The sequence below is a fragment of the Myiozetetes cayanensis genome, unplaced genomic scaffold, assembly GCF_022539395.1.
Source record: "Myiozetetes cayanensis isolate MyiCay16 unplaced genomic scaffold, myiCay2020 scf2-11, whole genome shotgun sequence".
Taxonomy (NCBI): Eukaryota; Metazoa; Chordata; class Aves; order Passeriformes; family Tyrannidae; genus Myiozetetes; species Myiozetetes cayanensis.
The window spans coordinates 82830404-83118761 of record NW_026087411.1 but is presented as its reverse complement, the minus strand read 5'-3'; the positions used below and the strand labels follow the sequence as shown (position 1 = coordinate 83118761).

General features: G+C 38.6%; 2 protein-coding genes across 3 annotated transcripts; one reads left to right on the top strand and one right to left on the bottom strand.

Annotated features, from left to right (window-relative positions):
- Window positions 1-121437: 121437 nt before the first annotated feature.
- On the bottom strand, window positions 121438-125124 carry HTR1B (5-hydroxytryptamine receptor 1B). Its single transcript, XM_050314267.1, has 2 exons — window positions 123391-125124; window positions 121438-122567 (listed from the first exon to the last, which is right to left on the bottom strand). Exon 1 carries the CDS (start codon window positions 124584-124586, stop codon window positions 123453-123455), a length of 1134 nt encoding a protein of 377 aa, XP_050170224.1. The 5' UTR covers window positions 124587-125124; the 3' UTR covers window positions 121438-122567; window positions 123391-123452.
- A 23848-nt stretch (window positions 125125-148972) lies between these two features.
- On the top strand, window positions 148973-276507 carry MEI4 (meiotic double-stranded break formation protein 4). 2 transcript variants are annotated; one of them, XM_050314265.1, is made up of 6 exons: window positions 148973-149018; window positions 150045-150079; window positions 211261-211509; window positions 224149-224684; window positions 236611-236742; window positions 272596-276507. In XM_050314265.1, the coding sequence occupies exons 1-6, from the start codon at window positions 149002-149004 to the stop codon at window positions 272845-272847; spliced, it is 1221 nt and encodes a 406-aa protein (XP_050170222.1). In that variant the 5' UTR covers window positions 148973-149001; the 3' UTR covers window positions 272848-276507. The 2 variants fall into 2 exon arrangements, with proteins under 2 accessions (XP_050170222.1, XP_050170223.1); XM_050314266.1 differs by lacking the exons at window positions 148973-149018; window positions 150045-150079 and adding an exon at window positions 203699-203971 and having other exon boundaries at window positions 211258-211509.
- Window positions 276508-288358: the final 11851 nt, after the last annotated feature.

Sequence of the window (288358 nt, the reverse complement as noted above, 5' to 3'; positions counted from 1 at the left end):
TTTTTGTTATATTGTGCAGCTTCTTGTTCTGAAAGGAGCATCAGACTATTTATATGTGTAGTGTATAGTCATAAGATAAATTTTTGATGTCCACTTGGTATTCAGCATGGTCAGGATGCATTTTTTAAAAACTATTTTCTCAGCTTTAATCCTGGTTTTGTGGCAGAAAAAATAAAATTTGCATTGTGCTGTCATTTTCAGAAACTATTTTTTAAGCCCAAGAGGTACCTTCACGAATCAAAAAATCCATTTTTTTTGCACTCTTATTTTCTTTACCTTTTCAATATCTTTTCCCTTCTGTCAGGATCATTTTACAGGTCATAATTTTCCTTCACAACTAAAACATGTGCAAGGAAAATAACCTTTCAGAACTAATTAATGAAGATTATAAGTTTGGTGGGTTAAAATATGGTTAAAATAATTAACTGCGCTATTTACTGATTGGAATGCTCACAGTTTCTTGTTAAGGGTTTTCAGCAAAGAGTTAGCCAAAAAGTTATGTTAGGGTATAAATAGATGACTCCTGAGTTCCTGACAGAATCTTATAATGACCTTATTTTACTTCCAATCCAAGGCAAAGTTTTACTTCTAAAGCCCTCTCTACTGCATACATCTCATACTAAAAATGTGACTGAAGATCTTAAACCTAAAAAAGTTTCTTTACTGAGGAACTCCCCTCTTGTGGAAAGAGGACTCTTAACAACATCTCCTGCTATGTGTAAGAAAATGTAAGTATGGGAAGTGAGACCTGGACTCCTGAATTGCTGCTTTCATTTCAAGAACAAATCTCATACTCCAGAAAAGTATTCTTGGGGACTCTGAAAAGAGATAATTTTCAAGTAGGTTTTGGTTTTTCTCATTCTCGTTGATTCCCTAGGACTCTCACCATTCTTACAATATATTGTTCTTCAGTCTGATCCCTCAGAAAAACAGTGAACCTTTTAAAACTATTTTTCAAGAGAATATGAAATAAATTTGAAAGATAAATTCAGACCTGAATCTCTACTTTTGAAGTAATACATTTCTCAATTGTCAAAACCTGTAGAGGATTCCTGCAATTTTAAAGGAAACTTGAATAGGAAAGACACCCCTCTATCCTTAGTATTTTGCACAACCCTGTTCAGACATGCGTATGTTTGAGACCTTGGAACACTAAGCTGTACAGAAGGTCAGCTGAGAAGTGTTTTAAACTGGCTTCTATTCCCTTTAATCAGCATTAAGTTTACTGAAAGCTGTGCCAAATTCTGGCTATAACAGACCAATCTAAATATTTTTTTAATAATAAATAGAAACAATTCTCTTAAATTCCTTGGTGATTGGCCTAGTCGCTGATTCAAGTACCTTCTCATTACAGAATATCATTGGCACAGGTAACACAAAATCATGTGGTCCATGTTAATTCTCATTACCCAGCTTTCTCATCCCTTGCAATGAAGAACAAGTGGGCTAAATTTCAGTACTGTATTTCTGAAGAGCTCCCTTTCCAACCTGAGAACAGTCAAACAATCTTGCAGTTTTAAATAATGCTAAAATTATTTTTCTAAATCACTCTTTTCTAAAACACACTTTTTGTGGTGTGTTTAGTTTAGTCAGTACCTGGATTTAAAAAGCACTTAATTCCAGGTTCTTAGATCATTAAAATTTACATTGAAATTCTTTGCATCAGTTGCCTTTAATTGCAGCCAAAGGAGTACTGAGGGATAATGGAGCATGGCAGAGCCAGACTACGTGACGGCTGATTAAGAAGCTTAGTTTAAAAAGGACATAAAACCTCCAATAAAACGAAGAGGAATTAAAATGTGACAGCGGATGAAGTAATACCATTAGGCAGAAAATGAGAGATCAATGAGGAAGACAGTGCTAATATTGATAACAGCAAAAACTGGACTGCAATGTAATTAGTGCCTAATTAAAGACGGGACAGACAGTGGTCAGTTAAACACACCAATGCATGAAGTATTTGTAAAGCAATGGCAAGACTATAGCCAACCAAATGGAAGAATTAATGGGAGGTGAGGGCAAGATGAAATTCAGTCCAGGGTGGGCTTTTAGAAATAGGACTGGAAAGCAGTGACTGAAACTGAACTATGAACTGTTTATGAACAATGAAACTGGGCTATGTATTCTCATTCACTGTCTTTAACTGACAGTAAAAAAATGGAAGCATTTCCACAGTTAAAATAGAACCCCTCTAAAACGACATAACTGGGGAAGAATCTTGCAGTAGTGAGTGAAAGCATCCTGCTCTCTGAACCCCACTATCAGATCTGGATAATTTTTGTGCAGAGAAAAATGCTATTAAAAATATTATCCTTATGAGAAACATAAAATTCCAGAGCACTTGTTAGGTAATCGATGTTATTGCTAATAATAAGGTCCAACACTTCTGGCTGGTAACAAGATTTTTTTTTTTCATTAATTTTCATCTATAATATAACTATAAGCAGAAAGGTTTGGATCAACTGACCGCAAGCTGATTGTTTAATTTTGATGGAAACAGGAGAACTAATTCTGTCCAGATTTAAATTTCCAGAGGAAAGTTTTAAAAAAATAAATCTGAAAGGACTCAGCACTTAAGTGCAGGAAAGGTCCAGTACTTCCCAAAGTCAAGGTTGCTTGTACTACCAAGTAACTTTATCTCAGTCAAGGGAAGAGTTTGCAGGATAGGGCTCCAGAGGAATAAAAGAAGATATTAAAAATAATTAGAGCACATTTAGAGGATAAGAAAGTCCATGAACTATGACAGAAGATTGTCCAAGTTGTCAAGGAACATAAAGATAAAATGAAATCATCAAAAGATGATTCAGAGAAAGGAAAGAAGGGAAGAGGGAGAGAAGGAGGGAAGAAGAGAAAGAAAGATACAGACTGTAGCAAGGAAACACAAGGATAAGTTTGTTGGAGGAGGGTCAATATGGCTCTTAGAAAGCACTTCACAAATCTATCAGCTTTTTAAAGTAATCACAGGCAATGTGGTCAAGCAGAATTCAGGTGACATCTATTCTCTGAGTAGTGACTCAAAAAGATTATCAAAGAAACTTGAGTGCTATTGGGATGACAGAAAGGATGACTACATAGAAAAGTAACTAACTTAAAATTAAGGACTGGAATTGATAGTCAGCCTTCTCAGTGCAGCAAAATGTACAGATACACAAAGTCATCTGGGCTGTGAAAAATAACAACCTATTGCATAGTCACAGAATGGCATTATGATACTGACTGACTGAGAGAAATAAAATGGCAGATGGAACTCAGCAGACATATATGCAAGATATGATGAGAAAAAAAAAAACCTGCCTTTTAATAAGTAGTTTTTGTAGCTGCTCTGTTGGTTACCATTTCAGAAAGAGACACGAGAATAACAACACACTGTTCTTGTTAAAGGTTCTACAAATCCTGTGAAATCCAGTGGAAGGGCGAGTCTGGCCAGTAGTAAATTACTGGCACATACAGCTCTGTACCCTGTGAATTACAGCCTTCCCTTTTCTCATCTTTCCCTAAATGTTTTTACATAAATGTTTTACACAATACCACACACCACTTCAGGAATCCCATCAGAATTTCCACACAAGTCCCCTGAAATATTTCCTCATGTTCATGTTTCTATTCCGTATCAGTTACACTGTTCAGGGAAATTCTCATGGCTGTGCCCAAGCAGTTCCCTTGATGGCCATTAGTCAGTGACCAAAGAGCTCTGGTCTTCATTACTGTCCCCATGATCACCTGTTCCTATAACAATGTACAAGAAAAAGTATCATTATATGCTTGCATTTTTTTTGTACTTTTCTCTCTACATCTGGTGGCAATTACTTTGGGAGACACGATACTGGGATAGAATGACATTTTCTTGAACCTATTATAGTTAATTTATGTAATTCTGTAGAGAATGAGGATTCATTTGGCTGAACTGACACTGAAAAACACCTCGTTAGCAGCTTTCAAAGGAATCCATGCAATAAGTTAGTCTCTTAGCAGTCATGATCAATATGTTACCAGTATGGATCTCTTCCAGAGTGGTCTGAATACCTTAATATTCAAGACTGCTGCAATTTTGGGTGAGGAATACAATGCTATTAGTCACTAATTTAGAAAGTATACATAACTGGGGCCTCGAGAAGGTAGAAGAAAACAAAAACATTTCTTTTCAAAATCCAAAATCACAGAATCAAAGAATCAAAGAACAGTTTGGGTTGGAACGGGCCTTTAAAAGTCATCTAGTCCAATCCCCCTGCAATGAGCAGGGAATAGTCAATTTAATTACAAAGGCGTGTAAAGACCAGCTGAACAAAAGAGAAGCAATCATGCTTAATTTTCTTATTAAGCAACCAAGATGAAATCTGAAAAGAATCCCTCTTATAAATCCCTCTTACTTTATATGCAAGTGTGCTTCTTTTGACATACTATATTGTGAAGAACTCCATCCTTGCACACCCTGTAAACACTTTGACTTCTCTTGTTGAAGTGACTACGGAATTTGGGAATTTTGCTTCCTTCTTGGGCTTTTCCTGATGTTTACTTAGGATGCAAAAGAGCTGTAAAAAAAAGCCCTTTTCTTCTAAGTACAGCATTTTTACATGCTGAATTTTAAATTTTATTTGAAGCTTATAACTTGCTGCTGAAATATCTTTGGAAAACTTCGGTAATATCTATTATTCTGCCATTTTCATATAAATTATTTCATCACTTCAATTCTGAACTTGTTTCTCCTTAAATTCTCCTATTCTCTAAAATTCATTGAAAATATGTGCATTAATATTAGCTGTGGATGTTGACTTTTGATTTAGAAGGCAAAACCAATGATTTGCAGTATGTAATGAAGGGTTTTGTGATAATATAAAGTATCTCTTGAATGTAAACTGTTGTCTATCATATGGAATTATTTACTGACTACCCCTTATTGAAACCATGCTTTGGGTAACCTGTCACTGAAAATGAACTATATAATCCAAACACTGATGTTGCCCCAAAAGCCAGATCTTCCACATAAATCAGCAATAGATTAGATCCCTTTCTGAAAATAAGGTGGTTTTCCTATCAAGACTGGTCAATATGAGCAAAACAGTGTTAGCAGCAACATGATCATTACAACAATGGGAGTCACAATTCATTGAAAGCAACAAATGCTGATTGCATGCATTAAGAAACTGATAATTATAAAGCTGACAACAAAAAGCAATAAGGGAGCTCAAAAGGATCTCAAATCAAGCTTTTCTACTGTACCACAAGAGGTTTATGGTAATTTGCAGATTCCATTTTTCATCATAAAACATTTCACACTTAGACACTATTTAGCCCTTTTATTTTACTGATATTTTGTTTAAAACCATGTATATTGGAAGAAAAGGTGGGATCCAGGTAATGAATGGACATTTTTAGGGAGACAACTGTGGATATATTCATGTCTACTTTAGTCTCTGCTGCTCCTTAAGATCCTTCTGTATTTTCATTCAAAGATGCTTTCAATATTTGCACAAAGTCAAGACAAGGTTTGTACACTGTGCATACTGCAAAGGCCTGTGTCTGTGTCCATGGGTGTTCACTGCTTGTGTGGTATAGGGGAAAATTGTACCTCTAATTTCACATATAAAACTTGTAGAAAGACACATGTAGAATAAAATAATATATGAAAAGAATATTAAGGAGAATGTTTCTCTCTTGTGGCTGGAGAATGAATTTTCAGGACATATAATTGAGTCTAGATGAAGTTTGTTTAAAGTGAGATAATACACTGAAATACTAGATTTCACATTAAGCATAGGTGCATAACATATTTGAGAGTCAGTCATCTTCCAGTTTTAATGTTAAACCAGTTAAAAGTTATCTGTAGACCTAAGAAACCGATTTTATGCCTAAAAGGAGAGGAAATGTGACTAGTCCCAAGATATGTTACCTAAAGGTTATGCCAGACTCAATTAGAACCTCTTGTTCTCCTGTATTCTCAGAAGTTTCTTCTTGCAAGAAGAAAACTAGTAAAATCACAGCACCAATCTAGGATTTTCAGGCAAAATTTGTTTGTTTTCATTTACTCTCAAATCTCATCATGATAAGAACACCTTTGCAAAAACCTTTACACCTTTGCATTGCAGTCAACTGAGGCTTGAGACTTTGAGACTGGTGGTTTTGCCCACCAGCCCATCCCTGGGGCTGAGGATGGTTTTGTCCAAGTGATTTTCGGACAAAAAAAACTAATCAAAAAGTTCACTTTGATAATTACATCTTTAAGAAAATGGAAGAGAAGGTTGGTTGTGCAGTTGAAATTTGGAGCAGCAGCCATGTAGAAGAGTAGCGGGCCCGAGGAGGGCCAAGACCCGCTCCTCCCCCGGCTTGGGCCGGGGGGGCAGGTGTAGTACTGAAGCCTCCCTTCTCTTCTGTAAGAGAGTGAAGAAAAAAAAAGTTTAAAAAACGAACTGCTTGGACAGAAACCGCTGCAGAGAAATTCCAGCGAAGAGATAAAGGATTTTCAAGGTCAAAGCTGGCAGTCGCAGGAGAGAGAAGAAAAGTTCAAAGGGGGGAGAGCTGCTTCTTCTCCCTTTCGCTCTCCCTCCCTTCAGCAGGGTAAAGACTGAAAAATAAAACCCTGCCACTTGTAAAAGTTTGTTGGGGTAAAGAGACCCCCCATGTGGCTCACAGAGGAACTTGTAGATATATCAGAAATTTATGACTTTAACAGAAAGAGAAAGCCTTATGCTGGAGCAGAAGCGACTCGGATGAGGCAGAGTCCTGTTGAAGACTTTGTGACCCTTGAAAGGGATGATGCTTATGCCGGAGCAAGGACGGTTAGGATAAGCTTGGGATCTCAGTAAGAGATCCATGCTGCTGGTACTGAAGATTTGTGACCCTGGCTCGGGTAAGCTTGGGATCTCAGTGAGAGATCCATACTACTAGTGCTGAAGATTTGTGACCCTGAGGGAAACTCACGCTGGAGCAAGACGGCTCAGGTGGGATATTGGGATCCGAGTAAGGAATCCAAACTAGACCCATGCTGGAGAGGTTTATCAAGGACTGTTCTCCCATGGGGAGGGACCTCCATAGGGAAACAGGGGTGAACTCTTAAACCATTATCCCCTGTAACCCTGTGGAAGAAGATCCATAGTAAGCAAGTGTCCCCTTGCAAGCCTATGGAAGAAGACCCTTCAGGACCTGGGGAACCCCCAGCCTTCGGTTTTAACTCAGGAGAGGGGTAGGCCCAGCCCTAAAGGCTGACACAAAGAAGGAGAAAAAGTTCCAGCTGCAACGAGAGTACTGCAAAGTTACTGGAGAGAAAGAGAGAGAGAGCTGGAATTCCGAGAATGGAAAAGGACTGCTTCTCCTCCTTGGACTGATATAAAGGGAAGTGGAGGGGAGAAGTATCTTCTGTAAATACATAATACCTTTTACTTAAGTAGAATTGTTGTAGATATAGTTCTTTAGTTTTAGCTTGTTAATAATAAACACTCATACTTTTTTTTCAATTCAGTCTCTTTTTGTCTGCATAAACCTTCTCTCAACTGATATTAATTGTATGGAGAGTGTAAAAGTAAATTAAGCCAGGGCAAAACCACGACAGACTTCCATTAGTGAAGCCTGACAGGTTTTTCATAGTACGTGTCTATGCGATTTATTTATTGCAAGCTGCACTGGAAGTAGAGACCACTGCCGGCTTCACACGACCCATTGAATTGGTTCTATATGACTTTTGCTTTCTCTGGCGTTGGAATTGGGATTGTAATTCTAAAAAATCACAGAAAACTTTGTGAGGTAAAACAAATGAATAGAATGTTTTGTGACAACTTTACGGAACAGGTGCTAAGGAAGCCAGCTTGGAAAGATGTGCTCCTCAATCTGCTGCTTGTCAGCAGAGTGAACCTCATGAGGCAATTGGATATTGGTGGCTGTCTTGGCCACACTGACCACAAAGTAACCAAGTTTAAAATCTCTGGTGACAGAAGGAAAAGTGCCAGCAAAACCTCAACTCTGGATATAATGAAAGCAGATGTGGCTGCTCAGGGCACTGACAGTTAAGGTCTCCTAGGAAAATGTTTTTGCAGGTGCTGGGGTCCATCAGTGCTGGTCACTTTTCAAACATCACCTCCCAAGGGCACAGGAGCAGGCAATTCCCAAATGTCAGAATTCAAGCAGGTGAGACAGAAGGCTGGCTTGGCTGAGCAGGGATCTTGTCTTGGAAATAAGGCAAAAAAGGAAGGCGTATGCCCAGTGGAAGCAAGGTCAAGTGACGCGGGAAGAATTCAGAGATGGTGCTTGCTGCTGTAGGGAAAAAATTTGTGGAGCCAACTGGAGTTGAACCTGGTCAGAAATGTGGGAGACAATAAAAAGAGTTTTTTCAAATATATTAAAGATATATCATTGGCCTGATGAGGATGGTCATCTCACAAACAGAGACAGAAACAAGGCAAAGGTGTTTAACATGTTCTTTGTCTTCAACACAGATGACTCACCAAGGAGGTCTCAGTGTCTTGAGCTGGAGGACCATGACTGTGAGAATGATCAATTCCCAGTCCACCCTGAAATTGTTCAGGATCTGCTGCTCCAGCTGAATCACTGAAAATCTATGGGGCCTTATGAGATTCATCCCAGAATCCTCAAAAACTCTCTAATGTCATCATAAAACCTATCTCAATGATTTTTGAGCAGGCTTGAATTTATGGAGAGGTCCCAGCTGACTGGAAGCTGGCAAACGTTGTCCCAGTTTTCAAGAAGGGCAAGAAGGAGGACCGCAGAAATTACAGTTTGTTTGTTCCAGGCACTTCAGTGCCTGGAAAATTATGGAGAAGATTCTTCTGGAAGGTATTGAAAAACATCTGAAAAACAATGCAGTCTTTGGTCACAGCCAGCACAGCTTCATGAGAGGAAAGTCCCACTTGTCAAATATGATTTTCTTCTTTGAAAAGGTAAAGTAACCCACCTAGTTGATCAAGGGAAGCCAGTTAATGTAATTGTTCTGGATTTCAGTAAAGCTTTTGATACTGTCTCTCAAGGAATCCTTCTGGACAAAATGTCCAGCACACAGCTGGATAAACACATCATGTGGTGGGCGAGGAATTGGCTCACGAGTCAAGCACAGAGGGTAATAGTGAATGGGGTGACATCAGACTGGTGACCTGTCACTAGTGGGATTCCACAGGGCTCCATCTTAGGCCTCGTGCTCTTCATGGCTAGGCTTCGGGAACGGAGATTTGAGAAGGGCTCTACCCACGCTTGCTGCAAGCGCGCTGATGGCTAAAAAGGCCAATGCGAGATAGACAAGTCCGGTTGCAGAAGGCACAGCAGAAAGATTCCCCAGGTGATATCGACAAGATGCGATTCTTTCTGAGTTGTCTTTTCTCCTCAAGAGTGATCCTGTGTGTGTTCTCAAAAGCAGCAGCAGCGTTATAGATGGTGTGTCTCCAGGCCTCCCGATTGGAGGCCAGGGTAGACCAATGGTGATGATCAATATGGCCAAGGCTGAGGGATTGTTTCAGGCAGTCCTTGTATCTCCTCTTCGGGGCTCCTCTCTTGCGGCAGCCAGTGGTAAGTTCCCCGTAGAGCACGATCTCAGGGAGGCGGTAGTCCTGCATTCTGGAGACGTGCCCTGCCCAGCTCAGCTGTGTTCTCAGCAGCATGGCCTCAATGCTCGTGACTGCTGCCTGTTCAAGGACAGACGTGTTGGTCACATAGTCAGTATGGAGGCAGCACTGATGGAAGCGTTCTAAGAGACACAAGTGGTGGCGGTAAATGACCCATGATTCAGATCCATATAAAAGAGTAGACAGTACAATGGCTCTGTAAACACTGATCTTTGTACTCTTCAGCATCTTAGTGCTCTTCAGCATCTTAGTGCTCTTCAGCATCTTCATAAATGACTTGGACACAGGACTGGAAGGGACTGGGAGGAGCTGTTGACTCCCTTGAAGGCAGGGAGGCCCCACAGAGAGACCTTCCACAAATTAGGGGATGGGCAATCACCAACCATAGGAAGTTCAACAAGGGAAAGTGCTGGATTCTGTACCTGGGATGGGGCAACCCTGAATGTTTGTATAGACTGGGAATGAGATGCTGGAAAACAGTGCCGGGAAAGGGACCTGTGGGTCCTGGTTGATGGCAAGTTGAACATGAGTCAGCAGTGCCCTGAAAGCCAGGAGGGACAACTGTGTCCTGGGGGGCATCAGGCAAAGCATCACCAGCCGGGCGAGAGGGGATTGTCCTGCTCTGCTCTGCACTGGAGTGGCCTTGTCTTGAATATTGTGGCAGTTTTGGGCACTGCAATACAAGAAAGATATTACAGCATTAGAGAGTGTCCAAAAGAGGGCAATGAAGATGGTGAAGGGCCTTGAGGGGAAGTCGTATGAGGAGCAGTTGAGGTCACTTGGTCTGTTGAGCCTGGAGGAGACTGAGGGGAGACCTCATTGCAGTCTACAGCTTGTTTCTGAGGGAAAGAGGGGCCTGAAGTTGTGTCGGAGGAGGCTTAGGTTGGATACTAGAGAAAGGTTTTTCACCCAGAGGGTGGTTGGGCACTGGAACAGGCTCCCCAGGGAAGTGGTCAAAGAACGAAGCCTGACAGAGTTCAAGAAGTCTTTGGATGACTTAGTATCCCTCTCCAGTATCCCACTTTCAGGCACATGGTGTGACTCTTGGGGAGTGATCCTGTGCAGGGGGGCTAAGGGTTGGACTTGATGATCCTTGTGGGTCCCTTCCAACTTACCATATTCTGTCATTCTGTGATTAATTTTTAATTAAAATTAATTGCCACAAGGGTAAGAACATTGTTTAAATTATGAATGGAGCATGAAAGAAAAAGCAGCCCAAAACTGCCACAGATTAATAATTAAAATGGCTAGTGATAAGGGAGTTTATCATTATTTTTTGAGGGTTTAGTGGGTGTCATGAAAATAATCATGAAGCTGGGTCATATTGCCAAATGTGAGACTTTGACCTCAAAATAATTTGAGCTCCTGTTTTATTTCACAGCAGTTCATCCTCTTCTCCCACTGTTGCAGTTATAGTTCTCAACCCCTTGCTGTGAGACCTTTTTCACCTTGAATAAAATACAAGGCTTTTCTTCCTACATTTAGAATACCCCTTGCATAACAAACCCACACACATCCCTTCTTGTTTCTTTGCACTACAGTAACAGCTTTTCCTCCTCTAAGCTTCCACCTTTATCTTTTGATCTTACCTATTATGTTTAGGGTAGAGTTCATTAGTAGCAATACCATACTAAGAGCCTTTAATAGACTTTTGAAGCTTCTTAAAAATGTTCACAGAAGTTTTATTCATATATTATTGTTGTGCTGTGATTTTGGTTTTATTATATTCTGGAGAGAGAGGAGGAGACAGTTTGGTGCATATTATGTACTTGTGATCTTTTCTTATTGAAAAGAAAATAAAAAAATCTCTTTAGGAGGGATTATTAAGACCAACAGTAATAATGACTGATCATTTAAAAAAATAAAAATATTTCACAGCTATTCCATTATTTATGTCCTGATGTAAACACTTGGCATTAGTACACTTTCAGTTTAACAGTCTGATTAATGTTGATATTAATAAAATCTTAACTTATAGACAAATGTTATTAAATATTTTCCTCGAATCTGACTTGTATACATCGATTGCATCTCAATAAACTGCTCCTAAGTAATCTACACCTTCAGAATAAGACCAGAGTAGAACACTTGTCTGATGTGATAGGCTTATTCCATTAGACAACACTTCGATAAAAGACCTTCTTAAGTTAACATAATGCTCACCTATGTTTTTCTGTTCATTTTCTAATTATCAAAGCCTATGGGAATGATGCAAAACTTGGGAGCAGAAACACAAATATTTATTTAGACAATGATTAAATTCTCTGCACAAATGTTTTCCTGTCATTCTCTTCTATTAAACACAGAAGACAGAAGAAAGCAAATTATTAAGGCTAGTTCATGGTAATCACCTTTTACAGAACTTCCCACTCGAGTTCCTTAGGAAACCACTAATTGAAATCAGTGGGGCTTTTGAAGGTATAAGGAATTAGTCAGGAGGAGGAAGGACTTTGCAGGTTACTCTTCCAACTTCGCTGAAATGACTCTCTTTCCTGGTAGCCCATCTGAATAATTTATTTATTGAAAGGTTTTCTGCTTCTGAAAATGTGAAGTCTATCTTGTTTTCTCTTGATGTCTTAGTTATTACTTTTTCAATTCCTGTTGGTCTTGTTGACCGAATCCGTATCTGTTATTTTTCTTAATGTTGGGAGTTTTTTTCACTTTTCAGGAGTCAGATTTTATTCCCAGGAGTCTGATTTGGTTCCCAGAAGTTCCCATTTTGACTTCGTAAACACTTGAAAATCACCTTTCACGCCAATTTTTATATTCCTCTGAATTTTCACCTTCTTATTTAATTTCTTTCTGCAGCTGTCTTTTGAACTAAGTTTTGGTCTCTTTCCTCAAGATAATAGTTATCTTCACTGTTCATTAGTACAGTAGTCCTTGAATCTATTCCTGTTTACTGATTAGGACTAATATCAATAAAGAAATTGCTTCATGGAATACTTAAGCTGAACTTTTTCACCTTGAGCAGGAACTATGCTTTTTATGCAAAGTACTGACCTATTTTATTCTGTTTTGCATTGTCAGTAAGTGCAGCAGCAATTGTTGGTCTGTCTTCAGAGGCCATTCTCCTTTCAAATCTATGCTTAGTTCTTCCACTACACATATGGCTTTTATGTGATTAATATACAAAAGAATAGATTTGGTTGCACATTCTGAGTACTGCAAAGAGTACGAAATGTGCATATTTCTGACACAGAAGTCAGAGTTGGATCTTGAGTATGAAAATTAAGAATTTTCAGAAACTCAGATCTGACTTTTTGCTTCTGTCCTCTCATACAGGAGTTGAGGGTTGAGGAGAGGAAGAGGAATTCTTGTTCATGGAAGGGTTTCAATTTCATTGAAGAAGGGGTTGGGAGGACAGCTATAAACACTATTGAACAACTAAAGGAGTAATTGCACTGGCATGGAAAACCATGTGGATGATAAAGCTAAAATTATTGCAAAAGTGGCAAGCAACCACAGAGCTTGTGTAAGGTATATGTGCCTTGTGCAGTGTGCAAGAACCATAAATCCACTGAAGCTATGAAGATAGATAGGTGATGAAAGAGACAATTTGACAATCTTTGTTGGCATGCTAATTTGGGCAGAAATCATCTGCCAGTTTTTGTACAACTGTAACAGAAGGCAAAAAATGTCTCTAGTTTTGGTACCTTGATACCAAAAATACTCTGCTAACTGCGGTCTTCTCATGGCCTCCCTAAACCACCTGGGTAAGCATTATCAACAGTTCAAGCATTTTATTTTTCCATATATCACAGAGTCAAAGAATCATAGAATGGTTCGGGTTGAAACAGACCTTAAAGATCACCTAGTTCCAACCCCCCACTTCCATGGCCATACAACTTCTACCAGGTGATATTCAAAAACTAGTTCCATGCCTATATTCAAGATAACTGTAAACATTATTTAATTCTTTCAAAAAGATTATTAATGCAGAAAGAATGCTTTCTGACCAGGAAGGAACTGTTTCTTGGGCAGCTCAAAGTGTTTGGCACTCCATGCACCACAGTACTGCAGAAACACGGCTGATCTCATGGCTAAAGATGCTGTTTAATCAAAGACTTCTATTTTATGAACATTTTTATTTACAGATATCTTTCATAATTGTTTCCATATTTGTTCAATTTTTTCCTAGTCCTTACTAGCTAATTATTTTTCTAAATTATCTCCTAAGTGGTTCATTTTCTTGCTCAAATTCTCCTTCTCTAAAACAGATCTTTATTCCAGTAATGCTCAGACATCAGCTTATCTGCCTCTTCCTTCTTTGGACTGTGATCTACCAGCACCAAGGCATTCACTGGAATTGCACCTGATTATTGGAGAACACTTGGTTTTATTGTGATAATGCCTCTCTAATTGCCCTTATCAGGACAGGGCATAGAGAATTCCCACTCCACTTGTAACTCACAGATCTTATTATCCTCTGCTCAGTCAAATATAATTTTGTTTTCACTGCCTTTCTCAGGTCACATAAATGAGACAGCAAGTTCCCCTTTTCATTATATTTGATGTTTTGACCACTGCTGCTTGAGGCAGATCATATGTTACAAAAATTAAACCATCATTAGACTTGTGGGGGAGCTACTGAAGAGGATGAAGGCTCCTCTGGCCTGTCAGTGCTTAAAAGGGGTTTTTAAGAGAGATGGGGATAGACTTTTTAACAGGGCAGTGATAGAACAAGGGGTAATGCTTTTAAACTACAGGAGGATAGATTAGGTATAAGGAAGAAATTTTTCATAATGAGAGTGGTGAAACACTGGTACATGTTGCCAAGAGAGAGCTGGTAGGTGCCTCTGCTGGTTTGAGCTGAGCTAAGAGTTAATTTTTTTCAGAGTGGTTAGAGCAGGGTTGTGTTTTGAATTTATGCTAAATACAGTGATGATAATATAGAGATGTAGTGGTAATAGTGTAAAGATGTTTTTGTTATTGCTGAGCAGGATTTACACAAAGCCAAAGCCTTCTCTGCTTTTTGTACCACCACACTATGCTGGCAAGGGAACTGGGGGTGCTTGGGAAGTTGGGAGGAGACACAGCCAGGACAGCAGACCTGAACTGACCGGGTATATGGGGGGAAGAAGGAGGAAGAGAGGGACCTTTGGAGTGATGGTGTTTGTTTTCCTAAGTAACTGTGATGGGGCCCTGCTCTCCCACAAGTGGTTGAACACCTGTCTGCCCATGGAAAGCACTGAATGAATTCCTTGTTTTCCTTTGCTTGTGTGTATGGCTTTTTCTTTCCCTGTTGAACTGTCTTTGCCTCAACCCACGAGTTTTCTGGCTTTTACCTTTTCGATTCTCTCCCTGATCCAGCTGGTGGGGGAGCGAGAAAGTGACTTCGAGGTCCTTGGTGTCTGGCTGGGTTTGAACCACAGCTATGTCCTGTTCAAGGTCAAGTTGGATGGTGCTGTGAGTAACTCGATTTAGTGGAAGACCTCACTGCTAGGTGAAGGGAGGTTGGACTAGATGACCTTTAAAGGTCCCTTCCAACACAAGCGTTCTGTGATTCTATTATTACCTTTTTTTTTAACCCATGTGTAGGATGGCTTGCCTGGCTCCCTGCCTCGGCTACCAGGAGCCCCCAGTTGCTGGAGGTGGCACTGATTGTTCACAAACAGCACTTTAACCTTTTAAGTCAGTCCTCACAACATGTACCAGCACGAAGGAAAGAGCACATGGGGAGGCCCCTTGAAAGAGAACGCAAGCTGTAGCCTAACTCCGTGGGAGCATTAAACATCTTTTGACAGAATTTATAACAGTGTTGCCAAAAAGAAAGATTGTTTTCCACAGCAATGTCAACGGGACTGGGGACACTAGGGAAGGGGGTACCTTCTGAAAAAATTTCATTTGTTTAACTTTCAAATGTTATAAACTTCAGCTTATTTCACGTATTTTAAGCAACTTTAAAATTCTGGGATTTTTAAAGGAAAGTAGAATGTTCTATAGAACAAAAGGAAATAGCATGGGATTAATATGGAATAAATTAATTTACATCTTTTACTGTTCTGCTTTACTTGTGAAGGAAAAAAAAAATTCTTGAGACTTAGTTCTATCCTACTGTATCAAGCTGCCTCTTCTGTGAGGTAAAAATTGGATTCAACAGTAGTAATTGCAAACTATTATGTGAATTTGGGAAGTGTCTTGGAATTTTACTTTGAAACTTTTAAACATCAGTAATTTAGGAGTCATCAAGTGCTGTTTCTTTTGGCTTCATGTAGCCTATGTTGCACCTTTAACAATTTTAAAGATAAAAGGTTCACTCAGCATGAATTAACTCGAAAATATGTGAGCACTAATTTGACATCAACTTTCTAAATGTCAGCAGAGTAAAGAGAGTGAATTTCTTCCCACTTCTTTGGGAAATTATGTAGGAGAGAATGAAACAGACTAAGGAATGGTGACCCGTTGCTCTGTGTACTGAACACTTCAGTGGCACACTGTGTGGTATTGCAATCCAGAAAGAGGAATGAAACTTAAACTGTTTTGCGTAGATGGAATTTGTAAAAATGTACAGCAGAGGTGGAATGTGTCTTCAATCCAGATTGATAATTTATACAGCATTTCAGAACACACATTTTAAAAACTTCTGTGTTAAAATTTGAGTCCCAAAAACAAACTTAATCCAATGTATCAGCTCAAATATCTGGGTTCTCTGTATTTTTCCTGACCTTCCTTTCCCCAGCATTGATGCTCCCTCTTCTCTGCAAGGGCAGCACTCATACCTGAGAGCTGCTTCATGTGTATTTTCCTTTCCCAGGTAAGGACTGGTTGTATGAACAGGGGTGTTGTTATCCAGCCAGGCATTAACACCTACAGTCAGCCGTGGTCAGCAAGGTCCTTGGACAGTGATGCTTTGTGGTTAGGAGACATGGAGTTTGGTCTGGCCAGTGGAAGAGCTGTAGGTCCGTTCCAGATAAGTTAGCGACTGTACTCTGTCATCCTCCTTTAGAGGGTTAACTGTGGTCTAAGGGACAGAGGAGGGATGAGAAACTATTGCCATCTCTCCATACTGATTAATGCCCACCAAAAATACTTTACTAGAGATTTAAACCTCTAAGATGTGTGGCTTTCAAAAGTTACAGAAGAACAGAGCAATAACATCAGATTTAGCATGTGGCTTCATAGACACATACAAAGAGACTTGAATGAAAGAGGGTTCTTCTCAAAAAATTGTGTTTTGTAAAAATTAAGTATTAAATCACTTGAAAACTTAATTAGTCTAATTAACTTGGCTAGCTATTTATTTTGCAGGAAGATGCCAGAGAGGATTAAGTAGAACCATATATGCCGCTGCAAATGGCACTGATGGTGCTCCTGCTGAAATGTTTGTTGCTGTTTTTTCCTGGGGCCTATAGAAATCCCAGTTTTAAAGGATGTTGATACAATTATTTGGAATTAATTCTTTCAAATGAAATAGAATTGGTCATTTTGGGAGGGATGAATTATTATGTACAACAGCATCAAGCTTTTCTATAGACAGTGTTTTTCAAAGTTGTGTTTATTATTCAGAAAAATCAAAGACGTTAGAAAGGATCAAAGTAGCTGCACTTCAGAATCATACAGAAGGAGGAGGGCAGTGGGAAGAGAATCAAGTATTCTGACCTACTTGAAGGCCCCTGGGTTCCCTTTACATTTTGGTTGAATGCATCAACAAAACAATATCACGTCTCTAACCCAACATCTTTTGGGGTAGCTTATATCAATGTTCATAATTGTTGAGACTGTGATTTTCTGAAAATATGTATATATGTAGGGCAGTTAGAATCAGAGAAACACAGGATAAGTTAGGATGTCAGGAGGTCACCTCTCCAGCCTCCTGCTCAAAGCAGGGCTTTGATGTTTTGTCAGGTTGCTTTTAGGTTAGATGTCCATAAGGGAGGATCTTAACTCCAAAGGATATTATTCTGGCCTATTAGTGCTGAATTCTTATCTATATTGATTTATGCCTTTTGTGAATAAGCATATGCATATGAAATTGTCATGGAAGTATTTTCTTTTCCACTGATCTCTTTATTGCAAGCAATATGGTGATTAATTAATTACTGTCAGTATTAGTCAATATTCAGGATCCAGTAAATAAATGCATGCTTACACTGTGATGCCTTGAAAATAATAAAAATAGGGTAATCCCTATTATCATTTTATTATCTGTAAGCAAAGCGTTATTTTTTGTATCTCGCACAAAATAAGAAGAGAATTAATATAGATTTCTTAAAAAAAAAAAAAAAAAGGAAAAGCCTTTGTAAATTATGCTAAAACCTGCAGAATTAAGAGAACTTCTCTGTAAGTTTGAACTTCCCTAGGCTTTTATGGCAAGGATACAATTCACCATTCATTCCACAGTTGTGTTAGAGAGCTATGAAGAAAACCATCCTTCTCTTCTTTAATTTTCCTGTATGAAACAAGTACAGGTCATGCATTATTCTGTTTGGGCCCTGTTGACCCTACAGAAATTAAGTTTTCTTTCAGTCTTGGCTAGAACTTTTCTGACAGTTGAGAAAATATGATGAAATTGTTTAATGTGAGAAGAGGACAAAAGGCAAATAAGTATTTTACAGCAGCTGCATTTGATAAGAACGTGTTTTCTCTGTGCTAATGTACATATAATTCCCTTTCCCAGCTATTCAAAATGCAGCTATCAATATTCTCTTGATCAGACCGTGATATTTTTAGTCCTTGAATCCTAACATTGATCCCATTGTTTTGTTGCTGACTGCATGATCTTATTAAGTTCTAGTGAAAGTCTTACTGACAATTTGAATTTTCCACTGTCATCTCAATTCCCTAGCCTATTGTCTTTTTCTGTAGATGGAAAACTTCCTTTTATGCAAGATACTGGTCTTGTTGGACCATCTGCTCTTCTGTTTCCCTGAAAATGTACTTTTCATAGGATGTTGCAGCAGTTAAACTAGTCACAAAGAGGAGCAGATGAGATACTCAATCCTTACTTCACTTTTTCCACTTCTTTTTGCAAAGTGCAAATTCTTTGGCAAGAGATTTGTGTCTGTAATTTGTCATATCTGAAGAACCATTCAGATTTTAATAGAATAAACAAAGTATATATTTGCTGTAGGATTCAAACAGAGCAAAATTAATTTCAATTTTATTTGATTTAAAATCTTGTTTTTTGTTAGACAGTTTCCTTCTCAGAATAGAATATGGAAGTTCAGACAATACTTTCAACTGTTATGGGAACAGGATATTTTTGTTTATTTGTTTGTTTGGGTTTTGTTTTACCAGGAAAATTCAGCTTCTTGCCATCAAATTAAGCATTTAGCACTTTGACATTTAAAAGCAAGCAATATCTAGGCTGGAAATATTTTATTTAATTTTAAGAGTTTATTTTGTTCATTAAAAAATAAACTTTTAATTTTCAGTCTTGCCACTGAATGTTGCAACTGGTAACCATGCAGTTCTATCCCTGTCCTTTTTGACTTTTTAAGAAAAAAGACAAGGTACTGAGGTACCAATAATGTGAAGACAAGGTACTAAGAAAATTATCTATCTAAGTGTTCCTAGAATAAGAGTTGTTCTTTGCTTAACCAGTTGGCCATGTTTAACAAAATTTCCAGGGAGTTGACCCTGTAATATATTCTTGACTGTATTTCTTTGATCAGTCCCTTTACAAAAAAAAAAAAAGCATACCAGTATGACATTCAGCACAACAACAACAGCAAACTGGGGCATTAACTACATAAGTCTATTTTCAGCTGTTGAAATTGCTGCTTTTTCTTTCATTGGCAATCTTCCCAGCTCAATAATGATTAGTGAATTAGTGTGTAGCAAACATTTGTGATATACAAACTTTCTTCAGCTGTTTCCAAATCTAAAATGAATGCAATTACCAAGAGGCTTGTAACTCTTTAATTAGCTTTGCCAGAATGGCCAACTTGATTTCTGCATCCACAGTCTTGACTGTCCAATACGAAACAACGAAAAGTCACTTAATACTTGAGCAGATGATCATCCAAGTCTCATCCCACAGCTAGAGCTTTCATCATTTTATGTCAGTGTTGTCAATGCAGTGCAGTGATTGTACTGCTGCTCCTGTTAACAGCATTTTAGCACTTGTTGTACCTCATACCCCATAGCTGCTGGGATCGAGAGGACTAATAAGCATCAGGAGTTCCATCTCAATGCTCTCTTCGTGCCACTTTTCCACTTCCCATATTTTGAAAACTTCCCCAAAATGTCATATAGGTCTCAGTATGCTCCTTTCCTTTGCAGGTCAGAAGGTTCTTGCATCCTTCACTCCCTTTTCTGTCTCTAAGGATCCTTCTACAGAAGGCATTTTTTTGTCCTACCCCATGCCTGTATGCACCACTGCAAAAAAAAAACAAACAAAAAACACCTTTGAAGAATCTGCAGGCATAGCCTGTCCTCATTCTGTCCACTTGACATTATGAACATAGAAAATTATAGATTTGACGGCAGAGTTGGAACTATTTATTTCCAACAAAGTTTTTATGCAGTCTGTGTTCCAGTTCCTCTTTTCAATTTACCTAATGTATAAACATTGCCTCTAATTTTGAAATTTATCAGACAGGAAACTGGAACAGACCATTAATGCTGTTTGGTTTCAGTTTCTTGACCAAGTGAATAATGTGTTTTCTTCTGATGTTGTGCAGTATAATTCTGTGGAGTGAAACACAGAAGCAATCTTGATGGGGAAACAACTTTATCTCATGAGAAGGTCTGGGTGGAGAAATTATAACAGTGCATTATTTATCATTCAAATTTTAGGCAGATACTAAAAAGATAATTCTGGTGCTATAGGTTTTTTACTCTATTCTGTACAACCGTGAGTGAGATCATGCATCTCTGACTTATTTAGCAGTCTTGTGAGCAGGTGTGATGCTTTTACCAAAACTCATGTTTATTTGAGTGAGAGGAGCAAAAGCTGAGGTGTTTCTCTGGTAAAATTTTTGTAGCATTTTGTTTCTACATCTTTCCTTATGTGAAATTAAAGGCAAACTGTTTTATTGGTGTGAATATAGACCAGCGTAGGAGTTATGTATTTGATGTATTTCCATCTTGTGTGTTATGCATTCCTCTATGGCATATAATAAAATGCAATGCAATCTATATGTTTAAAATATTCTATTAAGCCTTGAGGCACTTGGGGGGACATTAAATGACCCTGGTGTGCATCGCATTGTATTTCTGGCCAAGTGACAATGGAAAGACCATATATCTTATACAGTGACCCATAAGACATATATAATTATTTTTTGTGTGTGTCCCTACTGTATTTTTTTTTTGAGCCATGTAAGGAATTTTATGCAGCATAAGGAGCACTCATCACCAAGTACCCTCTTTTTTTCCTGTTGATTTTTTTTGTTGTCATTATTGAGAATTCCCATTAAGCAGAAAAAATGCATCTACCAGGAATATCAGTAATGTCGGTCAAGGGCATTTTATGCAGGGCTACAAACCATGAAATTTACAATTTCTTTGTTCCTCACCGTAAGATTTTAGAAAAGAAAGTCATTGGTATTTTTCACTAGGTTCTCTTTATTTATTATCTAGTATATTTTCCAATCTTCGAGAAACATATTTTATATTAAATAAAAGCAGATGTACTTTAAGAATCACGTGACTTCAAAATAGGGACTTAAAATAAAATATTTACTTTTTTCAAGGCTCACTGTAAATGTACAAAAGCCAGAAATATTTTTTCCCCCTGTAAGAGTCTTCCTGCTATAGAAAAGGAAAAGGAGTCAACCAAAATTAAAATGTCTTAGTTTACATGCAGATTACTGTGTAAACAGATAATCACAGTAACTGCTAAAGAAAATTGTGATATAAGAGTAAGAATGATGTGGTACCCCAATAACATTTTGTTATCTTCAAAACTATTCCTATGTGATATCTATGTAAAACTGATATCTATGTGATATCTGTGAAACTATGTAATATCATCTAACACTATTTTGTCTCATAATATCATGATCATAGATTTACAAAATCACAGAACCACAGAATTGTTTGGGTTAACGATTATCTAGTTCCAACCCTGCTGTGTGTCAACCCCTGCTGTGGCCAGGGACACCTTCAACTAGACCAGGTTGTTCAGAGCCCCATCCAACCTGGCCTTGAACATTTCCAGGGATGAGGCATCCACAGCTTCCCTGGGAAACCTGTTCCAGTGCCTCAACACCCTCACAGTGAACAATTTTTTCCTAATATCTAATGTAAACCTACTCTCTTTCAATTTGAACCCATTTCCCCTTGTCCTGTCACTACATGCTCCTGTAAGTAGTCTTGCCCCACCTTTGCTGTAAATTCCCTTCGGGTATTGATGTCTTTGCAAGGGAAATACCTAAGCTGTGTCACCATCAGTTTGCACTATGACTGTACAAAGATATCAAGGCACTTGCTGAGGCCCATGACATAATTCAATGGACACCCTGATGTAATAAGTGAGACTTTGATAAAAAATGGATTTACTGAATGAAGCAGAAGTCTAATTTAGTCGAGTACCCAGGGATAGTCGTTTGATTTCTAGCAGTCTGAAGCCCAAGCAGTTGCTGAACTTCATACGTCATGTGGTATTCTTATCTTTAAGGTATTTTTCTTCCATGAATTCTTCAAAGACTCTTTGAACCCATATTAACTAGCAGCATCTCCTGCACACATAACTGCACTATCAATAAGTATCAGAAAGATATCCTCTTGTTCCTTTTGAACTTCCCAAATAGTAACTATATTTCATACACGTTATGAAAGTGTTCTGGTTGTGAAGACAATAACTAACTGTTCCTTATTGCCTTCCTGCATGTCACTCATGACTGTTCTATCCTCCTTCATTTTCTCTCTTTCCATGCTGAAGAGTCATTTTTAAGTATTTCACTGTTTGTCTCTATATTATCCTTCTACCCTTCCTGGTATCATTTACAATTGTACTGTACACATTATGAGATGCATAAACCAGGACTGGACAGAGTATTCAAGATGCTTTGGGCTTTACACAGTCTTAAGAGTTTTTTTATTCATTTCTTCCCAACTCCTACATCTTGTTTGCACTGCTTAGTACTGATGAGCACTGAATGATGTTTTCATCAAACTACTTCATCCCCAAGAATCCACTCTTGAGCAGTAGCAGTCAGTGCAAAACCTGTTGTTAGTACACAAAATCAAGATTGCTTCTTCACCATGCACAATATTTATCTATATAGATTAAAGTAGTAACATAGAAAGAGTTTAGTTTCACTTTCCAACTTTTGTTAAAGGATATATCAATCTTTTTTTTCAAAGTTGTCATTTATCCTGTTGTATTCACGTATTTTCTCCTCATAAGAGGTTGTTCAGGGAGAAAAAGACAGCATCTTGAGAAGTATTAAAGGTGACAGGTACGGTGACACTGTCCCCAGCTGCAGTATTGCCTGTAGCAGAATTACCAGAATCTTACAGGTTGGTCTAATATACCATAACAGAATTCACTCCAACAGTCTACCAAATGTGAGAAGTGGGAAAAAATTGGCAGTGATGTCATTGCCATCCACCAGAATTAACACTTAGAAGGATCTCATAAAGCATGCAAACCAGGGAATTACCATTTTGTTATGAAACAATCACTTTTCCTCCTAATTCTCAAAGGAGAGATAGCAAACACCTCCAAAAAGACAAGCACAGGAAAGCTTTAGCTATATGAGGTACTAAAAACCCTAGAGTGGAGAGTAATATTAGTCTTAAAACACATTGTAATCTTCCTCTCTGCTCTTGATAGTTCTTCCATTTCACTGGTGATAAATACCCTGTCTCACTCTTTTATCTGTAGGAGATAATCTCTTTCTCACCTTTTCCTTCTATTATTGTCCCCCTAGTCCTATCCCCTGCATTATATAGCTACCTTTTCCCTTTGGTAGCTGAACTAACACTGTCTACTTAAATTCAAAGCAGTATTTTTCAGTTTATATGTGGCTTTGAAATTTGCAGGGTTTCTGGGCCTTTGTAACCCAAAGCTTGCCTATTATTTTGTAAATAGATCAATCAATTCAGACCTTTTCCTACCACTCCACGGTCTTGAAGGCAGTCTGTTAACTAGTCTCTTTCCAAATGGGTGATCGCTTCAGAAGACAATAACCTTCCCAAGTGCCCAATCTCGAGGCTCATGTTAAGATTAAAAGTAAGGAGCACTGATCACTAAAAAACCCACAAAGATCATTCAGCAAATCAGTTCCTGGTACAAATTGCACTGCATAGTTTCAAGGGGATATATGTGTGTACTTATTCCTCATGTATGTTTATAAAAAGTAATTTTAAAAGAAATGTCCAAACATTCTGTTTATTTCTTTGTGTCTTAATATAATAATAATGTCTTAATATAACATAACTAATGTTATAACCTCAGTGCTAGTGAGGCCACACCTGGAGTGCTGTGTCCAGTTCTGGGCCCCTCAGTTCAGGAAGGATATTGAGGTGCTGGAGCAGGTCCAGAGAAGAGCAACCAGGATGGTGAAGGGACTCGAACACAAGTCCTGTGAGGAGAGGCTGAGGGAGCTGGGGTTGTTTAGCCTGGAGAAGAGAAGGCTCAGGGGAGACCTCATCACTCTCTACAACTGCCTGGGGTTGTAGCCAGGTGGGGGTTGGTCTCTTCTCCCAGGCAACTACTAGTAAGACAAGAGGGCATGGGCTTCAGCTCTGCCAGGGGAGGTTTAGGTGAGGTATTAGGAAGAAATTCTTTACAGAGAGGGTAATCAGGCACTGGAATGGGCTGCCCAGGGAAGTGGTGAATTCTCCATCCCTGGGGGTGTTTAAGAAGAGACTGGATGTGGCACTTAGTGCCATAGTCTAGTAACTGTGGTGGTAGTGAATGGACTTGGTGATCTCAGAGGTCCTTTCCAACCCATCTGATTCTATGATTCTATGTAATTCCTCTGCTTTCAGAAGGATTCCTCTTAGCTACAGCTGATTTTTTCTTGCTTCAGGGGCATTTCTTTCTATATGAAGGGACCCTGGATGCATGGATGCTCCCTGCAGACTGTGTGACAGAAACAAAGGTTCCTTTTCTTCAGAGATGATTATTTCTTTTCCTTCTTTCACTTGACATATTTACATCTTCACAAAACACAATGTTCAAAACAAATTAACCTTATCTCTAGCACACCCTGCTACAATTACTGTAGACTAATTTTAGCATACCCTATTAGAAGATATGCTCAGAGAACTTGTGTTCCTTAGGATCAGTGCCAGAAGGCAGGAAATGGGTCTCTGAGACATGTTTAACTTCACAGGATTTTCAGTTTTACTAGCTTTGACGGCCTTTTGTTTACATAACTTCACAAAGAAATCTGGCTTGGAGTGACATTTTCTGGCTTGGAATATTGAAATGTTTCCTGTGTGGATTGACATTTTGAAAGCTGAGGAATAGCTCATAACTACCAGAGGAAATCAGACAGTATAGCAGGCTCATGGAGGAGCTCTCCAATGCAGTCTGGTGATAAAGCAAATTTAATTTTTGGCCCACACATCAAACTTCAGGTCACTGTTAATGATCTATGACAAAGAGGGTCTTCTGCTGCCTTGTCAGTGTTCAGCCTGGCAGCACAAAACAAAACCAAGCACTGCCAAGAACATAGTGGAAGGGATGGAAAATTGCACAGTTGAAGAAGTATTCAGACTGGACCAAGAGCATTCTGGTTAATAAAAATATGGACAAATAAAAACTGAAATTTAAGAGGTTTTGTTGGAAGTTATCTGGTATTTGCAAGACATTCTGCCAGGTTACTACAAAAAATTAGAAAATGTAGATTCACAACATACCCTTTTTTGGAGATTTTTTTTTTATGCTGCATTAAGATGATCTCTGTGAGGGAAATCACTCAGAGAGATTAGGGTTGAATTAAGTGCAGATTCACAGTTGAAAGAGCCTGGTTGAAATGAACAGTCTCACTTTTTAGACAGAAACTGGTAACAACTGAACAGTAGAAATAAATACTCTCCTGTCAAGTAAAAAGATAGGGAGTAATGGTGTCCCTTGAAATATCTGAGCAAGAATGGATGTTGTCAAAGGTTTGCTCAGTTATGTGAAAGAAATAGAGGAGCAGAGAGTTGGCAATATTGCTAGAAGAAATAGCATTTTGGTGCTAACTGAGATATCTGGAAACTCTGAAGACATCACGAGTATATAGAAGATGGCAACGTTAGCACTTCAGAACAAAACTTTGCTAACGTGACATTCGCTAACAGTGTACTTTCCCAAAAATAAATGTCTCTATTTTTAGCAATCATATTAGTTATTCACAGCACTCAGTCCTCATAAGTCATATCCTAAATTAGCTGTGAATTTACAGCACCAGGGACTGATGTCTTACAGTCAGCCTTGATGGCTAACTTAGTGCTCTTAGTTGGTCCTTGGTGGTCTTAGTTGGTGAAACATATCACTGTGACAGATGTCTCCAAGTGCTGTGCTGAACCTCACATATGCTGTCATAATTTTTTTTCTCTGCCTGCAAGCAAATGTTTGACTTAAGAGTGCAAAAGAGCTATCTTCATGCTAGCTACTCATTGCTGTAAAGAAACAATGGTTACTAGAGGAAGGCAAAAGCTTCTTATCTCTTGTTAGAGGGAGTATTTAAGAGAGTAAACATTAAAGACAAAGGTTGCTCCTTGAGATATCAGAAACTTCAGTTGAACTGAGATTTGTGAATGTAAATATGATCTAAGTGCTGCTAGGTTGCCTGTTCCACAAATATTGTAGGTATATAAGTAAGATGAGGTGCATCCAGAATGTGCCACTCTGGAGTCACTGATACCCTTTCTATCAGGCCAGTAACTTCAAAGTCCCAGGATAACTTCCATTGCTTTACCAAGGACTGAAGAGAACAGAGTACCAGGGTGGGTTGTTCTGTCAGGGAAAAGGATAAATGAAGCATGATGTAGTTTTCTTATTTTCAAAGGCTCATTTTTGTGGTGATAAAGTTAAATGCTTCAGTGACTTTAACTTGGAAGGCATAAATCGTGCATATATTGATTGTAAAATGGCTGATATAAGCAGGTTTTTGACATTTGATTTGGCTAACCCACGTCAAGGTATATCTAAAAGAGCACTCACTGCATGCCCCAGTAATTTCCTTCTATCTCCGTTTCTAGGAGGCTTTGCAGGTTTTGGAGCTCCTCATCTGACATTAACTTTGACTTCTGATGTTTCACAAGTATCCTTTTTGCTTAAACAAGTTTATTTGCAGAGCAGATGAATATTTGTTATTGTTTTTATTTATTTACTTGTTTGAACTGCTTTTTTTTCTCTTTTCTATATGATGAAATACTAGTGCATTACAATAACCTCATTTGTGTTTCTGTAACATCTTGGAATACCTAGTGGGAAGGTTTCAGGTTCCTGCTCATGCTGAAAAAAACAATAATTCTAGTTCAAAACTGACAACTAGTAAAAGGGTATTTTGAAAACTCAGAGAAATGCAAGTCTACATTATTTGTTTTGGACATTTATAGGTTTGGGGTTTTTTGAGAGGAATTAAGTTGATCTTACTGTAGGATTTATGTTGAGAAAATGTTCCTTCTCTTGTTCTTTTGAAGCTTATTGCCTGTTCATTTCATGAGGTGTCTCTTAGCATATATCTTGTGAGAAACAGAGAAGAGTTCCTCATTTAAAAGCACTTTTGCATATTGAAGGACACTGATCCTTTCTGTGGACGTTTTCAGTAAGCCTTGCTACTCATCCCTCCAGTTGCACTATGTGCCTTCATGCAGATCAATTATAAGGCTCTCAGGAGGTCTGCACCAAGGAGATATACTGAGGAAGAATGAAGCCTTCTGCATTCTCTCTTCCTTGCCTAATAATACCTAACATTGTTTTTATAGTTTTGATCTTCACTTAGCTCACAATTTCAGTTAACCATCTACAAAGTCTCCTAGATCATCCTGTAAAGGGGTAAAAAACAATTTGCAATCATTTGTATATTTATTTAGGGATTTTTTTTTACACTTCATTTGTAATCTTTTGCATTTTCGGCACTGAATTAATCTGTCATTTTATTGCCAGTCAGACCAAATTATAAGATCATCAAGCAAACCTTATAGACAGTTCAAATTTTTATTATCCTGAATTATTTTCTTTTATCAGAAAACTTTGTCATGATACTATTTCATTCTTTTTCTTCCTAGTTGTTAAGGAATATGTTTAACAGTGTGGGCTCCAGAATGAGTCTCTTGGTCATCCTGTTGGTAGCTGCCCACAATTATGACAATATTCTATAAATATATGTCTAGGCTTTGTAATTTGTTTTCCCACAGGTGAGAGACCCTTTGAGAGACAATTTGTTTCTTATGTCTGTGTAGCTTCTTAAAGAGAATCTGGGGAAGAACCTTCTTGACAATAAAAGCTATATGCACTTGTATACTCCTTGAAATAACCTTACTCACAGTTTTATGGACTTCTTCACAGAACTTTAACAGATTTGTGCACATGATTCCCTGCTCCAAACATTTTGTTGCCTCCTCTGAAGCATATCATATTTACCCCTCTATACACATTCAAATGTTTTTTAGTTATCCTGTTTCTTCAAACTTCAAGCTCAAAATATCCCGTCAGTCGCAGGACACCTCCAAAAGTTCATTTTAAAGTCTGATGGTATGTTTTTCACCTTCCATCCTTTGGCACTGGTTACATATCACAGTTAGCATTTCAGCAATGTCACACTTCAGTTACTTCAGAATAGTCTTGTCCAAGCAGCTTGTCTTTTCTCCAAGTTTTCTTCCTCTCATATTTCAACTTGAGACTACTCCTCATGCCCACAAAAGAAAGACCTCCCCAGATTTCTGGGGAGCAAATATCAGTACAATAATTTTGGTTTTCTACAGTTCCTTCCTTCCTTCCTTCCTTCCTTCCCTCCTTTCTTCCTTCCCTTCCTCTCTTAATGAAACCAACTCATATATCTAACTCATATATCTTTAGTTATTTTCTCCTTTTCTTTTTTTTAGCATCAGTTATAAAATCACAACACATTTGTTATTTCACGTTCAGCTTCACAAAATTGATGCTCTTTTGTGTTTCTTCTGCTACTGGTATTAAAGAGCTTCCCTACTGCCTGCAAACATTTTAACTTACCATTTGGTTTGTCTCAAAGGTAAGAACCTTGAAATACTCTGCACTCGGTCACAATGTTTTTGAATTCTTGTTAATTTCTTAATCACACTAACATTGTGACTGCCAAGATTTTAGTTTTAGTAAACAGCTGCAGGTTCCAACAACACAGCTGTTAAGAATGGTAATTGCTGGAAATTGGGGATGAAAAAAAAATGTTTGTCATCTATTTAAGTATAAACCAAAACTTAGGTTGAAATGTACCTAGTGACTCCCAAACCCCATTCCCAATTAATGTGTTAGTAAGTCATTGAAACTTTTAAGACTATAAATTGTTAAAACCAAAAAGATATGGGAAATTGAACTCTTTCAAACCCTCTGTGTATTCAGATTTAGAGACCTTGTGCCAGATTACATTCTCTTTTGAAACAGCAGTCCTTGGTGGCATGAGCTTTTCTGTTTTTATAGTGTTCAGATGAGAGGCAATGTCCATGTGACAGCACTTACAAATGCAAACCATATATTTCAAGTCCACATGGCATTTCCAGAACTTAGGAACATGATGTCTCAATATTCATTTTTCTTCTCAGACCAACAACATCAGAGGAAAATTTGAATTCTCCCCTAAGGACATATGTGACTTTCCTTTCAGTAGAAAAGAAACACTTCGAAACAAATTTGAAGCAAACCGTTTGTTATCTTTTTTTTTGTCTTCTTTTCATCAAGATCTGATTCTGATTGATTCTACAGCTCTCAACACACATTTGACTTGAAATCCATCCTGGTAAAAAGAAACTAGTGATTTTTTTTTTAATTGTCTTTCGTGTATTTTTGTTTCAACTACTGCATTTTCTCCTCCTAATCTCGTATAACCAAACCTCCTCCAAAGTCACGCAGTCATTGCTTGAGTCCTGTAAACCAGTAATTTTGTACATTGTGTTGATATGTTTAAAAGTAATGGTGGTGTTTAATACTTGATTCACAGGGCTTGATTAGTATTTCCCAACTTAAATCAAACCTCCTTTGTCTATTTTGTATTCAGAATTGACTACATTACTGACTCAAGCCTTACCTGTAGGCGTTAGCTATTCCAGTGGAAACATTGTACTCCGAGAGCACAATCATCACTATGTTATATGCTTCAGGTGGCACCAAACTGCCAAAAGAAAGGATGGCAAAGTATATAAAAATGTAGAAAGTTGAAATTTTATGAAATTAGTTGGTAAGAGGTCTTGATTATTTTTTAAAAATATTTTTCTAATATTGTCACTCTAATTTTAAACTTTCTGTTCACAATGTAAGTAGAAAATACTATTACACTTTGACAAATTACCTGTACTGACCGACTTTCTTGATTTAAAATCGGTCATTTTTTACTATGTGGCATTTTTCGCTTATTATATCTACTTTTTGTGGTTTTTTGGAAATAATTTTTCAGTTCTCAGATCAAAAGATGTGGGATCTTCAGATCAAAGCGCTGTGTACACATATTTCTGATCTGCTCAACTTGACTTCTCTCACTTCTGTGAACTTGCCTGGACTAGTGAGATGCAATCAATAAGGCAGGTAATGGCACATGAACAAAAATGTAGTCCACTACAAGAGACCAGTCTAGGTAAACTAGAGAGAATAAGTTCTTTGAACTTTCTTTGAGCGCTGCAACTTAATTTTAAGGTACCTCAAAATGAAGTATTTCCTTTATATTTTTTTCCTTATAGGAATATTTAGACCTTTTTTGGACCAATCTTGAAGCAATCCTGAAGTTAAATTCTTTGAAAGACATATTTGGTCTTGTCCAGATGTTCTACCCTTGCAAGTGTTTCAATGAGAAATGAAAAATGCCGCGGGTGCTTTTTGGAATTGCCTTAGATGATTCTTTTGTGCTACACCTTTGATCACTTGACAAAGAAGTCAATAAAAGGCCTTATAGAGAGACAGTAAGCTTGCAGGAAGGATTAAGAATGGAGTGTAAGTATAGATCAGCTATTGTTTAGTTTATAGCCTTCACATTGATTATTTGTTCATGATCAGCTGAATATGAGCATACCTCATACTCTGGAGAGCTGAGGGCATGGGGAGCACTGTATGCAAATCATAGGCAGGAGATGGCTGCCCTTCAGAGGTTCCTGCACTGTGTGGGGTGGGAGTGAATGAAGCTGAATCCACAAGAGCTAATATTACCAGACCATAATGACTGATCATTTCCCATAGTGGGTATTGTACAGCAGTCACATCCCAGGTCTCATGCTGCTCATGAGAGGTACAGGAGGCCCTCTTGAACTGTTCTTGTTTAGGTGCTACTGCCTTTGGCAACAAGAATAATAGGAATTTTATTATTTGATTTACATATGAAGTCAGAGTCTGTGAAAGGGATTTACATGAGGAATGCCAATCCTGTTCAGAGAAGGGCAGGAGCTTTATCTGCTTGCTATGGGGGTAGGTTTCAGACATGTTGCTTTTGCATTATGTCAGCTCATCCTTGGCCATATTGATCATCACCATTGGTCTACTCTGGCCTCCAATCGGGAGGCCTGGAGACACACCATCTATAACGCTGCTGCTGCTTTTGAGAACACACGCAGGATCACTCTCGAGGAGAAAAGACAACGCAGAAAGAATCGCGTCTTGTCTGTATCACCTGGGGAGTCTTTCTGCTGTGCCTTCTGCAACCGGACTTGTCTATCTCGCATTGGCCTTTTTAGCCATCAGCGCGCTTGTAGCAAGCGTGGGTAGAGCCCTTTCAAATCTTCGTTCGCGAAGCCTAGCCATGATGATGATGATGTCAGCTGAAAGGTACTGCAAATTAATATGTTATTCTCTTCTCACTGACTTCTGAAAGGTTTTTTTTAATTCCGATAGTTATCACTTCCTTGCTATGTCTTCCTCCAATTTCTTTCCTCTCAAACAAACAAAAAACAAATTAAATATCCCATTCCTGTACACTAAATGATGAACAAATGGCAAATCCGTTAAGTCTTTATATCCCTTCCCTATAAATTGACAGTTCCCTACTTTGTTTACTTTTACATTAATAGAAAACTATTGCTGAATTTTAATGTCCAGGATGATAACAGGACTCAACGTTTGAAAGTGCTTTTAGCTTCAGACAATGCCAGAGGGGAGATTTTGTTTTCCAGAGAGCTTGTGCTGGACACAGGAGATAGATACTAGTGAAAATATTAATACCTCTATTTAAAAATATTTCTATGTATTTTATATATAAAAATATAAATATATAACTATAAATTTATATATTTATATATTTGAAATTACTTGAGTTCTTCACTTCGGAGAAGCGCTTGGCCAGTGTCAGGGGAATATCTCATCCATTTTTCAGCTGGGGGAGGGGAGGAATGCTGGTGCAAACTCCACTTGCAAGGCTGAAAATATAGAGGACTGGGACTATACACCTAGGAAAGGGAGTGCTCAGCATATCAGAAATGAATGGGAGGCAAAGATCTGTTTGGACCCAGAAGATTTTTTTCTTTGTTAAATGAACATGAAGGTCCTAAAGCCTTGTTTCATATTTCTTTGGGAATATAAGAAAGCGATAAGGCATCACCCTTCAAAAGAGTTTGCTTTAAAAAGAGATTTGCAAGGTTTGATTCTTACAGAAGGTAATTTGAAGATTTATAAATTTCCTGCGATCTTGATAGTGCCATAAGTATAGAAGTAATAAAATATGCAAATAAATTACTTTAACCAATTGAATAAAGTACCTTCCATATAAAAAGAGTTTATGACACATTTGAACTGTGAGTATGTACATTAAACGGCTTGGGTAGATGTGTAAGAAGTGATTACTTCCTGATTTCTGCAAGCTGATGCCTTTAGCATCTCTTGACCATTGTAATTTTTCAAGCCAATATTATGAGGATGAAAGGGATAGCAAACTGCTGGCAAGTTTTTGCTTTGTTAGAGCTCATTTTCTGCAAGCAATGCTAATGTTCCTGCTTGACTTCCATTTAAAAATGGATTTTTCTGTAGCCAATTTAGGTTGGCAGTTGAGGGAGAAATCTAGCAGAAATGATAAATGCAAACTGGGCTCAACATGCACTCAATTTAAAATGACAGTAAACAGTGTAAGCACTTCCCATAGTGCCCTTGGATCGTAGATCTTTAGTTGTCAAAATAAACCATGCCCAGCTTACATGCTCTCTCGTGACAAGAAAGGACCTTTAGTAACACTATAGGCTGTAGTTAAGAAGAGTTTCCTTTAAGAGCAGAACTGTACCATAGGTAAGGTCCCTTTGAGGAATTTAGGGTTGGGATAGTGTCCCTTCTACAGTGAGGTGAGTCCCCATCATTCAAGGAAGAAAAGCTATGCTGTGTTACCACAATTCAGTCCTTAATTTGATAATTGTCTTGGGTTTTTCTATTGTGTCTCTATTTTGTTATCAAGAACAGTGAATCTTTAGAAATCAATCAACAGACATCAAAATAAGCTACCAAGAAAACAACCTGCAAATTTAGCCAGTGCTCTTCAGGAAAGAGCTGAAACAGGAATTTTTAAGATTCCTAACAACTTTGCACTTTCTTCATGTACTCTGATCGAGCCTTTTGTATTTTTGCAGGCTCTGAACAATATGTATAAAAATAATCTCTCTTGCTTTGCTGGATTCTCAATAGTACACCCAACCTCTGCACACAAAGTTGTTCCCTCAGCCCTCCCTACCACATGCAGTTCCTTTGCACCTCTGACTAACTCAGCTTTTCCTGCTGGCAGGGTTGGCTGAAAAGCCCCATACACCTACTCTCACACTCCCATCCATACTTAGGCCTGGCAAGAAATGCAAAGTTCTTCAAGAACCATAAGGAGATTCTGAAACTTGCTTGAGAATGAGATTGTTGCCTTATGGCTTCAGTCAGAACATTTTTTGAGGGGGTGTGGATCGCAAGGGGGGTGTGAGCAATGGCATAGCTAAACACAGAAATAAAATGGGAGATAAAAGTCATGCTGTACTAATCAGCAATCCATTCAGCTTCATGAAACGTCAAGAGCTAAGCAGAGCATATTGCCTGAGAGAGCCAGAAAGAGATAGTTAATAAAACAGTTTCCAGTTAATTCAGTCTGTGTCTGATTCAGATTGTGAAGCCACAGATTCCTTTTTTAAAATACTTACTGTTTATTTTGCTCAATGGCCCTGACAATCCTAAAGGGCTCCTAAAACTAAAGAACTGGAAGAGAGCCTAGTCTGATCACTGAATAGACCCTATTGATGCTGGGTTGTGACTTACCTCCCCAATAAATAAAACACCATTTTCCCTGGAATACTCAGGTCCCTGCTCAGTGGGGTCAAGAGCAGCAGCACAGAGAACTAGGTGGTGAGTGCCAGCTGTAATTCTGTTTTGCATAAAGCAAATTTTATATCTGGAGCATACAAACTCTTCCAGTGCAAAATGTATTTTGCTGCAAAGCAGATAGGAATAAATGTATTTAAATACAGAGGAACCAAAAGTGTAAAGAGAAAATTTAGATTTATTGCACTTACAGTATCGCAGAACTCAACTGTTGAGTATAAGTGTAGAGTGCTGGGAGCTTGTACTGTATGTCTTAGTCAACTACCTTTAGCAGAAAAGGCCTGTGAAGGACTGTAATCTCATACACATATCTTAATTCCTTTAAATCAGGTAATGGTTTTGTGCTTGAAAAAAGATGTAACTTGAAAAAAAGTATGCAGCTTATTCTGGAGATATCACTTATAGTAACCTGTTTAGTAGATGGGAAGTTTCAGTGAGACCTGAAATAATTGCAGGATAAAACCTTTCCCAGTTCCACAATTTGGTTAATTGTGGAACTCTGACTAAAATAAAAATAAAATTAAATTAAAAAAATCTCAAACTTTGTTTCATTGTGAATTTCAATCACAAAGAGAAGGAGAATGAATTTACTGAATTCTCAAATCCTAAAACCTGTATATTTGATCCCTGGGGAAAACGGAATAATAGTTATTACTTAAATATTTACATAGACATTTTTCTCCTGATCTTGAACAAGGATGGTGTTCACAGCATATTCAAAAATCTGTAAATACATTAGTAGAGCTGTGGGTACTTAACTTTAGATGCACACTTTTTAGAACATCAGTGATATTATGTAGCAATATCCTTGAGAACAAGGATCAGGATGTTTATGTTCTCACCTTCAATCTCCTACTTCACACTTGGGGGTTGCAGTGAATGCAAGCTGCCTCCCTTGTGGATATGAGAAGTTAATCCCTAGTCCTTTTGGCTATTCATACATATGCTAGATACTTTCTAAAACTGTTATTAAAAATATCTAAGCAAGGCTCCAGGTGATGTAGGCATTACACATGCAGAGTTCTACCAATTTGTAAACATTACATCTTCACAGTGAGTCAGTTCCCTAAGACACATTAACCAGTAAAGCTCATCAAACTAATTTGAACTTGGAGCCAAAATCTGAATCTGACACTTAGGTCACTCTTCCACTGATTTCAAGATGAAATTTGGCTATTGGAGCTTGACTTCTAAACTTGCCTTTCCTTTTGTCCTCACCAATAATGGTAGTACCATTTTGGTACATATAATTGCAGGCATAAAGAATATTAATTAGTTCCCTGACTACTTGACTGTGCCACCCAATCAGCATAATGTCTCTCTGCTAGTATTAATGTCTACACTTAATATTGTGTGATTTCTTTGTCCATGAAACAACATACTCTTTAAGAATTGCCTTTAGTGACTACCCTGAATCACTTGGGTGGTAATCCTTTATCACTCCTTTTCTCTCTAGATCTTCACTCTATGTATCTTTCATGTTTGAATTTAATCAGGAGCATCAGTGAATTAATTTTGCACTTTTAAAAATTATAGTTAACACAGAAAGAATGTAAAATTTAATTTTGAGACTACACTAAAACACTCCCCTATTCTCTTTTCCTTTTTTTTTCTTTTTCTTTTGTATTTCTGCAGAAAAGTTCAGGCTTATTCTGATCTTTCTTTTGTTAAAATATAGTTTTCAGGGCAAAAAGAACAGATATTGAATTCCCTACCTGTACTAAGCTATTAGTTTTCAGAATAAAATAAGTGTTGAATTACAGTAATACAAGAAGAGCAGAATAATTAAATGAGAATAATACATTAATACTTCTAAGTTTATCTTCCAGACCACACAGAACAATTATGTTTCCTAAATCATAGGGGACCAGGGACACACTATTAAAGGAATAGTTCTTCTCCATTTGCTTCACCATCTATTTGCAGCTCTAATAATTCGTACAGGGTACATAGAGGTCTTTATTGCACCTACAGGACTATTTTCATCCCAAGCCACTTAAACTGTAGCACTAGTAATGCAAAAAACTTACTTTGTGTGGCTTGATAAGCATCTGTAATCTTGAGAGACACATTTCTACTTTTGACACTGCCTTTTGACATCTCATCACAATTACTTCAAGATTAAATGCATGTGGATATTACCACTTTAGTATGCATATTTCCTACATTTAATTGTCTAAGATTAAGTACGTGGTTTTGGCAAACATTTAACAATTACCTGAAATATTTCTTATATAAAAAACAAACAAAGAGATTGAAGAAATGTATAATGGTTTGTAACAGTAATCACACCACACAGCCTCAGAGGGTGTACTGTGCTTTTCATCTGTAAAAGAAATTACAAATGTGATCTGCTCATTAGTCCTACTCTTAAATGATACTGAACAGTGAGTGAGACTGAGCTGGAGAACATGATTGTACTGCCTTATTTACTGTTGCTGGTTATACCGCTCAGGGTTTGAAATTCAGATCTCTGCTACTGTGAAAACGACAGCAGCAGTGCATACATCAAGGACCTGTATTTCTTCTTGTAAAACAAAGACCCACCTCCCTATCTGCAGTAAGAGGAGAACTACACCTTTTCTTCCATGCTGATCTATCAGTGGGATCCCCAAAGCAGCCTAGATAGAAGATGATGTTGCCACACTCTTTCAAGAGCTACATAGCCTAAAAGAAATTGTCATAGCTTTAATTCTGTTATCTCCCAGCAAAGTTTTGAGCCTTACTGACCTAATACTTCCTAAATAAGGCCACTTTCAAGATCTCAGATGAGATTAGAAAGACTGTTTCTGGCAGAAAAGATCTCATGGATTCCTGAGACTCAGCTGGTTTCAGGATCTAAATATAAACCATAACCAATCTCAAGCTGAACAGGTCAACAAGCTGGTATCCTTTCAGAGCATGTGAGTGTTGGTATGTGAAAGTATATTCAGGTTTTGATAGTACCTTGGTAATAATAATGGCCAGTCTTCACGAGCGAAGATCCGGGGAAGGTCTTTACACCTTCCAGCCTGCGCATTGGATTTTTTAGATGAGACACAGTGTGCACGGAACTGAGCCCACCCTTTAATCCTAAGGTTCATCTACCGGGGCCAAGCAAGCTTGGACGGTGGCAGCGAGGTCCTCAGGACGTAGATGGATTGCCTTTTAAGGACTAACGAGTTCCATCTGCCCGGGAGTGGCCCTGACCCGGAATCGAACCCGGGCCTCGGCGGTGACAGCGCCACGCCCTTACCACTAGACCACCAGGGGCTCCAGTACCTTGGTAAAAGGAGAGCTAAATTGCCCTAGTCATTCAGTGTGAGTGGTCTTAAACCCACTCATTATTGAGTAAATTACGTTAACACATGCACAGTTTTTGAAGTCCCATTTCTACCTGGGACTGGGGCATGCTAGGTGAACAGAGGCACAGACTCAGCTGACGGACAAAAATAATTCAAAAATATTGCCACTGTAACTCAAAAATGTTTAATTCTGTGTTTGTACCTTGTCCTTTATATCTCTACACCAAAGCATTATTCAGATTGATTCTTTCAGCTTATCTCTATCTCTAGTTTTTTCTTAATAGTTTGCAGAAGAAGAGAAAAAAAAAAATTACATGATGAGAAGAAACACTTATTTTCTCAGTGGGAAGCACATGAAGTAAGAAAGACATCAATCACTACCACCTTCTCTTCTTTATCTGGGAGCTATTTCTTCACTTGTACATACTTACAGAGCTGAATGTTGCTGCAGGCAATGTGAGACAGGAGCCTTGATTGTGATGCTCCACCCACAGATTGTATAGCAACAAACGAAAAGAAAGTTCTTCATCTTGTTCTTTGCTACCCTCATGCTATGGCACATTGTAACCTCCTTTGTAAGCCATGGAAGAGATCATGGAAGGAAAACAAAGCAGAGTCTTGAAAGACCCTCTTCTTTCTTTCTTGTGTTTCAAAGGATACATAATTTTTCTTCGAAATAAAGAAATGTAACTGCTGCTCTCTGTAATCCATTTTTCTTGCCTCCCTTGGGAGGGGAAGAAGTAGATACTAAAGGTTTAGATATTATTTTAACTGCAGCTTAAAACAGCTACAGTGTAATTAGACCAAACTATCACTGTGAGAAAGCACACACATTAGTCAAATAACATGTGCCATTCCATGCTTAAAGTTAAATACACGTGCTACCACCATGACCATGCAACTCATGCGACAGTGGCTGATGAGACCTGTCCAGGGCCAGGAGCAATGGGATTCAAGCCCCCACTGAGTATAAAAGAAGCCCTTAGGGAGCACTGCTGACCAAAAGTGCTGCTAACAGTGCATGATGCATCATCCAGGGCATGGCGTGGCAGTTCCAGCAGCAGTTCACATGAAAGGGCACGCAGGAAGGAGATTGAAACCCTGACAGCTTGACCAGGGAGCAATGGCATCCACCCAGCAGAAAGCCATGGCCTCTGTAGGCTCTGCACCCACTATGAGTGACAGAGATGCCCACAGAGAGCTCCAGGGGAACTTACTGATACCCGGGTGTCAGTGGCAGGATGTGGTTAAGGGATCAGGAACACAAGCAGTGGTCCCCTCTATCCTTCATGTTGCAGGGAATTCAACCTGGTGTCACTGGAAGAATTTCAGGGGTTTTTAACCTTAGGTCAGTTTATAGGACACCAGGGCTGCTGGCAACCTGCCTCAAACAGAGAAAAGGATCTTTGAACAGGAGGCATCATGGCTCACTGAAAGAGCTTTAAAGTAGATTTGAAAGGGGAAAGGGACAAAACCAGACCCACTAGAAATAGGTCTAAGGGCAGCATGCCAATGTTTAAGGCATGATGTGCTAGCAAGGTTCTTCTCAGTGAGGTAGGTGATGTGATGGTCAGAGGTCATCATGGGCACAGTGATCACAAAGATACAGTTTTTGGTTATTGGAGAAGTAAAGAGGAGGATCAGCAGAACTGCCACCTTGGAATTCCAGAGGGTAGATTTTGGCCTGTTTAGGAGCCAGGTTGACAGACTCCCTTGGGAAGCAGTCCTGAAGGGTAAAGGAGTCAAGGAAGGCTGGACATTCTTCAAGAGTAAAATATTAAAGGTACAGGGAGGCTGTCCCCGTAAACCAAAAGACAAACCAGTGGAGAAGACTGGTCAGCTGAATAGAGAGCTTTGGCTGCCAGTCAGAGAAAAAAAGAGATTATGACATTTGGAATAAGGGGCAGCAACTGAGGAGGACTACAGGGGTGTTCTGAGGCAGAGAGAAAATTAGAAGACCCAAAGCCCAACTAGAATTTAATCTGCCTGCTACTGTAAAAGACTATGAAAGTATTTCTATAAATACACCATCAGTGAAAGGAGGGCTAAGGAGAATCTCCATCCTTTATTAGATGCTGGGACAGGGCGGGGAGGGAGGGGGTGTGGAAATCATAGTGACAAAGGATGAGGAAACAGCTGAAGTACTTAGTGCCTTCTTTGCCTCACTCTCTAATAGCAAGACCAATTGTTCTCCAGGTACCCGGGCCCCAGAGCTAAAAGACAAAGATAGGGAGCAGAATGAAACCTCCATAATCCAACGGGAAATGGTCAGCGACCTCCTACACCACTTCTATGGGGCTGGATGGGACCCACACAAGGTGTCCTGGTTTCAGCTAGGACAGTTGAAATTTTTCACAGTAGCTGTGAAAGGTTGGACACTGGATCTGTGTGGACTGGTCTAGTTTGCTATTCTATACCACTCTCCTCATCACCAGAGGGTGGAAGTAAGGGACTCTGGCTTCTGGGAAGAAGGGCATGGCTTCAGGTCAAACAAAATGTGGTGGGGTAGGGAATCTGTCAACCATTCATTGTCTCAGGGTCCCGCTTGGTGAGCATTTTTGAATGTAAATCACCCTCTCTTTGTACACTTGTTACTAGTATTATTGCTGTTACTATTTGTTTTCTTATCTCATTACTATTTCCAGTAAATTGTTCTTGTCTCAACCTGTGATCTCTACCTTTTGTTTCCCACCAGAAAGGGGTAGGAGAGTGGCTAATTTTTTTGTTAAGTGGGAGCACTAAATTGGGGAATACCATTTCTAAGCCATGACATATGGGTACTGGGAGTATAAGGGAGCTGGCAGAGGAGCCCAACAAGCCACTTTCAATCATTTACTGGCAGTCCTCGTTATCCAGGGAGGTCCTGGATGACTGAAAGTTAGCAAATATGACCCATCCATGAAAAGGGCCAGAAGTAGGATCCAGGGAACTACAGAACTGTCGACCTGACCTCAGTGCCAGGGAAGGTCATGTAGCAGATGTCATTACGTGGCAATCCAAACTCCCAAGTCCCTTTCTGCCTGGCTGCTCTCCAGCCACTCTGTGCCCAACCTGTAGCGCTGCAGGGGTTGTTGTGGCCAAAGTACAGGATCTGGCACTTGGCCTTATTGAACCTCATCCCGTTGGAATCAGCCCAACTCTCCAGCCTATCCAGGTCCCTCTGCAGAGCCCTCCTGCCGTCCAGATGATCGACACCCCCCTCCTCATCTGCAAATTTGCTGATGATGGACTCAATGCCCTCATCTAAATCAGTCAATAAAGATATTAAACAGGACTGGGCTCAATATCGATCCTTGGGAGACACCACTGGTGACCGACCACCAACTGGATGCAGCCCCGTTCATCACCACTCTCTGGGCCCGGCCCTCCAACCAGTTCTTAACCCAGCACAGAGTGCCCCTGCCCAAGCCATGGGCTACCAACTTTTTTAGGATTATGCTATGGGAGACAGTGTCAAAGGCTTTGCTGAAGTCCAGACAGACACATCCACAGCCTTCCCCTCATCCACCAGGCAGGTCACCTGATCATGAAAGGAGATCAGGTTGGTCAAACAGGACCTGCCCCTCCTAAACCCGTACTGGTTGTCTCTGATCCATTGTCCATCCTGTAGGTGCTGTGCGATTGCACTCAGGATGATCTGCTCCATAACCTTGCCAGGCACTGAGGTAAGTCTGACAGGCCTGTAGCTTCCTGGGTCCTCCTTCCGGCCCTTTTTGTGCATCAGCGTGACATTCACCAACTTCCAATCATCTGGAACCTCCCCAGAGAGCCAGGACTGTTGGTAAATGATGGAGAGTGGCTTGGTAAGCTCTTCTGTGAGCTCCCTCATAACCCTTGGGTAGATCCCATCTGGTCCCATGGACTTGTGTGGATCCAAGTGGCTCAGCTAGCAAACTGTTTCCTCCTTTATTACAGGGGGGTTATTCAGCTTCTTTGTCTACAAGTTCCAGAAGCCAGTTGTCCTCAGGACAACCTGTCTTACTGTTGAAGACTGAGGTAAAGAAGGTGTTAAATACCTCAGCCTTGTCCTCATCTTTGATAAATATGTTCCCACCCATGTCCAATAAAGAATGGAGGTTTTCCTTGTCCCTTCTTTTACTATTGATGTATCTATTGAAAGATTTTTATTATCCCTAACAGAAGTGGCAAGATCAAGTTCAAGTTTTGCCTTCGTCTCTCTGATTTTCTTTCAGCGAGACCTGACTATATTCCTTAACTCTTCCTGAGTAGCCAGCCCTCTTTTCCATAATCAGTAGGCCCTCTTTTTCACCCTAATTTCCTTTAAAATCTCCCTGTTCAGCCAGACCAGTTGTCTTCTCTGTCAGCTTGCCTTTTGGCAGACTGGGACAACCTGCTCCTGTGCGATCAGGACTTCCTTCTTGAAGCATGTCCATCCCTCCTAGACATTACCTTACACTAGTTCAATTTCATGTACACTAAGGCCATCATACAAAGAAGAAAATTCTGGCAGTTGTTTTTTTTCATATTCACTTTATGCATCTAATTAATAAAATTATTAATCATCAATGAATACAAACCAATATCAGTTTGTTATATCAATTTTCCATTAACTTAAATATGTTGGGGTTTCTTTAAATGGGAAATAATTGTGATGGAGCTAAACTTTTATTTTAAATCCAGCTGCATCATTTTCTAAATTCTTAAAAAGCATTATAATCCAAGAATTAAATGTTTCCCTGTCTGTATTATTATGGGAGATATACCCTATGAAATTGCCTGGTATCACAATTTTGAGAACCTTCAGTGGAATCCATAGTCAAGAGGATGATGACTCTCCATTTTCTGAAACAGGATCCTTAAAAACATCCCAATTTAGGCATCTGAAAACTGAGATGTCACAAATGTTAACCAAATTTTTAAACCCCATCCATCTACATGCAGGTAGCTGCTTGTATCATGTGAACTACTTCATATCAAGCTGCAGTGCAGTGTCTGAGTCCCCATGTGCTCCATCCTCGTTTCACATCACTACAGAGTGCAGAGAAGGGACCACTCACTCCTTTATGCTTGCACAGATCCACGGTTGGACCCTGAGGTGCTGTAGTGGGAAAGGTTAACAGGTAGACTCTGGCAAGTGTATATCTTTCTTGCCTAGGAAATAGTCCATACTGACAAACCTGAAGTCCTCAGGTAGTGGAACCAGGAAAAATATCTGTCCCCTCATGCTTCTTACCTCTTCCTGGGATGGCCTGGTATAGCTGTAGGATGTTAGAAATTTGGGATCACAATTTTGTAGCATAAGAAAAATAACTCTCCAAATATTCTTTTCTTTTCTGGGGAGGTGGAGAAGAAGGGGTATTGATCGGCTCATTGCCATAAATTTTTTTTTATTCCATGCTAAAACACTGCATCTGAAATGAAATGGAGAGCCTTTGGAGACTATTCCTAACACATCACAAACTTAAAGATTACCTTTATTGTTTCTTTCACCTTTAAAGTGTAAATGGATACAGTGTTTTTCAGATTTTCTTAAGGTATGTCCGTCTAATATATATGCTAAATATATTCTCCAAGGGTCAGCTGACGACCTCTGCATGATATCTGCCAGGAATATGACAGCAGTGAAGCCTGCAATCAGGCTTTAGGGTTCTTTGGTTTAAGGTTCCCTACAGAAAATTGAGTGAGTCTCAGCAGTGAAAAAGCCTTTTTCAGTCCCAAGCAATGAGTTAAACAAATGCCTTTAAATTAACAGAGCTTTGGCAGAGTTGTGGAAGGGAGTAACTCATTGTCCCAGTTTAAATGAGACAAGGGTCTTTTGCTGAGGATGGGTTAGGAGAAAAGACCCAAACTTCTCTTTCTAAGCAATTATAAATCCAAAATTAAGAGGCTCCGATTGAAGGAAAACAAATTATGGAAAAGGGAAAATAACAGCCCTTTATTGAAAGGTATGTGTGTGTTAACAGAAACACAGAAAAAAACCCAAGTAAAACAACCAAGTAATACTCCTATACCCACCAATAATCCCCTTCAAGAACAAAACCGATAAACAGGCAAAAGGAAAATCAAACAGTTCAATTTTTTGCACCCTTTGGTGCAGTTCCAACCACAGTCAGCAGGGGGCGCTGTCGAGGTCACTGGAGATTCAAAACTTGTAATGTCCTATACTAGTCACCAGGTGGCGCTGTTGGATCACTGGAGGAGCAGAACTTGTAATGTCTGGTGCCTGTCACCAGGCAGCACTGTGAGATCCCTGCTTGCCGCCATGTGGGTTGGGGGAAGGGAAAGGAAATAAAATAAAAAAACCCACAGTAATAAAACAGAAAGTTCTCCCAATGGAAGAAAACTCACAATCTTCAACTAGTTAGAATCCACCTCAGGCAAAAACTGCAGCTGGGAATGGCTCAGGGCAAAAAGAGACAGCAGCGAGCTTCTCCTCCGACGATGTGTCCTGCCGTCCCCAGTCCCAGCCACACACCGGCACACACACACACCAGCACCAACCACACTGTAGCTTCCCCCCCAACTCCTCCCACTTCATTGCCCAGGAGACAAGAGAAAAAAGTAAAGTGCAAGTCCTTATCTGCCTTGTCTCCTAGGAGATTAATGTCTGACCATCAGCCATGGGGGCTAGGTCTTTTGTACTCTGAAGTGCTTATCTTGATAACCAGGGAGGAAGGGAGAAATTTCTTCACTTGGCTTATGAGAGCTAGCTAAAACCAAGACACTCATTCTTTTGTGGAACTGTCAGAGAACAGAGAGCAAATAGCATCCACCTTCCAGACCACCTCAGCAGCAGGAACAGCATTCTCCTTTCCCATCCTGTGAGTAGCTACCAAAAAGAGTTCACTATAACCTTAGTCTCTCAAATGCTATGTTTCTAAAGTTAAGTAAAGCAGTGGCAGACATGACCTTCAATGAAATTATATAGACTGCCTGCATCCAAACTCCACAGCAGCTGCCCTGAGTCTCTGAATTGCCTCTGTATGATGCTTCTGTGGCTCTGTGATCCTGTGATGCACTGTTTCAGTTCAAAGTCTCTGAAATAACGCTGGAGTTACATGCAGCCCATCAAACTGTTTTGTGGTGATTTTTTTTTTCCATAGCATGAAACTGGAGGTATTTGGATTGCACTGGAGGACTGTGGAGGGATGCAAACCTGTCTTGTCTATACTGCACTTGTAATGGTCCGTAGCAGACACACTGGCCCTTCAACTGAACCCAGGGATTGCCTTGGAGTGTGTCAGTTGCTTAGTCCAGGCTATGCCTCTGAGTGTCACCCGACACTAAGGAGAAAGTATGCACTCGGTTAAGCAGTAGGGATGAATGACGGTGCTTCTCCCACAGTCTATTTTACTTAGGTCTATAGTCAAAGGAGTCCAACTGCTGAGTTGTTGCCCTCTTAGCATACTCTGCTTCCAGAGCTACTCAAATCCAGCATCAGTTTCTCTACAGAGGTCCCACAGGGGTTCTTATGCTCAGTTGCTTATGGCTGTGGTGCACCAGTTCCTGCTGACACTGTGTACTGCTTGGTTTGCCACTGGCTTGCTGAGAGTCTGCAACTGCTTTAGTGGTTCTTAATTTTTAATCCAGTTTGGTGATACAAGCAGTCCACAAAAACCACACATCACAGAAGTAAGATATATTTGGCATCATTTCCTTCTTCTCAAATAACCTGTTTCTCCAGAGTGGGGTCATCCTAGCGAAGCAGATTCAAACATTTGTTTAAAGCATAAACATGTCCTTGTTGTTTGTCTCAATTCAGTTGTATTTCTTTCTTTAAACAGAGCTTCCAATAGTAGAGTACTAGAATGTTACAAAACCTACATACTCATGAACGTACCCTGGCGCCAGCCCTTAACTTGAGTCAGCTCCTGTGCTCTCCAGCAGGTGTCTTCAGAGTTTTATTCACCTTAGCTCTGCCTTCCTAAAAGGAGCTTGCTCCTTCTGCCCTTCTTCCTTGTTTGCATGATTCCAATTTTGTATACCACGCCAACAATTCCTTAAAAAAGTGCACACCTCATATTTCCTATGAACAGCAATTTGCTCTGAGCAACACACATTTTTGAACAAGGCATCAATTCAGCTGAAGCATGTATGAATTCTTGTTGCCTTTTCAAATTAAGTGAAAAGATTTACAACATTTTGTGATAGTGAAGAGGTGACGTTCCTGATTCATGCTGATTCAAATATTTACCGTATTGTGATTGGGTCTCCTGGTTCCATGAGGTTTGCTGGATATTCTCAACAAGTTTTCTTGTATAGCATCTGACTTCTGTGGGAGTTCTTGTGAAATTTGCATTACTAAAACATAAGAATTTGCAGTATCTGCACCCTTATAATGCCTGCCTAAATTAGCATGGCACCAAAAAACTAAGCTTGCCAGTTTCTGCTATTCACACTTTTGTTTTCCAATAGGTATGGAGATTTTTATCCCTGGCTCTCAATTCTTTGAAAAGTTGGAAACAAAAGAGAGAAAACAGAGGGAATTCCCCTCTGAGTACATGTGAATTTCCAGATAATACCAGAGGACTGACATTTTTCATAATCACTGTAACTTGAACAGACATTAAAGCTATGAATGGCCCCATGCAGTGCAAAAATTATACCCCAGTCTTGCTCTTATGTTTCAAATTTCAGTTAAAACCATTTATATAGAACCCATGGAACTCTATCATCAAAGCTAAAAAGGCAAACTCTTCATCACACAGGATTTAAAAGAATATTAGAATTTAATTTTGATTGATTCAGAACTCCTTTGTAAATTACTAGTTTAGGTTAAAGAACAGATTTGCCATTAAATCAGGATTTGTGGCAAAATCAAGATCAAAAAGACAGGATAAAATACTTTAGAATTTCACATAATTTAGGAATATTTTAGCTGGGTCTCTTAAACAGTGACCATATATTATTCTGTATTTCAGGTTCAGAGAGCCCTTCTATTCATGTATTGACTACTAAAAGAATTATTTATTGTGAATTGTTCATGTTCTAAGTATTATATCTTTGCCAGTGTTCTTACTAGTTACTGCAGATTCTTTTCTTTTGGTAAGGCTTTTGCTGTAAGTTGTGCAAGGTGTGGGAATGTTAAATTTATTTTTCAAGGTGAGCTTCTAAAAGAAGTGTGTTGTATTACAGTAGACAAGAACAATAATTAGGCAATAAATGGATTGAGAAATTAGTAAGAATTATATTTGTCTTAAAGAATAAAAAATGTTACTAAAACATGTACATTTAAAAGGATGAAGGTAGCCTGCTAGGAAGTTTACATTCAGAAAACAAGAGTTTCAGGTAAATAAATTGGTTCTCAGTGGGCATCTTTCTTCTCACCATTTTCATGGTAAAGGCAACATGAAACCAGTAAAGAAAGATCTGAGAATTGCTAAAATTAGGAAAACGCTTTTTAGGGATTTTTGAGTCAGAGGCTTAAGGCTAATCAAAACCACATACAGACTTTATTAGGCAGATTATAATTGGGTTTTCATGAGTGCACAAAGAGATTTGTCTGTTTGATCCCATGCCTTTTCCCTGAACCAGTTAAAAATATGGTCACTGTCTCTTTCCCAGCACCCCTAGAGCAAAAGTGGGAAAGAGATCATGGCCAGCAATGCTGTTTGCCCTAATAGAGGATGGGTGGGCTACAACTCTGTCTTATTTAAGATCAACTTTGGGATTCAAGCTGTCATATAGTCTTATTATCCAAAGTGTGTGGAAGTTGCCACTTTCACATCAACTTTCCCAGTGAGTCAGATCTCACCTGACATCCCTCACTGATGGTCAGAGCCTAAACTATAGCAGACTGTGTTAAAGTCACCATAAAATCCCACGTAAGTTTTTCACCAGTCATAGTGCTATAGCTTACAGAACAAGCTTTGAATAAGGGTTTTTATTTTTAGGCTTACATTAATGCCCATTAAACAAGGTCAACAGAAATCACTGCACTTCTAGAAAGAGCACTGCTCATTACCACTAATCACAAAAATGAATCATCTGCAAGCTGCTTGCACTTACAACTGTCTTGCTTAGCTTATTGGATGGCATGTTGCCTGCTCATGTGTTGTTTAGACGTAGTATAGGGAATAGGTGTCAGAAAAGATGATTTTACCAGGATAATTTAAATAGAACAACAACTGTTATCTTGTTAGCAGTAATTTCCCTCTTGGTGACTGAACAAGAAAGCATTATTCTCCCATGAAGCTTTCCAACCTGCTGGCACCTGCTCCCTGCTTCAGCATCATGAAGTTTAGTCAGTCAGGCTCCTGGACTATCTCTGAGTTGGGGCCCATTCTTGCCAGGGATACCAGAATATCAAGAACATGTTTTCATCTTATTCAAATTGAAATCCTTGCTTTGATATCAAAGACTAGGAAAGTACAGAAGGGAAAATGTTTCCTAGCCAGCAGCTTGGTTTTTTTCCTCCTCTGTTTCTCTCTGGAGCTAGTTCTCCTTGAAGCACTTAATCTTTTCAGTGGGACAAAATGTTCTGAACTTTTCATAATAAATTTTTTGGATGTTCCATAAGACCCAACTAGAAGCAGATTTCTGAAAAAAGGCTAGGCATACCCATTGCATATGTTTTTAAGCACTCTCAGTCAGTTCTGAGGGATACACTGATTGTCACCTCCAAAAGGGGTCAAATAATTGCAGAAATTTGAGTTTAACTGTCCTTCCTGTCTATTTTCTTTTTTTTTCCTTTTCAACTAAGTCAGAACTGTAAACATGAAAATAAACAATTCTTGCTCAGATTCTCATCATAGTGTAACACGGTCCAAACTACTTCTCAACTCCCACTCAGAATTCAGAAAACAGAGCATCTCACACAGAGCACCTGCCATCTTGCAGAATCGTGACATATGTGATTATCTACAAGACTTATGCAGAGATAAACCACCACACTTAAGACAGAGAGGAAGGTTTCCTCTTACCTCTGGTTAGCCACTGAATAAAAATTGTGCAGGTATCTCCATATCCTTTTCTACTCCTGCCCCTTTTTTTAATAATTGAAAAAACATAAGATCTATCAGAAAAAGAAGACTGCAATTAGGTTAAAAATGCTTCAGAAGGGATATGAAATATTGCAGTGTGCTAGCACTTTTGCCTTTAAAATCCAATCATATGTCTAGCAAATGTCATTTATTTAGGCATTTTAAGCATGTTCTGCTTTCAAACCCAAAATGCAGATTTTTATTTTCTGTATCTCAGAAACTATGTTAAAGATATTTTGGCAAATTAGCTTCCATTTCAGTTAGAAAATTTGTCCATAAAGTGTTCAAGTATCCAAGTTTACTATCAAAGCTCATCTAATGGAGTTATGCAAACTTTTAAAGAAGATCCAGAGGGAGGCACTATGTTGGGTTCTTTTTGGGGTTTGGTTTGGTTTTGTTGGGTTTTTTTTGTGGTTTTTTTTTTTCCCATAAACTGCAGGAGTAAATGCTCTTAAGTATATGTATTTAAAGAGCTGACTGAAATATGGGAAAATTCATTACTTCTTTCCTAAAAGTGATTTGACTTGTTGTCTTTATGTTGGAGAAAGAAAAAGCCCTGCTAGGTTTTTTTTAACGGTAGCTACCACCAAAACTGACTTCTAAGGAGAATTCACTAAAGTTTTTCCTCACATTTATTCTAAAGAAAGTTAAAGAAATAAAAATGCTATACCTAGTGGGGATAAAAAGAATGAATAGTACTATTCATAATAATCTTCATATCTATAGTGCATTTGCATATGAACAATAGGCATCTAATATTTTCGGCTGCTTTCTTTATTCTCTCTCCTCTTTGTGTTTGGGAAATGTCAGTGTTTTGAGTTTTTATGTCTCAGATGACTAGCTAAATACTTGTATAACTAATCTGAAATATTTTAGAGGTTCTGGAAATCAGATCTACTGTCCAACTGACCAACTGGAGAATTTCTTGGAGTGTGGCTGTATAACAACCACAGAAGACTAATTAATTCAAATAATTTAAAAATCAAAGATAGGTACAGCCTTTGCTGCAGTCCCAAAGATGCACTAAATTATCAACTGGAAGTAGTGTTAATAGGGACCTGAGTTAATTGACTGAAATGAACAAGACTCGACATGCATCTTGAAATTTTAGAATAATTCTCTAGTGCTATTCATGTCAATGACAGAAAACTTCCTGGATGTTCTGCTCCTAATAAATACTATTTAAGTCATCCAAAGTTATTCCTGGTAGAATGTTCTATTTCTAAATTTAAACAGCTTAAGCAGATGTCCTAAGCATGAAGGAAGACCTGCTCAAATAGATCATGAAAAGTCCCAAATGTGCAACTATGTTAATTCCATAACTCAGGGAGAGGAAAATAATACAAAGTGGTCTTTGAAAGAATGGGAAAGTAATGTGGCTGCTGACCTGCAAACAGAATAAGGCTTTTGATTTTAATGACAATCTTAATGATATTTTTGTTAACACTGCTTTCACTCTGCTTGAAACTTGTCCAGACTCACCTCCCATAAGCGTACAAGAGCACAGGGATTTTAAAACAAAGAGAATTAACAAAATGGAAGTCTGTAAACTACAGTGGTGCTAAATTGCACTGGTAGGTGGAAACATGAATCCAGTCTTGCGTATTACAGAGGAGGTGAGAAAGGCAGCACAGTTTCTTTAATCTCACGCTTTCTCTTTCTGCTTATAAGAAGATCCCAAGTGGTTTTCTCACAAAAAGACATCCAGTTCTTTCTAACTGGTTTCTATTTTTTTCCTAGGGAATGAGGCAAGTGGGAGGAAAGAATACAACATTGTTCTGCATGGCCCGTAATTTTTTCAGCAAAACTGTTTTACCCCATAAAACATAGTGTCTTCAAGCCTTAAACATTTTGTGAAAATACATCAGTTTAGAGCCAGAGGTTCCCTGGCATCATCAGGAAGGAAATAAATTTTCAGAGGAGGCAAATTATCATCCAAAGAGACCAGGGGCAAGTTTGAAATGGAAATTTATATACTGCAATTCTCAGTGTTACAGCTGTTGGTGGCCTGGTGCCAGCCTCAGGTATAGAGAAGCTTCAGGAGTAGCATTTGCACCACTGGTTCAGGCACATATGCTTTCCTTGTAACAAATGTAATGAACACAGGGATCTGGAGATGCTGAGGAGGTGGGAGTAAGTCAGTAAAGATGCTGGAGGTGCCTGTTTCAGGAGGCATACAATGCTTTAGGACACAGGTGAAGTGCCTCACCTATTTTTCCCTAATGTTAAAATGTTCAAAATGCTATTTTTTTAACCAGTTTCACCTCCATGGGTTTACAAGAAGAGTGGAAGTGCTCACCTTGCTTGATTTAAACTTTATGTAACACAAAACAACTGCAAACAATTTTCAGCAAAACAAAACTACATCTCTGTGTTGGGTAGTCCTTGGCTGGCCACTAGGTACCCACCAATCCATTCTATCACTCCCCTTCCTCAAACAGATGGAGGAAGAATATGATGAGAGCATCACAGGTTGAGCCATGCAGTCTGATGCCAAAACTAAAGGAGGAAAGAGGGGCAGGTTAAAAAAAAAAAAAAAAGGAACTAAATGAAACAAACAAAACCTAAAAAACAAAACACAAACAAACAACCCCCTAACCCCAAACAAACAAATAAAAGGAAAAAAAAACAATAAGAGGTGCATCAAATCTGGGGAGGGCAAGGACCATTCATCTGACCATATGCTCTGACTGCTGAATGGCTGACAGCCTGGAAAGGATGAGTAGTTGAAGTTCCTGCTTTCCAGCACAAATTGTCTTGTGTTCCTTCAATCCACTCCACCAGGTTTCTGTATTCCCCTCTACTGGCATGGCTGAGGAATGGAAAGGAGGGGGGGAGTCACTGGTGATGTGTACAGAAAGTGTGCAGCGAAGACTTACCACAGAGTAAATATGCTCTCCTATGCTCTCCAGAGCATTGCAGCTCACCTCCCCATCTCTGCATTGCTTGGGCTTGCTTCTTTACAGAGTTCGGGGAATGACCTATATCTCATGTTGGCTTGTGATGGCTGAAGGTACACTCGTGGGGACCAGGATGGTTGGACACACAGCACCACCCAGCCAAGCACACACAACCAGTGCCAACATCTGTCCAAAAGTGAACAAGGTAGGTTGAATGAGGCTTTGAGCAACCTGGTCTAGTGGAAGGTGTCCCTGCCCATGGTAGGGGTGTTGAAACTAGACAATCTTTAATGTCCCTTCCAACTCAAACCATTCTGTAATTCTATGGTCCTATAAGTACTTCTCACTCTAAAGGTGTCCGTATCAATCAACCCCTGTGCTCTGAGGTGGGTGGAAAGTGAATTTGTATTGGGAATTTATGGTCATCTCTATCAGCAGCTTCTACATCAGCAGTTTGGCATTAGAAAACCAAGTTTAATTGGTGAATAGCCTGCCAGTCACATTTACAAAATACACAGGAGGTACTTTTAAATTCTTGCATTCTTGAAACACTTGTGATCTTTTTCATTTATCTTTTAGCCTATCGCTTTCCTATTATTTGAATAAAAGAAGTGGGAGGATGAAAAAGAGAACAGCAAGGGCTTGAGGATCTCGTTATAAATACACAGAGCATCATCTGTAGGTGGTGATATAAAAAATTACAAGAAATGTTCCCCTCTGTTACTGTATATAGGTATGCCTGGTCAAAGTCTGCCACTACAAAAAACAGGAATATAACCACATTGTTGAACATCATTATCCTTCTTTCTCCAAAAGTTTCATTAGTAAGTCTGATTTTGAATTCCTTAAATCTTTCTGAGTGTTTTTGGCTGTCTCAAGAATTAATTTATCAGTTGCTGGGTTTTGCAGTCACATGCTCATTACAGCTAAGATTGCACTGGAAAGTTGTTGTCTGAGTTACTTTATCTGTACTTTAGTTCTTCTCTCTGTGTATCAGTCATAAGTCAATCTGAATTGTGAGCTGTTGTTTGTTTTAAAAGCAACCACCTGGATGGTTTTGGTCTCATTCTTCTCCTCTGGCTTTTCAGACCACTATGAAATTTTCACACCCTGTTTCTCATTTTTAGGGATTTGTGTCCTGTTTTCTTGTTTGTTTGTTTGTTTGTTTTCTTTTTCCTCACAAATTTGGTTACATTCTATCTTCAGGAATAAGTTAGTCAGAAGTAAAAAATACCTTAACCCTCCAAACAGCAGCTCACTAGAACATCAGGTAAGTATCAGAATAAATCTATTAAAGTGTTTTACCAGTACTGAAATGTTCAACTCTCAGTTCAAATACAAGAAATCTTGTATCACTTTAAGAATATCCAGGAGAATATAGGACTGTTTGGAAAGGCATTTTTGCAATGAGGTATTGATTCTGAGGAAGTTTTCGCAATAGGTTTATGAGATACAAGGCATTCTAGTCACTTTTGATAGTAGATAGGAATAGAGATCTGAAATGAAAACCTGGTATTGATCTAAAAGAGACAGTTTTGGTAGGGTGCCATTTTTGAAACCAAAAGATAGTGTATTATTCCAATGCAAAATACAAACCAATTTCCAGACCTTAAGAGCTCATGAAATTACCTGACTCTTAGGTGCTAATGAGTTACATATCAAGAGAGACTCACATGGTTTTGAAGATTAGATGGTTTTTTACTCATTCTTCATAATAGAATGTGTCCTCTGAAGAGGGGAATCCCTAAATGGCAAGAAGCAGTGGTTTCATCTCTGTCACAGTTTTTACACAAGAGGGCTAGTGATGCATTATTCTTATTCTCTAGGCAATGGCACCTTGAAGGCAGTGGAAGATTAAATTATCTACTAAAAACATTCTGAAGTTCAAGGCTGGCTATGAGCCTGGGTAAAACACATTTCTCCCCAGGAGTACAGGTTGTTGGGGCATCAATTTAGCATAGGCACTGCTGCCTAATTTTCCCATTTCTGAACCCTGGAAAGCCAGGCTGGCTGCTGCTGCTGTCTCTGCAAAAGCATGGAATGTGCAAAATAGGCTGTCCTTGGAGGAGAGTGGGGGCACAAGATGGAGCACACTCTTCCAACAGCACCAGCAGTTGCTGTGTCTACCTCTCTGCAAGGATCTGGGAAGGACAGGACCAGCAAGATGGATTTCTCAGGGCTCTCTCAGCTCCTGGCTCCCTCAGCTTTTCCTGTGCCAGGAGCAGGAGCATCACAGCTTTGTATCAGGTCAATCAAATTCAACTTGCTGTGCTTTCCTGAGAAAACACAGGCAGCTCTGATAAAAACCTAACATGATCATTAGAGACAAAAATAGTGTGGTAGGTTGACCCCAGCTAGCAGCTAAGCTTCCACCCAGTTGCTCACTCACTTTCCCACAGCAGGATGGGGGAGAGAATCACAGGGCCAAAGTGTGGAAAATTCATGGACTGAGATAAAAAAAGTTGATAAGTGAAAAAAAAAAAAAAAAAAAAAGAAAAGAAAACAAAAGCAGGTGATACAAAGGCAATCACTCATCAGCTCTCACCAGCAGACTGGTGTTCCCCAGTCTCAGACAACGGCTACATCCCTAGGCTCTAATGCTGAGAAAGATGCTATATGGGATGGAATATCTCTTTGGTCAGTTTGGGTCATCTGTCCTGACTGAGTCCCGTCCCAGACACTTGTGCATCCTCAGCCTACAATAGCTAAACCCCTGGTGTGTTATCTGGTTGCAAATCTAAAACAACACTCCATGGTCTGTTATGAAGACATTTAATCCCATTCCAGCACACTTAGGAACTGAAAGGGGAATTTTCAGGGAGGCATTTATCAAGGCTAGTAAGTAGAAAAAACATGTAGTTTAGGCCAAAAGCTTAAAATGGGGTTAAAATAAAGTTGAAACGTGATATAGTCTTAGATTCATGTTTCAATGTGGTTTTTACTGCATTTGGCAATCCTGAGTGCTTCTTACTGATCAGAATGTCACAAAGCATTTTCTTAAATTTTTTTTTCTTTGTGAAGTTTGAATGCACTGAAATATACTTTTGTTGACAGTTGGGAATTGGACCAAAATGTATGAGCTTAATTTAGTGTTCAAAATATTTATGTTTCTGGGTTTGCAAATATTTATTTTGTTTCCCTTACTGACATGGCAGATTTTACAACCTTTATGTCCTCTTTATCCAAAACTGAAAATATTATCACTAATAAAGATAATTTTATTTTTACACATGGCTATTTCAAATTTTTCTTTATATATTTTTAATTAATGTGATAAAACATTTGGAAAACTTTTTTTTTCTCACTTCTGAGATTTTTTCGATGTGTGTTTTTCTTGAGGTTTACATCTTTCTCCAAAACACTGTAAGACGTAGTGTGGACATACATCGTAGTAAATAAATGAACAAACTCTTTGCATCAGGCACTTAACATCACAACAACCCACTCACTTGTCTCTTGAAAAATTCACCAACAGCATCACTGTGACATCATGATTTGTTATTTCTCTTTCCTGGTAAATATTTAAGAAGGGTGCTGAAAAAAGAATTCTGACTTTTCTTAAAGGAAAAGGTGTTAAAAAAATTTCCAAGCCCCAACAGGTATTAGCCCCTTTATTTCAAACCTGTGTAGGTGGCATTACTCTCAAAGTAAGGCTTTTATTCTTCAAAATGTGTTTGAACAGTAGCTCTCTTTGGGGACCATTTTAAGGCAATGAAACCAAGTTAAGTCTTGACAACAACTTAGCTAAGTATGGATGGGCACATCCCAGGGACAAAGCAATTCTTTCTGCTTAGTCTATCTTTTGAAGCTCTCTCTTCTTCTAATCTTCTGGCAATACTCTAGCTGTCGCCTTTGAGTAAATCTTGCAAAGATTTTTTTCCCAGAATAGAAATAAAACCTGGTGTTCCTTAGGAGTGGAGAAATGGTATGCAGGTAGGCAGCTAGCAGGAGCCGGCATTGTTCCTGACCGTGCTTTGCCTCAGGGATGCTGCATGCTCAGGGACTGTCAGTACAACTTCTTCTAGGAGCTTTAAATTGCTTAAGGTCTCTTAAAATCCAGTTATGGGGGCTAACTGTCTTCTGTTTGAGTGTGCAAGCTGAAACAAAGCACACAGACTGTTGAAGGCACAGCTAAGTCCTTAGCTTCAAATCCTAACAATTCTGTGTGGCAGATTTAAACAGAAATGCCACTCAAGATAATTTGTAAAAACTATACCCATTTGAAAAACTTGGATCTTTCCAAATACTTAAATGTAGGATAAAACTTTTTCTGATTAACCCTCTGCTTTATCCAGGATCCGAATCTCATCCCATGTAATTTCATATCTTACTAGTACACAGTTTTGTAGAAATCTCTTGGGGAAAATCCAGCCTGTTATCAAGTCTCTAAGGGTCCATTAGGAAAAAAATAGGAAATTTTTCCTATTTTTTCAATTACTTCAGCAGAAAAGGCATTTCGCCTCTCTTTTTATATGTCATAAGTAACTATTCTGAGGATGATTAATCTACTTTACCAATAAAGTTTCAACTGTCTTACTTTAATGAGCATTAATAACACGTTTGTGTCATTACTTGAGACCTAAGACACTTTTTATTATTTGTCATAGAGTCCAATCAAACTATTTTAGTCATCACGAAGCACTGACTTAGCGGTGGAAGAGAGTATACTTTTAAAAATGTGATGGCATATTAGCATAGAAATATGTGGAAGCACACTGAGGACGTTGTATCAAGAAATAACTTTTCCCTGCTCTAAAGCAAAGCCAAGATACTATCTATAATATGTACCTAATGGAACAAAGCATCTTTATTTATTATGATAATTCTTCCAATTTAAAGTACTTCTTCAAAATGGCTGTTATGGACCATGAACTAGAAGAAGAAGAAAATGAGTGAAAGGGATCACATTTCTTTTCATAGCACTGGGAGAAGACGTGTAAAGGTAAAAGGTGGAAGTGTCACTTTGGACGACATGCCTGAGAAGTAGGAGAGGTGAAGGAAATGAACAAATCTGTGCACTCAGCAGTGTTTTCTTTGTCCTGTGAACATGGGAATATCTAAGAATTGCCATATGGTTCATCCATCCCAGTGTCTAGCCACTAAGAGGAGTTGAGTGAAGGGCATAGGAACACATTTGTGGGAGCCATCCCTTTCCTGTTTCTGGCAGTCACTTGTTTAACACTTGTTTATGAGTCTTAAAAGAGTGTCTCCTCTTTATATGTAATATAAAAGACTTCAAAATTAATGGATGCTTTGTAAGTGTTGTTTTTCATATGAAGGCACAAAGTTCATTGCAATTGCAATTCTGGTGCTGGTGGATTTGTTTAATTAGTTTTGAAAAAAACTAAACACAACACAACCATTAAATCTTCTTTTTTTATTATCTGGTAATGGGCTATATGAGTGAAATATTAGCCATTATTTTCATCTTCATCATTATATAATGAATTATGAACAATTAGGTTTGGGGTTTTTTGCTTGCTTGTTTGCCCCACCAACCAGTAAATGCCTTATGGAACTTTCCTAATAAGGGAAGCTAAGAATTTAAAACTTCTCTGTAAGCACAAATCTTTCTATATGCTCCATATTACAGATTTATTTTCTTTCCATTTTTATTCTGATGCTTGTTTGACCACTCTGTTCTTCCACTGTATGATGTTACTGAGTTATCGGTGAGACCTGCAACATCAACGAAATGGGGTAAACAAGGAAAAAAATTCTGCTCCTACAGAGAAAAAATTTCATCTGCAAAACATCAGATCCCTAAAGACGGTATGAATATATACAAGCTACCCTGGAATGGTGGTTTTGCATGTACAATACAATTACCACACCAGCCTGTCACGTTTCATTTACTATAACTAGCATTTACCATTTAGACTGTGGCAGTGCTTAGTCTACAGAGGCATTCTGCTAACACAGAGTAGAGTAATACTGCAAAAAAATTTAAAACAAGTCAGAGAAAAATAATCAGTTGTGCTATAAATGCAGATGACACACATCAAATATTAAGTCTGGAATAATATTAATTTTGTTACGAATTAAAGCAATATTCCATGTCTAAAACAAGAATTTCACCCCAGCTACTTAATTTTCCACAATCACTTAGTATGACTTGAGAGCGATTTGCTGTCCAAATGAATGCTTTATCATGTTCTTTTCCATATACCTTTAGGACTTGCTTATCATATCTCTTTTAAAATGTCACTTGCTGTGTCTTCTTTTATAGGTCTCTGGTCAGGTTTGCCAGCTTACTTGGCCCTCAGTGCTCATGTTGCTGTAACAATAGTTGTGGTTCCCGCTGTCTCTGCCAAGTGGACCTGCATTTGGGATGACCACAGGCTTTTAGGGATATCCAGCCAGCAGCCTAATCAGCCTACAGCCTGCAGAAAGATGGGTCCTGCTGCTGCTGCTTTTTGAAATCAAAACCTTCTTTAGCTACTTCAAGTAAACATGCTGAAGTAGCTGAATTTAATTTATAATTAAAATAACAGACAAGTACTTGCATATTTCAAGCAATATCATACTAGGTTGATTTTTTTCTATAACAAATAAATTTATTTCCCTAAATATTCTTCTCTCAGCTTTCATATTATAATCATGAAAATTACAACCCCCTAACCGCAGCATCACTACCAGTCACTCTGTGTTAAATATTGACTTAACTGAAGGTTCACAGAGTGATTTTTCTGAAGCCTTTGCAATGTATCAAAGCTTTTTGAAAAAAATTATCATATCTGAACAAGACTTTCCATGGAAAGAGAGTAGATTCTTTACTGTGGGAGTGGTGAGGCATAGGAACAGTTTGTTCAGAGAAGCTATGGATGCCCCATCCCTGGAAGTGTTCAAGGCCAGGTTGGATGGGACTTTGAGCAACCTGATCTAGTGGAAGGTGTCCCTTCCCATGGCAGAGGAGTTGGAACTAGATGATCTTCAGGGTCCCTTCCAACCTAAACCAATCTATGACTTTATGATTTATTTTTATTGCAATTCTAAATTACCTGAGTAAAATAAAGAGAAAGTTTCTCTTCAAAGTGTTGTAAAAGTCAATGTTGTGTGGGGTTTTTTAAATTATTTTGATTAGGGAATGGAAGAATATTTTTCAAGATCTCCATATTTACCTGGAAAATTATGTAAGTTTAACATCTATTAGAAACAGAAAAAATGTGATTTCTGAAAATACACCAAGATCCTTTCTATCTGGTTCATAGGTTTCTAGCTATTATCATTAATATTATTCATGGAATAAGAGTATAATTCATGGAGTAATATTTTTGGAAATATTATTCATGGAATAGGAACAATTTGTGTGCAATTGTTTTTGCTCATTCAAGGAAAAGTGCCTTTCTGATTAGATCCCAAACTATGTTACACATTTGCATGATGGCACATTACAAGGCCACATTAGAGACTTGCTGAAAGTAGCCAGAAGGCAGTGTGTTATTTGCTCTAGCATATGACTCACTGGCAGGTTTATCATTTTAAGGCTAAACTGGAGAGATACGTGCAAATATTCTGTGATTCTTAATTCACTTGCCAAACTATCCTTTTCTCATCTTGCTCAAAATCTGTCAAGGTTGTGCAGAAAAAAAATAGGGGACCTTCTTGGTAACCAGCTGATTAAGAGTGAGTGAAGTGCCCTTGCAACAAAAGCCAGCAGCCTCCTGGGCTGCATGAGGAGGGAAGCATTGCCATCAGGTGGAGGAAGGTGATCTTTTTCGTCTACTAAGCACTGGTAAAAGACATATGTCATGCTGGCTCTTGAGTAAAAGAGAAACATAAACATATCGGAGCAAGTCAGTGATGTGCTGGTAAAATGATGGAGTTTTTAGAGCAGGAGAAGTCTGAGAGCACCAGAACTACTGAACACCTATGGCACTGTGACTCTCAGTTAAGAGAGAATGTATCTGTTTGTGCTAATTTGGGAATATGCCCTTACATTGATGCTTCTTTCTACACCTCCTCTGTCCTTTCTTTTAACCCTTCTGATATTTTCACAAAAAGGATCATATTCAAAGAAGCTACAGAGACTAATGTGTATGGGGGAAGAATTATTTTAACAGGGATGCTCCATGTCCTTCCTTGAGAACTGCAACTAATTAACAGATGATCTCTGATTCACTTCTCTGAGACTAGAAGCTGCCTTCTTCCAGCATGAAAATGCTTTGTTTTACATAGAATATAATATTCATTGTGTCCCTACCCTCATAAATTCCTTGATATTCTTCCTAGTTTTCTGAGATTCATTTATATACTTTATCACATGGAAGTCCTTTTGACTTCTGCTTAAGAAACTCATCATCAATGTTCTCTGGCCCTGATGCCAATTAAACAGGCCAAATGTGTCACATTTGTCTCTAGGCCTCTTCTTTGGCCCTTCCAGACCTACAATGCAAGATCTGACTTTCTCAGTTGGGAAGTGTAGTTTTTATTTTATTTTATTTTTCACTGAAGTGATGTTAGGATTTTGTGGCAGCCCTTTGGAGGAAAGTTGGTTAATGTAATACATTCAGGTCATGGCTGAAGACTGTATGAATCTTTGGTGGTGATAAGTTTCCTAGGGTAGTGCTGGAGGACTGTGTAGGGTGGGCAGTAGGATAAGAGGCAACGGAAGAAACTGATGCACAGGAACTTCCACCTGAACATGAAGAACAACTGTACTCTGAGAGTGACTGAGCACTGGAACAGGTTGCCTGGAGAAGTCATGGAGTCTCATTCTCTAGAGATATTCAGAAGCTGTCTTGACACAATACTGAGTAACATGCTCTAGGGGACCCTAGAGGCAAGGAGGTTGGACTAGATGACCTCCAGTGGTCCCTTCCAAACTTACCCATTGCACCCAGTGGAACTCACTGGGTGCCTACTGGAAATAGTTCTTGATCCCTTGTGTCCCCCAAACCATGCCTAGCATTGCCAGAGATTGTTAGTCAGCCTAGATCAAAACTGCCATGATGCAGGAGAACAAGCCTTCTGGACAATCAGTAATTTGGAGTCACTCCCCAGCCTTGTTTTTATTGTCAGCAAAGAAGGTATGTCAACAAATGGAGCTTGTATTGGGGTATTAGAAAAGGGATTTTTTAAAAGTAGTGTTTCCAATGGTCTCCTGTATTAAAAGGGACTACCGAGTTTTCCCATTGCTTCTTAAAGACTCTGCATGTTTGACAGGTAACTCCTGTGAGCTTCAGATTAATTTCATATTCAAGCTGTAAACTGAAACAGGTTCAGGCTGATTTTTATCTGCACTCCAGTGGTGCAGGTAGAACATGGATGTTGACTGCTGTCGCAATTAAAATTGTTTTTTCATAATTTATCAACGTAGGGTATATAATTGGTTATACATAAGAATGAAGACAAGTCATAGAAAATTAGTTACATCTGAATAAAAGTATAAAAAAAATAAAAAAAGTGTAAAACATAGATCTAAAACCAAAATCAGTGACTGTAGCTATTTCTAAATTAAAGGTTACTGACAATACTCATTATTTATTTCAGCTGAATTTGATTTTCCTGTAAAATTGCTCCACTGAGTTCAGAGATTGACTTTAGACCAAAATCTGAAACCATATCCACTTTTTGATTTTCCTTTCAAATTGTTGTTTCTGGATAAATTTAATTGTTGAGTATTTGATGGACAGGTTTTGCTTCTAGTTTGTGGGGCTTTTTAATATCACTTTTATTTCCTTTTTAACATTTTGAAATGTTATCTGATGTATTTATTCTAATAAAAAAGAAGAGACTAGTTATCAAATAAAAAGGGAAAGAAAAATAAGTATTTACCTAACACGCTTAACTAAATAACTTGCTTTATCATGTTGACTAGCATCTTTGGAATTCAGAGGAAAGAAATTACTAAATGTCACGGTTTATATTTGTGATGACAGCTTTATTTTGAAACACAAATGACCAGATTTGTGGCTTTCTTTGTCATGCCCTCAAAATGAAGGAATCACTTGTTTAGTAAAAGTTATGGTTATATTCTGATGCTCATGGGCTTGGAACTGCTCTTGGAACACTTTTTCAGCCTGTGCTCTCCTACCAATAAATTGATCCTTGTACTGGAAATTAGGTAGTTATAAGTGTGATCACCTCATTACTCTGTGTAAATGTTAGTTTCTTTTCTTGTAAAGAGATATATCTGCTCACTCTGCAGTTTCAGCAAGACTGGAGTGGAAAGCTTGTACTGCTGAGTCTCAGCAAGGCTGTCCAAAGACTGGACTTGGAAGATGCTTTTATTCTCCTTAGAGCTCTGGCAAGCAGTCAAAGCACCTACAGAAAAACCACATCCCAGGCTTCTGCTGTTGCGTAAAAGGGCTGAGATCAGATAAGAGTAAGGGAATAACAGACAAGAAAAAGTGATAAGAATTCTACAGGCTTTAATTTCCTTTCAATTTTTTTTTTTTTTTTTTTTTTTTTTTGGTCCAAACTGTTGCTAAATTTAAAATTCAGTGAATTCCAACCTAGAGCAACGGGCTGGTAGATTTGCCTACATTGTATTGTTTGAGTCTTCAAGAACTGATCTGGAACAAGCACTCTAGTAAAGAAGTATAATTTATATTGTCAGGGGGAGGATCAAGACTATGTGTGTACTAGAGACAGGTGGGAAAAAAGACAGTGTGCCAGACTTCTGGAATTCTTTCAGAATATTCAGAAGGGTGATATTTACTTTATAAACAGACAGGGGGGAAATAAGGGAGACATTTCATACTCTGTTGGTTACTGCTCTCCCACAGAGACTGTCTTTGTGACTGTGTTTAAGTTGCTGGGTTAGAGCCAGACTGGCAGATCATGCCTAACTTGTCAAAACCCTGACGTGTCTGCCTCTTCAAGATCTGTACAACTCTAGTTGCCAGTGTTTAAGAAAGGTGAATTCAGACCAAGACAGGTATAGAGACAGGTTATTGTGATGCTTGGACAAATTGGGAGTCTAAGGAAAAATGGTAATAGTAGAAGGTCTTGAGTTATGCAACCAAAGAAAAGACTGAAAGGATATGCTTTTTGTCCTTAAACACACTGAGAAGGACACCAGGGATGGAAAAGAGCTACTTAAGGACATTTTTGGACAAGAACATATATACGTTTAAAAGAACCATGAATAGATTCAAGTGTGAAGTTCAATGGATATTCTTAATTCTCAGAGTATTGCAATGCAGAAATAACCTTTCACTTTGAGAAGCTGGGCAAATAAACTAACCCATTTTAGACTGAAGTTTGATCAGTTTATGAAAAAGCATTTGGACAATGCTCTCAGGCACATGGTGTGACTCTTGGAGTTGTCCAGTACAGGTGAGGAGTTGGACTCAATGATCCTTGTGGGTCCCTTCCAACTCAGAATATTCTGTGATTCTGTTATGTGGTAGCATTTGAAAGGTGAGTATGAGTAGTGAAGGGTGCTTTTCATTAGGCATTTCTTTTGGTAGAAGAGCTAGCTTTCACAAAAGCTTGGTCCTTGGTCTCTAGCTCTTGTTCACGTTTTCAGTTTACATTGTCCTAACTGCTGGGAGGCTGCACAGTGAGTCACACTGGGGTTTGGGCAGGGTTAGAAGGAGCACGTGAAAATGTGAATGCATTTGCTGAACTGTTTCACTATGTGGCTGCACAAAAAGCTGGAGTAGGAACAAGTGAAGGAAGGAACAGTAGCTGCTTAAATGAAACTGCTGCTTAAAGAATGGCTTGTTAAGCTACAGTCTGAGGTGTAATTGAACTGTTCAGTAGGAAAATTATCTGTGGGCTAAGAGAGCAGTAGAGCAGGACAGTCTGCAGAAAAATCCTTATTTCTATGAAAAGGGTGTGTTAGAGGTTCGTTAAGAGCTACATTGGCAGCAAATGAAGCAAATGGTGCTCTAAAGACTGAGTAAAGACAATTCCAATGAAATATTAAATCATTGCCAGAAAATAGGATACATCAGTGTACACACTATTTATGGTAAAGGTAAATTATATATCCTTCTAGAAAATGGAATGAAAAAGTAGCAATTGAAAGATGCCTTGAGGATTCCAGATACAGATACTGTCAGTAGAATTTGGATAGTATGTTTTGTATGGATAATTGGCATCAGTGCATTTCACACAGAAGCACATTTACTGTTAATCATATAACGAATGTCTCTGGCATTCAGTTTTATCTATTTCTTCATCTGCTTGAGAATTATTTACAAAGTGCAGGCTGGTATTTCATGCAGGAATTTCAGTACTGGGCTTGGTATGAGCAAGACACAAGTTTTCTTTAAAACAATTATTCAAGAAGCCAGGGAACAGTTATCAGATTAACTGTCCCTTAAAAATAACAATTCTGTGAATAATGCTTAAAATCACCCTTTATAAAACAGTCACTTCTTTTGGGTAAACAGTTCTGTGAGTCTAACTGCATGTAATTCACCAGTAGATACATAATTATAACTGTACATCCCACAATGACTTCATGTGTGGTAAATGTCATGCAGAAAATGAACAAAGAAATAGGATTATATTAGAAATGAAGTGTAACTACAGCATCTTAAAATCACTTCTTGAAATTATGACTCCCTGGTCTGTACATTGCAGAAGTTTGACAATCCAGGTTATAACTTGGAAAATTATTTCTACGCCTCTGTTTTATGTAAATTACATTCTCTTCTGGGCTCAGTAGTTTTGGCACATTTTATCACCCTGAGTAGGTTGGAGTTTGTTAGTTTTCTTCGCTTAAACTGGAGGCTGGAGTTCTTTTATGAGTACTCCAGTAGTACATTAGGCATTTTTTTTTCTACTCATTTTAAAATGACTTTTCATAACAAAGATGGAAGTGAGGTAGGTCTCTTGTAACTGTGCAAGGACCCCACAGGACTAGAATATTTTATCAAATAGTTTCTGACAGTTTGGTACATTCTCAATAAGAAAGAAGCAGCATGCACCAGTGCCATATCTAAGGATGTAATGGTTTAGTATTTAGAGGCATTAACTAGTTTGGTGCACTGAGGTTCAATTCATACCACAAGTTCTGGCTTTGAACAGAGGAGAATGTTTTAAATATATACCTTCAGGAAATCAGTGCTTTAGACAGAAAACACCTTAAGCTAGGTAGCCAGGTACAAAATGGTAGTCTGTTTTAGAGACAATGTTAGGTTTGTGGAGGAACGTTTTTGGAAGTCATTTGTAGCCTACTGTTAATAGGTAAAGCCTTCAAAAGCACAAGTTTGGAGTTAAGATAAAGGAGTAACACCTTTTTAGGGGTTATGTTGTTCATTTGCAGTCCTTCTTAACCAGTCTTCCTAGAGAGAAGCTGGTTTGGGTGAGGGATGTGCTGTACCAAGGATGGAATGCAGTTTAAATACCCTTCCACTAATTCCTGGAAGGGATGAACTTTGATAGTTTTGTAGAAGTGCAAGAACTGCCTGAAACTGTGGTGACAACTCCAGTAGTAAATAAAGCAGGCCGAGGGCTGCTCTCTGTCCCTGAGGCCACCTTACTGAATTGTCTTACATTCCAAAACAAAGAGGCAGCATCAATACTGCAGGATACGGTCACCTGCTCATTGTAAACCTAAGATCACACCTCAGATAAATGCCAGCTGGGCTGGGGCAAAACCATAGAGCATTCTAGCAAATTATTGGTGTGAACAACTACATGCCAACATGTAGACAGATTCCCTGGCCCTGTTTGTATATTGCTACAGACTCAGCCAAAGACTACAGTGGAGTAGATGCCTAGAAACAGCAGAAATACAGACCGCAAAGAGGGCATCTGAGGCAGTAAATATATTTAGGTTTGGACTGGATAAATCACTTCCACACGGAGGTTTAGAGGATTAGGCATAAGTTTAGGTTTGAAAAAAAACAGGGTTCTAACCTTAAATGATGTTCACGAGACCTTAGAAAAGCAAGTAAACCCCAAGTGTTCAGACATATTTTCCTTTTTAATGAGAAGGATTGATTTTCTAAAGTGTTAATGACATTTAAAGTGACAGATGACTGCTACATTTTCTTTCTTGTCTCCTACTGAATATCTGCTGAGATTTATGGTACATAATTGGCAAATATCTTCTAAAAGCAAGATGATAAACAAATATATGTGAATCACCAACCCACATACAACCTATCAACAGGATAGTGCTGCATCAGATAATTTTTCAAAACCTACTGTACTTCACAGACATCAAATGATCATGGTACCTTAAGGGTGAAAAAAGGTTTGTCCAAGGTTGTGGCAAGTTTTGAATATATCTTTTGTTTCAAAGGTCATCTTTTCAAGTTTTATTTTACATCCTTTTTATCTATTATGGACCAGTCTATAAATAGAATCTTGATATCTATGCTCCAACAAATATTTATGGGGTTTAGCAGGAGAGAGTCAAAGGTGATGGTCTGCTCATATGATGTTCCTCATGAATTTGACCAGACTTTGTCCTAAATAATGAATATTCTGCATGGAATACCTGAGAGTAAACCTAAGAAATGTTAATTTATTTTTACAGTAGGCAGTGATAGTCTGTAACAGTGCTACTGAACTTCATTACAGTGTAGTTAAAATAGCACAGTTCAAAAGCAGACATTTTGTGAAAGCCAAAAGCCTTCTGTTGTCACAGAATATGAAATACATCTCTAGTGGTGAAAGAGGTCCTTTAATTAATTAACAGTTCCTTTAATTAATTAAAAAAAAAAGAGAGAGATTTCAGAGTACTTGATGATTATATTTGTTTATTTAACAATGTATATGTTTAAATGTTTGTTGGTCAAAATTAAGTCTAAGAGTATCACGAACTTTTTTAACAGACCAGACCTTAAACTCATCATGACAGTGAAGTGGGCGTTTGTGCCTTATCCCAGAATGAAGTCCAGACTGATGTGTTTGGTTACACAGTGAAAAGTTGTATCTAGAAGACAGTCATTCAGACTTTTGTGCAGTGCCTAAGAGATAAATTCTCTTTCTATTGCTTTCATTGAATTAGTGCCTCATAAGAAAAGTTCAGATGTCTTCCTGTGCTGAGTATCTTAATGGCTCTAGTATGTAAAAATGATGATCATCAATGAATTTCACATAGCTTTCAAAAAAGAGCCTGTTCTGTTATTTACATCAATTCCAAATGTGATTGATGGATAGAAATAAATCTTCCAGTACACCTCCTCATAAGCATGTGCTATGAGTTGTTTATTGAATAATTGTTTATTGAAGTTCTTTGCATTGCTGAGCTTCGGCTATTAAGAAGGACAAGACTACTCAAATTGGCATAGCATCTGTTGGGTTGTGCAAAACCCTACATACTTTTATTTTTGTCATAGAGCTGCCTGCAAAATGTTGATTTTAATTGCATATAAAAACCTGACAAGTGCTGTTTCATGAAGTGGTCATTTTTTTAATAGTGATTTGTATCCTTCTTCTTGTGTGAATTGTGTGTGTGTGATCAGGTTATTGAAGACATGCTAAATTAAAAGATACATATACTAAATATATATATATTTCTCACAAAAACACATAAAGCTGTGGCTAGGTCTGCTATGACAACAAAGCACTGTCTTCTGTTTTGCTTTAGATGGAAGCTGTTATATTTTTGGTACCTTGTCAAAGAACCATGCAGCAAAATTGTGTTCCGAAGAGTGAGGCTGCCTCCACAAGCTGAGGGCAAATTCCTGGGAGATAGTTAAGCAGCACATACCTGTTTGGTATGTTTGGTCTGCTCACCAGCTGTCCAACACAAGTAAGAGAGTGCAAGGAAGGTGATGCATTTTAACTTATAAATTGGAGCAAGCAGTCACAGTATACTCCGAAAATTGGCTTCACCAGAAACCTTTTTTAACTGATCAGGTACTTCAAATGTTTTGAGTGTGAAAAGATACAGTTTATTTCTAGAAGATTTGATTTCTTTTTTTCTTACTATATATTTAATGTAATTGCTAATATATAGTGAACAAAATGATGTTATTTTAACAATATTTATATTTCAATGTTATCTCTAAAATAAATAATTCAATCCAGTATGTTAGGCTTTGGGTTGTTTCCAACAGATAGTTTACAAAGATACAGAAAGATTTGTTAGTAACAATTTCCAGCTATGAAAAATTACTAGTTTATAAAATACTATCTTTAAGTTTTACCAGGTATAAATATTGAACAGCTATCAATTTTAGAGAATTACAGATTTAAAAAAAAAAAAAATTATTTTAAGATCAGTACTTCCAAAAACTGCAGAGAATTTATTTGCTTTCCCAAACACTATAGATTTTGAAACACTGTCAGTGGAAGGCCCATTGCAAGCTTTGATGTGTAGACATCTTTATTTCTTTATGAATGAAAAGAATTCTAATATACTTTTAAGAGAAAGTGATCAGTAACAGTTTCTCATGTACATTATTCAGAATAATGTTACTCCTAACATGCATGCAAACTTATAATTTTGGAACAGATAACATGCAGTGCTTTGAGTACATGGATTGGTGACAGTCCAGTATTGCAGAATGGAAGGTGATTCCTTTCTAAACTGTTATAGCTTGAGCATTGCAGAGGGATTCCTCTCCAAAAATCCCTGAAGGGAAATGAAATCTCTCAGTCACCCTGAGTCACTTGCCATTGGTCAGGTCAATAACCAACCTTTCCCTCAGTGCGAAGGATCATCACGTGACACATTAATGCTCCAACTGTTACACTGATCTGCAAGTCTGATTTGCAGAGTCCAGAGTTGAATTCAGTCTCAGTGTGGTTTTATGCTGTTGAATCTCCTCGTTCTCTTGATGTCACTGGAATGACTCCGAGATCACATTAGATTATGCCAGTAAATGAAAACAAATGTTTGGTCAGTTTCTGCTCACAGTGAACATTCTGTGAACCTAGGATTGATCCAGTGTAACCCTCGCTTCATTTAAAAGAGTGGTCTTATTATTAATGTTCATACATGTACATATGTGAGATATCTAACAGTCAGTGCTGTAGTTCTATCAAATTTTTACTCCTGCTTCTTTTCAATTATTATTCTTATACCAGTTGCAAACTGCTAACCTGTAAGTATTGTTGTCATCTTGTTAATCTTCCTTGTGCAATATTAATGCTCCTTGAATCTTTGAGATTTATCTGATACTCTGCGATTCATTGTAAATTAATACAGAGATCTTTTCAGGTTACTGGATGATTCAGCACTTTCAGGGATTTGGCTAATTTTATAATTTTTATCCCCGAAAGATGTGTCTCACTGTTCTTGACAGAAAATATTACATCATTTTCAGCTGGAGAGAATTTAATACAAGGCTTTGGGTTATCACTGAAAACCTGACCACACATCAAAACTAGGCATAAGGAAGGAACCTCTTGGTGGAGTTGATTGTAGCAAGTTCTGCTTCAGGTGCTGCAGCTTAGACTGAATGGGTGGAGGCTGTCCAGGAGCCTGAATGGTGGTTTCTTTCACATACGTGGAATAAAAGGGAGTCCCACCAGCCATTTTTGCTCTTCTGTGTGTCTCTTAGAACCAGATGTGTGTCTATTAGAGCCAGATGTCTGCTCTTCTCTAGGAGTTTCAGTCTGTTTTCTATCATTTTTCTGTCCCAAGAATGTCTGAACACCAGTTGCATGGAGAAAAAGCAAGAGGAAGTAGCAGTATAAACACATTTCAAAGTTATGACTTAATAGACCTTATAAAGACCTGATGGGATGATTCATCTAGCAGGAACATTTTTATAAACAATACAATTTGTTCAGGACAGGTAGACATAGAAAAAGATGTAGGTGTTACCTTATGTGCTACTGTACATGCAGGCATCACTTGTTCTGAGGTTAAGAATAAAAAGGTCAGACTGTCTCATAATTTCTGAGAACAGTTTAAAGGAGAAAAAGTGTTGTCATTCTGATGGGAGCCAGTAGGCAGCCACCTATCAAGAAAAGTCACATGATGACTCTTTTGTAAGCAGAATTATCCAAACCACATGCCATCAGCATACTTTGATTTCCAAAATCTCCACATTAGGGAAGGAATATAGTTGCCTTCAGGCATTCTGGCTAATTTTTAAAAAGTTCTAGTGGAAATTTTCTACGTAGAAGTTGGAGAACGCAAAGAGAGATGACACTTTCCAAATATGATTCTCCTAATTTGGTAGAACCTGAAGGAAAAAGTAACAGTTAAAAGAAACTTGGGCATTTCATGAGTGATCATGAAGCAGCAGAATTCATGACAAACAGGAAGAGCTGCAACGTGCTTCAGCAGAGCAGATTATAGAAATTCAGAGAACTGGTAAGTGAGATCCTGTGGGAGACAATTCTGAGAGAGAGTTAAGCACAGTAGGCAGATCTTTAAAGGAACTATGTTAAATGCAAGTTTATGCAAAACTATGCAAAAGAAAACTATGCAAAATTGCAAGTTATGACAGTGCGGAGGAAGGGTAGGAGCTGTAGATCACTCGCCAAGGAAAAGAATTTAAAGAAAGATGAATGGATGAAAATATGAGGCCAAAGAGAGGAAGTCAAAAGCAGAGAAACCATGTGGTGCATAGGTGATGTTTCCTTCTCAGCGTGTCAGTGCACCAACAGGGAGAGGAAGCTAAGGAGACTTGGTCCACTTCTCTGCAGAATGAAGGACTTTTGTAAACAATGTCTGGAAAGGCAATAGATTTAGGTCCTTCTTTTTTTCACTCCAAAGGTCAGCTGTGAGCAGATGGTATCATAATAAAAAGGGCAAGAACTTAAAAGGAGAAAGAAAACGCATGAACGCAAGCGAACAATCTATTTTGTGATCAGGTAGTCCAAAATATTCTGAAAATCTAGAATAAAGTAGATTATTTTATCTTTAAAAAAAATAGAAGAGAGAGGTTAAAATTGTAACCCAGGTAATTTTGATTCCTGCAGAAATAGTGGAAAAATAATTAACATACTGGTTGTGAACATTTAGAAAATAGCACAAAAAGAGAAAGGAGTGGTCAATAAAAACCATGTCAAACCAAAATAATACCATTCTGTTACAGGATAATGTTTCACGTGGCTCCATAAAAACAGTTGATGTCACACCTTGATTTTAATGAAATGTCTCTGGACATGGTCTCCTAGAAAACTCTCATAAGTAATCTAGGAACATATGTTCTAAATGAAAAGGCTGCAAAGGAAAGATATTAAAATACAGCAATACATTGAGTGGGTTTCTTTCAGGAATCTGTCCTTGTTCCAGAATTAGTTGATATTTTCTTCAATGAATTGGATGATGGAAAAGTAAGGGGGCTTATTATACTTGCAAATGATACCTTGTTAGGAGGAAAAGCAGGTAGAGAATTAAAATTCAAAATACTTGTGACAATTTAGCAAAGAGATCTGAGGCAAACCAGGATGTAATTCAATAAGAAAAAGAATCTGTACCTGTACAACAATAGCCATCTATCCAAGCACAGGCAAAAGCTGATCCTGTAGCTGTCATATGCTTTTGCAGAAAAGGACTGAGGACCTCATAAAAAATTATGAGATGAATGTGAGTTGGTAAAACCATGCATCTGTGAAAAAGTACTTGCCATCTGCACAGTGGTGATAACTTTGGAGGAAAGCAAATCAGTTTACAGCTCTCCGGCCTCCCTGCCTACCCTGGTTTTACCCAACCTCCTGCTGCCCCTTGCAGTTTGGTGATGGGGGGTTGTAAGCTCCTGTGACACCTCATGCTGCTGGTATCCTCATGAGTAACCTATGCATTATCTCCTTTTGCCTTTGATTTAATAAAGTCCTGAAGCTTCTTAATTTAGATCTGGTAATCAATTGGAAAACATGCCATCCTTATGCAGTAGCTTAGTCCTACCTGTGAGGGGTAGCATCCTGTAATTGCCCTAGAGGGTAGCAACTTCACTAGTGTGTATTACAAAGACGGCTTTGGAACTGCATTCAGATTCACTAAAAAACCCACAGCATTTTGTAAAAAGTGCAGCATTTCACTTTTAGAGCTGCTTAAAACTTTTCGTAAGGAGTTTGCTCTTTATTTTTTTTGTTCAAGACTTGTCCTTGAGCAGTTATTTACCCTCACCTTCCATAGCTGTATTCGTTATCTTGACCTGGCCTTTATGTAGTTTCTGGAACCACATTCTGGCTCAAAGACTATTTCCAGGCATTTCAATCCCCCAAACACCGCCATGGCTAAGTGTTATTTTCAGGAAGAGGGTGGGAGAACTGATAATAGAGAGTGTCACACTGCAATTCAGTAACAGCTGAGCTGTCACTGGGGCAGACTGCTCCAAACTCTAGCAAACCCTTTCATCAGGTAGACACACTTTAAAAATATGAGAGATTTTGAAGGATGCTGCCATTGTCATTTCCCACCTATATCATAGTAACAGAAGTGAGATAAGGTTTCACAGTACTGATGATATCTGAAGGGTTACTGTACCACACCAGATTGGAGCATGTTCTGTTTGTGAAATATAATGTACAGCAAATGTTTTCAGGAAAGTTTGGGGAGTATTTATGAATTAAATTGGAATTATTTTGTATTTCCTTTGTTTCTCTCAAAAATATGGTCTGGTTGCAGCACAGTTAAACAAGTCTATCTCTGAAGAGGAAATAATGTGTTGTAATGGGAGAAAGCACTTTGCTATGTGACCAAGTCATATAGGTATGTATAATGTATTACCTTATCCACCCTAGACCTTAAAGCTCAGAGCTACGGCCTACTACAGAAATGGATTTGGCTTCTAAGTTCTGAGGAACTTACAAATGGATTTAGCATTAATAAATCACATTAAATCATCCATTTCAAGTCCTCAAGCTGATGTCACGTCCTTTGAAAAAAAAGTATATTTTATAAGAAAATGAGAAATACATTTTCTGGCAAATTACTCCTCTAATTTTGTTTTATTATTATCATTTTAGATCTGGAAGCATTTGGATGCAGCTTAAGAGGTTGGGAAGTTAAATTAATCGGAGATGACAGATTGGTGGGCAGATGAGATCAAGTGTTAACATGAACTGATGTCATGTAACCCTGAAATTTAAGGTAGTGTCAAATTGTGTAGTCAGTATATCAAAAAGGCATCTACAAACCAGTATATCTAAAGGAAGCAGAGGTTTTAATACCATTTTCTTATTTATTTCGATGTTCTGTTTGTAAAATGGGAATCAAAAGCATTCAGTAACTGTATGAAAGACTTAGAGGAAATCTATACATTTTTCATGACTGTGAAAATCTATTTATTGTTGCAGCAGGTGCTTGAAAGCAGCACACCCACAAAACCTTTCTGACTTCCAAGAGTCTGCAACCTGCCAGGATGGTCACTCTTTGGTGGAGTCCATATAATGAACTGCCACCTACAGCCAGCATAAGGATTTGTGCAACAGGCTTGAATCTTCCACTTTCCCCCAGTGTGTTTCTGTGCATTTCTCCAACTAGAAGGATAATTAATAAATAGACGTGGTGTAGGGGACTGAACTAACTTGCTTAAGGAAAAAGACTACACGGAGATATTTTTACATCTTGAGACAGGTTGCCAATAGCTAAACCCAATAAAAAGTAATATGTTTTTATTCCAGTCATGATAAGAGTTACAACAACAATTTCATTTGTCATGGGAGGTCTGACTATTTTTTTCCTTTAGATAAAGACGAATAAGAACTAGAGTTACACATTTTATTAAATAGAGGAACATAATTGTTTTGTTCTCTGGTTTAGGAGGACAGATGGAATGTAAAACAGGGCAGGTGAAGGAGGCTTAAACACAAATTTGTAACAATAACTTGAAAGTCAGATTCCAAACCTGTAAGTACGAGCTATGTGATAGAAACAAATGATAGCTCTGTGGCACATTTGAGCTAGATATTGGATATAAAACAGCAATCAAATGTCTGCAGAGCAGCTGCTTGCCTGTCTATAAGACATCTGGCTCTTTTCCTCAGCTCAGGAAGAACTTGCTGCTGCAGCCAACTGTTGTGTTTCAGAGACCTGTTTTATTTTCCAGCATCAAATATAAGTGCAATGTGACACAAAGCAATTTCCCCTTTTAAATTGCTTAGAATTTTTAGGTTACTTTTCTGTGGAGCTCTACTGCAGAAAGCTCTGCTTCTTCAGCTGCCCTTCCTATTTACACTGATCTACTAGTCAGGCATGATCACTGTAATTGGTACAGGTTTCCTGCCTTTAAAAGGCCTGCTACTTTGTCTTAATGGTGCTTTTATTATTTAACATAGGACAGGGAAAGATCACGTTAAATGTTGCTTTATGAGCCAAATGCAGCTGCCTGAATGCTGCGGAGTCAGGAGGCTGTAGCTCCTGTGTGCGCTGTTCTGCCTGTCAGTGCTGTCTCCTGGTGCCCTCCCTGTCGCCTCAAGCTACAGGGCAGTTTTCTTTATACCTTTGCTCATTTCTCACCCTCCTGAGAAATGCTGAAGTGTTGATAAAGACAACACAGAGGCATTCTTTTTTGAGAGATACACGAAGAAACAAAGCTACAACAAAGCTATAGCTCACAAGCTAAAAATCGGGGTTTTTTCCCCCAGAAATATATAAAATTTGATTTACTCTTTAATATGAGGTAAATGGAATTCACTTCTGTCTTTCTGAAAACCACTGAGCTAGCTGGAAAGTCAAAAAGTCTTCCACTTCTCTTTTCTATTTTCCTTTTCCTGTTTTCAAGTGTTTCATGAAGCACCCCTTGACAGAAAATGAAGCAGGATTGTTCTGGGATGGTTGGTATACATAGCTTAACTTTTTTTTTGTGAAGTTGTAGGAGTTAGCTGAGGTATAATCTGGCATTCTGTGTATCTATGTAAAAATCAAACCAGATTTTTTATCTGTTAGGGAGTTCGTTTTCTTTTCTCTTTCTTCCTTTCTTCCTTCCTTCCTTTCTTTCTTTCTTTCTTTCTTTCTTTCTTTCTTTCTTTCTTTCTTTCTTTCTTTCTTTCTTTCTTTCTTTCTTTCTTTCTTTCTTTCTTTCTTTCTTTCTTTCTTTCTTTCTTTCTTCCTTCCTTCCTTCCTTCCTTCCTTCCTTCCTTTCTTCCTTCCTTCCTTTCTTTCTTTTTTTCTTTCTTTCTTTCTTTCTTTCTTTCTTTCTTTCTTTCTTTCTTTCTTTCTTTCTTTCTTTCTTTCTTTCTTTCTTTCTTTCTTTCTTTCTTTTTTTTCTTTCTTTCTTTCTTTCTTTCTTTCTTTCTTTCTTTCTTTCTTTCTTTCTTTCTTTCTTTCTTTCTTTCTTTCTTTCTTTCTTTCTTTCTTTCTTTCTTTCTTTCTTTCTTTCTCTTTCTTCCCTCCTTTCCCTTTCTTCCTTCCTTTCCTTCTTTGCTTTCAGAAAAAGAAGTGGGAATTCATTCATTGTCATCTACTGATGACTTTTTACCTTAAGACATGATCCCTAACACGATCTTTTACACTTGCTGTCCACTTCTGGTTCATAAATTTTGATTTATCTACAACATGGATAAACAAACTATATGCTTGCAAAGCAATACCTTGGTGATGTGTCACAAAGCAGGCACCAAATTCACTTTCAGTACTGCTAAAATGAAGACCTTAGTAAATTCACTCCTAACTTATTGCTTTAAATTTTCCATCAAGGGATAATAGCATATTAATTCAGAAAATGAGATAACAGATTATATAAGGAGTTACTCAACTATGTTATATTAGTCTGTAAGGCTTGCTTTAGAATGAGAGAGAAGCTGTAGCTATAGCAGAAAAAAGTTTCTCCTTTCACAGCACTTGGTCTGAAGCCTATTTGCTTTGGAAACTTTCACCTTGATTGTGGTGCAATGGGAGGAGTTTTCACAGAAGGCAATTAATTTTAATCAAAACCATCATCCATTTCAGCCAAAAAAGAGGTATGTTTAAGTAGTTTTGAAGAAAGTGTGTACCCTTTTGTCCTTTAAAAATACATAATCTGATTTGGCAGGGTGCATTTGTGGTGTCTCTGTAGTAGATTTTCTATTAAATTTATTTAAATACTCCCATCCTTGAGAAAATAAGCTAGATGAGTTGGTTTGAGACATTCATTAAAACCTACTCCAAAATACATTTTATATGAAAAATGGCTTTGCTACTGAGAATGATTGGTATGTCAAGAATTTCATTTCAGGCAACATTTTTGTTATTAGAACAAGCTTCTGTTGTCTACACAGGGGTTTTGTTCAGAAAGATATAAGGCAAGATATGAAAAAAGCATCCTTCCAGTGTTCTTATCTACTATGCAATACTTCTATTGTAAGCATAGATAATAACAATTCCAATATTTTTTTCATTTCCTTGGGTGCTGCTTCTTACTCACATCTTATAATGGTCCTTCTGATTTTACTGCTGCTTCTCTGGGGGCTAGAAAAATAATCAAAGCTTGTTTTTCAGTGTGCAGTGTACTTGTTTATTGAAACCTTAGAACTGGATGACTTAAAGGTGATCTTTTAAATCCCTTTTTGCCTTTTTGTATTTCCTGTGTAAAATATAAAGACTATCACATTAACACATGTTTTTCTTATTGTTTTCTGCATCATTAAAACTTGACAAGACATTTCTCTTCCGTTTCCTTTTGAAAGAATACCAGTTTTTGAAAAGAGTGGAAGGAGGGAGGCTTGAAGTAGGTCACAGCCTTTGGTGACATAATCATACCAGTCCTCTAAAACTCTCCCAAGAGCCAAATCATCTATAGATGGAAGGAAAATGAGAATCCAATTAAAGTCAAAATAAACAGACTCACAGTTTGTTCAGTAGGTTTCTGTGGTTTCTGTTGTGTTTTGTTCTTGTTTATATTCTCTCCCACCCTTGCCCTTCTGGAAACTTTATTATTTCTCTTATTTTGTACACTGATAAGCAAATTTTAAAATTCTCTCAAATCAGTACAACTCTTCAGTGATCAACTGTGTAGGACCATGGGTTTCTCTCCACCTTGGAAGACATCTACCATACTTTATTACTACAGTGACTATTTTTACACAACCGTTGCTTCCTGAACCGCAACCACGTTCCCAGAGACCGTTTGCATATGCCAGTAACAGATAAAGTTAACAAAACTGAGGAAACTAAGGAATGCTGGTAACGCACTGGATGGTGCTTGCTCTCTCATTTCTATTTTTGATTGCTTTTTTTAAAGTTGTCCTACCCCATCCTGACAAAACCAACTAAATAAAACCTGACTAAAACGTAAAATGAAAGTGTGTGATGCTTGCTGGGAGATAAAACACCTGATTATTGTATGTTGCCTCTGACAATGGGCTGAGGAGGCAGTGATCATCAAAAGTTCATCACAGCTATTGGAAGGGAAGCACCATGCTTCACCACCTGATCACAGGAGCTCTCTGGATCTACTGTGAAACCATTACATAGTAGCCCACAGCAGCAAGTGTTTTCTTTAATGCATTTTTTGTCTTGTCTAGGGTAGAATGTAAAAAATATGGTGCAGCCAATAGCAGGCAAAATACCTGGAGCTTCTTCAAACCCAGCAATTGTTTGGACGCCATTAGACAAGGCACCCTAGAAGCAAAGGACACCAAAAAATGATGAAAGGGGAAGCTGGGATGACCTTGCCAGCCAGTGTCTCCTCTCAGGTCAATGTTAAACACAGCAGCGAAGGGAACAGAGACCAACTATTAATACTCTGCATGTCAGCTGAGTTGGATATTGTGTCCTGAGGGGATGTCTGGGAGCATATTTTAAATATTCCTCTACCCTATCTCTAACCAACAGGATCCTGTAATTTTCAACCACTTCCCTGCTTGCCTGCCACTGAATGTCAACAGTGGGTACAGCTGGCACACACAGAAATTGAAGCATTTAAGGGATGTGCTGGAAGTTTATTATAATTTGCAGTTGGACTTGATTATTTAAAGGTCATTTCTCTTCTGTACAAAATCAGTTTTCCTTGCTCCCATTTTTACTTTAACATTTGTCAAACTAAAATAATTATGGAGGTATTAAGTATGGGGAAAGAAATTATTTTCATGCACCAACGACCACAGAATTAGTAAACAGTTGAGGTCAGAAGGGACTTCTGGAAATAATTTGGTCCAACCCTCTTCTCAGTCAGGTTCACCTAGAGCATGTTGCCCAGGACCATGACCAGACAGCTTTTGGATATCTCCAAGGATGGAGACTTGAAAACATCTCAGGGCAACCTGTGCCAATGATCACTCACTCTCACAGTGAAAAAGTGTTTCCCAAAGTTTAGATGAAATCTCCTATGTTGCGGTTTGTGCCTATTGCCTCTTGTCCTGTCAATTAAAAAAAATGTAATATCATGCAGTGAAACCAGTAGATGGAAACTAATTCATGTATTTCATTTAAGTGTCCAACTGAAGTATGTAACACACAAGAGTATCTGGCAAAATCATTCATTCGTTTCTGGAAAAGAAATGAAATTGCACAATGAAACCTCCTCAGAACTGTCATCCATTCATGGATGCAGGTTTAGTGTTGGAAATGTCTTTAATTTGAAAACAGTGAAATACTACCTTCAGTCAACTTGACAAGCATCGTTCTTCCAGCATTCAGTCTTCAAACCCACAAATCTCTGCAGCAAGTACCCCATAAATCTTTAAAAATGAGCAGTAGGTAGGACCTGCTGCTTTTAATTCTCTTTCAGTCTTTGCTGAGCTACTGTCCTTTTCATTGCTGCTACAGCTACTTAATTTTCCTCAACTACATAACCAGTTGTTCAGGTTTTATTATGATCATTATTCATCAATTTTTTCGTCTCCCTTGAAAGGTGGAAGATAATAGCCTTGTCATAGTGATGCAGCACTGTCTCCAGACACCAACCCTCTCAATGTCATGGCTGAATCACTGTAGATAGAATGCTGGTGATGGCTGTGCCACAGGTGGAGTGGGTGACATGGGAAGACCATGATGGATATAAAAAGGGCTGCAGCAGCCTGGGCTGGCAGGGGCTGGTGACCATGGCAATCGGGAGTGGCCATTTCTCCTGTCTAACACACCTGGATGCCTGGACAGGTATTGAACCAGACCACGTCAGATTCCTCTCCTCTCCCTCCTCTGCCACTCAAGTGGAGAATGTTGCAAGTTTGTGAAACAACGTGGACATAAGAATAAGAAAAACCAAACAGCCCCAGTCTGCACCCCTGACTATCGGGGTCCTACAGGCACCTGGAAGGTCTTTTCAACCTTGGACAAAGGGAGCTTCACACCAGTCACTCTTTGTACTCATCGTGGTCTTACAAGGAGCTGGAAGGTCCCCAGAGCCACAATTAATGAAGCTCCTCACCACCCAGCTTTTCTGAGTGAAGCTTACTGTAAAGTTTCTGAGACATGATCCCATTGGCTGCTTTTGTGATGTCTTTTTATGGGACAACTTTTGAGGCTTTTCCTTTTGCACAGCGATTGCTAAAAGATGCCCCACTATCAGGTTTTTCCATATAGACCAGGTCCTCAAGGGTAAGGACTTTCCTTTCAATATCTTTCACCCAATTCCTATTCTCCTTTTAGGTCATATCTCTTCAATTGTAAAGAGCAACCTGACAGCAAAATTGCCTTTTTTTCTTTTCTTTCCCCCATAAGGTCAGAGTCTTTTGCCATTCCCTTTTGTTACATACCCTTTGTTTAGTGGGAAAGGGCAGATTAGGGACTCTGACCTGAGTAATTCAAGGTTTCTTTTGGAAAACCTGCTAAGACAGAAAATAGGCAGGCTGTTTTGTTCTTCTTGCATGAATCCAGACCAAAAATTGCTTCCTTATATGAGAAAGGACTGCAGTGGAACTGAAGATCACTTAGAATACAGTTGTACCACATGGAACTTTTTTCCCATTTGTGAAAGAAGGGTGTTTGATAAATAACAGGTAGCATAACAGAAAAATGATGCTGTAACAGAGGCAGGGATCCAAGATTTCCTTGGAGACTTAAAGTACAGCATAGTGACTTGACCTTATTGCTATTGTAGTTTAGTCATCCTATTCCAATAGTATCTGGAGATTCCAAACAAGGTTAGGGTTTCATAGTTTTTTATATACAAAAAGAATAAAAAGGGATTATCCCTTCTCACTCAGTGAAAGTTTATACGGTCATTAAATACATCATAGAAAGATGTTCACATTCGGTGGTCCTTAAAACCAACCCCTACCACAGCACTCTGCATTCTTAATTTTGGTGGAAGAAGTTGGCTCTAAAGAATAAACCATCTTTATGCAAACCTATCATTGCAGTAAATTAACCAAGATTCCTGGTTGTAAACACAGAGGTCGTGGTCTATTTTTTTCTTTGGCAAGCTACCACGAGGAGTAATATGTAGTGCAAGATATAGAATTAAAAGAAATATATCAATAAAAATATTTGAAATATAAGACTTTTATTTCACCAATACTGATAAATCCTTCTGTCTTTATGCATTTATGCAAAGAAAGGTTTATAAAAATAAATCATTTGGTGTTATTCAGATGGTGTTAGGAAGATAATAATTGCCTTTTTAGGGGAGAAAAGGAATACAGTTAATTTAGACAGGCTAAAGCTGCTGTCATCTTTTGCCCTTGTAGCCCTGCTTTTTTGAAGTCAAAGCAATAAAAATCTATGCTCAAAAATAAAAGAAAAAATATCTGCAAAGGAAGACAACGTAGCCCAACTTTTCTATTGTCTCAGAGAGAATATCTGCACTGAAAAAAAATTTAGGCTACCTTTAACCAGCCAGCACAGGATGCTAGAAGTGCTTTAATTGTGTTAGCATGGTACTCCCCTGGGTCTGTTCACCTGCCTGAGGAGTACCATTAGCCCAGGAAAAGCACCTTATTAATACAACTGTACTTCTCCAGTGCCTGAGCCAGCCTGTTCACACTTAGCTGATAAATTACACAATCTAGGCTTAGACTGACTTTCACTTGATGTCAGAGAAGAAGTGCAGAGTAGCACAGACATTCATGGATTTTGGCACAGGGTAAATAGGTGGGAAAAACAAAACAAATTTCATAAACAAGCAGGCTGGTTGCAGTCTAAGTGGTAATGAGAATCTCTGTTGCAAGGGTCCCTCCAGCAGTACCTTTAATTGGATCAAGAGGCACCCTCCAAACTGCTGTTCTGTCCAATTGTTATAGCTGGTTGAACCATGGTCCTGAGTGGCCTCTCCAGCATATGCATGATCCATCACTACTGAGTACCTTACACTAATTAAAAAACATATCCTAGATATTCTAAGTATCTGCATAAGATTGTCCTACACATCATTTCCCCAACTGAAGGAACACTTTCTACTGACTATTTTCAAGCATCTAATCTTTTACAGTTTGATCAATTCTACATCAAGAACCATCTGTGAAGTCTTTGGGATGGACAGATGCTTCACACAAAGATATTAACCTGCACACTGAAGATGTGTGCAGACTAACAAAATGGTTATTGCAAATGGCTGCTACCCTCTCAGTATTTTAGTTCTCAGTTTGTCTCTTGATCCTCTCATACTACTCTAAGTTTCATCATATCTTACCCAAAATACATCTTGGTTCTACAGGCACTGCCAGAAGTGACTTTCTACCTTCTGGATGGCTTTATAAAAATGCTTAAAAAAAAAAAAAGGTTTTAAATCTTGAATTTGGGTAGTACTACATATGTGCCTTTAATTTCTAGTGGGTTTGACAATTTTATGTAGCAAGTTCTGCTGTGTGTGATAGAAGTGATCTATGCACCTGAATATGAACATCTCATTCAGAAAGTTAGTAGTATTTAGTAGTCAAATAGGGAAGTGGGAAAATGGATCTCAACACTTCCTTTGCTTGAGTGACTGAATAGAGCAACAAGATATCATGTTCAAAAATCAGTTGCCTGTCAACTTGCACTGTGTTCCACCTGCATTCTGGTCAGAGGGAATCTGCTCAGTTGCTAGGTTTTAATTTTCTGTTATTTCTTGCTTTTCATAAACCTACTTAAATTCAGATATTTAGTTCTTAGCTTTGACATGGATTCATGATACCTTCATTGTGGCAAACTTTGTAGGAGAATAATTTTCCTCTTACTGGTTTGATTGATATATATATTTGATGAAAGTGTTTTGACAATCTGCAGTGAAACACCTGCACTACATTGAAATGGCCTTTGAAAATATGCAGATATACTGTAAGGTGCTCTTTCCCCTATGCCTCTACCTGGGACATACTCATGATGTAATTTTAAATAAAACACATTAATATAATAGCACAGTTAACTCCCTTAATCTGAATGAAAAATGTATATCTCACACGGAGTCATAGAACGGGTAAGGTTGGAAGGGACCACTGGACATCACCTAGTCCAACATCCCTGCTCAAGCAGGGTCCCCTAGAGCACATTACTCAGTATTGTATCCAGACAGCTTTTGATTGTTTCCAGAGAAAGCTCCACAACTTCACTGGGCAATCTACTCCAGTGCTCGGTCACCCTCACAGCAAAGAACGTCTTCCTCATGTTTGGGTGGAGCTCCCTGTGATCTGGTTTCAACCCGTTTCCTCTCATCCTTTTTGCTCAGGACCACTGAGAAGAGCCTGGTTTGATCCTCATGGCACCTTCCCTTCAGAAACTTATAGACATTGATAAGACCCCCTCTCAGTCTTCTTCTCTCTAAGCTAAAAAAAAAAAAACAGAACACTTCATGAATTTGCGTGTCGTATGATACCACTAATGTTACTTTCTCCTTCTTCTGACTTATTGTCACCTTGCCTTGAAAGAACAAGACAGTTACAGGCTCTACATAACTGGCATTTTGGTTGAGAAGTCCCAGCTGAATCTGCCCTAGTCTTTTCATTTTTTCTATCCCATGACAGTAGATGAGGTTGGTGTCCAGCTGAGATTAAAATTACCTTTACTTACACAGTGAATCACTCAGTACCTGTATTTAATGTGCAGAATTGTCGTTAAAGAATATTAACTATGTAATATGCCTATGCAGAATTTCAGAAGAAAACGTACCTCCTGTCAGTTCTGAAAACGAAAAGAACATTTGATACTTCTGTTTCCACTAGATTAGTAAAGCTACTAATATACTACATATCTATGTATGGTAGAAATCAGACATGAACAAATATACAGAAGAACTTTATCTGTATCTGCCTTTCAAATCTAATCCTAGACAAAATTATATTTAGCATCATTTTAAGACATCCTTCCTCCCTTCTTGCTCCAGAAAGACAGAAGTCTCCCATAGGGCGACTTCTATGTACAGGTGTCTCAGATACTCCAGAATGTCTATAATAATAATAATGGCCAGTCTTCGCGAGCGAAGATCCAGGGAAGGTCTTTACACCTTCCAGCCTGCGCATTGGATTTTTTAGGTGAGACACAGTGTGCGTGGAACTGAGCCCACCCTTTAATCCTAAGGTTCATCTGCCGGGGCCAAGCGAGCTTGGACGGTGGCAGCGAGGTCCTTAGGACGTAGGTGGGTTGCCTTTAAGGGCTAACGAGCCCCACCTGCCCGGGAGTGGCCCTGACCGGGAATCGAACCCGGGTCTCCGGCGGTGATAGCGCGGCGCCTTTACCACTAAAGGCCTATGAATTCAACTCCAGGAGCCCCTTGCACTCTTGGCATCATACTATAACACAATTAAGTTTTAATTGAAATTTGAATTAAAATAATGACATCGGTTATATTTTAATTTTTGTCTCCATTTTCTCATATTTTGTTATTTTAAACTTTTTGAGAGACAATATTTTGGGGAAAAAAATTAATGTGTACACTGCTGAGGCAGAAGAGACTGGTGTGTACAGCCCACAAAGCCAGGGTGTCAAACTGGCAGCACTTTCAGCAGACTGTGCATGTGTAACCTCTTACAGTAGTCATTGTTGAACTTTGTTTTGTTCAACAAACTTCAAACATCAGGATGTGTTTGAAAAGGCCTATTGCAGTTTTCTTTAAACATTTTTTATCATGCTCTTTCAGATTTGCTTCCTTGAACTTCTTGTCTTTTTTCTCAAGCAGGTAAATGAGGACATAGGATCTTACAGGTTTATGCTGTACCCAGTCTACTGACTTGGACTCAACTCTCTTTATAAAATGATGTCGATACCAAATAGTGAAGTCTTAATAATAACCTCCAAGACTTCTATCCATTCAAATGAGCAAGTGGTTACCTTTCTTGACTTGCCCATAGTGGGTCAGTGTCTGGAAGAAGAGGGGATATCCAGCTGCTCAGAATTTCTTTAACTCTTTATCATTGTTGAGCAGCTTCCTGAGGTTCTTAAGGAAAAATAAAACGAGACATCTATTTGCAATGTAGAATTCATTATCCACTCTTTCTTCAGGGTACCACAAATTAGCCAGGCCAGGCCAATGTCAAATCATCAGGGGAACTCAGCAGAACACCAAGAGTAAGAACAATTACCTGACTCAAAGTAATCCGTAAGAACTTTGTTAAATGAGGAATGTGTTACCTTAAAACAATTGCAATACTCTTTTCTGTAGACAGAATTTTAGGTAGTACTACTGAGTGCATATAATCCCAAAACAATGATTTTCAAATTAATTTCAGTTATTTCTATTTGAGGTTTTGCACAAACTGCCAAGAAAAGAGAATTTTTCCTGCAGGATTTTTTAGTTGCCCCTAAAATGTGAGTAAGCTCTGGTATGTGCAAGTACTGCATATAAATTAGAAACCACATCTAAAAGTGGAATGAAAGAGGGCCTTTTAAAAAGTGATACTTATTTTATTAGCAAAATATTATCTCAATTGTGAGTAAGTTCATATTTTTACTTAAAAAATTATCTTTGATGTATGTTTTTCATATTTTTTGCAGAGGCAAACTGAAAAAAGATTTTTTTTCATACATTCAGGATGGATTCATTTTAAATAGAAACAAGGCTAAGAGCATACATCCTTTGCCAAAAGCATGTTTCTGTTTTATTGATCTTTTTTTCCCCCAGACAATCACAGAAGCAAAGAAGAGTGCTGGAACTGAACAGACAAAAACGCATTTGGGATTGTCCAGGAGAACAGACTCCCAGCTGTGCTTTCATTGTTGGATTATTTGGCAGATGCTGCTCAAAGTGCTTGGCTACACGGGTGGAGGTGACGTGATCCTGAGCGCGGTGCTGGCTTGTTCAGCACACCCTTATGCAAAACCCCTGTGTCCCCATTTACCATTGTGTCTTCTGATAGCACCTCACTCACCTACCTGCGTGTCACATGGACAAGCTCATAATAGCCCAGCTATCGGAGTGGTGGGAAAATGTGAAGGTCTGTCTGGAACACGGGTTTAACACGTGGGGAGAAGGATCATCTATGGCTCTTGTCTTCTTCACAAGGCCCAGGAGAAAAAAACAGGCGTGTGATCAGTGATCAGAGTGCAGGCAGCCTGAGTTTGTACAGGTCAAGTAACAAATGACAAGACATGAATTTGCCTGTCAGAACATGCACAGTTTGGGCAGGCCATTCAGCCTTGCTGGACATCACCCTGCTAAGCAAGCACATAGCAGATCAAAAACATGCCCCGGGATGGGGCATGTAGTAATTGCAAAAGGGTGAATAAAAGGGATATATTTATGTGTCTTCTATGCTGTACAGATCTGTATTTTACAAGCTGCCCCTTTCTACGGGAATCTTATTTTCAGTTCATATATAAGCACGACATGAGCAAGCAGCAGGCACAGTTAAATTTGTAAATCTATTTAAATTTGAATAACATTGTAGAACATCAAAGGAAATATTTCATGAGTAAAGTTTGTCATGGTTTAAAACAGGAAAAGCACTCTACATTAAGATTTCCAGTTTGATTGTTTTGCTTTCAATCATCAGAATACATGAGTTTTTCAACTTGTAGAGCAGTCTTAAAATCAATGTGCTATGAAAGTAAAATGACTTTTTTAAATTTTGCATGCTTTTCTTCCTTATCCAAGAGCTTTCTGACAGCCACCTAATATCAGCTACATTTTCAAGTGTCCCTTCTTCTCCTTATTGCAGATAATTGGAAGCATCTGCTCCCTTGTCAAAATGTGCATTCCTGTGTTTATAGCTGAAAACTGTGATCTCAGCATATACAAACATCTCTTCATCTTCCAAGCTTCAAGACCATTTTCTGGCTCTGATCATGTCCTAGAGTAAGGAGTTGGTTATTTCAAGTAGTCATTCCTTGATTTATATCTATTTGAAGAAATTGCAGAACTGCTGTAATTTTCAAGTCAATTCTTTTTCCTCATGCCACCTGTGCACTAAAAAGGATGTGCTTTCCAAAAGAGATTCAGTGGCTGGTGCTAAGCGGTAGGTTTGTTGTCCATTCCCAAAATTTACTAAGTTTTGCATCTTGGGTGATACACCAGCAGCAGTTCTGTGGCACAGAAGATGCCAAGTGCCAGAGGTCTGGTTATGGTAACTCTTAAATAGTCTGGGCATGCCATTCCCTTTGATTTGTGAGGATTCTCTAAGGCTGACTGCCCTATATGCAATCAAAGAAAAAGAGATTCTTACACACACTGAATGGATGCAATAGGTTTATTTCTAGCACTTCTTTTTTCAGCTCTTGTTGGTTACAAGGGCCAAGAGTCTGACTGCAGACACTGTCTCCATGAGTATACTCAGCTTGTGACAAGTTTAGTAAAGGTGGTAGAGAGTGAAAAAGGGTCTGCAAGTCTGCACCAGAGGCTGGTATTCTTGTTTGTCTCTGAGGGAGACTGCATTTGCCCACAGGTGGTAGTTCCTATTCCGAAGAGTTCAGACAAAAAATATATGGGTTGCTGGTGCACAGCAGCATTGCACAAAGAAGGTAGAGTTTAAAGAACTTGGAGACTATCATAGCTGTTGTTTTCCTACTTTTGATAAGTATTGCAGACATTCTAACAGATTTCAACATCTCCCAAGAAATAGATATCTTGCATCTAACTTGATAATGCATTTTTACATCAAGAATCATTAAGATCTTTACAGGAAAATTAGGTATCCAGTGTCCCATACAAAACCAGTCTCCTAGAAAACCAACTAGTCTAGCTCCCTCCACTGACTCTAAAGAGAACTCAGGCACCTGTGCCTGAAATCATAACATCTATAAGTAGATGGCTAGGATGAGTTTTCTTGAGTTGTAAACTGAACAACTCCCTGAATCTCCTGTTTCATTGCAGTGAAAGGGATATGCTTTTTTAGGAGTTAATGGTGATGTACATGAATGCTTGGAGTACTCTTGTGCAAAGTAGGGAACACTGTAGGATTTCTAAATCCTTCTTTGCACCCTCTGGTCACTTATTTATGAAGCAAAGAAGATGAAAATGCCTTTTCTCTTTCCCATGATCCTGTTGCAACACACAACCCTTTCTACCATCCTGTCTTTCTCTTTAAATTTCCATCATTTTGAAGCTGCTAGCACATACAGAGTTATTTCCCCTAGTTTGCTTATGGACTTCTGTGCTGCAAATTACAATTTGAAGGGTGACTGAACCCCAACCAGATGGCAAGCATCCAAGCTTGGCCTCCCATCCCTCTACATTTCTGAAGGTCCTCACTACTTCCCCCATAGTTTTTGTGCTATCTCCCTTAAACTTTCTCTTTCAGACTACACACTTCCACCATTCCCTTCATGAGTACCACAATCCTTCGAATCCCATACCCCTTAAAGTCCTTCCCTTGTAGCCAGCATTTACTGACACAATTTTTCTTTTCTGTGAAAACAGTCTGACCCCTTTTGTGAACTTCTTCCTGCAGAGAACAGTTCTGCAAAATAATATTTGTTTAAAGCTTCAACCAGATGACAGATTGTAGCAAGTAACTTCTTTCTTGGAGATTTTTGCCAACAGTCAGTCACGCCTGGTGCTGGGCACGGCTGACTCAATGACTGCTGTACATAACCAAGAACTGCACAGTTCATGTCAATCGGGCAAGACAAAATGCTTTCTGGTGAGAAAGGATATGTCTACACAAGCAGACGCCTACAGGTGCAGCACATCTCTAGTCTGAACGCCTTGTGTGATACATTCTGCTACTTAGAAAGGCCTGACATCATATCAGCTTGGTTATTTGATACCCACTAAAGGAATGGGGTTCTCTCAAAAGAAACTACATCAGTCTACAAAACGAATAGAGAAAATTACATTCATCTATCAGTTTTATTTCATGTTCTCTTTGTATTACCTAAGTGTGCTGCTGTCCATCTCCAACTCTTGCTTTTCTTGATGGACATACAATAAAGTTTTCCATTCTGAATTTTCTCTGCTATTGGATGCTTTTTTTGGTAAAAAGGAATAAGTAGATCTAACAGTCACTCTTCTGAGAAGTAGGCTACCCCTTATATAAGGTACTTTAAACTTCAGTGCATCAGAGTTTCTAATAGCTTCTACAATTTGAATATAGAAGTGCTCAAGACAAGATACCAGGCTAATGTGGACCCCCTATCAGATGTGTTCAAATGTGATGAAAAAAAAATGAAGAGTTAGAAGATCCAGAACTGCAGTCCTTACCTATCCCCAAGCCTGCTAATCATTCCCAATATCTTTTTTTCACAGCCTTTGTCTTCACTAATGGTTGGCAATATCAGACCACTGGTCTTAGTTTGAAGAGAATGTTAGCATAACCCAAGCAAAGCATTTAATACCTAAATGGTTTTTCTTGAGTAACAACTCACACTTGTAAATTAATCATGCTGCAACAGTCTTACTCTAGGCTAACTCAACATACAAATTTAACTCGTTTTCCGTGTTCTGAATATGGAAACATTAAATCTAGGTCAATATTTTCAGTAAATTCAATAAATTATTCACTGACTCAATTATTTTCTCGAGATACTTTGTACCACAAATTTTCTACTTTATGCCACAGAACCATTTTAGCATTCAAGAAAGAAACTATTCTGATCTGCAAAGGAACCGTGCAGTCATGCATCCTAATTCAGAATTTAACATCGCTAGGTATAGCATAGCAGGAGGGAAGTGAATTTCACCCCACCACACACTTGATTATCTTCAGACTGAGATGTACTTGTGTCTATATCAGCTTATTCATGAAGTCAAGAAGGTGAAAATCCTCCATTAATGCAATGAAAATTGTATATTCCTAGAAGCAAGTCATTAAGCAATTTGTCTGACATGGTCTGGAAAGGGTAATATAGCTTCAGATTACTTGCCTGATCTTGTAAATCAAAATGTACTCATGATTTAACAAATTCTGTTTTTTAGCTTACTTCCATTTTGACTTTTTGCACTTTGCATATAGTATTAGCAAAATCACACCAAAGTAAAAATTGGAAGTAAAAATTAGAAGTAAGAAATCAATAACAGTCACCTGCCTTTATTAGGTTTAAAGGTTTTTGACAGAAGTGAACTGCAAGAGAAAGTTGAATGAAAGATACGGACATCTGACGTGCAAAGGTGAATAAGCAGTTCTGAAATAAGGGGTGGGCAGATGAAAGAAAGGCAACAATGCAAGCAGGATGCAAAGACATGGTTTGCAGGGCACACTGGGAATCCTGCCAACATAGGAAGGGGTGGATTTAGACACACTATCATAAAAAATTCACAGAGCTCAACCGCAGTCGATCAAAAGTTAAAAGGAAATCTTCTAGTAAAATCCTGTCAAAAATGACATACTCAGCATTCTACTCTTTACAAAGCCAAGCCCTCAGCTGTACTGGTAATGAATGGTTTGAACCGAGATGCTGCCATAGAAGTTTCTGTCATGTTGGCCAAATGATGCTCATCGGCTGTGGCACATGGTGTCCCACTGTGTCTGTCAAATGTACCTTCCCTTCTCCCTTAAGAGTTCCTTTGCTTTTCATCACTGTCACAGCCATGCTCCAAAACAGGTCCTCTTCCTCAGCTGCGTTTTTAGAGAAAACTCAAGAGTGTCAAGCACTGCAGGACCACACAGTCAGAACCTTCTCTCCCACTCACTTCCAAAAATTAAACCTTTCTCCCTCTCTGCAGCCTTGACCTGCTAATTGTGGTGGTGGGAGGAGTAAACTGTTATTGCTGCTCCACTGAGTTTGGATTTTAAATGTTCAGCATGCTGTTCATTAAAGCTGTAATTATTAATAGGTATTTTTTAAAAAGGCACTGGTGTCATGCTTTTCTTTTTTTTTTTCCCCCACAGCTTTAGTTCTGATGACTAAGGAACTGCCAGAAAGAACTGTTTTCACAGTGGAAAGCATTTGGATGTGTTTAACCAGAACTTTTTACCTTCAAGTTGAACAAGCAATTCCAAAGAACCTTAGATTTAATGGATTTTCCAGTTATATTGACTATCGTACAGAGAAGAGAGGGCAAGTAATAACTACATCCAAATAAAATTAAATTCTGATGAAATCAGAATCTATGACTTTTTTAGTCCTGAGCCGTTTTCCCCAAGCCATTAACTATCAGAGGTTATCTAATTATAGTACATTTTACACAATAAATGCAAGCATTGTGCTTTTTTGGCATAAGCTATATCTCTATTAGAAGAAGCTAATTAGACCATATTTTTCACGTTCAGGGTGAATATGTGCTATCTGAACCCAGATACATGAATGTTATGGTGATTAACAGCAGTTCAATGTACAATTAGATATTCTGGATTTGAATTTCATCGGTAACAACGCTAATGGTGTACAATGTTTTCCATTAACCCACTGAGGTTTTGGGGCAGTGAACCATTAACTCAAAACTATTTCCTGTTGGAGGACCTAAGGGGATGAGCACAATCACAGGTCCTAGTGAGGCCTCATTCTTGTCACCCAGCTGTTTCCGTAATGCAAACATTAATCTCTAAAACAAGTCAGCAGATGCATCATGTACCAATTCTTCCTGAAGCATGGACACATCACGAACCACATGGCAAATACTTAATAGAGTTTCAAGTACATTTGCAAAGCAGGCTGTTAAAAGCATTTGTTGCATTTAAATGGCATAAAAGGTTGAGTTTATTCTAAGCTCTATATTATGTGTGACATTTGGAATTTCACACAAAACAACAGGAACAAACTAGAAGATAGCTCTGGTACCTATTTTTAGCTGGAAGAAGTCCTTAACACACTGAAGCTTACATGACAGGGCCATTTCCTGTTGCAGGACACTCCCATCAATAACAAGAGAGAGATTGGGAAAGCCAGGGATGAGAAATTAAATCCCCCCAAAACACTTCTTCTGGAGAGCAGGACAGGAAGTGGTGAGAACATTTATTTTTATTCTGAGTGTCTCGGTTCTAGGGAAATGAGAAAACGCAGTGAGAGTCGTATTGGCAAGCAGTGAGTCATTGATCCATTTTGTTGATAAAAGTATGGAAAAAGTATCCCTCAAGGAGGAAATAAACTGTTGAATTTGGAGTTTTAGCAGCAGGAGCAATATTCTTTTTCTGCACCTATTCATGTGAAACACTGCAAAAATTACAAATTTAAATATAAACCGGAAAAGTCATAGTCAAAGAATGACAGTTAATCCACTCTATTTCCCCTGTAGCCCCTTTTATTTTATCTTTGTGATGCTCAATTTGGTGTTTCTGGTTATGGCAGTACATGGCATCCCAGTTTCACAGGCTCATTCTACTGAGTGTTGTAAAATATTTGCTGAGTACTTTATCTTTAGAAACATATAAAAGCTATAGACAGGCACAGTTCCCCGCTGGCATGACTTGCACATAAAGAGATGCCTATTACATGTTTTTTCTTGCCATTACTTGAGTCCCTCACAGCTCCCTACTATCCTACGGTAGTGCTTCCTACCTAAGAAGCACTGTTGGGCTGCTGATTAAAAAGTTTGTGGGCAAAAGAAGGAATATCAGGATGCAATCTGCTCCCTAATGCCATGAGTTTGCACCAAGGAGTCCTGGTAAAGGAGAGGTACTGCTGCAGCTGGTGTTTCCCAGAGAACCAGGGAAAGGGGAGTATCAAACGGCACCACTGACTGCCTGACCTCCTCTTGGACCTGTGTGGTATCCCTTCCTCCAGGTGGCTGAAAAGGAGCTGTGCTAGCTCTGTCACCACAGCCTAGGGTCCCCCTACCATTTCATTAACCTTATTTGCAGCCTTGAAATCCAGACCAGGCCATTTGATTATCCAATTTAACCTTTCTCAAGTGACCAAAACGAGGAAAAAAAATAAAAATTGTTTTCTGCCCAACCTCAGGTTGAGTCACGTTTTACTCTTCTATGTCACATCAAAGTTGTCTAAGCATTTCAGGACTCAAAATTTCTTCACTTCTTCAAAAAAGTGTTTAATGTTGATGTTTAAGCCATCCTTTGCCACAGAAAAATAGTGAGAAAGTAATTAGAAACAGGCAAAGAGAAAAAGAACAAATCCTGGAGAGAATGAGAGAAAGAGAGGGAGGGGGAGAGAGAGAGAGAGAAGGAGTATAGGAGGAAAGGGAAATAGCAATATAAGCACTGCAGAAGTGGAGCTGTTCCAAGCCTGTATCAGGGCAATTGGTTACTCATTTGAACTTGGATTTGTCAGAAGCACAGAGCCTAAAACATCATTCACTGAGAATACGCTGTTCCTCCTCCATTGACTGCATTTTTAGAAAAGTCAGCATTTTCCTTAAGAAAACTTTTACAGATGCTCTTGGGTATTGAATAATACCAGCCTTACCAAAAGAGAAGCCTTAGGTTTCTTGTTATTTCCAGCCTCTGACTCCTCAAAGTGTCATCTTTTATCTTTCAAATAATTTTTTTGGTCAGAATGTGACTTTTTGATTAGGGTTTTTTCCCCTTCTGTCCAGTTGCTTTTACATTTTTATCCTTCATATTGATGGAAAAAGTTTTATCTTATATCAGCACAGCTCCCTTTATGTTTTGCTTTCTATTTCAGCAGCATGTTGTATTTAATAGGAGATATTTCCAAAAAGGCTGAGGGTCAGACTTTCAAGTTTGCACTTAACGGCTGTGTATGTTTGAACTGAACATCCATTCAGAGAGCTATAAAGGTTCCCTTCAGCAGTGCACTGCTGCCTTGCAGACTCCTGAAGAAAATCCTAGTGAGCAGCAGCAGCCATTTGAGACTAAAAATCAGGATTTCTGTGTCAGTCTCTGGGCAATATGATCATGCCCCTCCCAGAGCAATTCAGGTCAGTATTGCACTGACACAGTGGTATTGTCCCTTCCAGGTGGGGAACTTGACTTATGTCTTGACTTAATGCTGGCATAGAAGGGGCACTTTTCCTTCTAGCTTGCTGCACATTTTGAAAGAGTGTGACTTTTGTAACAAAGTTCACTTTCCAATCTCTGATTCTAGTCTTGAAAAGGGTGCACAGCAGCTGTGGGCTTTAAATGTGCCTGATCAGCTGTTTAGGCACAATCTCTCTTAGATGTGACCAGAGTATCTGTTAAAGTCACTGTGCTTCACCAGAAGCCTAACTCAAAATGCCCAGTTCATAGTTCTTGTCTACTTTCATTACTACGATTTTGCTTAAGATTGAAACTGAAAAATTCTATCAGTAGACCACAATTAAACTCACTACCTGTAAAATAAACAGGTATTTTGAGCCCAAATTCAATGTCTGAATGAAGTTCTCCTCTGGGAGGTTTTCTTTGCCATTTCCTGAATAATATGCCAAGTCTCTTGTATGTTTTGCAGTGGACATCCTTGTTCATGACAGATTTGTTATCACATATTCTGACTATTTCTGCATTTTTGCTGCCACCCATGTAAAATGATCAACTTATTTTTCACAATGTGTCCACAAACAAAAGCAAAATCCAAACATTTTATAAATCATCTGATATTCCAACAATGTGCTGTTTTCAGACTTCGGATGACTCATCGTCATATTCATTTGTTAGCTTGTTCATCTTTTAAATGTAACATGCTCTATGAAAAGTGACCCATTTAATTTTCAATTCTAATTATGCCTTTTAGGAGCCTCCTAGTTCAACGTTTTTCTAGTCTGAGTGCCAAAGGTTAATATCTTTAAATTAGACATCTAAACCGAAGTGGGCCATAGTCAATGCTAAATGAGTAAAGCAATTATAATTGTGTAGCTTTGAGCATTTCTTCTACTAACTTTCTATAAATAAAAACTTTCCTCAAAGGTTTCAACACAGATCAACTATGAAAGTTGCTGCCAAATTCAACTAATTCTGGAGTTATGAGTAACAAGACAATTACCATGGAACTCTATAGAAATGCAAATTCTTTAGATATTTTTCTCCAATTACAATACCTGACACAGGTATTCTACATATACAGTCACAGAACATAAGCACAAAGTACATTTTTATATCAGATATTCTTGCTGATTAGTACATCTTGATTAGCCCATATCGATGGAATGCGATCATTGATGCTATTACAAAACATACACTTTAACAGTGTTCAAGATTGTTGATGTCTAGCAAGCTCTATAATTGCCTTAATATTTTATAGTAATAGTATTGCATTGATTTATTTTAGGTACTTTTCAATTCATTATCAAGCTTGTGGATCTACTACAGGTTCTTTACTATTTGTGCACACCACCTTTCAAGATCTGTGTGTTTTTCCTCTCATTCTACACATTCGGGTTTCAGCTCTTCCACCTCTCATCCAAGGCCAGAGTAAATAAATGATTTCTGAGGCCATAAAAGCTGTGTAAAATGTCTGAATGACAAAGTAATGAACACTCTTTGTGACTGGAGTCAGCACAAGTATTTATTGCTAAGCAACAAAGACTGGTGTCAACGAGTTTTGCCAAATGCAGATGGTGAGTAGGTTTGTTGAAAACATGAAATCACTCTAACACAACTCTTTACAGCAGATTCTAATATAATAGAAATAAAACACACTCAACTGGTCAAAGTGAAGGGCTCCACAGAGAGGAATGAGGTTAATTTAATAATGGTTCTTGTTTGCCTGGCCTGTATATTATGGAGTTGTTCACATATGAGAATATTCCTGAACTATCTCAGAAAGACTTAAGGAAGGAAAAACATCTGCAAAACTTTCCTAAAGTGCCTGCCCTCTCCAGAGTTTTTGTTCAGAATGTTATTGTGAACAAAGGAAGGACAATACATCATACCTGGTTAGTGAGGAGTTGCTGTTTGGAATATGCAAATACAACCCTATCGGACACTTTAGTCTCTTACACCATAAATTACTTTTAGTCCTGTTCAGCAAATGCCTTTGTGTTGTCTCTCTGAACAACTCACCAGGTGTGACTGATGGGCTGAGATCGATGATTATGTCACTGCAAAGCTGAATCTGTGCCCTGCAGTGAATGTCCACCAAATTCCTTTTATCCTTCTTTGAGACCGGATCTGCTGCAGTGGAGAACACACTCATTAATCTGCTTTGAGCACCTTGGTGAAAACATGGTAATCTTTATGCACACCCTTTAGGCAGAGCTCAGTGTCAGAATCAGATGCAAATTTTTCTTCTTCCCATAGAGAGTGGACAAAAGCAGACACTAGTCCCAAGTTCTGAGAAGTCCTGCCTCTCTGCAGGGGCAGTATGCTTGACCTGAAGAACATGAAACCAAATGGGTGTTGCTTAATCCTTAAACGACTATGCAGGGCATTCTGTTCTGGCTTGGTTAATCAAACTGCTAACATAATTTACCATAACTCAGTTCTAGTGTAAGCTGCTCTAGGCAGTTACCTCCTTCCCTGGACACCTGCATACCCTCCTCACCCTCCTAGAAACAACCTGCTTGCACTCAGCTTGGAAGGACAGTTCTGCTGCCAGACTCCCAGATGCTGCTCATGTTCTGTGTAAAGAGTCACCATGTTCAGCCTACAATTCCTGCTCCTTTTCCTTAAACTGGATGATATGGAAAGACAAGCACATTCCCATGTTCTCCACCCCCACAGCAAGTGAGTCACCCTTACTGGCCTGTATCAACTGCTATGTTGGTGCAGAGCCTGGAATAGTAGCCGGTAGTAGGATACGTACTCCCAACAGTGTGATGGTGGCAATGAAGTAAACACACACACGCACAAAACCAACCCTACATGTTGTTATGGAAAGTGGTTTAATTTGCTTCAAAGTAAAGATGTTGCACCTCGGGCAACTCATTAAACAAGTCTCTTGCGTCTGAATCAAAAATGTAATGTGCATGAAAATTACTATCTTAACTTGAGTGAAAGAAAGATCAGCCAGAGCTCACGTGGAACTCATCTGGGAAAACAATATTTTCCTTGAAGCTATTTTTATTTCTTTTAGCTGTGTTAGACAACCAAACATATTGTATCATACAGCTTCAACAGAGAGACATGAGTAGCTGCTTAGAAATAGGTAAATTCACCCAATAAAGACATTAACCCATCTTGAACAGTGATTGCATTTGGAAAAGATTTTAGGAAATATTGCAATTTTTTGTCACGTGCTTCACTGCTTTTATCTGTTGTTACTCTCTTGGGCTTTTTGAGGGGTTTGGATCTACTTGTTCAGGGTCAGTTGCTCTTCTTGTAAATGTTCATAAGCTAGAGAGAAAAAATGACTTTTCAAGACTTGAGTTATTCACAAGTTTTTCCCTTTTGCAGTTCACTACTGGTTACTTGCCCACATGGTATGTTTCTGATGTCTGATCAGGCAATTAAAAATGGTGAACTGGTGAAAGTGGTAGTGAGAAATGTACATTAACTCAAACAATCTCTGAATTGATTCCTTGTTTTTAGGGGCTTTGAAGACATTTTCAGGAACATCAAGAAATTCAAATATTCAGGATACAGTGAGGAATATCAGCTGAGCAATGCAAATTTAATTTGAATTTCAGCTGTTTAATTACATATTTCTTTATGAATTTGTTTGGATTGAGGAGAAACTCCTGGTTTTTCAAGCAGTCCTAACCATTGTGCTTTGTCTCTTGATCACCAAGTATGTACACAAAGCCACAAAATTCTGTTTTCTCCATCTCTAATGCACTGCTGAGACATCTAGCACTCATGCCATTTAGCCTTAAAAGCTATTAATGCACTTGGTAAAGATGAAAAGTGAAATAAGAAGTCTTGTCAAGGCTACTGAAAGCTGTAGACAGTCTTTTTTAATAACTGTTTTTATGCAGCTCAGTTTTGTCTATGATAAATGTACTTTTCCAAATGTAGCACTGTAGATTTAGTACTCAGAAAAATTTGTTGACAGCAACTGGATTCTGAACTTCTTATTTATCTGCGAAACATCCAAACTACACACAAAGACAGCATAAACTTTTCAAGCCCATCAAAGTCCTTTGCCCTTGAACTGGTCAGACCACCTAGAGATGTGAGATGACACTGCCTTTTCCATGTCCATTCTGCTGAGCCTGGCAACAAGGGCTTGAATTAGTGTCAAAATATGACAGTGGGTATTAAATATTTAGCATTGCAGGCTTGGATGTTGTGGCTAGACTATGGAGCGTCCTTTGACCCAACAAGTGGGTGCTGGTTGTTTGTAAGTAAAGGAATGACTCCACCAAGCCAGGTCTGGAGACACCCACTGCCCAGCTACCAGCAACCCTGGGTGTTTCCACTTGGTTGGGGTAGGGAGCATATCCTCACGACCCTGAAACAGGTAGAACTTCCTCGGCCTGAGCATCTACTTCCCAAATCACAGACAATTTCTGTAGCCATTGGGCTCCTTGAAATGTTTGGGTTTCTCACTCAGCATATCCATTGTGGTCTCTCGTTTCAGCTTCCTCTCCCTGTGAGCGGGCTGCAGGCAAATGGGACACCCAGCTTTGCAGCAAAGGACTTACGAAGTCTGTGGTCACACAGGGTGCCCAATAATGTCCCACTGAGTACAGTCCTTCTCTAAAATAAGATTATTGCAGTTAGTGCAGAGTATTTTACTCTACCTTTTTTCAAAGGCGCATTCTCCTTTAATTTGAAGCCTGCATCTCATGAATCTTGGTTGTAAGGGACATGAAAGTCATCCTTACATTTAGGAGAACATTATCTAGCTAGTTTCCCCCTTAATTTTGATTGTAGTAACCTGAATTAGAATATCAAAGGACCTTAAGAACTTTATGGAATATAGACATTTGCTGTCATTGTGCTCTGAATTCTGAAATAATGGGCCTCATTTCAGCTTTTTCAAAGGCAAACCCTGCAGTCCTTGGGAAAACCCTCAAAATTTAAATGACTTTATTATTATTATTATTATATTTTAAATAGAATTCAGAAATCAAGACATAAGTTGAGATGTATAATCAGCCTCAATTTACTAGCTTTCCTATGGTTATCTAAACCTAACATAGAACCAAGGTCTATTAAATTGCAAGCACCCATAGTGTTAGTTGCAGTTTGAGTTACACCATAGATTAGGTCATTCTTGTCTAGTCAAATCCTTTTATATTTGTGGGACAATATTGCTTCACAGCTATTGATGTCTGAGCAGACACTACAACTCTCTTTCAACCAAAAAGCAAACATTGCAAAGGCCATTTGAAAATCAAATTTCTCCCTCAGTGTAAAGGAGAGTCTGGAAAATCCCACTGAGCATGGAAAGAGCAAATTGCAGGGAACATCTCTATTACATGTTAATTGAGAACAATGTTAGTATATTATAGTACCCTTATAATAATCTAATATATTAAAAGACATTAAAATATTATGAGGTATTAAAGCTCTGACGCTGATTTGGTGTAAGTATCTTCTGGCTGTCAGCCAGTATTTTTGAAATGCTGTGAAATGATCCTGTTCTGGTGTGAAGATGGAAAGGTTTGAAAGCTTTATTTTATTCTTATTCTTTTTGATATGTCTTACTCCCTATAACATTAATAAGGTGGTGCAATGCAAACTGCAGGACCATAAAATGTGAATACATTTCTCCCTTGGGGAAAACAGAAGATCATTAGAGAATAAAAGTGCTAGCTGCTCCTGGTTGTGGCCCCAAAAGTCTTCTGGTAAACCTGACTTCAAAATTCAAACTTTCAGCTATGTCAAGATGTGTCAAATGAAGTACATTTATTTGGCTCCTTGGATGTGCTGTATATTGAACTGCCTGGTAACTCACTAACAAATTCATATCTTGTCTTTTCAGAGAGATGTAGGAAAATAACAGGCCTCAAAGGAACTACCTTTCAGAACAAACATGTTTTCCCAGTGTTTTCTTAGAGAAGGAAAAAAGGAAAATTAAGTAGAAGCAGATGGCATTTTATGTCAGAAAACCATCTCACAGAATCATGTCATCTAAAAACTCAATAACTCAGTTACTTGTCTGCTACAGAATTTATGTTTGCTATTAGGACCATGAGCTCCCATACCTATTGCTGTGAAAGTTTTGAGGGAAATGAAGTCAGAATGTCACACAAAAATAGGTGATATCTAATAATCCATCACAACAAATATTTTCCACCATTTCTTATTGAAATCTTGCTTGACAGAGACCTAGAGATCTTCTTTGACACTCAAGTCAGCTTCTGGAGGTAATAAAATACCATAAACAGAGAAGGACAGCAGTATTGATCTTTATGGTGATGAGAATTAGGATACTTAAATGCCAAATATACTGAAATGCCAAAATTTTGATTGACTTTAAAAAACAAATTCTGGGGCTTTAAAACTTTTTAATTCATTCACATAAAAAGGTCAACAGAATTTAGCTGCTCTTTAAGAAAAAAAGGACAAAAAATGTCAATGGGTCTTTTATACCTCCACAATATGCAGTCTTTAAAACTATGCACCTTGTTTAATAATGAGGCAGCTATATCATACTTTTATAAGTTGTTTGTATGCTGACAGACACAAATGGGCTTAAAGTCGTTCCATGCGTGCATATGATTTTTCTGTGTCTTCTCTACTTTTTCCATACCCAGAACTTGGTCCCTTTGAAGGCGAGGCACTGATCCACCCTTCCTGCAAGAAGCAGAGACTGAAGAGCCAGGTTTCCCACTGCTACAGGAAGGAGGTTCCATGACACCACCACCAGCCCTTCCCTGGTGCAGTACCTGGTGATTTTGTAAAGCTTAAAGACAGCTGCAAGGGGTAGATGGGCCATGGCTGTCTGGCTAATCTGGCACTGGCTGCTCTGCCTATAGTTGAAGTGGTCCCTGATACCAAATGGGGATTCCAGGCAGCTTGATTCTGCTAGTTCATGCAGAAAATGCTTCAGTACTTTGCGAAGAACAAAGACAAATTTTCTATTGTTGTGCTACCTACACTGCAGAAGTTGGTAAGACTCTAAAGAAACAATCAAAGAAGCTTTGGCTCAGGAAAGATGCAGAGAAAACTGAGGTGATGGTAATGTGTTATCCAAAAAGAGCATGTGTGAATACTGATGCGCTAGGGTACCCTATTTCTTCAGAAAGGATCTATGTTTTTCCACTGATGTTAGGAAAAAAATCTGGAGAAACCCCCCAGAATCTTAATATTGCTTTAATAATCTGAACTTCAGTATAACAATACCACACAGACACCAGAAAAGCACACAGATGATGGTACAAAGCCCCTAACAATGTCACGAAACTACCAGCACAAAAAACCCGAGCGTCTCTATGAACAATAAGCACTATTAAGTGCAATAGTTCCAGTAATACATTTACTCAATTGCATGCCTGCTAATTATGAAAAACATCTCCATATGAAACAAAAATAAGACATAACATAAAGTACACAGTTTATTCCAAAGATTTTTACAGAGGACGCACTGTTTCTATGCTTGCCTGAAATAGTCTCAGCTAACAAAGCTTGGCAAGATGCTATAATGCCGGTTTCTGAGACGGGCTATGGTTTACATAATGATATAACCTTATTTCTGATTTTTCTGCTCTGTTTATGGTGTCTCGATAGCTTTGTGTCTCGATATTTGCCTTCACAGAGTCACTGAAGTATCGAAACCTCTGGAGTCCATTACCACTCTCTATCCTCCTTGGAAGTAACTCGTGCAACAGGAGACTGCTACACACGCTTAGTAAGAAGCTTGTTGGGGTCACATTACCCCAAAGCGATTCATCACCATTGTGTCTGCTTTCAGTCATGAGCCTATTTATCGTGGTTAGATATTTGTTTTGGACATGTTTGACGTATACCTGGCGTTAGAAAATACAAAGTAACTTTAAAATAATTTCACCATGTCAGAGTTAAGAAGGGAGGAGGAACAGGGAGAACTTTTCCCACTCAAGGAGTTATTAATTAGCTAGTCAAGGACTTCGCTCTAGCAAGAGGCATTTGCATCTCCAAGGAAATGAAGTAAAAATACTTATTTTAATTGAGAAGAACGATCAGATGGTCTCTCAGATAATGAAGTAAAATAATAAGTTTCAGGAAGATCAGATCTATCTGGGCTCCCCATAGTATTTCAAAGGAGAAATTTCCTGTAAGAGATAAAACTTTGTCCTAGAGGAGGAAAAATATAAGTATATGCCACAGGACTAGCTCATTCCTCAGGGTATGCTACAGGCCTGCTCTGCAGGGTATGCCCTGGCCATGTTCCAGCTCTGCTTTGGGAGATCTATATACCACTGTTCCCCTTGGGAGTTGTGAGCATGTCCCCTTAAGCTCAGATGGATTAAGTTGTTTCTGAAGGCAGCACAGAAAAGGTCACGAAAAAGGCAATGGCATCAGAGACGTTAGAATTCCCATGCTTAGGACCATGTAAAACCATGAGATTTCTGCCTCTCCTGAGAAAAAGAAATCATTTGTGGCATAAAAAAATACCGTTGGGGTGAGAAAAAGCCCATTTCCTGAGCAGCAGTCACCAGCTCCATTCTTCCTGTTCCTCAGCAGTAGGAGCAGCAACATGCACAAATGCCAGAGCTGTCTTGCTACTGCTGCTCAGGCTCCACCTGACTTCCACAGTGGAAGAAACCAGGCTTCACTCGCTCAGACTTAGGATGTCAAAATTAACGTCTGCCTACTCCACTAATGAGCCTTGAGCTGGTGATTGAAAATGTATCAACATCCCTAGTTTCTCATTAAAAAGGATGCTTTTACAGATCTCAAACAATTTACACAACTCTTGAATTTCCTTCAGTTCTCCACCATGCTTTTGAAGCACAGGCAGTCTTCCAGTAGTAGCATGGCTAATTCTGCAGGCAAGGTTTTTACTGCCCCTCTGTTCCTTATCTGACTGTGTAACCAAAGAGACTCTGCCGTCACCTTAAAAGAGTATTAACCCCATTTTGTGTGGATTCAGACTGGGCAGTCATGCTTATGTGGATAATTTATTGATATCATCTTCTTAAGTGCCACCTCAGTCTGTGTGTGGATGTGTCCTATTTAAAAAGTCTTTTGTATTTGTTTTGTTCTTCTGGTGAAGCTAATGCTGCCAATCCCCCCCTACCAGAGAGACTAACAGATTGCAGAGGGAAGACCAAGGCAGTGCAAACACTCAGCAGTCTTCAAAGTGGGGCTGGTTGGCTCCACAACATCTATACTTGCTACAGAGATTGTACCAGAATCCACCAGAACAATAGTTCTAATACACTCTAGTGCTGCTCACTAACTACAGTATCGTCAAGAACTGCACCCCATCTAAACAAAAATACAACCATTTATAGTGGAGGCAAGAATATGAACTATGGTAGGAATTCTCTTTATTTGTAGTTATATAAATAGCTAAGAGGTAAGACCCTAGGAGGTAGAGCTTGAGAGTATGATTCTTAGGATTAAGATCAATAAAGCTTGTACACTGCAAATAGTGCTGTCTGTGGAGATCTTTGTATCAACTTCAGTGCTTCCTCTGAGAGCTGAGAGGCGCTCCAGAATATCTCGGGAGTCAAAAGCAGAGAAAAGGTAACAAAGCAGGGGGGAGGACAGAGATGGTTAAAAGCAATTAGGAACTTCCCCACTATTCAGGAACTTGACAAAAGTTTCTTGGAGCATAGCAAAACTCCCAGTAGGAACTGCTCTTTTCTAGCTAGGAATGGATTTCTGAAAAGTACAGCTCTGTAAAGGTGGCTTCACAAGGTCAGAGGAATAAGAGATATCTCTAAGGAGAGCCCTGATGTTCTGTCTTATCTTTACTTACTGTACTTTGTGCTCAGGCAGTGTATTCCCAAAACACTGCATGACAACCCCAGAAAAGCATCTCTGAAGACTACAGGAAGGATGTGCTTTTGGGACTATACTGACACATGCTGAATTCAGCATCTGCAGATAGCTTTTTTTTCATCCCAGCTAATTATCCATGAATTCTAAATTTAATCACCATGAAATATTTTCATATTCTGATTAGCTCTCCTTCAAAACAATTAAAAATGAGCCTAAACATGTACCCCTGGCACCTGGGCAGGTGTTCTCCTACAGAACTGACTTAAGAATAACCTTCCTTGGTGATTTAAGCTGACCCAGATGATTTTCTGCTGAAATAGTCACTTACATTGTCCATTCTAGCATCTTGACTTTAGGGGAGTCAACTTTACCTGAGGGCAGTACATCCTACAGTGCTTCAAAAAGATCCCCATAGAAATGGCTCACTGAGTGTTCTGATACAAGACATAGCCTTTTCACAATCAGCCACTGTTTAAATGAAAAGCCACAGTTTTAAAGGAAAAAATCAAGAAAACAAACAAATAAACAAAAAGCTCTGAAAAGTCTTGTATCTACATCCTGAAACACTGGACCTAAGGGCCAAAGGCACGCATAGGATCAGACAATCCAGTAATTCAAAATCTGAACTTGTAAAATATTTGGCCTGAAAGGTGGGTTCTTCAAGAACAGTATTTTAATCCCTCTAAATCTGGTTTATAGCTCTACTGTCTTTGTTAAGGATGCTTTAAATATTATCAACTTCAGCTATAAACTTGGTTTGTTCCATTGAAACAGACACACAAATGCTCTTGTCCCTTTAAATCAGAAACAGGGTGGACCATTTATATCACTATAGACATGATTCTACGGACATATGCAGGGAATTGGTTATTACATGGATAACAGATGATTTAGGATGACAGTTGCTCTTTGTGGTTTGTGATGGGTCAGAGTTAATGGAGTATATGGAGTTGGCATCCAATTTCCAATTCACTTCATTGCTCCTCCTTATGCACTCACAGCACATTTGGATGTCAGACAGGGTGCCAGATTGTATTTAGAAACAGTGGTGAAGAAGATGTGCAAGGAATCCCCATACACAGTCAAACAAAACAGCAGTCCAAGTTGCAGTTCTCCACAGGGACAGTAGAGGAATAGGCACCATGTGATGCCCTTTTCATCTTTCTTCAGTCTCCTGATGCTGTGGCCCAGACGATCATGTTGTAGGTCTGTGTTGCCTGTCCCAGTAGATGCAGCTGGTAGGCAATGCAAGCCATCCCAAAAGAGAAAGCATGTTCACCTCCTTGGCAGGCAGAAGTTGCAAGAGGAACACCACCTCTTTGTACAGGCTAGGGCTGATCAGTCACTAAGCTGTAGGTCCCTGTAGCTGTGTTGATTACTCTTAAAGATTTCACAGTATTTAATATTTAAGAATTATTTACAAAAGACAAACTTGTTGCCAGTACATTTAAATTTGGTATACATGAACCAGAAAAACTGTAGTGTCTCCAATCAAAAAAACCCCAATAAAAAACTATCCGACAAGCATTGAGCTAAGACTCCTCTCAGGGCAGAAAAGCATTTCATTCTTTCATGACTTCAGTTCAAAAAGAAGAAAAGGTATTTCAATTTCCCTGACACTACTGAACTTTCTGAACAAGCGATCAATAGGGTTTCAGACAGCTTCCCTGTCAATCTGATGCCACTGGTGAAAGAGGAGGAACTGCTTTTCCCACAGGCCTTCGACCCTCTGCTGAAGTTCAGGAGCATGAGGATTGAGTCTGTTTTTCCCATTCCCACAGCATTCTCTGCCCCAGAACAAGTTGGCTCCCTTCTGTGCACTGCTCCTCTGTAATCCCTTTGGCTCTCTGCAGAGGAGAGGATTGCACCTTCAGACAGGGAGCAAAGGGAAGCATGGCCAGTTTGCAGCCTTTGCTCACAGCCTTGTTAGAGGCCTTGCAGACACGTCCATCATCCATCATTGAGTGAGGCCACATCTAGAAGATGACACTGGTGAAATGATCTAAGAGAACTTGAGAGACTGAATATTTATTTTGAAAAGAACAGTGAAATGTCTTTGTAGTTTTTTGAGGCTACTCTGTGCAGATGACAGCACATGGATATAAGGTAGACAGTTTTTTGGGGTATGAAGCAGATTTTTAGTAGCCTTACTATTAGGTGTATTAAAGCAGTATATAAAATTTCCATTTAAGAGACATACATGCATAAGGAAAGAGACCATTCCAAACAAGCATATGCGCAACAGAAATAGGACAGATAAGGAAAAGTGCTGTTGTCTCCATGCTTTAGATTCTTTCATCTTAGGGAAACTCACTCTTTACTCCAACATTTTCATCACTAGTGGTCCATATATTTCAGTGCTGTGTACAATACCTACATGAGATTCCTCCTCCCTGCAAATTAATTTGTGCCTTTTGTACTCCCTTCGAATTGTTTTAAGACAACCTCTAATCATTTTCTTGATCAAATGGGAAAACTAGTGTTTAACCCATCCTATTACTGTCTTCTCAGCAGCAGCAGAATATTCTCACTTAATGTCTATAACCTGATTTTCACCCAGTTAACCTTCTCACTCTGCAGTTGCTCCTGTAGCAGAGCTCTGAAGGTGCTTATTTATCTTCTCCATGGCCCAACACTCATCAGAAACATTGCAGTCTTATTCCCTCTATGCCTTTTGCCCATAAATAAGCCATACTGGTAAATAAAAAATCATCTATCATTTTAGGTCTGTCACCAACAAATTTATTACCCATCCACAGATGTGTCTCATTTAACTCAAACTAAACTAATAATCTGTTGCTATGACGTTTCCTCTTAGTGCTCTGACTTAAGACTTTAAGCTTAAGTGCAAAATGTTCAAAGCTAAATCCTGTCTTTCTTCCTATTACCTTTAGCTTTACCCACAAAGACTTGTGATTGGGAATAATCTTGGATGTGATCCCCTTATCCCTGCCTACTTTTCAATTCTCACTGCATAACACTTCTTCACGGATGAAACTTACAACCACATCACTCACTATCTCATTACTTGCTTCCCACAATATTCTTTTCTCTGGCTTTGACAAATACCATCTTGCCTTGCTTCTAGCCTGTCAGTAGCAAAGTTAGTTTTCTTAGCTCATTGTTTTGACTGTGCCATTCTTCTCCTTGTATTCTCTAACAACAAACATAAGCTGCTCAGAGTGCTTTCAAGGCTTTGTGACTGATCTATCCTCCCTTCTTTACTGTATTATCACATTTAAAGGCCACTTTCACGATAACGACCTTCCCTCAGATTTTCTACCCAGCAACACCTGAATAGATCAGTTTCAATTATCCACTTGTAACTACAGCCAGATTGCTAGCAACCAAACCCAGCTTGCTTCTTTGGTCTGTACTGCTGAAGAGTGTAAACATCTTTTCCATATGAGCTACAAGACGCCTGCTATCAGATAGTCAAGCCAAAGGTGGCAGTGAGGATTATTAACGAATGATCTGAATGCTTCAGTAAGTCAGTCATATAACAAAATTGCTTATCTAAAAAAAAGAACCCAACAAAAAAACCAACCAACAACAACAGCAACAAAACCAAACCACAAACAAACAAACACAAAAGAACCCACACATATTATTGACATTTCCAGCTGTGAGAAATACTTTCTTGTTGTTGCCCAAAATATAGTCAGACACATTCTTACCTGAGAAACCTACTTTGTACCATGCAAGTGAGAGTTTCACCATTTACCTCAACAGGACTACGAAGGATTTATATATTTTCAACTTGGTTTAAGATTAACATGCATATCATAGAACACTGTGCAAGAAGGGACAGCCTTTCTGTTAGAATTAGAACTGCCTGACACTGACAAGTCTTGATCACCCTTTAACTGACATTTTGTATTGTGTGACACATAGTAGCTGTCACATTCAACTCCCTGGGGTATAGAGGTCCAGACCTCTCCCAGAGCCAAGAACCATCAGACTGTCCAACACTTTAAGTCTTATTATTTGTCTTCATTGGAACAAATTCATTCCAGTCTTCAGAATTCCACTCCTCTCCAGCCAGCTATCGGTTTTCAGTATTTTCCATGGTTTAAGCAATGGTATCTTTTCAGTGATACAAATCAAGTCTTCCAGTGGGCTTCCAGTGGGAACAGCTGTTTCTCCAGCAGATAATCACAAAACCAAATGTTGAATGCAAACATGAGACAAAAAGTTAAAATAATCTTATTATTAGGTAAAAAAAAAATATAAGAAAAGCAAGAGTTCAATTGAAACAGGGCTATTTATTAGTAAGTATGGTTTAGAATAAAATTGAAGTAAGGGAAGATAGAAAGAAAGGACTGGCTAGGGCTAAATTGAATCAAAGAGACATCAGAGAAAAAAGTAAACCATAGGTATTGATACTAAAAAAAAAACCAAAAAACCACAACAAGTTGTATAAGCCACCTGTTGCTTGCACCTGCTCAGTTTGACTCATGGGCAGAGGTACATTCAGACAAATGTCACTCTTTCCTCTCTTTATATGCTCTTCTACAACATGAATTCTTCACTATAGATTTTTTAACTTTTATAGAATTTCTATAGTAGTTTTTGAGGGGAGTGTAGTAGCTAGCAAAATCTGAGTACTATCAATGGTAGCACCAAAACAAGATGGTTTACTCACTGGTAAAGTATTTTCTCTTTGGTTTTGTGTGTCTGCAGTCTGGCTGCAATATGTTGTTGTCCAAGTAATTATTTCAGATAACATCCTGATTTTTAAATTGTCATTTATTCATTTTTCCTTACCAAAAGGTATTAAATACCTTCTTTTTTATTTTTCAACCCTCTTACTCTGCACAGGTTGTTATTATCACTGCTCTTCTATCAGTGAAAAGGTAAGGGCCTCTTGACTTCTTTCTATGGCTCCAGATTAATCAGTTTGTCTCTTTCGAAGGATGCACACACAGTGTGCACCCAGCTGACAACAGACATGTGGCCATGTCAGTTGTGCAGTCAGGGGGATCTAAATATGATTCTGGCATACTGCTGTGTTGTCACTACTCACTGCAAAAACTGGCACACCAGATCAACAACATTTCAATGAGTGGACCTTTGACCTCATATTATTGTGGCCCTTAAAGTCTCCACTTGAAATTCAGTCCCTAGCTGGGGTAATCTGTGATAATGTACGGAACAGGACGGGACACATGAAAAGACTTTTGCACTCATAATAAATAAAGTGTAGGAGAGAAAGAAGACATATAGAGATCAAAGGCAACATTGACTTAGAGTATTCTCAAAGGTGAGCTGTGGTACACAGTTAATCCCAAATGCACCACTGCACCAAAGTTACAGATTACTGTCATGCCTGGTGTCAGTTAAAAGCCATTAAGGAGTCCACCAGTCATACTCTTTTTACTGTTGGTCAGAGAAGTTCACTAGTCATCACTGGTCCCAAGAACACATTTCTTTCTCTCCTAAATCTGGTGATAAATTGCCACAGAACATCCATGGGGATTTATCCTACTGCTCTTTAGACAAGAGCAATATAATGTACTGGATAACTCAGCAATTTTTAAAGGTGCCCTATGCCACAGTTTTCAGATTTGTAACCAGCTGGGCTAAGAAATGCTTTGCTATATGTCAGATGACTATCCAGATTTATTGCTAGATGTGATTACCGGTTAAAAGTTACTTGAGAAACATAGGGTTTCAGTCATAAAATAAAGTCACAAAAGATAAAATGACAATGGCATCATTAAGATTACATTTAACAAAACATTCTCCCTGACTGACTTCAACAGCAGCTATGCTGTCCCTCATTTTCTCTTAGGTTTAATAGAAAACTTAGCTATCACTATTGAGTTAAGATGGAATGATTTCATCAAGATGGCTCTTGCACCTGCCACAGACCTTTCCCCACCCTCACATCCACTTGGATATGAAAGAGCACAGGACAAAGGCCCTTTTTGACTCATCTTAAAGCCTAATTGTCTCATCTCTGAATGAAAGTTTTCTTTCTCTTTACTTGCAAGTGATGCCACACAACACTGAGGAACGACGGATTACTTTCCTCTCTCCCCACCTCTTCTCCCAAAGACTCCATGAAGACTGTGGCTATATCTCTTAATTAGCACGTTCAGTCTGTCTATTTAACAACCATTTTAAAACACATATGTAAACCAATGAATGCAGGAAATATTTATAGATACTATTATTTTTAGCTCTATTAGTCTTATTCTAAATAAATAAAAGCAGGTAACTTTTAGGTTAGGTAATTTGAGTAACAGAGATCCATCTTTATGCTTTACGCTGCATGAATTGTCTTCTACCATATGAGTTATATTTGTATTGCTACGTACAGTATGATAGATAACATACATTATATATATATATATATATAAGTAAGGATCAATGGATGAAAATGCTTCCTTCTCTTGACTAGCCTATTCAATAGGAGTACTCTCATTGGATTAACGATGCACTAGCAGTGTGAACTGCCTTTACTTACTGTCTAGACCAAGCAAAGAACTACACCAGTTTAACACTCAAAGGTGAGTAATGTTTCCAAAGCTAGAGGGAACAGATAACAGTTTTGTCAGGAGTAACAAGGGAGTCAGGACTCTTTCCTGGCTGAGTTTAGAATGAAGCAACTGCTGGGAACAACAGGCATTTGCCTAACTCAGACTGGACTGCAGAGTTCAGGTCTGTGTCTGCAATACAAAGAAAAAGTGGGACCTGACCCTTCTGGAGCTTAAAAAAAGGCAAGTGGATCCCAGCCCACAGCAGGGACAGTTATAAGTCTGCTGGCTGAAATGTGTAGGATAAGGAAGAATGTTAAAACCAGTGAAAGGGAGCAGTAAGCATGGAGTTATTGCACTTCTGCACACATGCACTTTTGCAAAACTTCTTTCACTCTGTTGTCTAATATTGGCATATGTATAAAAATACTTCTGTTAAAATAAATTTGACGTACAGGGTTTAAAATGTAACTTTAATGGCAACACATTTATCCAGCTTTAACTGGAAGCATCACACAGCTGGTACAATCAGGGCAGAAGATTCCTAAAATCCCTGGATGGCAACTTAATGGAACAGGTTTTAAGAGACCAATTCATAAGACACCCTCCTTGATCTGCTGCTTGTCAGAAGAGTAAACCTCCTGAGCGAATTGGAGATTGGTGGCTTCTTGGCCACAGCAACCACAAAGTGACCAAGTTTAAAATCTCTGGTGACAGGAGGAAAAGTGCCAGCAAAACCTCAGCTCTGGACATGAGAGTAGACTTCAGGCTGCTCAGGGAATTAGTAAGTAAGGTCCCCTGGGAAAATGTTTTTGAAAGTGCTGGGGTCCCTCAGTGCTGGTCACTTTTCAAACACCACCACCTGAGGGTACAGAAGCAGGCAAATGTCAGAATTCAAGCAGGTGAGACAGAAGACTGGCTTGGCTGAGTAGGGATCTTGTCTTGGAAATAAGGCAAAAAAAGAAGGTGTATGCCCAGTGGAAGCAAGGTCAAGTGACACGGGAAGAATTCAGAGATGGTGCTTGCTGCTGTAGGGAGAAAATTTTTGTGGGAAAAGCTCAGCTGGAGTTGAACGTGGCCAAAAATGTGAGGGACAACAAAAGAGTTTTTTCAAATATATTAAGGGCAATGGTAGTATAGAAATATCATTGGCCTATTATAAGATGAGGATGGTCATCTCACAAACAAGGACAGAGACAAGGCAACGCCTCTGTCTTCCACACGGAGGGAGCACCAAGGACATCTCAAGGCCCTGAGCTGGAGGACCATGACTGCGAGAATGATCAACTCCCTGTCCACCCTGAACTTGTGCGGGATCTGCTGCTCCAGCTGGATCCCTACAAATCTCTGGGGCCTGACAGGATTCATCCCAGAATCCTCAAAGAGCTCTTTGATGTCATTACAAAACTTCTCTCAATGATTTTTGTGTGGTCTTGGGAATATGGAGAGGTCCCAGCTGACTGGAAGCTGGTGAACATTGTCCCAATTTTCAAGAAGAGCACGAAGGAAGACCCTGGAAACTACAGGCCTGTCAGTCTCAATTCAGTGCCTGGAAAAGTTATGGAGAAGATTATTCTGGGAGATATTGAGAAACACCTGAAAGACAATGCAGTCTTTGGTCACAGCCAGCACAACTTCATGAGAGGAAAGTCCCGCTTATCAAACCTGATTTCCTATTATGACAAGGTAACCCGTGTAGTTGATCAAGGGAAGCCAGTTGATATAATTGTCTGGATTTCAGTAAAGCTTTTGATACTGTCTCTCAAAGAATCCTTCTGGACAAAATGCCCAGCCCACAGCTGGATAAACACATCATGTGGTGGGTGAGCAATTTCTTCATGAGTCAAGTACGGAGGGTAATAGTGAATGGGGTGACATCAGAGTGATGACCTGTCACTAGTGGGGTTCCACAGGGCTCCATCTTAGGCCCCATGCTCTTCAACATCTTCACAAATGACTTGGACACAGGATTGGAAGGGATACTAAACAAGTTTGCAGATGACCCAAAACTGGGAGGAGCTGTTGACTCCCTTGAGAGCGGGGAGGCCCTGCAGAGAGACCTCGACAAACTAGAGGACTGGGCAATCACCAACCATATGAAGTTCAACAAGGGAAAGTGGTGGATTCTGCACCTGGGATGGGGCAACTCCAGAAGTAAAGACAGACTGGGGAATGAGATGCTTGAAAGCAGTGCCACAGAAAGGGACCTGGGGGTCCTGGTTGATGGCAAGTTGAACATGAGCCAGCAGTGCCCCTGCAGCAAGGAGGGCAACTGTATCCTGGGGGGGCATCAGGCAAAGCATCGCCAGCCGGCTGAGGGAGGGGATTGTCCTGCTCTGCTCTGCACTGGGGCAGCCTTACCTTAAATGTTGTGTGCAGTTTTGGGCACCACAATATAAAAAAGATATTAAGCTCTTAGAGAGCGTCCAAAGGAGGGCAATGAAGATGGTGAAGGGCCTTGAGGGGAAGCCATATGAGGAGTAGCTGAGGTCACTTGGTCTGTTCAGCCTGGAGGAGACTGAGGGGAGACCTCACTGCAGTTACAACTTCCTTGTGAGGGGAAGAGGAGGGCAGACACTGATCTCTTCTCTGTGGTGACCAGCGACAGGACTCAAGGGAATGGCCCGAAGCTGTGTCAGGGGAGGTTTAGCTTGGATATTAGAAAAATGTTCTTCAATCAGAGGGTGGTTGGGCACTGGAACAGACTCCCCAGGGAAGTGGTCAAAGCACGAAGCCTGACAGAGTTCAAGAAGCGTTTAAATTACACTCTCAGGCACATGGTGTGACTCTTAGGGATCATCCTGTGCAGGGCTAAGGGTTAGACTCAGTGATCCTTGTGGGTTCCTTCCAACTCAGCACATTCTGTGATTCTGTGATTCCTCAAAATCAGGCTCCTGGGATACTTTAGGGATGATCTGAGAGCTTGTAACAGAGAAAACATAGTTAAGAAAGCTCTGTAGCGCCCAGAAAGGTAGAGTAGAATATGTACAGACCCTAGAAGTTCTAAGAAGCATGTGGTACTCACACTCAAGATCAGGGCCATTGCTGTGGAGTTGCAAGCTAAACAACTAGAGGACTGTTCTGCCTGGCTGAACTTTCCATCCCTTTCTGCATTAAAGACAGATATTTCCATTCAGGTTTGGGTTTTGATATCACCTGCATTTTGCTATTTCACTGTCAGATTGTAGGTAAATCAGAGCTACTCTCAGTATCATTTTGCATTGCATCCTGAAACATGGAAAAAGGTAGCTCAGAGTAGAGAACTTGCTTTGACGTACTGAGAAGAGGGAAGTGAAAGGAGCACTGTGGGTTCTGAACCTTTAGGTCTACCCTGGAACGTGACAAAAAACAACATCATCTGATTAAAAATCTCATGTGTCCTCTTATATCACACTTTCTGGAACTGTGGGTGGGGTGGGAGGCTGCAACTCATCATTTTTGTTTCTGAAACACCAAGGGCCAAATCATGTGAGTACTCTGATGAATTCATGCTCCTTTGGAAAATAGCTTTCCTAGGACTGATACAAACATGTTCTTTAAAGTACAGGATGATAATAATGCTTATTTCACCAAAGGAAGAAGATTGGTATCATTGGCTTCCTTAAGAGAGGAGACCTAAGGCACAGAGTTACTCAGGGACACTTAGCAGATCAAAATCAACCCAGTCTTTCTTCCGTTTCCATGTCTGCTTGAAAGTCGCCCTTGGGCAGCACACTGCTACAGGGCCTCAAGGCATCCATGGCATGGGGCAGTGCCCATGAGGTGGGTGCTGTGGAGGGTGATGAGGCCTTGGTACAGAAGAGCCCTGCAAAATACAACTTGGGCAAGCACCGGGCTAGCAAAGATGGGTCTCCTTGGGAAGGTGAAGAGTGAAAAAACATGGAGAACAGAACAAAAATTGTTTTCCCTGGGGTAGGTGGTCTCAGCAGTTATGTTGAGAGATTGCCTCATACTGAATTTCAGCATTTCAAGGAAAAATGAAATTCATTAAGCACCTTCTTACACACAGTAAGAATGGGAAAGTCAACTGTTAAGCTACTCATAGAAGTCAGGCAACACAAAAGTACAAACTTATCTATTCTTTCATTTGATCTTGACATTGTGAAGTAAGTGTCCAAACACTCAAACAAAAGGCTTGTTTGTACTAAACATCACCTGTCCTTCAGACAGGCACCCTGTCCTGCCTCTGCCAGATGCTGGCTCAATGAATGAAAAAAGCATTTTTCTCTACCTTATTCCTGGGCTGCTTGCTAGGTCCTTTTCTAAATCCTTGTGACTGGCTCTCGAGAAATGGGAGCCGGTTGTACCTCTTCCTCAGAAGCAGCAGGAGCCATCTCAGGCACCCCTGCTGACCCAAGATGGGCTGCTATGGCAGGGGGCAGCCCCCTCAGTCCCAGTCCTGCCCCTGCCAGCATCTCATAGGACCTTCCCAGCCTTGTGTGGGGCTGCCTGACTCTGTGGATCAGATGCTGGACTCCATTAGTCCTGCTCAGCAAAGTGAGGTGGCTGTGCAAGCAGCCACGTCAGCCCCTCCGAGGTGTGTAACGTTCAGCCCAAGAGCAGCTGATTGGAGGTATGACTGCACTCACTCCTGAAAGCCCACGGCTTTCTGGACAGAGAGCTGACTGATTTACAGCTGTAATATCACTGTCTACTGACAGTCAGGGGTCTAAAATCCTTCCCAAGTAGCAATGCTTGGTCATGAACAGGGGCCATGCTCCCTCAGTCAAAGGGAGTGGTATATCCTCCGCTGACTCCGGCAGCCTTTTATGCTGTACATGAAAGTAAAGGTGCAGTAATCTCAGATATTAAAGGAAATAAATATGTGCCAACATGAACTCTACAGCAGTACTGAACAACTGTACTTTACTAATACAGTGGACCAGAAAATATGAAGTTTTTAGCTAAATGAGTCTTTTAGCCCTTGAAGTTTTCCTTGGAACTGAGAAGCATTCATGTTGATTAATGCAAGTCCTACAGACAAACAGCTGCTGCCACATTCAGGCAATCTTTTTGAGAAGATAACATTTTACTTGCCAGTATGGATTCTCCTTTTTGATATTCCTTTCTCATAATTTTCAAGTTTGTAATTTTTTTTTTTTTTAGGAATACATAAGACATTTAGAAAGGGAAGAATACGAAGCTTGGGTTTGAAAAAGGTAGGTTCAAACCCATCAACTTTTCAAACAACTGAAAAGAACACAGGATTATTTTAAAGACATTAAAAATCTCCACTTTTTTCTTATAAAACTATCTGCTACTGTAGAAACCCCAGTGGTGCTCCTCTGTTTAGAAACAGCTGTTTCATTAAACACAAGAGGAAACACTGCATCATTCTTTCTACTGTCTTTTTAATGATGGGTCTGGATTCTTGTCTTTTAAGCAGGAGTATTGTCTCCAGCCAATTTGAGGATTTAATCCACATATACTACTCAGGCAAAAATCACATATGTAAAGGAAGCTGAAAGAATGTGAAGAACCTCCTTCTATTAAATGAACTAGTAACCGTGCAGCTTGGAAAAAGCCTGGAGGAATCCCTTTAGGGTCTTACCCTAAGCCTGATTAAAGGAACTCAATTATATCTGCTGACAAACCTCTCAGAATATTTTGTGAACTGTAACTGAAGTGTGACTGAAACTTGTCATTCAGGTAGAAATCAATTCACTGTTCCTATGGCAAAATGTAAAAATCCCAGTACTAGAAACTAAAATAAATAACCATGATTTTAAAGGCTAGTTGGGCAAGAGTATCCTACAGGGTGTTGACATCCAACTTCTTTCTGTAGAAGCTGAGTTATAGCAGTGCCCATTTATGATCTAGTGAGAAAATCTGCAATTTAATTAAAAATAGAAGAAATAAAATCCTTCATAAATGAAAGTTAGTGCTCTCTAATGGTGTATAGCTGAGGAAGAGCACAGAGGAGGATGCGTGACCCTTCTTTCCTTACAATACCCTGGAGTCTCTGGTTCTGGGAAATTGCATGATGATTACTTTCTTTCAAATATTTTATTCTTGTGTTTATGTAGAGATCCACTTAATAATCCAGAGCATCAGGAACTGGGGCCTGACTTTTCAAAGCAGTCTACCAGCTCCAGAAACCTTATTCATTGGACACGCACCCTGAAAAACCTGAGGTGATGCTTCCTTTGATTGAAATCATTATTGTACCATCCAGTGTCCATTTTTAGCTGCAACTTAACATACAGAGTTATTATTATTAACATAATAAAGGAGTCATGGCCAGAAAACTGTCAGAATAATCAGGTGTCTTAATTCCTCTCCACCTAATGCAGAAGCAAGGCCGGATGGGCTGGGGAATCAGTATTCATCAACACAACTTGAGAAAAGAAAGGCATCAAAAATGCTCCATGGGGGTTTTCAGGCACAGTGGAATCAGACCAAGCAGAATTGCATTTACAAATTTCTTGTTTCCCATAATAATGGTTGTACTCTGAATGTGCTTTCCCTTGCATTGCTGTTGAGTTCTCCTTACATGGTACAAAGAGGAAGCCTCAAGGACCATCTCAGCTATTTTGGTAGCTAGGGTATGGGATTGCTTGTGTCCAGACGAGGCTTCAGTCATACCCTGATATACTGTTTGTTTTCCTGAATGTTTTTTATTCTACTATACTATTTCTGAGGCAGGTTTGACCTTCTTGTAGTATGCAGGATACAGGATGCAAGAATCTACAAGGTGAAGCAATGCTGCCTTCTGCCTTGTTTTCTATGTGCAATCTTTGATTTGCTCTTTTGACTGCAGTTGTTTTCACAGAAAAGTGTCACCCGAGTGCCTAGAAGAAGTCTTTTCATTGTGCATTCGTAAGTGGAATTTTTCCCCGTATTACATTATTTTGCCCTTCTCAACAGTACTCGCCTTTGCTCACTGATTTTCCATGCCTCTCTAGTGAAAATGTTCAATACTCTATGTCTCTTATACATCTGTGGGACTTGGCTGTTGTCCAAAAGCAGGACACAGACTCTTCCCAAGGTTCCTTGAGGCCCCAAATCACATACTTAAAGAGATCATCTCTTACTCCTATTTGAAAACAAGGAAGTTCTTGGTGTCTTGATTTACTTGCATGTAAATATACTGCTCACAAATATATTTAAGTATGTCGGTACCTTGTCCAGGCACCAATACTTGTCCAGTGCCTTACTGGTAATCTCATAAGAAACTGAGGGTAGGTCCTGTTAATATTTTAGCCAAAGCACAAGTATATATAAATGAAAGAGACTGATTAATATATCATGATGACTCCTTCAATTATCTTTTCCATTAGCGTGGAATTCATCAAAGTACATAACGCTTGCACAAAGGCACTTCAGATCTAGCTGTCTGATATGCAAGATCTAAATGGGGGATATGAAAAATCTGTTTCTGACCCAACACACAAAGACCATTATTCTTCAAGGTCCCAAAATAAAGAATAGCTCTGAAATACTCATTTGTGAGCTGGTCATCTAAGATTGCTTTAGTGGTCATCTAAATAATCACACTTTGCCTATGGTGTCTATACATTCATTCAGCAAGAAAACTTCACAACAGATTTTTTTTATGCTCTTGCTATATTTTGGTAGGTAGTTTCTGACATCCTAATTAGTTCAAATTAAATTAGACATTTAGTCTTCTGACATCTGGAACAGTGCCTGCCAGCTATTTCCCCTCTCATTTTTTCCCGAAAGAGATAAAATGTTAGGTTGTGTGCTAAAAAGCTCATCTGCATGCCTACAAATGAGCATAGAGACAACGGCAGGAGCAGGAAGCCAAATAATATGCTCCCTCAACTCACCCCAGACCCATCATGGAGGGGCTAAAGGCCACCACAGGCCCATCTCCACATGCCCAGGAGAGCACAGGGGCACAACTGCAGGTGGTTCTGGGGGGACACAAGCCCCTGTATCGAGACATAAAACCCATCACAGTGAGTCAACAGGAGAACCCTTAGGACTGGAGCAGATTACCACCTAAGGATACGGGATGCATTATGAGAGCCCAGGGAAGAGCATTTGGGCATAACAAAAGATTAAGAGTGTGATGTTTGCTGGAGAAACCAAAGGTGGGGGAAAGGGAGAGCTCAAGAACATTTGGGGAGGAACAAGTGTAGGAACAAATGGTATGAGTGATAAAAGGACAAACGGGACTGGCCCTGTGTAAACAAGGGCTGGTTGATATCCATTGCTTGGTCATACTCTGTTCCTGATCAGTGCAGTCTGGCACATCATCTGTGAAACTGTTTCTAACTCTTTTCCTACCTCAGCATTTCTACCTCATGTGCATGCGCATGGCTGGAGGTCTAAAAGCCAATGGCTCAGAAGTGGGAGGAGTTGTGTGTCTGCACTGCAAGAACAGGCAAGACCAGCAAGAGTGAGTGTGTGATCACCTGCAAAGATCAACCCAGAGTAGCCGAAGAGTGGGTGGAGTGCCCTGGGAGTCAGGTGCATGTGTGTGTGCCTGCATGTGTGGCACTGTAGCATCCTTACTGGGTGTATGTGCGCACGTGCATGTGTCTGTACCAGCAGCTGGAGTGGGGCTACAGCATGGGGAGCTCGTATGTCCAGGTGAAAAAAACTGTGATCCGGTGTTTTGGCCCAGTTGCTGGAGGGATCCACCTTATATATATGCATATATATATATATATGTGTGTGTACAGAATTATTACTAGTGGGCCTCCAACCTGACTAGCCAGAGAGGTGAGGGTCCTCTCTGAGGCTGTGGGCACTGTTTGTCTTGGTGTGAGCACTAAACACTTCCATCTGTGCTGATTGCATGGCGTGCAATGTGTCTATATAGTGTTGCACATATATACATGCATGCATGTAGCTGGGAAACATGCTCAGCCTCACTACAGATTGGACCTCGGGCATGGAACTCTACGAGCCTCTATGAGGTTACTGGATTTGGCTCCCCTAGCACGGTCCTCGTAGTAGCCTGATCCATGCCCAGGCAGCTCCTGTGTCAGAGCTACCCCGAGCCAGGGCCAAACTGACCCACACAAGCCATAGCCTGTGGGGCCTCCAGGGAAAATGTGTTCCTTCACCACCTCTCACCTGTATGTACCACTCCTTAGAATCTTCCTGGACACAAATAAATGCAGAGTTTTGGAATGTCACTTGTGGGTCAGAGAGACCCATCTCAATACAAACTTAACACTGATGCTTTGCTTCTGCTTACCAAACACCAGGCTGTTCTCTACGTGTGCACTGATTTATGGTCCAGATTCTGTAATATCTGCATCCCTCAAATCCACCTTTGATTTTTCTCACAACCAAGTTCAGGGAATGACAGTCCTCTCCTGCAGATAAGAGAAGGAACATTGCTTGCTTTTGTACTAATTGTTCTAAAAGTACTGATCATAATATTTCTTTCAAAAACAATGTTTGTCATAGAGACTGAGTTTTAGAGGGCTAGGTTCAAACGAGATTTATGTTCTAAACAGAGCACACAGGTAGGGAAGAGCACAAATTGAAATTTGAAATCTATGGGAAGTGTATGCCTTAATATAAAAACGGATGTGAATGTATTAAAAAATGTTAATTTGAACATATTTGGGAATATAAAGATTTTTAGAAGTGGTACTATACAACTAATATTAGGATAGTGGGACTCCTGAGGTACATGGATGGAAGGAAACTTCTAATTTAATTTCAACGTCTCTGAATTCTGGAAATGTTTTGGGGGATTTTTTGCCTCATTTTACCCTAAACATGTTCCTGAAATCTGATGTAAAATCATTAATGCCTTAATTTTTCAGACTGTGTTTTTTCCTGTTGTTCTCATTTTTGCCTTGGTTCCGGATAAGGAAAGAAATAGCAAAAAGGGGTTGTTTTACATAATCATCACCTGTTCCCGTCTTTCCTATTTTTCTACGACTGTTCAGCCTAAAAGACAGAACATATGATTACTCAGTGAAAGCCCTGCAGCCGTGAACTCCATCTGATTTGTAGCCTTCAAAGTATTATTTGTATAAAGACAATAAAAAAGTCTTGTTCCTTTATAAGGATGACTGCAAGGAGTTTGATCTGTGAAAAGAACAGCAAAGATTTTCGTTCTCTGGCTCTCAAAAATGACTCAGTAAGAGATTTTGATCTCTATATTATAAATTTGATATCCTGTGGATCTCCTCTTCACCTCACCTATTGAGTTGCCTGTTATATTACATTTTTCAGGCTTAATACGTGATTGATTAAAAAGCTTCATTTCTTCTTGCTTTTCTATATTATTCTGCACTTAAATGTTTCAAGTTCATTATCAACCAGACTCACTGCTGTAAGAGAGTTCACTTAAACTGCTTCTGTGTTTTGTCTTAGGTACTAACTGCTGAAATGTAAAAAACTCCTAACACACACCTTTTTGTCCTGGTATCTCAAATACGTGTGATTCTCCTAAAGACAAAAAAGGTTCCCAACATAAGAAGAGGAGTTAGTACCTACTTTATTGCGTAAATGCACACCTGTTATTTTCCTACACATCTCTGGGTACGGTTCTTCTCTCTGAAACTGTCTGCTCACTTATCTACTAGACTCCAGAGACAGAGAGTAGTAACTTTGGGTTTTTTTCCTTATACCCTGGTCAAAACTTGAAGATTTTGGACTATTTCCTTGACCTCTTTCTTTGTTACAGGCTCTCTGGTGGAGAAACCTGTTTTTCAATCTCTGCTACAGTTCAATTTAAAAGAAATTTTACCATTTGCCTACAGAATTGCTCTCAGCCATGCTGCTCAGCCTTAGCTGCTTCTACAAATCACAATGCTTGTTCTCCAATGTTACTACTACTTGTCTTTTCCACTTTGGTCCCTGAAGGAAGAGCTTTAGACTGATCTGGATTTTTACATTAGAGACCTAACAATATCCAATCCTTACAGACCAAGAGAACACAGGAGTAGCACCTTTGAATCAGAAAGTGTGTGGAGTACTCTGCTAATGGAAGGCAAATTGGCTTTTTGCAGGAAGGGGCAGAACAGGGTGGAAATCAGCTGCTCCAAATAGAGTAATCCCTACTGTACATAGCCCTGCTGGAAGCTGAAGGTCGGGCCAGTTTCCTCAAACACTCTGGCAGTGAATATGGTATAAATGTGCAGACAGTTAGTTGAAATCTCTTTTGTCCCATGGAGCCTTGGCACATTAGTGTTTTTTTTTCTTTCACATGCAGAAAAGGGTAACCTTTATAGGCTGCTGCACAGCTCTATGAAGGATCATTGCAAGTGATTTCCCCTCTCAATTTCTGTATTCTACATCTGTGTTTTATTAATTGGAAGAGTGAGAAATGGCTCTTAAATAGAATGGAGGAATACTAGGAAAATAGTGCAGCTGTGGGGCTGCAATCAGCTGCTCCCACAACGGCAGCTACTGTTGAACTGCCAAATACCTCACAGCACTTGCAGTCAGCAACACTATCACACACATATTCCTTACCATGAAACGTGGGAAGCACAAGGCTTGCAAATGTCTGTTCAACTTCAAACATCAGTGCCTAAGAGACATTTGTCTTAAAAGCATCATTTGAGCGCATGAACTGAAGACAAGAAATATAAGAGAAAGGCATGCTACTTCTGTAATGAAAGACTGAAACAGCATGACCTTAAGCACCTTCAGAGTTTACCTGCAGGGTCATGAAGAGGTTCCTGTGACAAAAGCACCAAGAGGCAGGGTCCTTTAAGCCATTTCCATGGGCAGACAGACATGAGGTGGACAGAAAGGACAGCCTCTCCTGACATCCTTCAAAAGGCAGAGCACTGTGCCCAGGCGCAGCAAGGGACCAGAGAAGCAGGACAGCAACATCCTCACACCTCTTCAAGAGAGTCTTAACTTTACTGCCACATCCTGAACATCTTTTACAACATAGGCTCAACCAGGACACACTCTGCCAGTCACAGAGAAGTGAAGCACACACGGGACACTCTCTCCGCCCTAAAACACGTTTTACATATTTATATTTTCTGGCACTGAGCAACGTTTGCCCTACATTTCTTCTCTTTCACTGCAAACAGATGCATGTCCTCACTCTACCTATCTCCCTGTGGAATGGTTTTCTGAACAAGATGCTGCTGCTCCAGTAGCACAAGGCCTTTAACGAGCAGGTATCTCAGCAGGGCTCCACTCAGCCTCCTCTCCCCTGGCCCCAAGTCACTCAGTGAAGCTTCCACACCATCTTCCCAACAGTGAACATGGCTGTCTGAAATGCTTACTTGTGCACAAAGTTTAGAGCCTCAGCATAAACTTAGAAGGATAATTTCTTGACGATTTAGTTTCTCAGCAAAATCCTTACATCACAACAGGGAGTTGGGAGTACTTGCTGCCAGTTGCTGAAGATGAAGGTATATTCAACAACGTGAACACCACAAAGCCCAACTCTTGAACCTCCCTGCTTTCCAAGTCCCATAACTTTGTAAAACTGACTCAAGCCTCTGGAAATGCTGAAAATACTAATTTTACAGTTTCATTTTCCATTTTTTATACGCACAAGAAGCCTGGTGAGAAAGAATGTGGGGTAAACAAAATTCATTCTACATGACTGGAAAATGACAGTTGAAAATAAGTTCAGCACTGTTTTATATTACCTTCCTTGGTTTTTTCGTCCTATAGATGCAAAAAAAACTTAAAAGGAATATAAGCATTTCAATCAAAGAAGATAGTGTTTTAGAAAATCCTCTAATAACATTTGTTTTCAATAATTTTTAAGAGGGTACTTTCATGAAGTATAGTATAGTAGGTCTCTTTTTTAGAAGTATGTAATTTTAAGGCAAGTTTTCTGTATTTCTTTAAATTACTGAAAATGCTAATTTTCCACTGCTTTGATTTGTATCTTACAGACTTCCTTCTGCCCATGACTAGTTCAGAAGCACAAAGGGTCAGGTTCTTTGCTAGTCAGTTAGGTAAATAAATCCTTATTACTTGAATGACTCTCTGAAGAATAGCATGTAGACAAATCATGTAAGATTTTTTAAGTCCTGTAACAGCCCACATCTAGCATACACACATACAGTTTTAAAAGAACATTGCTTACAGTATCCACCAAGTGCTAAAATAAGTTTTGTTTGCTTTTAAAGGAGTAAGAAAACTATTTAAAAAAAAACCTAAAAATTTTATTCTGACACTACATGAAAATAGTAAGAATTATACCTAACAGTACTAGTTACAATGAAAGTAAAGCTGCCTGTTAATTAACTACTGATTGAAGCTTGCAATTTCAAACTCCACCAATTGCTTTCTTGAGTGACTCATCAAATCAGTGTTACCTAAAAAGTCAATACTGAGAAACCAGATAAACCAATAAATACTCCTTTCAGTCACACAATTGTTACCACTCTTGAGAACACAGTCAAGCGTTTTATTGTTTATACTCATTTTCATTTACACATAAGAGAAACAATCAATGCAGTTCTATCACAGCAGGTGGACCATATCCTTAAACTCTGCTGAGTATGTATAGACCTGTCTTAAGGTCCAATCAGGAAGGGGGGGGCAAGGAGAAAAAAAAACCAAAACACAAAAAAAAAATAGGAGGGAAGTAGGGATAAAAGAAATTTCATTAACATCAGTTAATTCATGATTCATGGGTATTTATTTTGCAGGTGAAATTGCTTTTCTGAAAGGGCAAACTGCTTCACTTCTTTACAAAATACACTTAATAATGTAAGTACTTAGAGAATTATAAATTTTGCAGTGGTTCATGCGGTAAGGGTGTGCAACCAACACAAAATGGAAAACATGGTTACAACATCAAACTGCTACTTCTATTCCCAGTTGGTTTATGGAAAAGGTCATTGGACTTCTTGATTTCTGCTCTTGAGTAATGGAGTAGAATCAAGAAGTATTTATTTTATAAAGGCAACTATGAGGACAGACTACAGGTATGCAGTGCAGTTGAACAGGTCTACAACTTTTGTTTCTAGAGCATTTGCTATTGTTTTGAAATACAAATATAACTTTTGCACACTGTCACTTCTCACATATGTTCAGCTAAAGGAGCCATTTACAGAATTCACTGCGATGGTCCTATTTTAAAAGCTGCTTTTTTTCCTCCTCTTGGCCTCCAAAGGGAAGGGAGCAACTCTTCTCACTGAAAGAAATTACAGATGTGCAGAAGTACAACTACGCTACCAACACGGACAGAGACAACTGTGCTCTTGTGCACACCCCTACAACCGGTCGGAGAACAAATTAAGAAGTTAAGCCTGCAAAATAAATGGAGTTTAGTCTCAAACTTTTTTCTTCATTCCAGATGAATTATAGACCTTGATTCGAGGCTGCCCTCTTTTTTTTTTGCAACTGATCTGCGTGCCTATTGGAACAGCATCTCTGCCAGAGTCATTACACTGAAATGCAGAGCTGAGCAGTTTGGTGGCAGTATGTATTGACGTTTTTGCAGCATCATGAGTCTGGCAACTGGGCTTGGGGAAGTTTCAAGCAGTGGGTCTTTACAATAGCAACTTGATTCTGCAGACAAAAAGCAAAAGATTGGCAGAATTATTAAAGTATCACAATAAAGGCATGTATGCATTCTGCAGAACCTGGCGCCCAGTTCAGCGATGAGCCGGCAGCCAGCAGAGCCCCTCTGCGTGTGAAGAGACACACCGAAGTGACGGGTCTCTCACGGGGGCTAAGGGACAGCTTTCCCCTCGGGACGCCTGCTCGCAGCCGGCTCCGCTCCGCAGGAGCAGGCGGAGCCGTCAGGAAGCCGGAAAGAAGTAGGGCTCGACTTCGCCAGCAGCCTTCATCTGGGGCCTGTCCTACCTCCCTTCCTCGCAAAAAAAAACCCACAAAACCCCAAGAAACGACTCTCCGCGAGCACCGGGTCTGCACGACTGCTCGCCAAGAGGGCTGCACCCCCAGCGGCCCCTGCAGCTGCCGCCGGGAGGAGGCGCCGGGAGCGCCGCCGGGGGGACCGGCCCGGCCCCGGCGCTCTCCGGGGAGCTCGGCTGCGGGCTCGAAAAGCAAGTGCCGTTTAGCACTAATTGGCCCAAACGCGGGCATTGGCACGCGAAATGGCGGCAGACTGGTTTAATAGGTGGAGTAAAAAGCAGACTGCCGTTGAGTCACTCCCTACGGGCGGGGGGCACACACGACACACATACACACACACAGTGAAATGTCAGGAGCGTGCAGCATCCCCGCTCATCGCCGCCACTAGCGAAGGGTCTGAACACCAGCTAATTGTGGAGTCGCACCCCCTCTCTCCCCCTTCCCGCCCGCCCCCCCAGCCCTTCCCGTCCCGGGCACCGCGGCTCTCCGGGCAGGGGGCGGCGGAGCGCGGACCTACCTGTGGCGCCGGGCGCGGGCGTGCATGGGGGCTGCCCCGGAGAACACATCGCATTCAACATCTCAGCCTGTGCATCGGAAACGTATGAGTTTGTGAAAAGCTTGTTTGAAGTCTTCGTTAGACATAGTATAGATGACGGGGTTGATGAGGGAGTTGAGATATCCAAGCCACGTGAAAAAGTCAAAGATGGCCATATGGAACCAGCAAGCGTCCTTGCAAATAGGCAACACCAGGCTGATGATGAAAAAAGGCAGCCAACAGACGATGAAGGCTCCTAAAATAATCCCTAAAGTCTTTGTAGCTTTCCGCTCTCTAGCGGCCGTCAGCTTCTTTTTCTCCAGCAGGGCATCCGAGACCTTCACCTTCACCTGGTTCATGTACACGGGGGAGCCCGTTTCGCTGGATCCCTCGGGAGCCTTGGAGTTTATGGACGTGACGGAGGAGGTTGACCCTGGGGAGTCCGTGATTAACTGAGCCCGCGTTAGTCTTTTACCTGCTTTCTTTGGCGTCTGCTTCAAAATCCGCGACCTGGCTTCCACGTAGATCCTCCCGTAGAGGGCTATCAGAAGCAGAGTGGGGAAGTAGAAGGCTCCTACCGTGGAGTACACGGTGTAGAGGACGTGGTCCGTGTTCACCACACAGTGAGAGACCTCCTCAGCCTTCGCCTGCCGCCAAAACAAAGGGGGCATGGAGATGCAGATGGAGAAGATCCATACCAGTGCGATCATGCCCGCTGCCCGCTTGGGAGTCCGTTTCGTGGAGTACTCGACGGCGTCGGTGATCGCCCAGTAGCGGTCCAGGGCGATGACACAGAGGTGCAGGATGGACGCCGTGCAACAGGTGATGTCCGAGGACAGCCAGATATCACAGACTATCTGACCCAGCTTCCACTTGCCGGTCACAGTGTACACGGTGCTGATGGGCATGACGAGGATGGAGACGAGGAGGTCGGTGACGGCCAACGAGGCGATCAGATAGTTGGCCGGCGTGTGGAGTTTCCTCGTCTGGTAGACCGTGGCGATGACAAAGGCGTTGGAGAGCACCGTGGCCAGGGTGAGCAGCGCCAGGACGACGGCGAGCACGATCTTCCCGGAGAGGGGGGTGGCATCTTGGTAGATCACTTCCTCGGCGCTACAGTTTTGGTAAGAGTCGTTGGCGGACACCAGCTGCGCCCGGCAGGGGCCGGTCGGCTCCATCCCTCCGCGGCCGCCGCCCCCGCAGACGGCGGGACTCGGCGCGGCACGGCGGGGCCGCTAGCCCGGCAGGACCCCGTCGGCGCCGGGGGAGGGCTGCAGCATCCCCGCGCCGGCACCACCTCCCGCCCGCTTGCCCGCCCTTCCGGGAGTACCGAGCGGGCTCCGCGGAGCCTCACTCCCCACGGGCGAGGGAGCAGGGCAAACCGGGGGCCAGGCGTGCCCGCTCGCCCCGCCAGCTCATCGCTCCGCCGCCTGCCCGCGGAGCGAGGCGAGCCCCAGACATGGGGCTCCCGCCCCGGCCGCCCCTAAGCGCAGCCCCGCCGCCCGCGGCTCCACACCGTGTCTCGACGGGCGCAGCGGCGGCGCCTCATGCCCGCGGGCGGCGGCCTCGTCCCCCGGGCTGCGGGCGCGACGGCGGGGGCTGCGAGGGCAGCGGAGCCGCCCCGCCGGGCCGTGCCTTCACACGCAGCCCGCCGCAGCAAGTTTGCAGCCGCCGCCGCGGGCACGGGAGGAGCAGGAGGAGGAGGAAGAGGAGGGTCCGCGGGAGGCAGAGCGGGAGACCACCTCCCATTGCGCCCCGCCGCGGGCCATGCTGCCGGGGCCCGGCCTCCGCCCAGCGCCGGCAGCCGCGGGCAGGGGCCGGTGTGAGGGAGCGGCGAGCAGCCACCGCCCCTTATATAGCGGGCGGCGCGGCTCCGCCAGCACCGAGCAACCGGTGCTGCTGCCGGGCGGGCTGCCCGCCTGCCCGCGGAGGAGGAGCTGCCGTCGCCTCCCTCCGCCCTCCCTCCCGCACCCACCAGCCGTCCGACTGGGAGGGGATGCCCAGCCCGCCCCGGCTCCGCACACCGCCCCACCCCTGTCCCCCGCCCCTGTCCCCGCCCCTGTCCCTGCAGGCGTCGGGAGGAGCCCGGGCTCGCTCCCCCCCACCGGGGCGCAGCCCCTCTTCATCCAAACCCCTAGTGCTGTGGCGCTGGGGGGTTGCGGATGCCCCTTGGTACTGCGGTTGTCCCCATCGCTCTTCGCACCGTGCCCTCTACGCCGCGGGGCTGGGCGATGCCAGGCTTTTCGGGGGCTGTACTGCCCGCCGCCCCATCCCTCGACGGGTGGCATGTGTCGCTCGGTGCCGGAGCTGGGCGTGCGGGAGGGGCCGGGGCGACCAGGACGGTGCGGGACAGGGGCACAGCCGGAGCGGGCCGGCAGCTCGGTTTCCCCGCCCTACCCCGAGGGGGTGCGCACCGCGGCGAGTTCCGCTGCTGTGAGTACGCGTCCCACCGCATCACACGCCTGCTTTACACTTACTATAATTCCGTGCCTTCTGGCCTCTGCCCTTCTTATCCCTCGCCCCCTCCCCCTCCTCATTTTTTTTTTTTTTTTTTTTTTTTTTTTTTTTTTTTTTTTTTTCTCTGGCGTGCTTGGAAAGGCACACCCGCGGTTGAGCAGCCCTGACGTGCACCGCAGGTTTCTTCAGCGGTCGGGAGGCGGGAGCAGGAGGAGCAGCGGGAGTAGTTCACGTTTGTCCAGGTCCCGCAGCTCCTGCCAGTGTTTGTTCTCCGCAGCCGCAGGAAAGTTTTATACACAAAGGGAAGTGTGATCTTGCTTTTTACTGGGTCAGGGCAATTCCAAGCTCGGTGAAATGTCTATGCCCCAGCGGGAGTAAATCTCCCAGAGATACCACGATAAAGCCAGTGAAGAGGAGGCAAGGCTTTTTAGTCTGCAGGCACGTTTGTTCACATATGCTGTTACCTGCCTAAGCTCCCTGCAAGCTCTCAACACTTCTGCCTTGGATATCTGCTTCTGGCTGAATTCCTCTGTCACGGAAAGGCAAACAGTTTCTCTGAGACCCCGTTATTTCAGGGCTATGCTCAGCACCACATAGGGACAGGCGCTGCAGTGTTCTGCCTGGGACACAGAGCTTATGGGCAGGGTGAGAAACCTTGGTGCCCTGTTGGTAAACCTTGAACAAGAGGAACTGGCACGCCTAAGAGGATGCAGATCAAGGAAAGACAGTGCAAGTAGGCTAGAGAGAATCCATTGTAGCCCAGAGGGTGAGGAAACTGTAGGAAGAGAAGCACTGAACTGAAGAAGAGCCAGGGCTGCACAGTAGTATGGGAAAGCCAGAGCTCTGCAGAGATAGCCCCTTCTCCCTATTTCAGTACAGGGCAAGGTGCCCTGATCTTGGGATGTGCTAAGCACCCTCAGGCCTCCTGAGGTCAAAAAAACAGTGATGGTTCTTGAGATTTTGTAAAATCAGTTCCAGATCTTTCTCAAGAGGTGTGGTAGGGGGAGGATTGTCTTGGATTAATGAAAGTGTGGCAGTCAAGATTTGCCTACATTCACTGAACTGACAGGAAGATAAAATGTCAGTGAACCTTTCTGTTTTCCCAAAAGGGCTTTGGAGAGTGTTTGGTCTGTTTCATGTTTTTATTTGTGGTGCCTCCTTGTGTTGAAGCAGGCACCACTTCCTTGAGGTTCCTGGTAATTGATCGAAGCCTCTGGGCTTTACTGCATTAAAAATAATAATACAGAGCTATCTACATTCTTCTGATCTCTTTGATAGGCAAAGATTTTATAATCCTGGTTTCTAATACAGTGTGGTATTGCTTTCACTTCCACTTGACATTTCTGGCTTAATTTAGTTGTGCTTAAGTTGGCAACTGCCCTCGAGCCTCTGTAGCTCAACATTCTTCCCAAATAGGGCTACGTATCTAAGAGTGATTTAAATTTAAAACACCAATAATAACAAGAGAAAAACCTAGCCCTTTATTCAGTGTTGGAACAGCTTTCCTCTTGTGGAAAGGCTCTTACAAAATTATAGAGTCTCCAAGGGCAATGTTCTAGCTTTAGCCACTGCTGTCAGCCATGTTGTGTAATGTAGACAAGTATTATGTGAATGGGTGATGAGTTTTGGCCACCGTACTAATGTCACTGTTTATCCTCATGATAAAATGTTTGTGTTCTGTGCACAGCTTTTGCTGTTGCCCTTCTCCACTAATTCTGGGTTATTATTCAGCAGTAATCATCATTCATTGCTTCTCTCTTTGTCTTGCCAAGAAGATGCTTTTTTCATCACTCATTTGTTTTTTCTTGTGCTCCCTGGTTTCTTACTTATATGTGTAGAACTGCTGCGAGTGGTGAGAAAAATTTTCACCCAGGGCATGCCAGGTCTCACTGTAGTGACTTCACCTGGCTTCGCACCTGGTCTTCCTGGGCAGGTTCAGTAAGCATTCCCCATGCTTCTCTCCGGGCTTCAGTCTCCAGCTAGGAACAGCTGCAGCAAGAAAGTAAAGCCAGCTTCCTAACAGTGCTGTGTATCACTGCTGGAGGGGCATGCAGAAGACGTGTCCCCACCCAGGCACTGGAACTGCCACTTTCTTTAGGCTGTGCATGCTGGTTCCCAGGATTTGTGTCAGAACAAGAGGTGCTCAGGTTTTAAAAAATTGCTCTTCCTCTCTGCTCTGCCAGGCTGCACGCAGCCCCTTGTCACAACTTGACTCCCACAGGCCAAGGCTTGATGAAAGCAGGACCAGGTTCTACTTAGATCATCAATAAGTACTGGAGTCTTGGAGTGCTAGTCAGACACATATTGTAAATCATATGTATTACCACATGAACGATCATATCACACTGTTGTGCTGGCACCTGGAAGCTTGCATTTCATTGTTTATTTTCCCCTCTCCTAACTGGATCTGAAAAGATGCTTACGAGAAGAGATCCTATTTCCTGAAGCTTTTGGCTTCTGTGCAGAGGCAGGCATAAAATTAATTTCTTTCTGCTGGCATAAGACTGTTAATGCTTCTTATATCCAGATTTTGATGTACTAAAATACCCAAATATAGAAACAGCAATGAAAACTGAGCCTATTACTGGTTTATTGCTTCAAGAACTGCCCATGTATGGCATAAATGTCTTATAAATAAATTAGAGAAGACAGACACATAGAAACAAACCTAAGTACCAGAAAGGAAAAGTCCTCATCATAGACTCAGATCTGTCCTGGCCACAGATAATGTCGTGTGTGTTTTGTTATATTTGCACATGGGGCTCAGTGCACTATATAAACCTTACCTCTGCTCTTGACTCAGGTGGTAAGTTGTGTGTAATGACATCTGTAGCCTCCTGCACTTGTGATGAGATTCATACTTATATTTTAAATAATGAAATTCTGAGTCCTTCTGTTAGCAAAGATAACCTTCACTATGTAAATCAACATAGTGGTATTTTGTTGAGTTTGCCAACAGACAAATAACACTAATTTATGTGTGAAGTTTCTCAATGTTAACTTTGAAATACAGCTAAGGCCATTTAAATGCCATCACTTTTAAGTCACTAGTCAAAATAAAATCACCCAGCTTGAGTTACTGAAATTTAATTATAAGGAACAGCTGGGCCTAGTTTTGATTTTTACTCTAAGGACCCAGAAAAAGAAACACATGGGCTCAATAGGCACAAATACACACTGAGTTTATAAGCCCATACTGGTCAGTTGCTGAAAAATGTACTCAGATATCCTCCAAAGAGCATTCAATTATCCTAACTAGGCAGCTGAGCTCAAGAAAAAAAAACAAACCACCCTCCAGTCCTCCCTTAAACTGTCTCTAGGATTTTATCCCCAGACACTGCACTCATCCTCACACATTTCAGTTCATGGTGGCAGAAGTTGAAGTTGGTGACTGTCCTCATTCCATGTATCATGTAGATACATGGCATTTGCTCTTTTACAATGTTCCTGGAGATACTCCACAGGAATCTGTGTCAGTACTGTCCCATCTCCTCTCCTTCCACACTGCCCATAATTCTCATGCTTTATTACAAAGCAGAAGAATTGACTTGTCTGAAAAAGGCTGTTGGCTTCTTGGTTTTGTGGTTTCTGTCTGAGGTTCCTGGAGCCTCTAATTCCCACTACAATCAGTGCAAATGCTTGTTTTTCTGCCATAGGATCTGGATCCATGATCATCCCTCCAGTTCAGGCTGTCTCCAGTTATATACCTGAAAGGATTTTAACCTACCTGCTATAATATGGGTGGATTATAACCCACCCATATCTGTTATCAAATATATGCAGATCCATTGGGGAATGACTTGTAGGGAATAGCCATGACAGTACAACATAAAGGTACAGCTGTGTACCAGGACTAAATGTCAGTGACATAACCTTTAGCACCTGTTCATCAGGGAGGCAAAGGACACTGCATTTAGACTCTGTAGGAATTCAAATGAAAAAAGATCTCATATTCTGTGCTCAGATCTGCCAGAAGATAAATCCTCCACTCTCAGATATGGACCTATATCAGGTTTAAAGCTTTGTCCCACTTCAGTATCTTCAAATCTTTGTCTGCTTTAGAGGATGGAATCTGTAAGGGTCTCTTTTCATGATCCAGGGTTGATTTCAAAAGGGTTCCAACTATCAAGTTTTCCAGAAACAAAACACTGAATTTTATGTTTTAAAAAAAGTCTGAAAACATTTTAAAGCAACAAGCTACTAATGCACAAAGCTTACTGGAAACTTTTGCAGTGCAGTGAATTACTGTAAAGAAGTAAAAATGCTGAAAATTAGGAATCAGGTCTTCTCCGTGTGAAATCAGCATGTCAACACTGATTTAAGGGGAGCTGCAAAGATTTCTTCCTACTAAAGATCTAGTTCTTCTGCATGGCTAATTAATATTTATCTAGGAAAGAAGGTAACATATGCTAAGCCCACTGCCACTATTTATAAGACTAGAGTCTTTTGTTCCCGGAGGTAATCAGAAGCTAGGAGCTTTTGCTGGCATGCAGATTTGGGCTGCTAATTTAATAAAATGCATCATCCATTAATTTGACTCCTTTAAGGATGTTTACTAGTTGACAGTTTCTTTTGCAGTATGAGACTTAATTGCAAAATTTAATTGTCAGTTCTGCTTAGCAAGAGGGTTAGATAGAGATGCTTCATACAACATGCAGAAATTCAGGAACAGAAGCAATTTTGAAAGCCACAAAGATCTTGTAGGCCTACTTTCATCAGCAGAATTGGGCAGCAAGACTAAAGCAGAAGTGAGTGGCCATGGCATCATGCAAATACCAGAGCTTTGCAAGGTCAGGAAGTCCTTTGAGGGATTTGAGATACATACAGTTATTCTCAGCATCACTTTACAAAGCAGTGCACAGTTGAAGATCTTATTCTGGTGACAAGGGACAATTTCTGTAAACCAACTAAATCAAATATAATCTGGTCTTGGAGCGAGGCTGTTATTAAACTGTTGGTCTAGATGTTGCTAAGTGTGAAATCCACTCCACTAAAGTATAATCGGGCTGGCATAGGCCATCAGTATCCACCAGTGCTCTATGTGCAGCTCTTTGGGGAAGAAAACAAAGACTCTGAGAATCAAAAGGCCTTGAAGATGTAAGTAAATAAAATTGTGACACTTTAAGCTTCTGCCAAACACAAGGCAGTTGTATGTCCCACTGTTGGAAGCAGAATGTGTCTCATCTGACTTTTCTCAAAGTAATCAAGTAGAACTACAGAGCCAGAATCAGCAGGCCAGATCAGAATTGACTCAGTGATTTAGGGTAGCTGTAGTCAATGCCATTGAAGTATGGCAATTGTCAATATTTTAGTATTTTTCTTATTTCCCAATCTTTTCATTATCCAAAGATTGTTTAACTGAAAAATCTAATAGAAGTTTGTAAAAGTATATGTCTTGATGTCTTGGGTATGAGGGTGTTTATTGGAGAAGGGAATACTTATCTGTAAAACATAGATGTGATCTCTATTTAGAAAGGTATGTTTTACTTTTCACTACAGGAAGGAGTCAGTCTTAAAGGATTCAGATGTCAAGCAGAACATAGATAGAGGCCTAGATAGAGGTTTTCAGGTGATCTTAAAAATATCTTGGCTTCTGGGTGTAGACTTTAAAATGCTAATGGATTAAAAAAGATTGAGATATGGACTTTTTTGCCAGATGGTCATATCTGTGTTTGTGGAAGCAGAATCAGATAATTTTAATTCGTAGCTTTTATATTTCAGTTGTGAATTTCATGGGTTTCCCTTTCTTTCCTTGGGAAGATCTTGCTATATCCCTTCCCCAGTCCTTACTCTCCTCATAGTTCCATCTTTACACTCCAGGAGCTCTGCAAAGCTACCATGAGTGCACAGTTCACCTCTTTAAGAGGAAGTTAAGGCTTCCAAACCTAAGAAGTCTTCTTACCAATTACTATAAAAATTCATCTATGGTTTTTTTTTTTAATTTAATTTTATTTTTTTTTAAAGAATCTGAAGCTCTCTCTGGGTTTCCTTGGCTTTCTCATCACTCTCAAACATTCTTTGGACTTGGCCCAGATCTGTCCCTGCACCCCCTTAGTTTATGACTTTTCATCGTAGTGATGAACTTTCTCCTTCTTACTTCCAAGCTGCCTTCTCCATGTCTCGCTCCTGCAGAGGGCACACATCTGCATGGGAGCCTGACCTTCTGTTCTCCCACACAGCTCGCACTCCTGTCCTTGGGAAGGTGGAGGGAGAACATCCTCCAAGACCCACAGCCTCTCTCATGTTTAAAACAGAGCACTAAATCGTAGGGGATTTCTACATTCCAAAACCCTAAGCCCCATCTGGTAATCTAGAAAATACAGAGGTGAAGTTATCTTATTGCCCAAGTTGCCCCTTCTTAAGAGTGGCATGGAACTAGGCAGGTTTAGCAGCTAAAACTATCATCCTGGTTTCTATAATGTTTCAGTTACTTTTTTCTGGCCTTGGAAGTTGCACTATACTTACACAAATGCTACTACACAGTTTCATACCTGCTGTTGTGGCCATGACCCTCTTCTCTCTTCATCCCTTCTTTGTACAGTCCTTTCCTTATCTCACTCCTCCATTAATACCTCACTAACAAGCACATTTTCTCTACACAACTTTCAAAGCCTTTGGTAGTTTATCCATTTCTCATCACATATTCAGGTTAATTACTGCCTCCCTCTAGCCTCTGATGTTGGCCTCTCCCAGAGTATTACTCAATTTTAGTCAAACATCTTCATGCCTTCTCAGGCTTGAGACAAGCTTCCTATAGCCGGTGCAGATAACCCTGATTATGTCACTTAAAAATCCTCCCTTGCTGTGATGCCTACAAAACACACTTTGCAAGAGTCAGACTGTTGATGAAACTATGACTGCTACCTGTTATTCTTCCTGGTAGTATTTTGTTTGCTGATGTTTTCCCACCTGTGTGCCTCTACCAGTGCTAATCCTAGACTGCAATTCTTTAGAACAGAGACTTTGTATTTGCTCTAAGTGCTTATAGAACTATGAAAATAGCTTTGAGGGTCCCAATTCTGGGCTTTGAATAGCTTGCTATAAAATCTTTCTCTGTCAATAGTAACTGTTAATGACATCTCTTGCATTGTTTTTCATCTGTACAGTTCAGAAATCATTGTCAAGATCCAAGAATGGTAAGAGACATGCCCTTTGCAACTGGACTCCAAGTGCCTGCCAAAGCTGCTGTATCACTCCCCTCCTCAGCTGGGCAGGGGAGAGAAAATACAACGAAATGCTTGTGGGTAGAAATAAAGGCAGGGAGAAATCACTCACCACTTACAGTCACAGGCTTGTCACTCAGCTTGGGGAAATTAGTTTAATTTATTGCAAATCAAATCAGAGTAGGGTAATGAGAAATAAAAACAAATTTTTAAAAACCTCCCCACCACTCCTCCCTTCTTCCTAGGCACAACTTCACTCTTAATTTCTCTACCTTTTCGCTCTGAACAACTGAGGGGGATAGAGAACAGGGGCTACAATCTGTTCATCACACATTGCCTCTGCCCGTGCTGCCTCCTCAGGGGAGGATTACTCACACTCTTCCCCTGATTTGGTGTGGACTCCAACACGAGTCCTTTCTGTGGGCTGCAGTTCTTCATGAACTGCTCCAGCCTGGGTCCCTTCCATGGGGTGCAGTCCTTCAGGAACAGACTGCGCCAGCGTGTGTCCCTCACAGGGTCACAAGCGCTGCCAGCAAACGTGTTCCATCATGGGCTTCTCTGTTCACAGATCCACAGGTCCTGCCAGGAGCCTGTTCCTACATGGGCTTCCCATGGGGTCACAGCCTCCTTTGGCTGCATCGACCTGCTCCAGCATGGGATCCTCCAGGAGCTGCAGCTGGATATCTGGCTCCACAGTGGCACTCCCTGGGTCGCAAACTCTGCTCTGGCACCTGGAGCACCTACATCCCCTCCTTCTTCACTGATCTGGAAGTATGAAGAATTGTTACACATATTCGCAACTCTCTCTTCTGCTACAGTTGCAGGTACAAGAGGTTGTTTTTTCTTCCTTCCTAAGTAGGGTATTCCAGAGGCACTGCCACAATCACTGTTAGGCTCTGACTTGGGTGGGTCTGTCTCAGAGCCAGCTGGCATTGTCTCTGTTGGACATAGAATAAGCTTCTAACACCTTCTTATAGAAGCCCCCACTGTAGCCCCCTATGCTGCCAAACCCTTGCCATGCAAACCATATACAGCAACATGTGACTGATTCACATCAACTGGCCTGATCAGCCCAGAAGAGAGTTCAAAATATAATCAACCAGAACCTACAAAATGTAATAATTCCTGATTTTCTGTTTGGGAAAAGCAGTTCTGCTATATGTTTTGCTTTATTTAAAAGAACTGCCCCTTATTTTCCTTATGCAACTAACCAGAAATAAAAGAAAGTAAAAGAGCAGAGTATTAAAATGTAGCATGCACGTGGTTGCTTGCTTCTATTGCAGCTCTGAATTCTGAACTGTAGAGATAAAAGGGGAAAAAACCCCAAACCTGCTAGAAATTATGATCTTAAAAACTGGGGGTTTGAAAAGTAGAGAACATGATTACCTTTGCTTTTCTGCATCTGCTCCTTATCTGCCCTTGAAGATCAAGTTCTTCAGTCTCCCCAAAGGACAATCTTGCTTAAAGTTTGATTATAAGAACTGGGGGGGAGGTTCCTCTTAAATGATCCTGCCTAACCTCTGCCTAAAATGTACACACTTAAAATAAAACTTTAGGCACCTGCTCATCGCAAACAAGACCTCTTATATCAATGACTTTCCAGGACTCTTCCTCTTTCCTTTGGCTGTAGGGCAACTATTGGCATTTATTCTAGGAATCTCTTTTGCTGTGGTAAGTTTCTTACCTCAGCAGACTTTCTCGTTGGCTTAGCACTATATGTAACATTAGATGTTAATTTACTGTTGTCCTCTGCTGTGCTGCCTATCAATGGTGTTTGGACCAGTGGTGATAAATCCAGTAATGTATATTGCTCTTTTACATGATTCAGTATGAATCTGATAAGACCTCTGCAGTGCTCTCACTTCCTACATCAGGGACACTTTGTAAATTCCCCCCAAAAAAGAGAATTTTTAGTTTCATGTTCTCAAAGAGACCTGCAAGAGTTCAGTAGTTCCCTTTTTAAAAAGCGTTTCAAAAAAGCTTTTTGGTAGCATTGTTCAGTCTTTGACATTTTGATTGCCAGTAAGTACAAAAAGTCCTCTGGGACATCATCCTCTGAGGAGCCATGAAACGTGGGTCAGTCAGTTGGTGGCAGCCTAATATTATCTGACTAAAACGGCATGAGGAGAGGTATTCCTGGAAGCTGATGTGTGTGCACTCCATTTCTTGGATTTGCTACATGAAAATTATTAGAGCATGTTTAGATATTTTTCATTCCTTTGTGAAGGGAGCCCTTTAAGCTTGCTTTGGAGATTTTAGTCATACTTTAAAATCATCTGCTGTCTTCTTAGTACCTCGCTCCCTTTTCTGTATTCAGTTCTGCTTTCATTTAAAAGGGTCAGACTGCTGCTTATCAAAGACTCCTTTAGGCTGGAGAAGGCTGTTGGTATCATGGAGTCCAACTGTTAACTGTTTTCAACCGCTCTGACTTCCACTGATGTATCAGCAGTTTCCAATGAATTGCCTATCAGATTTGGAAAGACCAGAGAAATGAAGAAACAACTTACTTGCATGTCTAATCATAGGCATGTTTAATTTGACCTTGAAAGAGGAGGACTGGATGAAATTGTTCCAAGGCTCTTTTGATGAAGTTTCTATATTTTAATATATTTGAATCTAAAGGGCACAATTTTACTTTCTGTAATTTAAAGAACACTTGGTGGGCACAGCCAGATGAAGGAAAGCAATAGAGAAATTTAAGAATATTTATTCAACAGTTTTAGATAATTTCAGTCTGTGCATCTTGATAATAGTAGCTTATACAAGCAGTAGCTCCACTAAATTATGCAATATTCAGATGGAGGTGATTTGCAATTGGATGTATCTCTGTAGGAAAAGTTTGCGTGGGTTACTCTAAAAGCCAGAAATGTGATAATATAGAAAATTAACAGCAAATGATCTCAGGGACCAAAACCAAATTTTGACAAAATAAGGACTAAACCCCACTGTCATTTCAATGACGTAACTATGTATATTTACAGTTAAATTCCACCCACGCTACTTACATACTGGATAGCCTTTTTTGAATACTTAAAGCTTGTTAAAGAATTTGAGCATCCACTTATTCCAAGCAGAAAAAAAAAGTAACAGATTTTTAAAGACCCAAGGAGTTTTAGGGATCTCTAGCATAACCACAGGCCACAGAATTTTACCAACTATACTCTGAATCAAGAATTTGTGACTGGAGTGAGAATCAGACCATAAAGGAGGCAGAGGAGCAATGTATTTTATCAGCCCAGCTGAGATAGCTGGAAGGAAAGCAGAAAAATCCTCAGAGGCAGAAGAGAGAGGTCTTCAGCAGGTCATGCATTCAAATGTTGACACACCCCAACTCATTCTCCCATATCCCTTTTTAGTCTACTCCACTGGTAAAATGCTTCCTCTGGTAAAAATTTCCATTTTATTTTTTTAACATGAACTTGTATGCCTTTGGTGTTCAAGAATTGGTCCTTCCATGCTTTTGTCTGTTAAATTAAAGAGTACTTGGTATCAAATGACTTCTGCCAATATAGTTTTTGATAGCCTGCAATAAGATCACCTGCAATCAAACTTCATTCTTAACCTCTTTCTACTGGTCAAACAGACTTGCTGTCTCCAAGTCTTTGTATTCCCATTCCTACTTTTTGTGATATTTGACTTCTCAGTCTCATTAGTTCTTCCTACACCATTCTCCTAAGATGTTTCTCTTATATTACATGAAGTTTGTGTAAGAAGATTGAAACATACAGATATAGATAGATATGAGGTTTGTGGTATGCATTTATATCTTTATGTATAGATAACAGATTTGTATATATGACATAATATGTAAACATACATGTGTGATATATATAAATATATGTAAAGGGCAATAATAAATAGGAAGGGAAGAATCTATTGTTCATGATCTTGATGGTTAGTATAAGAAGTAATGTGAAATTGCAGTCAGGAAGTTTCTTACAACACATTTGGAAAACTTTTCGGTTTAGCTTGAGAATAATAAAGTTCATAAGCTCTCTTACTTCTTGGACAAAAAAACTCCCTGAATTCACATAAAATCAGAGCTGTACATTTTATTTTAAAATATACATATACAACATAGCTGCTATATAGGGGCTGCAAGGTGGGGGACAATTTCAAAGAGAAGCTGCATCTACCTTTGCTGCATTGGCAAAGCAAAACCACAGGCTGACCTGACCCAGTGCTGGCACAGGTCTGCTCCTCAGAGGATGTCAGGCTGAATGACTTCCAGAAGATCCAATCAGCATTTCTATACTTATTTGCATTAATGCAGCAGGATTTCTGGACATAACCACAAGGGATTAATAAATGGTGATGACAGAATTTTGGAAAGGTAACTTTAGCTATCAATGCAATGAAGATATAGACTTGCCCTTTTAAGTATTGTATATAAGCAGGAGCAGGGAGAATCACCATTTGTATTAAAATCCCAGCAGGATTTGGATCCTGCTTTGTCATGCCACTGGCCAGCACCACATGTTAACAAAGTAAGAGTGACCTGATTCTGGCAGTCTGCTGTTTGATTTTTCAGAATGAATTACTGTAAAATAACAGGAATTAGAGAAAATAGGGATTGGACTAATGAAGTAAGAGATATGAGGGAGTGCCAGGAATGTGGAAGAGCTCAGTGGAAAACAGGAGGCAGCAAGCTTTTCACTGATCCAAATGCAGTTAAAGGAGAGATACAATATGCTGGAAAGCAAATTTTGATGGACAAGCAAATCTGCTTAGATTATTGATCAAGGCAAAGTTTTTCCTTAGCATGTATGAACACAAAGTGTTACAATTTTGTTACTGTTATTGTTGTTCCTAGTAATTATCCAATACAATTCGATAAAGATTCTTTTTGTGCTAGGCAAGCCCTGTGGATCCTATGATCTGTCGTAAGAATTTTCATTTAGCAGGAACACTCTGTGCCTTCTTTTCTAACTTTTTTTTTTCCATGCTAATACAGTATTTGTGTGACAGTACAGCTCTTAGTAATCTAAGGATTTAATAAGAGGTTTAATTGCAGAGGCGTTTTTCTGAAAAGCAGAAGGATATTTATTTGCTCCTCAAATAGCCATGAGGAATGTTAAATGAAGATGTTTATAGTATGAGATTAATATTGGGTTTAAAGGACTCCTGACCACTTCAGCAGAAGTGGGTTTGTAACAGTGTGATAAAGAATTGTTTCATTTGTTGCAGACAAGTCAAAAATTCGAGTCTTTGGTAAGCCTGGAAATTAGCTTGAAGTAACACGTTTGAGTTCAGCTTCTCTCTGATAACCACCTCCCTGATAGGTGATGTGCCTGTATGGTGCAAAATGCACTTTTGTGGTATGGAAGTCTCAGCAAACTCCCAAACCTGTTCACCCTGTCTTGGCCCTCATTAGTGAGAATAAAAGACTCACAATCTCTCTCTGATAAGAGAAATGTGGGGTCAACATTCAGCCACTAGTACATGTGGAGAGCCTGGTCTGTGCTGATGAATGCTGTTACAAGCATTGCAGTCTGTGCTGGGGAAGGACAGGATTTGGTGCTACATCTCAGTCTCTGCTGCAGCAGGAAAAAAACAGGGAGGCTGCCTTAGCTTAGTTGCCTCTGCAACTAAACATTTGCAGCATACATTAGACTTTCCCTATAAAAATGTCTCTCTTGTCAGAATGGTATAAAGGATTCTAATGTAAATGAGACTCAAACCCATATTGCACATTACATTAATGTTAATTTGTTACAAAAGGAAGTGCTGCTATTCAACACTGTGCTAATGAAATGGTGAGGTGTATTCATCCTGAAATGGGGAGAGGACACCAAAGCAATTGATTAGGAAACAAGGAACATTAAAAAGACGTATTTTTTATAAACCAATGTTAAATATGGGCAGTAGGCTTTGGCTGCAGCTCTACAAAATTCAGATTTACTCCACATTAAGGAAAAGGATATAATTTTTTTTGTTGTCATCTAAGTTGACACCAGAAGAGTCATTTAATGAATCATAATTAGGTTTTCTTAGATCTAAACTGGAAGGGAAAACAAAACTCTACAACCTCAATAGTGTGGGACATAGAAACCCGATATTTTACCTTGCAAATTGTCAAGATTTTGTTCTGTTTAACAATTGTCATTCTGTCATTCTGTTCTCCATTGCTTTTTCAATACCGGTGGCAAAATCCAGCCTTATTTTTATTTAATGTAATGGTTTTATATGGTGATGGCAATCAGGGATGTTACATAGTCAGAACTATGCCTGTAAAACCAGCCAAAGGTAGGAAGTCATATTGCACTGGACTTGAGATTTATGTAGCTGATAATAACACAGTTACTTTTAAAACAGTGAATGGAAGTAAGGGCATTTCTTATCGTGATTTGGTTTGGTTTGTCTTGGTTTTCTTACACTAGGAAGTTCCGTGATAAAGCTGGCTACCAATAAGGCAGTGGCAGCTCTGAGGATCTGGATATTCCTATTCATTTGAAACAGTCAGGAAATATTTAAAATCTTTGAAATAATCTAAAAAAACCCTGAACTCCTCTTGTAAGGAAAATTGCGGGGATCATAAGTCAATGCTTTTCTTAATCAAACTATTAATTTGTTTCTCTTGAAATTTATTTTAAGAGAAAGGAGCTGGCACATGGCTCAGACATCTTCTGTTTTTTGAATATGGGCTGCTTTGGGATCCTTCTCAGATCTGCAAAATGATCAGACTTTTTCTCAATGTGATTAGGAACTTATACAATTCTGCCCCCTCCTTTATCTCCTCCATTTAAGCATGTGCTGTTTTGCTGAAAACGCCTCCTTCCTCCAGCCATCTCACCAACAGTTTTCTCTAGGCTACAATCTCCTTGTTGCACCTTTCAGCTGTATTTTTAATTCTTTCTTCCTCATTGGCTTTTATGCAGTCACTCTTTCACTTTTATGAAAAGTCTCCTTGGCACATGCCTACAATGCTCTTGAACTTTGTATCCTCTCATGGTCACTGCGCCATTCCCCTCCCTGTTCTTCCATCTGCACTTTCAGAAATCAATCAGCACCGATTACCCACAACAGAGGGTTCAGAGCTGCAGTTTTGAAAGAAAAATTGTGGAGGAATTCAGACTTCAAAGGGGGTCTCATTCTGTTGGATCAATTTGCACTGAGAACATAGGAGTAACTTACTGTTCACCACTCGAATAACTCAGAACTTGCACAACACATTTAATTTCAAACCTGTAAGGTACCTACTTTGACCTCTCTTGAAAAAGCTAAATGGTATCAACAAAAGCAAGGGAAGGCTGTCAATTTTATTATCATTAGTTCTGGCAAATAAAACACTGGAGAAATCTAAAAGTTTGTGTTCACAATCTGGCATATTGAAATAATGCAGATACTAGCACAGAAAATTATTTAAATAGTTAATCAGCATGTAGCCCGAAAATAATAAAATACCAAGCCAAGGAATCTTTGGGGTCACATTGATTTGTGTTTAACAGTTGATGCATTTCATATGATCACAGCAAGCAAACAGAATTGATTTAGAGATGCTATTTATGGAGATCAGCTCACCAGGAGTTGTAACCATTCAGTCTCCTGAAAGACTGTCTCATGCTGCATGTGCAATGTAGACTGATAGACTTCTGTGATCACTTACCCTGTTCATGAAACCAAGAGATCAGTACCACTATCCCTTTCTGGTAAATTTTATGATCCCATTTCTTTGCTTACTGTCAGCAGATCACAGAAGAGTTTCTTCTTTTGAGAAGTCCAATGTGAAACAAAATACAGGGGCAGGGAGGGAACTGGGGAAAGCAAAGTTTGAGGAAAGTGAAAATTAAGTCTGGAGGGGGTGAAAGCAAAGCACTGGAGTGTGGTGTTTTCAGCACAATTGTAATGCTTAGAAACTCACACACCATTAATAACAGAAATATTTAAAAAGAAAAGTAAATTTTTAGTGCTTGCCTCTCAGATAATTTTGGAGGTTTCTTGGAAGTTTTGGAAATTGATTTGTCATTAAAACAGATTTGAAAAAAATATTTTGTAAACAACAGAAAAGGTGTGTCTGATATAGAGTATTATTTCGCCTTTGAAACCCAGATATAGGGGAGATATTTTAATGGGATGCACTGCTTGTGTAGCTTAGGAAAAGAATAACGTAGACTTGTTCTTATAAGTTGTGTGCTTCACCAGAAAATGTTCTTACATCCAGAAGAAGCATTTAAAAAAACACATTCTTTGAACTGCAGTTTGCAAAAACAACAGTTGGTGGCACTTTGAAACAATTTTTATTTCTAAATGCATTTGCTGATTGTAGGTGTGTAGAAGATTACATTAAAATATTAAATCATTAGTCTACAGTGATTCAGATTGTGGTAACGATGCAGAACTTATCAGCTGTCTTCTGCACGGCACACTGACAGCTTGTTTAAACTGAATCTGAAGATCTGCATTTGTAAAAACAAGAGAAGGTGCTCAGAAGATTAATTCTTCTTAAAAAATGTCATAGAGAAATTACCAGAAGACAAAGTAATGGCAAATGGAGAGGGGGAAGTCACTGCAAATGGCATAGCTTGCTCTATTCTGCAGAGGCACCACGGCCTTCAGCAGTATGGCGTGTTTCTGTGAGCACTTGCCTTCACTGAGTTTACATTTTGAGGGGTTTTTTTTCATGGCACTGATGTGCATGCTATGTAACATGCATACAGATTTCTTTTTAACCAGCACCCACTAGATAAACAGATATTTCCCAGAATATGAACACAAAGAACGGAGAGACTGCCATGGCTGTTCCAAAGGAATCAAGTGTTTATCCATGGTGTCCTTGTTAATCAAGTGCAATCACACCACCTGCACAGGAACTGCAGAATGTCCGATATCCCAGGGGGAAACCTGGGCATTTCTGGAGAAAACTGATGGTTTGAAAGATACTCCTTCTATGTTACTGCACACCTTGTCTGAATACATGACATTTAAAGTAGTTGAGAAGCAAAACCTCTTTCCTTAGAGATTACATATGAGCCTTTCTTCCACAGGCCAGTTTCTTGTGGGCAATTCAGTTTCAGAAGGGACACATCACCACTTGGTCACAAAGAAAGCCCTGAATACCAGGATGACTTGGTGCATTAGCTGCCGCCATTTGTTCAAAGGACTGAAAGACCAGACCACAGCTGGTGCTTGGCAACCTTTACAGCTTGGCCAAAGTCTCTTCAGTGCCTTCTGTTTCGTCTCTAAATCTTGCATATTGAAAATTAGACGTCTATGTCAACAAAGGGAAATAAATCTGGAACCACTGCTGGGCTTTGCCCCTCCCCATCATCCTCCAGATCAGTTGCAAATGATTCCTGTTTGCCATCTTGTCTCTGAATATGTTGGTCTTGGTAGTTTAATCCATAAGTGATTCTTACTTAGCTTTCCAAATGATGCATTTTGCACTTATTGATAGTTCTTTGTATTGGTCAGTTTGGGTTCTGTGGCAAAACGTTTCCCTCAGCTTCAGACACATTGTTTGATGCATTTACAAACATGGTCTTGCCTGGGTATATTTTGTTGCTTTCCCATTTAATTCCACAGGGCTGTTTGCACTGAGGGGAGAGCTTGCTATATCTAATATGCTAAGGCAAATCTCCTTGTTGTGAACAGTAATGCTGCCTGGCATTCTAAATTTTCCATAATGTGTTGCTAGATTTGGTGTAACTGTGAGCTAAATACTGATTTGAAGTGTGCTAGTTTTCATATACCTCCCATGTACCTCAGCTATTGCAATGTTCTTTCTTCATTTGTATTCATGTGGTGCTTAGGTAGTCCAGCAGTACCTACAAGTTTTGTGCCCTAGTAACTTTCTGCATGCTTGATACCCCTGCACTTCCTTCCCTGAATCAGTATACTTCTTTCAGTCTAAGAGCACAGTTCTGCTTCAGTTTTGAGGCTTCTCAAAGTTCTCTCCAGTGCCTAAATCAGGAATTTGTACCTGCATCCACAAGAGATGGTTTGCCCATGCTAATGTTGTTCTCTTGTATGCCTGATCCTGTGCTTGCAGAAGGCTCAGGAAACCTCTGTTTAGGTCTTTGCTATACCTGCCTGGATGGCTAATCAATTTTCACACACTGGTCCTTTCACTTCAGGTGTGAATGCAGAAATGCCTATTTCCTACCTGATTTTTACCTTGCCTACAAATAGACTTATGATCCACTCTTTAACTTGACTGCTAGCCAAGGTAGTAATTTTGGACTCAGCAGTTACTATCCTTCATTAAATTTCTGACCTGCAGGCTTAATTGTTTTTATTATGCAAGATATAATTCTTTTGATCACATTCTCTCTCTGAATGGCTGTATCAGTTGTACAACTGTGTACCTGTTATTAATACTATCTCTGAAGTGCCTGTTCTGAGTAGGTGTAAATCAGGGTCCCCTCCAGGGCTTTCTGTCATTATATTAAATGGACTGGATCACTCTCATCCTCCTTTATTTCTTCTTTCTCTTTGTCCCTTCCCTTCCTCTTGTTACTTCCTCTCTAGGCCAGATGCCAAAAATACTGGAGAGGCAGTATCTCAGCTATCAGCTTAAATTGTCAAACTGGCATCTACCTCTTTCATTTCAGAGAGCACTGAGATTGAAATTCCTTTTATTTTAGGCAGTGGTAGTATTTTAAACTCAGAGCTATGTAAAGAATTGGCGATAATGCTGAATGCTTTGCTGCGAAGGGATGGTTACAGACCAAGTGAGGAAATATTTGCATAAATCCTGTGTAGGCAGATTCCCACCTAGAAAAATCTGTCATTTCTGCCAAAATATTCATAATCTCTCTGGCATCCACCACAAGACAATTGTCAGACTTTATTGGTCTGATCAGGAAAGGCTTTTGTTTTCATTTGGTGCCAGCATATTTCCCTGACAGTGATGTGAGATATGACCAGATGAGTTCGTTGACCCTGGAGATGCCTACGCAGGGAATCTCCTGTCATCATCTTCGGCAGAGGTGAGTGGAAGTCTGCAGTTGCTCCCGAGGTGGATGGGTTGACAGTGTGCTCAGTTTTTATGAAGTCTCCAGGTTCCATGGGCTGGCATTAATGCTTAAGCATTGCAGGTGGCAGAATGGATGAGTCCAGGCTTTACTCTGGAGCCAGAGCTCTGAGATGAGAAAGCTGTGCCATGTCCCAGCTGGGGAAGCTCAGCTTGAACTGTGCCTTGTGCAACATTTCAATCTTTTTGTCAACATGGCTAAAAATCAGGGATTTCAGGGACACACGAGTCTCAACTTTCTGTTTAATATTTTGTTTACTAGGTGGTAAGTTAAACTCTGACTCTGCATTTACTAAACCAGAGAAACTTGCTGCACAGTTGCTGCACACTTCTGTTGTGTCTGTTTCATCAAGCGTTAGTGGGCAATAGCAGGAGAGAGAAGAGAATATAGATTCTAGCATTTCTACATGGACCTGGCTGTGCTTGTTCGTGGCCAACTTCCAGACATGTTAATGTTCAGACTGTGGGACTGCAGTGGGAGAAGTGCTTGGTGGAGAATTATTAAAAAAGTAGGACTTTCTTTAAAGAAAGTAATAAGATATGCTTCAGTCCTTAAAATGTTTGATTTTTTTTTTTTTGTCAGTTGTTATCAACTAATCAAGAATATTTATGAGCAGGGAGCCTAAGGCTGAGGCTAAAAGGGAAATGCTGACTGTACACAAAGATGGAACTGGTTTGCCTCAGGTAATCTAAGCGATGGTTTGCAGTCTGAATTACTGGCAAGGAGAATAGTGAGGCACGGTGTTATCTAATAAGGCTAAGGGAGGTGTTTCCTGGAGGCTGGTTGTGGAGTTGCTGACCTTACCAAAGAAGGACTTCTTATACTATACAAAGTGTGTAAATTGAAATTTATTGGACAACAAAAAGAGAAATGTGATATCTTTTGATCTATTAATGGGGAAATACTGTACAGCATGTCTCATAAGCAGTATAGCAAGTCTCACTAAGCACTATGAATGAGAGGGAATGCAGAATTACCCTTTGGGAGATGGACCATTTTGGGAAACTGATCATCTCTGGCATGAGAAACCTCTTGCACAGTGTCAGCATTGATTGGTTTGTTTGGTTTCAGTGTGAAAACATTTTCTCAACATTCATATTTTTTGCAGAAGTGATACTTAAATTTCTCAGCCATCTCCTTAACTGCTGTATTCTCTGACTGGAAATATCTGTTTAAACTCTTTGCTGCATCCTCCCAGCAACCTGTTCTGATGCATAGCTCTCTGCCCAGGTGATACCAGAGACATGTTTGGCTTTTGCAGATCTAAGGATGAAACAGAGTTCTTTTTCCATTTTATCACTAATTCAGCTGCCAAGGCCAGCATCTTCATTACCCCACTTCATCATGCATAGATGCTAAATCCATTAGTTATAGGCAAATTTCTGATGGTGACTATTCGTATGTCATTGGCAGAAATCTGCCTATGTGCCCCTCAGAGATAGACTGGCATTCTGTAACCAGCCATAATACTATGAGTACATGTATGCAGTGCAGCTCAAAAAGAGATGAAAACATTTTATGCAACATTTATTTTCAGGTAACATCATATGTTACAGTTGTGAATCTGAAATTATTAAAAGCTGACTTACAAGGTGATATGTTTTTACCACTTACTGTTTGGGATCCAATCTTAGTTGTCTATTAATGTTAAAAAAACAAGCCACAAATGATGTCCCAGTAAAATAACACAAAGAAGTAATAGCTGATTGCTATAGGTGGTCATACATTAAAAAAACTAGAACAGCTTCTTCCAAAGCAGAAAACTGTGTATTTAATCTGTAGACCTAGCACTAAACAAGCTCACAGGTCCTGTTGTCTTATCTGCAAAGGATTTCCTACCTGGCAGAGCAGTGTCCTTGTCACTAAAGGCTGCTTATACAAGTAAAGAGATGCATGATATCCAGTTGTCTCTTGTCTCTTGTCTATCTAAAACCAAAACAAGCAAACAAACAAGTTATTTGCATAGAAGAAGGCTCTTAAAAATTAAAAAACCCACAAGCCACAGATGAATAATATTATGATCTCTTAACCCTATTGAACCCAAAAGGTCAAAAAAAAACCCTAAAAAATTTCTCCTGTCTCCAAAAAAGCACAGGCTTTTGCAGCCACTCTCAGATTTTTCATTTCACTTGTCTGCCTGGGTGAGACAGTCACTCAAAAATGGGATCAATGACTTTCATCAATACCTCACCTAATATTGTAAAAGATCATCTATCATTGTCTCCCAGTGCTAGGGTGATTTGCAAACAGACATTCCTGGTGTCGGAGTCATGCCCAGAGGCTTTTTAGCAGGAAGGGAATGCCACTCTGTTGGGCAGCCACAAAATGAAATAGTCCATATTTACTGTTGAAACAGGAACGAGCTGTGACAGGAGTAAGACACAGGCAGCAAGGGCTTCCGGGAGTAGGAGTAAGTGAAAATAATGGCACAGGAATGGCAGAGTAAGGCAGAGCCTTTGAGCCTCTGTTCCCTGAAGCTGAGAAATGGGGCAGCTTATTAGAAGACTGAAGCTGTTTTCCAGCACCTGAAGCAATAAGTAGATTTTTCAGAGGAGCTGGTGCCTGAATATTTCTGAAAATCTCCCCATAGCTTGACTGTGGGAGCCATGAGCTCCTGACTGCTACTGAAAACTTGGCTGTTGACATGGAAATTAAACCCACCCAAAAGACTCTGTTTTGGTGTGGCTGTTTGCAATGTGAGTCTGCACATGTTCATCCTTCCTGTCCAGTACCAGGCCCTGTTGCTTCCTAGTTGTGAGAATTTACCTTGTTGTCAAAAGTAAGTAGCTAAAGAAATTATTTCATTTGTAAGTACCTCCAGCTGACAAGCTGTTAATTGCATCCCTGGACAGCTTGCCAGCTTGCATTTTTGGGGATGCAAGGAAATAATGTTATTGCCTGGTATTTGTTTTATATCACTGTGTAATGAGAATGGGTATCTTACTATTTTATATTTCAGATATGAAATATAACAGCATCTGTCTTGAAGTGTTGCTCTGGTTTGGTACAAATTTCAGGAAAACAGCATACATTTATTATATTCCATATGTACAGAAAACTCTGATTTTGATTAGTTTATTAAATTGACTCGTGCAGAGGAAAAACAAAGTATTTGCAAGTGATGATGAAAAACTGAAATTAAATTGAGCTTCACAGGATGGGTTGGATTTCAGGGGCTGTGAAATCAGAGCTTAAAACGAAACATTGCATCCTGAATATTTTATTAATAATTATAATTGCTTTAAGTATAGCATAGATGGAGTAGTGGTATTGTTGTTTTGCCTTAGCAACACATTTAATTTCTCAATTGTCTACTGATAAATGTTGCTTTCAGCGAAGTCAACATGAGAATACCATCAGGGAGGAATCTAAATAATACAATCCCTTTCATTGAATGCCATGAAATGTTTATTAGCTGTTTCAGCTACTGTGTGTAAGTGCACTCATCTGACTGTCACCAGGATGTAGATACACCACAGGATAGATAATCAAACTGTTTGAGTTGCTCTGTTTCCCAATTCCTCAGTAAACATTTTTTTCTGTAAAACCGGAGAAATCTTGTGTGATGCTCCTTGTGTGATGGTACCATGATCCAAATTCAGAATATATTGTAATGAATTATTGACCATTCCTGATGATCCTGAATATTGAAATATAGCTCCTAGGGCTTACATGTGCTAAAATTTCTTCAACTACTGTGAGATACTGTCAAAGCAACACCAACTCCTCTGCCCAGATTGCAAGAACTATATCTTGCTTTACATTCATTGTGGGTAAATAAAGCCATGATATCGTGCAAATAAAGAATTATGGTGTCAAATCCATCAGCTGAATCCTTGACTCACAGGCATAACTGTATTCCAAAAAAATAAAAGTTGAGCTGGACTTTCTACTCAAAAGTTAGAAATAAAAACTAAATGTAAAAGAAAGCAGATAATGAAAACAGGCTTTGGTTTTGTACAGCTTTTTCAGGTTGAGGATTGCACCATTAAAATAGTCCAAATAAACCTAATTGAAATTATATTCATATCTATGAGGTCTTCACTGCATGACTAAGTCTTATGCAGTACAGACTTTACATTAAAAGCCAATCTGAGAAAATTATACTAGATGATACTAGACTAGATTGGAATTTATGTATTCACATGGCATATCCTTTTCTTCTTAAATGAAAATGAATTTGATTCACTCTGTTACTGGAAGAGCAAAGTACTACTTAATGCAATAAATGCTCATCTGAGTGACACTGTGAAGATCCTAGCCCACCTGGAGAGGAAACAGAACCAGGTTTGCTATTCTAGAAAACTCTTATTTACTGTGGATGTGTTCTGCCACCACATAAATGCACAAACCAGACCTTTACAATATTCAGTTGATCGAGAAGAAAAATGTGAATGACTGTAGTGATTGAATGCACAGTTTTTTCTCTAAGAAATTGCCTGAATTAATCATATTTCAAATGGTTCATATTTTTATGTAACACCTAGGAGGTCCTTGTGGTGGTGCATGGCCCCTTTCCCCACCCTCAGGCTGCACTGTTGTAGCCAAAATGCTTGTTAGGCCTCGGCTGGCACAAACAGCATCTGGGCTGAGTTCCTCTCGAGCTTATCAGAAACACTGTCTGCTCCCAGGAACTACTGCTGTCTAACAAGGTCCTGTTTTTTAAACAGCAGTCTTGGAAACTTATTTTTCTTGTCTGACTGGCAACCCAAATGGAAAAACATTTTTGTTATTGAACTTCCAAAAAAAAGTTACCAACCCATATTGCATCCAGAATGGAAAATTACTATGACTAAAGCCAACTCTCTTGTCACCCTCTAAACAGCAGTGAGACACTTTGAGCTCTCCTGGACCACAGAGGGCTGCAATCAGCAATCTCCCTCTGAGTAGGGCCTCTCAGAGCTAACAAACACTCAAATTTGCTATACTTGGAGGACTGCCACCGAACACCAACGACAGAGCCTGGGCCGATACCCCCACTCCCCTTGCACCTTGAGAAGATGCAAAGGCATTCAGTGTGAGTACTTCACTGAATTAGAGGTAAATTTTTTACAGGTATACCTTGTACAATATCCTTTAGGTCTGTGTGAGTGTGAATATGCTATAGCAAATGTACTATAAATGTTGCTCTCTTAAATTCATAAATATTAGATAAATATAAGTTGGGCCTATAAGTGAGTTACTGTTTTGCAATAGCAAATTCTAAAAGAATCTTTTGTTAATTTGTTGAAATTATTTTAAGTAGTCTGCCAACTAAGTGCTGTTAAGATTACATGCTGTTAAAACCTTTAGCCCTATAGTGTTGGTCAAGTCTAGGGCTAAGTTTGGCAAGGGAGTCTACTCTGAACCTTGCAACTTAACAGGAGGTCATCTTATTTCTTAAGTTCATCTTAACCCTTTCCCATCCTTATCCTTTTTCCATCCCCAGCCTCCATGTAAATAATTTGAGGTTGATTTTAGTTTTAGATTGATTGATCTTAGATTTCAGTCTGATTTTTCTCTGTGTGCTTTAACCACCTATAAGTATTAGAGTGAACTTTGCCAACAAACTTTGTCATGCCTTCACTTCTATATTAAATCTGCTTTTGCTGATACCTTTGCCAGTGATTCTTTTAGCAACTTAAAACACTAATTCACAACAGTCTTGAAATCCCACATGGTTCTTCAAAACAGAAGTTCTTTGCAATGCAGCTATTAAAGTATTCTCAAAATAAATGAATGGAAGCCTGAATCTACATCCCAGTCCTAGTCCAAGATGCCAGCTCAAGTGAACATTTTTAATCTCTTATTTTGTCTATATGCATTTACTAAAACATGAAGGTCAATTTTACAAACAAGAATCCAGTTGCTTCCAAAATGTAATAAATAACCCCAAATAATGTTGGGGTTTGAATAATTGAGCAACTTTTAAAAGAAACTCATTAAGTACTTTCAGATATAGAAAATCCTTATGTGTTGTAAATCTAAATCCCATAAGAAAATCTGCCACAAATACATAATGTCATATAACTCTTAAAAGAATTCTTCCCCATTGCACCAACAGGTTGTCCAAGAGGATTTTGTTTGAGGAAGTTAGAGGTAAGAACTTTTTATTTAATCATGAAAAATTTATTGCAGTGTTAACTACAAAGAACCCACTCCTACTCCATAACCATTAAAATGCAGGAAGTCACCTATTCAATAATGCAGAATTGTTGTGTATTAAAAATTTAAATCTATAAATATTAATAGAACACAGGTCAGTCTCTTAACGAACAGAGGTAGTTTTACACACAGCTACTGTTGTAAGCCTTAAGGTTTGCACATTAGTTATGACACAGAGCAAAACAGACATGTTAAAAAGCAGTTGTCCAAAAAAGGAAGTTTTGTTCCTTCTTTTCAGATGAAAGACAAGGATAATAAACCCTATACTAATCCTAGTGTCTGTGCTTGTCCTTTGGGAAGAAAAAGTTCCTATTTCAATCTAAGAAGTCAGCATGTTGGAGTCAGCTTTACAAGGGCATGGTATAAAGGTGTTTATAAGTAACAGCAGCCAAAGTCCCTTTCTGCAGCCTTGCTGCTTCACACCACTTTGGCCTTATCAAGAGGTCAAACGTGATATTGCTTTTCAAGGGATTGAAAAGACCCAGCCAGTGTATGCCAAATGTATCCAACACCAACAGAGAGTTGAAGTACTGGAAAGCTACATCTAGCTCCTCAGCAGTGAATCCTTTTAGTTGTGTGAGTTCTCGTAATAGACATATGTGGCTCTTTGGAGCCTAAAGCAAACCGACATCACTTGAGCACTCTCCAGCTCAGCCAGGGTAGCTGGTTAGCTACACATGTGAGTGTAGCCTACGTCAAAAACAGGGACGTGACTTAACAGCAGAGAGGAGCTTGGAGAGCATGCACAGCACAGGCTGTGTCTAGGGAAGCGTGTTTCCTTCTTCACTTCTGCCTCTCCCAGTCAGCCACTCTGGGAAACATCTGGGACATGGCTATGTTGGTTATACAGCCTTACTTATGTTTGCCACACTGATGGATGATTAACTAACTCTGTGTAATACTGCAAATGGAGGCAGAAACAGATGTCTTCTAGGTGCAGTGGAAGGGGGAGTTGTAGGTGGCTTAGTGGACAGCTCCCTGGGACAGGTCAACTGGCTGCAGTCAGAGATGCTTTGCTCTCAATCTTGAGTCTCATTCCCCTGAGGTAACAGTAACTTTGAGCCGGTCTGCTGCTTGGATTAGGAGCATGTGAAGGTGCCCCAGAGTGTACACTAGAATGGACTGCAGGAAGGGGTCAACATCTCATGCTCTTCCTGACAACCTTCCCTGTTGCCACTGTCAGAAACAGAAATAGGAATAGACAAAACACTGGTCTGTCCAAGTAGGACACCTGTTATGTTCCTCTTTCCATCCCTGGCCTGATCCAAGATATCCCTCACCCAGCTTTGTGAGAATACAAATACAATCCCTTTGTATGGAAGCATCTTGCTGCAGCTGCCTTATTTGGAAATGTTTCCTGGGTGTCCATTATCTGTCTGGCTTTCTCAGAAGGTGCAGCAACAGAACTGCTTCTGGGTGAAAACATTGAAAGGAGATAAAGGAAAGGAAAGGAAATAATTAAGGCAGCTTTGCCATACCCATAGGAAGACTTCAAAGGGTCCGAGGGTCTGTCCACATTTGATGGTATTGTTTGGGACTGGGTGCTACGTTGGGCAAGACTACACATCCATTTTGCGAAGGACAGGGAACATTCTTGGAGAAGGAGGAGAGACATCATACCTGTGATATCCTTGTTAAGGAAGGGTATAAGGAGGACACGGACATCCTGGAGAGAGCAATCTGTGCTTTCCGAGGCAAGGCAAACAGCGCAGGCCCACTGAAACAAACAAACAAACAAAAAAATCACAAAAAAACCCCAAACAAACAAGCAAAAAACAACAAAAAAACCCACAACAAAACAAAACAAAACAAACAAACAACAAAAAAAAAAAAAAAAAAAAAAAAAGTCTCAGGCAGGTGCATTTCTCCATGGGTTTTTTTCTTTTTTTCACAGGTTGTCAGTTCTTCCTCCTGTTCCACTCAGGAAGAGAGCAGTAAGAAACGACAGGCTGGAGCATAGGAATAATTCTCCAACACACTACAGAGAATGCTGATCTTCTCACAAGCGTTGCCCTTTGGCACCATCAGGAAAGCTCATGGGTTTTCATAGTCTGTCAGAATGACAGTGTTGAACCCTTCAAATGGCTCCGCAGGGTGCTCCTCCAGCCCTGCTTCCTGATGAAGGCATCAGCACCTGAGGTCAGAGGACCCATGCCATGGCCTCTCCGGGCCCTCTGAGAAATGCACCAGGCACAGTCAACATATCTGTATTCAGCAACTTCCCCAGGGCTGTACACAGTTCCGGTGCATCCTAGTATGCTTAATAGCTCACACGAGGCTTTCAAATCTCCAGGCTTTGAGAAGCACTGGAATGTTTCCTCTGTGTGAATTTGTTCAACTGGCTTGAATCAAGCCTGGTCCTTTTAATATGTTTAGGGATAACTCTAAACCAACTGCATGGAACTTTTGCACTCTTGTTTTCCTGGCTCGTGTCTTCTTTTAAAACTGTCTTGTTCCTTAGTGGTGTCTACAGCTGGTGTATTGTAGAGAATCACCTTCTCCACATCCACTGAAAGGTGAAAATTCATTGGAAAACAGGAGAAATGGGCAAGGGGAAAACTTTGTTTGTTTGTGCATTTTTTGTGGGTTTGTATTTTAATGTGTGTCTGTTTGTTTATTCTTACAAGGTCCAGGGCTGGTGCATGACCCGTTAGAGAGAAGGTAGCAGAAGAAAAGCAGAACCCCAGGGTATCTTCAGTAAAGTCACCACAGATTTTTTCAACTGGCTGTGCAGATAAGCAACAAATCACATTGACAGTGAACAGTTAGATCTGACTTCCATTCACTGCAAGCTTTCCTTCCAAATTGAGGACTCTCTACATGATAGCTCATGTGTGCTTCATCTATGTGCTTCAAAGCCTGATTTATTATTAGGGCTTAATTCACTTTTAGACTAATGACAGTCATAAATAATTTCACAAGACCAGAGGAATGAGGAAAATACAAACTTGATGGAGACAACATTTCAGTTAATGAAATGTTTTGAACTCAGAAATAGTGGTTTGAAATTGAATGTTTGTTAGGCAATCTGGGCCTGTTTAGAAATATTATGTTTAGTTATTTGAGTCTGAAAGTGAAAAGCAATTTACTAGCTGTGTGTTTGTCCTAAACTTCTTCATCTGCATTTCTAAGAGCTCTTGATATGCTACTTTGTGTAATGCTCCCTGCTTTTAATGACGTGACAGCTCTGCAAAAGATTGATGGCTGCTATTAATATAGCAGACAACATATAGGTCCCATCTGTATATCTGACTGTTTCAGAATAGAAATGGAATAGATTTGGCCGCATAGAAATAGAATAGATCTGCCACAGCCAGTGCCAGATCTCCAGTCTCCAAATATCCCATCGTGATATTTATCCCATTTCTGATTCCAATTTTTTTGAACTCTGCAACACCGAAGCCAAATATGGCACATGAATTGTTCTAACTTGGGCCATGGCAGGAGGAGGAAGTCAGGATGTAGCAGTAGTTAATAATTTTGAAGCACAAGCTTAAGTAGTCTGAGGTTAGAGAGGAATAGATCAGCAAGGCACTTCTAATCGATTTGATATGGACAAGCCAACATTTGTAACCAGCATCTGTGCAATAAGAGATAAAAAACCAACATTAAAACCTATTCCTTTTTATGTTTTACCCTGGGTTCCTCCCATGGGGCCTGCAGGACTTCTCAGTTTGTTCCACTTCACTATTCATTTTCACTCACTCAGGTTCATACTATCTCATGTGACTGCACATGATTAACACCACTACCTGATTAACACTTCTTTGTCATCTCTTTAATTTACTGCTCAACTTTTTGTTCTTTGATCCAGCAATTGGATCCTTTTTCTTTTTTTTTCACAGTTTACAGTCTTATCTTTTAGAAACACTGAACTTGGTTGTTCCTTATGCCCAGTTCCTTGCCCTCTCTTTCTTTATTTTTTCTGCCTTCTTCTCCTGGACATGACAGTTATGGCTTAATAAGTTTGTCATATGTCTATTTTTGGACAATTAACATTCATAAATTCAGCTTTATGATTCTGTGTGCCTCCACAGGAAGAGTGTGGGCCTGGAAACAAGGAGGATGTGGCTTTCCATTTATGGGTGCTGCTTTATTGCCAGAGATTCCCTCCTCTGTGGAAAGCAGACAGAGATGTTTAGTGTTGTCTCCTTAGAGAGACCCTAAGAGTTTTATCTGGGGATTCCCTGCTAGCAAAACCAGTGGGATTGCTCCAGGGCAAAATGTGACCTAGTATCTGTGTGGTATTTCAGAAGCGCATGTTTTTGCATTCTCTCTTAGTTTTTCTTCTTTCATAAGAATACAGACCATCTAACAAATACCAGACTATCAATCTGTTGAAGCTAGTTGATGGCTTACATCATGAAAATACAAAACTTGTGATGGATCTGAAGAGTTTTATTCTTTTGTCCCTTATGGTGACCTCTGCTTAATTAAGCTATATTGCCTTTTAGCTAAGGGCAGACAGGTTCCTTAGAGTTTGTCCACACTAAAACATAGCCTAACACAAGAACATTTAGTAGAGACATCAGCTCAGTTTCCACATCTATGTACATCTATATCTATATACATAGCAATTCCTCAAGAAATATTCAGAGTTGATTCAAACAAGAGAGAGAAGTGGTTTCTTCTCTTTGTCATTTACCATGAACAGAAGAGTTGATTGCATGAGATGGAGCTATTGAGGCTTAATAAGAGAGAATGGCTGAAATTTATCAGAAAATGGAATTTAACTAGCACTGGTGGTAATTTGAGTTTGTCTAAATAATATCAATTTACAAATTAGAGAAACATTTACAATTAGATGGTGGATTTACTAAGCAAATGAATGTATACTCTTGCTATAATGCTGATGATCTTCAGCTCAATAATTAGGTAGATAATAGATCAGCAAAGAGGGATGCACGGCACATGTTTTGTGTATGTGTGTGTATGGGCCACTTATGGACTCTTATACATCATGCACTTAGTTTTTTCAAACTATAAATTAGTTACTGTTCTCAGAGACAGTGTATCAGATCACCTGATGAAGGATACAAGAGGTTTTCCATTACAGAAATCATCTGTACTCCTCCTTTCTCAGGGAGAAATCCAAACTGTGGTACACAATGGTACAAGAAAATTTATGTTTTGTCCTGGCTTCTAGAACTGGCTGGGTCATACCTTTACTAAGCAAGACACTACTTTATTTTATCTTGAATATAGTTTGTGATTTATCTATGTGGGACTAACATCAAGTTGAGCTTACTGTAAAACACACATGTAACAGGCTAAGGAAGTTTAGTTAAACCTGATGCAACACTGTCCTCATTGCCTATACTACTTAAATTGCAGTATGCTAACTGTTAGTGTGGTCTGACATAATCTGTGTCAGCATTGTAAATGCTTTGTTTTTCTATGTATTACCACTGAGAAATTTAATGGATAATTAATGGAAATTTAATGAATATTATATTTATGCCCCGGGTTCATATAATTCTATATCTCCAGTTCAGCCACAAAAACATTTAAAATTAAGGATCTGCCTTTTATCATAGATTAAAATGTCATTGTGAAGAATTTTGCCATTGTCTCAATTATATCTCATAACGTATTCCTGTTAGCCAGTTAAAAAACTCTCTTATAAAAGGTTGTGTAAATAACAATTGGCATACATTGACTCAAATTTTTAGGGAGGTATTACCATGAATAAAACACCTCAGGAATACATCTCCCAGCTCAGGAATACATCTCCCTGCTGTTGTCTTCATCATTCTGTAATTTCAATGACTTCTTATCTAAAAATTCCAGACAAAGGGGCTTGACTGAAGACATTTTAAGAAATCTAACCAACTGCAAAATGCTTAGAACTGGCCTTGCTATTCACCCCTAATATTGTCACAGATTCATAGAAAATTAGAGCAGGAAAGTCCTTCATGGGGTCATTTAGTCTTTTAAAAAGAATCAGGAGTTGTCATTGAGCTCAGTGACAACAAATCACATCTGAGGAAATATAGTTCCTGGTTGTGAAAAAAATACTGATTTTAAATATGTTTTTAGGGTTTTAGGGGTTTTTGTTCTAAAGATATATTTTCTCACTTTTCATCTTTTCCACTTCCTGTACTACACAGTGGATGCAGTGTTTTTCCAGATGCCAGGTTCTTTCAGTCAAAACTCCTTTTCCCTAAGCAGCTGTAATATTTCAGGGTACCCCAGGATCATAGCAGAGCTCTGCTTCCCAGGGCATTCTTTTACCACCCAAGCTTAGTCCACTCTGTGAATGTCCTCTTTTGCTCATGTCTATGCCTGTCTCAGGAGCCTGTCCACTTAACGGATGTGCTAACAAGGGGAAAAAGTGGGACAATGCTGACCAGGTTAAAAAGTGGCAGCTTTGAGTGCCTAGTGATTCCTCTTATTTTTTTCTGTGTAATTTCTTCAGAGAACAAAAATCTTGTTCTTTGTCGGATAGTCTGCCCTGGAGTTTAAACTTAACATGAAGCAGATTGCCTTCCAAGTGTACACTGGCATTTGTTTAGCTCCCTCTTCCCATTCCACTGACGTGTTTACCTGCCTCTGAAGTATCATTGCTATCTCTCTTGAAGATTTTTGTTAAACCTGTACTCTGATTACTGCATTGCTATTCCTTGCTCTGGGGTTCAGCTGCTGCTGCTGGACATTGTTGCTTGTAAAATTCCACCAACACTTTGAGGTACTGGCTGGGGGGAGAATCAAGAAGAGTGACTGATCAAGCAGTGAGACCATTCTGTAGTGTGATAAGACACTCTGCTCAGGCTTGCAGAAGTCCGTGCAAATCCGTATTCATATATAATTTAGAAACTTCTGGTTGCTAATCCTAAATCAAGCTAGTAAAGAGTTCCTAGTGGAACAGTAACTAGAAACTCTTCCATGAAAAAAGCTCAACTCAGAGTGCAAAAGACATGATGCATGGCAATGCTGCTCTCGTCTTACGATTGTTTTTTTGCCCAGCAAAGGTGGCAGTCTCTCTGCTTGTGCTGGATTTATCACTAGCTGTGAATCCATCAGAGAGACTGCTGGTAGCTGCTAATGGCACAGTGGTTTCAGGTTTTGATGGACAGTGTACACAGAAGTCTCTTACACCTCGTCTTCCAATCCGTATAAAGTCTCACAGTCAAGGTTTTGTGTCCTCTGCACAGGGTTTTTTGTCCTCTGCATTAAATTTTAGAGCTTATCTGTAGAAACCTAGGATGACGTGTGATTAACTTCAGGACTTCAATCTTGTTGGAAAGTACTCCTTGTATATAAACCTCCCTGCACTGACATAAAGGATGTTGCCTACCATTAGTTGCTATTTCTTCTAGCATCACTAGTTACACCTTTGCAGCTTCTTCAGCTTACTTGTGGGCTCGATCCACCAAATTCAGTTCATCAGTACATGACATCTGCCTTAAGAAACCGTACAGAAAACATTACTCTGTCATTTTTTCATTGTTTAAATGCTAAATACACATCTTTTGGTGGTAGGTCAGAAAACCAACATAAAAATTTCAGCCACAGGAATGATCAGAGGGCTGGAGCACCTCTCCTACGAAGACAGGCTGAGAGAGTTGAGGCTGTTCAGCCTGGAGAAGGGAGGGCTCCATGGAGACCTCATTGCAGCCTTCCAGTACCTAAAGGAGGCCTGTAAGAGAGATGGAGAGGGACTTTTTACAAGGCCATGGAGGGATAGAACAAGGAGGAATGGCTTTCAACTGAAAGAGGGAAGATTTGGATTAGATATTAGGAAGAAGTTCTTTACTGTGAGGGTGGTGAGATACTGGAATGGGTTGCCCAGAGTAGCTGTGGATGCCCCATCCCTGGAACTGTTCAAGGCCAGGCTGAATGGGGCTCTGAGCAACTGGTTCTGGGATGTGTCTCTGCCCATGGTGTGGGGTTTGGAAGCAGATGATCTTTAAGGTTCCTTCTAAGCCAAACCATTCTATGATTCTATGATTCTAATTTATTTTTTCAGAGTTGTATAGCATTGAAGATACAAAAGTATGTTTGACTTGTGATAAATCTTTTGGTATAGTCATCCAGAGCTCATACATTTTTGACCCATGCTACATTTGTTGACATTGTTCCTAGCTTTTAAATAATTTACTTTAGTTTCCAACTATAGCATTATTTGAAGTATATGGTTGAATGAAAATATAAGTATATGCAGTTAGAGCCTGTTAACTGATCAGATTCCTTCAGGAAAGGATAACTTGCATTTTATCACTGAATTTTTTAAGGATAGTATCTGAGTAAGCATGTAGCAGTAGAAAAATACCACTTTCATTAGTGCATGGAGTGAAAGGATTTGGGAGGTTTGGGTTATTTTTAGAGGGGTGCAGGCCAGGTGCTGCTGCATATAATGGTTGCCTGGTAACACATCTAGGATTACAAGATAGCAGGGTCATTGATGTAGGCTCATTTCATCAGTAATACAGAAAAGAAAGAAAAAAACCCAAACCCACTCCAGCAAACTGTTCCTTGGTAAGTTCTGGTTGTCAGTGTTTTGTGAGCAATTCAGTAATGCCAAGCTTTCAGAAACATATGCTCTAGAAATGAAAGACCAGAGTAGAGGCTTGTTAGTCATTGCTTTTGTTGTATCAATAAGAAAGCCAGTTTTGCCTTTGAGCTTGGATGAAGTTTATTTTCATTTGCCTTACATGTCCATTTACAAATACACAAGATTTAGATGCTTCTCTGTATGCTCTTCTGCTTTAATAAATATTTGTTGATGTTTTGATTTTAATATCTTTGGAGCTGATCCTAAGAGTATAATTCATACTGAAAGCAAACATTATTTATTAAGATAACTCCTGTATTCAGCTACTACTGCTCATCATTAAGAGTGGCAGAATTAGGTTCTACATAATTGTAGACTGGTGAGCTTTTCTGTGCATGTGTATTTAAATCTATATTTAGGTATTCAGTTGCTGAAAAAATACTCCAATTTGCACAGGCATTGAGTACTTACACTAATATTGTTTGTCATGGGCATTTTTGATCCTCAGAATGACTTGGTTTGGACAGCATTCAACAATTTTGGCATCAAAATATGTTTGAAATTGTTGGTTAGCAAATAGAGTTGTCATTGCCATATCCTTAAAACCACTTTTTTTCTCTGAATACATCCTACCTTTCTGCCAAAAACACTTCTTCAGACAAACTGGGGACAGCTACAGAAACCCCTTTGCAAGTGGTTTATCAGAGATACAGCATCTTCCCTTGAAGTCTTTTAACTTTCTCCAAGTCTTTCATTTCCCTCACAGACCAGGAACTCATCCTACATCATGTCTTGTTTGTTGTTAAGTTTCCTTAAAGCTCTGGTGTAAACAGGAACCAATATTGATTGATGATGAAACAGAGTGAGTCTTGCGTTTCTTTAGCAGTAAAATTAATATTCCTGGCTTTTTCATGTACAGACTCAGCCTGTGACCTCACAGCTGTGACCTGTGCTGAAGCACAGCACAATAAATCATAAAGGACCTTATCAGAGATTTGGGAGGAGAAGGGGAGAAACTGTGTTTTGTTACCTTCTGAACTGTCTTCATAAGGCACCAAGGGACAGTCAAAATGGGGAGTAATACCCTCTAGTGCAACTTAGTCAAATAGCCAGAAGCTCGGCCTGCAAAAGACAGGTGTTTTGTCCTAGGAAAAGGCCTTTTTCCTGATCTATCCTCTTGTTCAATAAATGCTTGTGTCCATCTTTAGTGTTCATAGAATCATTTAACTTGGAAAAGACCTCCAAGATCATCAAGTCCAACTTTTCACCAAACCATGTCAACTAAACCATAGCACTAAGTGCCACGTCCAGTCATATCTTGAACACCTCCACAAATAGTGACTCCACCACTTCCCTGGGCAGTTCTTTCCAATGCCTGATAACTCTTTCAATAAAGAAATTCTTCTTCATATCCAACCTGAACCTCCCTTGGTACAGCTTGAGCCCATTTCCTCTTGTCCTGTCAATAGTTGCTTGGGAGAAGAGGCTGGTCCCCACCTCACTACAGCCTCCTTTCAGGTAGCTGTAGAGAGTGATGAGGTCTCCCCTGAGCCTCCTTTTCTCCAGGCTAAACAACCCCAGCTCCCTCAGCTGCTCCTCATATGAATTACTCCTTAGACCCTTCACCAGGTCCATTTCCCTTCTCTGCACATGCTCCAGCACAACAATGTCTTTCCTGAAGTGAGGGGCACAAGTACAGGGGGATAATCACTTCCCTAGTCCTGCTGGCCACACTATTTTTATTACAGGTCAGGATGCCCTTGGCCTGCTTGGCCACCTGGGCACACTGCTGGCTCATGTTCAGTGACTATTGACCAGCATCCCCAGGTCCAGTCAGACTTCCAGCCACTCTGCTCCCAGACTGTAGTGCTGCAGGGGGTTGCTGCGACCCAGGCACAGGAGCCTGCAGCACTTCTCCATATTGAACCTCACACAGTTGGCTTTATCCCATCAATCCACCTGTCCAGATCTTTCTGCAGGGCCCTTCCTATCCTCCCACCCAAACTGGTGTCATCTGTGAAGTTACTGAGGGTGCACTTAATCCCCTCATCCAGATCATCAATAAAGACATTAAATACAAATGTCTCGTGTGAGACACTGGATTATTGTATTAATTCTTGGCTTGGACCAACTCAAGTGTGTGTGGGGTGGAGGGGGTGGGAAGGGATAGGTTGAATTTCATGGAGGTGAGGTAATGCCCTATCCCCTGTGAGCCTCGGGTTGGCTCCAGAGCAGCTGTCAGTCAAAGCCAGCCCAGGAGCACTGCCCCACACCACATCCCCTGGAGTCCCTAGCCCAGCTCTGATAAGCTGGCACAATGGGAGCACTGCCCTTCACTCCGCCCCAGAGCCCCAGAGTGGCCAGTGGTGTTAAAAGAACTGAGAGCTCTTCTAATATATTTGTCTCTTCTGATATATTCTTCTAATATATTCAGATATTGTTGGAGCCTTGTATATTTTTAAAGTAAAACCCCTTTGGTGAGCTCGTAGCTCAAGACTTCGGGGTCTTACAGCTTACCCATATTGAGCCTTGGGGAACCTCACTAGTGACCAGGCACCAAGTGGATGTAGCACCATTCACCAACACTCTCTGGGCCCAGCCATGCAGCCAGTTTTTAACCCAGCAAAGAGTACAGTTGTCAAAGCCATGGGCTGTGAGCTTCTCCAGGAGAATGCTGTAGGAGGCAGTATTGAAGGCTTAACTGTAGTCCAGGTAGACTACAGCCACAGCCTTTCCCTTATCCACTAGATGGGTCACCTGATCATAAAAGGAGATCAGGTTAGTCACTCAGGACCTTAAATTCCAAAGTTCCTTGAGTCCACTGGAAGATGTTTATATCATCAGTAGCTTGCCACATCTGCTAGGAAGACTTTCAACACCATTTGTGAAATGTAAATAGAGGTTCTTGTGGAAAGGAAAATTAATAAAATGGGGGAATCACTGATACCCACTATTCCCTAGCACACTAGTCTTTATTCTCTTTCTTCTCTGTAAGTGGAGACCTGCATTCTCCTTGAGAAGCAGAACTTCCTCCCACTTATCCTTTCCTCACAAGACAAACCTTGATCCTTACACACCTCTTATGTTTGTGCCATGTTTTGACCTATATGAAACTCCAGCTTTTGATAGAAAATATTTCATTGGTATGAATAGCAAAATATAAAAATTCTACCTTCATAATAAAAACGAAGCAATTAAACCATTGCTTTGTCCAGGTGTCATCAGTCCATCAGTCCAGGCTTCCTATACTCAAAGCTTTGCATTTTCTAGTGTTGGTTTCTGCTAATAAAATGTCTTTAATTATTTCATCTGTTTTGATTATTCTTTTTTTAACCGGCATCCTTTAAGGTCTCATTTCTAATATTATTTCATAATTAAAATACATGGGATAATCTCTTCCCTGCTTTCTATCTCTACTGAAAATAAAAATAAAAAGGAAGGTTTTCTCTTGAGTATTCTGATTCTTTTAATTACTGTCTCAAATTTGATTTAGGTTGTTGAGTTTTTTTCTGTTGCTGAAAGTAATTTTGCTTGCCAGCAATTAGAGATAGGTGTTGTGCAATAAACACTGGGGGAAACCTCAGCAAAATTGTTTCCATGGTGTTTAGTCAGACCTGCATAACTGTTGCTTAGTGAGGAAAATAAGACAAGGGTACTCAAGAGCAGCAAAACAGAGGTCACTGTGTTTGAAACTGCCTGTTCAACCACACTGGCCACACCTTACAGCTAGCCTGCTGAGGTGGTGTGCCATGGCATGGATGGGGTATTTTACCAAAGTGAATTTGTTCAAAATTCTCAGTCTGACGGCTGAATTATTATAAGATTATCTTTCCATTTTAGTTTGATAGTTATGAAGAATAAAATATGCTGAAAACATGATTTATGAAGGGGTAGATCTACAGAACTCCTTCCTTCAAAGCACACCTTTCTTCTCAGCTCACTGCTGGAATGCAGGAGGATTTCACTGTTCCCTGAAAAAGCATCCCTGAGCCTCTTTGGTACTGCTCCAAAGCTGCAGAGTCACACAGAAGCTGCAGGCTGGGTACTGATTGTCCTGGGGCTGCAACTCAGGGAGTCACAGTTGAAATTCATGAAATGTGTTGCAATTCCTTAAAGCTAGAAATACTGTTTCTTGCTTCTCCAAGGGAAGAAGGTAAGTGGGAAATCTCTCTGCAAGGTAATCTGCATGTGGGACAGGTTCCCATATAGAACTGTACAAGAACTAAAGAGTTTTGGTTTTATTTGGATGAACTTGCAACCTTGACATTCAAGCTACCCAAGTGGTGTGCAGTCCTGGCTGTCCCCAGGCTAATCTTTGTGTAGCTGTGGTTTTATCTGTTGAACGACTCTTTGCATTATCAGTCCCTGTTAATTCCATCTCCTGTAGCTACAGTCCTGCATTTCACTGTCAGGCTAGCAAAAAAACAACAAACAACCAGTCTGTTATGTGTTAAGCCAACTTCTGTCTACAAGTGCTTTATTAAATCCATCAGATCTATTTTGGTCTTATTTCTGCCATCAGTTCTACCACATTTTGTGCCAGCTCAGACCAATAAGCTAAATTATTAAGGCTTGGAGTCTTACTCAGATAATATGGGCACTGTCTGAGTAGCACAGGACAGAGGTTAACAGTGGAATACAGCAGTGGAAAATGAAACACAGAAGGGATGTAGCATAAAGATGTTTTCTAGCCAGTCCTAGCATTAGGTACTTACTATATATTCCATGTCATTTACAGCATCCCCTTCCCAGTTCATTTTGTAATCTTAACCTGAGGGCTCAGGCTGGTGAGGAGAACTGCTCTTCTGGAAAAGGGGAGGCTACTTTAGGTGTTTGAGAATTCAAATAGAAATAGTAGTTAGGGGAGAGGGAAGACTGGGAAGTTTTGTCAGGGAAAAGGAATCTGTTTCATTGTACCTTTCTTGCACTATAAAATGAGTGTGAAATGAACAAGATTTGGGTAAGCCACTTTAGAGTGATCTCAAACCTCTACACAAATGCAGCTGGGTTTGTTTTCAGGGGAAGCTTCATTTTGCACTGAAAAATTATATGATACCAGAAAATAATTACTAAAGCCTGCATTTTTTCCTTCTATAGCAAGATACCATACCATAGCAACAAAAGAGATTTTCATCTCTTTAATGTGCCATTTGCGTGTCTTTCCAGCTCATGACATCCAGAGTAGGGATCCTAACCCCACCTGCCTTCCCCAAGATCTCTTGATTGATCCCCCCTGATGTGAGGAATATGACCATCCATATAAAAAAACCTGACCTCATCCTGACCTTTGTGCTGGCTGGGGAGGGAACAAGCAAGAAGGGGTTGAGTGTAATAAAAACTGAGTTGTTTCTTAAAAATGGGCAAGTGTGAGGATAAACTAAACTGAAGTGGCTTGGAAGATATGGGCTGGTTTTAGGAAGAGAGGTTAAAAAGGAAATCAGCCCTGTGAGTTTCTTCAAGGGTTTGTCAGCTAATCGCACTCTCTATGGAATGCTGGCAAGAACCATGACCTAGAGGCAGGAAAGAGTGTGTATGCCACTATTGAAAAGTCAAGCCCTGTGTGAAGGTTGCAGAGTGCAACCTCTCATGACTATCTGTCGTTCCCTGCCATCGTACTTCTGCATGCTCCAAGTTTGGTTTTTTCACCCTCTTCACCTTCAGGGAATTTCCCAAATAGGCAACTACTTCATAAGCAAATTCTAATGGGGATTCATGATATTTTACGCTTACTGCTGCTCTGCATGGTGCTCACTGCCGTAGGGACAATGGCTAAGTGCTCATGAGAAGATGAAATGCTACCTTCTTTATCAAGAAATTCTGATTTAATATTTATAGTTCTGGTTAAATATTTATAGATTTTCACATTGTTTTCTTTGTTTACAAAACACATTTCTCCTCCACTATCTGTGCCACAGTAGGGAACGGGAGAAGCACACTTACTTGTAAGATTAAATTCCTTCTATCTTCCTCACCACCAGTTTTCACTTGGATAAGACAAGGTGGGCTGGGATGTCTCTGTAAAGGAGAGTTCCAGTTTTCAACTTTTTTCTTTCCAGACTTTTGAGTCTCTTTCTAATCTTCCTCATTACTCCTATCTGCACTGTTCTAGGTTTGTGAGGATTCCCAAAATCACAAGCACTGAGACACGAAGGGTGTAAGCAAAGCAAATTTATTCTATTACTTGCAATAGCAATTAGTACACACCGACCCCTGGATTTCGGAAAAGCTGCTGAGAAGGAGAAGGAGCATGGTGCTTGGTGGGAGGGGCAGGCAAGCAATGCACCTTCAGGGCATCCCCTGGATCAAAGCAGTGTGCATCTTGTCCTCCTTATCCATCCAACCCAAAAACACCTCTTATGTCCCCCTCACAGGAGTGGAATTTTCCAGTTGCGACATTGGCTCATGCGTGGCCAGTGCGTGAACCGAGACCACAATGGTTTATGATACCAGCTCCATGTCAACAACAGCTTTGCTGTTTCTTCTTCTAAAAGTCGAATTCCCACCAGTTAACCTAATTTATTGTTTTTCTTTCCAAGGTTCAGTTCCCAACAGTGAAACTATACAATATTTTCCCATGCCACATCGACAAGCACAACCATGGACCAACTATGGCAGGGCCTTAGATACAACTCATACCCTGACACATGCACCCTTAGAATGACTATAGTTTGAGATAGGCTAACCTAGGGACAGTATTCTTAATGCAGCAGACGTATCTTGATTTATAATGGGCTTGTGATCTTCTTATTCCTCATACCAGCCTTTTGTGGCCTAGTATTTACTTTCTGATTCTCATCTCTGTTGAGCAAGTGATTCTTAGGGAACTGTGATTAGTAATTTAGAACTGCATCCAGATGTATTGTTGCATTGAATTTCTTATTGTCACCTCACTACCCTGCCTGTTTCCCCATGTTAGTCCTAGTTTTGCCTGGGTTTGCCTGACCTATATAATTTTGCTATCTTGCTATTCAGCACCCTCCCCAGAACACTGATACACATACATAACCACACACAAACCTTATGAATATATTTGTTGTATCTCAACAGTCACCTATTTGAGGCAGTTTCTAGTCCATGGCAAAAAATTGCCTCTCACCTTGATCTTTCTGAATTTCATTATCCGTTCAGTGTGAGGGATTTTATCAAAGGTAGTTTCAAAATCCAAATAAATAACATCAATTAATTTTCTTTCTCCTACAAAATATTTTCTTGGCTTTTTGAAAGACTGTTAAATAGGTAAGAAGACATGATCTCCCTTCTAGCATACTTACTCTCACTGAGCCATATGGTCATGAAGCTTTAGAGGACATACAATTATGGTTATAATTATCTCCATAACCAATTTACAAAGTACAAATTCATAGAATCACAGAAAGGCTTGGGTTGGAAGGGACCTTAAAGATCATCTAGTTACAGCACCCCCACCATGGGCAGAGGTGTCCCCCACTAGATCAGGTAGAATTATTCTAAGAAAAATACATATTTATGAGACACTAACATTGTATTTGAATAAGGATAAATACTTTTGAAAATTTAATACTTTTTATTTATTTCTTGATAGCAAAAAATTTAGGCATCGAAGAAACATAAGCTTCCACTCTGTAAGTCATTTGTGCAGTCATTAAAAGGGATGGCACATGGTGTTAGGTTGATCTTTTAGAACAAGATAGCCATATGGAAGAGCTCAGTACTACTAATGTTTTCAGTTACATCAATCTTCCTTGGCAGAAAAATACTTTTAACATTAGGTAAGATTTTCTGTGGGACCCCTCAGTTGTTACATGGGTCCCTCATTTTTCTTCATTTATTGGAGAACATGTTAAAGCACACTGGCCTATATCAAACACTCTATAGCATGACTCTGTATGATTTACTGTTGATATGGTGTTAAAATCCTTTGATATATTTGTTCATTTAGAAAAAGCTCCATTAATGACTATAAACCATGAGTCTGAACAGTCTTAAAGACTAGCAGAATGGATTGTAAGGCTAAACAAAAATCAAATTGCTAAGTAGCAAATTAAAACATTGGATCACATTTTCCTTCAGTTCCTCTATAATACTAGGTAATTTTTACAAGGGGTAACAAATGACCATATTCCTTGTTTAACTGGTGTCACCCCAGTGTGCTGATCTCTACAGGTCTCTTCTGGGTTCCCGTCCAATTACCATTTTCCCCATTTTGAATTGCCAGAACCTCTTATTACAAAGAACTCTACTCCATCTCATTATAAGCAATTAATAACTTTTCTGCACATAATTTCCTTTCCTTTCAAATGGGATAAGCTTTCCTAAGCTTTGGAAAAGTCCCGGAGGACCCTGAGTGAAACACAGTCTTTCAGAGGGTGATTCAAACCATACTGAGATAATCATGAAGACAGATAATGTGCATTGCCTTTGGGAAGCACCTCTCTGCCCATTGATGGTGGAAAGTAAAACATCTACATTGTGCAGTGCTACAAATAAACCTGAACCTGGTCTTAAGATCAGAAGCATAGTGTCCACTCCACCCTCATGGATTAGTCATTCTGGAAAAGCACCAACGTGACTGACCACAGGCTCTCAGCTTGCACCTCTGCTCGACACTGCAGTTCAGAACTGCCCAGGGAACTTGCTGTGGCAATACACTGCATCGAACAGATGACTCAGAGGCACAGGCAGATGTCAGATGCAGATGGCAAATCCAGGCTCAGAAGCAGCCAGGAATGTGAATGTATTTTGTCTTTGACACTACTCTCAGAAACATCAGGGTCTCGCATAGAGGCTGGAGTGATATGGTAGTGCTAGAAAGCCTAAAAGGAACCTTCTGGCTTTGAAATCATTAAAAGAGAGAGTGAAAGAGAGAATAAAAATTCTCTAGCAATTTCAGGATTTTGAGAATTAAACTGATTATAAAGACTTTTTTTTTTTTTTTTTAAATCTCTGGTTTAATTTCCCTCTTGAATTATTGAAACCCTTTTCACTTGAATATGTAGATTTTCTCTGTGTGTATAGAAAGATGATTTAAATCAAATTCTGTTTTTTATACTAACGGAGATAACCAGATTTGCATGATGGAAGGACACTAGTAAAAAAAAAAAAATCTAGTAAAGAACATGACTTTTAGTAAGTTAAGACTGCTACTTGTTTATTAATGTTATTACCTTCATGAATCTCTGGACAGAATTAGGTGCCACAAAAGTGTAAGCTTTTCTAATCTATCCCCATGTGCCATTTTACTCAATTACAGCATGATTGCCTGGAGCACAGGTTAGATGTTTGCTCAAGCCAATCATAGATACTGGATGTATTCTAAACATGACTAATGCTTTTAACCAGATGGCTGTACAGATAGCTGTTTTGCAATTTTTTTTCTTTTTTTACTTGCTTCCTGGTTCTCTTATTTATATTTATCATGAGATTTTAGCAGCATATGTCCATTTTATATACCTTTTAATTGCTTGGAATTGGTATGCAACATTTTCTTTTTGAATGAGTCCACAAAACAGTAAAATAAGCAAATTGTTAAAGTTCCTGTGCATTTTCATACTCTAATGTCTTTTATCATAATCTATTTAGAAGTAATTCTGGTACCTTAATCAACTTATGTTGCATCCTCTGAGAAATTCCAGAGATATTCTCCGAAAACACAAAAGGTTTGCCCATTCTTTGAGCAAAATGAAAACTTGAGTTCTGCATCTATCTTGTTCCTTATTTTAAATATGTCAATCTCATCATCAGATGGCAAAATTAAGTGAGCTTGTTCCTATGTAGAAATATCATAATTTTCCTTTATAGAGGAAATCTGTGAATGAACACTAGATTTTGCAAGTAATTTTGGTGACTGCAAAAATAGGTTCCCAATTTGTGACTGTATTTTCCACTCAGATGTTTAAATTTACTTACGTGAATAATGTCATTGAATTTTTTCAGTTTTATAATTTAAACATACGACATGCACAATGTCTCACTGTGGATGTCTATATATGATGGTATTGGCTCTGCTCTATGTACTGAACAAGACTTGTTGAAGTGATCACCAATTAAAAAAAAAAAACCCACAACATTTTTAATATGTGTAACCAATTTCTTCAGCAAAAGTTGCAATTTTATTTTGTAACTATATGTCATTCAATGGCCTGAACTGGACCTAGATGACATTGATTCAGTACATCTTCCTGGATGTTGCATGTGGCAAGTCTTTATATCAGGGAGACTTTGTCTTTGAGTCGTTTGTTCAGTGCCTCCTTCCATGAGCAGAATATTGGCACTTATCCTTGCTCTCATCACCTCCAACCTACCAGTATGATCATCAGATACATCTACATTATTTTTCTTGATTCAGGCAATTTTCTTTGTGCTGTTTTGAATAAAATTCAAATTGCTTCCCCTTTGGAGGTGAAAGCTCTTAAACTTTCCCCTTAATTTGACGCTATATAAATAGTACCCACTAAAAAGTCAAAATTGATCCTGCTGGTGTAAAATCTGTTAAATACTTTAAACACAGATAAATAAAGTCTTCAGACTTCTAAAAGATTTTATCAGAAGAGTTTCTTAGAGGAAAAAACAACTCAGACACAGAAAAAACCATTGGCAATGGATTCACAGAGAAAACAACATTATTATCGTATAGTCAAATAAATGATACTTTTCTACTCATTAAATCAGAAAGCTGTCACCTTGCCAAACAGTATAACAGTATCTGTGGTCCAAATATCAGATTCTAAAAATAAATACAAACAGACTGTGGCACATGTGGTGGACAGTTTGTTCTCAGATTGCCTGTAATGTGATGTGCCTTTCAGCGGAGTGGTGGACTCGAGTCGACCCAACCTCCAGAGGCTTGGGAGTTGGTCACTGGCCCCAGGGGAAGAAGTGTCTGTAGGTGACAGGGACATGGCAAGAAGGAGGGAACTGTAGCCCATGGAGATAGTACTGGAATGGGTAGAGATCTGACTCACCCTTAACTCAACCCCCGCTGTGGCAGAGGAACTTCTCAGGGATCAGAGGGAGCTGGCTGTAAATCAAAACCTACTGTGATCACAGCAAGCAAGCAGAGAAGCAAGAACCTGCCTGTGAGTACATGATAGATGATGGAGCAGATTTGTTTATGTACAGTTTTATTTCTTTTCTGTCTTACTTAGTCACTCTAAGTCTAAACCTTTAAAAGGTTTCTCATTTTGGTTTGTATTTTAATAAAATCTGGCTTTGAGTTGAAAGAGCTTTTTGGTCTTCTGGTCTCCACTATAAGGCAAGGATTAAGACACATATCTCAGATGTTTACCTGTTTCTCCCCTCACACTATTGCACACATATCCTTTGCTTAAAACTGTGCAGCATTTGAATTTATCAGAACTGGCTGCAAATCAGTGAAATTGCCAGGGTTTCAAAATTTGTGCTGTGTCACACAAAAGAAACATTGACACTTTCTTTTACAAGGCTTCCCATTCTTTTGTTTTGTTTTGTCATTCTAAGTTAAACAACTCTTCTTGACATTTTCATATACTAGGTTCACTGTGATCTTAATTGAAGCCTTTAGTTTCGTCTTGCTCTAGTTTACTCTCTATTTTGAGGTGCTGCACTGACTCCTGAAGAGCTGGTCTTTGTGCCTCCACTCTACTTTAACTCAAGTGTAACAGTAAGTTTTTTAAGTGAAACTTAACCATCTCAGTGCTACGTAATGCAGGTCTGCAGTAATTAATCACCCAGTGGCAAGCTAAAATATTTGAACCTCTTCTTTTGGGTTTGGAGTTTGTTATTTGGTTGGTTTTTAATTTTGAAAAATTCCCAAGCAAGTCCACATATCATTTATAAAAATACTTGGCTTAATTTAAGAAGTTCCAAAGGAAGAAAACCCTCCATTTATTTAGTAGTTACTGTAATTGTTTTATCCTGGCACTATTTTTGGGACTGATTTACATCTTCTCCTATGGGCTGCTCTCCTTAGTCTTAGATCATCCAGAAACTTGGGAAAAATCTCCATGAATTCTAAGAAAGCAATTTTCACTTAACTTATCTCCACCTTTAAAAGATTTCCTTTCTTCCGCCTTAGCTCTGTATGGTTGTTTCCACTTACCACACAGTACCCCAAACACAAGTTCTTGAGAGCTGGACAGGGTCATCCAGAAAGGCTCCTTGCTACTGTGAGAAAGGCACAAATAGTCTTGGGTCATCATATTTTGTTACTTGTTTATTTATTTGTAGTTTGAGATCCTAATTATGCAGTCGAATTGATTTAAAGTGAGCTAAAGGTCATACTCATTTTGGCCAGGCAGTTGAGATGGTTTGTAATTCATGTTTCTCTCATTTTAGCCAGGGTAAAATATGTGAGAGAGCTATGCCTGGTATTTTTAACAGCTTCCTAAGATATTAACTTCCTAATCCTATCTAAATATTCCAAACAAGGGAATATTTTTGGTATCAATTTTTTTTATTAATATTTATATATATACTTAAATGAAGAAAATACAGGAAATTGTCTATTTTCTTTCTGCTTTTATTTTTTTTAACAAATAAAGTATTAAAATTGTGCAATATTATGTCTTTCCTTTACAAATGTTTTATTTCTATACTATTTTTCTTTTTTTTTTTTCATAGTTACAGTGGAATTCTCTCATGTCCAAACATATTTTCTAGTTGATTATTTCATGGGTCTTACACCACATTTTCATTATGTGTGTTTACTGTTTTCTTCAGACACTAATAGTTTCTTTAAGAGTCTACATGACTCATATTACTGTTTACTTCTGATCAAAAGGTAAATGAGAACATCCCATCTCCTCATGCACACACAGAATCATAACTGGGTTATAACTCTGTGTATGTGTATAGAGACAGATATATATAAATATATATATATATATCCATCCTGAACCGAGAGCAGAGGATTTCATAAGTGTTCCATGGCCATCAGTGAATGTTCTGAAACTATTAAATAATGTATTTTTATGCTGGTATTATTTCAAGAAGTCATGATATTTGTAGCATTTTCTATTCTTAGTGTCTAAAACTCTATAATCCCTTTATAATTAAATTATTATTTGTGTATAAAATTTTGTGAATACTATTTGCCCACAATAACTCTGATAAAACCTGTGGAAATGCAGATAAGTAATTAAAAACCCTCTTATTATAACCCTCTGTTTGAATGCATTGCCAATTTGACTTTAGATTTTTTATGTTACCTTTTGTTTTCACAATATCAAGTTACAATAGATTCCAATTTATTGAATATAAAACTATTTTCTCAGAACCTCTGTTATTGAGATCTCAGATGAAAAATTTTCAATATTTCTATGGAGAAGAAATCATATTTTTCAGACTGTGAAGGTCTGGAAACTATTCTAATGCATGAAGTGCCTTTTAGTGGACAGGTACTTCAATTAAAATACAAACTGTCTGCAATGTGACTGGCTTGCAATAACTGGATTACTTGTCTAGTAGTCTAATTCGAAAGCTCAGAGGTAACTACTTAAAAATGCAGAAAACAAGGCTTAATTTCACTATGTGACCTTGTGCCTTGATCTGGATTAGTCGTTTATGGTTTCAAACCCCTAATCAGTTTGTTTAACAACCACCCTGTAATAAGCACCCTGTAAACAATACTTCTGCCTCAATCTACCTATTTTTATGTGGTAGAGAGTGAGAGTTTTGGAGATACAGAATTAAAGCTAAAAAACAGTAAAGCAAATACACAACTAGATAGGAAATAGCAACCAAATTGTACCCAGATGGGTAGTTTTGATAGCAGCTCCTAACTGCTGCATCTAATTTAAATGCAGAATAACTCTGCAGAACTATACTATGTATTGCTAGTTAGGAACGTTTTTCACAGTTTTACAAGAAGTTTCCTTCATATTTCTTAGTTCAAAGAAATAGTTCTCTTGCAGACAAGTAGTTTGATTTGGGTTAGGGGTTTTCTCTGTTCTTTTTCTAATCTAATGCTAAGAATTTTTCTTTCTTTTTTTTTTTCTTCTTTTTTTTTTTTTTTTTTTTTTTTTTGTGAACTTGCAGTCCTGTGTGCTGAATACATAACAGAAGTAGTCATCTTGGTTAGCTCTGTATTCAATTACAGGACTGTTGTGTTTCACTTTCCATATTTGTGTAAGCTGATTTGATCCAGAATGTTATTTGGCTTGCCCATTATCATGCAAAATAGTATTTCCAAATAATGTTCTTCTTTTCTTATCTATAATTTGCTTTCTCATGGCCCTTTCTGACTGCTTCAAAATTTCCTTATTTAAATTCCCATGGTCTGACTCTCCCATCAGCATAAGAACAGGATAACCTGGACAGTATACCAAGGTATTCTGAAGTTCCTGAGACTGCTGATTCTTGTTTTCTTTCCCCCAAGCTTGGTTTTCCTCTACCTTCCTCTCTTGCCATTACTGCCGCAATCTCTTCTTTGGACATCTTGCAGAGCAAGCATTCTGTGAGTAATATGGGGTTTTGTGGTTCTCTAATTCTACTTCTCTTATCCTATTTCTTATCCTATTTCTTCACCCTGAAAGACTTCCAACAGTACAGCTCTGCCTCTAGCAGTGCAGCTGTCAAGATGTCAAGTGTAGAGAAGTTACTTTTTAGCTCTTTACACTTTTAAACGAGGCTGTCTTTCTTGTACATCATTGTAGAATTTTTGAAATACAAGAAAACTTTTCCAGCCTGTGGAAATAATTGCACAAAGGGGTAGATGTTACAGGCCTCTGCACCATGAGCAGATTGCCTGTATGCCAGTGAAAGGGGACACAAAAATGCTAATTACTATGCATAAATCTCTGTGCTTCAGGAGCTGTAATATTAGAAGTTCTTGAACTCCCAGACCTTCTGATAGCTGCAAATAAAGATTTTGGTACTACTTATATTATCCAGTCGTGAGACAGCGTAATCCTCAGGAGCACAAATGAAAATATATGCAAATAGGAGCTGTAACTGAAATGTAAAAGTATGAGCATCATTGTGGTTGTCTTCAATACTAATTTAAACTGATGTAATCAAATGTATGCAGGGATTATTAAACCAGTCCCAGATGCATTTTGATCTGAGCAAACTAGTACCCTCCTGAGCACAGCACAGGTTGGGCCATGACAGGACCCATCCAAAACAGACAGCTTGGAAGTGGATATCCCTTTTTGGAGGCTGAGAAAAATTATCAGTGTCGGCACAGCCAGTCAAAGCCAACTGGCCTGGGAATTAATGACTGGAGCTTGGGACTTGTATGTTTACTGGTATAGACATAACCATCATGCCTCCTGAGTGCTTGGGTATGCCTTGCAGAACTTCAGCTGGACAAAATCCCCAGGGAGTGGTGGGGGAGTGGGGTCTGGCAATTCCATCAACTGCAATTTAACTCTTTCATGGTAGAAGAGCCTGTAACAGGTATGAGGGGGAAGTGCCTGAAATACGGGCTTTTTGCAATCTTACAATCCATAGCAATTAGGATCTGCATGAAAGGGCAGGGTGTGTATATAAAGAGTCCCTTTATTTGGGCAATGAGCACTAGGAATGGAAAAACCTCCACAGCTGGTTCATAAAACATCTGCAGTACTACCCAGAGAGGAAGCTCTTGGGTCAACAGTTGGCTGGTAATAGGCTTAGCCCTGTAAATTTTCTTGTTCCATAAGATTTTCCTTTCATCTAGAGGAAAAAAAACACCTTTATGGACCACTGTAAACATCAATTCTATCATATTTGCTAGTGAACAGAGAAAAGGAGACAGCAAGGATAGCTAAGAAGGTGTGTCATGCTGGCTATCTATACAAACCAAATGGGGAAGCACTATTGTTTTAGGTGTTCTACATGGTTATTTCACCTCTGCAACACTTGGCATCTGTGCAGAACAGGATTTGCTTTCAGTTAAGCAAAACAGACATTGTGGTCTTGATCACTCATTGCCTTTCCTTTCTTGTATCCTTCTTGGAAATACTGTCCCAGTTTAAATGAGACAAGGGTCTTTTGCTGAGGATGGATTAGGAGGAAAAGACCCAAACTTCTCTTTCCAAGCAATTATAAATCCAAAATTAAGAGGCTTCGATTGAAGGAAAAACAAATTATGGAAAAGGGAAAATAGCAGCCCTTTATTAAAAGGTATGTGTGTATTAACAGGAACACGAAAAAACCAAGTAAAATAACTAAGTAATACTCCTATACCCACCAATAATCCCCTTCAAGAACAAAACCGATAAACCGGCAAAAGGAAAATAGTTCAATTTCTTGCACCCTTTGGTGCAGCTCCAACCACAGTCAGCAGGGGGCGCCATCGGGTCACTGGAGATGCAAAATTTGTAATGTCCTGTACCATTCACCAGGTGGTGCTGTTGGGTCACTGAAGGTGCAAAAACTTGTAGTGTCCTATTGTAGTCACCAGGTGGCGCTGTTGGATCACTGGAGGAGCAGAACTTGCAATGTCCAGTGCCCATCACCAGGCGGCGCTGTGAGATCCTTGGCTGCCGCCAGGTGGGGGGAAGAAGGAGAAAGAAAAAAAAACAACAGCAATAAAACAGAAAGTTCTCCCAATGGAAGAAAACTCACAAACTTCAGCTGATTAGGGTCCGTTGTAAGCAGGGCCTGCAGCCAGCCACAGCTGAGCCAAGAGGAGCAGCCAGAACTCCCCTCCGACAGGAAAGAGACAAAGGAACCTGGCAGTGTCTGCAGCCCGCAGCAGGCTCTCCCCAGGGCAGAGAGACTGCGCTCTCCCCCCAGCCTCCACCCCCTTCCAGTCACACACCAGCCAACTCCCCCCCTTCGTTGTCAAGGAAACTAATCTCGGCCATTAGTGGACTGGGGCTGATTCCTTTGTTCAACTAATGGCCCATATACAGAGCACACACACACGGCAGGGGGAAAGGAAAGAAAAATTCCTTGCTAAAAAAATCGGAAGTATGACAAATACATGTAAAATACTGCTGATCAGTTCAGATCTTTTAAAATCACCTGATTCTTTTCTGTACAACAACAAGAAGCATAATGAAAATAAAGTTATTAATGGATAATAGGTTTTACTGTTCAGGAAAGACAAGATTAAACTGGTGGGGCTGAGGATCACTGTGGCAGTAATCAGCAGTGAAATAAAGATTATATCAATGGATTAAGGAGTAGTATCTAGAGTTTCTGCAGCAAATCCCATCACCTGTTGGAACAACAGAAAAAAAAATTATATCAGGTAGTGATCCTGCAGTAGCCTGATGTGATGCAGCCATATGAATAGAAAACATATTCTCATGGATAGGGAAGTACTAAACAGTACTTTAGCAAGAGCTTACCTTGAGTGCAGTGTACAATTATAGCTGCTTACACAAGAGAATTAAATATACTGAAAAGCAAGAAAGACATCTAAGATGCTAAGGGAAAGGAAGTTTTTCAAATGATCAGAGGGATGCAGCACCTTGCTATGAGAGGTGGGATTGTTCAGCTTGGACAAAAGAAAGCTCTAGGGAGACCTTATATGAGAGCCTTTCAATACTTAGAGGGGACTTATAAGAAGAGACTTTTTACCAGTGTCAGTAGCAATAGGACAAGGGGGAATGCTTTTAAACTAAAAGAGGAGAGATTGAGGTTAGATGTTAGGGAAGAAATTCTTTACTATCAGGGTGGTGAGGCACTGTAACGGGTTGCCCAGAGAAGTTGTGCATACCCTGTCCCTGGAAGTGTTCAAGGCCAGGCTGGACGGGTCTTAGAGCAACCTGATGTTGCTCTAAAAGATGTCTCTGGCCATGGCAGGGAGGTTGGACTAGATGACTTTTAAAGTTCCTTTCCAACCCACACCCTTCTATGATTCTGTCTTCTGTGAGGAACTTGCCTTTCACAGCCTCACAAGATGTTGCATGCCTATAATATTGTGTCTTAATACGCCAGAGAAAAGCTATTTGAACTAATAGCCACAATAGCTGGCACAATAATAGCTGGCACAAGAAAAAATGGGTATAAACAGGCCATTAATAAATTTATCCTGAAAAGGTTTCTAAGCATCAAAGCAGGACCATTTTAGAACAGCTTTTCTAACTGCACCAAAAGATTTAATGTGGTTAAACAGCACAATCACATCATGGATTAAATTATATGATTGACTGAAATTGCAAAACTCCTATGCTTTCCTATGGCCTGTATTACTAGAAGGAAATATTTTACATGTTTTGGGCAATAGATGTGTAGGTCCTATAATTCTATATAAGATTCTGAGTTTAGTAAACACTGAAAAACACATTTGCTATGGCTGATTTTTCCTTGCTTTGCTTAATGTTTATTTTGGGGTTATACTGATTAACAAGACTTTATGAACTTGATTATATGTAGTTTTGCTACTGTTTAGGTACTTAACTACATCTCCATTATTAAATATACATTAATTCTATTAGATATTTCCAATATATTGTTAATCTTGTAGTTATGGTATCACATTTCAGCTTGATGTGCTGATGTGTAATGTCCATTCCCCTCTCCTGTTCAGGTTTTACTTTTTGCTGTAGTTACTCCATTGCTCCACTCATGGCTAAATTCTTAGTGACCCTAAATCTGTTATCATACACACCTTATTGTTTCTATATTGTGAGATGACATGGTTCCCAACTTGTTATGAGGAAGTCTTCCAAATAAATTAAGATAGCTTATCTGCATGACAGTCTGCAGGGCTGAATCCCTCCTTGCATTATTGTATTTTTTAAATCCACCTTAACTGTAACTCAGCAAGGTCTTGTATGTGTTGTAACACAGTCTATCTTAATATTTGTTATTTAATCTATCAAAACATTTGGCTCTCTCCACACACAGTTGGGGGAACAATTAAAAGTCCTGAAAAACTACACAAAGTTTCTCATGTAATTAGACGTTTCAGGGCATGTTATTAAGGGCCATCTGTTCTCCTGGATGACTGAGTATGACTGAGAAATGAGATGTTTCCTTTTCTACTTGAGGTTCCGTCTATCTTGATTCTATATTTGATTAACACTGTATGGGGGTGGGGGCTTAATTTATTTATAATGATCTTAACCTGCATAGCTGGTTAAGTATGATTAAGGTAGGATGGTGAACTGTTTAGCATTTGAGATGCCCTTTATTGTTTCAGTGCAAATAACTCACTTGAACATTTTTCTGAGAGAATCTCTATTGCTTCTCTATTGTTTACATTCCCCCACCACCTGTTTTTTTCCTTTGCTACCAGTGATCCAATTTTACTGTGGAATAAATGGTTACAACTAGAGAAAAATCACTGCCATTTCATGCTTTTTGAATTTGGCTAGTAAAGCCAAGCAGATCTGAGCAGTGCAGCAAAACATATGCTGTAAACTTATGAGAATTGGCTGACTTTCCCCCTCTGTAACATCTGTGCAGTCCCACCAAAGGCAACTTAGAATATGCCAGACTGCCACACAACCTGGAGATACCCAAATTAACTTTTAATTTAGGTATTTCTGCTGTTCTGCCAGCCGTGATGTGCCAGTACCATTAAGAGGAGAGTTCAGACACTTTTTATCAGTGCAGCTGGTTGTCTACACTTTTCCCTCTAAGTGCCTCTAAATCCTAACAGAGCAATGACACACAGCAGTACTTTCGTTTAGCAGTTCTAACAAGTGATTGCTTTAGGTAGATTTTGCATTAGGACACACACATTTAAAAGTTAAACCTGGCTCTGAATTATGTTTCCACTTCTTTGTGTAAATTTTTGTAAATAAGATCAAAGGTCTCTTATGCTCTGCATATAGGAAAGTATTTACAAATCTGTGCTAAGCCAAGACATATGGTCATTGTGTTTTGGTTACTGCACTGCATTTTGTTATATCTACTGCATTTTCCTTGATATTTCATCCACTTCATTTACAGCAGCACATACAGTTATAGAAATATTCAAAAACCACGTTTATTCATCCATTCACTCAAATGCAATATTGTTTGAAAAATTAAACATGAAATATGAGTTTATAATACATTGTTGCTGCACAATTAGCACTGCTAATGTCATTGCTCTGGCATCACCCTTAGGCATGTAAACCCTGGCACTTGCCCAGACTGGATGGCTTCCTGTTGGTTTTAGGAACGGTTATCAAAATCCATAAACAGTTTAAAAATAGTATTGGAAGATTGTAGGCACTTAAAATAGAATCATGTCACCACAATTTAGACACAGCTAGTTATAAAGGAGTGAGTTAGTTAACTTTCACTCTCTTTAGTGTCAGCACAGAATAACAGGAACTTCCAACTTGCAATTATTTTTCCTGACTTAGGGAGGGTATGTAATTAGGTACCTCACTTGGAACGGGATATATCACCTAGGAGCCCACATTCCTCATCACTTTAAAGAGCTCAACCTTGACTTCTCTTTTAATCCCCTGCAGTTAACTTCACCCCTCCCCAGTGTATGTTTCCCTGGCCTGCAATGAGATGAAGTCAGCATTTCTCAGCTATTTGTAGCTGACTCTAGAGACATTCTTCGTCTCTCTTGAGCAGAAAGGGCATGCATCTTTCTACAAAGGAAACATAAGTGCCACAACTGTGACCGTGAAGCTACAGCTGTTCCATGATGCACACCTTAGTGAACACAATTCTTACAGTCATCTGGAAGTTATTATCTACTGTGGAGGAGATGTGGAGTTTTTTGTGTAATTGGAAAGAACATTTAAATTGCTTTTTAAGGAATTCTTCTTGAAATAGTATAATTTTTTTATTATTATTTAAAGTGAGAGAAGTTGCTTAAAGAACATCACAATAGCTATTAAATTTTTGACAGATGTTCTGCTCCAGTGAAATGTGCAACTGTGTTAATTTTAACCCAAGAAACATAGAGATAGATTGAGCATGTCAGAATTTTTGTTACAATACTTCTGTAGACTAAAGCATGTCTTTGTATTTTTTCCCTTCAGGAATTACACAATGTCATAGTTGTAATAATTCCAAAATCAGAAAACTGGAAAAATGAACTTTGATGGATTTTTTTTTTTTCCCCCAGAATGTTTCTTTCATAAGAGAAGTGTATAAGAGATTTGGAAGCATCAAGATTTGGTGAGAAATTATATCATTCAAGTAGTGGAATTTTGATCCTTATAGGAGCTTTACTTAAAAGGTCAGGTCACAAAAGTGTTTTTATCTTGGGAATGGTCATGTCAGCTGTCTGCTCCCTTGACAATAATAATGTACATCAGTTCTCACAGCTGGTATAAGCCACTGCAGATTGTGTCATTATTGGATAGTAAAAATACTGGGTTTATAGATGTCTTTACATCATTTTCTACATATTTAAGACCTGTGTTGTCCAGGTGCTGCAATAGTAGCTTTGTTTTCTCAGAATGTAATAATCACCAGAAATCCTTAGCATGTTCTTTATAATTTTTCACCATTTTCATGTGTCATAAAAATACACATTCTGCTACCGGGAACTAAAAAAAAAATATGTACATAAAATCAAGGTTTGAATTTTTTTTTTTTTTCCCCTGCTATACTCCGAGCAGGATAGAGAAAGGTGTGTTTTCTGACCCTTTTGGCTTTTCTAGGCCAGGCCAAAAATACGTGGGCTTCTCCCCTGTCTAAGCAAACTTGTAGGGAAATTAACTACATATGACTACATGTCCCCTACAAGGGACATGTTTTCCTATAATTGAGGCAGTAAAGTCTCTGCTGTTCAGTGGTGAGTGTAATTTTCCATTCCAGTACTTCACCTGGAGACTTAGTGGATCCTTTGTCTCTCAGCATCTAAACTAAGATCAAGTTTTTACCTTATGTAAAAATTCCTTTGTGATATCTGCTGTTTTCTGTGCGACAGAGGAGATTACAGGAGATCACTACAGCCTGATCTGGCTGCAAGAACCTGTCAAACCTTCAAACCTGTTATCAGTGACTATCCTGTCCACGGGATTCATCCTCCTGCCCCTTGCCAAGAAGAGGGAATTGCGTGTGAAGTCACTTGTCCCCCATCTGGCAGACTCTTGAAGCTTGTGTCCCACCTGCCTCACCTGTGGAGCCCTGAGGAGCCTGCGTGACTGGTGCCTGGTGCATTTCCCCACGGGGAAGCTTGAAGCTGCAGTAGGTACAAAAGAGGTGCTCCTGCTTCGGCGAGTAGGTGTCCAAAAGATACTTGGGATGCTTCTACAGTGGGGTTAGAAGCTTTTTGGTTTTAAAATCTTGGTTTTGTAGAGGAACAAACAAGAATGGATATGTGACAGCTCTCCCGTTAGGAAGAATATTATAGACTCTGTGTTCAAGCTCTATTTTAATTAAGGGTATCAAAAATAGAGAAATTGTCAAACAGATTGAACGTTGGGGATGTTTTAACAGGCAGAAATAAGGATGAGTGAGAGCTTAGCAAACTAATATAGGCTTGGAAAATAAAATTTGATGACCTTTTAATCACTGGCTTTCTCAGTATGTAGAGGAAGATCATTTATTTTCTCAGTGCTGCAGTTTCTTTCTGTACAGTGGGGATGATAAAATAAGCCTTGTAGGGAGAAATGTTAAATATTGGCAAGTGCTTACAGGTTTTGATCAAAGAATCACCCTAGCTATTTACTTTGAGCAAGTAAATGCTATGTGCGGATATGGAATTTCAAAGTAAAATAGATCATTAAATCATGATATGGTAAGGCATTCCTCTTAAACTCATGAGCTAAAGAAAAACAACTAGACATTAAAGAGCCTTTGACAATCTTCAGAGGGAAAGACAAGTTATCACCTTTAAATCTGAAATTAATGATAAATATGTTTTCCTTCCTTAAACTCCCTGTAGTTCCAATTAGGGATTCTCCTTCTCACATACCCCCCAAACTGTGGTACAATGCCGCTGTGCATTACTGAACAACTGCCTTACTTGACCTCAGAAGTGACTACTTCTTGGCAGTGGATGAAACGAGTCACACAGATTCCTTGAGTACTTCACTGAGATATTGTGACTAGATTAATGCTCAAGAAGTGTTGTGAGATACTTGGATTAAAAGCATTATGTAAGGCCAAATTAATTATGAGTATTAGTACAATCTTGATCTAAAGAGTAATTTGAATAAGGGATAAAGTAATGACAAGATCTTTTTGAGTCACGTACAGCATGATTTGCTTCTCCATATAAAATATCTCCCACATCATTTAGAATGTTTTTGTGGAGCAGAGCAGGGCAGTGCCACTCAGAAGTGACAGGAATATGTGCTGCCAAATGTGAGTCATCGCTGAACTCCAGCACTCGTTTCTTTGTTCACATTTCAAGCACAAGACAACCTGTTCCCTACAACAGAGTTGCCAGCAGATGCCTTGATGGAATGTGTAATCAGGAGCGCGCCAGGCAAGGGGGTGGGGGGGGGGGGCGTTTAGTTTTGTTATGAAGTTAGGGGAATTATCTTCATTTCCTGTGAATACCTGTGGTGACAGGACACAACCATCCTTGTCCTTGGGTGAAATCCTGACATTTCTGAAATCAAAGAAATCCAAGAAATGTTCCATTTGCCTTCAGTGGAACCGAGACTTCCGTCATGTACATGTTTCAGTGCCATCTTTTTCAGGTAAGGAAACATGGAAATGCTGGAAATGACATGAATTTATTAGTCATATGTAGTTAATTTCCCTACAAAAGTAGAAAAATGACTGGTCTCCAAATCTGTCTTGACAGTTGGGTGGCCAGCATGGGTTTCCCCTGCAGCTTTTTGCAGGGTAAGCTTTATGCATTTTGTGGATACCTAGAAAGTTTGGTATCAATTTTACTTTAATGAAATCTGAACGCATGGAGATCAGATTTGTAAGTCTAAGCCTTGTATATTGCTATGTTAGATTCTTTTGATTAACTACATGTACCCACAGTATATTTAAGGCATCTGTTCTAGGATGAACTGAGTTGCTCCCTAGATGTGCATTGACTATAAAAGGAATTTACATTAATTGGCTTCAGCTAGTCACATGAATTTTATAATTTTAAACTTATTTTTGTAAGTACTTTAGGATTTTAATAAAACGGGGCTGGAATATTGAATTATTTAATGTTACTGAGTTAGTTACCACAGAAACAGGAAGAGATAATCGAATTTTTACTTTAGAAGCAGTGCATCTCTGCAAACTTTTCACTTTGATCACCACCAAATGAAATATTTGAATTGAATAGCCATTTTCTTTCCAGGTATTGGACAAATAACTCTAATGACTATTCACACAAGGCCAGAATTCCACATGCAGACTTCCTTTTCATGTAAAATTTGAGGCAACTGTCTAAAGCCAAGCATACAAATGGCATTCTGAACATTTAGCTCTAGTCCATTTATTTTTGTTTACTTCTGTGATTCATTATAATGAGATACACGTTTTTGTGTATCAGGGATTATAATTACTCATGTCCATAGAGCGGCTCACCAGAGAGTGTAATTATTGCTCACATTTTGGCTCAAGGCAAGAATTAGACTCAAAAGTCTGACACGGTCATGACTCCTACATTTTAATTTGTTCACCTCCTGGTAGCACCTAACAGATCACCTATGTCTGTCCTAATTTTTCAATACAAAGGGATTGAACTCCTGTCGTTGTATACTTTTTTTGTGAGGGAGATAGTCCTTTGTTGTATACTTTTTTTGTGAGGGAGATATACTTTTTTTGTGAGAGTGAAGTTGGCCTTACTCACAGAGATGGAGCTGGTGCAGGGATGGGGATGGCACACAGCGCAACTGGCCACGTGTGCAGCACTGCCAACATCATAGACATGTCTGAGGCCACAGAGACACCACAGATGGTGCTGGGTGCACAGGGAGGGAGGGTGTTCTCTTTATTAGAGTGCAAGCAAGGCCTTGGGGCAAGCTGTGGATTTGCCACATCTGAAGAGGTTTATTCAGGCTGGAGGTGACCAGCTCGTGAACTCATGAGCCACGTGTAGATTAAGAATTGGTTTGATGTGGCTGCTGAGGACCCCTTCAAGACAGAGGCTACAGCAGGTATGGCCAGAGAGCCTGCACCACGTGTTCTCTGTAGGTGCCATGCACATCTATCTATTTCCAGGTGCAATTTGCTCCAGAATTCGAAAGCACTTTCAGCACAGGAAGACACTGAACCATCCCTTACTTACCTGAGGAATGGGAGCAGACAAAGGCTGCTGCCCAGCACAGGCATCCGTTGCTGTTATACTGGCCTCTGCACTGCTAACACTTCTGATCTCTTCTGTTTTCTGTCTGGTGCAGCATTAAATTTCCTGAGAACTCTCAGACTTCAGTACAACAAAACCCTCCAAGATTTAACACAGTGTATTGGGTAAGGCATTGTGGTTTGTGCTATATGTTGGCTGAACCAAGGAAGTTATGCCCTATCAAGCAACAAAAAACTTCAAATATCTCTTCTTTGCCTATTACCAGTGAATCCTGGGTCTCAATCATTGAAAAATATCTGGTACTTAGGCTTTTCTGGGCTGGCTTATTCTGAGTTCGTGCGAAGACCCCTGCACAGCATGGAGCCATTACTGTCTCCTCAGAGCTATATTGCAGGGCATGTATGCATGAGCTTATTTTGGGAATTACAGACAGAGCTATAATGCTATGGTTGGTCAAGATTTCTCCATAACGGAGGTGAGCCTACACCAAGATGGCCATCCTGCTCTCCATGCTAAGACCAAAGGGAATAGAGGAACCATTTTTTCCTCTGTATTCATACAACTAATTACAAAACAATAATGGTCTTTCAGAAAATTGCCTCCATTACAGCAATGTTGGAAGTGGTAAGACGAGACCAGGTGAACTGGTTGTAAATATGTTTATATATATTTATGTAAATAATTATGTTTTAATATCTTTTAGTAATAAATCATTACAAACAAGTACAAATTAGGATCATTCTATATATTTTAATTAATTTTATTTTTTATAATACTGATGTCTTTCTATACGATTTTAAGTGGTTTTACAAAACTGCTTCAAAAGAGATGACTCTGTAGAGTTTGCATATACTTGATATATATATTTGAAATTATTTGTTCTTGTTCATGCTTTTAGTTACAGAATAAAGACTGCCTAAACTTTTATTGAGATAATTTAAGTAATTTCCTTTAAACAAACTGAATGAATAACACATCATTTAAAAAAAAAAGATTTAAAGACAAGAAAAAAGCCATTTCATGAGAGCACAACTCTTGAATGATTACTTCAGCTCCAACAGTGAATTCTTAGTTATTTAATGAAATTCTGGTTATCCCATATGTGTCAGGAGTTTTCAGTGAGAGAAAATGAACCTTGGTCCTAGTGTATGCTCTGGGAGTGAGAGGCACTGGGCAAATATTACAGCAGGGCATTTTAAACTTAATTTGCTCAGTTGTCTTTGCAGGTGTCTTGGTTGCTGATAACAGCAATTTCTGATTCTCTGTCACGCAGTGCACGTATGCAGGAAAAATGTGTCACTGTCCTTTCCCTCCTCGCCCACCAGTTATGGATCTTTCATGCTGATACACAGTCCATCTCCCCAGCTCTCTCCCCAGCATCACTGACTGTGACTCAGCTGCATCCCTTCGCCCCCATGTCGTGTTCACCCCAAGCCCTTCTTTGCCATCACACAAGCCCCATGCTCAGCCAGCAAGCCGGAGCCTGCCGGCAGTGCACGCTGAAAGTGCACATCCTTCCATGCTCTGACATCTTGGCACAGGGACTGGTGTCAGGGCAGCCTGGGGTGCTGCTGCAGTGCAGGGCAGTGAGCCACCCCCCTCCACCACCTGCCCCTTCCGTGCAGACGCTCAGGCCAGCCCTGCAGCAGCTGCTGCTCTGAGGTACTACCACGCTGTCGGTCGCAGCTGAACCCCAGGTCTGCAGTAATTAGGCCACCGAAGCTGCAATTCCTCTCACCTAATCTCAGCTTTCTAAAGTTTAGAAATATAGATACTGGTCTATTCCCTTTCCAGCTAATGGAAGGAGACAGGAACAGCTGGCCAAGATTTCTCCAGGTGGACCTCACCACTCTCCAAAGGTGTCTGTCCTGTACCCACAGGGACATCAGTTGGCTAACACTAACTGCATGTGGCACCGCCAGGTCTCAGGAGTTTGCAGAGACAGAGCTTGACCTTAATGTGCACCAAAATGATTTTAGCATTAACAGAACCTTTTTTGGCAAGCAAATTGCTCTACATAAGGAAAGATCTGCACATGGTCCTCCCAGCATTTGATACTAATATTTCAAATTTCTTTTGCAGATTATAAGATGCAAGAGCAATACAAACAAAAGGTGTTCTCAGTGACGAAGAAACATCGTTAGAAGCTAGTGAAATAACTTTCTAAAACATTTAAAACTGGTTTGCCAATAGGCCAACCCCAGACTGAGTTAACTCAAAAGGTCTATAAATACTGATTTTTGAAAATTAATAAAATAAATGAAACCACACTAACATTACCTGAGCAAAATTAAAGGTGGAACTAAGAAAAGCAGAAGCAGATTATGTACATTTCTTGAAGATAACTGCTGGAAGTATATTTATGTCTGTAAGTACAAAGGGAAAATTGAAACTGATGGTAGTTATATCTCAGCACATTTAAAGTAATATTTCATAAGTAATTCCAATGAGTATAGATCCACTTAAAAGCCATATAGCATAGAAGAACAGTGCTCTCATTACATGAAGTGCTTCACAACAAATAAGTGAACCACTGACTAAATTGTTCTCATTCATAAACTGCACAGAAGAAAATAAGGGTAATCAGTGGGACAAGAAACATCTGTTGGTGTTCAAGATGAAGTTCTTGTTTAGTGCCAAAATAAACTTTCTCAAACTTTTTTTCTTATGTCACTATTCTTTGATTCTTCATGTTAAGGATGTATTTGAATAGAAAGCCAAAATCATATCCTGCATTTGCAAATAAGAAGTAACTTGAAATTTGACTAAACAAATTTATCAAGATGTGATTTTGAAGCCCTTACAGTGTAGAGAAAGATTCTTAAGCTCTTTTTGAAGAAAAAAAAGTTATTTGCTTTCTTTCTAGCACTACCATTTCCTTTTTACAAATACACTTTCTGTACCTTATTTTTTCGTGATGGAATTGTTTTGTCTCATCTCACAGTTTTAAAAGTTAATGAAAAGTCTCTGTTTCATTGAAGAGGAAGCCCTGATCAGGCATTGCTTTTTCTTCTTAAAACTGAAACAAATATAGAAGCATGTCTCTTAGTATGTGTATTAGTATGTGTATCTCTTAGATCAACCTTTTCTTCTGCTCATGAACAAAGAATTCAGGAGTGGAGGAAGAAGATGAGGGCTTTCTCTGTGACAGGAGAGAAAGGCAGAGGAAAAGAAAAACAAAACAAAACAATAAATCTGTCCATAGTTTCTCCTTAAAATCCTTAGAAGACCAGCTCTTCCTCCCTGCTTTGTGTTTTGTGGATAGAGGATTTAAGGTGATTGGTGAAAGAGGTGGATTAGCATAAAGACCATTTATTGAGGTGAGAAAAAGTAGCTGTTTGGGTCAAATACTTAGATATCTTTTGCCCTCTCTGGTTAGTATGTACTCTTTTCTGAGACAACATGACTTTTGATTACTGCTGCAAGAAGATTATTGATGTAAAAATGTTCAACTGGCAAAGGCAGATATAAAACATCAACCAGACTTGTAATATCTACACCCAAAATTAAAAAGAGTGACTGACTGACACAAGAGCATGTAAGTGCCCACACTGAATTCAAAAGATGAGGATATTTTTTTTTTTAAAATGTTCCTCTTGCTGCAACCACCAACACAGCCGACAGAGCTCTCCTACAATCATCGATTAATTTTTTCATTGTCGTAAGTGAAAGATGGATTTAAACCAAAGTCATGGAGGCATAAAGTTCCATAGTTATGTACCACTTAAACTGCTTCATCAGTTTAGATTTAATTTACTCATGAGGAAAATATCAAAGAATCTGGAGATTTTATTTATAAAATCTATTTATAAAAATTTTGAGATAAATGATAAAAAATCAAGGTACAGTAATATTACTGATTGATAAAAAAATAAGAAAATTCTTAGAAGACTGGATTACTTCTAAAAGACTTTTTGCTCAATGAACTAACTTAGCAGTTCTCAATAAAGCTGAAAAGCTATTAAGCTCAGTTAATAATAAGCTAAGTGAATAAAATTAATAACTCTCAGAAACTATCTGCTGTTTTGTTAGTCAACTTCTTCACATCCAGTTGTAACCAACAGCCCAGGTGTCAGTCTGGGAAAACTCTTGGCTGTAGATAGGTGCTTAGAGGAGAAATTTCAATGTCAAGACAAAAAATGGTTTCTATGTAGTTTTAATTTTCACTTTGCTTCCTCAAATATATAAAGAGATGGATTTTTATTCTCTCATATACTGATCAGGAGCTAAGAAAATTTAGCAACAACAGTCTGGATAGATGATTGCACGTAATATATTGAGTATTGCAATAGGATGTGACATGCTGTGTATTGCAAATGACATAAGTAATTAAATCCTTTAACATTAAATGCCTTTAAGTAATTTATGCAATTTACTGGACAGTCCACAAGTCAGTGTTTCAGGATTGATATCATTATACTGTTATGGGTTCTTGAACAATGTCAATGGTTAGTTCCCTTCTTTTTCTACTACCTTATTTCGTGGTTGTCATTAGTGATATTACTTAATCCTTTATTGAACCTCCATTTGTCTGTTTTCACTGTGTAGATGTATTTCTATTCCCTGCAGCCAAGCACCCACAGAATAATATGAATACTGTTCTCTTTAAAATGTAGTGTCATTATGATTACTTGCTTAATAGCACACAAAAATTGCTTGGATTCAGAGGCCAGTAAATACGGAGTCAAGCCAGTCTCGGGTGCTATTGTCAAAACCGTCTCATTTTTCTCCTTAGGTTTGTACACACATAGAGCTCTATGGTTGTGTTGTTCATAAAGAGTACTGGGATCACAGCCTGACTTTTTAATTTCTGCTGGTTTTATAACAGTATGCACTTCACTTCCTCATCTTAGAAAAATAAGAAGGTAAAAGAAATAGAATTGTATTTTCTGTTCATCATTGTTCAGTGTACAAAGTGCTACTCTGTGATATTTGAAGTTCTACCTGAAAATTTTAGCACTGAATGGTTATTGAAATACACACAGAACACAAAAGAGAATTCTATTAACTCAATTATAATGGAAAGACAGATGTCAAGCACCAGAAAAATCCCACAAATCATAAATTATTCCTTTAACATCATCCTGTTCTATAAGGTAGCTGTGAGAGTAAATTATCTCCTTATTGGAGGAAATACCAAGCCAAATGCTATTACTCTACCTTCTGATTTTAAAATGTCAAAATGTTTTATTCCAATAAATCTGAAGTTTATTGCTATATATTATTATTCCAATATATCTGAAGTTTTATTTTTCATTATGCCTCTTTGTATGTCTTAAGAGATTTATTTTCATTAAATTATTGGGGGGAAAAAAAAAAAGAGGACAGCTGGAATAAAAGCTTGAAGTCAAGGCAAAAAACCACTATATATAGTCATGCATCTCTCTGTAAAAATGCCAGATATCCTTGACACCAGGATAATTGGCTGCTTTGTGTGACAAAAAGGGTATAGAGCAGGCAGTAGCTCACTCACAAACTGTATGGGCTTTCATTGGTGATATCCAGTCTTCTCAGGTCAGTGCAGCAGGAAGTTCACCTGGACAGAAGCTGCAGTTTCAGCTGCAGATCCACATCTCTGTGTCCTCTGACCTGGTCACTTTTGTCACGTGAAATTTTCAAGGATGATGTAACTTGTTCTGCTTGTTTGGAGAGTTAGGATGGGAACAGCATGTCCTACCTGAGGCTGGTGCAAACAGTACTTGTCTCATTTTTTAATATCATGATTCCCTTTCATCACCCACTGATTCAAAGAATGCAATTAGACTAACCCTAAATATGAAATCACTCCATATTACATCCATGAACAGAGGATGGACATTTTTCGTGTGTACATTCCTCTTATTAAAAATCTCAATAAACAAAATCAGTTGTCTTCTTAGGTAGGTTGGGGAATACAAGCAACTGCAGCTGTTCATTATCTCATTTACACAAGTACTCTTTGCTCAATAGGCATATATTCTTGTATCCTCACCACAAAAACAAGACAAGATTGATGGAGCTCAAAAGACACAAAGACACACCCAGAGGGACTGCAGATATTTATTTTATCACAGGACAATTTACCTGATTTTCTTAAGCTATTTGCTCACTTGAATTCAAACCCATTCATAATAAAGAATAAGCAATTCACCAAACTTTGAGATTTAGACATCAAAACAAGTCCGTTTTATCTGATTAAGTAAACCGAAAGGAAAATTCCACAGTCTCTGGCACATTAATAGATAGAAATCCTCTCCTCCCTTGCCCTCCCCCAGATGCTTACACCTTGTTTCCAGGAATACATTACATGAGAAAGAAACTTGTCAATTATCAAAACTTTTATCACTAAGACTGGGATTAGAAAGAGAATAGAAATATGTTTCAAAATTAATGCAGTAAAGAAGTATGACAGTAATAAAGGAAGCCTTATGCTTCATTTTAATATTTCCTCATTTTGGTTACTGGTTTGCAATATCAGCATTCTATTAGAGTTTAAGCTACAAATAAGACTTCAGGATAACAAATCTTCCTTTAAGCAGTAGTTTTTGAAGGGAAAGGGACAATTTAATATTCTAAAGTTGGTGGAAGTGTGTGGGCAGTACGGAAGAGGGGCTTATCTGTAGATTTACTGTGAAACAATTACGCTCCTGTAAGCTTTAAATCCCTCTCCTACTCACAATTAAAGGCATAGATAACTTCCTAATGTACAGCAGCTGACAGATCAGATGATGGAAAGCCAATATCTATCATTCTCTGTTTACTTCTTACTTTGTATGGGGAAAATCAGCCATATGAAGAATCCATTTGGGATAAAAAGAGCTTGGCTAGCAGTGCATACTATGAAACTGTTTCATCTATCAACTCTCTCCAGAAAGACAGGACTGGATGTTTCATTTGCAGGGTAGAGGAGGAGATGCTAAAGGAGGAGGAAATCAGTTCAATAACAAAGGGAAAACTCCTGTCAAGCAGAATTTCAAGCTGCTGAATAACTTCCCAAAAGGCTCTGCACAGCTCCTTACTGGTTCTTTTGTTTGTCTTCAGAAAGGCAATTGCCAGAAAACTTAATTTCAACTTGCAAGCTTTCATTCATAGAGAGAGCAGTGCCACAGAATAGGGTGTGGGATATTAACAGGTACAGTGAATCCAATTGTAAAGACTTTCTTCAGAGTTTGTGTATAGAAACTATAGAAACAGCCTATAGAAAACTCCAACCAGACCTGGCAGACTCTTTAGCACTTCAGGAACCCCAGAATTTGGCCTGCTGTGTTTAACTGTAAAGCTCTTCCCTCCAGCTTTTAAACAGTTAAAATATTTGTACATCTAAATTCCATTTATTTCACTAGTTAAATTAATCCAATCCACCAACAAAGCTTGCTTTTAATGCACATTACTGTTCTCTTCTGGCAGAGAAAAATCCTGCTGAATCCAAAGCATCCTATGGTTCTCCTAAAGTTCTTTGGAAGCAGAGAGACTTGCCCACTGCAGAAGCAGGGATTTCCTGCCTAAAGAATCAAACTGTATGGCACCTAGATTGTCAGCTTAAATACTTCTATAAATCTCTTCTGTGTCCTTGTTTTTCCTATTAAACCCTTATCTTATGGGATGTAAAAGGAAGACTGAGAAACTGTGCAATTAGGAATCCAAATAAGTAGTTTGGCTTGCCTCCAAAATACCAGTAAAAAATCCCCCATTTTCATATTACTTTTCAGATTTCTGTATCCTTCCTCCTCCCCTTCTCTGTTAATTTCACAGGAGCTTCCTGGCTGATCCTTACTCATCATAAGGATTTCGCAAGGAATTTGTTAAAGGGGAATTTAATTAGGATGGCTTGTAATAGCTCGCTTTTGCTAACTCAAGCATCTGGTTGAGGGAGGGGATTGTCCTACTCTGCTCTGCACTGGTACAGCCTCACCTTGAATATTGTGTGCAGTTTTGGGCACCATAGTGTAGGAAAGATATTTAGGTCTTGGAGAGTATCCAAAGGAGGGCAATGAAGATGGTGAAGGGCCTCGAGGGGAAGCGATATGAGGAGTGGCTGAGGGCACTTGGTCTGTTCAGCCTGGAGGAGACTGAGGTGAGACCTCACAGCAGTCAACAGCTTCCTCACAAGGAGAAATGGAGGGGCAGGCACTGATCTCTTCTCTGTGGTGACCAGTGACAGGACCTGAGGGAACGGCATGAAGCTGTGCCGAGGAGATTTAGGTTGGACATTAGGAAAGGTCCATTGGTGGCTGGACACTGGAATGGGCTCCCCATGGAAGTGATCACAGCATCAAGCCTGTCAGAATTCAAGAAGTGTTTGGACAAAGCTCTCAGGCACATGGTGTGATTCTTGGGGCTGTCCTGTGCAGGGCCATGAGTTAGACTTTGATTATCTTTCTGGCTCCCTACCAACTCAGAACATTCTATAGCTCTATGACGGTATGAGTAACTGAGGAGACCTACAGCTTGTCTTCCATCTACCAACATTTGTGGATCCAAACCCAGATGCCTGATGTTTGAGACTTGCTGTGCATGCAAAACTACAGAAAACAGTTGGCACACATAGTGTACATTTGGCTCAGTTATCTGTTTGCTTGGCCCAGCAACTACACACAAGTGGGTCAGATTCCTGCTAAGAGCTGGAAAGCAGCAAGCCCTTCTCTTGGCCTCAAAAGGAAATGTTCCTTTCATGGGCTCTAACCCAAAGGCCCACTGCTCTAAGGGATATATGGAAGGAGCTGAATCAAACCTGTGAGCAATCCCTCTTGAAAAAGGATTAAAATTCTGCTCATCTTCTGATACTGAAAGCAGCTCCTTGACCTCCAAAACATTTACCTAAGGAGACACATCATCTTCAGAAAATATGGGTACTTTATATAATGTTATAGCTCAATGACTGAAACTAAGTCAAAACCACTAAGCCACTTGTGCTCCTTAAGGATTTCATTTCAGTCTCAGTGAGACTGGCACCAGACTGGCGCAAACAAACAACAATGGCAGGTTTTCAACAAGGACTTTACTTCCTTTTTATTCACTGACCCATAATTGAAGTGACTGAAGATCACCCTTCTAAAAAATGGTATCAAAAAAGCAGGTTCAGTTAGTTTTCACCTCACTGGCTATATTGGTTTAAGTCTTTGCAGCAGTGTTTTTGTTTTTTAAAAGAAAGGATGCTTTGATCTTAAAAATTTTTATCAATATTTTTTGAATCAGTTCAATTGTATGTCAGAAACATATATTTGCTCTTAAACATACTGTGCAGACTTGCATCAAGGTGAGGGGGAGGCTGCTTCATTATAATGATATTTGTCTTCCAAAGCAACTGCTACTCATACTGAAGCCCTAATTCCTGGGATGTGACTGGACATCACCCGGTGGTGGGACGTACAGAATATATTTTTTGGTTTTCCTTGACTACCTTTGCTTTCCCTTTATAAAACTATCTTTATCTCGACTCATGAGTTTTTTTCCATCTTATTTTCTCCCCACTCCCATTTTGACAAGGGGCAGAGTGATTGATAGGGTGGCTTGGAGGATACCTGGCATCCAACCATCATGGCCACTAAATATTTTTAACATCTTTCAGAATCAAAGGTGTTTTACTTTTCTAATTATTTTAACAACCTATTTTTTTTAGTATTTATAACTGGGATATTGGAGAGTTGTCTATCAAGCACAAGACTGCTTACTTGTTTTTTTCTCTCTTTGAAATTTTTAGCGGGTCATTCAATTTGCTCTCACCAAAAACCAACATCTAATCACCAGGAAAGATACTTCAGCTTCTAAGTGAGCCTAAAAACTAAAAATTGACATGGGAAAAAATAATAAAGAAGATGGAAAAATTTCCAATGCACAGGTTTTCCCTGTGAATTTTGTGGAGGCTCAAAATTATTTTAGGGTCTTCCTATTTCATTGTTTTAAATTAAAATACAAATATGTATTTCAACATTTTCTTCTTTTTAGTTTGAACTGCTTTAGTCACCCAGCAATCCACTGTTCACAATTTTCTTATACTAATAACTCAATATTTCCTTTAAAGGATTTGTTTTGGAAATGCACTGTCTTACAAAAGTCTGAATTGAGTTGCATTTATAATTTTATAGTGAAGGATCTGTCAGTTTTTTCAATTATAAAGTTTTACTTTCAAGAACATTTACATCATCTTATAATCCCTTTGGGGACAACTGAATGATCCTTTTAGGTTTTTCTGTATTTGACAGGATTTTGCAAGGTTTCTGTGAGCTACTTAGATATTTCACAGGGGCTCTCTTAGCCCTGTGGAGCAAGCTTACTGCATATAACTCATGCAACTATAATTTAAGCATAGAAAATCAGTAGGGGATGACATTTGACACAGTATTCGATAGCAATTTTTTCACTTACAAATGGTGTAGTATCTTTATTTGTGAGTTCTCCAAGAAAAATGTAAATTCTCTGACCTGCAAACGTGCAAAGAATTTAGGATTGCAGAACAGTGGTTTGGACACATGTCAAAACCTACTCTATTTATTTTACAATCAATTTATCTAAGCACCCAGTTTTTGAAAACTGAATTAACATCTCTGTTGCATCACTATATGTATTCGGAAAATATAAATAGTGATGGTGAACATGACCACAGCCTGACTTAGAGGTGTCATTTCACTAAGGAACCAGAAAAAAAAACATTGTGTAATTTCAAAGCCTTGAAATAAGTCCTCCAGCAAAAAGAGCGAAGTAAGTCTCTGTAAAATTCAGTTGACAGCTAACAAGCTTTAAAGGCAATATAAATGGAAAGCAGCCACTTTTGAGAAAGGCAAATTAATGAAAACTAACTTCCTTTTGATGCCTCAAAATTCTTTGTTGCTTCGAGTTCTCTGGCAGCTTTAATAAACTCCTCCTTTTTTCTATATTGAGGACAGTTTCTTCATCTTACTATCTAAATTTGAAGGAATTTGGTATTTTCTCCTATTGACTTATTTCAACTGCTAATGGAGTGTCCAATGGCCAACAGGTGGACACTGTTTACTACAGAAGATTAGCTGAAGCCTGATTAGCTGATCAATAAAACTTGGAATGAGCTCTGGTTAAAAATATTACTTTTATTAGTAAACACTATCTGTATAAATTGCATTTTTGTTTTGAACATACAGGTAAGAAAACTTAATGGACGATCTCGGAAACAAATCTATACAAACTGAAGACGGCTAAACAAATTAACATCTATGAAAGCAGTCAGGTTAAAGAGAATTGGTGAGTCTTCAGTCCAAGTTAGTTTCTAATTAGTATCTTTGTTCATCACATGGGTCAGATAGGATAAATGACCTTATTAGATAAGGTGCTAGTAAAGAAGCTGGAAACAGAAGTTTGATTTCTCAGTCTATGGCTGATTCTCTATGTCATTCTGTTCAATAAAATTAAAGCAATAGCACTTTCTTACCACAGAGATACTAGGGAAACAGAAAGACCATAGAAACATAGAATGGTTTGGATTGGAAGGACGTTAAAGATCATCTAGTTCCAATCTCTCTGCCATGGCCAGGGACACCTTCCACTAGACCATTTTGCTCAGAGCCCCATCCAATCTGGCCTTCAATACTTCGAGGGATGAGGCATCCACAGCTTCTCTGGGAAACCTGTTCCAGTGCCTCACCACCCTCACAGCGAATAACTTCCTCCTAATATCTAATCTAAACCTACTCTCTTTTAGTTTGAATCTATTCTGCCTTATCCTATTGCTATATGCACTTGTTAAAAGTCCCTCTCTGTCTTTCTTGTAGGCCCCCTTCAGGTACTGGAAGGGAATAATTAGGTCACCTTGAAGCTGCCTTTTTTCCAGGCTGAACAAACCCAGTTCTCTCAGACTTTCCTCATATGAGAAGTGCTCCATCCCTCTAACCATCTTGGTGACCCTCTGGACTCACTCTAGCAGGTCTATGTCTTTCTTGTTCTGAGGACCCCAGAGCTGGATGCAGTACAGAGAAAAAAATACTGCCTGGGAATGAAGGATGATCTTTTATGGAGTAAAGAAGAGCTCAGCAGTGTCTACAGGCTGAAACAACAGACAATGGAGAAAATGCATGCCAGAAAATAAACTCAAAAAAATATTCTAGCAGTCTTTCCCACTGTGCTGTATGAGAGACAAAACTGGGACAGATGGACCCTCGGTCTCACCTACCGTGGTGTTCATTTTCTTTTCAACTGATGTGTGCTTCCCTCTTCGGTGTTATTTGTTACTTGATTTAGTAGATAGAGAGACCCAGGTGAAATGTATTGATTGACAGCCTAAGGAATGATCTGTGGGACACTGGGATCATCTCTTTGGCTCAGTATTGACTTTAAACTGAACTAAACTCCCAGAGCATTCACACAGTATATCTGATCTGCTTTCCACAAATGAAATATAAGTAGCAAGGACAAGCTCATCTTCATGAATATTGGCAGAACAATTTTTGGCCCTGAAAAAAAGTGTAGAAGTAATTACCTATGAGGAAGAGAGGGTTTCTTTGCTTATGAAGAAACACCAGTGGCACCATAGGTTTCATTGAATTTTGACATTACGTCAAAAACTCTGAGCAGTCTGAAGCACCTAAAGTATTATTCCTTGAAGTCAGAAGGAAGAAATAGTGTTCTGAGTGGCACCTAAATGAACATTTCAAATGATGAAACAAAGAAGAAAGTATTTTTTTTACCTTTTATAGCACCTCACTTGCAATGGCCATAATTGTGATTGAGAAGGTTATTTAATTTCTATTATGATATTTAGAGGTTTAAGAACATGATCTGTTGTGCTAATATTGTTCATGTTTGTTCACTACCCAACTATGAATTGTTATCAAAGTGTAGTAAAAATTCAGTCTGGCTGTTTCTGAGTTATGGAATATGAGCAGACTTCTGAATAGTTTGAAAAATGTTTAGGTTGCCCTTTTACACTCCAATTCATGTAAATTTTAGCTTGACATATACCTGCCTTTGGCATGTTTGAAGAAATCTGGTTTTGAAATTATCAAGTTAAGCATCTTAGAACTGTCTAGCTCAATCACAGCTGTGCCATATTGCACATTTATTGACAACCACATTTTTTTGAGAGAAATGTGTTCATATGTGCATGGCTCTCAATGTAATCATGCACATATCTGTGTGTAGGATATGGCAATAAATCATAAATAAAATAGTAGAGTTGAAGAAGGAAAGAAAATAATAAAAGCTACTGGAAAACAACTTCCCTCCAAATGCAAGACACATGGGAATACAAGAGGATCACCTCCATAAACACATTTCTTGGTCCTTCGATTCTCACAGATCAGTGCAGAGCAAAACTTCTGAATAAAATTCAATTTAACTTTCTTATAGACCTTAAGGAAATTATACACATATAGCACATATATCAAGTACCACATGTACTCCGCAGGGTTCATATTTCTGTATTCTTGGATATGAATACACAAGAATTTCACTCTGCTGACTTGCTGCTTTTTATTTCATTGTTTCCTAAATTCTTCAGACATCAAATTATACAGTTAATCGAGCTTATAGTAGAGAGCAAATGAATATTATAGCTGAAATAAAGAACTGTGCATTTATTTTCCATAACATAACTAAAAGATCAAACAGTGAATTACTTCAACAAAAGTCTAGAATTTAGTTAGAACTAAACTAAATAGAATTAAGTTAAAAGTGAATTTAGTTCATTTTATGAACTATGCTTATACAGTAGCTTTCATGGATTTAAATGAAGTGTCCTTCCCTCTAACAAGGATTTTAGTGTTGTTGTAAGTCATGACAACTATGTGTAGTTCCTAAATTGCATATATAATAAAATTTATATTCACTTTCATTGCAGGCAATTCCTTCTAATAATTTTTTTTTTTTTTAATAATTACAGGGTTGGCAATCCTGGTTTGGGTTTTGTGGGGTGGATTTTTGTTGTTGTTGGGGTTTTTTTAAATATTATTTTCTTCTGATGTTTTCTACTCATTCAGCAGAAACACGATTAACGACAGGACATATTTTGGCAGATGGGTGATTGCCTCTTAAATCCTCCTATGAAATGGGTATTTGTGGAAACTTATGGGCACATGCAATTTTCTCCCCTTAAAATATGCACAGCCCGGCCTTTGTGGTTCTAATCTGCAACCTGAGGCGCGCATACAGACCTTTGGATTTCTGGACAGCTGCATCAGGACGTCACTTGTACGGACTGATCTGAATTTTAAATTGTATCACTTGAGTCATACCATGCAACTTTGAAATGGCATCTTCATTTGTATCTGCTGGTGCTCACATTTGTACATCACCACTATTTTATTTCAGGCATGGGAACCCTGGTAATGTGACCCTCTCCTGCTGTAAGCAGATGCTCTTCTTCTCTGCAGCAGCAGCCCAGCTGCTGGAAGAAAGGATTTATGGCAGGTCCACTGCCCTTCCCTGATGGACTCCAGGAGTCACAGGAAGCAGAGTATTGATTGGAGCTTCTTTGATCTGTTAAAATTTTCTTCAACCCTTCACCTGCAAAGCTGAGTAACCACGGACCTAGGATATGTGATGGAATTTTTGTCAGGGAAGGAAAGTTGTATGCAGAGGAAACAAAGTTTTATCTTTGGAAGCCAGTTGTTATAGTTAAAATATATTAATCAGGTAACAAAAAATTACTTTCTCTGCCTCTTTACCACAACCTGGTCACTTTGTCACTTTGTTTCTAGCTATGTGTCTGTCTGTCTATCCTATCTATCTGTCTAAATGCATGTACATACATATGTGTATATATATATATTTATATATGTATACCCCTATATATGACCTATTCTATTTACACTGCATATGGCATTAGAAATTTGTTTTACTAGTCTAAAATATTTAAGTTTTTTTCAGGAGTGTTTTTTCATTCTCCAATCTTCTTTACATACTTGCTAGATACAAGGAATTCTGGGCTCCAAGAATCTACATTTTTAATAATTTAACCTGAAGCCTACATTTCACACCAGGAAAAATGTATGAATTAATGGTTTAAGCTTGTTAAACTCAGTGGGACATATAAGAGCAAACTGACAAAACTCCTTTTAAGTGAGTGAAATGGTGACAATTTACACAGCTGAGCTGATGGCCCTCCCTCTCCTCACCTACAAGAGCAGTACAGTATGGCTGTTTTGAGGGGAGAAGTTAGCATAACTTTGAATATCAAACTAGACTGCATAGTCTATAAGAACAGACTTATTAAGCACTAGCTATGTGTGCAGACAGCCTGACATGCCAGTGCATGACCTGGATAGTGCCACAATATAGCACAGGTCCATAAAACAACATCCATGTCCCACTTCAAGTAGGACTATCATCAAGACCAACACTGCTATTACAGCTCTTCCATCAAAGGAATGACTCTTTGGCTGAGACAGCATAGAATCATAGAATCATTAAGGTTGGAAAAGACCTCTAAGATCCTTGAGTCCAAATATTACCCCACACTGCCACTTCAACACTAAATCATGTCTCAAACTACCATATCTACACATTATGTGATATCATACATAACATCTCACTTAAAGGTAATTTGGTTTCTTATCTGAAAATAGGGCAAATTTTATTCTGAAGAAAAATACCTGGTGCCTGAAACAGGGAAACAAAACTGGAGCCCTCATCTTCCTGCCAGGTAATTGCTCTTTCACCATAATAAAGCTCCCTGTAGCCTAAAGTCTATTTCATTCCATACAAAGCTGATAATTTTTTGCAAAAGTAATCAAGACAAAACTCTTCCAGAACACTATCGTGATTGCTGGGTGCAATGTTCCTGTGGGGAAAAAATGTGCAAACTTCCTCCTGGAATAGAATTTACTCTGTGTCCTTCAGGCTCTGAACTGGTTAGACAGGTGAGGAGCTAGAAGCAATAGGACAACCACTGTGCCTTAAGTGGGCATCTGGCTTTTTAGTGCATGAAGGTGAGTGAGTATGTTACAAGAAATGAAACTCATTTCATTAAAACTTATGCCTGACCCAGCTGAGTCAATAGAAATAAATGGACATTGTAACCCATGATTCAGCTGACACCCAATTCTTGCACAGAGGAATGCCAATCAAAATGTCTCAGGATTAAATCAGAATAATGTGGATATTTTAATGCACTCAATTTCCTATATGATGAGGCAGTTAGGGAGAGCTGCTCAGATGTTCTTTGATTAAAGTTCTGTGTATAGAAGTGTAACCTGAATTTTCTATATACTACGTTAGCTATTTCATAGCAATTACCTGTTCATCTTTCTACTTATTTAAAAACTTCATGAAGAAAGCCTTGTGGAACTACAATAAAAAGTACTAAATTAAATGAAAAGTCTTTCTCTATCTCCTTGCTCTAAGTTTTCTTTCTTCTCGGACATCTGTTGACCTATAAAGGGAAACATCTCACAACACTGTTTAGTTACTCTTAGATAAATGATGAAATGTAAATGCAGAAAATTATGTGCTATATTGTCACATTAATCTTAAACATCATTCTGATTACTTGCTTTTACCATTTTTCTTACATGGTGGTGTGGGAATCTTTTTGTATTGATTTCCAGATGGTGAAATTCTCCAATGGAAAGGTTTTATCTTTCTTTAGTGTATTCTGTAAAGAAAGGAATGGAGACTGTTGTTATTAATTTTATGTAAGTGATAACATTTAAATCAAGTACTGTAAAGTACCTATTCATAACTGATGTATGTTGCCTCTTAATGGTAGCAAGTTTTTATCATTTCCCTGTTCTCATATTATGTCTAAATTTTTATATTGTTTTTGTAGCTCGAGGTTTTGATTGCATCAGACACTGAAGTATGATCCTTTTTTCCTGATGGTAATACTTTTTTTCTGAACAGAAACAAAGAATTCATTGTATATCTCCCTCAACATTCTAAATCAGATGACTTGTTTAGAATTGCAGATTATGCTCAAAGGGGCTGCTTGAGCCATACTGGTGTCATCAGAATTACACACTAAATAGAGCCATCATGAACACATTATAATCTGTTTTGAAAAGAGCATGATGCTGAGTAATGAAGAATCATGATGCCAAAAATTTTTATTTTTAATTAAATATAGCCCTGTAACACATAGAAAAAAGTTCAAATGAGAAGACATTGATGCTCCTGCTCATGATTTTCATGTGCTCTTCTCAAGACACTGTATTTCTTGACCCACATCAGCTAAACAAAATTGCAACTACAATAGTTGAGACAGCATATTTTATATGTGTTTTCAGACACTTCCAGCTCTCAGGTAAGTAAACATGCATTAAAATATAAAGATGTCTTATAAATTCTGACAGACTGTAGTTCTCCAAATGAAAAAATATTCTTTCATGCTCAAGCTGGTATTGATACAGAAGGCATCCAGTAAGAGCAGGGAGTGCATGTCTGACAGTAATGTAATCCATTTAGTTTTAACAACTCATTGAAGCCTATGTTTTTGGAGTTTGTTCTTAGTTGACCACTCAGTTGTCTGAAATTATTCAGCACGTGGATTGGTTAAATACTGAGAATTCATGATCTCTGATGTGATTAAACACCTGCACTGCTTTTATGTTCAATTATTAATAAAACCAGCTAATTATTTTGTATGACCTTTTGCCACAAAGATATCTTTTGACTCTTCTTGAGATCAAAAGACAGCTTCAGAAACAGAGATCAAAAGAATTTATGTGCAACTCGTAGAATCAGCTTCCTTCATGAACTGCAAACAGCTTATTTCAAACAAGCTTTATTTCACTGTTGTTTCAATTGAGATGACATACAGTGTTAATCACCCCATGTTTGGATATAAAAATGGGAATAGTATCTTTTATTTATTGGATATAACATGAATTTGCACATGTGCACAAATACATGTACACAAACACATTGCTCATTTATTAAACAGTATCTGTAGGTTATGTTATTTGGACATCATGAAGAATTTCTTCTGTGAAAGGGTGCTCAGGCACTGGAATGAGGTGGTGGAGTCACTGTCCCTGGAGGTGTTCAAGAAACAACTGGACATGGCACTCAGTGCCATGGTCTAGTTAACAGAGTGCTGATCGGTCAAAGGCTGGGCTCAATGACCTTGGAGGTCTTTTCCAACCTTAATGATTCTATGATTCTATGTAATCACTAGGAATACTCACTGCATAAAGTTAATACAAGTTCCATTCATTATTTTTTAAAAGTGTTTGTCAATAAAACAGGAGCACACATCTCAGTGATTCTGCAGTTGACTGTGTTCAGATTTTGCTGCTTTCAGATGAAAAGTCCTTAGAGTTGCTCTGTTATTGGCAGCTTTTTTTTTACCTTGAAAATATTGGGATATTCAACTTATTTTAAAAACAAACCTAAAACCTGTAATAAGGTGTGCCTTGGTTGGTATTCTGAAAGTTGTACACAATAATTCTGTACGTTTAAGGCACATTCTTTTAACTACTACTAGCTACAAATAATTAAAAAAAAAATAAAAAGACCTGTCCATCTAAAACTAAATTTACATGGCTCTTTTTTTATTCATGCAGTTTAAGCACAAAATAATCAAGTGAAAAAACATCCTCCCAGGCAGGTAATGGTAGAAGGCCTCAGGATTTTTGGGTGTCTCTCAGTAAGCTTACAATTGCAAGCAGGACAGGTACTCTCAGAAAAAGAAGAGCCACTTTCTTTTTTAGACCAGTAATAATGTTGCCTCTGTCTAATTCCGCTTTTTAGATTCAGCTATCTGTATACAGACCATAGGTTTGCAGGTAAAATCACTGATGTCTCTGACTCTTTTATCTCAGTCTCAGTGGGAGAGATTATATAAAAACATGGACATTCCAATCTAGAAAATGCCTGTCCACTTTGCAAAGTATCTGCATTACTTACTTACATGCACAAAAGATGCACAGAAAATGATAAAGTGGAGCTGCTGCTATGTCACTGTAATAGAAGACTAGAGAATGCTTTGTTATTTTTTCCCCCTGGGTTTCACTGAGAAATAAGTAGTGCTGTCAGAATGAAGAGAGTCTCTAAATTATTCAGTCTAATTTATCATTTGAAGTCTAAAATGAAAGTTCCAATGTGTTAACAATTTTCAGTAGTTGGGAAGGTAAATTTAAAAAAAAAATAGATATATTAGCTTAGAAGTTTGCCACTATGGATATTGTTTTGGAAAAAAAGAGCATGATAAAAACAAAGCTGTTGAGATTATCCAAGAGCAAGAAATGGGGGTACGAATTTTAAAAGTCTGTATTGTTTGAAACATCTGATTTAGAAAGATCGATTCCCCTGTACTTAAGATCTTGACATATTGTGATGAGACTAGCTCCATCTAATGCATCTTACTTCATTACTTTCTTATATCTCCTCCTGTCCTCCCTCCTCAGCCTCCTTAACATTAGTAAATTAACTAATGTTAATTTACTCAGCCTCCTCAACATTAGCATCCTCAACATTAGCCTCCTAAGCACTAGTAAAAATTTCTTAGGGCTGTCAAGCCCTAAGGCTTGACAAAGGCAGCCAAACAGGCTGCCCAGGGAAGTGGTGGAGTCACCATTCCTGGAGGTATTTAAGACTGTAGATGTGTCACTTAGGCACATGGTTTAGTGGTGCACTTGGCAGTGCTGGGTTAATGGTTGAACTCAGTGATCCTGAAGGTCTTTTCCAGCTGATATCATTCTCTGGTTCTATGACTCTGTATCTGGCCAAGGGACCTTAACACAGCCTTTTCAGCACAGTTTGTGTAGAGAATATAATTTTACATACAAAGCTAATTTCTTAACTGGTGAGCTCTGATCGCAGTGTTTCAGCTAACAGGCAGCTTCCACATCCAGAGCACTATTAAAGAAATACCGTTCTGAAGTTTTATGATCTCATTTCCTCTTCAGATATCCAAACATGAGAAAAGTTTAAGGGGACCTGTGTTGACCAGCAAAACACTTCGAGAGACCTTCACGCAATTTGCAGCAGTAAAGAGTGCTCAAGCGTGGGGGCCCTCTCAGGTGTCGCAGCTGAGCTGAGCTGAGCTGAGCGCTCACACCTCGCCCCTCAGCAGGCGAAGCCGAACCGCCCGGCGCACCCTCCGCAGGGCCACGCTGCCCAAAGCCTGCCCGCGGCTGCGGCCCCTCCTTCTCCGGCGCCACAAAGGCCCTTCACATGTCTCCCGCGGGGCTCCCTGGCTCCCTCCTCCATGGACCTTCCGGAGTGAGGCGGCCCTGGAGCGGGAGGCGAGGGAGGCTCTTCCAACAGCCGCAGGAAACGCCCGTGTGTGGCCGAGATCAACACGAGTGGGGCACGGAGGGCCCGCACCGAGCAGCTCGCACCGCAGCGCCTCGGGGCTGGCGCCGTGCCTGACCCCGGACCCCAGCAGGGGCGGTGAGCCCGCGTCCCGCTGCCCCCGCCATGGAGCCGGGGACCGCGGCAGGTGGGTCGGGCCCGAGGCTCTCAGGGCTGCCCGAGAAGGAGGTGAGGGAGGGTGGGAGAAGGCTCCGGGATGGAGGCAGCAGCCTGAGGAGATACCCCCACCCCGTGGTGTCAGTGGGTGCCCCTGGCCTCGGGGAAATCCCCCGCGTGTAAACCTGGGACAGCCCCCTAGCCCTCCTGGTTCCCCTGGGACACCCCTGGCCCTCCTGGTTCCCCTGGGACAATTGCCTGGTTCTCCTTGAGGAAGGCCTCGCGTGGCAAGGTGTTGGAGGAGCGGTTTCCTGAGGAAAGGCTGAGTTTATTTTGTTTATTTGGAAGGAAACAGAAGCCTTTCCATGAAAGTTGCACTGCTTTGGTTATTGATAATGAAGAATATCAGCTATGAGTGTCTTCTCTCAATATTTATTCATATTCCTAGTTTTCTGATACGTTACAAGTCTGAAGGGTTTTCTTCATGTTCATTTCACCCAGATCACAAGTAAGAACACTGTATTGTTGTGTATTGGATAGATTCTGGGATTCAATTAGTGGTGTTAGTGCTCTACCTGTTAAAAAAAGGTTGCATAAATATCCAGGTATGACAGAATAGTAAAGATTTATCAAAGTTACCAGTATTTTTACCTGAAACTGAATATTTCTAATGTCAGTGAATTGAAATGATTGTGTCTGATCACCCTGTCCTCATATTTTACTTTGCATCTGTCTGCTGTTTTGTTTGTACTTTCAAAATGTTTATATGCTCACAAGGTTATTCTTTCAAACTTTTCCCCATGATCTTTGGCTTTTCTTCTAGAAAGGTTTTATTTCTAGAGATGTTCAAAAAATCTAGAATTAAAAACTTCTTTTAAAAAGTACTGGTTTCAGCCTTGCAGAATTTCTCCTGTTAGTTAGGCACTTCAGTAGTTTTTTGAAGGTCTCAGCTTTAGCTGCCTGTAGTGCAGCAGCTCATCTCACTGCAGTTAGCTGTCCATGGTACGTGTGTGCATCTGATCGAGTCATCTTAACACTCTGCGTAGTCTGTGAAGGGAAACAAATGGTTCTGGGTCACGACTTGACTTCACCACACAGTAGATGTACAGATGACTTGCCTTATTTTTAACATTTGAAATCTCTGTCTCTGCTCATTGATAATAAAGGAAGTCTGGGCAGCTGTAGCCTTCTAAATTTTCAATTTGTGTTAAGAGGAGATAAATCCTACCTCTAAAATATTACTGAAATCCTGAGGGATTATGCTTATATTCTTAAATTCTCTGAAATAGGGAATGTTAGTAAGCTTTAAAATATTTTTTCAACTCATTCATCTTGTTTGGTTTTGGAGAATTTGTAAAACTTTTAGAAACTCAGATTAATCAGAAGTTAAATAGTTTGAAGAAAAAAATCATGCTACATTTTAATCAAGTTTTCTCATGCTTTTGACATAAGTTATTTTACGTATTTATTATTTTCAATATTACTTCAGCATTTTGAGCCATTAAAAAATATACTGGAGTTACTGTTTAGGCTTGCTTTAGGAAAAGCAAGTTCTTCACTCAGTGAATATGTCCACATTACATAACTTTGTGTGTTATGAGTATAGGTTGTTTAAAACACAACTAACCACAGCTGTGGTTTAATACACATTTTTACAATAAAAGTTGCATAATTGGAACACAAGGCATATTTTGGTTCATCTTGATTATGCAGCTGTCCCATTATCATTGTTTATTATATACATGGATGACAGTATTATGCTAGACATACCAATTAAATCAAGTTTATTTTATTGTTGCTTAATGTTACAGCCTTATGTGTCTGCAGCTCAGCCCAGTTCCACTGGAGCACTTGCAGAGTTTTTATTGCTCCATCATAGTCAATATCTTGGTTTCTATTGTATAAAGCAGAATGAGGTTACAGAGATGTGGGTAATTTTTTTACCTTTATTTGCACTCTGTAATTGACAGACTAGTTAAAGTAAAAATCATGGCAACAAATCAGTTTTTCCTTTTATGTTTGTACCTTTAAGGACAGATCATATGCTTAAATTTAGAAGGAAAAGCAATTTTTTTTTTTTTATATTTAGGATTAGGACTGTCTGAAGATTTTTAGTTGTGTAGTAGTGATGAATGGCAATTTGTTTCTGTCCTGACAAATCCCCTTACTTTCAAATAAAAATTTCAAATGTGAAGAAAACTGAGCCCTTGAATAGCCTGGAAGCTAAATGAGTTACAGTCCATTTCATGTCTTATACTATTAATTTTTTTTCTTATTTTTTAAATTCAGATTATAGTGATCTGTGTAACAAGTAAGTGTCCTGTTGTAAGCAATAAGGTTTTGTTGATAACATTTGCAATAGTTTCTTCCATTATTAGCCATGAATTTCATGGGCAAACTTAGAAATCATGCCTAAGATCTACAATTCTTTGACATTAATGAGTATTACTCCAATGTTTAATTATTTTAAACAAGTTTAGGTTTTGAGTTTATGTTGAGGGACCTTATAATTTTAAATTACAGTATAATTTAGCCATCTCCCCCCCATTTCTCTGTGACTTGTCTGTTTCCAACATCAGTCAGAAAACTGTGTGTACCACTCAGAAAGGTAAATTATCTGAAATTCACCTGCCTTACCCATAAAGACCTGTAAAAGACTTCTGAAAAACTCTAGAGCGGAGGATTCACCTGTGCAAACTGAGTAACTCATCCTTTGATGTCTTGGTGCAACACATATTGTGGTTCCTCGTGGCAGAAAAACCCAGAACTGGCTGAAGAACTCCAGTGGACATGGGCCCAGGAGCTGGGAGAGGCTCATCCCAAGATCACTGCGGTTTTTCTTCAGGAAGCAGTCCATTTTGATCTGACTGCAAACTCAACTGCATCTTTTTCTAGGTTAATCCTTTTTAGGAGACCAGTTGTTCTAGTTCACATGCATTAATGCAAAGAATAGTGAACGGATCAGCCCTGGACTTCAGTTAAAGAGAGAAAATTATAGTTACCCCTGTCAGCTTGTTGTTGACTCTAGTGCGTTCTGGCACAGGGTGAAAAAAAAACCCAACAAAAAATGTGCACTCAAGGGCTGGGTTGTTCAGTTGTGTGTAGTTAGCAGTGGAGAAAAAAAAAAGAAACATTGAAGTAAGAGGCAGAAAATTATCTTCTGACAGTGGAGTGAGTGGAGAGTGCTAGGGGAGGAGTGGATGCCTTTGTGCCTGTAGTGGGCTCAGGGAATTGTCCTTGTTTTTGAAGATGTCACGTGTTTAACCTTAGCTTCCAGACTTTGACAAGAAGTCATTGGTGTGAAAGTGGGGACCACTAACTAGCAAGGTGCAGTCCTTTTGTGGGGTTGCAGGTCCTGTTTTCGGAAATAGGAGATTTTATAGGTTGTTAAAATTACTCTAATGAATGGCTTAAGTTTAGATGCAAGTTTCATGGCTTTAATGAACATTTTCCTTTTTTTGATCATAACGACCGATTTGAATTCTTTATGTTTTTTAATAATAATGTGAAACCTTTCTCCTTTGGAATGGGGCTAAATATATGAAGTTCAGACTGAGAAGAAAACGAACCAAAAATGTGACCATCTGAAACTTGTGGAGTGGGATTTTTTTTTTCTAATTAGTGGGAGTTACTTCCTCTTCACGTGTTTCAGACCATGTCAAAATCAAGGTGAGACTTACCAGAAAGGTGTCTTGTTGCCTGTTTATATCAGAGGTCCTCAAAGAATCTTACACCTCATCTCTGTTCCCCTTGGTTATGTAACACAGAGCTGTACAGGACAGTTCATGGCTTATTTTCTAATTATTTCTGCAAGTGAATAATTGCTCAGCAGCCTTCCATGGCTAGGATCTCAGCAAGGCTGTGGGTTCTGCAGGAGGGTTAGAAGGCTGGAGACAGGGAGATCCCTCATTCTCGTGTTGGAAATCTGGAGTCCCAGTCCTGTTTGATCTGATGTCAACCCATTGGGTCCTCTGAGGGCACTGCCAGTATCAGTTTGTAGATTGGGGGGGGGTTTCATAGGGAATCTCTCACCAGGTGGTGTCTGTGCTGTGCCCTGCTTCTGGCAGAGTTTGCAAGGTGTTAATGCTTCTCTCCTTAACACTCAGTAAGCACACAAATAGAGCTTTGTGTGTAAGTAGTTATTCCCTCTGAGTAACACTCGGTATCAGATATGTTTTGGAGGATAATTCTTGATCCTTTCCATTCCTGTTGTACATATTTTGGCATTAGCAGTTAGGACTAGACTAGTGACTTCTCTCTTCTCTTGGCTTGATACTATTCCCAGTCAAGGAAAGTTTTTGGTTTGGTCTAAAACTTTTTTTCTGCCTAAGCATTGGTGTAATTTCTATGTTGATAGGAGCAAAAATATTACTGATAAAACTCTGTTGCTGCCAATATGCTTTTAGTGGAATGTATTTACATTTGGTGGTGCAGCATTTCCTGAGAGCAACAGATTGCTGTGCAACCTTTGCTAATGCATGGTTGGCCAGGCATCCCTGTATTTCTAACAGCATCATCCGGTGTGTTATTTTCTAGAGGACTTTTACAGTGGTTTCTGAGAGAGCAGTTGTCCTTTTAGGGAACAATGAAAAACCTGAATCAGCCCGTAGAATTCCTGCTTTTTGTTAAACAAGCTTCTTTTTTCATGATCATAAAAGCAGCAAAGAGAAGAGAGATGGTGACAGTGACAGTAACAGAAAGGAGGCGAGAGAGCTGTATGTTCTCCATAAAATCTTTGAAAAATCTACTCTTTCTGGAAATACATGCAGGAATATTGCTATTTTTCATTAATTATCTGGTTTTAGACAAGAGATTTTAAAATTCCAAAAGAATGACTTCTCCAAAAACTGCTTTGATTGTGTCTTGTTTCTAGGAGACAAGGAGAACTAGTCTTGTGATCTGTCCTGCTTTTTTTTTTTTTAATAGCATCTTTACAAGTAATTATTCTAGAAAAGTAGTCATTCTTTTTCTCCAGAGTAAGAATATCTCCTTAAACTCACTCAGTGTAACACACTCCTACTGTAGGAGTCTGTATGTTAGAGGAAAAGGCCTCCCTCAAAATCCAAACTAATTATTAACTAAATTTTATTAACTAATATTTATTAACCAGTCATTAACTAAATGTATGTCCTAAGTGTTAAGGTGAAGTGCTATTTGAAATTTTGAGGATTGTGATTTAAAGCAAAATTAGGTGGTAAGAAACCATGGTGGGTATATGTGATTTATTAGGGATACATCTCCTTTAGAAAATGGTATTTTAGAATGGTGTGGGTGAAATATCCTTTTGCATGTCTGTATTGTGTTATTACCTTGTGCACTAAGGGTTTTTTATGCTTAAAACACTGTAGTCCTTTTTTAAAACAAAGTCAAAAAATGCCTCTCTCTGTTTTGGTAATAAGTGGTGAAAAAATACTACCAAAGTAGTATTTCATACTTCTCACTTGTAGCATAGTGGTAATATATCAGTGGCCAGACTGCTAACTTTGTGGGTTTGTTGCCGAGTATTTTGAATACCTTGCTGTTACTATTTACTCTTCTTTCAGTGTGGTTCCATGTATTTCATTTTATTCACAGCTTTGGAGGCAGTTCAGTTAATTGCATGGTTCTGTATTTGTAAACATGTCCTTTGATGTATAAGGCAAACAAGAGTCTTACACCAGTTAGTTGTCCCACAGGGGTGCTAATCCTTTGAGGATGAGAGAATTCTGCTTTTTTCCCTGGAATTCTTAGATATGAATTGAAAAGTTTTGTGAAATAATTTTTTGTAAGAAATTTTGCAGAAAGTACCATTTAATGTATAACTGCTTCCAATAGTGGGCATATGTGGTATAGTTCAGTTTCTAAAGGCTCACTCTTTAAATAGATTTAAGAATGCACTGGTGGCTTAGATTAGGTGTTTTTGCTCTGTCTCAGGTCAGGAATGGAGTGTTTCAAGTGGAGAACAGTAGCTTAAAGCATAGCTGTAGGTAAATAAATCCCAAGGAATTTTTGCAGTCTTGTCCTTTGTGCTCTGTACAATTCAAAGTGTCTGAATGGATGGCGTGCAAGGGATGTGCAAGAATTGTTTGAGCATTTCAGAAGTATTTGAAAGGTGAAAGAAATATTTAAAAGGCAGCGCTTTCTGTAAGTGTCCCGATGGATAAATGAATATATGATGATTTATGACTTACTATCCAAAGCTGAAGAGAACCAAAGGGAGAAATCAGCTTAGTGATAGCAGATGATCTGGTGAAAGGAGGACCTAAAATACCTTATTCAAACCTGTGCTGCAACTATTTCAGAGCTACTCAACACAACATTATAGTGCTAAGCATGTAGTTTTGTTGGATAACAAGAAAAAAAATAGTATTTTAACAAATGTTTAGATTTTCAAGGCCAGGACAAAAGTGTAAGAAGTGGTTTTTTAATTATTATTATTATTATTAATCTGGGAGTAATATTTTTTCAAGAAAAAATACATTAAACAACTGAATTAAAATGATGTGGAATTAGGAAAAAAACAAATAACTGCTAAATAGATAGGCTGGTTATTTTTAGTTACTTTTAATTTATTTTTTTCCTTTTCTGTTCCTAAATCCTGTGCTGTTGCCCATGACGTAATCCTCTAGTTAAATATTTTCTTTTTCTGACTCCTCAAGTGCCTTTTGCTCCATTCTCATTGTTTGTACCAGAGCTGATGAAATTACCTTCTTCACTTATTTTACTAGCCACTTGCATCACCGTACAGCTGTCTACATAGAACTTTCTGTAGGCTTGAGGCTTAATGTAGACTTAGAACTTCCAAGGGCAGCAGCACCAAGTGTCTAAAACCAGACACAACCTCAAAGTTTTATCTTTTAAGCACTGTGAACTTATGGTAAAAAATTATATATATTGTGTTTAAGTGGAAATAACCCCCCTATGATTTCTATAGTCAGGGGCTTAGGGGTTTTTTGGTGAGGGGGACAGGATGTCAAAGGTTTTTTCTGATGTTAGTATTTTTAGTGTCTTCATCTTTGTTTTAGTGGAGATAACATGTGAATTTAAAATTTTGCTAGAATAAGCCTATTTGAAGTGCTTGCTATTTCCACAATTATTCTCAAACACTGCCTGAATTTTATTTTTATAGCTGGAGTGCAGCTCATGTTTGTTTTATTCTCATATTGTGCACAGATGCTTATATTTCTGCTCTTTTGCTCGATGATTTAGGAATGCATTAGAAATAAAAGAATTGCCCTCACTGTTGAATAGTTTTCAAAGTCAAGAAAATATTGTGCATAATTTCCTTAATGGAGTCATAGTGAAGTAATGTTTTTGTTTTCTATTTTTCTAATGAAGTAGAGATCAGAGATGGAAGAGAAAATCAAATTTGGTATTTGAAAATATCAAAACTAGCATTGGCTTTTGCAATTATCCACTCAAAACCACCAGGGAAGAGTTCCAAAGAATACACTGAGCACCTTGCCAAAACTGTATCTGAGCAAGATTTTGGATGGAAGTGGAAAGTTGAAGTGCTGGAAGCTGAAGTTCTTCGATTACGACAAGAACTTATTTTGAACCGGATCTGTCCAAGATTCCGCTTGGAAAATAGTAAGTTTCTCAAATAATTTCTGACTATGTTTCAGTAGCAGGGAGCCAAACAGCTTTCATGTTGCCTGTAGCATTTCTTTTACCTAGATATGAGAGTCTTCAGTGTACAGCTTTTGGGTTTTTTTCCAAAGCTCTGAAGTAGTGGAACACTTAATTAATTTGTAATGGGATTGTGCTTGAGAATTTGGTCCTTAAGCAGAATTTACATATTTAACCTTCAGAATCAATATGTATTATACAGAATAATTGCAGCAAAAATTGTCAATACAAAATGTTACTCTATAACCTTGGAGATACTAGTTTGTAAGAATACTGATGTACCCTATTTATATTTGGAACATGTTTTAAAGACATATGGCATATTTTTTAAGGACTTTACAGATGTTTAAAATCTGAATTTAAGCCTAATGTGTTGGAAGTGCTAATCCCAAACGTATATAACAGGAAGGTTGGGCAGGCAAAAGGCTGTATGTCTGCTGATTCTGTTAATGTATTGCGACTGTGGATACTGTGAATGGGGTTTTTTATGGCATATGATAAAATATTGTGAGTCTGATATTGTAGGACTCAGGAAGGAGGCTGTTAGTTAAAGAAGATGAAAGAAAAAAAGAAAAAGAAAACAGATGGGTTCAGACAGCACTGTTTCTCTGACTTGTGCATGTGGAGTGAGTCATGCTTGCTCCAAGAGATCAGTGGCACAGAGTGAGCTTGGAAATCAGGCAGTGGAGGATATCTCCAGATTCTGGAAAGATATTTTGCTGGGAGATGGAGGTCAAAATGCTCTGGGCTGAAAGAGAGAGACATTTTGCTGTGGAGGGGATCTCTAAAATCAAGATGTGTAGTTGATTTATGACTTGAGATTTTTAGAAGTTTCCCTCATAGAAAACTTGATGAGGCTTTACCACACTGCATTCATACTGAAAGGGTGGCTTCTTTATTGCCTTGTGAAATTTCTAGTTTCTAACTTTGACTGATGGGGGAATGCATTATTAGACTTTAGCTAGCAGCTCTAATGATTTATTAATTTAATTTTTATAATAGGCTTTTTTTCTCTAGAGAAGTGGTTTAATGACTGTTCATACTTAGTTATTGTTTGTGTGTCAGTTCAAGAGGTAGTTTGCAACAGGTGTCTTATCTTGTGAAAAACTGATTGCATATGATGCATATGATCAGGAGAGATTTATTAACATCTAATGTCTGGTGAGGTTATTCTAATTGTGGATTAAGCAGAACGTAGTAAACACTAATCAATTAGCAAAACGTAGCAAATAAAACCAATTCATCTGCAACTTCTGTGTTCTAAGTCTTGCTTTTGAAAGATTCTTCAAATTTTAGTTGTGAGAAGGGAAGAGAAAAGCAACCATCCCTGGCAGATAACACCCCTTGCAAAGGTGGTTAATTTTCATTGCCCTAGTCACGGTGAAGTTTGTTCACAGACATAAAATGTGTTAAATCTTTTCTAATTTTAGATGTCCACAGCTACACTAAATTTTCTGCGCTTTCTTTACCTGTCCAGGGAAATAACATGCTTACTCTGCAGTTTATGGTTTACTTGACCCATTGCAATATTCACTAATATGGATGTGGGGAGTTGTCTGGCTCTGCAGAATGCAGTCCCTCTGCATTCTGCTAGCAGTAGTCTGACTAGCTGAGAAAAAGTGCTGTGATTCCCAAATCACTTAAGTAAGCTGCTCTTCGTGAATAGCTTTTTTAATTTTTTTGGGTCTCAGCAGCCTGTTGAAGCATATCTGACCAAGTCTTGTTTTTTTAGTGAAGCCAAACTTAAATTTCAGTCTATTTTTAGCTAACGGACTCATAAATAGTAGAGATGAGTATCTGGTATCCATAATCCTTCTGTATTTCTTGATTTCTCCAGGGTTCAAAACCAGCACCTACTGATTCGAAAGATTAGTGTGTAGCCATTTTTTCCTTGAAATGTTTGTGTATTTTTATGACTACAGTGTTTATAAACCTGTTAGACAGAAAACCTCTTGACATACGAAATATCTGTGGGAGTTCACATCAACCTCAGCTGTATCTCACACTGTCCGAGAAAAATAGGGTGTAGTCTTCCCCTTCAGGATCTCTTAACCACTTGTCTGTAACAGCACAAAACTGTGTGGAAAATCTGAACTGAATAGATTTCTTCTTGCAGGTTTCCCTTAGCATTGAAAGGACACTTTCAAATTCTTGGTGTGTAACTTTGAGATGGCCATTTTTTTTGTGATAGTTTGTTCTTTTGACTCTTTGGGGTTTTTCTCCTTTAATTTTGGTATGGCATGTGATCTCTTTTGATAATGCATTTGAGCCATGTGTTATTTTGGAAAGAGGATGTCTGTCATCAGATGTAACTACTGAGTGGGCATTCATGATTACAGTGATGTTGGAGACTACACCATTGACATCTTCTGCTGCAGGGAAAAAAAAAAATCCTTTCTTGTGTGTTGTGCCAGTTTTGAGATGTTTTCAAGCTCATGGAGATTAGAAGCTAGAGGGTGATTACTTATGAGATATGGAGGCACCGGGAACTTGAATCTAAATTCAGGAAAAAATTGGTATAAGTGCTGTTTCATCCTGTTCACTTGAAAGCTACTGTGGATCCATCAAGCCATTTTTGTAGTTTTTTGTTGATGATATACACAGCCCAAGTCTACCACCCAGTATCACACCAGAGACGTGCTCTTTAGGGATGAGGATAGCTAGGCTTGTTCTGAGTACCAAATAATCTGCAGATAACATGGATCCTTTTCCTCCTCTACTCATTTCTCCAGCCTCATTTTTGGACTTGGTGTTCTGCTTAAAATAATGCAATCTCTTGAAAGGGTTTCAAACCTTCAGCTTTTATGTGGCTTTCTTGTGTTTTGTTTAACAACTCTATAGATACAAGAATACCAGGGTTTCACAAAATCCACCAACAGAAAATCTCATGCAGTAAGGATAACAGTAAGGATAACAATACTGCATTTGTTTCTGCTGGACCCTCTTGAGAATTGTAGAGTTTGAGTCCTTCAGCCAAGGTTCACTTTGCAGCTGTATCTTTCCTGCTCTGCATTCTGAGTGCAAGAGCTTTCCTCTCCCACCTGCTGTTTTTAATAATAATAGTAGGTCTTTTCAGAGGCTTCAGGAATGATTAGAGACTGCCCACGGAGTTTTATTTCCCTGATGTGAGAAATTTGTGAACTCTTTGAAGCTGTGATACCTGTTTTCTCTCTCCACATAAAGTTGCACACAGTATGGATGTGCAAACACATGAAGGAGGAAAAAAAAAATGTATTTTTTTCAAAGATATGTTGTGTAAATTATTTTTGTCCCACCTGAATAGTTCTTTGTCATCAGAGACCCTTGAAAAGTTAGAGGTACCTGAGGGGGAGGAGCATGCTTTGCTGCAGGTACACTGTTCGGTGGTGTGAGTTGTTACAGTTTAATGTGTTTATAAAATTGCTGTGGTGTATATTCAATGACTGCTGTGTCTGCAAGTTCCTTATTTGACTTACTGTTCAGTTGCCTTTCTGAATACAAGGACTCTATTCCTTGGTGGTGCTTTTGGCTGTACATCAATCATCATCATCTGAGGAGAAGCAAATCTTTTTGTAATTATCTGTTCATTATTTTTCACCTTGACAGTATTGTCCTGACAACTATGCCCATGAGTAGAAAAAAAGTCAAATTTCATATTAAATCAAAGTTTCCAGCCTTTCTTTGATTCAGATTGAAATTTCACAGTAAGGAGGATAGAAACTTCTTGGTGTTATTCCAAGAATAAGGATATAAGGTATTTGAGCCTTCTGTTGTCACTTTGCTTTGGGAGCTGCATGAAAAGATAAAGGGTCTTACAAAGCATTGACGAATTGATAGATTCATGGATTGAAGCACCTGTCCTCTAAGACAAATTCCTTCACTGTTATCAGCTCATAAAATCAATGATCATATTGTTTCTTGGCAGGCTCCTTTAAAGAGCTCTGAAAAGCCTGCAGCTGTTACTCCAGCTTAAGAAGGCATAAATGCAATACTCTACACTTTTTTTTGCCAAGTATGTATTTTAAGAATGACAGCTTAAAGGATAGATGTTTATTGCCTTGGTTGGTTTCAGCTGATGCTCTTGAAGGGTTCCAAATCAATTATCCAGGGTATATGTTTAGCAAAACTTGTATCAAGTGTGTGTTCTCCCTTCCTTAGCTTCACCTTCAATTTTGGTTCATGTTATTACGTTCTTATGCAGTGGGTAGACATTTACTGAACTGCTTGCTTCTCTAATTAAAATAAAAATCAGATTCTCTCCACACTGTCCCTGTTCAGAATTAGTTTAGTCTTCTTTTATAGATAATTTACGGTAGAACTTCATCTGCCATGCCCTGAAGTCCTCTCCTGTTCTCAGCCTCCAAAGTAGTGTGTGGCTGCCAATCCACCCTACTGTAACGTGTCTGTGTGTTTAGGGAAACTTTGAACTCTGAGTCAGAATGTGATTAATGTGAATGTCTGATACTTAACTGTACCCTGAGGCTGTGTTTAACCTTGCAGGATATTCTATTTCCTGTGTCAAAGAAGCAACTTGTATCTCTTTTGAAAATAAGAGCCAGAAAAAAAAAAATATATATATATCTCCTGCTTCATTCCTTAACTTGGTGTGTTTCTTGAGGCATTTAGTTGTACATGTGGAAAAAGAGAGCAACTTCCTTTGCAAATTAGTATCGATGAAGACACTTCAGTCTCCTTTTTTCTTACTAGAAGCTCAGACTTCTTGTGAAAGTAGAAGCATATAGAACTGGAACAAGCTCACTCAACAGCTGAAGTAAAACTGATTATAAATGATACCCTACTCCATTTTACCAGCAGTCTTGTTTTGGCCATAGAATTCAGCCTTCTCTTGCCTTTCTACTTTCCTGTAAGTCATGGCTTGGGTATATCTTGCTCAATAGAGAGAGATGTAAACTCTGGGTACTCATCTTAAAGCCCCAGCATTTCCTTGGTAGGCAAAGACAGGATCAGATAAGTTCTGCTTTGGTGGTGGTAGGAAAAGTGATGGCCAGTCAAAAGATTTTCTAATTTGATCTCAAATTTCTGAAAGGGTAAAACTCTCCATCAGGACTTAAAGTAACTTGTGATGTTTCCTCTGCCTCCTTACATTAAAAGGAGTGTCGAGAGAACATAATTGATGATACATTTTGTTTAAGCTCATTTTCAAAGACAAACCAATCAGATGAATTCAGAAAGGTCAGACCAAAACATGCAGATTCCTTAGTGAATACGTTATCTGTAGCCTCATAAAGGAGTCTTCCTTATTAGTGGGGATAGCAGCAGTCCAAATCTGACTGAATAATAATAACACATTAATCTATTAGGAGAAATTATTTCCCTCTCCAAAAAGTAGATTAAATAGTGTGAAATATTTACATCAACTGTGAGTAGCACTTAGCAACAATTTTAGTTCCTATGGCGTGGTAGTAAGGTAGAGGAATTACCAAGTTACCATGGTGTGCTTATGTAAAAGCTATTACTTCAAGTCAGTATGTTTGAATGAGCTGCTGTTACAAGTTACTGTGTCCTGTCATCACTACTTCTCCCCTGGTATTGGGCAGAAAGCAAGAAATGCAAAAGCACGACAGTTGCAGAGTATTTGTCAGCCTCTGAGGGGTACCTTTGACTTCTTTCTTTGTATGCCTTCCTTTTTCCAAGGTGAGAGCATTCTCCATTGGGCAGCAGTCAACACTTAGTTTGATGTTACCATGGAAAACAGTTATGATTACAATGCTTAGGGATGTGGTGTTTCTGCATAAAGACATTCTTCCTCCCTGCATCTGCCTTTCCCCTCCCCATCTGACAAAAAAAGGGTATCCTTCTCTCCATACAGATCTGTAAGGGAAGCCCAGTGTGTCATCTCAACATTTTTTTCTCTAAGGCATAATGGTGTCAGACAGAAGGTACTTCAAAAATGAACTATCATTTGACATGTAAAGTGTACTAATGTACTCCCGTGCTTCTACCAGTGGAAATAATGCAAGTAGGCAGCATTGCAAGGAATGTCTCACAACCTAAAAAGTATTTTATTTTTTATGAGGAGAGCAGAGAATTGAGAACAGATCTGTGAGATGGCAAAAATGAAGTTAAATTGTGTTTAGTACAGATTTATAGGAATATGGCTCTTGCAATATGATGATGAGATAAATCTGTTCTCCATAATTGTAGTGACACAATGGGGAACTTTATGAAAGCTGAGGCCTTTTCACGATAATTAAATAAGTTAATTTGCAATCTGGAGAAAGCACCAGCTGGAGTGTAATGATTCATTGAAATCTCAGAGTACTGCTCCTTCCATGGATAACAGGTCTGTTTTGGTTGTGGAAACTTTCTCCCTTGGAAAGCAGATGCTTTCTATCTTTTCCGATGGCATTGCTACAGCTGTTCTAAGCACATACTTAGGGTAAAGGGACCCAAGAAGCATCCTTTTCTTTCCAGATTTCTGTGTAAGCAATCCATTCAGAGGCAAAACCAACCCAGTTGTCCCAGCAAGAGGAAATATTTGTTATTATTTTATTAATTGCCTGTAAAGTTCAAGTTCCTTATAAGATGAATGGTGATTATTTGGAATAAAGTTCATAAAAAAAAGTGGGTTCATAATATAGTATAGATTAATTTCTTTTCTTCTGGGTTAGAATAGTAGTTTTGGTGAAAAATAAATGTATATGGTAAAAGCAGGTTAAGAAGTGTGGCCATGGCAATTAGGATCCTCTTGCCAATAAGTCTACTGTGGGAAGCTATGGATTAGTCAAATTTTTCACTGGAAATACAGAATCACAGAATGGTTGACGCTGGAAGGAACCACTGAAGTTCATCTTGTCCAAGCCACTTGTCAAGTATGGCCACCTAGAACCAGTTGTGCAGGAGACAGCTGTGTCCAAACACCTTCTGACTGTCTCTGTGAATGGAGATTTGACAACCTCTTTGGGCAGCCTTAACCTAACTCAAGCTTAGAATCTCAGTTCCTCAAGCAAATCTTTGTTTGTGTCCTTATGTATATATAAAGAGAAAAACTAAGTATTTATACCGTGTTGTATTCAAGAAAAGAGTTGTTTTTAGGAAGGCATACCCTAGCTGATTTCTTAAGGAGTCCACCTCATTTCAGCCTTCATTTCATGCATGTTATAGAATCATAGAATCAGCTGGGTTGTAAAGGACCTCTGAGATCATCAAGTCCAACCCTTGATTCACTACCACTACAGTTACTATAAGACCATGGCACTAAGTGCCACATCCAATCTCATCTTAAAAACCTCCAGGGGTGGAGAATCCGTCACTTCCCTGGGCAACCCATTCCAATGTCTGTAAAGAATTTCTTCCTAACATCCAACCTAAACCTCCCCTGGCAGAGCTTAAGACCGTGCCCTCTTGTCTTACTAGTAGTTGCCTGGGAGAAGAGACCGACCCCTACCTGGCTACAACCTCCTTTCAGGGAGTTGTAGGGAGTGATGAGGTCTCCCCTGAGCCTCCTCTTCTCCAGGCTAAACAACTCCAGCTCCCTCAGCCTCTTCTCATAGGACTTGTGCTCAAGTCCCTTCACCAGCCTGGTTGCTCTTCTCTGGACCTGCTCCAGCACCCCTGAACTGAGCTGCCCAGAACTGAACACAATACTCAAGGTGTGGCCTCACCAGTGCTGAGTACAGGGGAAGGATCACTTCCCTGCTCCTGCTGGCCACACTGTTCCTGATCCAGGCCAGGATGCCATTGGCCTTCTTGGCCACCTGGGCACACTGCTGGCTCATGTTCAGCTTCCTGGCAATCAGTACTCCCAGGTCCCTTTCCACCTGGCTGCTCTCCAGCCACTCTGTGCCCAGCCTGTAGCGCTGCAGGGGTTGTTGTGGCCAAAGTGCAGGACCCGGCACTTGGCCTTGTTGAACTTCATCCTGTTGGAACCAGCCCAACTCTCCAGCCTATCCAGGTCCCTCTGCAGAACCCTCCTGCCTTCCAGCTGATTGACACTCCCCTCCAGTCACTGGCTGATACTTCATGTCTCTTAGCAAAGCTCAGTTTGTTTTACAGTGTGAAGCATTTTTAATAAGACATAATATTTCCAGATCAGTACCACCAGTTCAGACCCGCAGTCTATAGGTAACATTAATTTACTTAGTATCTTGAAATATCCCCTATCTAGCTTAGAACTCAAGTTTCAGTCATGTCATTGAGATGGTCAGTATTGCAAAGCTTGTCAGATCTTTTGTCCTACTGCTTGATGAGCATTAACTGACCCAGATCTGTGTTTGTCACCTGATTATTTATCCTTTCATATCTTTGCTGCAAGAATTCTTTATTTGACTTGAACTACAAAAGATTTGTGCTGTCATCTACAGAAATCCCCTAAAATGAATGTTTATATCCTCGAAATCCTTCTCAGTTCTTACTGAATTCTAAACATTTAGATGCTTTATGTTAGCAAAATCCTTAACAAATTGAAGTATATGCTTCTAAGCCTTCAGAGAAGCATTTATATCCTGGCATTGAGCAATCCATTGAGAATTTTAGATACTCAATCTTATATTTATTTCTGTGAAATTATTCCTAAATGGGATAAAGTATGTTAGCATGCACCTTAGCATTAAAAAGCATAAAAAAGCACCCTAGATTTTAACAGAGGACATTTATTTTTTTCTTCAAGGTGGTTATAAAAAACCATGGAACTGCAGATGAAAAGTATGGGATACACGGCTTCTAAATTATCTTCATTTGGAGAATCCTGGAATCTTATTATTATTTTTGCATTCTTATTTCAGAATAGTGAAAGCAGAAATTTGGCTTGGTTCCAGGTCAGGAAAACAATAGTGTGCCAAACACAGAGGAGTTCATGAGTGCAGAGTGTTGGGGTTTTTTTTCAACCAGCCAATTTTGTTGGTAATGAAAACAGCAGAGTAGAGATGGTTACATATGAAGAAAAGGCAAAGAAAGCATGTGGGTTTTTTAATAAGAGAATAAACCTGATTCATCATTCATGTAAAGTGCACTTCAAACAAACCAATCAATGAAGATTAAATGAAGAATAACCGAGAGTCCTGAAAAATGCAGAAGTGGACATAATTTCACTTAGGTTTTCATTTCCTTTTAGAGGTTATTGACTGAACACCTACTTGTAAAGCAGAATGCAGTATCATCAGAGAGGTTTCTAATATTGTCTCATTTTTAATTGTCTCTTTCTTTTAGAAATGGAACTGAGCCTATTGAGTTTTAAGAGAACTTTACATGTCTAACGTCATTGTTTTTGATTTTCAAGTGATAATCCATGCATATACTCACACAATGAGAGAGTATTAACAATGTCTAATGCTTGAAACCGAAGTAATTTTTTCTTTGCAGAATTCAGATAATGTATTCACTTTGTTTCTTGCCTATGCCACCTTCAAGCCTGTTTTCTGTTCTACAGTCCCTGTTGGTGGTGGAGCTGCAGGTATATTAAGTTTTGCAAAAGACTTGAAGACCATTTTATCATTTTACAGCAAGTTCATGAGTTGAGGACCCTTCTTCAGTTTTTAAATGCTAAACTACATATGGCATGTGGCCTTCCTCATTCAAATGCTGTCTGGTCTGTGGCAGTAGCACAGGTGTCTAAGAAAGCATCTTCCACCACCCTTGCTGCTGCAACATGGATATTATACAAGCTGCCTCTCTCACTGCATGTTGGGTATGAGAGAATGAATTTGGGAGATGGGGTTGATTTTGGTGTTTGCCAGAGCTCTGCTTTCTCAGGACCAGCTGAAGACTTCCCATTCTCTAATCATGAGGCTGGTTGGCACCTCGCTGCCCTGATGAAAGCCTCTGTGTTTGGTGGTCCCACTGCAGTATGTACATGTGAGTTCTAGTGCCTACACACCTTGCTGACATACCATACACAGTTTGCAAGTCACTCCCCTGTCCCTTAATAACTTCTGGTTTTCAGGCCATAGTCTTTCTGCAGTGGTGAGTATTTTTAGAGCTGTGTAGTTCTTCAGCCTTTACACTCCAAGGCTCTTCTTGTGACCTTTGCTTGGGGCTCAGGATCTTGCTTTGTTTTTCAGGTCAGGATCTTGCCATAGTAAGGAGCTGATGTCCTAAACAGGAATTAAGAGTTTAAATATTTCCTAAATCTTATGTGTTGTATTTAAGAAGGCTGCAAAACTGCTCATGACTAGATATTTCATTACATATATAAAGGCATTGTAAAATTTTGTGGTCAGTTTACACACACTAAATTTTCATATTTGATGTTCCAATAAATTTAAAGTCAAATGCTCTTGAAATTTCTGTTTAAAGATTCTTGTTACTGTGAGGCAAGCTTAATGCTGTTTGGTTTGGGTTTTTCTGTACTTCATAACCACATGGTGTGAATGTCAAGACTGCTCTCTTATTTAAATAATAGGTAAGTACAAAGTGATTAGTTTAGCTTCTTTCAAGCGCTAAATTATAAGCTATTTCTACGCATTTTGAGGGAAATAATGAGTATCTCCTGGTAGGTTATTTATTTTTTTTTAAAGATAACTGCCATCTTCACAAATAGCTATAACATATAAACAAGTAAACATTTTTAAAGCATTTTGTATTACTCATTTAACTGGGAATATGCTGATATTGGGGACTGTAACATGATTTTCTGGAAGCTCATCATGGTACAGGAGTTTGATATCTCAGTGAATAGAAACCCAAACATAAATTCAACATTGTCTCCTGCTGGAAGGAGTGTTTCATTGAACATGGTATCTCTTTTATGTTTGGTTCCTGTGGATATCGCTGTGCTATCCTTCCCTTTTTCTTCTCTTTTCTTCTCCTTTCTTTCATCTCTGCTATTTTTTTTCCTTCCACAAGAGAATCAGCAAACATACGTATGGTTTTTCTGCATGTAGTTCTTGCTTTCTTCATTTGACTTCTGGCATTGTATTCTCATGAGCAATTTTCATGTTGCCCCATGGGATTAAGAATAGAATAAAATACCCACATAGTGGAACTCATAGTAAATGAATTCCCTAGAAGGGCATATTTTCCTTAAACAGCACCAAAACCAACTTTCAGGTTTTTTCTTCTGGAATGTATCTTGCTCAAAACCCTGGGGAGAGAAGACATGAGAGATTGGTGCCTGTTCAAGTTAGTCAGACCGTGGGAAGTGTGCTTTGCTTCTTTGCTTGCTTTCCAAGTTTGGGCATGCAGGGAATTTGGAAACAGTGTTATTCTATAAAATGTTAGGCTGGCCTTAAAAGCCCAGCTTTTCCTATGTCCTGGAAACAGCAGCTGATTTCTCTACAGCTGGCCCTTTCATTTTGAATCAGTTGGTACCAGTTCTGTGCAGTTCAAATACATCTGAATGTTAAAGGCATGAAATTCAACAATAAATAAATTAACCATGTTTCCAGTTTTGATCTTGGTAGCAGTGCCCTCTTTGGATGATCTGGTATGTTTCCAGGGACTAAAGTAATGGTCAGAATTCAATTTGAAATTGTGAATTTAAGGAATTATATATAAAAATTTTTGAGTAGTGTTTTATTAGCACACAGAACACTGTGGATTGTTGCCTAGGGATATTTTCTGTGTAAAAAATGCTTTTTTTAACTTGCTATGAAATGAAACATTTATTTCCTATCAGGTCAAACCAACTATAAACTCTTTTATTAATTTAAGAATGCAAAGACAGAGGAGTATGGTATTGCTTTGAATCCTTGTGGAAAATATGAAGAGTATATAAAATTTTTTAAGAGAGGAGAAGAAGCTTGTGGCTCTGCCCTGGTAAGCAGGGCAGAATCAAGAGTTCATCGGATGGGGTTCTAGCCTTGAGTCATGGCACCAAGATGTTTATGTGTATTGGTCTTCCACTTCACTGCTCTTGCTTGTTTTGAGTGTGATCTTTTTGCATAGGTTGCATGTAGAACAGGTGTCTATTGTCATCAGTACTGAGTTTATGCCAAGAGGTACTGTCTTAAATGTATTTAGTGTGAGAAATGGGATGAAAGAGATTCTACAGCAGTACATGAAAGTAATTTATCGGTGTGAATGCATTGCATGCCTTCTGTAATGTAGTTTGTCTGTCTTTGAAGTAGATGAGATGAGATAGATGGTGACTGGAGAAGCTTTTGATTCTGAATGTTTTTCTTTGTTAAATAATAAAAAAAATCAAGTGGAATATTCTGTTCAGCTTTGACTCTGTTAGAATTCCTTACCTGACTGGGGAGAAAGAATACACATAAAGGAGAATATCTTATTTGATGCAATTATAGTAACAGACCTTCACTGTCTTTTAAAAGTAGTTGGAGTTCTTAAAAGTAGTGAAAATGTTTGGGGCATCAGAAATTTACATGCATTTTCTTCACTGGGAATTAATGGGAGTATAGATATCACTTAAATTGTTTGTGTTATAGCTGCCTAAATTATATATGTGAAAGCTTAAAATTCCTGATAGTTTTAAACTCAAAATTACTGTAAGCATAAAATGTCTTGTTCACAAATAGACACTACCTTGTGAAAGTTTTGACTTTAATTTAAAAATATCATCTTCTTCAACAGCTAAATTCTAGGCATGGGAAGTCCTTGGGGAAGAAAATACACATGTAGTATGTGATTTTTGCACGAAAACACCTCCCATAAGCATACATGATGAAACATTGCACAAATATAACTTTCACCTTTGCATTTCAGGAAAACCAGATACGTCTGCTGAAGCTCTTCTGAATCGGGAATCTATAAACCCTGCGAGTTACTCAAGCCAACTAGAAGACTCTGGATGTGATGTCTCTAATGACTCTGCATTTGATTCTTTAGGCATAGCTTCAGATTTTCACCAATCTGAGCAAAATGTCAAAGTTCCCCCATTGAACCTTTGCCATGCTAGCAAGGAGCAATCTCTGACTGCTCCAGTGCAGTTTTTGCAACATTTGCTTGAAATAAGAAAACTGTCAGAAGGAGGGATCCTACAAGCAGACTTCTCAGAGCTTGAGAATGATTCTTTCACTATATGCAATTCAGTGTCTCAGTTACTTGATGGACTGACTGTTTTTTACAACAATCCTAAATTTCCAGTTTCGAATTGTCTTACCGAAGCAGTTTGTGTTTTGGTCAGTTTAATAACTGATACTAAACTATCTAATCATGTTTTAAAGAAGTGTTTCAAGAAGCTGGAAGAATTTAAGAAAAATCTAATTCAAATTATTTTAAGAAGCAGCAGTATCAATAGGGTAAGTTTAAAATATCTTCCCTCTTTCCTACCCTACTTCAGTATAATGTAATATTCTTCTAGTTTTATGCGCTTCTTAAATATCAGTTTGTCGTCTTATATTTCAAAGAGTACCACTCCGAGATTTTTGTGATTGTATTTTTTTGTGCTATGGGCAATAAATGCTCTACAGCATTTGAAAAAGTTCTTGTTCATGCGTGCAATAAGTTCTGTCCTGTTCCTGAGTGTAGGTCTTTTAGGAACCGATAAAAAGGCAGTTTAAAGCAACTTTATAGAAAATATGAGAGAAAAACACATTGTTTCTCTCGATGAAGATATATTGTAGATATTCACAAAGTAATGAATATGCAGTTTTTTTTATTCTTTCTTGAGCACCTAAATAAAATAGGTTGGTTTACTGCAGAAGATCTGTCACTCTTTAGATATTTGCAAATTTGTGTTTTAAAAATAGGGCAGCAAATGAGGGAAGAATGCAGAAATAGCATGTCTCCAGCACAGACAGTAAATAGCACTGAATTGCATTTTCTTTGTGTTCATCAGTCTGTGTTGTTCCATGCATTGGTTTGTTAGTTTCCTCATTCAACTGAAGTATTCCTGGCCTGTCTTCATAAGATGCCCCACAAGTAATGAATTCCATTGCCTGTTTTAGGATTTTTGCTTTTCATTCTGACCTTTAGAGTAACTTGGTACAGACATGATGGTGGTATTGTTTGAGACTTACATGTACCAATTTAGTGTCCCAATGTTTGTAACTGCATTATCATTATGCTAAATGAGGATCCCCTGTAATCCTTGGAGCCTAAAGAATGCTGACCAGGTATTAGGTGTCTATTTTAGGGTGAGCTCCAAAGTTGTCTTAGCATGAGAGCCTAGACACATGCCACACATGTGGATGGATGTACCCATTTGCCTTAATTTAATATGAATCTCACTATGTATTGACTATTTACAACAGAACAAAAACATCAAACAAATATTATTACCAAATTAAGAGGGAGTTGGCTAGGAAGGATATACCTGTATTTTGGTCAGAAAGTATTCAGAATGAAATCTTTCCAGGACTAGAGCCTTGTGTCTGTAATACCAGAGTGCTTTCCATTTCAGTGTCACCACAGTGTGATACTTAGTTTTTCGTTAGAGGTGTGCCTGGCCGATATTTTGGAAGAATGTGTCTTTATCTTCCATTTGTGTGGTGCCAGGAATGGAGTTATACAGGTGTAACTCCTTTTTTTTTTTGTGTGTGTGTGTGATCACTAGATACACAAAATAGAGAGTTTGAGCAGTCCTTCATTGAGAACTTCGTCACAGTTGATGATGTCCAGTATTTCCACCCTTTCCCTTCCTCTACCCTAATGGGAAGTCAGTAAATAATTAAAGCAATGTTAATTGTAGGAGAGCAATCAAGAGGTTATCCGGAGAGGGATTATTTGTTGATTGGAGGAACCTGGGAAAGTTTAAGTTAAGCGAGAGAAAATACCCTGATAGATCAGGGATGTTTCAAGTCTGCAAAATGCTTTTGTAAATCATTTGGAGTATGTCCACTTAATTTGAAAGAGGCGTATTATGAATAACTTCATTAAAACAGATGTGTTTTTATTATGTCTTGCTTCCACCAAAATACTGACTTAACAGTCATTACTATGGGCAGCCATTACATGAATCAAACAGATGAAAAGAGTTTAAAACTATATAAGCCAATTACTAAGGTATAATTGTGGAGGTCCCCAGATTTCTAGGGGAACAGGGAAAAAGTTGTGTGTAGTAATTGCAAGGTTTATAAAGATTAGTTGAAAAATCTTTTTAGAGGTTTGGTTTTCTTTAAACTGAATTGAATATGGAAATACGCAGAATTCAGAATTAGTAGTCTAAATTTTATAACTAATTCTTCATATGCTATGTACCAAATATCTCCCAGGGATCCTTTATAATTCAGTTTTAATCATCACTGTTTACTCAAGTGATGATTGAACTGTCAAGATTATATGTTTAAAATAAAATTACCATTAATTACAAGGCTGGAAAGAGTGGCAAACTGTGTGAATTTCAGTTCCAGGAAGATGCCTTAATTCCTCCAGTATAAAAATATTAAGAATTTTACTGTATCTAATCTTACTGCCAAAAAGCATTTGTATAGACAGCCATCAATAACAGCTTATAGTATTTGACACAACTTTCCCTTTACCATCCTCACCTATAAAACTGTCAAGAGCTTTCAAGGACAAAGGGCTGTGAGAAACACCTTCGAAAAGTGAACAAAGAGCAAAGGGGCTGTGGATTACATTTAATGCCTCATCTTCGAAAGCAGTCTCAGCATTTTTTAGAGCAAGTTAAATAACTTTGAGAATTGGAAAAGAGATAATTATCTCTGCATTAGATATAAAGGAAGAAAAACAGCAGCAGAATTACTTGCTGTAACTGTTGAGTCCTATTGTTTGAGATGTTTCTAATTATAAAGCATTGGAAGCTACAGGAACCAGCAAAGACATGTACTCAGAAATTTTTTTCCTAGATTCAGCTACCTAAAGCTGTGCACTTTGGATACAGTTTTTGACCTGAAACTCCAAATTGACGAGAGTATCAAAAGGACAGAAAAAAAAAAAAGTCTATCAATGAAGATATGTGAGGTAAAATAAAATGTAATATTACTTAAAATGTAAAAATTATTTAAATCAAAAAACTTCAAATAGAAGTAGCCTCTTGTATTTCCCTTTCCTTTCAAATGGACTTTACTACCTTCAAATGGACTCTTGAAAACATGGGAAAACATTTCCTTTGGAAAACTCTGGTAGAAGGTATGGTATGTAATTACAGCTCCTAACAAATTACTTTGTCACTTCTCCTTCAGAGGGGAAGCACCAGAACATTTTTTCCTTAATCTGTCCATTTGGAATTTGACAACACCTGTCTCCATCCGCCTCCACAGGGACATAGCAAATGTGCATTTCTCCTGTTTCTAGTTGCATCACTCACTCACTGATACTGGAGGGTGCCTGTTCTATTGAGATTTGTCTCTGTTGTCCAGGATGTATTGGAACAGGGGATCATTTCTCCTATACCAGAAAAATGCAGCAGTCAGAGGCACTGGGGATTCCCAACTTGCTGTGCCCCTTAGAATAGCATATGTGGTTTATATTTCTGATGATGCTGTAATTTGAAGCATGGCTAATGCATCAGTTATGTACCAAAAGATCCTGGCCTTCACCCTGGGTTCTGTACAGAGCTCTGTGTCTCTTTCTTGGAGGTCTTGTTTTAAGGAGTTAATCAAAACACAAACACTTGCCTTTAGGATTCTAGAGTAAGGTCGAGCTGTGTTGGGCTCCTGTTCAACAAATATCTCGTGCCTCTGGCCCATCTCACTCATAGTCTCTTTCAAACAAGACCCAGAAGGAAGAGGGATGCGTTTCAGGGATATGTCATGGTTTGGTTTTTCTCATGCTGTTTAAACATCAATACTGACTTTTAAGAGTCATGAATTGCCTGCTCCATTCAAACAGCATACACACACACAAAAAGGTTATTGATATTTCCTTCCTTTTTTTTTAACCCTTTTCACTTGGAAATGCATGTTCCATGTAGTTGTATGTGACAATATATTCCCCCGGCTGTGTGTAGTTTGCATCTTTTCTCAGCCAGGACTGCGTTAACTCATCAGTTTACAAGAGTCTTGCCTGCTCAGGGACAAATAAGATTTAAAAATAGTTATTCATGTCACTGGTGGTTTTCAACTGTGACATTAGTGGGCTTCAGTTTTCCTAAATTAGTTGACTCCCAAGGGGAATGTCATGGGAACATTTTCACATTACATTACATCAAAGAATTTTGCCTATATAGTGGAAGAAAATTTCATTTGTATGAATACTAAAACATGTCGCCTGGATTTTAAGGTCTACTAAGGGTCAATGTTTGAATCTCTTATTTGTTGAATTAAATTTTCTCAGCAACCTTTTGTCTTATGTAGAGTGCTGTTTAAGTGAAATGTAAAGCAAAATCCATTGTCTTGTGAATCACTACACTGTGAAGCAATCACCAAACTGACTGACTCTCATTTCCTTCAGTAAAGTGGATCATAGGAGCAGCTAGACAGGAATGAATTAAAGAAAATTTTGTCCACCTTCCCTCCTCAGCCAGCCTCAGATGATATACATCGTGCACTAAAGCTACAATTTCAGAAGAGCTACAGGAGGAAGTTAGCAGAATTTTCTTTTACCATTAGGGAAAAAAAGTTTTATTCATGGTTTCCAACCTGTCTGTGATGCTGTTTGCTCAGCAGCATCTCTTTTCCTAATAACAAATATTGTCACTGCCTGTTTTTGTGCAAGTAATTAACTAGTATTCAGGGTATTTTGGATTATTTCCATTTGGAGAAGAAAAGGGATGGAATAGGCTTTTGCTCTTCTTTTGATTTAAAAACGAAATATGTAGGCATCCTTAGTGGAAGATTACAGAAGGTCTTGGTTTTGTTGAATATGATAGGAAATATTTATCAAAAGCTGTTTGTTTCTTTCCTCTGCCCCCAGTCTCTCTCCATTGAATGCTTTCTGCCATAGCTCTCTTTCTGTAGCTTCACATTAGCAGTGTCATTTTGCTTCTTTGGCATCTCTTTGATATTTGCAGATGAGACAACGTGGAACTGCAGTGTCAAAGCCCATCCCTTCAGCCTTTCACTTAACATACCTGGGTAAAATAATTTGAATTCTATATAGGTCTTGTTTTCTGTTATCCTAGACATGTTATTGAACAAAAGGACCTAAAATTGTTCCATCTTTTGGTCTCAGGTGTGCCATAGTAGTTTGTTATTCAAAGAGGTGACAGGACCACCTTAGCTCCAACATATAATTACTTATCCCAGCTCTTCAGTTCCATTCTGGTTACTTTCAGGCCACTTTTAGCACTGTTCCTGCTGTAATGATTGTCTTTCTCTTCATGGAAAAATTCAGTTTGTTGGTATTTGGGTTTCTTTTCCTTAGGGGAAAATTACCTCTTACATCCTCTAATTTTTGAAGGCAACTGTATGTCCCAAGGGGGTTTTGATAGTAGTCCTTAAGCATAGCTTAAAATGTATATACATACTTTAATAATTAGAATCTTAGGGTTTTTCTGTACTTCTGTTCACTAATGAAACTTTTCTCATAGCTTAAATTTGTCATGCTTCTCTAAGAAATGTTTTGTGTCCCCAAGTAGGGTGTGTGTTTGTGTTATGGTGATAGGATAGAAATTAGAAGTAAGCTCTGTACTGTATATTATCTACAGACAGTTGCAAAAACAGTTGAGTATTCCTTGCTTGCCTTTTTAGTGCTCAACTCCTGAAGTGAAATCTACAACCCTAAAAAAGGTACCTCTGTACTTTGTAGGCATGCATGCCAGATACTTGGCGTCTCTAAGTGGTATTCAAGGTAGCTCACACACTGTAGGCAGGAGAAAAAGAGTGAGGGATTGGGAAATAAACATCTGAAATCCATTTTCATTTGCAGGAACTGTCTGTAAATCTTAGACACTTGAATGAGACATTTATTTACATTCCTGATTCTTTTTAAGGATGACTCATTCACTCTTTAGTTCAAAAATCTAAAAGCTAAGGAATACCTATTTTCTTTAATTTATCCAATGACTTTTTCTAAGCAGATGAAAAATTTGAATCCCTAATTCTTCCACTCTGAGCAAACTCACACTTATTGCATACTGTCTTCTGTATCTTAATATGGCTTGGCAACTCATCAGCAGATGGATGTACACTTCTTCAACTCTGCAAGGCTTTCGAGTAGGACTAGTTAAAGGAAGAATCAAGAGTAATATAAATTTTAATCTCTTAGGTCTGGAAGGCTTTGTATCTAGATTTGCTCCATGATAATCAATAGAATATTTACAGTAGTTTTTAAAAAAAAGGGCAGCAGCAGCATTAGAGGTGTCCGAGTGGCAGCTGTTGTGAATACTATTTAACTGGAATTGATACTGTCTTTCTGTTGACAGTATTTACTGGATCCAGCCTCTTGGATGAATTAGATGTTTAGATGCCTAATTAATGAATCCCAAGAAGATGCAGACATTCCTGATCTCTGCCAAGATAGCATTGTTTAAAGTAAATTTATTGTTGAAGACTGATGCCAACAGATCCCAAGTGTCTTTAGTAATTATCCTAACTTTTTAATACACCGCTTTTTTGTACTTAGTCTTCAGATGAACTGATGACTTGTGTGTTTGCATACTCACAAGGAAGGTGTTGGCTTTTCTGTAAAAGTGATTAGAGTGAGGTGATAGAGCAAGATTTCAGTGTATGTAAATGGATATTACCATTTTGAGGTAGTCACTACATTAAATGTGACTGCATTTTATTAATGGGCATCCAGGTTGTACTTTAGTTTTGGGTTGGTAGTTTTATTTGCTTGGTTTGCCTTTTTTGTTCTTGTTTAAAAAACACAAATACACACACGCACAGGACCTGTTCTGTGTGTTACATGTGTTTTATCCCATTAACTAGGTGTCATTGTTTTATATGCATTAGCCAACTAGGAGAATGCAAGGTGCTCAAAGTGGAAAAGACAAGTTTTTATCCTATGAAACAAAAGAAAAAAGTGAATTAAGTTTAGAATCAGAGATAGTATTATTCTAACTGTAGCATTTCTAATATAGCATGCTCAGTGTTTGAAAGTGAAGGTTAAGTGGAAGTTACCAGGGTAGCAGTTTATCTTAAAGGCATGCAAAGCTTTGTAACAAAGTTAACAGAAAAGAACAACTAAAGATTTAGAGATAAATTACATAAGATTGAACATGAGTTTACCAGAGATAGATTGTGGCAGAACAACAAGAACATTCTTTGTAAAATAAACTGTGTTTACAGATGTGAAATTTGATAGCTTTTATCTCTCTGGTGTTCAGTAAAGCATTTGTTATGGAGCTCATACTAGAAAAATATTAATGAAACTGTAAAAGATGTTCTTTAATGTTTTACATCTTCTTATTGGATAAAGAAGCAGCTAGAGAAGTAGCAGCAAGTTGTACTCTATACTGAGCATTTATACTTAAGAGGAAGAGGAGGGAAAAGGTTTGTGTATGTCAGTCAATCAGAGGGCATACTGCTCAAGGGTAGTCCAGTCTCTGCACGTGCACTGGATCTGGTCTGAGTCTGTCATCCTTATGTCAGTAGTAGCAACTTTCCCTTGTGCTGGGAAGGAGGGTAAACACCTAGGAAATAGTCTGGGAAATGTGCTTCTGCTGGAGGGCTTTGTGAGTGTGAAGAAACAGTAAGGAAAGGAGGGAGTAAGAAGGTTTATGCAAGTGCATCTGTGCTTCACAGCAATTTCTGTGATCTCTCATCGCTCCCTCTTGCCGATGTGGCAGCAGCAGCCAACTTTGCTTAGTTGAGCCTGTGGACAGGAGCAAGCAGGTGCACTAATTATTATTGCCTGTTTCACTAGGGAAGTGATGCTGGGTTGGAGCTATCAGTGACTTGGAGAGTGACTTTTAGGCAGCCATGAAGAAATAAATTTAAGAAAGATCTTTCCAATCTGTAAGTAGAAGAAATTGAACCTTCACACTCCCAGTCTGACGTAAAAGCTTCATAGTCAGTAATGATCACTGTGAGGAGTTTGTGTCATGCACTTCCTTGGAGATCTTCCCTCCTCATTCCGCAAATTCAACAAGGCTGTATTTAAGTCAGTAGCTTGATGTCTGTTACCTCAGGAGTCCCTGTCTCATCTCCTGAAAAGTGCAAGCATGTTTCAGTGTAGACAGCACATTTCAGAGTCAGCAGCAGCAGAGGACCCTGGCTAGCACCCTGTCCCTCTACCCTTTGCCTCTCACCCCACAGCTTGCCTGTGGGGCACAAGCCTGGTACTGGCAGCTTGCAGCAGTGAAGCCAACTGATGGTCCTAGCAGAGAACATCAGGTTTAGAAAAGTGAAGGAAAGCATGAACAAGATTATGAAAGGGGAATTTTAGGCTAGGTATTAGGAAAAAATCCTATACTGTGAGGCTGGTGATATACTGGAACAGGTTGTCCAGGGAGGTTGTGGATGCCCTGGCCGTGTTCAATACCAGGCTGGATAAGGCCTTGAACAACCTGGTCTAATGGGAGGTGTCCCTACCTACGGCAGAGAGGTTGGAACTAAATGATCTTTAAGGTCCCTTAAAACCCTTACAACAATCTATGAGTCTTTGAAAGAAATAAGGGCAGAGCAAGGGCTTAAGATGAGGCTTACAGAGCAAAGAGTTGAACTAATGTGTATCGAATCCCAAGACATGAAGATAGGAGAAATAGTGGCACATGAACAGGAGGAGAGATAATGACAAGCATCAGTTTACAAAGGAAACAATGTGACAGTAAGATAAGAGAAGAGGTGCAAATGTTCTCTGTATAGAAGTGAAGCTTTTCAATTGGCACTGATGATTAGGTGAGGAAGTCAGGTTGGACTAAATGGGCAAAGGGCAAGGGTGATGTGAAATCAAAGGCAAAAATACTATTTTGTTTTTAACACCTCACAGTTTGAGGATACCCGTAATAATTATTTGCCCTAGTCCTGCATTGCCAGATATGCCAGTCACTTGGGGAAGAAAGCTCTTACTTGTCACAAACCCAGTAAATTAGTGAAACAGAAACTAAGGTGCAGTTATCGTAGTTGCAGGGTGTAGTGAATCATGCAACTCACGAAAGAATTAAACTCACAAATTTTGGACATGCATTATTAAAGAAAAGTCTAACACGCTGATAAATGAATAATAAAAGAATAATTCATAAGTTTTTTATCCTGTTTCCTGTGAAACAGGGCTCATAGGACTGTGCTGTCTGTTTTGCTCTTCAGTCTTTTCCTGTACTAGTAACTTTTGATAGCCGCTTTTGAAATCACTTGCAAAAACGTGGAAGGTCAGTAATACCTTCAAGTAGACTTTAAAATCAGTAGGTGGCTGGAGGAGAGATCAAGTTAGTATGCTTGAGGTAAGCTAAACATTGACATTATATATTCATTCTGGCAACAGCCAGGTCGACAATCCACAAATCCTTCCCAGTTACTGTCACAGCCTCGCTCTGTCTTGCTCTGCATCCTGAAAGCAGGGGAAGACAACTGCAACGGGAACGTGGGAGGAGGGTTAGGGACAAATGATGCAGCACCTGAACAGTGAACCAGGCTCCATTATTTTCTTGTTTCTAATGGTATGGTTTTTTTAGAAATCTGATTTTCTGACTGCTTTTACCTGAGAATCCCTGAAGCAAATAGATGTTGTTTCATCTACACCATTAAACAAGCCTAAGGGATTAGAAGATTTCTGTTCTTTTTTAACATTGGATAGATTTGAGAGCTGAAGATACACTTTTATCTTTAATGAAACTGCACACTATTTGAATGTTTGAATGTTTCCAGAGTTTAATTAGCAATACTTGAGCATTGCTCTACAGCAAAATCTTACCTCTGTTTGCTATTTACAGATTTATTGCTTATATGCTATAAATTTGTTCTATATTAATTCAATGCATACAGACTGTGAGCATCATTTTTACCTTCTTTCTTGTTTCTTATTTTCTTAAAATACACTGAGATCCTCCAAGATACAATGTGAAATCCGTCCTCTTTAATAAATCAGTGTGATTTTAAAGATTATTAATAATATTAAATATAATTATAGTAAATTTCCTATAATGTATTACTATAAAAGATTTGTATAATATGTATATCTTTAATAAGAATATTTATTAAATATTAATAAATTCACAGGTGGAATTATTCAGTGGCATTCATATCCTAATCTCAAGTACTCTAAGTGGCATCCTTACAAAATATGTATTTGCTTCTCTTAATAGAGGCTCAGGCTTTAAATTTGAAGATCCCTTGTTATCTAGTCCAAAAAAATCTCCAACTAGAAAATGGCAACTCTTGCCAAACCAGAAAGGATATGGAAATTTTGTGAAAGATCCTATTTTATTTATATCTCAGCTGCTAGCATTGATAACTGCAACCAAAAAAATTCATTGTTTCACTATTTGTCAAAAAAACATTTAAGCAAATAGAAGAGAGGTTAAAAAAGAACAAAAATTATGATGTTTTTGTATTAATATATACCTTTACTGTGATCTTTTGCAGAGGTAGCATTGAAAAATGACTCTGGATTGTCTAATGTACTTGCTTGCCAAAGGCAAATTAGCAAATATACTTATTGTTATACTCTGAAAATGTAAAATATGTATCCCTACTTCATTTATATAAAAAAAGTTAAAGTCTGATTTTGATTCATATGTCTTCAAGGCACATGTAGGTACAAGCATTACATTATCCTTTCATATCATTGTAAGTGTTCAGAAATCTAGTTTTTTCTCACCTTATCTTACATTTCATCCGTATAGGATATTTGGTATATGTGTTTATGAGTGATTTTAATCTCAGAGGTTTCAAAGCTACATGTGTACAATTTATGAAATCTCTTTAATAGAAGTTTACTTGGTATCTCTGCCTACAGATTTGATTCTGAATGTGAGACTTGTTTGTCTTTTGTAGTTTTCTTTTGATATTTGTTTTGGGATTACATGATGAAGTGGGATGATTTAGAGAAAAGATTTATTAAAGATTGATTATTATGGCTGTCTCATGTTGAGCAGATGATAACCAAGCTGGTCCTACTCTTCAACTGCAATAGGCCAGTAAAAGGGCATTGCATCAGGCAGGAAAACAGTAACTGTAGATGTGAACCGACCTAATTAACTGATTTTACAGCAAAAGTTTTCAGTCCACCTCACTGTCCACTTATGTGGCCCAAAATTTTGTCAGTTACAATTTTGCAGGAGACAGTGTTGAAACCCATGGTAAAATTAAGGTAAATGTTAATAAATTCAAGCTGACTGCTACCTGGACCACCTTCCTACTTTTCATCTGTTTGGAAATGTTTTCCCAGAGGATTCATCCCATGCAAGCTTGTAAATGGCGGACAAGTATTTTTATTCATATATATGCGTGTGTATGTGTGTATACACATGTGAGCTGGCTAGAGGTATAATCTACGTTATTAATAGGATGCAGTGGCCTAATTTTGAGTGGTGAAGACATCACAGTTATTCTTAGACATAAAATATTTGATCAGAATATCCTTTTATCAGTCAAAAATACTCAAAGAGTTATTGAATATTAATTTTGTAGGGGTATGCATTTATATGAAGATAGAACTTATAGTAATTGCATTTAATGTGTCTTTTTTTTCTTTGAAAGAACTTTTATATATATATAAATTACATTTTTTTCCAGTAGTGTTTTACAAAATAATGTAGTGTGCACTTTGTAGAGCCGTAAGTTTCATTGCATAATATCTATTGATTTCAGGGAACAAAGAAAACAGTTATAATTTTTTCTTAATAGAAAAGACCATGGCAAATCCCCCCCCCCCCAGTATAATTCTCATGTAAGTTCACATCACTCCTGGTTCAGGAGAAATGCATTGTTAAAAAACAGTATGAAAGTGAATTGTTTGAATTTGAAAATACAGTGTGTCTTCTAGCAGATAGCATTTAATTAGGTTTATTTCTGATAGCTTTGTTGGCAGAAGACCATAGTACGTCTTAGCATACGTGTTTGAATTTCAAAGAATTTGTTCATTTGTCTACCTGTGACAAACAGAAGTCCTGTATGTACAGAGTAATCATCAACTTTCTTTGTCAGCAGATGGGCTTGATGATATCTAATTCTGAAAAGGTGTGTCCTGGGGAATTCACACTTTTTGGACGAGTCTGTTCAAAGGACAGTTTCTTGTAGTGTTAATCTTTTGATAACAGATGAGAGTTTGTCATAGATCTCATATGTACATAACTGATAGAGTTTTAAACACTCTAAATTTTCAATTTTGATTTTTTCTTCAGAATTCTAATATGTAAATCCCATTTGTATTTAAGGCAATTGCGGTAAAAAAGATGGAGATGTATTTTGAAAGATTAAATTTACTGTTATTTCTCTTCAGTTTCAGGCACTGCATTCTGTATCACAAACACTGGTTTTGCTAGGAAAGAACAACGTCTTAAGAAATTCTTTAATATCACTTCTACTCTCAGAAGTACGTCAGTTTGCTGAGCAGCTGTTGCAGGCCCACCAGGTACTGTCATCTTTTCTCTTGGAGAAGGGCCGAAGAGTGGTGTTGGGGAGTGTTTTGGCTGTATCTGTTTGTTTTTTAAAATGTAATAAATGCATTATCTTATAAAGTATGCGGATTCAAGAACCCCAAAAATGCTAGGACCTAACTTAAACAGCAAATTCAAAAAAAAAAAAAAAAAGGGGTATAAAGTGAAAGAAAATTTCCATATGGAAAAGTGAAATTATCAGACTGTGTAATAAAGAGACTCAATACGTTTTAAGATCATGCTATAAAATTTGAAAAACATTTGAAATAATTAGTTAGAACACTTAGTATAATGTGTAAATTATTGACTGTGCAGGTAATACAACTTGGGGATCCACCTGAACAAATTATTTCTGTCTCTTGCTCACGTAAAACTGGAAAGATCATTGCTTCATTTTATTTCAAAATTAGATTTCATGTTTTACATTATAATATTAATTTTCATGATGCAAAAGTTATTCAACACATAATATTGTATTTAGTTTGTTGCAATGAATAGAAGGTAAGGAGCAGAATAGAAGTTGCGGTAAAATATATATTTAGGTTAAACTTTTTCAGTAAACTAGAGTTAAAAAAAAGAGAGGAAAAGAGAAAGTGAATGTTCCTTTAACATTTGAAGAAGAGAGGTGTGAAATAAATAGGTTTTATAGATTTTTCGTGTATTTGTATGTGGTGGGTATGTATTTTATGCAAAGTGTTCAGCCTCATAATCATGGGATTATGACTTGATTGTATACTATCCTAAAACAATCAATAAAAAGAAAACATGCAGCTTTTTATCTGTTGGCCAATAAATTTATTGATACATACAGAAAACATTAATCGTAGATGTATTTAGTGGTGTTCCAGTTTAACAAATGTCTTAAGTGTTGCTCAAGAACTTTATTATTTTTCTCTCTAGGATATGATATGGTAGTAAGTTCAGACTGCTGGGGGGGAATATGTAATTTCCAACACTAATTTCTACTATGTTTGAATCATATTCTGAAAGCAGTTCGGAAAGGCAAATTTTTAAAGAATTAGACAAAGAGCTGTGTCTTATTTTTAGTCACTGTTAGCATACAAGACACTGATGGCAACCAAAAGTCAATAGACTTAACAAATGTAAGAATAGAGAAGTGTAATTAGAAACAATAATTGGTTTTTAAGTTTAAAGAAGTTGTTAGTTTTTAACATTATTAAATCTCACCTGTTTAACAGAATTAGTCATCCTTCCTGTTAGAGTTTTTGCCAGTGGCAGCACAGAACCTTTCAGTGATGTCAAGCTTACACTGAACATTGCACTTTGCTGACTTGGTTACCATGATACTACTTAAACTTGCATACTGTAATTTTAGTTATTGCTTTTGTATTTGGTGAAGCCTTAGGAGCTGTGTGTCTATCTGTAGCTGACACTTTGTAGGACTTTGAAAAGCTGCAGTTCATGTAGGAAAAGTAACTGAAGTTCTGGTTTGCTTAGTTTGCTGTGAAGTCAGTGTTTTTAAAGTTCGTGCATTCTTGCATTTAGTCCAAATAGATGTATTGTGTTCATTTAAAAACCCTTATACATTCTGTATGTGATAATATAATATGGAAATATATCACAATTGGACTCCAAACTCTGGTATTTCTGATGGTCTGATTTACAGACCTGCTTCTAAATATTTCTTTGTGTAGCATTATTTTTGGTAGGTACAATTCTAAAAAGGGTTAAAGTATTTTTCCTTGTTTTGTAATCAAATCTAATGATACAGTATCAGTTTGAAATATACAAAATGACAGCTTTAAAAAAAAAGCTTCTTAAATACTTAAATTAGGAAAGATAATGCTTCATTAGCTGACAAGTATCCTAATTATGTTTTGTTACTTAAGCAACTCTGCTGTTTATTGCAAAGGTGTTTCATGTGTTCCATTTGAAACAGTCAAATTAGGGACTCTGAATTTTAGTTCTGATTAGAGGTGTGCAAATACATGGGTTTTGTTTTGCTTTGTTGTTTGGTTATTTTTTTGTTGTTGTTGGCAGCTGGGAGAAATAAAGAAGTCATCTAAGGCATGTATTCAGGTTAGCTTGCAATATTGTTTTGAGCATTTGATGGAAAACAGAAAAAATACCTTATTAATCCAAGCAAATTTCTATGTATTTTTTAATAGTAATAATTATTTTTATAATTATTTATAATTGTAATTTTTATCATTTTTATAATTATTTTTTAAAAGTTGAAGATGGTTTTCCATACTGACTTGTATTGAAAACAAAATTCCTTTTAATTTTTTTAAATGAATCATCTAGATAGCTCAAAACATTTTCATTTTAAATTCCTCCTTAAGGCTTGAGCTAAGATCCAAATAGTTTCTCAAATGTGTGCATTCCAGAATATGCAACTTTATATTCCACCATTTCTTCAATGGGAAGTGTGCTCAGCTCAAACCCTTGTGGGTTTGTGGATACATCCTTTGATAAATATTGAAAATTTTTTACTTTAGAATTCTGACTGATTTTAGAGAGTTTGTGTCCTCTTGGAGCAAGCTTATTTGTCTACCCACAGTTTCAAAAAGCTTCCTATGTCCCTAGCTTTACAAATTAAAAAATTAAGTTGACTATATGAGAGTGTATCTAATAAACTACAACAGAAAAGTACAGAATATTCTCTAATTAGCTATATCCATTAATCTTATAATATGACAAATTAATGTCAAATATATGAATAATATAATTTTGTATACAATATTGCCACATGTTAATATAGAAAATTAAATAAGGATCATATAAAACAATATAGTTATCCTGATGTTCCACCCAGTTAAAATGAATTTTATGGTAGTAAACTCTCAGGCCAGTTAGTAGTTTGCTTAAATTCTTTCAAGTACTTCATCATGTGCTTAAAGTAAAGCTCATACTTGAGCACTTTGCTGACATCAGGATGCTGACTTCTAGGCAAAAGCATATTAATATAAACTCAATTGGATCCCTTAAATTTTACAGATGTTGGATATGGACTTTTCAGTTTATCTATAATAGGAACTTTTCATGCTTCATAAATACAGTTTATAAGAATACAATAACTAAACCTTATCTCACTATGGAATAGAAATCTTCTGATCCCCAATTGGATTTCTACTGCAGACCACATAAAACTCGTAAGATACTAAGATTTCACAGTGATATTGTGGAAGATGGATTATTTTTCAAATGTTGAGTTCCTCACCATGATAGCAGATCTTCCTTTATGATAGCTGTTTCAAAGACAGGACCAGAAATGGAAAGCACATATTGGTTTACTGCCCATTTCTAACCTCCCAGGTGATAATTCCAAGAAGTATGAGGAAGAAAATTAAAACCAAGAAAATAGATATGAAAATAGAAAAAGGAAGATGTACTGTGAGGTTTTGGAAGATCTATTATTCAGTAATTGCTGATACATAGCTTGTCTAGCATTATGTTGTTATATCACATTACTTTCTTTATACTGTTTTTCCTTTTTTAAAACTTTAAAATATTTCTATCCAAAAGCCATACACTGAATAGTTGTGGGATGGTTTTGTGGGGTTTTTTTTGTGGGTTTTTTTTGTTTGGTTGGTTTGGTTTTTTTTGTTTTGTTTTGGGTTTTTGTTGTTGTTGTTGTTTTGTTTGTTTGTTTTTTACGAAGACATCGAGTTATGTGTAATTCTTAATGTTAGATGTAAGTGTTAAGTCCAAATCCAAAACCAAATGTGGGTGCTGATTTCTAACCTGAATGAGTGGTGCAGTTAGACTTCAACACAGGATTTACAGAGTGAGATTCATCCTCTTTAGGTGTTTGTAGTAGAGATTGCTGTTTTGATCCAATTTACTCGCTTTAGTTTTCCACGATAGCCAAGGGAAGGAAAAAGTAATTTCTTGTCAAACCTGTGTTGTTGTACATAACTATGATAGCTGTCCCTAGAGTTGTCTGCTTCTCTCATTTGGCTATGAGAAAGGAAACTTACACTGATCAGCTGAAATATAGATATTTATGTTGAAGGCATCCAAAGTTAAGGGATGAAAATCCTATAATACCTCTATGAAGATCTCTTTTTGGATTATCTGAGATGTTATTCCTGGAGATGCCTGATCCTACAGAACGGTTTTAACGGGTAGTCATGCAAAACATACTTCTATCTGTACACTGACAAACTTAAGTAAATAACGTTATTAGATGTTTGTAGCAAGTTATATTTTAGTTGGAGTAATTCATAAGTTAACTTATTTCCCAGGTGTTCAAAATCTTTAAGTGTATACAAGAGATTGATGATTGATGGTGATTGAATTTGCAGGATGTGTGTATTGAAGCTTCTTTTAAGATGCATTCCAGCTGTGGTGTGTGTGATGTGGATGCTTCTCCATAGGGAGCTCTGTTAAGCTAGCAGTCTGTGCAGGCAATGTATTGGGGGAAAAAAAAAACAAAGAGGAGCATGGATGTACTATGATTTTGAGCACTTCCTGGGATTTTTGTTGCCATTCATTACTGCCTAGCAAACAGTCATGTCATTAAAATGTACAACCAAACAGCAGCAGCTCTATTTAGAAGCAAATGAAGGGCTGAAATATTCCTGTGGCTGGAGAGCCCTTTTTTTTTTCTAGCTGGCAAGTTGGTGGCACTGCCAATGTCAATTGGTAGTCAATTCATTGGGAAAATGGAGTTTTCCTGGAGCTGGGTTCAGCTGTGTAACAGAAAGGTGCTAAGAGCTGAGCTGTAAATGTCAGGGCTTGTGCTGTGATCCACCCCAGAAGGGGAGGGTAACCCAGGTTCTTGTTAGTAAATCCCTTGGGGTGGATTAGAGTGAAATGACACTGAATGATCAGTGTTTATATATATATATATATATATATATATGTAAGATTTATTTTAGAAAAATTTGGTTGCAAAGGAAAACAGGTATGTAGCCATTTTGATTATTATTATCTATAATAACATAGCAATATAAAACCATAAAAATAACAGTTAAGAAAATGTATAAGGAAGAGAAAGAAAAGATAAAAGTAGAAAGTTATATAGTCACCACCCACTGGATCCAGGGATGAGACTTGGTAGTTGTAATTTTGATGCCTGTTGATTGAAGTGATGATGGCAGTCCTGGCAAAGTGAGGGTCTTCTCCCAGCCTTGTTTACTTCTCCTTAAACTTGAGGTAGTACCTGAGTACAATTGTACCACCTATCTTATCTCAAGTTCCCATAAGGAGGCTTAACTCACAGTCCAGTTCCCTGAAATCCAGGACACATATTTGGGAGGGGAGCAGGCTTCAGTGATCTTAACAATGTTTAAGCCATTAACCATTTCAGTCTCTCACACTTCCTTCCTAAGCCTTTCTCCATGCATCCATTCTTTATCCAGTGGATGCTCTGGGCAGGTGTGGTACCTGCCTCATGCTTTATTCCATATGCAAGTGTGCCTGATGTGATGTAGAGAATTCTTCAAATAAGCTCCTCTTTCCAAGAACTTTACTTCATTTATGGAGTATGGCTTATCTCTTCAGCCATAATTTTATATATGTTTTCTTACAGGTTAGAAAAAAAAGTTATACATTTTTTTCCTCAAATATGGTAGAAAATAGCTAAAATAGTTAATAAAAAAAAACAAACTGAGAATATTATGCAGCTGGAAAATCTGAAAATATTTTGCAGTCTACTGTTGTTTGGGGTACTAAAATGGCTATCAAGCACATATGGCTTTTTGTAGTTTCTACTGTTGGCTTTACTGACACATCAGATTAGTAATACTTCACCTAGATAAAAGAGATTTGTGCCAGGTAGATCTTATGAAAATAATTGAACTTGCATCTGGACATCTGTTCATGCTTTTTAAGATGTCATTTCTTTCCTTGTTATGCTGGTAAGCAAATTTCAAATTGTGAATTGTTTAAAATACTGCAAAATAGTGCTCTGGGTAAATGTAGGATTAATTTTAATTACATATGACTGATGATGCTACTGTTAACAAAGGAAATAATGGCCGGATGGAATAATCAGTGGATCTGCATTTTTTTTCTTACATACCCGGGTTGGAGATACGGATTTGGGAAAACATTAATCTCTTGCCTGAAAGGCAGGAATGAAAGAATCAGTCACGACTTGGTATATACCAAGAGTGCCATGCACCTTTGAAATGTATACCTGCTTCTGCTGCATGTGTCATCCCCTATTACAGATTAGATTTTAAGATGCTTAAGAGTCAGACAGAACTGGAAAATGACAAATGGTTCATGCAGTTTTTCTCTTTCCTGTCATACTATCTTAAAATGATAGCATTAAGGAGAAAGGAGTTTGGAAGTATTCTTACAGAGCTAAAAGTAGCAGGACTTTGACTACACTTAGGTGCTTGGCAAAATTGAGGGTGACATGTAATCAGAAAACCACAGGTGCATTTGGGAACAGAAGCAGCAAATATCGATTACATGAGAAGAACAGTGTCAACTAGAGAATTGTTACTCTTAATATTCATGAATCATGTCATTCGTGGAAGCATAGTACTGGAAAAGGAAAAATGCTTAATGACGAAAATCAGAATATATCAAACCTAAAAAGCAAATATGTAATATTCCTGGAAATCTTCTTGGTTTAAATAGGGCACAAAATCCAGGACTTAAAGCAAACAAAGCAAGAAACAAAACAAACAAACAAAAACAAAACCACAAACAAACAAACCTAAACCAACAAAAACCAAAATAACGGGATTATAAATTAAATAAAATTACCCAAAAATTACCCATTTTGATGCTGCTTTTACTTCCTTATTATCAGTGTTAATTCTGTCCTTTTCCTATTGCTTTCTTTACAGCTCAGTTAATCCTTTTGCATGCCTGAAAGCAGAACATGAATAAGGCAGAAGCATCAGATTTTTGTGACATATGTGGTATACCTGTTAGTCTGAAAGGCAGGTTTTGCTTAACCTGCAAATATATCTTCAAATAGATGGTTTTAATACTCCTGTTAAATTCTCTTCTTCATGGAGCATTCTTGCTTACAGACAAGGATTTTCAAAATGGAATGATGTGACAAAAAATTAGGCACTGCTGCCTTAACACTTTTGGATATTGGAGTTGCCTTTGTGAATAGCATACATACCATATGTGCTCTTAAAAGTTCAATATCCAGGCAAGAGATTGTTTCAGATTTACCTTCTGCTTTTAGTTTTGGATAATTGTTTAAAGTCTTCAATTTGCTGTGCTTTTAACACAGTTGCACTAAATGCTTTTTTGGGGTACACTATAAATACATAGTTCTTGTGTCAGTGGCTTTGCAGTCTATTGGCTGCTTGAGTATTTGGTGTCTTAATGAAATGGAAGAGGAAAGAGTCATAGCCCTAGAATTTCCAACAAGGAATTACTGATATAAAAAATTTTTGTTTGGAAGAGTAACAACAACTGATAATTAAAAATTTCTTTAAGAGCTTAGAAAAACATAGTAAAAAGTAAATGGAAACTATAGAATTATATTGGATACCAGTGTTAAATCATAACTTCATTTTTCTTTTAAAACATTCTTTTCATTTTACAGGACATGTCAATAGCTTTGAATTTCCTAGCTTTGCACACACTTGCCTTTCTCTAAGCATGTGTGACACTCCTATACATAATGACTTAGCTTGCCCCATTGGGACCCTCTTTTATTGATTTGGTTTGTTTTGCTAAAAATACATTTAAAGCTGTGTTTATCTACCTATAGAGCTTATGCATAACCATCACTACTTTAAATCACAAGACCAGGAAGATTAACTGGTGTTTGTTCAGTGCTTTCTAATATGTTCAAGTGCTTTTAAAAACTCATTATTATGTAGCTCAGTATGAGATGTTATAACCACTAAGCACATACACAGTGGCCTGTCTTCTGCAGTATGCTGTGATATGCCATCAAGCATAGAAAAACTGCTTCTGTTCTTTACACGCTCTTTCTTGATAAGCAATGAGTTTGTTTAACATTCTGTTTGTGCTTGGATTGAACTCTTAGCTTAGGTTGTTAGTTGGGAAGGATGGCTCTAGTATTTAGTATTTAGAGTTAGGTTTAGGATTAGAATGGGGTTTAGAATTAAGATGGAAACATAAGATCCTCAGCACAGAGGGAAATGCTTGAAAGGCTGGGCCTAGGAGTGTTTGTCATGGCCAACAAGACTACACTTGTTCTGCTACTTCACTGTTGGGTTAGAGTTGGTGTTAGAACAAACTTTCTGGTTAACTGTGGTTAACTCTTCAGTTGAAACTGTCATAGGCTTACAGTGGTGATGGTGGTGCATATTTGAATACATGTGCTTGTGAGCTGCATTGAATGCTGCCACCACATTCAGAAGGAGCTGCTATTCCAAGTTTGGCTCTGAAACAAGCAGAATTCATCATTCTAAGATTTCACTGATGTAGAAGGCATTAATAGAGTAGGTTTAAGTCTGGGATGAAAGGAATTGGCTACCTAGAGTTTGTTCTGTAGCTAAGGTTGGAATAATGGTTTGCATGGCTGAGACGTGGAAGATGAAATCTGGTTCCATAGTTTATTTTAAATTTAGTATAGATTTTGGGTGACAGCGCTCTACCTGGCTGGTTAAGGCTTGATCTGGCAGGACAGCAAACTACTATTAATTCTGTGCCTAGAGGGGAAAGTAAGTTTCAGGACTGGTGTCAGCAGCTACTCCTATGCACTGCTACATTGACAGGATTTTTGGTGTAGATTTAATTTAGGGAGATAAGTAGGGATGAGCTAAAGCTGAACATCTTTATAGAAGGTATCAGAGCTAGATTTAAGGTTTTTGTGCTGAGGGCTTAGGAATCTGGGGTTTCAATTTTCAGGAGGCACTGATGATGTAACCTTTTCAATCCACAGTGGATTCAGTGAAGAAGATGTAGTGGTGGGCCTGAGTAAGTGTCAGACTAAGGGTGAGCTTACTGAGACTCATAGGGCCTTTGGAGGTAAAGAAATGAGATATTGGGCTAGGTTTGTGGTGAGGGAGGAAGGGAGAAGCAGCTGAGTGTGTTTAGATCTGAGTGTTAGTTTCATGAGTTGCTGAGTTGGTGCTAAGATAGAGAGCAAGGCTTAGGTGTCCAGGATTTGCATAGCAGAATGCTTTGCTGAAGTTGGAGGTGTTCCAGAAAGAGAAGCTGAAGTATGCTATGGTAGGATATAATTTCTATGGCTTGATTAGATTAAGGATTAAGGCATTGCTGTTTGCAGTCTTGAACTTGGATGAAATGAAGGTGACCAGATACCTTTGTGGGGTTGAACCACAATTGTAAATGCACATGGACACACATACATGGCCACAAAAGAATTTATGGCAGCACTGTCTATATTACATGTCTTCTAGAACTATTACATTCATGCTGAAATATACATTTGAAATGTGTGCAGCACCAACATTACTGAATTAAAACTTGTCTTAGAAAATAACCTTGAATCCACTCCAGTTTAACTTCTTACTATATAAGCAAGGATTATTTTTGCTTGATTCCAATGGCAGTTCACATAGAGAGAACTCAAATGCATAGAGCAAGAAAATGAGAAAAATAGAAACAAATTTGTGTGTATTTATCCTTTTTCATAAACAATGGCATCCCAGGTTGCATGATTATAGTGCAGACTTTGAAAATGTAGCTTGTATGTTTTGAATTTCTTGGCATCTGTCATTCCTGGAATTGAGTTGGCAAAGCACAATTAAACCTCTGGGTATATTGTCTTGAAACAAGATCCTTTTGGCTCTATTTCATCCTTATAATTAATTCTTTCATTAAAAGTTACTACTAGTGTCTCTTGAGTTTTCAGATTATTAAACTTCTAGCTGAAGTTGCAGTTTTAAAGAACTCTTTGTGTAACCTTATCATTTAATCAAAGCTCTTTTACTAAGCCTAGCTACAACATTTAATACAGAATAGTATAGGGAATTGTGGTATGATAAACATGAGAGAGAGTGCTAAAAATTTAAGCAGTATTTCTGCCAGTTAGAATAAATTGTAGAAGAACTTAGTTTAGAGTAACGGAATAAGTTAATCATTTTGAGTTCTTCCTACACAATTTGATTATGTGAACTGTGATTTAATCCTATTGACTAACTTAAAGAGAGTGAATTCATTGAATGATTGTAGAACTGTGCAATGGAAAAGGTTGGAAACATCCCCTGGAGATGATCTGGAATGACACCCTGCTCAAAGCATTTTTTGCCCTTCCCTTTGTGGCATCTCAGGATTTCTCTTGGCCAGTTTCTCCAGCTTGTCAAGGTCCCTCTGAATAGTATTAAACTCCTCTGGTATGTCCATCACTTCTACTTTTGTATCATCTCTAAAGCTGCTGAGTTTGGAGATACAAAAATCTCAGTGTCCAGGTCATTAATGAAGATGTCAAACAGTACTGAGTGCCAGTGTCAACCCCTGGGGTGCACCACTAATAAGATCACTAATAAGTGACCTCCAGCTGGATTTTATGACTATCACTACCCTGAAATGGCACTTCAGGCAGATTTCAGTCCACCTCACTCTTCACCTGACAAGCCTGTAAATCTATGCTGACTATTCTCAATCACCATTTTGTCCATCATATGCCTGGAAATGATTTCAAGGATTATTTGCTCCTTCACCTGCACTGGAATCAAAGTGAAGCTGACTGACCTGCATTTCCCTGTTTGTTCTTTCTTGAAGAAAAAAGTGACATTTGTTTTCTTTCAATCCTTAAGAACTTCCCCTAATTGCTGTGACTGTCCAAAGATAATTGAGTGTCCCTTCCATGACATTGGCCAGCTCCGTCAGCATCACAGGTGCATGCTTCCAGGTCCTATGGACTTATGTATGTCCAGTTATTCTGAATGTTCCCTAACCTCTTTCTTCTCCACAGGTATGTTGTTCCTTGCTCCAGACTGTCCCACTTGTCACGGGGATGTGGGATTCCTCAAGGCTGGTTTTACCAGTAAAGGTCAAGGCAAAGAAAGCACTACATCCTTTTTTACCACATTTGCCACATTTTTCTCATCTTCATTTTGCTGCTGATTTGCCTGTAAAAATCCTTCATGATGCACTTCACCTTCCTTGCCAGATTCATCTTGAGATGAGCTTTGACTTTTCTAACTATCTCCCTGCACACTCAGAATGTCTTCATATTCTTCCCAATTCACTTGACCCTGCTGTATGTTTTGTATTTTTTGTCAGGACATCCTTGTGCATTCACACATGCCTCCTGCCACCTTTGCAGTTGTGTACATCAGGCAAACCATCTTGAGAGTGAAGGAGGTGATCCTTGAAAATCAACTAACTCTCCCAGATCCTCCTTCTGTTTAGAGTAAAAGCATGTTGAATATTCCCAAATAAATACCTGAAGAGGCCAAAGTCTACTCTCCTGTAAACCAGACTGGCACTTCACCTTTTTGATTTTGGTAAATTTTCAACAATTAAGTGAGATTATAGTTGCAAATAAGATGAGTTCTTAAGAGAAGTGTTAAGTCATATAAAGACAAGTCATATTTCTACCTACCAAGGAGTGATACTCTTCAGGAAAGTTTATAGGAGCTTCACTAACACTCTGGGAGTTATGAACCAGTGAAGGTATTAATTATCAGTTTATGGGAACATAAGGTGATTATTGAGACATACTCTGAAGCTCCTCATTTTTCTTGAACATCCTGTAGAAAACCTTTCTTATACCTAAGAAAGTGAAATACCTGTTTTGGAGGATAGCACATTAGCCCTTAGTCTTCCAGGGCTGAAAGATATTTCAGAGGGACCTTAAATAACTGCTAGAAAAAGTTATGTTCAAGTATGTTCCATATTTTTGCTGTTGTTATTTTTAAATTATTTTAATGAAGGAAGCAGCTTTTAAGAAAGAAGAACATTAGCTTCTCTATCTGTTTAATTTAGAACTTGACTGATTTTAAGAACTTGAATAACTTGAGCAAGCAAGCAAAGTTGTTTATCTAGAAACCTTAGTACTTGGACCTTTTAGGAGCTGATTTGTTTTTCATCAGAATGTGTAGATTTGTTGGGAAGCTTGAAGCTTATACTGTAAGTCTGATGAACCTTCTTTGTGTCTAATCATGTCCAAGAGCACAGGGTTTTTTGCCTCTGGGGAAGGTAAAGTACTGTTGTTTAGCCAATGGACGAGGAACAGGGAAATGACCAAGGATTACTGAGATCTCAAAATACCTCTAGAGCAGTGCTTGCCACTAGCAGGAGTGTCATCAACATGGTGGTTGGTTCCTTCACTGTGATGAACCTTGCTTTTGTGTCCATCTAGACATCTTGAATGATATCTCATTGCCTAGTAATTTTCTGTCTGCTACTACTGTATTACTTACCTCCCTTCCAGTCACCTAAATGCTATCACAATTACCTTCCTTTCTCTTCTGTCAGAAGATAAACCAAACCTTGTCTGTCTTTCACAGACTCTTATCTTCAGAGTAGCCAGGAGAAGGTAACATCAGAAATCTGAGGTTAAAGAGAGGAACGAGCTTTTAAGCTTGAAAACTCTTTCCCACTAAATAGTAATTCTAGATAATTGCTAAGTTTTTTCTCAAAACTAAATGGTGTATATTTCCAGTTGGTCCAATATTGATAGCAAAATTAGGCTAGTGAGTTATGCTTCTGTCAGAGAAATGCTGTCTGGTTGAAAGTTGTTATTGTACCATCTGCTGAAAACAGAATAAATTTTTGGTTATAATGTGAAAAGAATACTTTTCTCTCTCAGTAACAAGACAAAAAAAAATCAATTCTCACTCAGCAAAATTCATCCACACTGTAGATCAGGTAAATGATACTGTTTTCTATCATAAAAGCCTTTTTTTCATTTCTGTAAATTTTGGCAAATGTTTACCATTCAGGCTGAAACTTTTTCTCTCTAGATACCTGTCTCAGGCCATTTCCATATGTGCTTTTTACTTTATTTCTGTGAGTGCATGTGTATGAGTTTAAAGAGGAAGACATCAGTGTACACAGTTTTCACAGAAGCCATTAAGGGTTTTCCTTTGAATTTAGGTATTTCTTTGTGATGGCAGGCATTGTAAAATCATGTCCTAGACAGCTGAGATTGGCATTAGCAGCTACCTTAAGTATTTAAAAGATTCTTTCTTAAAAGGAGGAAAGTGCTGTCTCTATCTCTCTAAAATAATTTTTGAAGTTAAAGTAATATTTGTGGTGTGTGAGGAATTACAGCAATGACTGTCATTAAAAAAAAAAGTAAGTATTAGTTCTGTATTCAGAGTAGAGACTGAATGATACACATTTCATGTCCATGCATATAACAAGGACAGAAAATAGTATTTCTTCTAATTGAGTATCATCCATTCTTTATAGTAACAGAAAGAAGTACACTTGCAAACAAAAACACAGAACAAACCACAACCAAACACAACTGTAGGCATAAAATAGTCAAATTAGGCTTGCAGTGTCATTATATTGATTTAAAACTGCTGTTCCTAATAAAAGCAGGTAGGTAGTAGTACATTAAGAAACTATATAAAATAAATAATTATTTGCAATATTAAAGAACATAGTCTGAATCATAGACCTTAATTTCTTCAATGTTTCATGATTCTGCTAATAAATCCCTTAACCAACCTTTGGAATGCATCCTGATGGTTTATTCTACACAGGGGTTGATCAAGAATCACTCAGTTTTACTTAGCTTAGAGGAAAGTATACTTTGATGAGCACCTGAACTTAATTAATTAGAAGTTTATACCTATATTTTCTGTCTGTAATGTAGGAGCTGATTCCAGTTTGTTGATTATTTAAGATATGATTTTCCATAGTCACAGTTTCTTAAAATTAATTATCATATGAAGGACAGCTCTTTCTAAACTATGCCTGTCTGTTTCTTTTGAGTGTGGATACCACTGTAGAAAAAGTAGAGGAAGTTAACTTTCAGGGAAAGCATAAAAATGCTGAGATTCTCCTTATACATTGTTTAAGACTAACGACAAGGAAGAGGGTTTCTGCTCCTCTAATGCTTTTAGAGTCACATGAGGATTAAACTGCATACAGAATTATCTTCTTTATATAATAGGGTTTTTTATTTGCTATACAGCATTACTAATCACGTTTAAAGTGTAACTTTTGAAATCATGGAAAACTTACTAATATCCTTCTCAAAATTCATCTGTTTTCCATAGATAGTGTTGCTAAATGGGCCAAGCAGTAAAAGGTGCTTTGTGATCAGGAGTATGAAATGTTGCCCAACATTTCATTATCAGTTACATTATCATTATAATGTAACATGCATTATGATTGTGCTAGTATACAACTAGGCAACATATATAAGAAACGATCAAAATGTCAAGAATATATTATGATTACTGAAAAAATTATTAGTAGTCGTGTGTGTTTTAGGTTTGTTTTTAAAGATGTGCATCTATTTAAAAATACAGTAAATCACAGAATAGGGCATTTCCATGGTTTATAGGTAATCTTCATGGAATTTTTTGTGTGCGTGTTTGACGTATTTTGAGATATTGTGGATGAAATGTCAGTTTCCATAAAATAATCTTGAAAAGAGAGGACTAAGAGGGGAGAGCAATTGTAATGGTCTTGCAGAACATGAAAAGTTGCCATTCAAAGAGTAGTTCTTTGGTATTCTGAGCAGAAGAAATGTACTTGGTGGTTAAAGTTAGATGGCAAACTTACTTACTGAAGTACTCCAGTGCATTCATGATGAGCATCTTTTTGGGGTGACAGGAGTGTACTTAAACCTGTCTCAGGGCAAGGATTTTGATTAGAACACTTGAGCACCCTTTCATCCATAAATCTGAACTCTTAAACTCCTATTTATATGTTATATTAAAATTAATAATTATGGTCAACATTTGCTCAGGAAGAGTGTGAAACACTGGATTATTATATTAATTGTGGCTTGGACAATCTCAAGTGTGTGTGGGGAGAAAGAGACAGGTCGAATTTCACGAAGGTGAAATGGTGCCCTGTTCCATACCCCAGCCCCTCAGAACCTCCTTGGTCAGCCCTGGAGTAGCTGTCAGTCACTGGCACACCAGGGGCACTGCCCCACACCCTACCCTGGAGCCCCAGTCCAGCCCCAGAGTGGCCAGGGGGCCAGAAGTCCCACCCAGGGCCACAGGGGGGCCAGAGTAGATAAAACCAAAGACATGTGGTCTCCACGTTGTTGCAGCCCTGCCATTTCCTGGACTCCTGACAGCTGGATCTATGCTGTCTCTAGGGCGATAGCTATAATTCTCCTTTTCTCTCTTTCTTTCTCTCTCTCTCTCTCTCTCTTGTTTTTTACTACTTCTTCTAATCTCCTTTCTTGATATTTGACTAACTTAAAGCTGGATGGGTTGGATTTTGCTAAGTTATATGGGTTAGCATGTGCTAAGTCAATTATTTGTGAAATGCTTTATTTTGGTTGAATGTTGCCCTTTAAACTTTTGCCAAGTTCCCTTATTTTCTAAAGTTTGCCAGTAAAAGTTTAATTTTCTAAAATTTGCGAGTTTGTGTTATTTGACCGCCTGAGAAACGTGTGCAGTGTCTTCTCCCATCCACTCTCTCAAGATATAAAAGAACTGAAGGCCCTTCTAATAAATCTGATGTGCAGATTTTTGGAACCCTGTATATTTTTACCTAAAACCCCTTTGATGAGCTTGTGGGGCGAGCCTGGGGTCTAGGGGGAAGGAAGAAAGACTCCACAGCAAATTTCCTCTGCTTCTGAGTTCTGGAAGAAATTGAAATACTATTCAGATTAAATATGGGGATGTTAGTTTTGGGGAGATTGGTATAATAAGGATGTAATAATGCTAGTAGTACAGGAAAGAGGCTTTACAGAAAATTTACAAAATTTGACTAAATTTAGAAAATTACTAACTCATCCCACAATCAGGATTTCAAAATGCGAGACGTTAAAACTCTTCTTCAGGCAGTAATAAAAATTCAGTTTGTAGCTTAGCTGTGTCCTGGCAGAGATTTAAACAGGTGATTTTTTTTGCACAGAAGTGACTGGTTTGCTTCAGAGGAAGCCCTTTTGGGGATTTCATTTTTGGAGTTCTGTGTATTCTGTGTTTCTCAGAGAGATTACTTCTGATGTCCCTGCTTATATTCAGTATTCACTGTAAAACCTGTGTATAATATATCTCATCTATAAAGATGGTAACTTTAAGAGAGGTCTTGAAAAATGATAGAAAAAGGCAACTGAAGACTGGACTGCACCACTGATCTTGTAGAGCTGTGTACAGTTACAGTGGTGCTGTAGGTATGGGTAAGGATCCAAGTAACAAGTAGACTACAGCTGTGTTCACTTGAATAGTGTTTCAGAGAATATGCACTGTTCTGGATTGGTTTATGCTAATGACAAAATTAATAATATTCAAGAGCCTTTTTGCTCATTTTTAAATATTTCTATTTATCAAAAGAGCTGTTCTTCAAAATGTTTTTTAGCATACATTTCAATTTCAGAACATACTTCTTAACCTCCTTGAAAACTTTTTAAAATGCACCTGAAAGTTAAATTATATTATTGATTCATGGATTCTGAGGTCAGAGGGAGTAATTTAGTCCAAACACCTTCCTACACCGGCAATAGATTTTTTCCCATGCCAAATTTAAGAATGTGTTATTAATACATCAAATCTGAAAGCTGTTATTGATTCTGTTCATTGTTTAAAATTATAATTCTCCTCATTCTTTAATAATAACTTGTGAGTTTTGGCTTTCTCCATCTTAATTTTATTGCCTAAAATTAAGTGACAATTAACAAAAAAATGAAGCAAAAAAACAACTAAAAGTCCTGATCAAGATTAATAGAATATGCTGAAATAGTATTACAGCTCCATAAAGTTACATAATGTTATATATAAAGTTATATAGTAAGTTAGATAAACTATGAACGAAGTGTAAGCAATTGTCCAACCAGTTTTATGTCGAATCAACTTGAATCAATAGTATTGGCTAAATATTGGTTTGTTTTGTTATTTATAAATATTTGTTAAAATATTTATTTGAGGAAGAAATCCATCTGGGGGAAACAAAATTTTTACTAGAACTCATGGTCTAATAGCATTCTGTATGCTGCTTCATTCAAAATTTAAAGACCAGATCCAGAGCCTGTTGCAATCACTAGAGAACTCCATTTTTCAGTCAAATCGCATTAAATATTTGGATTTATAATATGATGGCATTATACAGTTGCTGAGTTTGAGTACTCTTAAAATAATAGAATTAAATTAAAATTAATAATTTGTTTACATAAATATAATTGAGTTTTTTATCTAACAATTTATAATTTTCACTTCTTCTCCTTCACAAAACCATTACTTTGTATCACTAATTTTTATTAGGACCATATGCAAGGCATGCTTTCATCCCTTTTTGTTGTTTATGAAATGAACTCTTACATAATGCTACCTGTGCTTGGCAGTGATGTTTGCCTTTGTTGTCTCTCCTACCTGATGCTCTGGAAAACAAGTCTCTCTCCATATTCACATTTAGCAAACCTGAAGAACTCTGTTTGCACTTTCAGACTTTTTATTGGCCACTTCTGTTGTGATTCCTGTAAAGAAAGCATCAGTTATGGCAATATGTATTCAGTAAGAAATGCAAATGTTTGGTTTAAAGAGAAAAGAAATCTTAATAGGGTAATATGTCTGTAGTATTTTATAATCGTTTTCATGTCATCCATATTTTCCTTCTCTTACTGCTCTTGCTTGAACAGCTTTAAATTGCAATGTGATATATTCAAGGAAGAAATTGAGTAGGGATTTTGAGGGGTTATCATGATACCAAAAAAATGGTATTTGAGATTGGTCCAGCAATTCCATCTTATTCATTCTTAACAGTGTTGGAATGGGGAAGAAATTTTATGTTTTTAACCGAACCCCTCCAAGGATATATACAAAATAAGATTTACTAAACATAGAAGAGTACATAAAATAGTTGCCATGGCAAAGCTATTCTTTCTGTTGACAGGCAAAGCAATTGGGAGGGCTCCTGCTTTTCGGTATGACCATCAGTACCCCATCAGTCTCAGGTCCTGTGGGACAGCATCCCAGAGAGTTTACCGTCAAACCTGTGAGCAGCACTTCTCCCTTTAGAGCCCTTTAGGATCAGTTGCTGACTCAGCACCTTGGCACATCTTTTGTCATCCTGAGGTGCCTCCTGATTGATTCTCCTGCCTGAAAAGCGAAGGCAGAGGAACCAAAGCAGGGCATTTTAAATATCTTTGCTGGCAGCTTTAAAGTCACTTTACGGTGCAGGTATGAGAAATTCTGTTAGAATAGTAGACAGCATGCAGCGTTCTTCTAACTACATACAGCACCACCACCTCTCCACCCAAAAGATCTCAATTTTCCATTGGTTGTATTGTCTTTAAAGATGCATTCCTCCTGCCCACTTCTTTCCTCAAATAAGCAATGCAGTATTAGGAAAGAAAGTGACTTTTTTATCTCCTTAATCAGTATCAGTATACAGATGTGAATTCCCTGTGAGCAACTGAGAGTAGTTTATGTGCGCAGAAGTGATGGCTCCCAATGAATTTCTGCACATACAGGAACTGGCATAACATAAACATGGCAAGTTTTGTTGTAATTTGTGCACAAGGCACTGATTTTTATTTTTTTTATTGCATTTGACTCATAGGAGACAGATTTCAAGAATTTCATTCACAAAGATAACTTGCCTTTAGCCATTTGATCAGTAATATGTTATTTGTAAAATATCAGCCTATGCTAAGTCCCAAATTCTGAAGAAGACTTAAAGTAATAAAAAATTCTAAAGCTGATTCTAAAAGACCAAATTATTTCTAAGGAACCTGTTTCCTCCAGTAGGGAGTTAAAGGAGCCAGAATTTTCAGTCAAATGCATCATGTGAAATACCAAGATTTTCAGAAATTTCTTAGCTATCAGTGTAGCTATAAAACTACGTTGACAGTGCATTGTCTAGGGATTTTTTTATGTATTAAATTATGTTGAAATTGAGGCATACTGATTTAACTGCCCTTGTGGTATGTTGAGGGTCTGCAGGAGCAGCAATGGACAATTCTCTTATCAGATTCTGATTGTTTCTATCATTGGCAAGTGAAAAACATTTTTTTTTTGAAGTCTGAGTAGTTAAATGTAAAAGCATTTCATCTAAAAAACTTACCCTGATACAGAAATCCAGTTTCAGTTGACATATTTCTAACAGGGCCTTCAGGACTTCATTGCTGTAAGGAAATGGTAACAATTAATATGAAATTTAGTAAGTGCACGTCTGTCTGCTAAGTTAATAAATAAAACATTGATGGGTTTTATTACTTGCCAATTGTATCCAGGAATGCAAGCAGTGAACTGTGATACTTAAAATAAATTGGCATCTTACAAATACTATTTGAGAAATAATTATAGTCCCTGAAATGATTAGCCATAATAATAAATTTTGTTTTCCTACTTCTTCATGCTATTTTAAAAGTAATTAACTGTGTAAAAGTAAACTTATGTTTTTGTAATTTAATCAAATCGTGCAAAGAACTTTCTGAGGTAGAAGAAAGCTCTGCTTCCTTTGGTATTCTTTATTTGCAGTCCAAACCATGAAATACCATGTTTGTATTGAACATAACACTTTTTCGCACTGGAAACCTTGTATTTTCATAATGTTCCGTGTGAATGTAGGGGCCAGAATTGTGCTCCAATCAGTTCCTAACTGTACTAGCGTAAAGGAAACTTCTTAGTAGACAGTACCCACTGCCTTTTTGGCAAAAGCATTATTCTTTTGAAATAGGTCTTCCAAGCAGTGATCTAGGACTTAATATACACGTTTGATGTTTTAACATGGGTTTTGACATATATTCGTTGTGAGAAGTACTACAAAGGTGCTCTGGAAAGTACTTGAGAGCACCTCTTAATGAAGTGTTAGGCTGTTGCAGCTGATGTTTTATATCCCCAGCTTTTTAGTTCTGTCCAGAATATCATAGGGAATAGAAATGTCTTTTCCTTCCTCCACTTCAGAATTGCAGCAGAAACCATTCTGTACTATTTCTGCATTGTCTTTTTTTAAGAAGTGCTTATAATTTTCCTACTTATACTTAGTAGGGTATCTGTGTTTTCATCTGTGGCTTTACTTTTACTCCTAACCTATTTTAAAGTTATTTCTTTTGGTTTTGATTTGGTTTGTGGGGAGGGGTTGTTTGTTTTTACTCTGTTACTTATACTCTGTGATCCCTTTAGCTTCTCTCATCAGTTACTTGCATTACAGTTTTTACCTCACCTTCACTACCATTCCTTGCCACCTCTTCTACTTCCTACATATAGATTAATGTTTTATCAGCACTTTCACATTTTCCTTTAATGGGTTTACTTTTATATCAACAAATGTTTCCTTTTCTGATGTTGATACTTGGAACATTCAGTGGACATTCTAGCAGGTTGCAAGGAAAAACAGTGACTGCTGTAGTTTATCATCTTTAACATAAAGCCACGTACCTTTTTGAAAGACAAGTAGATTCACTTTCTGTGGAAAAAAAAAATTATGATTTTTTTTTTTCCCTTGAACTTTCAGATCAAGCAGCATGGCCTTTGTGGTCCTTTCTAGATTTAAAAATAAGGCTGTGTGAAAACTTTATAACATGTTATTTAATACTTTCAGTTACAGAATCACTAAGAACTTGGAATTATTCTTTAAAAGAGGTAGAATTGCTACTCTGGCTTGGTCTATGTTTCTTTGCTATAAGAACTTTAAGTAAAAATATTTGTTCTGGAAAACATGAACTTGTTCATTTAGTTTGGTTTTACATGCTCCTCCCAACCTTTCAAGGGCAGTTGTGCTGTAGAAATACCAATGAATGGATATGAATTGGGAATTATGAAGGGTAACTATGTCGTAAGATATGAGTACAGCAAAAAAAAATTTTTTGAGATTTCTAAGCAAAGCAGCAGCTAAGGAAGATTTTTTTTGATTTTATGGACTGTGTAGAATTTCAGCCTTCTGCAGTCTGATATACACACACAAAAAATAGAAATAATAATACCTGTCACAAACTTAATATACAAACAAGGAATGTCTAGTTGTAAATTCTAAAAATAAATTACTTCTTACCATTCTTCTGTTGTTCTTACCATCTTGTTGTTTCTGGTGTCTAATTTGTGTGCTTGCTTTTATATAATATTTGAGGCTGAGCAATAGATGTGATTTCCTAGTTAGGGTGTGTTGCTCCAAATGGGCTGGTGAGTCACTGTCATTGTCTGTTTGGCTTTTTGCTGTCAACCAATTTTTGCTGTCTTTCTCTAAGCTTTTTGCGTCTCTGTTATCTTTGCACTGATAATTTTTCCCTGCTGTCTCACTGTATGGTTTGCCTTAAGAGTGTTGATTTTTCTAGTTTCAGAACTTTCTATTTTTGATTGACTACTTTCAGAAGCTCAACTTCTATTCATCTAATTTTTACTAAGTATTCATATTTTTGTTTTGGATGTTTCTTGATTTAAAAAAACCCAAAAGATAGTCTTTGTACTGTTAGTTAAAGAAATAAGTGTGTCTTAAATTTTATTTTTTCTATGCAACTCACCTGCACTATTGCAGTTTACAATCCCTAAGTGGTTTCCTTAGTGAAGCACCTAAACCTTTTATTTCAAGTTGGAAATTGGAAGGAGGAGATTTGTATGTCCTTTTAAATGAAGTCACTACATAAAAGTGCTTCTGATATCCCATTTTCTTACAAATAATTACTTTCTTAGGAAGAGATAGATTTGTACCACCTAATTGCTGATTTAGACTAACAGATTGTGCTGTCCTTCACAGCTTACTATATTCTCTACCATACTACTTGACATGCTGCTTACATAATATTCATATTTGATAAACAAGCACAGCAAACCCAGTGTGGGAATAAACACAGAAAACCCTTGTGTCACTTTCCACAACATTTGGGCAACACAGAAGGTTTAGCAGCACAGGATGTCTTCTGTCAGACACATTACATTTTCCCAGTGTCCTGGAACCAGCCAGGAGGGGGTTAATTTTTGCAGTAGCCAGGAGGGGGCATGGCTGGGACAAAGAGATTTTTCTGTACCACCTCACCTCATTGCTGGGAGTGGGGAGAAGGGGTCCCTTCTGTTGGCATAGCATGGCGGAGGGAGCTGTCGGGTGGTGTTTCTATGTGAATCGTTCTCCTTTCTTCTGCCCTCTGTTATTAGTATTGTTGCTGCTGCTGTTATGGTTCATTTTCTCATCTCTTTGCTGTTTCCAGTAAATTGTTCTTGTCGCAACCTGTTGTTCCTCCAGTTTTCCTCTCCCACTGCCCACTGCAGGGGGAGGGAAATGGGGAAGTGAGCAAGGGACAGCCTGGTTTCAGTAGGAACACTAAATTGGAGAATGCCATTCCTAAACCACGACACCCAGTCTTGCTGTCTCACGGTTTCTCATCAAAACTGTCCTTAAGTATTGTGTTATTCTTATTTTCTTATAGATCATTTGTATTTGTATTGAATTTACTCCTCTTTCCTTTCATTTACCTTCACACCATGTTATCATCCAGAGTTCATTCCTAAAAGAGAGTTTCAAATTTGCACTCACCTTTTAAGAATTTGTATCAGTATGTTCTAATAATGTATCTTTCTAAAGCAATTCAGAGCTTTATTGTCTCCATAGTGAATACTGCAATTATTGGAGTTATCACTGTACATTAACTTTTTTTAAAAACAAAGACAAAAAAAATACTTTCAGATATTCATAAAGTCAAAATAAATCTAAAAAAATGTATCTATGTTCCTGCAAAATTATTCCCACCACTCAGTGACTGTCTTCTCAAATGCTTTTAATATAAATGCAAGGAGAGCATTCCAAAAGAACAAGTCATTGACTGCTATTCAAAGATGCTTACAAATATGAATATTATAAAACCAGTAGAATGGCAATTACAGTCTGTGTAGAATACTAATATGCTACTTAGCATCAAGTGGGCCTTTGTTACAAGTTCATTTTATAGGTGAGGCAATGTGGATTGTTTTCAATATGAAATATGACAGGCAGCGATATTAATAAAATCTTGTTATACATATTGCCATCGCTTAATATGCAATTAGGCACAGTTTTAAATCCAGAGATAAATCATACTGCATGCAAGAGCAGCAAATTAAAAACTACTCCATGTATTTTGTCATTATTCTTTCATCAATTAGTGTAGCAAGGTGGTGCTAGCTATTGTAAATTTAAATTTTGAAGATTGCGGTTAGTGTAATTTTTACTCATTAATGTAATAAATAATTATTTTTTAACCCTTAAGTGTTAATTTTTTAATGCCATTAATCAAGTACAGAAAATAGGCTCTTAGCTATTATTTCCATGAAGAGCAACTGTTCTAAAGTATTATTACAATTGTGAGATAAACAGGTAAAGATATAGATGATGAGTTATGGCGAAATTGGTCATGTGATACTGTCTTCTCAGAAAATAGGTAACAGACTAGAGAAGGTTTGTATAAACCCATCAGATTTAGAGACTTGTAAAGTTTTTTATTTTAAGAGAACAAAGGATTGTGATATAAAGAGCAAGCAATTGAGGGTTTACAACAGAAATATATAAAACCAGCGTATAATGCAAATAAGAAAAACTGAGGATTTTTTTCCTACCCTTTATCTTATGGCAGAACTAGATTGAAACTTGAAGGTAAGAAAAAATCTTGCATCTGAGAAAGAGAAACCTTTGTTCAAATGTATATCTGGTATATCTTCTTTCCTGATCTTCAGATCCTGCACAAGAATTTTCTAGCTACATATTCTGTGTGAATAGTCCATGAACATTCTTGTCATATATACTAATTCTGTGTAATCTTTTTTAATTTTCTACTTCACCTTTTATCTTTGGACTATTGATATCACTGCAGATGTGCTTCTCTCTAGGGCAGAATTTTCTGTCAATACTTTGTGCTTTTCTGAGGATCCAGATCTAATGAATCCTAAAGGGTGAGTAAGAAGAGTAAATTCAGGAAGTACTGAGATTCTAACCTATATCTTGTTCTTGGAAACTGTCAGAAGATACTGCTATTTAAAAATGGAGTCCTAAACATACTAAAGAATTAAAACCCTGCAAATTTTCTTTGAAAACTCTCACTCAGTGTTTCTGAGTGTTTCCAAAACTGTTTCAGCTTTTGAGAAGAAAAATGCTGCACCTGTTTGGCAAGGATGGGATGATCAGATATGTGTGTAATAATGATTTTCTTGTGACAGTAGTCTCCCTCCTTTTAATGCTGGTTGATTTTAGAAGCAATGCATGTGGATAACTCACATGAACTGTTAGGCTTTTTTTATAAATGGAGTGAGAAAAACTGGTTTAGGAAGAATGTTCTATTGACTCTCCCAATTATTAGTCCTGATAATCATCAAATATATTTCACTTTGCTGTTGCGCACTTCCACTTGGCACAAAGGCAGTGTCTTAAGTCAGTTAGTATGAACTCAGTGTACAAAAAGAGCTGTGAAAAGAAAGATGTTTGTCCCAAACACTGACAATTTGCAGCTGATGAGAAAGCTGACTTTTCAGGTTCTACAACCTTTTTTCAGCATTAAGAAAAAATTCACAAAGCTGATGTGCATTTGTGACTTCCCATAAGCATGGGGATTCTGCCTCTTCCTCTCTGAAATATCCTTCCTTTTTTCAGTTGTTTGCTAAGTGAGAGCATAGGAGAAAGCAATGCACTTGAAAGACTCTTTGGAGAATCAACTGAATCTGCCCGAAGTCCTTCTAGAAAGTTAGTTGTCATCCCTATGAAAGTCATTAAGAGGGTATTTCACTGTTGGGCATGTGTATTCTCTGTATGCTTCTGGGATAAGCCTACGTGTTTTTTCCGAGGTTGATCCCATAGGTCTTTCAGTCATTCATTTTGGTTTGATCATTAGATCACTGTTCGTCCATTTCAAGAATGCTTCCTTTGTCAGCAGATGTTGGCCAGAATATCTCTCTGTTAACAAGGCTATTTTAGATCTGGCAAAGTCATTATCAAAATCTCAAGTTTCAAGCTATGTAATCAGTAGATAAATTAAAACAAAACAAAGCCCCAAACCAACCAACCAAAACCCAACAAACTGACATAGGTTGGTTGACTCTTCATTTGGTTTGCATGAAGGAGCTTTGTTGTTACTTCTGTGGCCACAAGAAGTGGAAGAACCGCATCAAGATCCCTTGGCTTAACAACAATTACTTTTTGGAGGAATCCAGTTCTGTGGATCATACTTAGTGAGTCCATACTTTTTCACTGTTGCACATATACAGACAGAGTTGGATCCTCTGAAATAATGGTTTTACACCACTCAGATGATGGCCTAGTTTGAGAAAAGTTTGATAAGATACTTACCTTCACATTTTAGTAGACATACCCAAAAGGCCTGATACATTACTCTACTTATTTATTTCTTTTTCCAGTTTTGACTATAATGCCCTCTTTAATAAGTGCATTTACTCTATATCTCTGTGTGTACATTTGTTTTACCACAGCCAGAAGCTGTTCCATTTAGTTTTCCTGTCACCTGGAACTGCTGTTAACTTTTCCCCTTTTAAAGAATGGTGCTCATGAAGATCTTTCATAACAGTTTTTCTTCTGATCTTAAAAACAATTGCAGGTTCCTGTAAAAGGAAAGAAGGCTCTTCATCTCATAGGTTCTTGCCTTTCCCTCTCTCCTCCCACCACAAAAAAAAAAGGAGTGGAATTAGAATCAGTCTAGAAGCCAGATACTAGGCTCCTTCCTCTGCACTTGAGTATTTTAGTTGGTAATTCCGATACAATTTCAGACATTCAGGAGTTGGGTTGGGAAAAAAAAAAACAAAACAAAAAAAACTCACAAACAATTTCCTACTTGTTGCTAAATCCCTGTCACTTGGGGACAAAAGTGTTTGGAACAAATGATGGGGCATAATTTATTCTGGAAAGAGATCGCAGTTATTGAGAAAGTTTCATGGGAAGGTAAAGAAACATACAGAGTGGTAATGGCTCAAGGCTGACCTTGCTGAGCACTAACTAGACTGAGATGCCACTGAGGGAACAGTAGGTGGAATGAGTCTAATTAACCCTTTTAAAATTAAGGAAGTCAAAGTCTTTAAATTCTTATTGTCCAGAGGATTGAGAACTGAAAAGAACATTAAATGAACCATAGTTCTATATGGTGATAATCCCATCTCCTTCCTCTCTATTAGGGAATATAAAATACACAGTATTAAGGAAGAGAGATGAACCTGTGACAAAACCAAATGAGAAATTGTTACATTTCTGACTGGAAAGCTTAAAAGCTTTAGTAAATCGATGACTGTGGCCCATATAGTATAGGAGAACCTTAATTCAATTTAAGTGAGTTAAGTTTGGTCATAGAAACAGTCAGAGCATGTGTTCCCTATTGGTTAATTTGCTGTCATCAGGGGAATCTTGAAGCAATGTATTGCATGGCTACTTTAAAGCCATAAAAATGTGGCAGTATTCTCTTTCTTATTTGTTCACACTCTGCAAATTGCTGCTATTATCCCAGAAGTTTTCCCTGTGCTATAACACAAATATTGTCTTATGTGAGCACTAACAGCAATGAACGCATGAAAGCTCAGATGGAGAAGAGTGACTTTCTTCTAATAAAATAAGTTTGAACATTAAAACAGGAGATTTTCTTTATATTGAGGCTGGTGTCTTTCACTGATTTGTAATATTATGCTTACTATGCCAGATAGGCCAGACCTTCTAATAACTAGAAATTTGCTAGGAGTCAGTTACATCATAACAAAGATGATCTGTGTACCTCAATTCTGATAGGGTTTGATTTTGTCTCTTCTGTGCTCTTTTAATGAGTCAATCTGTAATGATTTTCTGTCGTATTTTTGTTAATGTATTTCCTGCAGTCATCTGAAAGAATTTTGAGGAGCAAGGTGGCCTGTGTGTTTAGTATGATTTGTTAATGTGATCTTTTAATATTTTTCACAGTAATTTAAATCTTGCCTAATAAATTAAGCAAATATGTTAAATTGCATTAGATTTACAGCATTATATCTGTAGCAAAGAGAAAAGAGGAATGCTATTGTGTCACTGAAGGCACTTAAAGAAGCTTTGCTACATTCTTCTATGTATTGCCCACTGGTAATTATTACCTGATTTTAAATAATGTCCTATGGAAAATAACGTAGCGATAGTTTGAATTATTACATTTGGTCCACAGTTAGGAACGTCTTATTTCTTGTTCCAGATGATTTAATTAAAAAAAAAAAAATCTGTCTCCAACTGAAGCTTATCTTTTTTTTCAGTTTGAAAATTTGCTCATTTTCTACTCTTGCTTTTTTTTTTTTTTTTTTTTTCCCTCAGTACCATGTTCTTGTGGGAAGTTCAAATCAAATAAAAATTGTATTTTGTCCAGATTCAGAATTCAGAGACATGGCCCAGACTCACAGTCATGCCAACTGGACACTTGCCTTCTATTTTTTGGAGGTAGAGGAGAGAAAAAATAGAGAAGAGACAAAAAGATGGTGATGGAAGTGCAGCAGGGAAAGGAGTGGCAGAGCAAGTTGTAACTGCTAAGGAAGACAGGAGAGGTTGTCAATGCAATTCACCTTATATTATCATTGGTTCAGGCCATCAGAGGACATCGCAACCTGAGCTGAAATGTGGATTTTAACTCTTATTTTTTACAAAAATTAGAACTAGATGATCTTTAAGGTGCCTTCCAACCTAGGCCATTCTAAAATTCAGTTCCAACAAATGAAATTACTTCCAATGGCGTCACTGACACGTTGTTCTTTTGCTGCCATTGTTTATGTTATTCTCTGCTTGGGTTTTTTGATATTTTGACATTTCTTTTATGCAGCTGTCATACTACATTCACATGAATGACTGTGTTTCTGGAAACTTTAGCTTGCTAACTGTTGTCAGGGTACCTTATGGGCCCCTACAGGTACATTTATGTCAGCTTTCTGTTGCAGGTCCACCAGACAGTTCAGTAATTTGCCTAAAACATTGTCTTTCAGGTTTCTCAAGGCAGATGTTGCTTCACTGGGCTTTGTTCAGATCCTTTTTGACTTTCAACAGACTTCAAACTCCAACTGGGTTGTTGTTTCTAATATTTTTCTGGAATTGATGCTTCTGCATCGAACTTCTCTCTGTAGTTTGGTTGCAATAGTCTCCTTTTGGGTCACTGCAAAAGAGTGCACCTCTGGTCATTTCTATCTTTATTGATAAAATATTTATTTTGTCTTTATTGATAAAATCATCTGTATTTTTGCTGGGGTATTCAGCTCTTAAGTATCCAGTTCAACATCAGAACATTATGCTTCACACAGATTCTGCGAAAGATAAATGAGCTGCTTGTCAAGCTCTCCACTGCTTTTCAATTCTGCATAGTCTTACTGAGTTGTGTTGAAACTTTGGCATAAGAAATTATACCAGAGTGAAAAATCACATGCTTCGCTTGCCATATATAAATCTTCCTAGATTTTCTTTAGGCTTCTTCTAGGTCATTTCAAATCCTGGCATTCCCAGATTCATCCTTTCTTGATAGTATCCATTCTAAACTGCTGCTCTGTAGCTCTTAAAAACCTTCTTACACTACTGTCTGTTTACACTACTGTGCTGCTGAAGTGGTTGGAACAAACATACAAATTAAAAAATGCGAAAATTTCTAGAAAATTACTGGTTTGGGGCTTTCTAAAGAGTCTAATGGATAATTAATGGAAAAGTAAAATTTGAAAACAAAAATGTATTTGCTCACAGTCATACACATTTAGTTTCTGCAAAGCCTAAAAGATTGTAGGAGCAATCAATTCTGGTTTATGTTTTATCATGCTTTTAGTCAAAAGATGTATTTTCTTCTAAAATGAAGTTTTAATGCATATATATAAACTTTTAGGTACACTGTGGTGTACTCATGATATCATGACATTTTATATTTTGTATGATTTTCAACTAAATAGGTTGGTTCTGTAATTTCTTACATATTTAAGGTGTTGAGGAAATTGTATTACTAGATAAGAATAATATTGCTTAAGATGGCTTGGGAATTGCTTGTAATTCTGTGTGTCATAGTAAGGGCTGGTAACAGATGACCCTGCTCAGTGATATGTGGAAGAAGCACAGTGCATAGATGCCTCAGGTATAAGTATCTTCCTCTTGGGTCATAGCAAAGAGAACAAACACTTGAAATTCTATAAAAAGTGTTTTCCAAGGTATGCCAAGTTGTTGTGTCTGGGCTGATAGTATTTTGACAAGCTTCTTACTGTTGCTTCTGAAACCTCTGTAGCATGAGGCTGGCTGGGACATCTGAAGTGTTGTTGGCAGGATGTTTCTCAGGACCAGTCACTGCACATGCTGTAGATTCTATTGTTCCAAGAGTTTAGCTGATGGCCCTCCTCTGGAAATTAACTTTCACAAATGTTAGTAATTCCTTGGCCCTTTCTGCAGTCACATTTGGTCTTGGTCTCTAAGCAGAATAGTTGAATCTTAGGGAGCTACCTGAGAAGAGAATGATACTCAGAATGAATAAAGATGATGCAATTATAGTTTCAGAATCCATTGAATAAAAGATCAAAATATTTTGAAAATTTGGGGTGGGGGTATAAATTTAAATAAGGAAATTAAGGTGACGTGAATTTTGCTTTAGGTACTGAAAGAGGGCATATATCAGTTTGAACTTACTTGGCAGGTGAATATTGACATGGTTACGAGGATTATGATTACTGGGAGGGATTTCAGGAAATAGGCTTTTCAAGTCAGAAAAAAAAAAAGCAATTAAAGAGAAGTGCTAATCAGCTAAAAGCTGAATCCAGTGTCATGACAATTTATAATTACCTTTTACCTAAACACAATAGTATTAAAAGGATTCTTAGTAAAATCTTTCATGCATGCCTGCCTTACATGTTTTAGGGATACATATCAACATATTATATAAACGTTAAAGAGCAATTAGAGATAACCTTCTGTCCTACTGTGTTTTCTTATACTGTGTTTTTGTTGGTTTTGTAAATTTTAATGATCCATGTAGAAATTATTCACATGATTGTGGAACATCCAGTTAAAAGATTTCTGTGTTATTTTGAAGTAAAAGTCCTACTATCCAAATGAACATACTGTACTCCAAAAAAATGTCTTGTGTTTAACACTTGAACACAGCAATGGGTAACCTGGATAGGGATTTCTCAAAAGAAAAATGAAGGGTCCAGAAAGAATTTCCTATGAGGATTAATTTTGTTTATTCATAAATGCGAATGAACTGCCATTTGAGAAAATGATTGAGTCGTTCTTGAAATATATTTCCATTAACCTCTGATTTAGACTGGATGGGTGTAGTAAAACAATGTTGATTTTACTGAAAATTTAAGTTGGTCAGCATTCCCTTAGCAAACACAAAATTTACTAAATGGTGACCAGTTGTTGATAGAGTTTCCAGTCAGTCACTCCTTTCTTATTTTTCATTATGCTAATTTAGAAATTTTTTTTTCTAAAAAGAGATGCTGTCAAATATTTCTCCACTTAGGAAATTGGTTTTATAATTACATACTTGTTAGAACTGCAGTGTTAAAATACATAAGACAGTTTTAGAGAAGCTTCCTCCTATTTGCAGGCAGAGTGAGCACAGAAATAATTTTTTTAATTCTGTGAATAGCAGTGGCTGCATTTAGTATGTTGTTTAGTCGACTTGCCTTCCTTTTAATTCTAGATGGAGTATCTTTTCTTACTACCAGAAAGCCAAGTCAGCAAATAAATCAACAACAAAAAAACAGAGCTGGGGTAATTGTCCATGAAGCAGCATCTCTAGGATTGTGTTTCTAGAAATGTATGAATCAAGCTCAGACATTTTCTAACATGCATTCTCTACTTCAGATATTTTCTGGTAGTTTGTGTGGGTCCTGTGTTCTGTGTTACCCAAGACATCAGCTTACACTCACTCTGTGGCCTCCTAACCCATAAATTTGAATTTTCTTGCCAAGAATTCAGTCTGCACGTGTTCATTCATGCCTGTACTAGCAGCCACCTGCAAGGAAGCAAAGGGGCACTGGGACTATTTGCTGGAATGATGTGTTGGTCAGTGGTAGGCTACATCAAGAAAAATGTCTGCTCTTTGTCTGTTTCTACCTGCTCTGGAAAATTCGTAGCAGCTTTGGCTGCATTTGCTTTTCTGAGGAGGGGACAGGGGTGGGGGATTTTTGCTGGAAAGGGCTAGATGGCAGATTTGGTTCTGTTCTGTCTTCCATCCTCCTTAACTAAGTGGTCACAGCCCAGCAACTGGTGGTGCTGCAGTTCCTACTGCCTGTGCTTCCCTTGGAAGGCAAAACTAGCCAGGCTTTAGCAGATCCTGTTGTTTATTTCAGTCTACCCGTTATGCCTCTCTGAAAAATATATACCATGTAAAAGAGGAAAAATACCAACTTTCAACTTTATATTGAGACATAGAGAAGACACCTTGCTAGCAAAAAGTTATATCCCTGCTGCATAGGAAAGGTTTTCCAAGAAGCTGGAGAGGCAAAAGTTGCAAGAAAAAATTTACAAGAAGCAAAACTGTTAGAATATGATGGATTGAAAAGATTTGGGCAGAAAACTTTTCTGCTAAGATAGCTATCTTTTAGAAGTGTTAATTTTATGACTTCCTAAACAGTAGAAGTGTATAAATGCTCATCTTTCCAGTTTGATTAAAGTTTGTATCGATATGTCAGTATTTTATACAGCATTCTGTTGTGTATAATTATTTGTTGCAACATATGTTTAAACTTGGTATCACAGGACTTTTTTTTAGTCTGAGCAGATTTTAACTTAATTATAGAAATAGAAAAGGAGGAATGCCTTTTGTCATTCATCAAACATAATGGTGCTTCTAAATGAAATTTAATTGTTTTAATTTTGTCAGAAATTTCAGCATTTTGGTCTTCCATTCTAAACCAAAAAGATTTTTTCCCCAGTTAGAACTGTTTCTATCTTATTCCAGAGAGTGTGCAGGTGTTGATGACACTTTGTCCATTGCCTACATAAGTATCTGAGCTGCATGAAAGCAAATAGTAGTTGCCATGAAGATACTTTCTTTCTTTTCATCTAATTTTTATTTGCACTGGCAAAGTATTGTCTCTATTCTATGGGTCCTTTGAGATATAAACGGAATAGAAGTTACTCGCTTATACTGAGAAAGTAGTATCGGTCTTCTGCATGTGAAAATTCCAGGCTCACAGACTTCATCACTAGAAATATGACTTGTGACTGCTGAAATGGCTAAGAATTGTAGAGAATTTCTTCAAAGCTAAATTTATTCTTCTTTTCTTGTTTTATATTGCTGTTATTAAGGGCATTTGAATACATTATATGAATGTGCATGAGCAACTAAGAGAACGGAAATACTCTAAGTGCAGTTAAGAATTGCACTAATCTATTTCCTGATCTGTTCAGTAAGACTCCAAATATATCCAGTAGGAGAGCAGAGGCTTAGAATTTGATCCAGGGCCATCTGATCTGTTTTTTGTCAAAGAGGAAGTATGATAAAGGGCCAGGGACCTGGAACATAGCAGTTTCCTTTAACGCATTAGTTCATGTTCTTGTGATAGCATTGTAAAGTAGACAGGTAAGAGAACTTCTTCCCTGCTTTCAGATTGTTTAGTAAATATGCATTCTATTCCAGGTGGTTGCCATGTAGTGTAGGAGAAGCTTGGAGAATTAATTTCAACCAAAAGCTTTGATACTTCCTGCATTTTGAACTTGGTGATATAAATATATTAATTCTGATTAGCAGATCATCAGATCCAGCGAGGAGGTCCTTGTAGCCCTTGTTTCCATCTCATGTAAAGCTCAATCTTATATAAATAATATTTTTTTAAAATTATTTAACTCTGAAAAATTTGTTTTGAGTAAACATAATCAGAAAATAATTTGAAAAGTTAAATTAAAAACTGAGGAGCATGACAATGCATATTACTGCTGGGAAACACATTTGCAAGTACTTGGTGAGGCAAAATTGGCAAGGACTGATCTCATAAAAAATTGTGTCCAGAATCCACATTGCATACCCATCCGATCTGTAAGAAGAGTGATTATCGTAAAATTCGTTCTGAAGGACAGAATTAGTGTTCCTTAAGGTTGGTATTAATATATTCTGGAATAGCAGCATATATATGAGGCGTGCTAATTTATAGCCATACCTTCTGAACTTTCTGGGAGGATTAGCTCTGTGTGTGTGTACATGCACATACACTGCCACCCACTTACACGCACTGGTGGGCAAGATTAGTAGCTCTGTTATGTGACTGTGCACCATTAGGTAACAATAAAGATATCCCTCTACAAATTCTGTGCCATAAATCTGCATTGGTAGTAATTGCGTCAATTAGTGCTACAGAAGACATCTAATAGAAGAAATAGACAGGTTTTGTTGAGATTATTAAATGATTTGGAAAGGTTAATAAGCCTTGAGCCAGAAAATGTTCTAGACTGATTCCCTGCCCCCCCCTTCCTCCTCCCCCGGTTTTATAATACAGTATTTCAAAGGGCATTTGTCTCCAGAAAAGCAATTATCTCAAAAAATACTTCCTCCTAATATAATCTTCCTTTAATGCAGAGGAAAGCTAATTAGTTAACTTGTAGCTTCTATTATCTGTACTAAATTAGATAGTTTACTAAGTTGCAATTAGTTGCAATTTTCAAGACCTACTGAAAGTAACACAATTGCCTAACTACTTGGAAGAGCCTGAGGTTACAGGAGTAAGTGCCGTGACAAAATTTGCCTCTCTAATACCTGTTGTATTGATTTCTCGTTCAAGAATCAAACAAAGATTATTGCTTGTGACATTGTACGTCTAATATCCAAGTTACAGGAACTAAAAGCATAGAACATCATTTTTGCTTCTACTTATATGTTTATAACATAGTCACTTTTTTTTTTTTCTGGGCACAGTCACAGTTTATTGTTGTAAAGAGTTTCAGGACATGGTGCATCTGATGTTCTAGTTTAGGGTGGGGTGAATAGCATCCTGCAAGACCCCAGGAACTGCTCAGTTGCCAAAACTCAGACATCTAATACCACACTGGATAACCCAAGGTGCGCCTCCTGGCTTCCAGCTGCTGACCCTTATGTAAGGCTCTGCTCATGATATGCCTTGGATATCCTTGGATACCCTTGAAATGGCAATGAATTTCTACATTCAAGCTGCTGAGTTCCACCCCCTGCTTCCATCTGTCGATCAACTGTCTCATTTTGCTGATGCCTGTGTTTGGTCAGATGACCCCTACACTGAAAATCTTAAGAGCAGACTTTGTGGGGCTTTAAAATCATCTATTTCATAGAAATTCAGTAATAACAGTTATTGTCTCAACTTAGAAAGCTATAATTTAGTCTAATAAGCAAAATAATACATTTATTGCATCACTCTTAGTTAATAGTAAAAACAATCAGGCATGATTGTCCAAGAGTCAGATGTTTGATATTTTTTTAAAACAGACTGTCTATTTACCTCTGGTTGGGAAGGAGGTTTTCCCTAATTGTTCACTTTGATTTAATTGGATTTTAGAAGTATGTAAATACTTAATATTGTCTTTTTTATATTTTTTACTGTCTGTTCTGATAAGAGTGTCAGTACTGAATTCTTGGCACAGCTTTTGAACTGTAGATTTTTCTTATCAGGTTCTAGAGAGACAGAACAGGAGTAGACAAGGCTGGGGATAATGTATTTTGGTAATGAACCTAATTTTTAAGAGGTCTAGAAAACTCAGCAAAATTACTTTGCTGTGTTGAGGTTTTGCAATAGGATGGCTGTGGTCTCTTAGTATTGTCCCTGAGGTGGGTGTCTACCTGAAAAACATTACCCTAGGGTGCTTCAACACGGATTTTAGTTTTAAGAGCTACTAGCTCAGAAAGTCAAGGTGAGCAATCTTCCACAGTTCTACCTGAGGAAGGTAAAGTGCTGCCTTTTTGTTAGATTCTAATGGAATCGAAACCAACTTGCATTATTTGTAAAAGCCATGATTATATAATAAATTTCACACTTCAGAAAGTCTAACAGTATATAATTTAGTCTGGGTAAAATTGTATGATACTTTTTCATAGACCTGTGTCAAAGCCTGGACCCATCTGGCTTTGTACCAGCGGCGTAAACAGTTTTTTAGACCTGCTAGAGCTGTCAGTCCATTTTCTAAAATATAGAATTAATTTTATAGAAGCTATGGTTTTACCTTTCAGTTCTGATGATCTACCTACTGTAACTGCAGCCTTTTTCAGAACAAAGTCATCTCATATGTTTGGTAGATTTTTGCTGTTAAGGAGGACACAGAATTTCATTCCAGAGAGACAACTCCCCAAGATTTAAGTTTTTATCTTACCAGTTATTTCCTATGTATTGAAGAGATTCGGGAAGCTCCTGTTTAAAATTCCAGTTTCCAAATACAGGACAGGTAAATTTATATTGGATAAAGCTGTAAGATTTTAAAAATTTTTTAGTTTGGCCAGTGAGCTTGTTTGACAAACTGACTCTTCCACTTTAACTGACTCAGAACTGGCTTGTGTATTTTCTATTGAGATTGAGAATTTGGACTTCTGTTTTCTAGAGGTGTCAATTGAATAGGTGATCGTCTATATTTAGGAGTAAAAAGTTCTTTTTTGCTTGTTGTTTTCTTTCTCAGAAAACAGAAATCCACCAATTCTAATTATATGCCTAAAACAAACAAAGCTGTTATTGTTGTTTTTTTCTGTGCATCACTATTGTTTGTCACAGCCTGTGAATAATTAGGTAAAGAAAACTCTCGTTGACTCATAAAGAGGGGATTATGTTGACTTTTCGTAGTATGATGTAGTGTCAGTTGTTTGGCTGTTACCACCAGAAAGGAAGCACTTAGAAACAATCATACCGAATGTAAAACTATTCTGATTATATAAATACTACTGCCAATTTTAACAGTATTCCTTACACTGCCATCTGAGATGCTGGGCTGCAGAAACATTTTCACACTGTGCTTATGTACTGATTTTTTTTTATCCCCAGGTCCATTCTGCATATGACATTACCCAGTATGAGAATGTTTTTCCTTTGTGCATGATTCTGGAACAACTTCTTCAAAATGAGACAGAAGAAAGTAATGTTTCTAGCTCAGACTATGAAGGAGAAGAAAAAATCAAATTTCTGAAGAACCTTGATCAAATTATTCTTCACCTCTCAGAGGAATTCCCTCTGTTTTCTTTATATTTATGGAGAGTGAGTGTTCTTTTGAACTCAGCTCAAATGCAAATTGATTAAAACAAGCAGCCTACTTTTTAACAGTGCATTTGTTTTGGGAGTATACATTGGAAGGTTTTCAAGCCAAACAGGAAAACTGTTGTTATTGGAAAACATTTACTTTAAACTACTATTCTATACAGAAGTTTCAGAGATAATGTAATTTATTTCCAATCTTAAATATAGAGAAAAATGTAATAATCCAGGTGCCATTTTGAATAAATGCTGTTTCTTGTAATAGAAAACAATATGTTGGTTTTTCTGTACACAGAGAAAGTGGAGCAAAGAAAGTTGTTTCAGGTGCTGTTTAAAATAAACACTATAATTTTAAAGTCAAGTCATAAAATGTGTGTAAAGATTCCAAGTTAGGAAACCCTTGCCTGTCCTTAAAGAGTTGTATAGGTTCTGTGTAATTTAGATACAGTGTCTGGTTGGCAGAAATAGAAATGTTTATTTTTAAACTTGGTAGCTCATCATTACAAATACTTACAGCACAGCCTTTGTTACCAGTTTAATCAAAACAGTCATTACCTGAGCAAAATAAAATCCGGTGCTCAGTTTTACAACTCTCTTACACTCGTATACTGTTTGGCTTTCCTTGTGTATGCACAAGTGTGGGCACAGTAGGCTTAATTCATTCTGAGTTGAGTAATGATTTCAGGGATCTAATCTGAATAAATATAACTCATTTAGTGGTTGCTTTAAACCTCTCAGTTCAAAATTAATGAATGTTGATAAAATCCTCTTTGTGTATTTTCATTTTATCTAATTTTTAATTTTTTCCCCTGTGTGATGGTATTATGTTCATAGTTATAATTAAAGTAAAATATTTTAACAGCAATTATCTTAAACATCACAGGTCTTTATAGTCTTCAATAATACCGTAACAGAACCAGAGTATTTAATAAATCTAGAGGATAGATATTATGATAACTTTTATGATAACTTTTTTTCTAGTAGACAAACAACATTTTAATTTTATTATGTCTCCTAGAAATGCATATTTCCTGTAAATATAAAAAATTTTGAGCACTAGTCCTTATCCTTCCCCTTGCACTTGTTTCATCAGATCAATTTTTATGTCAAGAAAATTCTCTGAAACACCACTACTTTGTTAATTTGAATGCATTTATTTTGTAATAAACATTTACTTTATAAATATGTAAAATACATCGATATTTAGAAAGCAGGTGAATTGGCAGGTGAATTACTGTGACGGTGAATTGACTCCCCAAAGAGCATTTCTTAGTTTGCCACTGGCCACTGTTCTGGTTCTAAAACTTCATATTTGGTATCTCCTATGGTAACATTATTTAATACTTTCTTTTAGCAAACTGTTTTTCAACAGAAATGTTTGATTTACAAGACAAGTGTTTCTGAAAAGTCACATGACAAAGTGAGATGAGTTTAGCCAAACTAAAGAAAATAAATATGTAAGCTTTGGAGCTACTCAGAAACTACTGTGCCCTTTTTGTTACTGCTTTACTTGCTTGCTTGTTTGTTGTATTAAGGTAAGAGAATCAGTTCTCCCTCCTCCCTCCACAGCACTAAAAGCATGATTACAAAAACAACAAGGAAAGAAGTCAACAAAATGAGCTGTTATCTAATTGATATAATTTTCATTTTTTCAGAAAAGCTTCATTCAAAAGTAGTTTGTAAACAAAAGACACAAAACACAGGAGGATGCTGGCATCCGTATAATAGTAAAGGGTGTGTGTTTCAAGTCTCTAGTTCCAAACAACAGGTTCAGCACTGGATTGCACACCACTGCACATTTGCTGATTGACTGCCAAAAAATATTTTTGTCACTAGTAAAGCAACTTGAGCACAAAGGGACACACGTTTTGTTCTTTACAGATTGTAGCATTTTCTCACCAGCAAGCTCTCTAGGCCACTGGAAAAGCTATGGATACTTTGGGAAATATATTCGTTGCTGATAAATTTTGAAGTAACTGCTCACTGGAGACATGATTTTTGACGTGTTTTTTCACAGCATATAGAGAGAGGAGATGTTTGTGTCCAGAGATAGCATAAGTACATGGCACTTACGCTCTGACAGGGATTTGAAACAGTTATGCAGCTTTGAAAGCATTGAGGCAGGGTGAGACTGCCCTCGTAGTGTCATTGCAGCAATCTAGACACACGCTGGCCTCTCTGCAAAAGGAATGTCACATGGTCACCTGGGCTCTCTTTATCTCTTTCAGTGCAAAATTAAATAATCCAGTGAACCACATTAATGAGCACCTCAGCTTTGGTGGGAGCAATAACCTCTGCAATCAGAATACTCACTAGATTGTTGTCTCACATTTCTTGGCGAGATTTTTCACCAGGATGGGACTTGCCTCGAGATGAAGATGTGCAAAGGTAGACACGTGCATTTAGATGCCTCCCTGTGGTTGGGATGTCTAATCTATGAAACACTTGCAAAGCACCCCAGTGTTTTGGCCTGGGTATCCAGCTACTACCACAAAGGACTTCAGATCTTCCCTAAGTCCTGTGTCACATTTTCTCTCTTCACGTAGATAACCTCTGATACCCTGGAGCATCTTTAGTGGCACTGTCACTTAAAGTGTGTGCTTAGACAACTGAATTGAGCAGTGGTAATAGCAAGAGCTTAGATATACAGCTCACTGCCACAAACATCCATTTAAGTGTCTTAATGTGAAAACTAAATCCCCCCCTTTATTATCTGTTTTTTAGAGTACAAAATCCTAGGTTTTAATCCCTGCTCTTCAGACAATTTCTGGTCTTGTCCAATGACTGTCAGATGTAGCTTGAGTAAACATCACTGAGTTTTGTAATAAAACAGGATGACTGAGAGAGTCCCTGGAGGATTTACAACTGGGTTACAAGAAACCATCCTGCATCTTGGACTTAAACTAAGTCTTAAAGTACTTACTTAATAGGTATGACCACATCTAGCTTTTACCTATCTGACCTCCAGAGAGGAATACCAAACCCATAGAAAGTATCTGTGCTCTTTGCTGAGTGTAGGATGTCTCAAAAGAACAATCTCAAAATCCCATGTGCTGAGCATAACACATCGTAGAACTAAACAGAAAACACTTAAAAAAAATAACTTGGCCTAATCTGTCATTGCTCCCCGGAGTGTGTCACCTGAGTTACACTTACAGTTTTAGAATGGACAGTTCAATGATATTTCTTTTGTCTTGCAGATCCTTTTTGTAAATAAATGTACTTTGGAATTTGGAAAAATGATAAGTTTTGCAAATGCAAATTGTTCAGCCTTATAAATACAAATATATATATGCACATAAAATTAAATTATATATTTATATTGTTGAATTAGCAGTGCTTATTTATTGGTAGCCTAATATCACTTTATGATTTTGTAGTTTGTTTTTCTTCCACATTCTTAGATTCCTGGGTGACTGTCTTTTCTGCCTGTCTCCATCTGTTTTAAAAAGAATTTTATGGTAGAATGTCTCTTTTTATGAGAGTAGAAAAATTATGAGACAAGGAAAATAAATTTTTATTCTAGTGCTGTTCATTCACTGTTCTATTCACTGAAGAATTTTACATGCCTATTAATGACAGCAGTGGGTGGGATTTTGAAGTGAACTGTCTCAGGATATTTTTGTAAGCCTAATTTGGAATCTTTTCATAATATGTTTGTCATTTACTGATTTTACAAGTTATTGCTTATATATGTTGGCAACAGTGGGAAAAAAATTGTACCTTATTTAATCTTGTAATAAATATTTTTTTCATTCAGTACTGGTACAGAGTAACACTGTATAGTTTACTGTGGTGCAACATTCAACTGTGTTCACATAATCTTAGGAAAATCTGGGTTGGAGGAGACCTTAAGGTATCCAGTCCAGCCTCCTGGTTGAATCAAGTTTAGCTGTGGGGTCAAAACAGTGTTGGTCAAATCAACATTGTGTGTTGGTGTTTTAATAGTCAGTCAGGTATTGAAAACTTTCAAGGACGGAGACTGGATAACCTGCTTTTCTGCTTGACTGTCCTCATGGTGAAAAAATGTTTCCTTGTATACAGTCTGAACTTGTATATAGTTGCTTCATTTATGACATGTCTTCAGTCTTCCCACCACCCAGAGCCTGGACCTATCTCCTTGATACATTTCCCACAGGCACTGGAAGCTGCTGTTAGGTCCCCTGAAGCCATCTCTTTCCCAGACTGAAGAAGCCCAGCTCCCTCATCCCAGCTCACAGCACAGATGCTCTAGGCCCAGCCATCTTGGTAACCCTCTGCTGAACATGCTTCAGTTTATCAGCATCTTTTTGCTGGGCCCCAAAATGGGCTGTAGTAGACTAGATGCAGATTAACGAGTGCTGGTTATAGGGAGGTAATCCCTTCCTCAGCCTGTGCTCCTTCTGACACAGCGCAGGATGCTGTGTGCCCTCACCACTGCCATGGCCACTGCAGGTTCACAGCTTCGCTGCCCGCCAGGGCCCCCAAGGACTTTGCCTGCGGAACTGCTCCCCAGCCAGGCACTCCTGTATCACTGCAAAGGGCTCCTACTTCCCAGGCTGGACACTTAGCTCTTGTCCTTCCTTTCATGATCTCCTGTCAGCCCATTCTTCCAGCCATCATCGTGCCCTCCAATGACATCCATGCCCTCAAGGACTCCGAATTTCTGCAAGTGTGATAAGGGTCAACCCTCCTCCAGGTCACTGGTAAAGTTGTTAAACAGGACACATTCCCTGACAGCTTCCTCTGTTTCTCTGCTTGTGACAGGCATCCAGGTAAATTGCAACTACACTGTGAGCTTGATCATCAAAGAATTTTTTTACCCACCTGGTTTTTAGTCTGTCCTTGCTTTGCAAGGACACTGACCAGTTTTGTCAGCACCCATGTATCTAAACCACCTGATTCCACAGTGGGGAGATATATGAGCTGAGATATGACAAAAACCATAACTTGATCTTGAGCTACCCCAATAGTCCCTGCCACTGAACACGTTCACCTAAGCAGGAGGGCCCAGGAGACCTTGTTGAACGCTGAGATTAAAAGGGCATCAAGTTTCTCAGCCTAGTATGTGCCTGCTATCACAAAAAGTTTCATCCTTTGAAAAGGATGAAACTTCCATTTGTTCACTTCCATTAGCTTTGAACATCAGATTTGTATAAAATTATTTAATCTGAAATTCAGTTTAGTTTAGCTTGTTTTAAAAAGCTATAGGTTTAGAGGTCATTAGTATATGTTCATATTTTATTGATCTAGACAAGGGAATTTAGTCTTTATATCTCTTGCTGGTATAGGAACAGAGGACTTGGAATGACTGTTTCATCAAACAAAAAAATCTTACAGCTTCTGCTTTTTTTTTTTTTTTCTTTAGTTCTGCAACCCATGAGCATGGGTCTAGCCCACAGGGGCAACTAAGTGGACCAAAACAACTTCTCAGAGGTGGAAAGCCCTACTTATAACTTGTTTTACACAGTGAAAGTGGAGGACGTTCTATAGAATTCCCAGCTTGCAAGGGAACACTGCAGTGCTCCTTGTCTGCAAGGTAAAATGGCAGCAACTTTTGAGCAAGGGTGTTAAAAATACAGTATTGACATGCAGAACCTCTTCTAGCTCTTGCACAATTGTAATTCCCATACCTGTCTTCAGCACCCTCTTACCAGCAGGGGAAGCATCTGAACCCAAGAAATAAGACTGTGGAGAAGATGAAGAAGGCGGTCTATATTAACAGGACCCTTTGACAGTGCTGAAAGAGCTAAGGGAGATTAGGAGTATGGGACTATCACATGGCTGAGTGACAAAGTGAGACACAATGTGAAGAGATAAGTACTCTAAAAGAACATCATTTAACCTCTTCACAGAAAAAAGGGAAAATACAAGGGCAAAAGCAGATTGTTTTTGTAGTAAGGTATTGTCACTTCATTCCCTAACGACCACAAATCTGACTCCAGCTTCTTCAATTCTAACCCTTTAAAAAACCAAAATTCTTCATATCTCACTGTCCCATCACAGAGTTCAGTGATGTGCTTAAAAGAGAAGCAGTTAAGAACTTCAGTCAGATAATAATCAAAGGACTACATTAACATGGGTATCTTACTCTGTTTCAGTTGAATAGGGAAAAAAAAGAGCAAATGTTTTTAATTATTCATAATGCTAAGCACAAAAAAAGCATAGGATGTTTGTTTTCATTCTCTAATCGGCTGTCCATACGTTTAGAGCTGAAAGAAGTTTTGTATACTTTATGTTTCTATAGCTGTATACTTGTAGCTTTCCTGGTTTGTACTTTTTTTTACCTGCCACATGCTAGAATGGGTCTTTTTCTGTTCTGCAGTTCTTAATTGCCTTGAGACAGTTTCTGCAATTTCATCCAGATGGTGTGCTTCACTTAGACCCTTATTAGATCACCTCCTCCTCATATAAATTGTTCCACTCTCCCTATATATTAGTTTTCCCTATTTGCTTATAAGTAAATTCACTTAGTCTGCACCTGCTTTCTTAATTGAGCAAGCAAAGTTAGTTTACAACCTCGCTTTAATTAAGCCATTCTTTCAACGTGATTTCTTTACAACTTGCTGTTTTCAAATTCATCTTGAATTCTTTGTGGTTATGCTCACCTTTAGAGTAGTTTTACTAGAGAGGCTCATCCTTGAGAAGAGCACTACTTACCAGGCTTGGGTTCATGTTTGAGACAATCTTTTTAAATTATACTTAAGGAACAGTCTCAGCAAACCAGGAATATCCCACAGTGAATAGAGAGAGTTCCAATACAAGATCTTTACTTGGGGTTGTTCTGAAGAGCAGTCTTCTTTCTTTTCTTATTTCTGTATATGCCATAGATTCACATGACTTGATGAAGTCCAGTTCAGCCACCTTAGAGATTTCAACTCTTCGGTAAACGTGGCTTAAAAAGCTGCATTCATCAACTTTTTCTCCAACACAACAGCATGAGAAACTGTACACTGCAGGTTTTAGTGATGATGTTGGTTACTCCCCTGACCCTGGCATGATGACACCCACAAATAAAAAGTATACTCTGAGGTATACGGCCAGGTTTGTACAGTCAGAGGAATGTTATGAAGTAAAAACTCTGGAGAAAGCAACAGAAATTGAAACTCCTGTAAATTACTATTATGTACTGAAAGAAGATAAAACATAGAAAGCACTTTTAAAAGGGAAGCACAAAGCCTAATCTGTTTTCTTGGAATATAAATTGGCTCCATTGCATTAGTGAAGCATTTACCTTATATTTCTGCTGAATGCAAGTAAAAACTGTGTCAGCCTAATTTTCTGTTATCTTTTCGACATGCAGAATTATCAAGGGTTTACAACCACTGAAGGTTATGAAGATACTTATATACTACACTTTTTGTTACCTGAGGAAAATACTGGGTCATTGCTGAGCTTCACAGCCCTTCAGTCTGTCTTCCTCTGGAAAGCTGCTGCTTTTGGCCATTGCATATTCTGAACTTTGTCTTTCATATTAGAGATGAGGAAATATGTCTTGAGCCAGAAAAAAGAAAGAATGAAAGATTAATCTTGTAGTTTACTATTTTTCTTAGTCACTGTACTCTTTTTCCTTTGGGAAGCATGGGCTGGTGGTGGAGGCAAGAGAGCTAATTATCCCCAGGTGGATTCTCAGTACCTGTTTTCAGGACTTCTGCAGGATATCAAGATGCCTCACTGTTACCTCACTGGATACTTGTTATTCATATTGTAATGAGTCCTCTCAAGATCAAGGTTCTTTAGACCTTAGCGATAAGAATGTTTTCAAGCTAATCTTTAAATTTATTTTAGTAGCCATCCATAAAAACTATTCCAGGGTCTGAGATAATTCCACACTGACCTTACTCTGAGGCTGTCTTGTCCGCCAATACAAGGGAAAGCAGACAGAGGAGAAAAACAAAGAAACAAAATTACAAACCCAGAAAGTGCCAACTCCAGAGAAATTTTCTGAAAGCCTTCAGCTGTGTGTCATCCTTTTAAGAGTCCAAGCAGCAAGACCAAATCATGCCTTTCAGGGTCGTTGCCATTAGGCTGGAGCTACCATGGGCAGTAGGAAAAATGTTCCCACAGCCTAGTGCAGTGTCCTCAGCACTGCACACCTCTGGGATCTGCAGCATGAACTGGTTTGGATCACTAGGGCAGGCACCCAGACACTTAGCAGGTAGTTCACTACAGATCTTCTTTATAAAATTAAACGTAGTCTCCTTCCTAAACAGAGAGCCAGTTGCGGTTTTTCTTTTTTTTTTTTTTTTTTTAAAAAAAGCAGCCTCTCATAACTAGGCAATGTAGATTGCTCATATCCCATTCACTATTAATTTTCCCTTATTTATCACTTTTTAAGGCAAACAAACAGTTTCAAAGGACACACTCTTTTTTCTCTTTTCATATAAATGGCTCTTTTCAGTAGGGAGACTTTACAAGAAACTATGCAACACTTTAAAAGTTAGGCTGCCACTACTAGAATATAATAGATTTTTTAATAGAATTTTTTGTGCAGCAATTTATTCTACTATTCAGAAAACAGATTGTATTATTTGATCCTTCAAAAGTCTACTCATATATTAGAAGCTAATAGAAGGATAAAGGAAGCTGGTTCCATATGAATACCCCTGGACTCCAAATTCCTTGTTGCATTAAGCTATTGTTGAAAACATTTCTGTGTGATGTTAATGCGTGCTCTTGAGTAGCATACACTACTTCACTTTTTTTCCTTCTAATGATTATATAAACCAAAATTGACATCTGAAACTGTAACAAGTAAACAGACTATGAACTTAAGGATTCCGTTTGGCATTTCTGTTTTTTTCTCCTAATGAGAAAGAAAATCTACTTAAAATAATTTATGCTATAGTATGAAAATCACTTAAGGCAACCAGTGAAACAAATAAGTTGAAGAAATAAGTGCCATTCATGTATCTCACTAGAATTATTTTTGAGACTTTCTAGTTTTTTTACTCATTAGTTTCTTGTAAAGTTGAAAAGGGTACTAGAGGCAGGTTGCATTCAAGTCATTTCACTGCTGAGTTAATGATCCTATTCCACAGAAAGTTCCCTTATGGCTATTTTGAAATAAAATAAGGGGTTTGATTTTTAACAAGGGAAAATGTTGACAGCTGAAAGGCTTTGTTGCATTTTGTGACTAAACTGCTCACAAATATCAAATCTACTCTTACTGTTAACAGTACTCCTCTCTCCTCATGTCTTCAGCTTTGGTTGGCAGACCATACAAATAGAGTTAATCTGAACCTGTTTGGAAATTAATGAGAAGACTGAAATACTGAAATGTTGTGATCACCTTTAAAATTTCATTAAAATGAAACAATCCCAAGGTTTTCTTACCTTCTTATTTTATTTTTGCAAGATCTTTCATCCCTGTTTTGGTGGCTGCAAGCACACAGATATAACTAAGGGTTAGATTCTATATTCCTTACTTGGGGTAAATTATGGTGGGGTTTTTGTTCCTCTTCCTAGTTTATTAATTTATTTTAACTTCAGTATGCACCCGTGATGCAGGAATTAGCAGAAAAGCAGACAGCATGAATCCTAAGTTCCCATAGCACTCCTGTCCCAAAAAGCAGGAAGGACAAAAACCTTATAGGTTACACTGATGAAGAAGCCTGTGCAATTTTGCTTTTTTATTCTGTATTTCTTCCAGATGGATTATTTTCAAAAACATTTTGAAGAAAAGGGCTCATCATAACCAGACCATCAAATCCACTTTTAGGCTTAGGGACATAATTCATGTCAACAGCACTTTAAAGGAAGATTAGTGAACAAGTATCTTACTAATTTCCAGACTCATAAACAGAAGAACATTTTACATGTGCTACCAAGTGTTGATAAACAGGAATACCTCCATTTAATATTCCATGTCACTGGTGAGATCTTATATTCCTCATTTGCTTTCATTTAACTCTCTAGGCTGTCCCTTGTGATTCTGTCTTTCCAGGCAGCATTATTTGTGTTGTTATCCTGAGCTGATTTGATAACAGCTTTCTGATAACATTATTCTACTTAGAGAATAGTAATTCTAGCAGTGACTCTACCTGGTCTGCTTTGTATTATTGCAATCTTCCTTAAGCATGTTGCACCTGCTTATAAAGAGCACTGTACAGTGTGCTGAATACATTAGACACTGAAGTCCACTAACACTACTGGACAGGTTTGTACATTATGATTTAGATGTGCATCCTTTTTTTTTTTTTTTTTTTTTTTTCCAGTGAAAGAAGTAGCTAAAGTCTTCTAACCAGTTTCTGATCACACTGAAATAGGTATTTGGTTAAGATGAGTCAGTCTAGCACAAATGTGCTCTTTTTGGTAGCTCATTTCAACTGAGATGGGTTTGTGGTGCGAACAAGAGCAGTTCAGTAGGCCATCATGATCCCAGGCAACTGCAGTCATGAGCAGCTGGAAGTAATTCTGAGAAGTGACCTTTTCAGTTAGTTCAGCTGCAGTCAGGAAAAAATGTGTCTGCAATTGTACTGATTTCTGGGTTCTTTCCTCTTTCTACCCTTAACTCCTTTTTCTCTTCCCCCCTTCCTCATTTTCTTCTTCTCACAGATACCTGTACTATTGGCACCACTCACCACATAGATGCAAAGAATTATCCTAAGCCAATATGATCTGTAGGGCTTTCCACAAAATGCATTTGCAAGTATCTTGTTTTGAAAGGTGGTCCCAGAAGGCAGTAGTAAGGACATTGATTCATTCTTCTTACACGGTATCCAGGTAGGTCACTCACCTAAGTGCTGAAACTCAGTTGTCCCTGCTCATTCTTTCTAAGAAAGGCCTTTGGACAAATATTTTCAGAACAGATGTATCCTGTGGCTCTCAAGTACTTTACTATCATTTTGCATTTAAGACACCCTTCTTGTTATTCTCCCTGTAACTAACACTGCACAGGCAGGCCCTTGCTGAGTGTGTTGGCATTGGACAGCTCCCTGCCTGCTGCAGCTCCTGTTCTGAGGTGCGCAAGATGTGTAACCACCCTGGTGAGGCCTAAGATTCAAAGGCCACATCTGTACTAGCCATATCACCACATCTTCCTCTGGACATCAAGCCAGCTTAAATTCATGTAGCCTTCTAATCAGTGTTGCCCTGATTAGAAAATACAGCTGTTGTGGGTGGCCTGTGCCAACACCTGGGCTGAGCTGTAGGGAATCATACAGACAAGTGCAAGATGACCAGTCACAAGAAGGTACCAGGGACTGTTCTGAAATTTCAGCAATAAGTGACTTAACTTCTCTATCCTGACACACTCTTGATTCCCCAGTACAGACAAAGTCCTCAGGTTTCAAAGGTCATTCAGAGGTTGAAATAAGTTTCTGCACAGATGTGGCTGTTGCCAGAAATTTGTGTAGGTGTATTAAGCTTTGCCTAATATGTAGCTATGTGTATTTAGAAATTCCATCGCAAGGTGTGTGCCCTTTGCTTTAAATGTCATCCTATCCAGATGGAAATGTCACTAGAGGTTCTCAGAAGCCCTGGAGAGGGTGTCAGGAAAAGTCCTAGAGGAAGCAGGGGACCAGAGCATTAGATGGGTGGCAAACCGTGAGGACTGAACTCCCAGGAAGGAGAATTACGGGAGGTCAGAGTAAAAGGATTCCTTAAAAGTAGAGCTAATGTCTGTGCTTCCAAATTAGATGGCAAATGAGAGATTGCAAATCAGCATTTGGAGGCAAAATACCATCCTGGGCTGAAATCTTAAGTGCCTTCAAGATTATTCTCTTCCTGAAGACATTGGTTTCATTTCTTTTCTGTTAACTGAAATTCTCTGTGTTTTAATTATTCCCCTGATTAATTTTTCATGTTGATTTCTTTGCTATGCTTGCGATTTGCAGGTTCTCTCCTTATGGTCTGCCTATATTTGAGACTGTCACTGATACAATCTTTACTCCTTCTCGCAGATCACTTAGGATAGTATGAAATGCTGTCAGCCTTAACACCCACTTCTGCAATACACTCCAGGATAGCTCTCTGCAGTCATTCATCAACATTTGTCACTACTTTTCGCTAATGCTGCTTTTGACAGTTTTCAGTTTACTGAAGTAGTATCATGTATGAGCCATGGGTAAACATTCAAGAGGAAATTTAAATGACAGTCCACATAAGGTTCCCAAGGCAGAGGAGAACAAACCAGGCTTAGAGGGGGGATCATCAAAGCCAGTGGGCCCTGTTATATATTCAGATTCCACCTCCACCTCTTTAAATCTTTGATAGCACCACTAATCTTACCTGTACATCAACTCTGGTGTTTATCATCCTGAAGGAAATGGTAATTGTAAGGGAGAAGAGCTTGAAAGTAAAGGAATTCAGACTCAGGGGAAGGGAAATCACTCAGAAAAAGAATATCTTGGTTTGACCTTCTAAAGGACAGCTTTACTGGGAATAGAGCCTCAAAGTATACAATGGAAAAAAAGAAATTTTTATAAAAATTGGTAGCAATTTAAAAAGTTACAATAGGAGATACCTGTTTTTCAGGAGACTGTCTCCTGAAATAGCTGCAGCTGAAATATTAAAGAAGAGAGAAACTGAGAGTAAAGATGGATTCACTCAGTAGTGTACAAGAAATTAAGGTAAATAAACATAATACAAAAAAAAAAGTAATTAGTACAAGCAATATTGAATTCAGCTTTAATAAACTCACTAAGAATCATGTTATAATTGTGATTTTGGGGAATTTTATGCTAGTGTAGATTTCTGTTCACAGCACTTTGAAGATTAACCTTTACAGTGTTAAAATCATCGAAATCAGGACAGGGAAATTCTCATTTATAGATGTTGAAAGTAAGGTAAATACATCTCTCTCTATATATATAAATACATGTAAGAAAAATATCTTGTAATGAAACTACTGTATTCTCTACTTTTATCAGAATTATCAGGCATTCCATTTCTATTTTTATTTGGTTTTATTTTTGTTTTTCAAAACCCATTATCTCCATAAGATTCTGATTTGAAATGTTACTTTATCTTTGTTTTAAGTCTTATAAGCAGCTGTTGCTCCATTCTGCTTGAAATATGTTGTCATTTTGTCTTTGGTGCCTCAAGTTTGAAACTTGAGGAACTTCTACAGTAATTGTCTCCTAAGAGAAGTCTGTGACACAGAATGGAAGAAAAGTATCTGTCCCTAAGTTTAATTTTTTTGAGTAGCACTTCTATGTAGGTGTGTTTCACATCCCAGTCAATTTGTCTCATTCAGAAAAAAGTTATATCCAGCTTAAATATACAACAAGCTTCATTACTTTGTATTCAAAAAGCTTTTAGACTACAAGTGACTCAATAAAGTACTAATAATTAAGGATTTCATTCAGCAGATCAGTTTGCATTAAGTTCAACTCACAGTTGTTTAGCCATGTCAACAATTAATTGTACAGAAACAAATGTTACTCATTACTGAGCTGGAACCCATTAATATACAAATCTTTGAATAAATAAACTGCAATTATAGCAGAATGTAGTCCTCTGATGGAACAGCTACAAAGTTTGTCTCTTTCTAAAAGCTTTTCCTAATGCCTCACTGATTTCTATTTCCTCCTCGTTAAGTTATGGACTAATTAGTTTAGTGCTTTGTTGTAGAGTAGCAGTTTTCACTTTCTGCAATGTTTATCTTTTCATATTTCTACTTTCAAAAGTATTCTGTCTAAAAATGATGCTGCTCTGCATCAAAGTTACCACTTCAGTTAGTTATAAAATGCTGAGGTGATGAGGACTGTGGAAATTGCTGTAATTCTGCAAGTATTTGTGTTTGCTTACTGTTGCACAGCTGCCTAGGTGTTATTTGAAGACAGGGCTCATCAGCAAACGAAAATTTCATTTACTGAAATTTTTTTAAGTCTTTCACTTTAAACTGCTTCCAGTGCAGTAGAAAAGACAAACTTAAATCAAAATAGGTCTTTCACCTAGACCCAAGTTCAAGCTTTTTGCTCTCCTACAATCTGGATAAGGCAAGATCTCGATTCTGGTTTGTCTGTCTTAGCTTACAAATTGACCACCTCTGTCTCTCACAACTCACGTATTCTTGCTGTGATTAAGATCTCATTTACTTGGTATTTAAATCAGATTAAAACTCCTACCTAGATGTAAGAATACTTTCCCAGCATTTTTTTTTTTTTTTTTAATGAAAAAGTCCCTGAAAAAAAAGGCTTGCCTTTCAGGTGGATGTTTGTCTACAAAAAAAATGTTTTCTTGAAAGTTCCCAGTCAGCTCTATTTAGCTGCTGAGGGGGGGAAAAGTTTTGCTACTATAAATCATGCACAGCATTTACAGATAATTTGTGGAGCAATTAAAGTAGCTACTAAGATTTTATGCTGTGCAATTATGTTTCCTCCATCAGAACATCATTAGGAGAATACTTGTTTGCCCTTGCAAGTAGAGCTTATTAAATGTAAAGAAAAATGTAACTGGCAAGCAATAAAGGGCAGATTAAGGGACAAATAATATGTCCAAGGAGTTCTTTATGAGCAGGGCTGTTTTGTGTGTTCAGCTTTTGTTTTTCTAGCCTTCCCTGGAATAAAAATAAGAGCTCAGAAAACCTATTTAAATCCACGTAGTTGGCTGACAGTTTTAAATGCAACTCAGTGTGTCAGTAGTAAATACACTAGGTTATAGTTAAGTAAAAAGGCAGTATGTACTAAACCTGAGAACATCACGACATAGCGTTGAATACACCTGCTTTTTTCAGTTTTAGTCACTCTCCAAAAGGTAGATTTATGGCTTTTAGGACTGTAGGAAAACTCAGGTTAGAAAGTAATCAAAAGGTCTAGTGCAGCCTCCTGCTCAAAGCAGTGTTAACTAGAAGGACAAACCAGGTTGCTCAGTGATTTATACAACAGAGTTTTGAAAACTTCTAAGGATGCTCCACTGGAAACATGATCAGTCCATAGACTGCAAGACCTCTCTGGTCAGCATGTTCTGCTATTTGTCTGACCTCATGATGAAAATGTTTGTCCTTACCCAATCTTAATGCCATTTGTTTCCACTTATCCTTGTTATCTCACTTCTTTCCATCCCTGTGAAAAGGCTGGCTCTGGCCCCTTGATAATCTCCTTGTAGGCAGAGAATTGGTGGTGGGGTTGCTGGTTTTTTAAACTTCTTCATTATTAAACATCTAATAATGTTTGGGAGAACACTGGAAAATTAGAATTGTTTAGCCTAATAAAGAGAAGACTTAGGAGAGCAATTAATAGTAGCTTTCAAGTACATAAAAGGTGTATTTAAATATTGTCTCTGATTCTGAATTTCTGGTTCATATGTAACACTGAAGTTTACAAGGTTACTTGCATGACTCAGTGTGGCAGAATGAGAGTTGTCAGATGAAACACAGGCTAGCTGAAACACTGCTCAAAAAGGATTGGTTTAAAGTACAGACAAAACTAAATCATGCTTTGCCCTCTGTTATAAACTTGAGTCTAAGCTGAAATAAAAATAAAAAAAAAAAGAAGAAGACACATATTAGTTTGAGATATTTGTTCTGTTTAATCGATAGTTGTCTGAAAAGATAAAAATTGAATGAGAATAAGGTTGGTTTATCAAAGGGAAAATGTCCAAACTCTTATTCATTATTAGGTGTCCTCAAGTT

Excerpts from the sequence above, each read along its gene's own strand:
- MEI4 (XM_050314265.1), top strand. Across the intron at positions 150,080-211,260 it reads TTTGTTTGAGGAAGTTAGAG|AGATCAGAGATGGAAGAGAA; the intron begins GTAAGAACTTTT and ends CTAATGAAGTAG. Across the intron at positions 236,743-272,595 it reads AGCTGTTGCAGGCCCACCAG|GTCCATTCTGCATATGACAT; the intron begins GTACTGTCATCT and ends TTTTATCCCCAG.
- HTR1B (XM_050314267.1), bottom strand. The coding sequence starts at position 124,586 with ATGGAGCCGACCGGCCCCTGCCGGGCGCAGCTGGTGTCCGCCAACGAC.